The sequence below is a fragment of the Rhynchophorus ferrugineus genome, unplaced genomic scaffold (genome assembly GCF_030347505.1).
Source record: "Rhynchophorus ferrugineus isolate W39M unplaced genomic scaffold, kcgeb_rfMv2 rfM9, whole genome shotgun sequence".
Taxonomy (NCBI): domain Eukaryota; kingdom Metazoa; phylum Arthropoda; class Insecta; order Coleoptera; family Curculionidae; genus Rhynchophorus; species Rhynchophorus ferrugineus.
In genome coordinates this window covers 42,293,600-42,581,957 of record NW_027472588.1, presented here as the reverse complement: position 1 = coordinate 42,581,957, position 288,358 = coordinate 42,293,600, and the positions used below count along the sequence as shown (strand labels likewise).

Here is a 288,358-nt window from a genome sequence, read left to right as displayed (position 1 = left end):
TCAAACTTAGATTTTTAACACAAAAAATAACGTTTTGAAATAGTATATGTACATTATAATCGTTGTAATAACTAAATAAAAATAAACAAAAACCTTATTTAACCTTTCCGCTACATGTATTTTATATTCTACATAAATCTATTTGTCTGTTGAGAATATTATTTTAACTACTACTAAATCAATGATATTAAACTCGAAGAAAATTTTGATCATACGCCAGTGATTCTAACAATGAGCGAAAATATAATAAGAAAATAAAGAAACCCAACGTTAACAAATAAGGGAACAGACTGGGAAGGATTTGCTGAAAAATTTTACAAAAGAATTCAACTAAATGTACCCCTCAAGACAACAGAACAATTAAATTTTGAAGCAGAATAGTTCATAGCAGATATTCAACAAGTTGCTTGAAATAATACATCAGAAATTAAGACTACAATTAAAGGAACAAATTATCCGAAAGAAGTGAAAGAAATGGTAGATGAAGAAAGAAAATTACGAATAAAATGGCAACAAAACAAAACACCTGAAAATAAAAATAGTTTAAACAATATAACCCAAAGACTGAGAAGAGAAATATTGGAAATAAAAACCAAAACCATAAATGACTATCTCAGAAATTTAAGAGATGATAAAGAAACTGATTACTCACTCTGGAAAGCCACGAAATATCTTAAGCGCTCATGTCTACACAATCCACCTATAAGAGACCTATGTGGGAATTATGCACGCGACAATCACCAAAAAGACGAAGCATTTGTTAAATATCTAGAAAAAAATTCCAAACCAAACGAAACTAATATTGAGTATAATTTTCCGGACATAGAAGCTAAAACTAAAATTAAATAAAAATATATTTAAACTGATATGAATCCCAGGAAATCACCAGACTATGATTTAATAATAGGAGAATTACTGCATAAACTACATTTAGATTAAAATATGTCCCAGGCGTTTGGAAGATGGCGAAAATGTTAATGATCCCAAAACCTGGAAAGTCAATAAACGAAATCTGTTGCTATTAATATCTAAGTGTTTTGAAAAACTCCTGCTCAAAAGAATAAAATCGATCCTAGAAAGAAAAAACCAACAGAGGTTTATTAACAAACATTCAACAATTGACCAGGTCCACAAAATAACAGATGTTATTGAAAAAGCCTACGAAAGTAAAAAAGTATGCTCAGTCATATTCTTAGATGTAGCACAAGCCTTCGATAAGGATTGGCGTGAAAGCCTTGTTCATAAACTACAGAAAATGTTACCAAAACAACATACCGAACTAATAAAATTCTACATTACAGCCAGAATGTAAAATTAACGAAAGTAAATATGTGCATGTGCAGTTCACCTACAATCAGACCGTTCCATATAGCAACAACGCTAAATATCTCGGAATGAGACTTGATGCAAAACTTCGTTGGAAGAATCATATAAAGAAGAAAAGAAAAGAACTGTAATTGATATATTGGAAAATGTATTGGCTAATTGGAAGAAAATCACAATTATCAGTACATAATAAATTGCTATTATATAAGCAAATACTGAAACCTATATGGACAAACGGAGTTCAATTATGGGGATGTTCTGCAAAGAGTAATATAAACAAAATACAAATTTTTCAGAACAAAGTCCTGAGTAGTATTGTGGGCGCACCCAAATACTGCAGTACTTCCTACATCCAGACCTTCAGATACCCACGTCAGTCAAGAAATCAAGAAAATTGCAAGGGGGCATGAGGAAAGACTCCATTCTCATGAGAATGTTGAAACATTGCAGCTTTTGGATACCACCATGTACATAATTTTTTTTAAAACGTTTTTTTGTGGTTAAAATCTAAGTTTGACTATTTTTTAATTTTAGTCGGTTCAATTTTTTTGTTGAAAATATTTTTCTTTAACATGAGTTCAAACAGAACTGAGTCAATCATTCATAAACGTATAATGTCTGCTTTTTGGGACTTTTACAGCGCTGGACACAATTTACAAGAACCACCTATCGGAAAAATAATAGATTTCTCTTTACCAGAACTAATATTTGTCTGTAAACCAAAGACAATTTAAAAATTCACCCAATTCGAATATCTTACGTTTTAATTAAGTTTTCCAGGTACCCGCCACTGCGCAAATATTAATATTTTCATTCTTAATTCAATGCGAGATCTGTAATATAAGCCGGGAGATAATAACTGAGTTTCCTCTTTAGCTGGATGCGTCATTACGCGTTCTTCCGTCACATTAAGATATCTTCCATAATTGTCGTTCCAGAGTCAACGTGCCTTTGACTTCGCCTCGCCCAAATTATTTGCGTCATTACTGGAGGTCTCCGCAATTTTTTCTCCCTGATATATCACCTTCAATTTCCATCAGTCGGCCCGATAAATTTTATTGTGTCGCGTTTCATTTTAGAACCGGATTATCGTTAAAATCTTTAAAAAATAAACAGAAATAACGATATAGTTGGCACTGTTTTATAGTAAATGGTTCTTAATTAGAATTTTTAAGGTTACTTAACTAAACATTTTAATATAATCAAATTAATATTACATAACTGAGTGAAAACGACTATTGACTTTTTAGTAACTGACTACTTATTACCATCAACTGTTTCATTCAAATAGCAGTAAACTCACGTCATATAAATTGACGTCAAAATAAATAAAATAGTGGGACAAAAATTTTATAAACTATGATTTATTTTAACATTATAGTATATCTAATGCATATATTATTGTAAGTAATGTATTTTATTTTCATTATTTGTTAGCGCGTGGTCGAGACGATAGGACGGTCGTCCTTCTGTTGCGATAGTCCTACTGTTACTACTATTGCGAATATTCTGTTCACCAGTTTTACTCGAAAATATATAGCACCCCTTGTCAGTACTTTTAATATTTTGTCCGAAAGATCATTATGGAATGTACAATTGAAGGGTTTTAAATTTACTTTTTTTTAACATGTGACAAAAATTGTGTTATATTATCGACGTGGCAAAACCGCTGAATAAAATAAAAGGCATAACTCAAAGACTCACTGACAGAATAAAAAAACAATTGTTGGAGTCTGGGGCACGAGATATTGTCTTGCCTCTATAGAATCAGTCTTTTTTTTTAGAAGTTTTACTAAATAACCTGAGATGTACACAACGGTACAACGCAAAAACTTTGTTTGCTCTTATAGGAACATCTGGAACTGAAGCTATAGAGTCAAGTAATTAACGGTAAGAATGAGCAGAAAGGGAGATACTGGCTGAACAAACTTTACCATTACCTTCTGGAGTTTGTTCAAATATCGATGGCACTTGCGTTGAACACCCTGGTTGTGGGCCTGGAACAATAGAAATAGGCACTACAAACATAGTAACACGGTTTAGAAATTAATGGTAACAATTATGAACAGAAACATGACTGACTCCTTCATTGTTCATAAGACTTCAAAGGAATGTTTAAATGCATCGCAAAAATGTCTATGACACGGTAACGATCAAAATCTATTTCATGTTTAGCCCAACCAGTTTAGGATTTTTAATGTTTTCTATTCATTTCTTAAAGGTCGCCGGGTATTTTTTAACGGAAAACGATCATGCAATTCCTCACTATCTATGCATTCGGCCACAGAACACTTCCTAGAACGAGAATTCATTTTTAACTACCGACTTGTATATACTAATAAAAGAAAATAATAATTTAATGCATAAACGTTATAAAAAACTAACCACACTGTTCTCTATATATAAGGCACATTGAAAATGGCTTACAAAGTAAATAAACAAACCTTAGAACGAAATTAATAAATCAGATCCCGTCGCGGTTCTTAGCATTGCGAATAAAACAAGTAATATGTTAAAGGTAGCGTCATCTACATGTTGAACATCGCGAAACATTTACCCAAAATTCCATTAGTTCGTTTGCGAAATACCTTTTTTCAATCGACAGCTCACGAGGTTAATTAATATTATTTCCACTGTGCATAAATGTAAATGTAGCGTGATCAAAAATAGTTTTTTTAACAAATGATGATATCTTGATGCCAAGAAACGAAGAATATATTAAAAACTAGCCAAAGCCTTTCTCGAGGTTTAGCGAGACTAACCAACATCATACATGAAATAGAAAAACGAATCACTTTTTCGTCAACCCACTACTATACAGTGCAAAACATTATAAAAACTACTGTTACTACTGTTGCGAATATTCTGTTCACCAGTTTTACTCGAAAATATATAGCACCCCTTGTCAGTACTTTTAATATTTTGTCTGAAACATCATTATGGAATGTACAATTGAAGGGTTTTAAATTTACTTTTTTTTAACATGTGACAAAAATTGTGTTATATTATCGACGTGGCAAAATCGCTGAATAAAATAAAAGGCATAGCTCAAAGACCCACTGACAGAATAAAAAAACAATTGTTGGAGTCTGGGGCACGAGATATTGTCTTGCCTCTATAGAATCAGTCTTTTTTTAGAAGTTTTACTAAATAACCTGAGATGTACACAACGGTACAACGCAAAAACTTTGTTTGCTCTTATAGGAACATCTGGAACTGAAGTTATAGAGTCAAGTAATTAACGGTAAGAATGAGCAGAAAGGGGGATACTGGCTGAACAAACTTTACCATTACCTTCTGGAGTTGGTTCAAATGTGGAGAACACTTGCTTTGAACACCCTGGTTGTGGACCTGGAACGATAGAAATAGGCACTACAAATATAGTAAGACGGTTTAGAAATTAATGGTAACAATTATGAACAGAAACATGACTGACTCCTTCATTGTTCATAAGACTTCAAAGGAATGTTTAAATGCATCGCAAAAATGTCTATGACACGGTAACGATCAAAATCTATTTCATGTTTAGCCCAACCAGTTTAGGATTTTTAATGTTTTCTACTCATTTCTTAAAGGTCGCCGGGTATTTTTTTAACGGAAAACGATGATGCAATTCCTCACTATCTATGCATTCGGGCACAGAACACCTCCTAGAATGAGAATTCATTTCAACTACCGACTTTTATATACTAATAAAAGAAAATAATAATTTAATGCATAAACGTTATAAAAAGCTAACCACACTGTTCTCTATATAAGGCACATTGAAAATGGCTTACAAAACAAATAAACAAACCTTAGAACGAAATTAACAAATCAGATCCCGTCGCGGTTCTCAGCATAGCGAATAAAACAAAACAAGTAATATGTTAAAGGTAGCGTCATCTACATGTTGAACATCGCGAAACATTTACCCAAAATTCCATTAGTTCGTTTGCGAAATACCTTTTTTCAATCGACAGCTCACGAGGTTAATTAATATTATTTCCACTGTGCAGAAATGTAAATGTAGCGTGGTCAAAAATAGTTTTTTTTAACAACTGATGATATCTTGATGCCAAGAATACGAAGAATATATTAAAAACTAGCCAAAGCCTTTCCCGAGCTGTAGCAAGACTAACCAACATCATACATGAAATAGAAAAACGAATCACTTTTTCGTCAACCCACTATTATACAGTGCAAAACATTATAAAAACTACTGTTACTACTGTTGCGAATATTCTGTTCACTAGTTTTACTCGAAAATATATAGCACCCCTTGTCAGTACTTTTAATATTTTGTCCGAAAGATCATTATGGAATGTACAATTGAAGGGTTTTAAATTTACTTTTTTTTAACATGTGACAAAAATTGTGTTATATTATCGACGTGGCAAAACCGCTGAATAAAATAAAAGGCATAACTCAAAGACTCACTGACAGAATAAAAAAACAATTGTTGGAGTCTGGGGCACGAGATATTGTCTTGCCTCTATAGAATCAGTCTTTTTTTAGAAGTTTTACTAAATAACCTGAGATGTACACAACGGTACAACGCAAAAACTTTGTTTGCTCTTATAGGAACATCTGGAACTGAAGCTATAGAGTCAAGTAATTAACGGTAAGAATGAGCAGAAAGGGAGATACTGGCTGAACAAACTTTACCATTACCTTCTGGAGTTTGTTCAAATATCGATGGCACTTGCGTTGAACACCCTGGTTGTGGGCCTGGAACAATAGAAATAGGCACTACAAACATAGTAACACGGTTTAGAAATTAATGGTAACAATTATGAACAGAAACATGACTGACTCCTTCATTGTTCATAAGACTTCAAAGGAATGTTTAAATGCATCGCAAAAATGTCTATGACACGGTAACGATCAAAATCTATTTCATGTTTAGCCCAACCAGTTTAGGATTTTTAATGTTTTCTATTCATTTCTTAAAGGTCGCCGGGTATTTTTTAACGGAAAACGATCATGCAATTCCTCACTATCTATGCATTCGGCCACAGAACACTTCCTAGAACGAGAATTCATTTTTAACTACCGACTTGTATATACTAATAAAAGAAAATAATAATTTAATGCATAAACGTTATAAAAAACTAACCACACTGTTCTCTATATATAAGGCACATTGAAAATGGCTTACAAAGTAAATAAACAAACCTTAGAACGAAATTAATAAATCAGATCCCGTCGCGGTTCTTAGCATTGCGAATAAAACAAGTAATATGTTAAAGGTAGCGTCATCTACATGTTGAACATCGCGAAACATTTACCCAAAATTCCATTAGTTCGTTTGCGAAATACCTTTTTTCAATCGACAGCTCACGAGGCTAATTAATATTATTTCCATTGTGCAGAAATAGTTTTTTTAACAAATGATGATATCTTGATGCCAAGAATACGAAGATATATTAAAAACTAGCCAAAGCCTTTCTCGAGGTTTAGCGAGACTAACCCATAGAAAAAATAGAAATTTCACGGTATAGGCGACCTTGGGGAAATGTTTTGTTTAGTTCAATCAACTGTAGCGCTGCGATCGCAAATTGTGATTGGCAGTTTAAATTGCAGGTGCCGCCACTAACATGAAATGTGATTGGTCGATCAAATTGTGTGAAATCAGCATTTTCTATAGGCGTCCATTTTTATGTTTGTTGTTTGTAGGTTATGGTTTTTGTTTAGATCACGAAATTTTCGTTTTACGTTGTGCATATTTTCTGTTTTACATTAATTATTATGGGGTAATAATATAAAAATTGATGACAATACGTCAGTGTAGTAAAAGATATAGTGTACCGGGGTAAAATTCTACTACGGAAATTAGACATCGTTTCCCAAAGAATGATCTCGATACTTTCCAAAAATGGGTTGATCAAGTAAATAATAGTAAGTTACCTGGATAAACCACAATGCAAATATATCAACGTCATGGTGTTTGTTATGGACATATTAGTGAAAAATTTAGAATTATCCTTCCTTCATGAACAGGTATTTGGGTAAATGCATATCCATCATTGGTTTTATCAGGTACATATAAAATTATCTATCTACTACATGTCTGTTTATATATTGTTTGTTTACAGAAACTCAAAAACTTATGAAGATGTTAGTAGTAATAAAATTCAATTAATCTACCAAGTTGTGCGTATGTTGTCAATGTGATGTCTCTACATAAAGAAGTCTTACAAGAAGGTAATAATTAATATAACTGGATAATTAGTAGTAATAAATACTACTTTTAATTGTAAAATATCCCTAAAATATTTGCAATACTTTAACTTTTTAGAACAATCAGTGTTCAATCATTTTATAGTAGAGGAATTATATATTTAAATTTGATTGCCTTGTTAAGAAAATATTTGTTATGGTGCCATCAATTAAAAATTTAATTGCTACTTTTAGGGGATTTATTAACTTAAAGAAATCTATTTTGTCTAAATTTACAAATAACTACATTTGTTTAACAAATCTTAACCAAGATTGCTTAAAGATTTTTGTTGGATCTATTAGAGGTCATAGAGGTAGAAACAGCATCCTTCCCCTAGTATGTTCGAGAAATTTCTAAAAGGGCTCATCATTTCATTTTTTTCACATCATTCGCCCGGAGCAAATTGTGAAGAAGATGAACATGTTGGCGCTTTAGATAACTTACATTATTTTTTAACTGGAGATGTAGCATCACCAGAGGTTGTAGAATCACCAGTTGAGTCTATATTTTCAGTTCCAGAGAACTTTGCTCTGAGGAAAACAAGAGTGGAACGTTGCACGTTAGTCTATATTTCAGGCTATTTGATAAAACTTCTGAGAAAAAAGACAACGTGCAATATCTGTCTACATTCTACATTAAGTAGTTCCACAGATCAAAAACTCGATACTGATTTTATAGAAGCGATGCAGCCGCGTAGACCCAAATTAACAACTCCATCAAGACTGTTTTACTATACTGTTTGTAGATCTTTAAGCTATCTCTTTTATTTAATACCTAGATTTTGTCATAAAAATAGCATATCTGTTATTCTGAGAGATGTCTTAAAAAAACACATAAATTTTAAACGTTTCAACTGCCCAGTCCATAGCGATTTTGAAGACCACATTTTAAATCTTATTGTCAAATGTTCATTGTATTTTTGGGTTAAACAAGTTAATTCAATATTAACAGGGAAGGACTTAAAGTTTACCTTCAGTATAGCACAAATACAAGATAGAACTCTAATAGATCCTATAAAATTGATGGCACTAAACAAATACGAAAAAGGGAGCAGGCGTTATAGAAGAGTATTTTAATTATTTTGTCTGGAGTATGGGGCTTTTAATTTTTTTTATTTACATTTTTGTAGTTTATTTATTTTTGCTTTTTGCAATTATGTATATTTCTGTTGTTTTTTATTATTATTTATATTATTTACATTTATGTATATTTGTATAGGATTTTATTTTAATAAATTAGTTTTTTAAATTAAATTCGATTTTCATTCAAATATTATTGGCCAGCAAATGTGACGTCATAAAATAGTCACGTGAAATGGCTGACCAATCAAAGCAAATTATTTTCCTTACAGGATTCTATATAATATTTTTAAACTAACCAATCAAATTCACGTTGTCAGCGCCACCAATGATTGGACTAAACAAGATTTTGCCCCACCACTTAGCATTGTAGTTGCACACCCCTGGACTAACCAACATCATACATGAAATAGAAAAACGAATCACTTTTTCGTCAACCCACTACTATACAGTGCAAAACATTATAAAAACTACTGTTACTACTGTTGCGAATATTCTGTTCACCAGTTTTACTCGAAAATATATAGCACCCCTTGTCAGTACTTTTAATATTTTGTCTGAAACATCATTATGGAATGTACAATTGAAGGGTTTTAAATTTACTTTTTTTTAACATGTGACAAAAATTGTGTTATATTATCGACGTGGCAAAACCGCTGAATAAAATAAAAGGCATAACTCAAAGACTCACTGACAGAATAAAAAAACAATTGTTGGAGTCTGGGGCACGAGATATTGTGTTGCCTCTATAGAATCAGTCTTTTTTTTAGAAGTTTTCCTAAATAACCTGAGATGTACACAACGGTACAACGCAAAAACTTTGTTTGCTCCTATAGGAACATCTGGAACTGAAGTTATAGAGTCAAGTAATTAACGGTAAGAATGAGCAGAAAGGGAGATACTGGCTGAACAAACTTTACCATTACCTTCTGGAGTTGGTTCAAATGTCGAGGACACTTGCTTTGAACACCCTGGTTGTGGACCTGGAACGATAGAAATAGGCACTACAAACATAGTAACACGGTTTAGAAATTAATGGTAACAATTATGAACAGAAACATGACTGACTCCTTCATTGTTCATAAGACTTCAAAGGAATGTTTAAATGCATCGCAAAAATGTCTATGACACGGTAACGATCAAAATCTATTTCATGTTTAGCCCAACCAGTTTAGGATTTTTAATGTTTTCTACTCATTTCTTAAAGGTCGCCGGGTATTTTTTAACGGAAAACGATGATGCAATTCCTCACTATCTATGCATTCGGCCACAGAACACTTCCTAGAATGAGAATTCATTTCAACTACCGACTTTTATATACTAATAAAAGAAAATAATAATTTAATGTATAAACGTTATAAAAAGCTAACCACACTGTTCTCTATAAAAGGCATATTGAAAATGGCTTACAAAGTAAATAAACAAACCTTAGAACGAAATTAATAAATCAGATCCCGTCGCGGTTCTTAGCATTGCGAATAAAACAAGTAATATGTTAAAGGTAGCGTCATCTACATGTTGAACATCGCGAAACATTTACCCAAAATTCGATTAGTTCGTTTGCGAAATACCTTTTTTCAATCGACAGCTCACGAGGCTAATTAATATTATTTCCATTGTGCAGAAATAGTTTTTTTAACAAATGATGATATCTTGATGCCAAGAATACGAAGATATATTAAAAACTAGCCAAAGCCTTTCTCGAGGTTTAGCGAGACTAACCAACATCATACATGAAATAGAAAAACGAATCACTTTTTCGTCAACCCACTATTATACAGTGCAAAACATTATAAAAATATGGTGTTATTCCAAGTTCGAAGTTTAAAACTATCCAGTAACCGAAAACAGAGACCGTCAGAAACTTTTACGACGCGATCGACGAACCCATTCCCGAATTTTATCCATTTAGCCGGCAATCGTTTTACAGCTTAATTCCCACCGGTTCAATCATATTTAAACTAGAACAATCACCATATTGAGTCGTAAAACAGTTGCAATTAACAATAAAATCTTTATTGGCGGCCGACGTTATATAAAGACATCTTTAAAATCGCGAATTTCTTTCGGAGTGGAAGTGGAAAGACGGAATTTCGTAGGGTTATAATATTCGGAGAATTTTGTTTTTCAACTTTTAACGGTTATTGGATTTTTTCTTTGTTAAATTCGGAGACTGTAAATGATAAACCTTTATGTTGGAATATTCTTTTATTTTTGAGATTTTAGTGTTTCCTTTTTAACAACTTGGCTTTATCTGGACTAGACCTACCACTTAAAGTGAGACAACAGTAAAAGAATCCCTGCGTGCGCGTAATATATAAGAACCTCATAAAAAAAATAACATTAATATATTATATTATTGCAATAATATTAAACTTTGATTTCTACTTGGAAAATGGTAATTAAACAAAACATGCCATAAAAATGAGTTTTTTATTTTTCATTGAAGGGAATTATATTCATTGATAGTCTCTGTAGTGCAAAACTTGTCAAATAATATGGAAAAAGTATTTCACAACTAGTGAGTGAAAATACATTTAATAATAATCTCATATAAAATAATTATTAACAACATAAAAAATTAATTTTGCCACGGATTTTTGGAACATTATTTTCAATATATTATTGTTCAGAATATACATGAAAGTTCAAATACTGAAAATAACAATTGAAAAAATACAATATCATATTACTACTAATTTTATTTAATTTATAGAACAATACAAACAATTTAAAATATAACGAACACATCAACATGTCAAAGTAACCATCAATTAATAACACTAAACTCAACAATCGGTCTTTACAAAAAGACTACCATATTTTCGACCTAAAATATGAAGTAAAGCTCATTAAATACAGTAATTTTAAAACGGTTACTTACCTATTTTGTTCTTTAAACAGCATATATCATATTACTGTAGTTTCAAAGTGTTACTCCTTCATTTTATCCAAGATTTGTCTCAAATGTGCTTCTTAGCAACTTTATTTATTACTTTATAACTTGAAAAGATACTAGCATAATATCCAATTATAATAACTGTGGCTCTTATATCCAAATCATCTTGTACTGGTCAGCTTTTTTTTTAAACCACTTAGCTATTGTGTCTGAAATAATTGAAACACAGTTAACAAATATTTCACCTTCAAAATAGTAATAAAATTTCTAGAATATAATCAAAATCATAACAAAAATAAAGGTAATATTCTTAATTTATGGTTTTATTATATCTACCTCATAGTGAAATCTCCACGTACACATTTTTTCTCTTCGAACTGACCATATCTTCTGATTTTGGATTACTTCGTAATCGTTGCAGCGTTGTAAATGTTAATTCGATCACATGTAACGGAGACATATTCGAAAATATATAATATATACATGCAAAAATATCTAAACAATCTTCGAGTTTATCGAAATTTGACTAAACTTCTACAATAACACTATAAAACAAAAATTAAACTGGAAAACTTAAAATTTGTTAAATCCACTAGCAGTGCCATCTATCCGTAGACTAACAAAGCACTACATCAATCGATCGGCAGTCAGAAACGAAAACTGCGCCAATTACAGCATCATTAAAAAGAAAACGTATAGATGGCGCACAACACGGTTTCAGATGAGAGTAGAAAACATTATCTCTAACTACATTAATGTTAGGGGGACTTCAGAGATGGCGCAAAGAATGTAAAAACGAATTTCTTATAATCTTTTCTAGTGTATTATTGGTCAATATGAAACATTAGCTCATTTATTCTTATTAATAATTTTTTATAGGTAAAATGTATGTAGGGCAGATTACTCTCTATTAAGAAATCTAATCTATTTCGATAAAAAAACAGTATGATAGAAAAATTGTGGAATTATTTAGTATAAATTCCTTCTGTTAGGCCAAACTAACATTCAGGAAACATATTTTGGGTATTAAAAATTGTTGTGGCTAATATTTGATGATATAATAAGTCTTCCTTTATTTTATTATATTATTTTAAAAACTGAAATATTTTTAAGGCAATATCTGGAAGTTAGTTTCATTAGACCTCTTCAATACTTTTCAGACTAACAGTTTCGTTTGAAACAATTGTATTAAATTATGTTTTTATTGAAAAACTAAAAACTCACTGTTTTATACATTTCATATATTTAATTTCTGATAGAGCTAACATCAAGCTCATCTTGATTATGTTTTCCACTTTTTGAGATATTACAATTACCGTATTCATATTAATATTCAGTGCAGCTGCAACAGGCCAAAAATATTTTCAATAAAATTCGCAGCATATTAATATTTAACAGTAAAAATTCTTACCTGTCTAACGAATTTTACTGTGAAATTCATATGTGTAGACTTAGTAGATTTCAATAAATGGGTTTCAAATTTCAATATTTGTAGAATGACAGATAAGCAGAACTTTCTAAATACTTTTCTATGTTTTCTATGATCCGCAAAATCTACCAACAAGCAAAAACAGATATCATTCACCAGTGTATATACCTTTGAAATAAGTAACCCATAAATTACCTTAAAATCGCAAGGTGTCGTTTCATCTCCGTGCTTACTATACCTGTCGGTTAATAGTAAAAGAGTTCCTCATTCAACCTAATGAAACTACTACGTTTGCCACCAACAGCGTAATACGTCCTCAGGTAGATAATCTTTTGCCATGTCCCTAAACCATGCCTCGCATCATTATGTCTTCCTAACAGCTTTGTCACCTGGCTGATTATCGCCAAAGAAATTTGTCGATTTTTACCGACAGAGGCGTGAAAAATGGACAGGAAACAACTGTATTGAGAATACCTTGAGCCCTAAGACTGATTCGAAAAACGGAAATAATTGATGAACAGTTTTCACGCCGCCTGTGTCCATTGAACCATTTATCATTAAAAATAAGCTGGAAGTGAGAATAAAAAATACGTGAGAATCTTTTTCTGTAGGGTGGAATTATAATCTTGGTGCTTCGTTGCAGATTTACAGCAATTTTAATACTAACGACTCATATCCAAAAAGTCGTATTGATCTAAGAAATTGAAAAATAAATTTAGAGGAATAAACTGTTTATAATTAGGATAATATTGATGTTTTATTTATCAAGTAAAACTATACGAAATATAACAACCTATACAAACATATAATAACCACCAATGAGAGTGAATTTCTGATGCAAATGAAATTTTGTTTGATGTGTCCTTCGATAATCTGACATTTTTTATGTTCTTATAGAGATTTTCCTTTTTTTTCCAAATATTAATGGTTCAGTTTTATTTGTTGATATTGACAGTATGGTCTCTGACAGTATGCAATGACCTTTGTTCAGCAGATTTTGGAATGTGGTGTTTCTTTGGAGTATAATAGAAATATTTTTGCAATATTTAGAAACAATTGTTAGAAGCTAAAAATCAGTTATTACAAACTATATACTAAATTATTCATTTTAGAGCTTGTCTAATATCAAAACTTTAGTGTAATAATATTTAGAGGTGCATTAAGAATAGAAAACAGATGGTAATGAAATGTAGTAAAACATATTAATTATTTGTCAAAAAATCAATTATCCGTATATAATCAGTTACTGTTATATAGAGAAGTTCGAAAACGATATACCTATAGAATTCAATTGTCGGGATATTCTGCAAAAAAATTAACATAGATATTTTTTAGAACAAAGTCCTAAGAAGTATAGTAGATACCCCCAAACACAACAAGAATTATTATAAGAGATTAGAGACATGAGCTGAGGCTCCATTTGCATGTTAATATCGAAGTATTGCAACTTTTCAATAACAATCAAGTTTATTTAACAGAAGATAAAACAGTAATGTTATTACGCGAACAATATTACTATAGAGCTTATTTTAAGTAACAGTACATCAGCTTCTTCTAGATATATACCTAGATTTTAAGTTATTATAAAAAAGCCCTTTAGTTGCATAAATTTGACTGTAAGACTTTTGCAACCACAAAGAACGTAAGAATTATTCTGTTTATTAGGAGTACTGATTCTTAAACATGGGGGAAAATCAGAAGACGTTTCCTCTTATCGTCTTATAAGCCTGTTGCCTGTGATCTCTAAACTGTTCGAAAAATTATACATTAGATAAGGTGTGGCACACTGGACTGCATGTTAAATTGAAAAAGCTTTTGCCCCATACGCACTTTCAACTGCTGAAATAGTACCTGACAGAGAGACATTTTATTGTCAAACAGGGTGACGAATACACTGACCTACACCCAATATATTCGGGTGTTCCGCAGGGCAGTATTCTTGACCCATTGTTATATCTATTGTATACAGATGACCTACCGACTTCAAGAAACGCTACTGTTGCAACATATGCTGACGATTCAGATGTTTTATCATCACACGAGGATTCAATATCAGCCACAAGAAACCTCCAACCTCATTTTAACAAAGTCGAATTGTGGTTGAAAACGTGGCCTATCAAAATCTACCCAAGTGACATTCACCCTTTGTAGAAGAACATGTCTCTCAGGAAAATTGACTAAACATGAACTTCCCCAAGCAGACAACGCTAAATATCTGGGAATGCATTTCGATCGACATTTGACATGGAAAAAACATATAGTTACAAAGCACAAACAACTTGGGCTTAAACTAAACCAAATGTATTGCGTAAATCTAAATTATCATTGAATAACAAGGTTTCGCTATATAAATCAATACTTGGCCCATTTGGACCTGTGGTGTTGAACTGTGTGATATCCTCATAACATAGAACATAGGGGTTCCAGAATAAAGTTTTGCGAGTCATCGCCAATGCTCCATATTACATGTCCAACAAACTGATTCAGCTCAATATCCCCATAGAACCCATAACAAGTGTGATTCGGAGTGTTAGTGCGAATTACTCTGAAAAACTATTGGTGCATCCCAATGCACTCGCCAAACAGTTAAATGTGCGCGATGACAGTGAAGTGTGTAGACTCAAACGCAAACTGCCATACGAACTGATTAATAGATACATGGAGTGAGATTTAATAATCTCTTGAATAAGCTAGAACAGTTTTTCAAATAAGTTAGGATAGTATCTAGCATAAGATTTAGACTATAAGTTGTAGAGTAGATCACTTACTGAAGTTATATAACTAAAATCATATAGTACTATTTATTAGTAATATATATATATATATATATATATATATATATATATATATATATATATATATATATATATATATATATATATGGTTTATTGAATTGAAAAAATTAAGCATAACTGAAATACGTTAATTGATGACTACGTCTAAATGCTACAATATAATTAAAATTGTATTTGTTATAAATCATTAAGTCACCAAATAATCACACGAAAATACAATATAAACTTCGTCTGTTGTCTCACCTTGAAGAAACAAATAAACGAAAAAAGACAGAAATTCCATATATTATTTAGAAAAAAATAGAGGAAATGAATATCACTAATCATTAAAGCCATCCGAGACTAATTCATCGATATCCATCATTGATTCCTCCGAGTTCCTACAATATAAATAGCGATAGTCTATTTAAATTGATGGTAAAGTCTAATTCGTGTTAAAACCGCAAGTTGTTACAAAAATGCGGGCTCTGGGCATCTTATCGTGTATCTGTATAGTCTCCATGATAAACGCTACCTATAATGACAGTTTAACGGATTTGGTGTCTTTTGCGTGGAAATTATTGGATACCACGTCAGATTTTGTACCCTTACATCCAGATTCGCGTCGTACAGTCGTAAGTTTATTAAAATTATTACAAATATTTCTTTAAAATTATTCTGAAATCATAGCCATTCTATATAAATATAATTTTAAAGTTTTTGGTTTATTTTATCTAATTATTCTCTCTATCTTTTCATAAACAGTCATCTAATAGCAAATAACAAAAATGCATTCGAATTGCACCATTATTTAAAATATTCGGGCTTCTATACATAACTAACAGTAATAAATAGTCACTGGGGCCACATCTGGAGAATACGGTGGATGAGGAAACAATTCGAATACCAATTTATGGATTTTTGCCAATGTTTTTATTGGCTTGTGACACGGTGAATTGTCTTGGTGAAGCAGCGCTTTCTTTTTCTTCAAATGCGGCCGTTTTTCCAACAACGCCATGTAATAGTCGCTATTTATGGTTCTTCTGTTTTCAAAGTAGTTAATGAAAATTATTTCATGCGCATTCCAAAATACAGACGCCATAACCTTGCCAGTCGACTGTTGCGTTTGGATGACCGTCGATTGGACTTCGGAGTGAAATGATGGAGCCATGTTTCATCCATTGTCACATATCGACGCAAAAACTCGGGTTTAATGCGCTTGATAATTTTCAAACACTGCTCCGAATCATCGACTCGTCGTTGTTTTTGGTCAAAACTGAGCTCGCGCGGCACCCACTTTGTACAGAGCTTTCTCATACCCAAATATTCGTGAACGATATGATTTACACGTTCAGTTGATATCTTTTCACTGTCTACTATTTCATTCAATTTCAATTTAGAGTCATTCAAAATCATTTTGTGAATTTTTTAAAGGTTTTCGTCTGTAACAACCTCTTTTGCTCGTCCACTGCGTTCACCGTTTTCGGTGCTCATTTCACCACGTTTAAACTTAGTATACCAATCCTTGATGGTTTATTTTCCTGGTTCAGTGTCCGGAAACACGGCACCAAGCCAAGTTTTTGCTTCATCTGTATTTTTCCCTTCAAAAAATAATATTTTATCAACACGCGAAATTCTTTTTATCCATTTTTTTCACAATAACAAAAGTTGCTTCACTTAAAATGGTATAACTCACAAACTAATGATTCGACGGCTATCAAATTTATACACGCATCTTTTGAAGGTTAGGGGTATTTAAAAAAAAGTATTTAATTCTAGTATCGCCATCTATGGGTCAGGCCAGGCACTTGTCAATTGAACTCTTATTAATAAGACTAGAAGATATAAAAAATAATAATTTTTTAAACTGATTGTACAATAAATTCAGGTTATTACGACTACGTTTTAAACACACTACATACAAATGTGAAAGAATATCTAAAATTGGTATTTTGAAATGTAATTAGCTTCCTCCATGACCGTAGTCGTCTTTTCTTACACCCCAATAAATCTTTAGTTGAAAAAGAATATTAGTAATACACTTAACAATAACTTTTTTTAAGCATATATATTATATTTATGGATCAAATATAATATTGCAAAAGTTAAATAACATAAAATGGAATGCAAAACATCCTAACCATCATTTTAATCAAATTACTGAGTCAAAAACAATTTTCATTGTGTTCTTTTTTGTTATTACAAACAAATCAATTTAATGACTCAGTCTAAGCATCTTTTTTAAGAATGATAAACACTTTATGTTTTTCAGATTCTTATTTAAAACAATTATAGTATTAAAAGTTTTAAAATTATTACAAAAACTATTAGAAAATTACTGCTGTTTTGCAAATGTTATTAGAATTATCCTCATACTGTGTCCATTATAGTTAATACAGGATATAGTGTATATCTTGCAAGAGATGACAACACTAATACTTTATGAAATTTTAGCCCCAATTATTAGCAAGATATGGTTACCCATTCGAGTCCCATGATGTTACCACAGAAGATGGTTATATCCTAACTCTACATCGAATACCATTTGGTAGATATGAACGATTGCAAGAGAGATATCGGAGAAATAAGCCTGCAGTCCTCTTGAAACATTGTCTTACGTGTTCATCAAAAGAGTTTATGCTGTTGGGTCCAGACAGATCACTGGCATATCTCCTGGCAGATCAAGGTAAGTATCTAAAAATTCAAAGTTATTACCACTTGGCGCACATAATAAATTATAAAAAACTGTGTAGAAATTCATAAAAGTTAATTAAATATTAATGCGTGGCTACAGAGTAACAGCTAAAGTACATATATTATGTTAGAAATGCAGTTGGTATATAGTAGAACAAATTATTTTAATTTTACAACTTTGTTTACTCTATGATTCAATAGCATTTTATAGCCAACAATTAGTATATAATAATTATTTACATCGCAATTTTGAAAAGTATTTCAAAGTACATTGGTATATGTTCTATATATGTTAATATATAATAGTATTTAATATTAAATAGTTTTATTTGCTATAGCTACAAGTCAACATATTTTTCATTATGGAAATTTTTTTTAAACCAATTTTATTTAATAGCCGGCCTGGCTGGCGTGGTGGTAAAGGCCACAGGACAGTTCACGTATGTTGCGATAGTCGCAGGTTCGAATCCTGCTGAGGCATGGCCGTAAATTTATGTTTGTGATTGTTTAATATTTGTGATTGTCCTAGGCAAGAGTGTAAAATCCGACAAAGAAAATGATCCCAGTCACGCCAGTAACCAGGCTGGGTAAGATCGGATGTCGGATAAGTTGGTCACTCGCCAGTCGGTATGCTTAACGCCGTTTAACCGTGGTTAGGAGTCTAATAAAAAAAACAAATATAAATGTATAGTGCATTAGTTGAAGTAGTGCATAAAAAATAGTTCCTTCCAATAATTTATATGATTTAAAACAGTGGTTATAAAATGTCTATTTCAATAGATTCTATTTGGTGGAACATAGAAATATATATATATATATATATATATATATATATATATATATATATATATATATATAGTTCCAAAGTTATTTTGTATATATGTCATCTAAATTTGTGACGTCAAAATGTCGCAATGTTGCCTCTATCAACTTTGAGTTTTAGTTCAGTTTGGCTTTGACATACAACAAAATCCTAATCTAAATAGAATAATTAAACACAAATCCTGTTATCAAATATAATTTATTTTGACATTATTGTAAATCTAATGAATATATTATCGAAGGACTTGAAATTACAATTAAGTACACAGTTATAATAGTTTGTAGGTTAGGGAGTTCTAGGCGCGCGTTTGCCATCGTTTTCACTGACTTGTGACACGATGCATTGTCTTGTTGAAGCAGCACTTTTTTCCTTCAAATGCGGCCGTTTTCGGTGATTTCGTCCTTCAAACGGCCCAACAACGCTATGTAATAGTCGCTGTTGATGGTCCTTCCTTTTTCAAGGGGTCGATGAAAATTATTCCATGCGCATCCCAACATACAGACCCTATAACTTTGCCAGCTGACCTTTTCGTTTTCCCACGCTTTGGAGCGGGTTCATCGTGTGCAGTCCACTCCGATGACTGTCGATTGGACTTTGGAATGAAATGATGGAGCTATGTTTCATCCATTGTCACATATCGATGCAAAAACTCGGGTTTATTACGCTTGATAATCTTCAAACACTGCTTCGAATCATCAACTCGTCGTTGTTTTTGGTTAAAAGTGAGCTCGCGCAGCACCCACTTTACACAGAGCTCTCTCATACCCAAATATTCGTTCAGTTGATATCTTCAGAGCATCTGCTATTTCATTCAATTTCAATTTACCATCATTCAAAATCATTTTGTGGATTTTTTTTATGTTTTCATCGGTAAGAACCTCTTTTGGGCGTCCACTGTGTTCAACGTCTTCGATGCTCATTTCGCCACGTCCTAACTTAGCATACCAATCCTTGATGGTTGATTTTCCTGTGGCAGTGTCCGGAATTTCGGCGAAATTCCTTTTTATCCATTTTTTTCACAATAACAAAAGTTGCTTCACTCAAAATGCTATAATTCACAAATTAATTATCTGACAGCTATACTGATTTAATTCTAGTAACGCCATCTATGTGTCAGGCCGGGGATTTTTCAATTGACCTGTTAATGTCAAAAACAATTCCTAAATTCCCATAGCTATTTTAACATTATTTTATCTGTAATGTTCATATTTCTATATTAATTAACATGATTATTCTAGGGTATGATGTATGGTTAGCTAATTCGAGAGCGAACACATATTCCATGAGACACGAGACTCTGAAACCAACAGATCCCAAATTCTGGGACTTCAGTTTCCACGAGAAGGGATATTATGACTTACCCGCTTGTATCGACCACATTCTGAACATCACCGGAAAAACCAAGCTGACGTTCATAGGTTATTCTCAAGGAACCACCGAGGCGATGGTCCTGACCAGCACCAAGCCGGAATATAACGATAAAATTAACGTTATGATCTTTCTGAGTCCCGTGGGATATGTGAAAAACGTCCGAAGTCCCGTGGTCCATCTAGTCCGTCAACACCAGGAACTTTTTGTAATTAGATTGGTAGATGCTGAATTCATATATAAAAGGACTCTTTTCCAGGATTATCTGCGGCAGTTGCAGGTCTATGGCATGCCTTGGAATCGTTGGCTATCGAAACTTATGGAAATCACGTGTAATGACGTCAGTCCGCTTCAAAATATTTGTATCAGTATTTTGCAGTTGATTTTCGGTTTCGATATCCCGCAGATGGACCGTGTAAGTATACAGCAACAACAAAACTAACTTTTCTTTAACTACTACGACTGTTGTCTGTCTGAAACTGTTGCCAACGACAATCACTGGATACTAGATCTGTCAAATAGGGTAGAGGAGTCAAACTTTGCATGTCATATTAGTCCTAAAATAATACGTTCAAGCATAGAGTGCTTAAAGCTTTAAACAGCAAAGTTTTGTTAATGCACGGGCCCCGACCTATCCATTTAATTGGCAAACCCTTTACTTCAAAAGTGGTTCATATTTCGGAAGTTCTTAATTGAAGTCCAGCATTGTAAATAATAACAGATCAAATTTAAAGCTTTATAGGAAAATATCAAATTAATAGCACTCTTAAGAATATATTTTTAAAGGTCTGAATTTTTATTATATACATATAATTTAATATATACACTGATTATAGTGACCCTCCAGCTTTCGATACCATTTTTGTAATACGATTTGTCCTTTGCTTCAAAATAGGCCTCAGTTTCGGCGATCACCTCTTCATTGGGCGAAAATTTCTTTTCAACGAGCATTTTTTTGAGATCTGAGAACAGAAAATAGTCGCTGGAGGCCAGATCTGGAGAATACGGTGGATGAGAAAGCAATTCCAAGGCCAATTTATAGATTTTTGCCATCGTTTTCACTGACTTGTGACACGGTGCATTGTCTTGATGAAGCAGCACTTTCCTTTTTCTTTAAATGCGGCCGTTTTTCGCCGATTTCGTTCTTCAAACGGGTCAATAATGCTATGTAATAGTCGCTGTAGATGGTCCTTCCTTTTTCAAGGTAGTCAATGAAAATTATTCCATGCACATCCCAGAATAGAGATGCCATAATCTTGCCAGCCGACTGTTGCGTTTTCCCACGCTTTGGAGCGGGTTCATCGTGTGCAGGCCTTCGGAGTTATATGATGGAGCCATGTTTCCTCCATTGTCACATATCGACGCAAAAACTCGGGTTTATTGCGCTTGATCATCTTCAAACACTGCTCCGAATCGTCAACTCGTCGTTGTTTTGGTCAAAAGTGAGCCTGCCCGGCATCCACTTTGCACAGCGCTTTCTCATACCCAAATATTCGTGAATGATATGACGTACACGTTCAGTTGATATCTTTAGGGTGTCTACTATTTCATTCAATTTCAATTTACGGTCATTCAAAATCATTTTATAAATTTTTTTAATGTTTTCGTCGGTAACAAACCCTTTTGCTCGTTCACTGCGTCCACCGTCTTCAGTGCTCATTTCAGCACATCTAAACTTAGTATACTAATCCTTAATGGTTTATTTTCCTGGGTCAGTGTCCGGAAATTGGGCATCAAGCCAAGTTTTTGCTTCAACTGTATTTTTTCCCTTCAAAAAGTAATATTTTATCAACACGCGAAATTCCTTTTTATCCATTTCTTTCACAATTATAAAAGTTGCTTCACTGAAAGTGCTATAATTCGCAAACTAATGATCCGACAGCTGTCTAACTAGAAAACATTTGGATGTAATTCTAGTATCGCCATCTATATGTCAGGTCGGGGACTTTCCAATTGACCTGTTATTTAAATGATTTTTAAATCTCACTCTATGTGTCTATTAATCATTTCGTATGGTATTTTGTGTTTGAGCCTATGTACTACACTGTCATCATTGGGATGCACTAATGGTCTTTCAGAGTACTTCGCACTAGCACATTAAATCACTCTCCTTACAGTTTATTGAACACGTAATATGGGGCATCGATGACGACTTACAGTTAAATACCACCGCTCCAAATGGGCCTAAGAATCTACATTATATAGCAAAATCTTGGTATCCAATGATAATTTAGATTTACTGATAGGGCTATCAGCCAATATATTTGGTTTAGTTTAAGCTCAAGCTGTTAATTGTTAACGAGTTTATTAGTTAAATGAATTAATTTTTAATGAGCTAAAAGTCTTTGGGTGTTTTGTTAATTTAACTTCCCAAGACTTTTTTATTAGTGTTTAGAGTGATCTGTCTTCACGACATTTCCATATACAAAACTCATTTGTTTCTGTTGTACTCTTCATATATAAATTAATTATTGTTTTGACGTTTCAGTCATTGTTAACTGTACTCTTATCAACTACACCTGCTGGATTCTCGTTCAAGGAGTTAATTCACTTCGGTCAAGAAATATCATCAGGTATTCGAAATATAATTAACCAAAAGTAATTTTAATAAGAACGTAAATAAACTAACTTTATTTTAGGGCAGTTCCAACAATTTGACTATGGGGAGAAAAACATGGAGATATATGGAGCACCAGTTGCCCCAGCTTATGATGTTTCCAAGATAACTTGTCCCGTCGTAGCGTACTATGGAATGAACGATTTCTTAGCGTCGGTAGAAGTACGTTTCATTTTGTGACTTTGAGTGGCAACCATATTGTTAAACATTGAATTATTTTGTAGGACGTGGAGAAATTATTGGATGAGTTTCCCGGCAGACCAGAACGGAAAAGAATCCCTTATGAATTGTTCAACCATATTGACTTTGTCTTCGCCAAGGATGCCAAAGTGCTGGTATACGATTCAGTGATAGATGTTTGTAACAAATATAATACCTTCTTTAACTTCCTCCAATAAATCGAAATAAATGTATATGAACGGTGCTGAAAATATAAATTCTAAGCAATTATTCAATTACCCTGATACATTCCCGAAACATTTTTTAATAAAATCATTTGTTGGCATGTTATGATATGGCGAAGGAGCTAGGTTGTGATAGTAAAAAGGTCTTGTTAAACTATATGATGTATTGGGAAATAATATTATCCGTTTTTTAACGAATTTTGGTGACAGGACTAAATGTTATTCGAACCAGGCAACATTTCTTATATTGAGAATATTTAAAATGTTTTTATTTATGTACATTAATTTCTTTTACACATATAATATTTTAACATAATATTATACAGTCTATTCAAAGTTTTTTTAGTAATGCATCATGGATATTTGTGACGTCGAAAAACATTGCAATATTGCCGCATCGACTCTGAGTTTTAGTTCAGTTTGGCTTTAACATACAGGAAAACTGTAATCTAAATAAAATAATTTAACAAGCATGCTAAATATAGTTTATTTTAACATTATAGTACATCTAATACATTTATTATCGAAGGACTTAAAACTACAATTAAGAACACATGTATAATAGTTTATAGGTTCGATATGTTTTGTTTACATTGGCCTTTTGTCCACACCACTCATGAGGTAGAGTTTGTAGGCGTTTTTGTTATGTAGTGGTATCCCCCTGGAGTACTAATCCACCTAATTAACAATTGTATATCTGAGAAACGTATTTTACTTTCATTCGAGAGCATATTTAGTTTTTACGTTTAGTTCTTGTTTCCTTCGATGGTGTGTTTACTTGGCAAGTTATCTTGGTATCACTGTATTTTTATTTCTTCCACTACTATCTGTGTACACCATTCTTGATAAAATTAATCACTGAATTCTGTCTAATGTATTTACCATATTTACAGCACAGTTAGTATTCATTCTCCCCTTATATGTTCTATTAGGTTAGAAAGGTTAGCTTATGTTTAATTTTGAACAATTACAACCATACATTTCACGCCCTACAATACCATTTTCTACAGTTATATTCAATTATTATCACTCTCATCACTCTGTCTCGGGACTTTCCAGCATTGCACAGCATTATCATATATTCTCAAAGTTTCCTTCAGTCACTTTCACTTTCTGGCTCACTGTCCAATTCAATCACTAAAATCTTAATCTCTAATCTGTCTAAAACATGTCTACGATTCCACCATTTATCAATTTCTTCCTCTGTATGTCTTATTGGGTTCATCCAAAACCGAAGGTGTTATGGTTGACAATGCTTCCTTCCTAATATCCAAACAGTTTCTGATGGAATATCCTTCTCGACCAGAAATATATCTGCAATTAATTATTAATAAATATAATAACCAAAAAAACCAAATCGAATGCTATTGTAACTTTTCCTTTTTCATCAATTTTTGTTGTCTTTACACTTTTTTTGTTACTATCTTGCCAATGAGTGCTACAATAAACCATTTTGAAATATTCAAATTTTATTAAGATACACAAATTCTTAGTTAAAAGTTTATCTTCCTTGGTCTTAAAAAATTGAATTCTTTTTAAGGCAATGTCTGGAACCTCTCCGAGGGTTATCTTGATACCATTTAAACTCTATGCCCTGTAAAAGTGTATGAAAGGATGTCTTACACCCCTCAAAATCCTAATTCTTTTATGTATACTTTTCAGGCAGACAATTTTCTCTAAAATAATTTTATTAAATTATGTTTATATCGATAAAATAGTTTATGTACTTACTACTCTTATACATTTCGTATATTTGGTCTCGAATACAGCCAATATCAAGATGGTCAAGATTCGTCACCCATTTTGTATGTAGATGAGTTTTCTTAGGTGAATCTAACGTATTATTCTTCATTTTGTAAGTGATGTTATTCAGAATATCCACACTAAATATTAGCTAAAAAATATTTTCAATAAAATTGTAGGGACTTATATTATTTAATATCATCAATAATCTATCTACCTCTCTAACAGAAATTATAGGCGAAAGAGGGCCTCCTTTATCTCGTTCCTTGTCGAAATGATAAAATATATTTCAGGGAACGATTTAAAACTGATCAAAATAATCAAAGGTCTAAAATAAACTTTGTCGGTTTGTAATCTGTAGTTTGTTAGACGTATGCAAAATTCTTTAACGCTATAGTGTTAAGAGCTTTTAACTCTTACCTATATATTATTGTAATTTATAATTGAACTAACTGTAATTTTCAGATATAGTAAAATGTTAAATTAAATTATAACTGATAATATTTTTGTTCAATTATTTTATTTAGATTAGAATTACCTTGTATGTCAAAACCATAGTGAACTAAAACTCAGAGTTGATGCGGCAACATTGCAATGTTTCGACGTCACAAATATCTATGACGCATTACTAAAAAACTTTGAATAGACTTTGTTATATGTACTATAACTTCTATGTCTGGCAGTACTATTCGGTCTGATCATGATTATTACTCATTTTTTGTGCTCGTCTTTCAAAATATATTCGAATTTAAGTAGTCTATCCGTTATAAAAAATTAATTAATGAACTAATGAATTAAAGGGTTTATACATTTCACATATATTGTTTCAGCCGGCGTCTTAAACAATTTCTGACTAATGATCAAAATCAATATGAAACGTCAAGTAGGAAAAAATAGTAAACATTTCCAATACCTGTTTAAATCCTGTATTATCTTGCAGATAACAACTTATCGCTTAAGTTTAATGAGAGATTTCACAGAAAACCAAACACGAAAATATAATTATTGATTTACTGGCTTGTCCAATAAATTCATGGACTGTCAAACTAAGAAAACTATTAAGCTCTACATTTTTTTTACAAGTTTCTTAGAGTCCATAATAGTGGATGTACCACATTCGTGTGCGACTTTAAATATGATAATGCGTTGAATTAAAGATGATTTCAAGTGTTTTTGGGTATGAATTACCTCTAATACAATAAAATAATAAACCCAGGTCATTATTGTTACCTTTTGGGCCAGCTGAATGCACACTAAAGTACTATTTACGCACTTTTTCTAAAATAGGATAGAATAGGAATTTTTCTTTATTATGGAATGGTGTTATTTTTGAGAGTTTAAAATGAACGAATATGCAAAAATGAACATCCTGACACTGAAAGGCAATCTAAAATATGGAATGTTCCAATAAATACCCTGTATATAAGATTAAAAATGGTGTACTGAAAAGTTAACGCCTAGATACTCATAAATAGACACAACGTTGAAATTTCAAGGAATTTGCGATGTATCAAAATTTATAGAAACACTTTTAAATTCAAGAGAAAAAGTAATGTGACAACAATGGGGTTTTAATACAATATTATCTCTTTTATTGGTGCATTTTACTACATTTATTGATAAGGTTTACTGTTCGTTATAAATATAATATTATATAAATATATTTTTATAAGATATTTTGTTATTATGTATTTAACGAAAAATTAATAGAATGTTTTATTAATATGCATAATTGTGGGAAAATAGTATAATAACAGATTACTTATTCACACACAACTCTTTGTTCCATTATAACCCATAGAGTTTTTCATCTTATTATGTCAAGTAATTAATAACCTTTTTGAAATTAATTTTTCCATTACTTGTTTTACAATAGGTGGGGCTACTATTTTGATCTTGGTTATGTGCCGTATAGCTCAGTTTTGTTTTAACCATTGTGTTATGCAGACGTCCAAATTGTATTATGGATAAATATATGCCACAAGAACGAGCAGAAATAGTGACAATATTTATTCAAGATAATCATTCCATTATTGCCACTCAGCGTCGAATATATCCTAATCGTTCAGTGTCCCACAAAACCACAATTTATCCTTTATATGCGAATTTTCGACAGTACGGTACGACAGCAGACAGGTCTCGTTCTGGAAGATAACGGCCGTCTTGTAACGCTGAAAATGTGGCTCTGGTGCGTGATAGTGTTGTGGTGTCTTCAGAAACATCAATTCGAAGACGTGGTTCCCAGTTACACATTTCTACACGTAGTTTAAGACGAATTTTGAATCAATGAGCGATGAAGCCCATTTTGTTCTCATTGGCCACGTCAATAAATAGAACAGTCAATTTTGGGTAATACGGAATCCTCAAATAATTCATAAAACATCATTGCATCTACTAAAAACAACTTTATGGTGTGATATTCATGCTGGAAACATCACTGGTCCCTATTTTTTTGAAAATGACCAAGGTGTTGCTGTTACTGTTACTGCTGAACGGTACCAAGACATGGTTCGAAATTGTCTTGTGCTTGAAATGGAAGAGCAAGGACTAGAGGACATGTGGTTTCATCAAAATGGGGCCACAGCAAACAAAGCTCATTCAACAATTCAATTATTAAATGACTTTTTTCATGAAGACTAATTTCGCGAAGTTTAACATGATCTCCGGATTTAGCACCACCAGACTTTTTCTTATGGGATTTTTTAAAATCAAAAGTTTGTGTGAATAAGTCCTAAAGGATTCAACATCTTAAAGGCAATATTCTCGGGGTTAGCCTATATAATTTTTCCATCATAACGAAAAAAATATATATAAAAACCAAACTTACTTATCGTTTCTTTGAATAAAGTTATAGGTAACCAAAATGGTAATGGTAAAATTTTATCTTATTACCTGCTCTGCGATTGTTTTAGTCAACTTATGTTATGGCAGTGCAGAATAATAACCCCTCTACTATTATTACAGCCTCTTTTGTGTGTCTTTTTTTTGTATCCGGACAAGTGCTATTTTCTAATCTTGTGCGATTTTTTCTTGTTTCCATAATCTACTGTAAACTTGCACTAATAAGTCACTAGCCACATCAAAAGTCAATGATTATCTTAATGAAGAATCAATGTTATAAATATTTTAGGATTATTAAGGGTACATCATGACCTTCTTATGTTAGAAAGACCTTTTGTTGCTCCGTACCACGTTAGTAACTCCTTTGCGACTTAGCTGTCGGTTGTTGACAGAGAATGATTCCGTCTAGACGCTTCTCCAGCCAAGCGTATGTGACACGCAATTGTTTTGCAAGATTATTTATCATGATAATGTTGTATCCGTGATAAAATACAGACAAAATATGCGCAAAACATTTGATTGTGCGGTAGAAATGGCCTCTACTTGATATGTACCATGAACGTTTTTTTCTATAGAGAAACCATATTTTAATACGTTAAAATCGAACCAAAGTATTTCTATGAGGCTTTCACTATGAATTCTTCACTTTTCAGTGTTATTTCGTCGAAGTGTAGTTTGTTTCCTAAATTTCCTGAAAGAATGGCAAAAATAAAGACTCTCGATGGGGAATCAGTACATAGTATAAAACAAAGTCGCCATTTTTCTGTCCCTATATCCCTATGTGCGCTTAAATCTTTAAAACTACGCAACGGATTTTGATGCGGTTTTTTTCAATAGATAGAGTGATTCAAGAGGAAGGTTTATATGTATAATACATGCATAATATACTAAGGCAACATTGCTAATTTTAGAGGTTTCTAACGTGATGTCGTAAATTAACCTATTTTTTTAGGCTTATTTAGCAATTAGCAAAAACGCTGCCTAACCCTACGAGTTAGATCAAATTAATGTACTACAGTATTGTACACCATAAAAAGGTCTACAAAAAAGTCCCCGATGGTACATGTTTATCTTTTAGGGATAACCCACATTAACCATTTTTATTGTTTACTTTTTACGTGAGAAAATGGCTTATTTACGAAGCTATTTTAAGCAATACGGCATTAATCCTTATCGAATTAAGTACCTTAAATACAGTGTGCAATTAATATAGATCAATATGGTTCCTTACAGCATGTAAATTAAACAAATATTTTCGGAGATATTACAAATTTAAAATTTGCGTTTAAAAATGTGTAATGTAATAAAAATTGTATGAATTTAGATATTCCAAAGATAGCAGGAAATCTTCATAGTAAGTATAGGGGAAGAGGAATTGTTTTACTCCAAATTTAATGCGTGCAGGCCAAGGGCAGTAATGAATGAACCAAAAATACTGGATCGATTTTAATCATGTTTTCATTGAGTGACATAGGCATATATATTTTATGCCCGTGCAAAGTCGGAGCGGGCCGCTATGTTTTTATATACAACGTTCATATTTTTCTGTAGTGTATTTAATTTAGTATCAGCATTGCACCCGTGCGAAGCCGGGGCGGGTTGCTAGTTTTGAATAAAATACATTGTAGTGATTTTTCTGTAACTAGAAAAAATACTAGGTTGTTATAAATTTAACATTTTTTTTTTAATCGTCTGAATAGAAAAACTACTGTAAGCTAGGGAACTAGACAACAAAAATAACGTGCAAACTGTATAGTCGTCTAGATCTGGACGTAAGACGTCTGGAAAATAGAGAACCACGGCGCCAGTCAAAATAACGAGAATGTCAGCCATCATTTACGAGATATCCACTTTTCCGTTAGATTGTTTAATTTTTATTTGCTTTCGACGATTTTTATTGATATTTCTCTTGTCACAAACTAACATATATTTTACAGATAATTTATTACCATCATAAAATGTCCTTTATTAAAAAAATATGTCTTAGATGTTATATTTAATTATTGTCAAATGATATTTATATTGTCTCAAACTAATTTTATTTATAGAAGAACATTTTTTTTTACAATAAATAATATTAATATCAATCTGAAATTGAGCCTGCGTCCTAGTTCAGTGTTGTTCAATGGTCACAGCACTTCAGTGTTTATATGGGAGTGGAGTCCTCGTGTCTTGTTGCGAATCTATTAATTTAATTTACGACAGTTGTAATTCGAAAGTCTCTGTATAAGAAATTGTTCCTGAACTATCTGGGTGCATCCATAATACTTCTCAGGACATATCCATGACTGAATTTAGTATATCCATATATATGTTAATATTTGCTTTCTTTTTGATATACACTTTTCAACAAAGTTACGTCAAGGTTCATTCCAAGATACTTAACATTGTTACTCTATGGGATAATATATCTATTCATATTTATTAGTATACGAACTGTTTGGTTGTAGGTAAATTTAATGTGCACTGATATACATTTTCTGATTTCTGTTCTCCATATCTGGGTCCACTTATTCATATTATTTTCGTGTTGCAGTTTTCTAGTTGCTTGTTCACTATTGTCTCTAATAACAACTATCGCAGTGTCAGCAGCAAACAGGAAAAGAATAGAACTCAAAACACTGTCTTGCGGTATATCTTTTGTTATTGTCTTTACTGAATAAGCATTTTGTTTAACTCTAAACACCCTGGCTGAGATATAGAAGCTTAAGAGTTGAACGTATTGCTTCAGTAACATTGTATGGAGATTATATATGAATCCTTTATGCCTGACTTTATCAAAGGATTGCACTACGTCTATGAATATAACTAAGCAAAATGTTCCTCATCGTAAGTTTTTTCTGTGACGTTTGTGACTCTATGTACCCGGCCAATTGTTGAATTTTGACCCATAAAACCAAGCTGATATTAGATTTTATCTATGTATGATTATTTTTAAAATTTTTCTTCAAATATTTTTGATATTAATCTTTGGCTTGAATCAAATGAAAAGGAAAGAGAAATAAATATACAAAAATAAATAAAAACCTTATTTAACTCATCTACTACATGTATATCCTACTATATATAAACAATTTAGCTTAATACCTCCCTAAACCTATTTACAAAATTATTTTAACTTCCACCAACTGATCACATAAAATTATATTATTTTTGTATTGTTTGGGTTCAGCACCTACTTCAAAGTGATCACTTGGTAATAGTTAAAATAATATTGTAAGCAGATAAAGACTATTAGGCAGGTATTAAGCTAAATTAAGCTGCATGGCTGAACTATTTCCCATTTTCCGTTTCAGCAATAACATTATACACAAATATCTTATCATCTTAGATAGAAAAATATGTAAAGGTTTGGTACATGCCTTTGAAATTTCAGGGTTTCCCATGATTTCCCCTCTTTCCTCCAACAAATCCTGACTTGGTTCCAATGGGACCACCTCAGAAGTGTACTCTTTCGAATAAAAAAAAATTTGAAAATCGATTTATAATTGACGGACATACATTTATAGATGATTTATAGACTATACATTTTAAAAACATCTCTAAAAGATATTTCTAATTATCTTATTGCATTGTTATAAGCACTTTTGATTTATTAAAATCATCTATTACTGATATTATTCCATTTATAAAGAACATATCTAAAGTAATTTCAAGTATTTTTGTTTATTAACCAAAACTCAATCGCTCTTCTACATCTTGTTTTTCTCTCCTTATCTCCCAGACAACACAATGCCAGACGTGCAACAATTTGCATCAGCTATAAATGTCCGGATAGCTATAAAAAATCGTTGTTTACATCTCGCCCGATTACCAGAAGGATTCCAGGGTATCCCGAGCTAAAGTGTCATTATTATTACCGAAAAATAAATCCCGAAATATCAACAACTTTAAAGGGATATTAAAAGATTCTAAGAAAGTGGGCCACACATGGGCGTCCTGACGTTAGGGGTGTCGGCCGTCGAGAAGAATACCGACATATTGCAAGAAAAAACTAGCGTTGGGAACTATCGACTGAAAAGAGTCGAAACAGTCGATAGTCAAAAAAATAACAATATAGAAAAAGTCGGTCCGAAAATAGCGACTGAAACAGTCGATAGTAAAAAGTTGTAAAATCATAGTTAAAAGTAGTAAATTACTGAACAGTTGATAGCACATTTCAGTTCCAACACTAGAAAAAACATATCGGAAATGTTCTTGCAAAAACTAGGAATTATATCGATATTTTACCAAATATATATCGATATTAATGAGAAAAAATGTGGATAAGTTTGATTAACTAAATAAATATCTCTTTTTTTGAATATATCGATATATCGGTAGAAAAAATATCGATATTTTTTCGGCCAAATCTGACGTACAATTCGTACTTATTGTTTTATCTTATCGAATTTGAATTCCAGCTATTAAATTGTGCTGTTCAATCATTATTGTTTACTAATTTATTTTATTATACCGTGCCTTCGTTAATATGTTAATCCCTTTTTATTTATCCATGTAATGTTTTATTTCGAAACAGTTCGTAACTTTTTATATTTATCTAGCTATTTAGTTTAGCCTACATTCTAAGAGAATATTGTTTTCTAACTAAATAAAGAGCAAAATGATATACGCCACTGTTCGGGACGTTCGATATAGTCCCTACGAAAGGGTGTGACAGTAACAGGGTGCGTATGTGACGAGGTGTTGAAAGAAATTGAACAATATCACCGGTTTACGTCAGTTATGTTCGGGCTACTAAGAAACCGGTAAAAGAATTATCGAAAATGTCGAACAAAAGCACTTCACACGAAACAGATTAACAGAAAACCCACCAAAATCGTCGATATGTCCCTTTTGTGACATAATACTGCGTTGTTTTGAAAAATCCCGAAGATGAAAACACAAATTGCTATTGAAAACGTTTAGATTACCAAATATTTTTCATTGGTAAATGTTTAATCCGTATTACATCAAATATTTACATTTATTAGAGTGAAAAGTATATACTTTTAATGATGACCGTATACTTAATTCTACAGTTAAATAGTTTGTTTTTCATTTTTTATTATTGCTTTTTTCTTTAAATTATTAATGACGAAAAAGGTGAACAAAAATAGTTAAGAAATCGCAGAGAAAAAAATTTGTTTTTGTACCATATTTTTGCTACTAATGAAAAAGTTATATTGTAACTACCTACTTAATGATATTTAATATTTAAGCAGCTGAAATATATCGACCAAGATCAATGTATCGATGAAGAATCGTAATATTTTGGCCATTTTCAGACAAGACAAAATTTCTTTTATCATTTAATCAATATTTCAGATATGTTAAAGAAATACACTCTCTTATATAAAATTTTATAACAAATCTGCTACAGTTATTATATTTCAACTATTTCCGTTAGTTTAGAAGTTATGTATCTTATTCAGATTTTGTTAAGAAAGGCAATATTGAGACATTTTCATTATAGTTTCTTAACTCTTTATCTCATCGCAATATAAATGTGATATTCGTTATTAGCACTATTAAATAGTACTAATTACAGATTGGGGACTTATTTGGAGATCTAAAGCATTTTTGCAATTTTTCCATATATATACTCAGGAAAAATCGCGATTTTTGCCCATTTTCAGACTTTCTTTTTCCATTTCGTTAATATTCTAGATATATTAAAGAAAATACTCTCTCTTATATAAAATTTTATGACAAATTTGCTACAGTTATTATATTTTAGATAATTCCATTAGTTTAAAAGTTATGTCTCTAATTCAGATTTTGTTAAAAAAGGCATTATTGAGACATTTTCATTATACTTTCTTAACTCTTTATCTCATCGCAAAATAAATGCGATATTCGTTATTAGCACTATTATAAAGTACCAATTACAGATTGAGAGCTTATTTGGAGATCTAAAGGGTTTTTGCAATTTTTCCATATATATACTCAGGAAAAATCGCGATTTTTGCCCATTTTCACACTTTCTTTTTCCATTTCGTTAATATTCTAGATATATTAAAGAAAATACTCTCTCTTATATAAAATTTTATGACAAATTTGCTACAGTTATTATATTTTAGATATTTCCATTAGTTTAGAAGTTATGTCTCTAATTCAGATTTTGTTAAAAAAGGCAATATTGAGACATTTTCATTATACTTTCTTAACTCTTTATCTCATCGCAAAATAAATGCGATATTCGTTATTTGCACTACTAAATAGTACTAATTACAGATTGTGGACTTATTTGATCTAAAGCATTTTTGCAATTTTTCCATATATATACCCAGGAAAAATCGCGATTTTTGGCCATTTTCAGACTTTCTTTTTCCATTTCGTTAATATTCTAGATATATTAAAGAAAATACTCTCTCTTATGTAAAATTTTATGACAAATTTGCTACAGTTATTATATTTTAGATATGTCCATTAGTTTAAAAGTTATGTCTATAATTCAGATTTTGTTAAGAAAGGCAATATTGAGACATTTTCATTATAGTTTCTTAACTCTTTATCTCATCGCAATATAAATGTGATATTCGTTATTAGCACTATTAAATAGTACTAATTTCGGACTGGGAGCCTATTTGGAGATCTAAAGAATTTTTGCAATTTTTCCATATATATACCCAGGAAAAATCGCGATTTTTGCATATTTTCAAACTTTCTTTTTCCATTTCGTTAATATTCTAGATATATTAAAGAAAATACTCTCTCTTGTGTAAAATTTTATGACAAATTTGCTACAGTTATTATATTTTAGATATTTCCATTAGTTTAGAAATTATGTCTCTAATTCAGATTTTGTTAAGAAAGGCAATATTGAGACATTTTCATTATAGTTTCTTAACTCTTTATATCATCGCAATATAAATGTGATATTCGTTATTAGCACTATTAAATAGTACTAATTTCGGACTGGGAGCCTATTTGGAGATCTAAAGAATTTTTGCAATTTTTCCATATATATACTCAGGAAAAATCGCGATTTTTGCATATTTTCAAACTTTCTTTTTCCATTTAGTTAATATTCTAGATATATTAAAGAAAATACTCTCTCTTGTGTAAAATTTTATGACAAATTTGCTACAGTTATTATATTTTAGATATTTCCATTAGTTTAGAAATTATGTCTCTAATTCAGATTTTGTTAAGAAAGGCAATATTGAGACATTTTCATTATAGTTTCTTAACTCTTTATATCATCGCAATATAAATGTGATATTCATTATTAGCACTATTAAATAGTACTAATTTCGGACTGGGAGCCTATTTGGAGATCTAAAGAATTTTTGCAATTTTTCCATATATATACTCAGGAAAAATCGCGATTTTTGCATATTTTCAAACTTTCTTTTTCCATTTCGTTAATATTCTAGATATATTAAAGAAAATACTCTCTCTTATGTAAAATTTTATGACAAATTTGCTACAGTTATTATATTTTAGATATTTCCATTAGTTTAGAAATTATGTATCTAAATCATATTTTGTTAAAAAAGGCAATATTGAGATATTTTCATTATAGTTTCTTAACTCTTTATCTCATCGCAAAATAAATGCTATATTCGTTATCAGCACTATTAAATAGTACTAATTACAGATTGGGAACTTATTTGGAGATTTAAAGGATTTTTGCAATTTTTCCATATATATACTCAGGAAAAATCGCGATTTTTGGCCATTTTCACACTTTCTTTTTCCATTTCGTTAATATTCTAGATATATTAAAGAAAATACTCTCTCTTATGTAAAATTTTATGACAAATTTGCTACAGTTATTATATTTTAGATATGTCCATTAGTTTAAAAGTTATGTCTATAATTCAGATTTTGTTAAGAAAGGCAATATTGAGACATTTTCATTATAGTTTCTTAACTCTTTATCTCATCGCAAAATAAATGTGATATTCGGTATTAGCACTATTAAATAGTACTAATTTCGGATTGGGAGCTTATTTGGGGATCTAAAGCATTTTTGCAATTTTTCCATATATATACTCAGGAAAAATCGCGATTTTTGCCCATTTTCAAACTTTCTTTTCCCATTTAATTAATATTACAGATTTATTAATGACAATAGTCTCTCCTATATAAAATTTTACAACTAAGTTTCTACAGTTATGGTATTTCAGCTATTTCCATTAGTTTAGAAGTTATGTCTCTAATTCAGATTTGGTTCAAAAAAGCAATATTCATAAATTTTCATTATAGTCTCTGAACTTTTTATTTCATTACAAAATAAATGCGATATGCGCTCTTAGCAGTGTTGTTTGGTTATCAGAATACTCTGAAAATCGTAATACTCAACTATGTTTTTTCGCTTGTTTTTGCTTTATTATTTTTTATTAATAATAAGCTTGTTCTTCCCAGTCAAGCTCAAGTAATAAGTACTCAATATGAAAGTTGTTACAGTTGTAGTTTTCATAATAACATTGGTTATGTAGAGAATAACGTTTAACGTTAAATAAATAAAATATTTTAGTTATGCAAACGAATAGTGCTGTTAATAAATATTTAAATATTCTGTGAAATGTGCTATAGCAGTGTTACTAGAGATTTTCGACTTTAAGGATAACCATTAGAAAAAATGTTAATAAGTATTGTATTTTATAATACTACAAAATTTGTTTAATATGCCAAAATCATTATTCTGGTGTGACACAATAAAACATCAAGCTAGCTGCGTATAGTACACCCGACGCACTATCTTACCGTACCAAATTTAATAGTTAGTTAACGCTTGTCATCGTTACTTTAAAAAGTTGGCCTTAGCGTATTCGTAACTGTGATTCATTGACTAAGTAACCTCAAAATAGACGTCTAACTTTAGTGTCGTATTAGAAAACGAGAATCGTTTTTAAATAGAACTTGAATAATGTGAAAAGTGTACGCTACCTATAATCTATTTATGATATCGCGGTATACGCTTGAGCCTCCTTAGTTTCAACTATCGGAAAAGGATAGGTCACCAAGAGGATGTAATATTTATTTTAATCTACAGTGTAAGACATTAGGATCCTTTACTGAGCGATTTTTTAGGTCAATACGTGAACGTTTCTTGCAGAAACTGGAATCTAATATCAGTTAAAGATTTTGCATTCTGTGATACCATTTCTATATCAAATCTAAATATTTAAATAATTTTCCATCGAATTTGAATATACGTTAAAATAGATAGAGATACAATAATGTTAGTCCCTGTTTCATGACTTTATAAATCACTAACCCCTGTATTGTAGGAAGCTGTCTTTGATCCAAACAGTCAATATCGCCACAGAAGCCTGTTCATTCAACAGATTAGATAATAATTCGAAGAATTTTGGATTTCAGTTTTTTATTTAGTATTTTTCAATACCTCAGTTATCTGTAAATTAAAGATATATATTAAACATGCATGGATAACAGGTGAGGCAAAAGTGCAGCCTGTTACCAGTTTGATTGCGCGCCATCTTGGTCATATGACGTTTAGCTTAGTTTCGCTTTAACCATTGTATTGTGTAGATATCCAAATTTTATTATGGATAGATATACGTCGCAAGAACAAGCAGAAATAGTGACAATATTTATTGAAAATAATCATTCTATTATTGCCACTCAGCAGAAATTGCGTCACCAAACCACAATTTATCGTATATATGCGAATTTTTGACAGTATGGTACGACGACAGACAGAAAATGTGGCTCTGTTGAGCAATAGTGTTGAAGAGTTTCCAGAAACATTAATTCGGATGTAATGCAATCGTAAGGCTGTCTGATGAAATTGATGATTTTTTGTCTAAATTGACAATGAGCGATGAAGCCCATTTTCTTCTCAGTGGCCACGTCAATAAACAGAACAGTCGGTTTTGAGGAACACATAATCCTCAATTAATTCATGAAACATCATTGCACTCACTAAAAACCACTGTATGGTGTAGTATTCATGAAAACATCACTGGTCCTATTTTTTTGAAAATGACCAAGATGTTGCAGTTACTGTTGCTGCTGAACGGTACCAAGACATGATTCGAAATTTGCTTGTGCCTGAAATGGAAGGGCAAGAACTGAAGGACATGTGGTTTCAGCAAGATGGGGTCACAGCACACACAGCTCGTTAAACAATTCAATCATTGAATGACATTTTTTTCCACGAAGACTGATTTCGCGAAGTGGCGATTTAGAATGGCCAGCCAGATCTCCGGTCTAGTGCTGTTAAAACCAGACTTTTTCTTATTGGATTTTTTTAAATAAAAAGTTTATTTGAATAAGCCCCAAACGATTCAACATCTTAAAGATAATATTCGTCGCGAAACTGAAGAAATTCAGCCTAAGATGTTGGAGGATGTCATAAAAATGCCTTAAAAAAATCCGAAAGTTGCACAGCGAATTGCGGTCACAACGAAAAAAAAATGTAAAGACCAAACAAACTTTACGGTTTACATTTGCATTACGTTTTGTGATAGTTCTGAGTCAAGACAGAAGGTTAAGGAGCGGTAGGAACCTAGCTCTCAGAGTTGTGTGGTCTGGTTTCTACAAACATACTTGAACAGGCTCTAGTTTTCAAGAAAGAGCAATGAACTTTACGTATACTGAAAAATAAAACCATTTTTTCAACTATAAACCCATTTTCATTAGGTTTTCGTAAATTTTCGTTCAATTTTCGCGATCTTATTAAACAATCTCATATTTCTATTGTTATCTCAATAAGCACTAAGCTAAACTTGCTATTTTTAAGATTATATACTCGGTCTGAGACCTGAAATGAATCAACTTTGATATTAGCACTCCAGACTTACGGTTTACCTCTTTAAATATCTACACACGTGGGATTTATTGATGTGTTCTTGTCAATACCGCCATATTTCAAATAAACGATCTTATAACATATAACTGAGCTAAAGATAGAATAATAAATATCTCTCACTTGTTAAGCCCGAGGTTTATATTCGTTCCGAACTGCAACATCTTCATCTTTGAGTGAATTAATCGGTTTAATTCTAATGTTGGGTATGATTGATATATTTTGATAATCGATATAACATTTTTAAAAAGTAATTACCTGTTTTCCTAACAGATGTTGCTTGGCCTAAGTGTGCAATATTATGGTTTGACAAACATGTCATTTTATTCTACTGACATCAAACTTCAAAGCTATACATGTTAGATTTTGTGAAAGTTAAAGATTTACACCTCTTCGCAAATGTCAAGCTTCACGCCTGAAAACGTGTATTTTCACGTATTACTTTTCTTGTTTGCTGGTAGAGACTTACGGTGAGGATACTTTAGCCTTAAAAACATGGGAGGTGTGGTTTTGAAAAATCAACAGTGGTGATTTTGATGTGTAGCGACCTTGAGGCATGTCGAATTTTACATCGTGGAATAACGGTCTACAAAATACCCAGAAATATAATCCCAGATGTTGAACACGGGCGGGGTGCCAGCAGCGCGAACTAGAACATGATAACGAATAGCTAGCAACCCCGAGATGTTTATCTGGGATGTTATTGAAGGGTATTTCCATTATTTCAGTAACCGATCACCGTTTGGTTCAGACGTGCCACCATCGACTGTCCAAGCCTCATCTCCAGGTAACACCGCTGCCATCCGTTTTATCTATTTTGTATTTTCTACATTTTTTATATTGCCAATAAAAAACGGTCACATAATGTAAACACCACTGTTTTATTTCGTTTTACCTTCATTCACCGAGCCACATCACTTACCCCAAAGGTGTAAGGTAAGACAAAGAACATTCTGGTAGGCAGAAAAGTTTGAATATGCGAAACTGCAAGGGTTATTGGATGAAAACCTAAGTGAAACTTAAAAATAATTGGCAGAAGCGTTAAATGTAGAAAATACAATTGATGGGAAGATAGGTATGACAGGAATATAGGCCGTTTAAAAGCTTCAATCGGAAATAATTTCTGCATCGAATAGTGCATCAATGGGATACGATGAATGGTTTTGCTCAAAGAACAAACTTTTTTTTTGGTTTGACTTTTAAATAAACAAATGTTTTCAGTTTCTTCATGTTATGTAATTCTCTCAATGGTATCTTCCGAATGATGCCACCAAGTTACTCAGCTCAGCTCAAATTTCGATATCCGATTTGTTATGAATGTCTTCCTCTTGGTTTAGATATCGTGAGGTGCGTTCTCTTCCTACTTTGCCCAAGAGGATGAATTGAAATTTAGTGAATATTTAAGATCTAATACAATACAGCACGATGGCGTCTTTTCATGTATTCGTCAAAAAGAAGCCTTAAGACAGTTATGCTTCACAACAACGATTTTTATGCTTCCAATTCTGCATTTTATTCCATACACCTCAAAGAAACCTGTAAGGACTTGGAATTGGTTCTTATGAAATTAAAATATGGTGGCCATGATTGGAACATCTGCGGCGATTTTAAAATGTACATGTTGCTCGGAGAACAAGCTGAGTACCAAATTCACTTTTTCTTTGTGTCTATGGGATAGCAGAGAGATAGCAGGACAAATCACTGAAACAAAAGAGTTGGCCAACGTGGGACATTCAAATTGGTGAAAAGAATGTCGCCCAAAAATTATTGATTACTCCAGATAAAATTCTGTAGGATTGGTATTGTTACAAGATGGTAGATAATAGAAAAGAGAGCGAGACGTCGTCGTGATGGTCTTTCTAAGCCGGGAACCGAGTGGTACCAATCCACCAGCGTTGCCAACCTTTGAATTTGATGTAGGTCAATGCGTGGTGGCCTAAAGGGTTGTAGCGGTCGCTACGTCACTCTCCTCCTAGTGGAGCTGTTGTGGATGGTACCTCCATGTGATGCAGGTTCCGGACTGCACCAGCAATTACGCAATGAATCGCCTAGGCGATGGGAATCCCAACCTAAAAGAAGAGTTTTACGGGATCAGCTGCCATCGAAGTTGTAACAGGACGTCGTTCATCTTGGGGCGATCAAAAATGTTAACCAATATGATTTATTTTAACATTGTAGTACATCAAGTACATATATTATTGAAGGACTTAAAACTACAATTAAAATACAGGTATACTAGTTCGTATGTTAGATTTGTTTTGTTTACATTGGACTTTTTTCACACTACCTATGAGGTAGAGTTTCTAGGTGTGATTTTTTATGTAGTAGTATCCCCCTGGAGGCCTAATCCATCTAATTAACAATTGTATATCCTCGAAATGTATTTTGCTTTCATTACATTTAGTTTCTTATTTTCTTCGATGGTGTGTTTACTTGTTAAGTCATCTTGGTATCACCGTATATTTTATCTGCGTACATCATTCTTCATAAAATTAATCACTAAATTATTTTCAATGCATTTACTAGATCTACAAAAAAGTTAGTATTCATTCTCTCCTCATACGTTCTAACCTAATGCTCATGTTTAATTTTGAACAATTATAATCATATCTGTGCACACAAATCTTTCACGCCCTACAATACCATTTTCTACAAATATATTCAATCAATTATGTGCATACCTCTAGTTGTTTCCACTCTCATCACTCTGTCTCAGGAATTTCCAGCATTGCACAGCATTATCATATATCCTGAAAGTTTCCTTCACTTTTACTTCCCTACTCACTGCCCAATTCAATCACTAAACTATTAATTTCTCGTTTTGTCTAAAACATGTTCACATTTCCACCATTTATCAATTTCTTCGTCTGTATGACTTATTGAGTTCATCCAAAACCGAAGGTGTTATGGTTGACAATGCTTCCTTCCACATATCCAAACAGTTTTTGATGGAATATCCTTCGCGACCGGCAATATATCTGAAATTAATTATTAATAAATATAATGATCAACAAAACTAAATCGAATGCTATTGTAACTTTTACCTTTTTCTCTCAATTTTTGTTGTCTTTACACTTTTTTTGCTACTGTCTTGCCAAGAATGCCACATTGAACCATTTTGAAATATTCAAAATTCATCAAGATACATAAATTCAAATATTTTATCTTCCTTGGTCTTATTTTATGCCTTTTAAAGTTGAATTATTTTTAGGGCAATGCCTGGAAGTTCTATTAAACCTCTCCAAGGATTATCTTTACACCATTTAAACCCCATTCCCTGTAAGAGTGTATGAAAGGATGTCTTACAGCCCTCAAAAAGCTGCATGTCCTTAACTCTTTCGTCATCCACTTTGTAAGTAGACGGGTTTTCTTGGGTGAATCTAACGTATTATTCTTCATTTTGTAAACGATGTTATTCACAGGACCCACACTAATATTTAGCGCGGCAGCAACCCGCTAAAAACATTTTCAATAAAATTGTAGGGAGTTATACCAATGATTACCTCTCTAACGGATTTACGGAACTAACTAACTCTAAGAACAACTACAATAATAACTAACTCTAACGGAATTTACCGGCAAAAGGGGGCCTCCATTATATCGTTTCTTTTCGGAATAACCTATTAAAGCCGCAATCAATTTCTGCCCTTGAATATCTATTGTTTTCGATATTTTCGAGCAAAGTAATATAATATATTACGGCGCAACTTAAAATTTATCAAAATAATCAAAGGGCTAAAATTATGTTTGCCGGTTTATAACCTGTAGTAATTATAAGTACTATTTTGAATAATTTAGCGTACATCTGACAACCAGACGGCGACCAACTGTCAGACGTATGCAAAATTCTTGTAAGCGATGGTGAGAAGAGGTTTTAACCCTTTCCTATAAATTATTGTGGCTGTATAATTAACTGTAGTTTTTTGATACACTATAATGTTGAAATAAATTATCTTTGATAACATTTTTGTTCAACTATTTTACTTAGATTAGAATTTTTTTTATGTCAAAGCCAAACTGAACTAAAACTCAGAGTTGATGCGGCAACAATGCAATCTTTCGACGTCACAAATATCTACGAGGCATTGCTAAAAAAACTTTGAATAGACAATATTTCTGCTCGTTCTTGTGGGGTATATTTATGTATAATAAAATTTGGAAGTCTACACAACACAATAGTTAAAGCGAACCTGAACTAAACGTCACACAACCAAGATAGCGCCCAATCAAAATGGTACCTTTGCCCCACCTTCTATATAGAATGAAACTACATGAAAAATATTGCAAAATTTTTGAATTTTATACATTGAGTGATTAAAGATAAGACATATTTTAGTTAGTACCATAACATTTACGTAGTTGTGCAAAAATAATATTAAAATCTCGATAGAAACGTAACCACTCAACACAGAATATTAATGAGTGCGTTTTATAATTATAGCAAAACAGGTGGCGCCATTGTACTTAAAACCGGCAACCAAATAACAAAAATATTTATCAAACGTTCTGAACAATTCCATGGAAATAATTAAAGTGTACAAATATATCTATTTTATCGTCTATATAGATTTAATACGTTTATTGGATACCTTATTACCCTATCGTGGGAAAAATATAATTGGATTAACACATGACATCATTTTGAGCTCCACAGCGCGTTTTAGCTGATGAGGCTATGAGCTAATTAATTATACCGTCATATAGATCGGTACTACAAAGACAAAAAACGTATAATTATAGAAATTACCTGGAGATAGCGAGTTATGAATGTTTTGTTTCTCATCATTTTATTTGAGAAATGATAAGTCATTCATTTGTTGAGGATTTTTTAATATTATCATGGCGCCAGGGTAGCGCGCTATCTATTATTTCATTTCAGTTTTCTAAAAATGTGCTGATAAAAATACTACTAAAAGCGAAATGAATTTTTGAGACGATTTAATGTTTTAAACGTAAAACGGTTCGAATATCGACCATATAGACTGGACCTTCCCTCGTTCGACTAACATTTAGACTGTTCCCTATACCACTGTAAAGTTGGTTTCAGCTTTTCAATCAGAAATGAGAAGAAGATAAAGACGAAATTATGATTTTGGATCAGAAAAGTAACAAAAGGCAATCATATCAAAATGACACATGTGTAACTGATTCAAATGTTGTGTGTTGAGTAAACTCCCTTAAAAAGAACATGGAAAAAAGAGAAAATTGTTTTCGGCGATCAAAAACGTTGCCAAATGAATTAGTATTTTTTCCAAAACATTTAATTACATCCAATTCACAAAACTATGCTATTTTTATTGAAATTATTATATGTTTCAAATGACGCACTCATTATTGCATTTCTTAATCAATTTTCTCTAAAGCCAAAGCTTACAATACAATTACAACGACATTTTAAATTTTAATTTACGTTCCCCAAGGTAGTATTTTGGAACCATTCCTATATCCGATCTACTCTGCTGATATCCCAACAACAAAAGAAACAGTACTTGGAATATTTGCTGACGGCACAGTTATAATGGAAAAAGATGTATCTCTGTCTAAGGCTGAAGAAAAAGTACAAGTAGCGGTCAATAAGATCTACAAATGGAATAGAGACTGGAAAATATAGCTTAGCAGCTTCAAATCTGTTCATGTTTAAAGATTAAAGCGAACCAAACTACACGAACTAGTTTAGTGTGTAAGTAAATTAAGATTGTACTAAGCTTATCGAATGTAAGACGTAATTAATAAAAAAAATATTACTTACACAATAATACTTAATAATAATATACTTAAACACCTAATAATACTTTTTAACTATCCATTGTAATAAAATTGTATTCCTTAGCAAACACCTAGCATATTAGTACCGTGGATTGAACAACTGGGTACTTCTCTTTGCTCTTACTAGAACTGTTCGTTTTATAACAAATATATATATATATATATATATATATATATATAATTACAGCACAACAATAACCAGATGATTTATATTAGCGTTGGGAACTATCGACTGAAAACGACTATCGACTGTTTCAGCCCTGTACTTTTATTTACTATTTTTGGTTCTACTAGTTTCATTCCATCGATTTGCAACGTTCTGGCTCTGTCGTCCTAGTCACGACCTTGACAAAAATGTACCCAGTATATGCTTACGTAGATTTATATGTAATATATAGTTTTATGATTTTTTTTTTGGTAGTTTGCTTCTAAATAACAATATATTGTATATTAATATAGCAGCATTTTGAAACGATATTTTTCAAGATTGTTAATTAATAGGGTAAAAATATTAAAATTATAAATAATAAATAGTAATAAATAATAATAAATAAAATTATTATTTGCATCTTAATAGCATTCAGTATTTTTTTTGCCTTTTCTTTTTTAAAGTTAGTACGTGAAGGAATATATACACCTCGGTCTCACTTATTCTACGTTGGAAAATATAAGCTCATATCAAACTGCTCCAAGCAATTATCTCCGTCCTTTCCTCTCTCACAGTTTATCCCGAAAAGGGTTCCTAAATCTTTTTCTGACATCACGAATTAAAAAAATTCAGTTTTTTAACTATCGACTGTTTTGCGACTATCGACGGTTTCGACTGTTATCAGTCGATAGTTCCCAACGCTAATTTATATCTAAAATTTGGTGAACTTGCTAATTTGAACTATGGACCATTCTCCGAACCATTTAGTAGGGTTCGAAATAATACAGTGATTGCGGTTAGTTTGCGGTCAATAATACGTTCGAATATACATAAATAAATGATACAACTTTAATATACCCATCATAATTACTAATATTTTCAGTCACATTTTATTGTCGCGAGTTCTTCTAATTCCTAGACATTCCACTCATGTATCCTGCAGAGAAATATGACACTCCTGTATCTATTTTAAATATTGAAATGTAGTTTGTAGAAGTTCCTTCATAAAGTTATAATCAAGTTCTTCTCTATATCGATCAGAGCTTAGCGAAAATTTTGCATCTATAGGCCAAAATGTTTCCAGCATATTGTCTACAAATAAGTAGTTTCCAATGAAACGAAAAGGGCACCAATCAAGTAACCAGAAATAAATGTGTGAGACAGATGATGATGATGAATGACTGAAAAGTAGCTATTAACAAAATTCAAGAATATAACAAGAACCTTCTCTCTGTCTCTCCTTTTTGTTTTCAAGGTATTTAAGGTATTCATAATATAAACATTAATCGATTCATTTTAAATATTAAGAACTTCAACTAATTTGGTGTCTATTGGTATGGTACTGGAGACAGTATATCATTGTATTAGTGGTAATTGTAAAAGTTATTAAGATTGTTCTGTAAATTTTATTTGTATTAACTTCTAATCTATTACATATTTCATTAGTAAATTCATTTGTTAACAAGGAACAAAACTAATTGCAAGTAATAAATGTTGAAAATTGAAAGAATAATAGCAATTATAAAATAACCTAATAGAACTTTAATAGAGTAGTTTCGAAACAACAAAGATAGACAAAGTAGGAGATTAATGAAAGCCAGAGAAGACTAATTAATAATGAGACTGCTGTAGGTAATAATAGAATCTGACAACTACTATTTTAATGATCTAAGAGTGAAATAAATAAGCAAAGATCAAGGGAAAGGGAAATTATAGGTGAGATATATTGATAAAAAATAAAGATTATATATTTTCTTATTAGTTACATATTACATTCTATATGCTTAATAGAATCTGAATTTACAAATTAATTTATTACTACTATTCTGTTGTACCTGGATTAATATAGAATGTAAGGCGTGTACGGAATTAATACCTCAGTATGTATTTCCTAAATTACAATAAAAGTCTACCGATAATGCTAAAAATACACCTATACACTAAACTAGTTCATGTATTTAGGTTCGATTCAATCTTCTGATTTCCTATGTGTTGCCCAGTAACTCTGTTGCTTCCCCATTGCTGGTTTAGCAATCTTATTTCATATATTAGGTCGAAATCTTGGATCACTTCTTCTATCCATTTTATACAGGCATGGTGCAGCTCCTCGTTGGTTGCATAGCGATAAGCATTGGTAATTAATCGTAGAACTTTGGTTTGGGTACGTTGAATTATTAGTTGGTTTGATGTGATAACTACCCCATATTTACACCCCATAGGTCTATCCAAATAGGATTTATGATAAACCAATCTCTTTAATTTTTGGTTAAGTTGAGAGTATCTTCCGACCAACCAGTACAGTTGCTTGACTCTGAGTTTAATCTGCTTTGCTTTTTTTCTGACATGGTGTTAAAGACTATATGAATGCACAAGTAAAGTAATGAAAATTTATAGCAGTTAAAATGAAACTAACTACGTAATTTACGTAGATGAAAAATGTATGACAAATAGAAGAAATTATGAATAGTTGTCAGTAAATATGTAAACATTTTAAAGCATTGATAAATATTAAGATGTTTAATAACTACTGCAAGAAAATATGTAACAAGTCAATTGAAACGTCCCCGGCCTGACACATAGATGGCGCTACTAGAATTAAATCTGTAGGAATGTTCGTCGGGTCGGTCAATCGGTCGAAATGTGTGGCTGCCGCTGCGATTATTTATCAGAACACTCACTACTATTTTTGGAAGGAATTTGCACGGGAACTAAAAACACTGGTTGAATCAAAGTTGTTTATTCTAACTTACGATTGATACATGTGGTCGATGGGAGAATGGACAGGATATTAGGTTAAGGTGAAGGAAGTACGGTAGCGCTGTGGAAGTGGTACTGTTACAGGGGGACGGTGATAAGAAAAGAGAGCGAGACGTCGTCCTGATGGTCTTTTATACCCTGGAACTGCATGGTACCAATCCACCGGCGTTGCCAACCTTTGTAATTGTTGATGGTGAATTGGTGGTGGCCTAAAAGGGTCGTGGCGGTCGCCACAAATCCATATGTGTTTTAGTTAGATATAACCCTCAAAAGATGCGTGTAGAAATTTGACAGCTGTCGGATCATTAGTTTGTGAATTATAGTATTTTGAGTGAAGCAACATTCACGAACATTTGGGTAGTAGAAAGCCTTGTGCAAAGTGGGTGCCGCGTGAGCTCACTTTTGACCAAAAACAACGATGAGTTGATGATTCCGAATAGTGTTGAAAATGATCCAGCGTAATGTACCCGAGTTTTTACATTAATATATAACAATGGATGAAACATGGCTCCATGGTTTCAATCCGAAGTCCAATCGACAGTCATCCGAGTGGACTGCACACGATGAACCTGCTCCAAAACGTGGGAAAACGCAACAGTCCGCTGGCAATGGCGTCTGTATTTTGAGATGTTCATGGAATAATTTACATTTACTACCTTGAAAAAGGAAGGACCATCAACAGCGACTATTACATAGCGTTATTCGACCGTTTGAAGGACGAAATCGTCGAAAACTGTCCGCATTTGAAGAAAAAGAAAGTGCTGCTTCACCAAGACAATTCACCGTGTCACAAGTTAGTGAAAACGATGGTAAAATCCATGAATTGGTCTTCGAATTGCTTCCTCATCCACCGTATTCTCCAGATCTGGCCTCCAGCGAGTATTTCCTGTTCTCAGAACTCAAGAGAATGCTCGCTGGGAAGAAATGTCCGTCGAATGAACAGATGATTGTCGAAACTCAGGCCTATTTTGAAGCAAAGGACAAATCGTACAATATAAATGGTATTGAAAAGTTGGAAGGTCGCTATAATCAGTGTATCGCCCATGAAGGGAATTATGTTGAATAAAAAAACTAATTTTTACTATTAAAAAATGTGTTTTACTATGGTAATGACATTATATTCTTTGAACCCTTTACCATTTATTTTAATTATTTATTTTATAGGCCTAAGTTTTCAAAACGCAATAGTTCATAAAATTAATAAATGTAAGAACTCTTAACGTGTTAATCTAAGAATAATTTCAAAATTGTTATATTAATATTTTTTCTAAAAACAATCGTATACAATGCTTTGGTTCATAGGATTTCAGTAAATATATTAAAGAATACAGTGAAATATATAACTATAACTACTTAGAAATTAGTGTTTTTTTATATATTATTAATTGTTCATTAGTTAATAAGTTAATACATCCTTTAATGGTTATACATCACCCTCCTCTAAAATGCTTTCTACTTCTGAACCGTGAAAATAAACAGTTTTCGTTATTAAATTTGTCTGAACACACAAACATATGTTACTTTAATTAATATTATACACCAAATATATTTGTGATCTTATATTGATTGAAAATATTGTTAAGACTACTTTTGATAACGTATGATTTCTAAGTTATTCTCTTTACTCTGATGGAAACACGATTATTAATATTAGGCGATCACTAGCTCTCAATAACAGCGTGAGAAAAATCTCAATTGATTCTATGTCACTTGACACGTGAACCTGACATAGTTTTATAATTGTTTCCATAGAAACGATATTCAATTTTATCTGTCCGTCACGTCAAGGCCAACTATTTGTCAATTCTCCCTCGCATGCACACGCATGGTAAAAATTCGCGTCCAAACAAGTTCACTTATCGAGGCAAAGTCTACCGAGCGGTAAAAAATCATTCGCTTTTTTCGCGATAAGAGGTACTGTCGCGAGAGATAAATAATCTCGCCTATAATGCGGTACCTTGTCGTATAATAACAATGCTGATGTGCAAAATTTGGTCTTATTGGCGCCATCGGTTGTCAGTCCCATTTCGCTTGTGTCCTGACGTCAGCGTTTGTGAAAACAATCTACCTAATTGTTATCAGGTGCGGAACTTAATCATAAGGGATTTTTGAGAGTGCTTAGTAACGCTTGGGTGGGGTCGATATGAGGTTACAGTGCCTGATATAACGTCTTTATAGGAATTATTTCTTTCATATATTGATATGATATTGCTATTAGAATTATATTAAAATTTTCTGTATTAAGCTTCTCTATCACCATAGACCATAAAGCGTATTTGTTATTTATATTTGTTAACTAGCGACCCGCCCCGGCTTCGAACGGGTGCAATGCTGATACTAAATTAAATACACTATAGAAAAAATATGAACGTTGTATATAAAAACATAGCGGCCCGCTCCGACTTTGCACGGGCATAACATATATATGCCTATGTCACTCATTGAAAACATGATTAAAATCGATCCAGTATTTTTGGTTCATTCATTACTGCCCTTGGCCTGCACGCATTAAATTTGGAGTAAAACAATTCCTCTTCCCCTATACTTACTATGAAGATTTCCTGCTATCTTTGGAATATCTAAATTCATACAATTTTTATTACATTACACATTTTTAAACGTAAATTTTAAATTTGTAATATCTCCGAAAATATTTGTTTAATTTACATGCTGTAAGGAACCATATTGATCTATATTAATTGCACACTGTATTTAAGGTACTTAATTCGATAAGGATTAATGCCGTATTGCTTAAAATAGCTTCGTAAATAAGCCATTTTCTCACGTAAAAAGTAAACAATAAAAATGGTTAATGTGGGTTATCCCTAAAAGATAAACATATACCATCGCGGACTTTTTTGTAGACCTTTTTATGGTGTACAATACTGTAGTACATTAATTTGATCTAACTCGTAGGGTTAGGCAGCGTTTTTGCTAATTGCTAAATCAGCCTAAAAAAATAGGTTAATTTACGACATCACGTTAGAAACCTCTAAAATTAGCAATGTTGCCTTAGTATATTATGCATGTATTATACATATAAACCTTCCTCTTGAATCACTCTATCTATTGAAAAAACCGCATCAAAATCCGTTGCGTAGTTTTAAATATTTAAGCGCACATAGGGATATAGGGACAGAAAAGGCGACTTTGTTTTATACTATGTAGTGATGTAAATATCTGATTTACCTGTATACGTTTTTGACATACAAATACAAATTTAGTACTTGGCCGGCTTGGTAAAGGCGATGGGAAGGTCCTGAATACTGTTGCGATAGCCGCGGGTTCGAATCCTGCTGGGGCATGGTCGTAAATTTATGTTTGTGATTGTTTAAAATTTGTGAATGTTCTAGGCAAGAGTATAAAATCCGACAACGAAAATGATCCCAGTCACGCCAGTAACCAAGCTAGGTAAGACCGGATGTCTTCTGGGATGATTTCTAAAGTTGGTCACTCGCCAGTCGGTAGGCTTAATGCTGAGGACCGTGGTTCGGAGTCCACGTCAATCTTTAGACCCAGTCCAGATAAATCCATAGTTGGTAAAAGTAGACTTTAAAATATATTTAAAAAAAAACAAAAATTAGTACTTGTGATTTAATTCAATTATTTCGTCAATATGTAATTTGTAATTGTCATTTCACATGCCAAAGAGCCATTTTTTACTTATGACTTCAAAATACATTTGAATCAAAATATTTTTACATAAAAAAATTGAAACGACGAAAATATAACCAAACTTAAATTTTTAATACAAGAAAAATGTAACACAATAAAATATGTACATTATAGTCGTTGTAATAACTAAACAAAAATAAACAAAAACCCTATTTAACCTATCTACTACAAGTATTTTATATTCTACTAGATAGCAATTTAGCTTAATACCTATCTAAACCTATTTACCTATTTAGAATATTATTTTAATTATCACCAACTGAACAGTTTGATATCGGTACAAGCAAGAAATTAGATTTGTTTTGTTCGTAATTTAATTTTATGTATATGTCACAAAATTATATTACGTTTTTATTGTTAGGGCTAATAAACAAGTTTTTGTTTACAAACCTTTTAATTATTACTATTTTTGTAATAATTTGATAATATATTTTATATAAAAAATATGTTAGCAAACAAATAACAAAAAAAAAACTTTAAAAAGCATATCAGTCATGTATGCTGCAGAAAAATATGTGACATTTCTATATCTATTTTAATAATTGAAATATAATTTGTATAGGTACCTTCATAAAATTATAATAATTAACAATTTAATAGATCATAAAGTAAATTACTTGTATGAATTTAACAAGATAATAAACTATATAATAACTTTAATAGAGAAGTTGTTACAAATCAACAGATAGAATTATTTAATAATTTTTGTATAACTTTATGTACATGAACAATTACATTAAAAATCATATCAGTCATGTATCCTACAGAAAAATATATGACATTTCTATATTTATTTTAAATGTGGAAATAAAATTTGTACAGGTACCTTCCTAAATTTATAATTATTAACAATTTAATAGATAATAAATTAAATTACTTAACAAGTAAATAAACCATAAAAAATGTAATTTACAATTTGTTTCAAGTCAATAGGTGATATTTATTTTATATTTAACAATTCTTGTATGGTTCTATGCACAATAACAACATAATCTGATAAAGATACGTCAACGTACTTAACGATTCACAAGAAATAACACAGATTCACACGAACAACTTCACCGGCAGCCACCCTCGCGCAAAATGCCCCGGAAAAAAAAGCGACAATCGATGATATCGATCCGATCAAGACGGCGGCGCGCGACGCCTCCTCGGTGGTTTCCGGCAGAACACGAACGCGCGATCTACGTACGAACACGCACTTGTATCGCGTCTCGCTTATCCTCGAACATCCAGAGAGATCCTGTGGACGGACGCTAGCGCCGCCCACCACTTTGAGCGTCTGCCTCATGGACTCGATGGCCGCGTCTCAGTGCAGCTCTAACCTCCCGACCGTCGACATCGACAGCGCCCCTGGCCAGCCTGGTGCAATCTGGTAGTGAACGTGGTCCGTGGTTACGCGCGTCGCGTCATCGGTGACGATGTGAATGCCGCCGGCTCCCAACCGGAACGAAGATGAGCCACCAGGACGTGGCGACGATGATCTTGGTGATAGGCCAGTGCCCCAACTAGCGCCCGGTCGTGGAAGAGTCCTTCGCCGTTATCCACGCGCCGAGAGATGAGACCGCTCTCCGGAAAATGTCTGTATATTTTCGTCCTGCTTGCCTTGATCTGTACCGGTCTCTCCACGGATGAAGAGATGGATGTGCGCTCGGACGACAGTCGCTTTCCGTTGTCGCGAAGGTCGGGGACGAGGACGCGCGCTCTTCGACCGACCCCCATCACGAATCACGGCCGAATCGTGGCACAAGTGTTCGAGGGATTCCCCAGTGAACCCGTCCCCGCGCTCCGGAGACGCCCCTCTAGGTCCCTGCCGCCCGTCTGCATCCGGGAGCACTACTCCTCGAAGGCGTACCAGGCGGACCTGGTGGTCAAGGCCCAGGTGCAGGGTTTTCAGGAGCGCGACAAGAAGAAGAAACGCAGCTATAAAGTACAATTTAAGGTGGTGAAGATATATAAGAACCGTATGAGTCGGTTTAGTGAATCTCGTAAGAATATCTTGATCAGTTTCGTGAATACGACAGGTAACTGTGTGAAGGACGAGAGGCGTAGCCGATCGCGTGGTAAACTAGTCAGGGCGGATATCAAGATGTCCCAGGAGTACATCTTGTTCCTGAACACGTCCTCGAACGACACGCTGGTAGCGACCAGCGTGCCAGAACTGTTGATCAGAGAAAAGTCGAGAGGAATGTTGAGAATCATGGACAAAGTGTGCCGTACGAATTTCAGTAAGTCCCCGTTGTTATTTATGAGATCATAAACTTATATATATTTTAACTTATACCTATAAAAAACATATTAAACTGAAACCCTACGATTTTCAATACCTATGATAATTAAATACATAACCTGGATAATCCGGATCAACCATTACCGATTATTTGCATATTACACATTCTCATTTTACTACAATCAGAGAACAAAAACACTTTGATTATTAATAAAAACTCAGATCCAACCCTCATCCAACGACAAAAAATCCCTTATCAATTTTATTATTTGTTGTATTCTCTAGCATAATCTGTATAACGATTATTTAATTTCACCTAATATAATTCACCATTACTAAAAATATGATAGAAATATCCCTAGAAAATATGCTGTTAAAATTTTAACTCGAAAAAATTTTTATATTGATTGAAAAACTATTGTTACGCTTATTAAAAAGATATTATTATCAAGATATAGTTTAACCTGTATTTTTTGGCACATTACTTACTTTCATGTCATTATCATTAGAGAATAAAAACGTTGTGATTAAATTCGAAACTATTTGATGAAAAAACTATCCCTTATCAATTTTGTTACTTATTGTATTCTCACATATAATCTGGATGACAATTATTTAATTTCCACTATTATAATTCACTCATACTACAATTAGCAGACAAATATCACTAAATTTCAATGCTTATTTTAATTAAATACGTAATTTGGTTATCATTTATTTCATATGGACGAATACAATACAATTCAACCATTATCGTGATATGTTAGCTTAACATATGATTATTTGTACATACACATTTTCATTTCATTACCATTAGAGAATAAAAACATTGTGAGAATAAAAAAAAAACTGGAACTCTAATAAATACTAAATGATTAAATTCATAACTACTCGACAAAAAAGTACCTCTTATCAACTTGTTACTTATTATATTGTTACATATAATCTTGATGAAAATTATTTAATTTCAAATAATATAGTTTACTACTATTGCTACTAATTAAAGAATTATCTTATATTAAAAGATGTATATAATTAAGTATATAATAAACTATGTTACACTGAAAGCCTTGTCATTTTCTACATTCATTTTAATAAAATAGATAAGCTAGATAATAACAACTCAATATCAACTAATAAAATTTAACCATTACCAAAATAATCAGCTTAACCCATTATTATTTACACACTACACAGTTTCATTTCAATATCATTAAAGAACCAAAACACTGATAAATAATATAAACTAACACTCTAATAAATATTAAATTATTATGTTACATACGTATTTGATACATACGAATTCTCACATATAATTTGGATACCAATTATTTAATGTCAACTTCTATTATTATTATTATTATTATTTTCTAAACAGCTTGTCTTATATTTAATTATTTGTATGACATATACTTATTTTATACATTTTCAATTCAGTATCATTAATGTTTTTATATAAATTAAAAGCACTAATCTCATTTAAACAATGTACTTTGCCGTTAAACTTCATACTGATGATCCTGGGCTAATAAACATGTTAGTCCTTCATGTACTCGTACATATAAATATAGTAATACGATAAATTATAACGTTTTTGTTTCCTTTAAAAACCAGAAAGTGTGATACAATTAGTGTTTGATGATTCAGATGTATCCACCCGCACTATCAATTAGTTAAACCTATTAAATTCCCTCTACGTATATTACAGATTATTCAGGATCAATTATTATTAAGGACTAGCTAAACACAGACACCATTTGTTTTGCCCCAGACAGATATTATTAGGAAAATAAGTAAAAATACTATTGAGTGCTTTTTAGCACATGATATTTTTTTAAATACTCATCTTTCGGGAACATATGAAATAGTCGTTGTAGTAACCAAATAAAAATAAAAAAAACTTATTTAACCTATCTACTACACTTATTTTATATTCCACTATATACACACATTTTAGCTTAATACCTACCTAAACCTATTCTTCTATTTGCAATATCATTTCAACTACTACCAACTGATCAATTTGAACTCAGTGCCAAGCAACAAACTAGATTTGCTTTGTTCATAATTTAATTTTGTGTATATGTCACAAAATTATATTATTATTATTGTTATTTTTTAATATATTTTCAAGTCTCCTTTTACCATTTATGGGTTTATCTGGACTAGACCTAAAGTTTAACGTGGGCTCCGAACCACGGTGCTCATCATTAAGCCTACAGACTGGCGAGTGACCAACTTTAGAAATCATCCCAGAAGACATCAGGTCTTACCCAGCCTGGTTACAGGCATGACTGGGATCATTTTCCTTGTCGGATTTTACACTTTTGTCTAGAACATTCACAAATTTTAAACAATCATATACATAAATTTACGACCATGCCCCAGCAGGATTCAAACCTGCGGGGATCGCAATAGTAGGAGGACCGTGACATCGTCCTTTACCACTGCGCCACCAAGCCGGCCTATTATTATTTTTGTATTGTTTAGGCTCGGCACCGACTTCAGACTGATCAGTTGGTAGTAACATAGTTAATATAATATTGCAAATAGATAAATAGGTTTAGGTAGGTATTAAGCTAAATTGTGTCTATATAATGGAATATAAAATGCGTGTAGTAGATAGGATAAATAATTTTTTGGTTTATTTTTATTTAGTTATTACAACGATTATTATATACATATTATATTGTAAAACGTTTTTCTTTTGTAGCAAAAAAAATCTAAATATAATTATTATTTACTTTATTAATCTTATTTATTTCTTTAATTAGGTTCAATTTTTTGTTAAAAATATTTTATTTTTCTCTTTTTAATGTTAGATATTTACTCAATAAATTACACAGTTATTTTGCTAAGTTTTGCAATGGATGAAAGGAGGAAAAATAGGAATAATGAAACAATGATTGAATATAAAGAACGTTTCAGGCCTTGGGTTCTTTTCAGGTCTGCTGCCTAGTCTAGGAAATTTGACAAATGTTCCAATCAAACTAGAACAAAAAAGTCGCTGATCCGTTGGGAATCGAACCTGCGACCTTCACCTGTGAACTTAACATTCTAACCATTACACTATAGAAGCAATTCCCTACAATGTTTCTACCACTTAGAACCTCCTCCTCTTTTTTTGAAGTCGATGAAAAACTATACTTAAACACTCTTCAGTTAATGAACTAATGTCCAAGTTTCGTGGTAGCTGATCTTTTTCCATGTACATGAAGATCCATTTTTCGAAAAATTAAAATTAGTTATTAGTAATTACGTACTATTTCAAGATAATTAATATTAGCCGATAAATAGTTCAAATAACCTCAACGCTGATCTCCTAACGAGTCAAATCTTTTACGTAAGTTTTGTGTATAATTTAGAGTGTAATAAATTAAATGCGTTAGATTTAAATTTTTTTATTAAAATATTTTTAAAATAGATTCGACTAAACTAGTGTTTATTGTTATTACGGGGAATCTTTTTACTGCGTTGGTATAAAAACATTAACCAGACTGCGGTTTTCTATTCAATTTTGAAAATATGTTGGATTCTTTACAAATATTTACATGGCATGCAGAAAATCACTTCATTAAGCGATCTTCTGTATAAAATATTATCTTAATTAATTAGTCTTATTCTAAAGCTTATTCTAAAGTCTATATATGTCCAGTAATCAGATCAGGTGGTGTTAAACGTTTTAGTCTACGCACTTCACTATCACGTCGCACATTTAGTTGATTAGCGAGTACATTGGGATGCACTGATACTCTTTCGAAGTACTTCACACAAACACGTTGAATTACACTCGTTATAGGTTCTAGATGAATATCGTCTTGTATCACTTTATTTTAAATATAGTACGGAGCATCAACAATGGCACGCAACACCTTATTTTGGAACCGTTGAATGATGGATATATTAGATTTGCTAGCGGTACCCCATTGTTGGATTTCATATGACCAAATAGGCTTGAGTATAGACTCATACAGCAACACCATGTTATCTAATGATAACTTGGATTTGCGCCCGATGAGCCAATACATTTGAAATAATTTTAGTCCCAGTTGTTTCCGTTTAGAGAGTACGTACGTATTTTTCGGTCGAAGTTGTTTTCCTTTAGAGAGTATGTGCTTCTTCCAGGTTGGGCGTGGATCTAAGTGCATACCAAGATACTTAACTTGCTCTGCTTGGGGGAGTTGACGATGATTGATATTCACTGGTGGACATGTTCTTCTACCCAGGGTAAACGTTACATAGGTGGATTTTGTTTCATTGACTTTGAAACATTGTTTATTCAAAGTATTGCATTCTGCAAGTTCTGCTCTGCAAGCGGCGTGTGTCACATTGATGCGAAAAGTTGACAGTCGGGCGGGGCAATGTCTGGAAAGTATGGCGGGTGTAATATGTCCTATCCAAATGCTTTCAATGCTTCTTTGGACAGTTTTGCTTTATGAGACGACGCGCTTTCGTGCAAAAATCACTTTACCGTATTTTCGGGCCCATTCTGGATGTTTTTCGATCATTGCATGGTTCAAATTAATGATTTGTTGTCGGTAGTGATCACTATTAACAGTTTCACTAGGTCTCAACAGTTCGTAACAGTCGATCGGTCATGATTTTTAGCGCTTAGGAATTTTCATAATAAATCCACTTTTCATCATCAGTCACTACATGATGCAGAAATGAGTTGCGATTATACCTTTGGAGCAGTATTTCACAGACAATTTTTCGATTTTCCATTTGCCATTGTTACTGAATTGATGTGACACCCATCTTCTCATCTTTTGGATTTTCCCCATTGCTTGTGATCGATTGCTAATCGCTTCTTGGAACACATTTCACGTTTCTGCTAATTGTTTTTATGCTTTAGTTGAATCTTCACCAAATAACTATCCATATCAGCTTTATTTTTTAATATACATTTTAAATAAACTGTCAATTTTTTTCAAAAAGTGATTAAATCTACAAAGAATCAACTGGTGGTTGATGATATCGATTCACATTGTCTTTCCTCCCTGTTGTCTGTAAGAGATTTTGCCATAATTCTACAGACGATTAAAATGATGTAGTTTTTTGATTACAAAATTACAAAAGCTTAAACTAATCACCATCTTTACAGAGGGCTTTTACAAGTTATTTCTTTAAGTTCCACTTTTTGTGCAATAATGGCTGAATAATCTTTTTGAGATCTACTAAAGTTTGATGCCGATCCTTCTTGTCGTTCTTCTTATTTTTTGGATCATAGCTGTCCCACTCATTATAAAATATAGAAAATTTGTAAATCGTTTTATTGACTAACGAGCACGGAGAAAACATTTAATTCTACGCACAGAGCTAACAGGTCAATTGAGAAGTCCTGAGCCAACATTTTTTGCAACAATTTTTTCCAAAATTAGTTTTTTTATTCAACATAATTCCCTTCAATGGTGATACACTGATTATAGCGACCCTCCAACTTTTCGATACCATTTTTGTAGTACGATTTGTCTTTGCTTCAAAATAAACCTCAGTTTCGGCGATCATCTCTTCATTCTACGAAAATATCTTCCCAATGAGCATTCTTTTGAGATATGAGAACAGGAAATAGTCGCTGGGGACCAGATCTGGAGAATACGGTGGATGGATGGATTTTTGTCATCGTTTTCACTGACTTGTAATACGGTGCATTGTCTTGGTGTAGCAACACTTTATTTTTCTTCAAATGCGGCCGTTTTTCGTCGATTTCGTCCTTCAAAGGGTCCAATAACATTATGTAATAGTCGCTGTTGATGGTCCTTCCTTTTTCAAGATATTGAATGAAAATTACTCCATGCGCATCCCAAAATACAGACGCCATAACCTTGCCAGCCGACTCTTGCCTTTTCCCACACTTTGGAGCGCGTTTATCGTGTGCAGTCCAATCAGATGACTGTCGATTAGGCTTCGGAGTGAAATGATGGAGCCATGTTTCATCTATTGTCACATATCGACGCAAAATCTCGGCTCTATTAGGCTTAATCATCTTCAAACACTGCTCCGAATCATCAACTCGTCGTTGTTTTTAGTCCAAAGCGCCATCTATGTGTCAGTCCGGGGACTTTTCTATTGACCTGTTATGATGCTGTATCAACCATTGTAAGCAAACAAAATTTATTATCAGCAGTGTTCGTAGCTGTAGTTCTCTTCATTCAATTTTTTACCCTTTTTATTCGGGAATTATTATATGAGGTCCTAGGATTTTATTCTCTTTATTTTTCGAACGATGTGGTATCCATGCAGTAATTGAATGGTTCTTAGATTTCAACAACGATGAAGCTTAGTTTCCTTTTTCTAAAATGGAGTTTAAAATATCTTTTATACTTTAATACATCAAAATAAGATATTTCCTCGTAAATTGATCGAAATTCCTATATTTTAGTACTAGTTAAATGTATTTGAAAGTAAAATTTGAAACCTAATGTATTATCTATAAATATGTAATCATTATAATATCTGCTTCCTTCACGAATACATCAAGTATTTGTTACACTTAAACATATTCAAAGGAATATCGCGTCAATTGTCATAAGTACTAAATATAAACACTATTGGTATTGATAATCTATATATAATCGTAATTAAGACCTATAATGTGAACAATATGAGGTGAAATATGTGTTAAAAGATCATAAAATTAATAATTCAATAGTTTATAAAACGAAACAATATTATATAACTATGAATAATGTATGTCCTGCTTGTAAACTGTATAAGGTTAACTGAGTTTTTGCGTGTGAACTAATAGGCACCAAAATAAGGTTACATTTCGCTTCTTTTAACGCTCATCTTAAATATCCAACTATTTTTTCGTTTTTTTCTATATCTAACGAACATTTTCCTATTGTGTTCAGTGACATAGCAACAAATGACCTAATAAATTTATTTATCCTCGCTATAATATGTATTTACATTAAAAATTGATAAGGAATAACATTACACTTAGAACAATACGGCAACATAAAACATTAAATTAATGTAATATTTTATGTAATTAAATTTCCATAAACAAAAAGCAACTTTATCAACTATATTTTAATAGTATACTAAACATATAACGAATCGATTTGGTTAAATATACTCCTTTTGTATCTATTTAAGTAATGTGTAGCAACATATGACATGAAATTGCTTTTTTATCGCCAGTACCATGTATAAAAGGTGTCCCAAACGTTACGCATTAAGATTAAATATTTTTCTTTGAAACTTATTTGGATTTCTGTGGTCAAGCTTTGGCAATAAGAAACTAAAATAGTGTAGTAAAAATTTTGAACATCAACAAATAAACGTTCCGTTAGATAGAAAATAATTGGTAAATATTTAATTAAAATATTGCGTAAATTTGGAGGCATTCTAAATTTGTTTTAAAAATTGATAAGATATAATAAACAATAACATGGCAATTAATAGTCTATGGCCATTCACAAATTAATAACTACTGATATTATGTTAATATATTAATTTGGGACCAAATGAATAAATGACCAACGATTAAAAACAATTTTCAAACATTTTGATACGTATATTTTTATTCGATTCATATGAAAGGAACTTGTGGAAATATAAAAATAACTTTACATAAAATTAACTATAAAGTTCATGACGATGTGGAGAGTTAAAAATCTTCTGGATGCTCTTTAGCTAACAAAATGTAGATACAAAGTTTCCACTTTTCAAAGTTTTACATGATAATCCAACGTAACAGTAAGAGGTTATGAGCAAGAAGAATATATCACGTAAAAGTTCAGTAGACCGTACAAATAATATTATGTAATCATTATACGATAGTGCTAATGAAACCACCTAGAAAAGCTTTCCATAAATATAGCTCCATCTTCGAAAAAACGATCGACAATAGAAAAAGAACTCTTAATATATTTTAAAGAAGTCGTGACTAAATATTGTGGTGGCTAAAATTTTGGTAAACTAAAGATAACTCTTTCTTCCAAAGCGCTAACCATGTGAAGTAAGGTTTCTTTCTTTTATTCTTTCATTTAATAGTCTATCGCTATTTACAAATTAATAGTTACTGATATTATGTTAATATATTAATTTGTGACCTATAAATGGCCAACGATTAAAAACAATTTTCAAACATTTTGATACGTATATTTTTATTCCATTCGTATGAAAGGAACTTGTGGGAATATTAAAATAACTTTATATAAAATTAACTATAGAGTTCATGACTATGTGAAGAGTTAAAAATCGTCTGGATGCTCTTTGGCTAACAAAATGTAGATACAAAGTTTCCATTTTTTAAAGTTTTACATGATAATCGAACATAACAGTAAGAGGCCATGAGCAAGAAGAATATATCACATAAAAATTCAGTAGATCGTACGAAGAATATTCTATAATTATTACACGTTAATAGGAATGGAACCATCTGTAAAGGCTTTTCCTAAATATGGCTCCAACTTCGAATAAACGATCGACAGTAGAAAAAGAAGCTTTAATAAATATTAAAGAAGTCGTGACTAAATAATTTGGTTGCTAAAATTTTGGTAAACTAAAGATAACGCTTTCTTCCAAAGTGGTAACCATGCGAAGTAAGGTTTCCTTCTTTTCTTCTTTCGTTTTAAGTATTATATCGAATATAAAACCTCCACCAAAGACGAAAAATTGTATGAATGTTTTTTTAATAATTCTATAAAAAATTCGGAATAAATCTAAGAAAGGTTCTGTAAGTTACCAAAAAAAAAATCGCCGGGCACCAAATCCGATTGGTACGACAGGTGAGATATCAATTCGACTTTTTGTGTTCGTTTTTTTTTCCTTTATCTAAAAAGGCAACTGTTCGAGACGCCAACAGCTGGCATTTTCATGGCTAGTGGCGATGAAACGGTTTTTGATTATTTTAACGATATTCACTGATAATTTCCGGTAAAGAAATTGTTTTATACGGGCCGACGTTGATAGTCCCACGATTATTTGAAACCGCAAGGACCACATGATCAACAAAACCAATGAGTACAACATTTCGACTATTGTACTAATGTCGTAATACAATTGTTTTACTAAATGTTTGTTGTAAACGTAATTATTTTCTTTATTAGACCATTAAAAATATTGTTTTTTTTTAATAAATTATTTAATGATATATGTACGTTTTTGTTACGTTAATAAAATTTCTTTTATTTATTTTTCATTTTCGGCATATAGTCCTTACAAGTTTACCTGTTCATCTTAACAATATTTAATGTTTCTACAAAACATTCTTATGTTGAACTTGTTAAACTTTTAATGCGTTAAAAGAGTTGTTTATTTTTACCTCTACCAAAATGTATATTTTGGTATTTTACTCATTAATAAAGTTTTTGAGAATACAAAACTGACTTAGAGTGAATTTTGCAATACTAGCAATATATTGCGTTAAATATCACAACTTTTAAACAAAAGCGTACTAAAATATATCTTACCTAATTTCTTTTACAAACAATTTAAATCATTAAGTCTTTTTTAATACAGTCAAAATTGTACGTCAAGTGTGATTATATACGTTTAAGTAAGACGTTTTATTTGTCTAATCTTAAACACAAATATTTTAAGACATCCCTATTTATAGTTCCATATTCATATCAAACATTAGGATTTAAATTTGCTTAACAAATATGGTTTATATTGTTAGTACCTAAAAGTACGTTATGACTAAGAATAATTAAAAATCTAGGAAGTATATTAAGTTGTAAAATGATTATCATTGCATAGAAATAAAATTCTAATAGTCGTTTGCAATATTTAAATAAAACATACACTTTTACATGTTTGTTGTTACATGTTACTTGTTGATTGTTATGGTACACTGGGTTGATGAATAAGTTTTGTCCTTCGTATGGGTGGGTTTTGATTTTGTACAATTTTGGGAGATTTAATTTTTTTGGGTATTCTCTAGCAATATTTCTTCAATAAAGCCATGCTATAGCATGTTACTGCAAATAAAAATAAATAAAAACTTGTTGCGTTTTGAAGGGAATTTCTGAAGAATATTTTCATAATATCCGCATTTTCATATATCCGAAAAGGAAAGTGGTTAGGGTGCTTATGGTGATGAATGATAGATCTATTTTCTGGCTTATTCAGCATTTTAAAACCGTGTGTGATTCAAACCATGCTGCATCAAGTGGTAGTCAGAAGACGCTAGTACGTAGAGTACGATAGTACTTCCAATTATAGCTGCAACAGTATCTCCTTCACAAATTTGGCAACGTATTGAATAAATATGAATATTATGAATGATTTCCCCTTGAACGGGCACAAAAAACGAAGTTACTTTTTCCCCAATCCGTAAAATTATGACTAACTTTTACGAGAAATCATCCAAAAGTGAAACAAACATTTAAATCCGTGTTAAGACAGTTGATGTTACGCGCTAATTGTTGAAAGGGACTATGATAAATTATCTTGACTTATCAAGATTTAAAGCCAAATCTACTGTAGATCATTGCTATTTTTGGAAACATGTTCATATAAAACACGATGATATGTAAAGAGCTAAAACCTACTAATAACAAACATATATAATGAGACATACAATGGCTGTGAATAACCCAAAAACTTTATAGACTATTGTATAAACCGAAATAAGATATGGAGCGTTGACAGAATCTTGTTTGCTTCGGATTGTTTATAATGAATTATGTCTGCGGCTTAAAATAATAATGACACCTAATTATTACGTTTTAATAGTTTAATTTCATCACCAGGAAATTGTAAATATGATGTTTTTAGTAAATCCTTGAGCTATTTAATATAGTAGGTGTTTACAAACATCAACATTGATCAACATCATTGGAAAAATGTTCTTGAGTTTGCGTACTAGTTCAGTGTTATCTGAATGTTCCAGTACTTCGATATTAACATGGCAGTGGCGTCTTGTTATTCCCTTAAATTCCTCTATGACACTTGGAAGCTGAAGATCTCGGTGTAAGTAATTGTAAGTACTATATTGTTGGGTTGCTGATACATTTTCTAATGGTGGAATGACTGATATATGAGAAGCTGTCTAGAAACAGCTTATTACCACGTCAGAAGGAATATATAGTCTATTCGAAGTTATTTTGTACATACGTCATTTCAATTTGTGACGTCAAAACGTCACAATGTTGCCGCATCTACTCTTTTAGGTTTTAGTTCAGTTGGGCATTGATGTACAACAAAATTCGAATCTAAATAAAATAATTGAACAAAAGTGTTATCAAATATAACTTATTTTAATACTGTTGTACATCTAAAAACTATTATCTGTAAAATGTATTCATCTATGTATTCTTGTATTCATCCACAATAATTTATAGGTTAGGGTTATAACCTGTATTACTATTACCTTCCAGGATTTTGCATACATCTGACAACTGGAGAACTTTGACATTTTTCTCATTCGTTTACGTGTTCGAACTGATCAGACAGCATTGTGTCTCTTTTTAACTAGAATAAAATAAGAAGGAAAATATTGTCTGATTCTAAAACGAATTTACAAATTGCGGCATAAACATTTTGACGGCGTATGTACAAAAAAAAGCCTCAGGAAAAGAGGAAATGAAAGATTTATATGCCAATTTTACCTTTTAAAGTATCTATTAAAATATTTTAATTGTAATTTCATCTTTATTTTAATAGATTTAAATTGTTTAACAGTCTAAAGTTAAGGTAAAGTTTAAATTCATAACAGTAAGTATGTAGGAGTAATACAGTTCTTTAACCTCTAATAAACAATATATAAATAATATTTAATTAATAGTTTAACACTTATAGGTATTGCTTTTTGATTACGAAGGAAGCATTATATTTTAGATGGGACTTTGTTAACTTTTGAAACAATCTGATCTACTTCTGCTAAAACTATAAGAAGTTAAATTGAATTACATTGAGTTAGCGATTGAACAAAACAGACTCAAGTGTCAGACATTATCTTGTCATATTTACTGAAAGATTAATTTTTTGCTGTTTACATCAATGTCAATGACATTGATTAAATAATCAATTAATATTATATAGATGTGAACACGTTTTGGTTAACACACTTTATATGGATAAGACCACTTGATGATGTTACTACTTAGAATATAAATAAGTTTCATTCAGTTTGCTTATTAAATATTTTAATGCATTTATTTTTATCGGTATTGTAATTTTTAATCCAAATAATAAAATCACCAGCTGAATAAGTTTAGAACAAGTTTCAGAAAACTAAACTAAAAAAAATATTGATTTTTTGTTAAAAATAAATGTATCTTTCTCCTACTTTTATTAGAATTTTCGATGAACAGATTGTAATGTTGTAATTGGAGTTGTAACCGCAATATTTATTGTTATCTTCTTGAATTAATTTGTGAACAGAATCCTAAAATTTAAAAGAGGTAATGGGTTTTTTAATACTCTGAAACATGTTCCTGGATAAGCTTCAATATTTTCCAAAGCTATATGCTAACTAATTATGTTATCTAATATTATTACGTGTTTAGTTGTACTACGATAAGTTTTTAACCTTAAAAATATTTTCGATTATTTTCTACAACTTTTTCCCATTTTTCTGGCAGCATATGGGCTGTAGTGAATCGAAAGAACGATGTTAGTCTGGCAACGTGCCAATCATTGATCTATTTTCGGACTTCTTCAGCATTTCGAAATCGCGTGTCAGTTAAGCCAGGCTGCATCGATCTGAACAAGTGGTAATGAACAGAAGGCACTATGTCTAGCGAGTAAAGCTGTAACAGTGTATTCTTCACAACTTTTACAACGTGTGGCTCAGCTCAACAAAAGTAATGCATGTCGGAAATGCAGTTTCGAGCCTTGTGTTTAAATGGAAACATTCATATAGAGAAATTTTGAAAACTACCAGATTTACCAACGGATTTAATATTTCGGGTTAGGTTATTTAAAAGTTATTTATATCAGTATTTCGTATTTTCACTAAAATATCACTGATCAATTTACAAACATAACATATTAATAGATTATCTTATTAGTGTGGATTAAGTTTTCCTTTGCTTCCTCTGTGTACCATCTTAGAATTTAATCTACTTCAGCCTAAATATCAAAAGATTTTCGCCGGTACGTCATCATGTAATTCGGTTGTGTGGCGATTTAGCATGGCCAGCCAGACCTCCGGATTTAAGAGCACTAAATTTTTTCTTATTGGTTTTTCTAAATCAAAAGTTTATTTGAATAAGCCCCAAAATATTCAACATCTTAAAGGCAATATTTGTCACGAAATTGAAGAAACTCAATCTCAGATGTTGCAGGATTTCATGAAAAATGCCTTAAAAGGAGCCGAAAGTTTCATAGCGAATAGCGGTCACCATATAGCCGATATGATTTGTTAACATTAGCGAAAAAAAATGTAAAGTCCAATTAAACTTTTTATGAAAACCAAACTTACTTATCTTTTCTTTGAGCAAAGTTATAGGCAAGTACTTATTCTACTATAGATATTTGGGCTTAATTATCCTACTGTTTTTATTGAGAACTGAATTTTAGTAATAACGTCACTGAACTTGATCAAGTCGTTTTACTCTTTTCAATCTTTTGACTGAGTCATCATTATCTATGAGCTGGCGAACCTTAACATTGATGTCCTGACGGAGCCTCTGTTCATTTCTTTGGGCGTACTCCTTGATTGTCATTACGAATGTACCATTAAGCATCAACAATATCTTGCAGTATCTTGTTTTGCAGTTTTTGTACAATATTTCTATTGCTTTGGCTAGTATAATCCCAGAGTTGAACAACGTTAAGTCCACACTAGTAAAAACTTATTATATACTGATAGTGCTGAATATCAAAATGTGCCCGATAACCAGTATATTTTTTGTAATGTAGCTAGAGTTCTTTATATTTTTTCTTAATATGTGGCGTCCTCATATAACTGAGTTTAACATCAAGAGCAATGTCAAGATATTTGGCTGATTTTAGCAATAGCTGTTACTGTAACATTTCGGGCGACTCAGCGTTATTATCTCCAATAACTAGAAATGCAGGGTTAATCTAAAACTAAGTTTATCAAATCTTTTAAATCCCATACAAGATAAACGCCGGCAACTCAGAAAATATTAAAATGAAATTTGCTTTGATTAATTATAACAACTAATTAAAAACGCCCGACATAACAATGTGTTTTATCTGATACATGGAGAATAATTACGATAAGTATTACAATCGAACATTATCATATATAAAATATATTTTTTGTTTTCGAATAAAACAGCTCTTTCGTCATCGCATTTCATGTTATTGGGAGATTTTCTCAATATATTATTTATAAATTCTAACCAAATGTACCGGGAACTGATCGATAAACCACAAAATGTTTATTATTTGATCGAATTTATTGTATCGCTTTCGAAGCAGGCCCCCTTCGGAAATAACATACTTATACCAAAGAGCATAACAATTACCAAAACATTCTTGAATGTATTTTCCGGAATCAGGTGCATTTATCGTCGCTTAATACTCTTTTATATCTTCGATCGGCTGTGAACGGGTGAACAATAATCAGCGGGAGCCACATCAGGAGAATAGGGTGTTTGTTCGATGAAAATTCTTGATTTTTTGGGCAGAAATTCGTTCACAATGATAGGGATTGTGAAATGACACATTATGGTGATATAAAACCCAAGAATTTCCTTTCCACCAATCTAGTAATATGCCCTTAATCTTAAATACTTACGTTAAATCATCTTTTCCTTCATTTAATCAAAACAAATTTACAAAGTATACTGGCAATAAACTGTGAATGCAAACTAAATAATAGTTCGTCTAATTAGCTCCTACAACTTGACCAATCTGACTGAATCTTACTTCAGCAATAGATGCCATTTTCTTATCCTTTGTTACTAATCCCAAGTACAATTCTGTTGTGCGAACTATATCATGAAGAATGCTGCAAACCTCAACATCTGTATTAATGAACACAGATGGGTCAAAAGTTTGCAGCAACATATTGAACGCTATGTCTGCTTTTAGAGATCTTTCATTTAATTGCTTTTACTACAATGTTGAAAAACAATAGAAAACCGATATATCCTTACTGCATTTTGTAAACCATACTTATAGGTCCATTAGTAACTTGATCATAACTATCATCAGACCCATCAGGTTACAAGAAATTATACGAGGGTCACTATTTGTATTTCGGGAACAGGCAAAAAACAAGTAGTTAAGCTGCGAATTTACTGTTCTACGATCCTCTAGAGGCACTGCTGCAATATGACTAGTTTTCCGAAAGAAACAAGTCACCATTTTTTTTTATGTGCTTCGTGCGCGAACAACTTTTGTTGGATTTGGTTCATCTTCGAACACCCATACAGCCGACTGCTGCTTACTTTCGGGCACCGCGATTGAATTTCTTAAACATTTCCTTGTACTAATCGACACGACACTTTTTTGAGCGATTTTTTTTTTTTGAGATGCCACACAATTTGACTGTATGGGATCCACCGCGAACATAACTTTCGCACAGCTAAGTGTTCACGTAAAATCGCATATATGCTGGTGGAACTAACGCTTATGGATGCCACATTCTTACAATAGGTGACATAACGATCTTGCTTAATCACTTCGCACACAGCATCGATGTTTCCTGGCATAACCGCCAATTTTGGACGACCTTCACGAAACTCGTCGGACAGCGAACTACGACCACGACTGAATTCACCAAACCAGCGATATACGGTGGGTTTTAATGCAGCTTCATCGCCAAAAGTCAAATTATGTTGATTGATGCACTCTTTTTGTGACAATCCACGTCGGAAATCGTAAAAAATGTTCATGATTCAGTTCCATTTCTTGCCGAGACGAAACTTACGAAGACGAATATAAAATAAACAAATAGCGTCGGTATATAGAGTACGTATATCGTCAAAAATGTCAATCTTTACGATGGAACCGTCAGACGGACTCACATGACAACAGTGCTGCCAATTCCCGAAATATAAATAGTGACCCTTGTAATAATATTACAGATAAACTGCCACCTACTGTTTGTGCAGCCTAAGAAATTATTTTTTCATAAATTGTCTTGCTCATATACTCCTCTTATAACTAATCTTTTTTTGTCTAAATCAAGCAGAATCGTCAGTTAATAGTTTGATCAAATATGGATTACTTATTACATACTAAGTTAATTCAAACGAATTCATTTTCGCAGTATTCACAAGTTATATTCAAAAAAGTCACAATTTTTTTCAAGGTATCGAAAAGTATAAATATTCCAAGGAACTCCTTATAGATAAGCATAAACAATGTGGGACATAAATAATCCAACTGACAGCGAAAGAATTAATTGTAAAAGTTGCGATAAGATAAGGAAAAACGATCAAAACAATAAATTTTAAAAGTCTGATTTTTGCAATATCAATTAAATTATTGTTTCATATTGGAAACTTATGAAGAAGTTAAAATATATCAGAAATATAGCCCTTAACTGAAACAATTACATGACATCTGGATCATCTCTGGATCTTGAAAACTCATTTGTTTTAACAAAAGAAACTACACCACACACCAGGTAATTTATAATTGAATACAACATGTAGTAGTCAAACGGAACAATATCTGGAGGATACAGAGAATAACGTAGGACTTCCCACCTGACTATTTCGAAATATTTTAAACTTGTGTTGAGTTATATGAGCCAGCAGTATTTTGTCAAAGGTTTTGTCAAGCTTCTAACCTCAAATCTCAATGATTTTGAGACAAAATAACGAATTTAAAACAATTTCCATTAGAGGGTGATGATTTTCAACAACCCTTTCTTCATATTAGGATAATGAAATAAAATATAAAACATATTTAAAAAGTAACAATATCTGTTTTGGAAGTGAAATACTATTAGAGGGAACAACATTATAGTGCATTAATTATAATTCGTTATTTTGTCTCTACATTTCAAAACACTCTATATAACAGGACGGTAATTGTATTTCACGATATTTATCTAATCATTTTGCGGTCTGTTTTGACACTTAAAAACCGTAAACTCATATTGATTAATAATCAAAAACAGCGATATTATTACTTAATAACGATGCCTGTTTTCTTCCATCGCCATCGAACTTTTAACGATATAAACAGAAATAACTGTGGGCCTTTTACGTGCCTTACATTTATCGGAAATGATTGATTGATGCACATTATACATAAGACCACTTCATCTGGCGCCAGGCTTTGATTAACTTCTATATACGCGCGAATTTATGAGGAAATCATTTCATATTAACAATTAGATTGTTTAGTGCGATTACTAATTTAGTGGAATACTTAATATAGCAAACGATTGTCTGTAATAACAATAACGTGTCATATTACCGGGCCTACAAAAAAAATAACCGAATGTTTCCTTCATTTATTCAACTCAATCCTCTTCTATTAACTTTGGGTTTTAAGGATTTTTGTAAGCTTTAATATCCATGATGTTTGAGGGCTGTTTGATAAGTTAGTTACTTTTGATTACATTGCTGCCCTCATCATAGGGGAAACAACCTAATACCAACGCACCAGTTTGGGTTTATTAACAAGCATTCAACTAATAACCAGGTCCACAGAATAACAGATGTTATAAACTACAGAAAATGTTACCAAAACACACCTAACTATTAAAATGGTACATTACAACTAGAATGTTTAGAGTCAATCAAAAAGAAGCTTATTCTACAATAAAATAAGCTAAAGCAGGTGTACCACAAGGAAGTGTACTGGCGCCAATGCTTTATTTACTCTATACTTGTGATATACCACAAATGCAGAATACTACGATGGCTACATTTGCTGACGATACTACGATTATAGCTGTCGGAGACAATAGTGAAGAAGCATCTCAAAAATTATAACAGGCAAGTGACAATATAAATAATTTGACACAAGCTTGGAAAATAAGAATTAAAGAAAGTAAATCTGTGCATGTGCAGTTCACTTATAATCAGACCGTACAAGCACCAATAACTTTAAATAATACTATCGTTCCATATAGCAACAACGCTAAATATCTCGGAATGAATCTTGATGCAAAACTTGGCTGGAAGGAACATATAATGAAGAAAAGAAAAGAACTGGAATTGAAATACAGGAAAACGTACTGGCTAACTGGACGAAAATCACAATTATCAGTACATAATAAATTGCTATTATATAAGCAATTACTGAAACCTATATGGACATACGGAGTTCAATTATGGGGATGTTATGCAAAAAGTAACATAAATAAATAACAAATTTTTCAGAACAAAGTCCTGAGATACTGAGATCGACACCTTCAGATACCCACAGTCAGTCAGGAAATCAAGAGAAATGCAAAGGGGCATGAGGAAAGACTCCATTCTCAGCAGCTTTTGGATACCACCAGAACAGGACACAGCCTCAAAATAATCAAACCATCTGATCTTGTGTAGTGTTGTGCAGTGAGGTGCATATAATAAAAAATACAGCAGTAACATGTATAAACATTATTTTACCAGAGCCTTAGATAGGGCCCATGGGTCCTCCTAGTTATATACCTAGTTTCAAGTAATCATAAAGACAAATTGTAGATTAGTCGGAAACAACTACTCAAAATGTAATAAGTAAATATAATAAAAATACTGCCCTCAACTGTCATCTGTTATCACATGCTAGACTACTGTGAGATATAGAGCAAACTGCGATAATTAGTTTATGTTTTACAGCCACTATCTACAGAAAACCTCACAAGTTTTAACAGAAATGGAAAATGTGATTTTTTTGGGCTTTTTGAATGACAACGAATTATTTTCCTTTAAAATTTGGGTTTTGAAACGTTGAAAACTTATTGATTTCTTTTTCTTCCACACTGTCTTCATTTCCTACTTCCAGCTCATATATATAGGATGGAATAAAACCATTAAATAACACTTGGGTCAGTCATGAACGTAAAAGGCCACAGTGTGTATATACGGTATTTTAATATTATTTCTATATAACTGACATTATCACTTTTATCTTGGACGTCATAAATAAAAAATTCCCCGAATTTTCGCACATTTATTATATAATGACATTATCAGCGATCCTGTTAATAGGTATTTTAAAAGTAATACTACTAGGAATTAATCTATTATTTGATAAAAATAGATTTTTATTTTTTTAAATTCCGTATAGATTTTGATTAGATATACAACTTATCGAGAATATTAGAAAACTATCACGTAAAAAAATATGTAAATGAGACAGGATTTCTAACAAGCGTTCATCTGTCATCGCCATTACTAAATATTTCTAATTGCTTATCCAGATAATTTAAGGATGCAAATTGATTCAGTGCACTTTAATAGCAATTGAGTCGTAAATCATATTGCTATATTTACGTCTCGTATGTCACAACATTCTCTGTAGTCTATAAACAATTTTTTGATATTTTAGACTCTCGTTTTTATAATCTAGGGTGTAGGGTTTATACATTTACGGTTATTGGCTTGCAGTTAGATGTTTTTCTATTAAAATCGTTCGCCTCAAGTGCTCTCTTTTATTGTTTGTGCTTTTCTAGGCTAAATTTCGGGTTTTTTTTTATTGATGTTACGATGCTGTTTTAATAAATGTAGAAATATATAGTACGACAACGTGGGGCGAAAGCCCTGCTACCATTTTGCTTACCTATAACTTTGCTCAAAGAAAAGACAAGTAAGTTTTGTTTTAGTAAAAAGTTTACTGGGTCTTTACATTTGTTTTCGTTATGATAGAAAAATTATATCGGCTAAATGGTGACCGCGATTCGCTATGCAACTTTCGGCCATTTTAAAGACATTTTTCATTACATCCTGCAAAATCTGAAGCTGAATTTCCTCAATTTCGTGACGAATATTGTCTTTAAGATGTTGAATCGTTTGGGGCTTATTCACATAAACTTTTGATTTAAAAAAAAACCCATAAGAAAATGTCTGCTGCTGATAAATCCAGAGATCTGGCTGACCATACTTCCTGCAAAAACGTCATTCAATAATTGAATTGTTGAACGATTTGGGTGTGCTGTGGCCCCATCTTACTGAAACCACATGTCCTATAGTTCTTGCTCTTCCATTTCAGGCACAAGAGTGATGTTTAATGAGTTGAGGATTCTGTGTTCCCCAAAAACCGACTGTTCTGTTTATTGACGCGGCTACTCAGAAGAAAATGGGCATTATTGTTCATTATCAACTTAGACGAGAAATTTTCAATGTCAGCAGACAGCCTTAGGTTTGAATTACTGTATTCAACTCGTTGAATAGGATCTCTTGGTAACAATTTTTGTACTAATTGAGTTTTGTACAGGAACATTTTGAAATAAATTTTCAAAATTCGCCTTAAACTGAGTGCAGAAATGTGTGTACCACGTCTCCGAATTGATGTTTCTAGAGACTCTGCAACACTATCGCGCACCAGAGCCACATTTTCATCGTTGCGAGACATCCGTTGTCTTCCAGAACGAGACCTGTCTGCAGTCGTACCGTAGTGTCGAGAACTCGAATGTAAACGATAAATTGTGGTTTTGTGAGGCACTGGACGACTAAGATATTTTTGACGCAATTTCCGCTGAGTGATAAATATTATCACTATTTCTGCTCGTTCTTCTGGCGTATATTTATTCATAACGAAATTTGGACGTCTACACAACACAATGGTTAAAGCGAAACTGAGCTAAACGTCACATAATCAAAAGGGCATGCAGTCAAAATGGTAGCGGGACTTCGTCATATCATCTCTAAAATAGTTGACCATTCTATCCTTATGTTTTTCAAATAAAATTCTGTATATCCTGAACAACTACACCCATCTGAACATCAGAATCACTATTCAAGTCCATTAATAAATTGTCCATTATAACAAATCTTTGGCGCCCATCAAATTGATACAATTAAATATGCAAAGATAAGCAGAACAGCCTAATACTCATATTGTTCTGCTATCTAATCTGTAGTGAACTTTTTTCGGGCCTGTTTCTGAAGGAGTAATTACATGAAACACCAACATTTAATATATATTTACCAAATGATACTTTTAAATAATGCTCCTTAAACGAATCATATATTTCTTAGTTTTCTGAGAACACTAGCCAGATTAACACAATTTCCTCTGGAATGATTATCACTACATAGTATAAAACAAAGTCGCCTTTTCTGTCCCTATATCCATATGTGGGCTTAAATCTTTAAAACTACGCAACGAATTTTGATGCGGTTTTTTTCAGTAGATAGAGTGATTCAAGAGGAAGGTTTATATGTATAATACATGCATAATATACTAAGGCAACATTGCTAATTTTAGAGGTTTCTAACGTGATGTCGTAAATTAACCTATTTTTTTAGGCTTATTTAGCAATTAGCAAAAACGCTGCCTAACCCTACGAGTTAGATCAAATTAATGTACTACAGTATTGTACACCATAAAAAGGTCTACAAAAAAGTCCGCGATGGTATATGTTTATCTTTTAGGGATAACCCACATTAACCATTTTTATTGTTTACTTTTTACGTGAGAAAATGGCTTATTTACGAAGCTATTTTAAGCAATACGGCATTAATCCTTATCGAATTAAGTACCTTAAATACAGTGTGCAATTAATATAGATCAATATGGTTCCTTACAGCATGTAAATTAAACAAATATTTTCGGAGATATTACAAATTTAAAATTTGCGTTTAAAAATGTGTAATGTAATAAAAATTGTATGAATTTAGATATTCCAAAGATAGCAGGAAATCTTCATAGTAAGTATAGGGGAAGAGGAATTGTTTTACTCCAAATTTAATGCGTGCAGGCCAAGGGCAGTAATGAATGAACCAAAAATAGTGGATCGATTTTAATCATGTTTTCATTGAGTGACATAGGCATATATATTTTATGCCCGTGCAAAGTCGGAGCGGGCCGCTATGTTTTTATATACAACGTTCATATTTTTTCTGTAGTGTATTTAATTTAGTATCAGCATTGCACCCGTGCGAAGCCGGGGCGGGTCGCTAGTATTCATATAAAATTATCATTAACATGTCGGGACAGGTTCTCTAAAAACCCACGGCTTTATTGGGTTTATTGCTTTCGGAATACAATCCAAGACCAAACAAAAATAAACACCATCTCAATTTTTTGATCGGACGGTTCGTGTATACTTAAATTCCACTTCATACACCGTTAGTCGGCAACACGTCAAAGTACCGAAACGAATGGGATAGCCGTCTAATGATCCCGAATCCGACCGTTCGGATTCCTTCGATCCAGATGCGAATGGCCGGGACGGGTGGCGCCGGAACCCTGCGTTTTTCCTACGATCGATTGTATTTATGTTGCATATCCATCATCTCTCACCAATATACACACGAGCGCGGCCCGAGTCCCGAGGCCGATCGATCGTTTCCCCGTTTAATTTTAGATGTAATTCCCAATTTCCCATAAAATAAAGCAGACTCGTTTATTATCGCGCACTGGAAAAACGACCGCCTCGCTACAAAACGTAAACTTTTCACCGATTCCGCGTCGGAATTTTTTCAAGAAATCCACATGATCCAGACCGCGCGAAATTCTTCGTTTCAACGGCGCGTAATTCGGTCCCGATAACTCACCTCCGATATTGATTCGTGTATATCATGTAGTCATTTTAACTCTGGGACATGCAAACTTTTAGTAATTAGTTGGAGATGTTATATTCCGTCTAACGTTTTCATCAGAAACTTGTTATTATTGAACATGACTTCCTTCGGAACATTTCGTAATATCAATGAATTTGGTTTTGATCACCTGCTAAACCTGTTATATTCAACTAGTTATCACTTATAATTATTTAATAAGTTTTCTCTCATATTGTTCTTATAGTCCAGATAAAAGAGTTCAGACCTAAACTTAATGAACATTTGATATATGTGCCCTCTACACTTGACTGATGTACTGCACACAGTTTAAAAATATATAGCAAATTTTCTCTGTGGGTATTGTTGAATATCACTTCCTTCGGAACATTTCGTAATTTCAATGGATTTTGTTTTGATACCTGCCATACATATTATATTGCAACTACTTGTAGGTAACAACTATTTAGTCAGTTTTGCTTCATATTGTTCTTATGCCTATTAAAAATGATCGAAATGAATGGGTTCGACGCGACAATGAAAAAGCTGAACTGTTCGCAGAATACTTAGCTAACATTTTTCGGCCTAATGATATAGAATCTACCATGGATACATCTCCTATTTATCAACCCGATGTAGATCTAAATCTAATTTCTCCACTGGAAGTTGCCACTGAAATTGATAACCTCAATCCTAAAAAGGCACCTAGTATAGATGACATTTCACCTGGATTATTGAAAGAACTGCCACGAAAAGCAATCATCATGTTGACATATATATTTAATGCCTGTTTAAGGCTGAAGCATGTCCCAGAATACTTTAAAGTTGCACAAATAATTATGCTCAAAAACCTGACAAACCTGCAGAACAAGTCGAATCTTACAGGCCTATTTCGCTACTACCTGCAATATCAAAAAACAATACCAGATTTCCAGTTTGGTTTTCGAAATCACCATTCAACTATCGATCAAGTGCACAGAGTAACTGCGGCTATTGAAAGAGCGTTTGAAGAAAAGAAATACTGCCCTGCAATATTCCTGGATGTCTCACAAGCTTTTGATCGGGTTTGGCATTTGGTATTAATCTGTAAGATGAGCAAATTGTTACCGCGTAACTATTGTCAATTGCTGGAGTCATATTTATTTGGAAGAAAATTTAGAGTATCGCACGAAATGGCGTTCTCGACATTTAAAAATATCTCGGCTGGAGTTCCACAAGGTAGCGCCTTAGGACCTCTCCTGTATCTGCTCTACACTGCTGACATTCCAACAACAAAAGAAACACTTCTTGAAACCTTTGCTGATGACACAGTTATTATGGCAAAAGATATATCTCTGCCTAGGGCAATAGAAAAAGTGCAAGTGGCAGTCAACAAAATCTACAAATGGACAAAAGATTGGAAAATTCAACTTAATAGCTCCAAATCTGTCCACGTTAATTTTACATTAAGGCGAAATAACAAAAACTTAATTATATCACTCAATGGATGCCCGATTCCTCAAGCAGAATCAGCAAAATACCTTGGAATCCATCATGACGGTAGATTAAATTAAAAGCATCACGTTAGACAAAAAGCAAAACACATTAGAACCAAAATAAAACAACTATACTGGTTAGTCGGAAGATACTCTCAACTTGATCTAAAATCAAAGAGGTTGATCTATAATACAATTATAAAGCCAATTTCGACTTATGGGGTGCAAATATGGGGTTGCACTAAAAATTCAAATCAGTTAGTCATACAGCGCTGTCAAAACAAGATTCTTCGATTGATTACCAATGCCTATCGCTATGTAACCAATGAAGAACTGCACGATGACCTGGAAATCAAATGGATTTGCGAAGTTGTGCAGGATTTCGCCTTGAAACACGAAAGAAGATTACTAAATCATTCTAACGTGGAAGCAATAGAACTGCTGGACAGCGCACAGGATGTCAGGAGATTGAAACGAACAAAACCATACGAACTTGTGTGAACATTTAGTGTGTATTATTAGTGTAAACTATAGCTATAAGTTAATAATTAATGTATGTATTTTCTCGCACTCGTCTTGCTTGCTAATTAATCCAAGCACATAGGAAAAGTAGTAATAAATTAATTGTAATAATAATAATAATTAAGATTGTACTAAGCGTATCTAATAAAGATGTTATAAAAAAAAATATTGTTCTTATAGTCCTGATAAAAGATTTTAAACATAAACTTAATTAGCACTTGATAGATGTCACTCCCTCCACTTGACTGATGTACTCCACATATGTTAGTTTAAAAATATAGGGTATATTTTCTTTCTGCAAAATTCAAGGTCTTAGTGATTAGTTTTGGATCTTATGTTCTATCTGCATCTAGTTAATACCAACAATTATTTAGTAAGTTTTCCTTCATATTATTCTTATATCTAGATAAAAGATTTCAGACCTAAACTTAATGAGCATTTGATGATGTGCCCTCTACACTTGACTGGGGTACTCATAGCTTAAAAATATAAGGCCTATGTTCTCCCTGGGAAATACAAGGTTTTAGTGATTAATCTCGCATCGTATCCTCCATCAGACGGTTTCATTAAAGATTTTGTATTGCTAAATGTGACTTCCTGCGGAACTTTATGTAATAATTAAATTGTCACTATTTTACTTTCATTAGAGAGCATATTTTCCATTTTACATTGATTCTTGTTTCCTTTCTTGCTCTATTTCCCTATCAAATCATTTTGATATCACTGTATTTCGCCTTAGTTTCATATGTTACTACCGGTGTTGATTTTTATTGATAAAATTATATTTAATCACTTCATTCTCCTCAAGGCTTACGTATAATTCTGAAAACATATTCTACATTCTATAATGTCTCATATTAATTATATACACACGTTTAGTTATTTCCACTCTGACCACCTGTCTTGGTAATTATCAACTTTGGATCATAATCACATATCCTTTAACATTCTGTGAATCACTTCCGACCTATACGTCCATTCTAATCTTTGTAACTGTATTATTCAGTCATCTTATCTACTGTATATATTTTTTACTCTTTTAACCCTTTTTTATTAACGTCTTGCCAAAGTGTTGTCTAGATACACACATTGAAATAAAAAATCTTCGTTAATATTATATGTTTTTAAAAGTATTGTCTGGAAGTTTCATTAAACCTCTTTGTGTATTATCTTCATACCATTTAAATCCTATTGAACCTAGCGGTATATGAAGGGATGAATTACATTCCTCAACGAGCTGTATATCCGTAAGTTTTCTATGGATACTTTCCAGTTTCACCTCAGGTAATTGTAATATATTATGTTTATATCGAAAAAGCTGTTTGTGTGCTCTTTGAATTTCATAAATTTCATATCGAATACAACTAACATGAAGTGGATCTTAAATCCATTTAGTATTTCACGCAACAAAAATACTATTTTAATAAATAAATATTTAATTCAAATCTTACGCAAATTTTGATTCACCCAATATTAGGATAATAGGAGGACCATTGAATTTTATGAAAACATCACAAAAAGCAACAAAATCGGTTAAATAATATTAAAATTCGGTTATAACTATAACATCCTTTCTTATAATATGTTAAAACACTTAGCAAATCGTAAAACTAAAACAAATAAACACGGAAATCTGGCTTCATCACTTTATTATGCGTCATTGAAATTAGAATAGCTAATATTATGCAATATTAAAAAATTCCTAATCAGATGTTATTAAAAAATTACCGATAACCATTTAAAGGACTGTTCTATTTTTTCTCTACAGGTAAATTTAATTATTACAATTATTATTATAACCAAAAAAAACGAAGAATAATGAGTTTATGAAAAATTAATTTCGATTTTGTCCATGTTGTGTAATGAGAAACTAATAAAATAATAAGTAAAAAGAATATAATTTATTTTAACATAATAGTACTTCTAATGCATATATTATCGAAGGACTTAAACTACGGTTAATTATGTAGCCACAAAGAGTTTTTAGTGTAAATCTGTTTTACTATATTTACATCTTTAGGCGTTTTCGCTGTTATCATTCTTCCTTGGTAGTTTTCAGCATTGGGATAGAAGCCCAAATAAGGAAAGTTTCATTCAGTCGCTGCCACTGTCACTATCAGAATCACTGTTTAGGTCTATTACTAAATTTCTATTCTATTAAACACTTGTTCATGATTACATAATCTGTCACTTTCTTCTTCTGTGGTCTGATGAAGTTCATCCAGTCCGAAGGTGTTATTTTAGACTTTGCTTCTTGCTGCTTTCCATAAGTCCAAAGAGTTTAAGTATTTTTCTTGAGGCCTGTTTCTAAAAAAAGTAAATTACATAACACACAAACATTTGAAAATAAAAATTGAAAATTCTCTGGCCTGACACGTAGATGGTTCTAGTAGAATTAAATCTATATATTTTTTAGTTAGCCCTAACCCTCAAAAGATGCGTGTATAAACGGCGGGTATTTGACGGCTGTCGGATCATTAATTTGTAAATTATAACGTTTTGAGTGAAGCAACTTTTGTTATTGTGAAAATAATGGATTAAAAGGAATTTCGTGTCTTAGGCTATGTCACTGGCAAGTTATGGCGTTGGGATGCGCATGGAATAATTTTCACTGACCACCTTAAAAAAGGAAGGACCATCAACAGCGACTATTACATAGTGTTATTGGACCGTTTGAAGGACGAAATCGCCGAAAAATGGCCGCATTTGAAAGAAAAGAAAGTTCTGCTTCACCAAGATAATGCACCGTGTCACAAGTCAGTGAGTACGATGGCAAAAATCCATGAGTTGGGCTTCGAATTGCTTCCTCATCCATCGTATTCTCCAGATCTGGTCCGCAGCCACTATATCCTGTTTTCAGATCTCAAAAGAATGCTCGCTGGGAAGAAATGTCCGTCGAATGTAGAGGTGATCGCCGAAACTGAGGGCTATTCTGAAGCAAAGGACAAATCGTACTACAAAAAACGTTTCGAAAAGTTGGAAGGTCGCTATAATCAGTGTATCACACTTGAAGGGAATTATGTTGAATAAAAAATATAATTTTTCCAAAAAAATGTGTTTCACTATGGTAGGCCGGGGACTTTTAATTGACCAGTTATTCTTGGGTTCAATGAGAATTTTCCCCGATTTAACAGTCCTCTGAAATAATTGTACTATCAAAAAAACTACTAACTTCATACATTTTATATATTTTATTCCGAATAGATCCGCCATGAAGGTGATCTTGATTGGTCACCCTCCTCGCATGTGAACGGTTTCTCTTTGATGAATCTAATATTCTCCCAGAGATTTTTAATCGAAAAATTAGAACGAAGTGATTTTCACAAACCACTTTTGAAGTCAGTTAGTTTTACACCATCGAGAGTTTTAATAAACACTTTTATTGCAGTTTATCACTCATACTCACGAATTTGTATAGTCTCTAAGGGATTATTCTACACTTTCCTACACTAATTTCTATAATAAAAATCCACATTATTTGCCAAATCATCCGAATTTTAAACTGACGTGTTATATACACAATGTATTATCGAGCGCGTACTAAATACTCAATCAACGTTGATTTATAAAATAATAATATTTGATTAACTTAAAATAGAAGACAAATAATACAAATATTAGAAGTATGATTTAATTTTTAATATATCTTAAATATAATTTTAAGTTCGAAGAATAAATCCGTGAAATAGTTAATGTATTTTATGCGATTTCTACTTTTTTTTCAATCAGATAACAGGTCAAGTCCCCGGCCTACCGTAGTAAAACACATTTTTTGACAAACTTATTTTTTTATTCAACATAATTCCCTTCAAGGGTGATACACTGATTATAGCGACCCTCCAACTTTTCGATACCAATTTTTGTAGTACGATTTGTCGTTTGCGTCAAAATAGGCCTGAGTTTCAACGAGCTTTCTTTTGACATCTGAGAACAGGGAATAGTCGAAGCGTCTCCAGTCGCCAGATCTGGAGAATACGATGGATCAGAAAGCAATTCATGGATTTGTGCCATCGTTTTTACTGACTTGTGACACGGTGCATTGGCTTGGTGAAGCAGCACTTTCTTTTTTTCAAATGCGGCCGTTTTTCGGTGATTTCGTCCTTCCAACGGTCCAATAACTCTATGTAATAGTCGCTGTTGATGGTCCTTCCTTTCTTGAGATAGTCAATGAAAATTATTCCATGCGCATCCCAAAATATAGACGCCATAAACTTGCCAACCGACTGTTGCGTTTTCTCAAGGTTTCGAGCGGGTTCATCGTGTGCAATCCACTGGGATGACTGTCGAGTGGACTTGAAATGATGGATTGGAGTGAAATTATGCAACCATGTTTCATCCATTGTCGAATATCGACGCAAAAACTCGAGTTTATTACGTTTGATCATCTTCAACACTGCTCCGAATCATCAACTCATCGTTTTTAGTCAAAAGTGAGCTCGCGCGGAACCCACTTTGCATAGAGCTTTCTCATACCCATATATTCGTGAATGATATCATGTACACGTTCAGTTGATATCTTTAGAATATCGGCTATTTCATTCAATTTCAATTTACGGTCCTTCAATATAATTTTGTGGGCTTTTTTAATGTTTTCGTTGGTATCAACCTCTTTTGGGCATCCACTTCATTCACCGTTTTCTGTGCTCATTTCACCACGTCTAAATTTAGCGTACCAATCCTTGATGGTTGATTTTCCTGGGGCAGTGTCCGGATACTCGATGTCGAGCCAAGTTTTTGCTTCAACTGTATTTTTTCCCTTCAAAAATCAATATTTTATCAACACGCGAAATTCCTTTTTATCCATTTTTTTACAGTAACAAAATGCTATAATTCACAAACTAATGATCTGACAGTCAAATTTATACACGCATCTTTTGAGGGTTAGGGCTAACTGAAAAACATATCAATTTAATTCTAGTAGCGCAATCTATGTGTCAGGCAGGGGACTTTTCAATTGACCTGTAACGTAGAAATCAGAGATAATCGATGATTTTTGTGTACAGCAGATAAACGTAAATTAGACCATAAATGTAATGGCCATCATCATAATTGGCAAAAATAATTTGGTAACATCATAAAATTAACAACGCAATAACAACAATATTTTGTCTGTTAGTCAATAAGGTCTATTGCAACTAAATTATGATGAAAACTCCACACTCACACATCCGTAAAAATGGGTTAATATATTTAAAATATATGCCGCGTGGCAAGTCGGATTTGATCCAGGATAAAAAGATTAAGCAAATGAGGGGTTTTAATTGTTTATTAATCTATCGGCCAAGTTTGGCTTGCGCTACACAGCAGAAACAATGGATATACCGTTGCAACTTGCAGCTAGAAAAGGAAATTGATGTTAAGGTCGTCGCATATGTCAGTATATATCGCAGAAAACAATAATATGTGCTTATAAACATGTACAGTTTCGTAAAGTTAGTTAACATAAAATATGTTTAAGAAAACAGAGAATTATCAACCAAAAAGTTCATTAACTGTCAAAAGATTGTACATTCATGGAAACGGATAATCTGCCATCAATGATGATAAAGAAATACGATGTGTAAACACAAAATTTTCAATATAATAGTAATTTGTTTAATAAAAAAAGAAATATCATCAATTGATGTACAGTAGACTGACTGTAGAACTAATAGTAGTAATATACAATATTCCTATAGTAGAAAAACAAATAATAGAAAACAATCAATAAACCTTGGAAGAGGAATTTTTTATAAATTCCTAGTGACTTGTAGGAGCTATGGTTTACATAACTTTTCGTTATTTAACAGATATAGAGTATGTTCAATAGGAAACTACACATTTCTAATGTTATAAGTATAGTAAATGTGATTGTAAAAAAACTATTTAATTGTCAAATCTTCAGCGAATTTTACTGTATGTTACGCAACATAAAATGCAACTTCTTTATTTCTGTGTGAAAAATAAGGATAATAATATTTAAATATTATCCGAATAATAACAATTCTACTAAACCTACGAAATATTGCTTTAAATGCATTTTTTTGTCTCTTATGTCACCTTGGAGATAACATATAATACCATTTCAAATACAGTATAATTACGAAAATGTTTATTATAATATTTTCCGCACTAAATATTTGTATAATATATGTTGTAATTAAAAATATCTATGGCCATGTTATTAAAAACTGGGGAATTACCTTGCTGTTTATTCAGACAATGAGACAAAAAATATCTGGCGTCTTTTACTCATGTTATAAATACTCAGGTATGTAAAAATTTACAAAAGATTTTCGTTTGGCTCTATTGATAATTGACAGTTCAAGGTTTCTAAGGATGGTTCATCGTTGGGCCATATTTCAAAAATCGATGTGGAGGCGAGAAAAGAATAAATCAGAACCTGGAATGAAAAAACAAGATAGAAGTAGTTGAGGTGTTTTGATATTGGTTTTGGTAATTACCTTCCGGTAATTGCAACAGGTTTCCCTAGTTTAAATGATATAATTTGATACATATAGTCTATTCAAAGTTTTTTTGTACATACGTCGTCAAGATGTTTTATGTATTGCTTACCGCGATTTGTAAATTCATTTTAGAATCAGACAATATTTTCCATCTCATATTATATCGTTAAAAAATGACACAATGCTCAAAAAATATTTCTTTAGATAAATGAAACCTTTTGAAAAAATTGATGCAACTTTAACATGCATATTTTTAAAATACAATGGAATTAGGCACTATTAAAATGTTGATTGACTTTGCGATAGAACTATTCTGGTAATGTACTCATATTTACCTTTACATTTTTAACAATGATATGAACATATTTTGGGTGTTAAAGGAGTGAAAAAAAAAACAATACATGTTTATATAACACATGGGGCAAAACTCCCGCTACAATTTTGATTTTCAACGTCTTGATTTGAAAACAATTTCTCATTATTTTGCTTTCTGTAGACCTGGTTACACCTCTTGAAACAAATATGTATTATAACGAACTGATTTTGATTCAAATTTGATCATTAAAACGTAAAGAATTCTGAAAACCCGGTTCTTTGTTTCTGCCCTGAGAAAGTGACGTCCAAAATAAAACCACACGCACCATAGAAGCGAAATGAACCGATCAAATGCTTACGCGGCTCTTAGCGTGGCGATCAAGACAAGTAACAAGTTCAAAGTAGTGACATCTAGATATTGGACGTCGCGAAACATTTCTCCAAAATTGCCTGTAAAGTAAAATCTCTATTTTCTCTGTGAATATAATTACGCATTTTATCTAGACATCTTAATAGTCAGTTTTTTATAAAATGGAATAAGTTTAATCAAAAAATAATAAAATTGTAATCAAAAACGACGTTAACTATCATCTCTGATACAGAGACAGAAGAGAAATAAACACGATGGGCGTCAGAGCATGCGCAAATCGACGATCCCGATAAGGGTAAACCGACGAAATAACGTGGATGATTTTTAACGTGTGTGTGTGCGCTTATACAACGACGTTCTTCGAGCGACCAATTCTAGCCGCTGCGGTGGCAGACTGTTTGGTATTGCGACTGTAATGTGTTGCTATTTTCGGTTGTCTGGAAGAGTTGCCAAGAGAACGATAACGTCGCCGCCTTCTCCACAGTCTCTCGTCACATTCGTGTTCCCCCGTCGAAATTTGGAACTCGATATCGGATCGGTCACCTTTTATTTCTACCTCATTTGCCACCAATCGTGAAGATTCTATTTGCATTCACCTGAAACATTTTTATAATTAGAAATCAACATTTCTAAATGAATTATTTTTATTTTCAATTATTCTCTATTAGATTAGTATATAACTTATGAAATGTGAAGGGTTTAAAACAAGAAAAACATTATTTTACTTCAAAACCTATTTTATTTCACGAAACCAAAGTTATCAAAGTTGATATTAACCCAAGAAAATCGCCAGACTATGAATTAATAACAGGACAATTGCTGCAAAAACTACCAAGAAAGGTAATTATAAAACTCGCCATCAAAATACAACATTTCGATTAAAATAACAGGTCAATTGAACAGTCCCCGGGCCTATCATAGTAAAACACATTTTTTTGGCAAAATTAGTTTTTTTTGTTCAACATAGCTCCTTCAAGGGTGACACACTGATTATAGTGCCCACCAACTTTTCGATACCATTTTTTTACTGACTTGTGACACGGTGCATTGTCTTGGTGAAGCAGCACTATCTTTTTCTCCAATGCGGCCGTTCTTCGGCGATTTCGTCCTTCAAACGGTCCAATAACGCTATGTAATAGTCACTGTTGATGGTCCTTCCTTTTTCAAGGTAGTCAATGAAAATTATTCCATGCGCATCCCAGAATACAGACACCATAAACTTGTCAGCCGACTGTTGCACTCGATTGAATGTCGATTGGACTTCGGAGTGAAATGATGGGGCCATGTTTCATTCATTGTCACATATCGGCGCAAAAACTCGGGTTTGTTACGCTTGATCATCTTCAAACACTGCTCCGAATCATCAACTCGTCGTTGTTTATGGTCAAAAGTGAGATCCCGCGGCACACACTTTGCACAGAGCATTCTCGTATTTGTGAATGATATGATATACACGTTCAGTTGATATCTTGTCTTGTAAAAGAAACTGACGTCAGTCTGAAGAGGATCCCATTAGTATAACGCTGAGTCTCCTTTTCAAGCTCGTTCTTTAACAATTCAAGATCGGGAATGAGATAATTCAATCCCAACTAATACAATATATCCAGCTGATATGGAACAGGTCGAATATCCGAAGGAACATTTTCTTTTTTATAGTTTTTTTTAGAGTTAAAATATTTGTTATTTATCTTATCTTGAATTGGATTATGTATATGCACGCGTACGATATATGTTAGGTATTTTACCGAGCAATGAAGTACAATAACGAGCATAGCAACGTTAATCACAAAATACACATATTTTATTTGTTAAGTAATTTTAAGATTACAAAATTTTCGGTAAGACAATTTAAATATCAACGTTATTATATTCACAAAGAACGTAAAAATGTTTAAGATGTGTGTTATCTTACTTTAACTAGACAAATATACGATTACAATTTGTGTATTCCCCATTTTCGGAGGCTATCACAAAAAATCGATCGAATTTAAGTATGGTCAATACGGCTGGTGATGACAACCAAACCGAACATAAAGATTGGCATGGTTAGAACACACCTACCAGCTTGGTCTGTTCAGCACTAGATGTTTTTTTCTTGCGGGTGTTCTTCGGTTCTTCAGTTAATATAACCATCGTAATATATCTAATAATGTTTAGGGAACATGTTCAGCTTTCAAAGCTGACCAAGGTGAGTGTATACATTCGAAATCATAATAACACACTGCCTCTCTCGCCTTCTTTCTCCTTCGAGCTTATTGCATTTTCATTTTTATATTTAAACATTAAATAATTAGTAATAATTAAAGAGTTATCAGTTTTTAAATGCGTTTTCTCTACGTTCCGACTTCAATAAGATACATTGTTAATTATTAGATCAAAACGGGACCATTTGTCTGACCACTGTTAGAAATAAATCAAATTACAATAAATTAACAGATGGAAGAATCCGTTTAATGCTAATAGACTAAGTAATAAATATAACGGAGAGTGATATATTGCAAGTTCCAGTCTGAAGGAATATATTAAGTTGTTTATATCTCGGATAGTGACAAATTAACCAAAGGATAATTTAACAATCTGCTACTGGGATAGTTAATTTATCGGTTTAACGATAACGTAATTAAATAACTCATCGGAGTTTATGATATGTTAGGTACATTTGTAACTAGGGGTGTTGGGCACCAAAAAAATATCGATATTTCGATTTACCGATATTTAAAAGAATATCGATATATCGTTTTTGATATTCTTAAAAATATATCGATATGTCGGAGGAAAAAATATCAATATTTTTTTTGCAATAAGTATAAAAAATATTTTTAAGAAATAAAAATAAATAAAATAAATTTTTAAGAAAAAATAAAAATACTGAAATATTAGCCTAAAATTATATATTTTTTCTAAATCTCTTAAAGAATAGTGATATTTTTAATAAATCTTTGAAATTAAAAGTACCAATTTAAGAGATTTATTAAAAATTCTTTTTAAGTTACTCTGAAAAAGAAAACGGCTGAAAAAATATCGATATATCGGCCAAACATATATCGATATTTTTTTTCAAAGATTTTTTTAAATTTTTAACTCAGTTTGAATGGAAAGGTGACCGTAGGTCATCGAATGATGTGTGAAGCTTGTGTCAAACGAGCTCCATCGACTGCAACACTTTTTCTCTTGCTGGACTTCTGGAAAACCAAACAAAGTTGAGAACGACTATTAGCTGAAATAGTTATTTTATCGGCTTGACGATAACGTAATTAAATATAATGAAATTTAAAAAATATCGATATATCATAGGAAAAAAATATCGATAATTTTTTGCAATAAGTACAAAAAAATCTTGATATTTTACAAAAAAATATATCGATATTTTTAAGAAAAAATAAAAATACTGAAATATTAGCCTAAAGATATATTTTTTTCTAAATCTCTAAAAGAGTAATGATATTTTTTATAAATATTTAAAATTAAGTACCAATTTAAGAGGTTTATTGAAATTTATATTTAATTTACTCTGAAAAAATATCGAAAAATATCGGCTAAAAAATATCGATATATAGTCCAAAGATATCGATGTTTTTTTCAGAAAATATCGATATATTGACATATCGATAAAAAAATGTACCAATATTTTTAAGAGAAAATAAAAATAGTGAAATATTAGCCTAAAAATATATTTTTTTTCTAAATCTCTTAAAGAGATTATTGAAAATATCGATATATCGATATATTTTCTGCATCTCTATTTATAACCAGCTTAATTTTGAAGCCTCAGTGACAGGCTACAATTTTCAGTGTCATTTCGTCAAAATGTCATCAAAAATTTTATTCAGTGCGTTAAAAATGTTTTTTTAACTCAGTTTGGATAGAAATCAGGCTGAAGGTCATCGAATGCCGAGTGAAGCTTATGTCAAACAAGCTCCATCGAGTTCAACATATGAATACTGGTTTCGAGGTTTTGATAGTGGTGATTTTGACAAGCACAGAGTATTCTGGAAAGCCAAAAAAAAATTGAGAACGACTGTTAGAACGCATTACTCGATGATATACAGGCAAATACACAACAAAATTATTCTCCAACTACATGTTGCAAAACCAGTGAAAATATGCTTGGAAGTATTAACATAGGAAGTGCTGTCTCACCAGCTATATTCTCCAGACCTTGCTCCTTCTGATTACTACTAATTAATAGGCCTATAGTTAATTTTGCGCAAACCAGAAAAATAAATCTATCCGAGTATTTTATTCCAAAATTATTACTATACCCTATACACGATTTTTTAACGAATCAAATAATCTACGAACAAATTTAGGATTTTCAGTTCATTTGCCCTTTAAATTTCGATCGCGCATCCTGACGAAACGTTTGGCCCAGCCATTCGAGCAGAAACGGTTCCCTATTATTGTCTCCGTCTGATGAACATTAATAGCAGCGACAGTTTCCTTATAACCGAATAATTGATTCGTTTTGGCTACATCCGCTCTATTTTCGAGGTTAATATATCGATATACGAATTTCGAACGCAGACCACATGGTTTAATTCAATGAGAATATACGTTGTTTTTTTTTATAGTTATAACACAACTAGAATTAATTGACTGTTGTTTCTTTTTTGTCATTCACACTCGGCCTGCGGACAAACGAAGAGCAATTCGCACGGTTTGTCATTTCAAACTATCATTTATTGTCCAAGGATTATAACAAAAGACATATGCTTGTCTAACGACTATAGAAAAAGCACCAGTGGCAGTCAACAAGATCCACAAGTGGGCTAGAGATAGGAAATTATAGCTTAATTGCGGGAAATTGATCCAGAAATCTATTTTACCATTTGAGAGATATCCTATTCCTCAAGCAGAATCAGTGAAATATCTCGGCATCCATCTCGATGATAGATTAAAGTGGAAACATCGTGTTGGACAAAAAGTAGAGTGGACTCAAAAACAAAGAACTGTACTAAAAGCAAAGTTCATTGATTAATTACCAATCTACCACTCTATCGCTGCGTAATCAATTGCTTGACAAGGAAATGAGAGGTGGAAATGAAACTGAGTCTAATGAAAGTAAAATACATTACTTGGATATATAATTATTCAGTGCAAATATAACAAAATAACCATACATTATAAACTACGTTGGCTTTAATTAACTTGGAGTTTAAGTCCTTCGATAATATGTTCATTGGAAGTACAATAATATTAAAATAAATGATGCTTGATAACTTTATTTTTGTTTCATTATTTGATTTACGTTACTGACTCTATATATACGAGTTGTAAAGAAAAGAAATATATCGATCGAAAATATATATCTTCAATATAAAAAACTAAGCTTAAAAAAATTGAACACCCTAGAGTGAATTAAAAAAAGAGTAAACAAAAACCAAACCGATAACAATACATATCCAGATCGGTAAATTAAAATATAAGTGGGCCTTGAAAGGACGAATAAATCATAACGCGTTTAGTTTCAGCCGACTAGATAATACATCAAGCTCCCGAAGAGCGATTTCGTCGTCATCCGGGGCTTGTGAGTGGTCCGACGTCTGTTTAACACCACGCGGCACGTGTGATTTCTTCCCCGCGGGCTATTTTTACTTAATAGGGTGCTAAGTAGTTCGAGAGGGGGAGGTCGGTTTTGACTCGTGTGAGATAAGCGTATCTGGTTACTTAAGATGTTAAGTATATTCACTTTTTTTAAATTTTAAACACAAGAAAAACAAGGATCTAGTTCTGGACAATCCCATCACGCGACCAGTAGTTTGAATATCTGTTGAAGAGGCAAGTTAACATGTTTTAGTATATTTTACGTCCCCTATCATATAAAAAATGCAATATGAAGAACCTTTTATAAAGTTCTCTCATTTTAAATTAATTTTGTAAGTAAAAAAGAGAAAATAAAACAATACGTAATTGTTTATTAATATATAAACACTACAATAACAAATCAAATTTATAGTTTTTGTAAATTATTCGTATACTTGAAGAATATTACTTATATTCTAGAACTTACAATTTCATCTAAAATCTCACTTGCAACTGAAGTTCAAAATTAATTAAGTTTACAGTCTATTATTTTAAGCTTATGTCTAAGTTATCTAACCATTCATTAGCATATTTAATTTAAAAGGAAAAAGAGAAAATAGAATAACATGTAAGGTCACAAATATGATTAGTTTATCAAAATATAAAAACACAAACATCCATTTATATTTAAAATTGATCAGTAATATATCGAATCCCTTCGATATGCAAAAACAGCATGGATACCCTCATATATCATTCAACAAAAAGCAATAACTGCAATTCAAATCCATATGCATTAGTCTTTCATAGTCAATAATTAGTCTTTTTATAGTCAATTAGTCTTTTTAAATCGCCACTGCTTATATTTAGCTCAGGTTTTACACTATATAATATCCATTGGAATTTTAGCAGCTAGTTTGGCTGCAATCATATTTTTATCTGATTTTAATAACTCTCGCCTCTCACCGTTTGATACATTCTTATGAATTCCTGATTCTTTATGCTCAAATTTGTAAAGTAGTAATACTGTTGCTAAGGTCGGATACGCCAACCTTAAAAATCTTCAATCAAGCCAAACTTCAATGCCTCTCATTCAATTTTAATGTTGTGGAATAACTCTATATAATCAACAAGCTGCGATTTTGATAATGTATCTAGGAAACATCTAGTCCAACTTATCTGTACTTTTACTTTCACAGGGCCAACTATGCCTAAAATATAATGAATTTGGATCAAATTTATAAGATTAAAATGAAAATTAAATACATACGCACCTGATGAAATATCCGCATACGTATCTTCAAATTAAAAGCGTTATAATAATGTAATATATAATAGTATAATAGTATACATTTCTGCTTACCACTTATATTCATAATATGAACAGTACGGGAACAATATTCTTAACCTTACAAAAAAGAGAACCAAATCCAAAACAACAACATTGGATTCTACCTCTTAGTTAGGCTAGTAAATAGCAACGTCGCAAAAGCAGAAGGAAAATACTGATTACGCAGCGATTTCAAACTTATCAAGAGGCTGAACGCCAAAACCACATTTGACAAGCAGGCGAATTTTATAGGTTACATGTTCGGACGCATCAGAGTGCATTTCTAATCTTTTGCATCTCTTTTTAGCTAGCATAAAATAAAAAGGAAAAACTAGATCAAATTTTAAAACTAACTTACGATCTACAATAGGTAATACATTCGATAGACTATATAGAAGCTCTTACGCTATGTTTCAGGCGCGTTATAGGACGGCATCATTGAGTAAGCGTCACCAGAGTTAACATGACCTTAAAAAACCTATTCGGAAAACCCAAAATTACTTTAACCTAAACTTTTACATATTATTTAATTACAAACTAATTCATTTCGTTCCTTTAACAACGCGCCAAATTATAAACGGAAAAAGTGATAAATTATCATTTTACTTTTGGGTTATTTTTACGGGGCAAACTTTAGACGTTTTTTTTCGTAATCAATACGAGGCTTATTTAAAAATAACCGACCAGTTTATGATAGATATTTTAACAATTGCGAAATGACTTTGTTAGATGAAATGATTTATGCAAGACCGCAGATATTATTATTGTTTATGTTTGTTTGAAGCTATTGGTTTCGAGTACGAACGGTGAAATTTACGACTAGGTTGGTTTGACGAAATATATTCGGTTTTGATTGTTTTTTTTCTCCATTTGATCTGTCGCTGTCTTGTTGGTTTTCTTTTATGTGTTTAGGTAGCGGAAGATGATAAATATTTTCACTGGAATAAAATTTTTAGTGATTGTAATATATTATATAATAAATGTGTTTAACTGATAAATATTTTTTTTTAATAAAATCGCAATTAACATTTTGTATTTACAGTTTATTTTGGTCTAAAAGGTAAACTAATATGTTATATAGCCCTTTCAATGAAATAGTGAACTCACGTCATCTAAATCTATGGCATCAAAAGGTTATAATTTTGTCGCATTATTTTTGAGTTTTAGTTAATTTTGAGTTTGACATATTATTAAATTATAATCTAAATAAAATAATGAATCGAAATGTTATCAAATATGATTTACTGTAATAGTATAGTACATCTAATATATAGTCCATTCAAAGTTTATTTGTGTATTCGTCATCGAAATTTGTGACGTCAAAACGTCGCAATGTTGCCGCATCAACTCTGAGTTTTACTTCAGTCTGGCTTTGACAAAATTCTCATCTAAATGAAATAGTTGAACAAAAATTTTATAAAATATAATTTATTATAACATTATAGTACATCTAAAAGCTACAGTTAATTATAGAGCCACAATTTCAAGTTTCAGGAATTTTGCATACGTCTGACAACTGGACGACTTTGACAAGCTCATTCGTTTACGTGTTCGGACTACTTTTTAACCAGAATAAAATGAGAAGGAAAATATTGTCTGATTCTAAAACGATTTTAGAAATGGCGGCAGGCAATAACTAGCGGAGAATAGCACCATATAAGATCTGTCATTAGCGGGTATAATGACGTCAGACCGATTGCTACGTTGCCGATATGTTAAATTAGTATTTACATATAGGTAAAAACGTATACAGCACGTTTATTTATATATACATATAAGAGTTGGTATAGTTGGAGATTTATTTGCCGCCAGCTGCATATTGAATTTTTGCCGTTCATCTTTAATCCGTTAACCTAATTCACCAACATACTAAATTTTTTTTTTATTAGATTTTGCAAATACAAAAATATCGCAATATAAAATAAAATATAGTTTTACATAGTAGTAAGATTTGTATTAAAGGTTTGAGTCTCGTTTTCTCCATTTTTCCGCTTTCTAACATATAAACTTTTAGGGCGCTTCGATTTTACTTAGATTATTTACCATATTTCACGGTAATGAAATAGGTTTTGTGTAACCAACAGCAAAAAGAACATAAATTAATAAATTGAACTAAAATATATTAAAAAGAACGACAAATCACTACATAGTATAAAACAAAGTCGCCTTTTCTGTCCCTATATCCCTATGTGCGCTTAAATCTTTAAAACTACGCAACGGATTTTGATGCGGTTTTTTTCAATAGATAGAGTGATTCAAGAGGAAGGTTTATATGTATAATACATGCATAATATACTAAGGCAACATTGCTAATTTTAGACTTTTCTAACGTGATGTCGTAAATTAACCTATATTTTTAGGCTTGTTTGGCAATTAGCAAAAACGCTGTCTAACCCTACGAGTTAGATCAAATTAATGCACTACAGTATTGTGCACCATAAAAAGGTCTACAAAAAAGTCCGCGATGGTATATGTTTATCTTTTAGGGATAACCCACATTAACCATTTTTATTGTTTACTTTTTACGTGAGAAAATGGCTTATTTACGAAGCTATTTTAAGCAATACGGCATTAATCCTTATCGAATTAAGTACCTTAAATACAGTGTGCAATTAATATAGATCAATATGGTTCCTTACAGCATGTAAATTAAACAAATATTTTCGGAGATATTACAAATTTAAAATTTGCGTTTAAAAATGTGTAATGTAATAAAAATTGTATGAATTTAGATATTCCAAAGATAGCAGGAAATCTTCATAGTAAGTATAGGGGAAGAGGAATTGTTTTACTCCAAATTTAATGCGTGCAGGCCAAGGGCAGTAATGAATGAACCAAAAATACTGGATCGATTTTAATCATGTTTTCATTGAGTGACATAGGCATATATATTTTATGCCCGTGCAAAGTCGGAGCGGGCCGCTATGTTTTATATACAACGTTCATATTTTTTCTGTGGTGTATTTAATTTAGTATCAGCATTGCACCCGTGCGAAGCCGGGGCGGGTCGTTAGTTAAGTTATAATTTAATTACCAAAATTTTGCTTTTGCAATTATACATGCGCACTCTTTCCCATTAAGAACACAAAGCAAAATGTACAGTATATTCACAAAATGTTACCACAATTACCCCCATCTACGAAACTTCCTGCCCTACTGGTATTTAATATAATAGTTAGGAGAGGACAATTGGCAACGCCGCACGGCTCGGGCAGTGCATTAAAAATCTTGATGACGCATATACAAATAAACTTTGAATAGACTATATATAGCCTGTTATTTTTTACGTTTTAAATTGTTACATTTTTAAACGGTCTTTAGCCCCAGCAATATTCCATCCCAGTGTGTTATTATTGGCGAGCTAAACTCTTAGACAACGCGGTTACCCGCTGGCTTGATTGAGTTATTGTTTCCTTAACCAGATCCGATATTTTAAGAACATAATCGAAAAAAATTGTTGTATTTATTGAGAAGTTGTAGAAGTTCGAGAAAATGCATCCACGAACGTCCTCCTTTAATCTATTCCGAACTAATTAGTCGAATAATCGTTTTCGCCGTCAAAAATAACATCTAAAAATAATTGTGAAATAACGCGAAGTAAAATAATTTCCATATGGCCGAGTCGGGATGGGGAACCGAACTCCCGAGACGACTATCAGTCGCACGACAAGAAAGTAGGTAATTCAGCTGCTTCCAGTCAATCGCCACCTCCACACATCTATTCCAAATTCTGCCATAATTATAATGGTATCGTCCGCAACGTGGCTTAGTCGTACGTCTACGCATACGTACGAGACGTTGAAGAAATGTCGCGTCGCGTCTTCGAACATCCAGTTCTCTGTTAAAATTCAGTTTACCTGTTTTATCCAAAAGTATATGGTCCATATTATTTTTAACGTTCCATCTGAGAGATCGTTAAAAAATGTACAATTAAAAGGTTTTAAATTTACATTATTTTAAAGATGTTTGTCAAAATAAAATTTATAACAGGTCAATTGAAAAGGACCCGGCCTACCATAGTAAAACACGTTTTTTTGACAAAATTAGTTTTTTTTTATTCAACATAATTCCCTTCAAGGGTGATACACTGATTATAGCGACCCTCCAACTTTTCGATACCATTTTTGTAGCACGATTTGTCCTTTGTTTCAAAGTAGGCCTCAGTTTCGTCGATCGCCTTTTGATTCGACGAAAATTTCTTCCCAGCGTTCTTCTGAGCATTCTTTTGAGATCTGAGAACCAGAAATAGTCGGTGTGGGTCAGATCTGGAGAATGCGGTGGATGAGGAAGCAATTCGAAGCCCAATTCATGGATTTTTGAGTACCTACCGACTGTTACGTTTTCGCACGCTTTGGAGCGAGTCATCGTGTGCACTCGAAATGATGGAACCATGTTTCATCCACTGTTGCATATCGACGCAAAAACTCCGGTTTATTACGCTTGAGCATCTTGAAACACTGCTCCGAATCATCAACTCGTCTTTGTTTTTCATCAAAAGTGATCTCGCGCTGCACCCACTTTGCACAGAGCTTTCTCATATCCAAATATTCGTAAATGATATGATGTAGACGTTCAGTTCATATCTTTAGAGTGTCTGCTATTTCATTCAATTTCAATTTACGGCCATTCAAAATCATTTTGTGGATTTTTTAAATGTTTTCGTCGGTAACAACCTCTTTTGTATGTCTACTGTGTTCACCGTTTTCGGTGCTCATTTCATCACGTCTAAACTTAGCATACCAACCCTTGATGGTTAATTTTCCAGGGGCAATGTCTGGAAACACGGCATCAAGGCAAGTTTTTTGCTTCAACTGTATTTTTTCCTTTCAAAAGCAATATTTTATCAACACGCTAAACTCCTTTTTATCAATTTTTTCACAATAACAAAAGTTGCTTCACTCAAAATGCTATAATTCACAAACTAATGATCCGACAGCTGTCAAATTTATACACGCATTTTATGAGGGTTAGGGCTAACTAAAAAATATATCGATTTGATTCTAGTAGCGCCATCTATGTGTTTGACCGGGGACTTAAAGTAGAAGAACAAATAAACTATGAACAACCAAATTATTGCCCTTACAAAACAGATAGCTCACTAGGGTCCAATCCAAAAAGGCCATTGTAGTTCGCTGGATATGTACTCTTTCTTCGCAATGTTACATAACCATTTTACATAAACACTCTATATAAACCTTTATTTATCCTCTATTTACATGATCATATAATAAACTGTAATGAAAAAAAAACTAAAACAGAAACAAACACTTTTATGGTGGCACTATTTTACATAACTATTTATAAAAATCAATCCAATTTATTCTGCTTAGCTAAAATGAAAGTATGAAAAGTATAGGCAAGACTAACCATAAAATTGTACGCAACTTAAATAGCATTTAATTTATTTTTATTTATAGTTATACTGACACTAACCTAAAATATATTTTTAATTCTACACATTTACAAGCATAAACTGGAGCACATATATTCTTGTACAATGACGTGCTAGATATAAACGGTAGACGGGAGTAATAATATTTATTTTCTAACTGATAAATTATAGAAACAACCGATTCGAAGATGTAGAACATCGCTATTTGACATTATGAGTCGTGGATATATAATGGATATCTTTAAAAAAAATAGTAAGGGATTTGATTTTCTGTGTTTTATCGATTACTAGCGACCCGCCCCGGCTTCGCACGGGTGCAATGCTTATACTAAATTAAATACACTACAGAAAAATATGAACGTTGTATATAAAAACATAGCGGCCCGCTCCGACTTTGCACGGGCATAAAATATATATGCCTATGTCACTCAATGAAAACATGATTAAAATCGATCCAGTATTTTTGGTTCATTCATTACTGCCCTTGGCCTGCACGCATTCAATTTGGAGTAAAACAATTCCTCTTCCCCTATACTTACTATGAAGATTTCCTGCTATCTTTGGAATATCTAAATTCATACAATTTTTATTACATTACACATTTTTAAACGCAAATTTTAAATTTGTAATATCTCCGAAAATATTTGTTTAATTTACATGCTGTAAGGAACCATATTGATCTATATTAATTGCACACTGTATTTAAGGTACTTAATTCGATAAGGATTAATGACGTATTGCTTAAAATAGCTTCGTAAATAAGCCATTTTCTCACGTAAAAAGTAAACAATAAAAATGGTTAATGTGGGTTATCCCTAAAAGATAAACATATACCATCGCAGACTTTTTTATAGACCTTTTTATGGTGCACAATACTGTAGTGCATTAATTTGATCTATCTAACTCGTAGGGTAAGGCAGCGTTTTTGCTAATTGCTAAATAAGCCTAAAAAAATAGGTTAATTTACGACATCACGTTAGAAACCTCTAAAATTAGCAATGTTGCCTTAGTATATTATGCATGTATTATACATATAAACCTTCCTCTTGAATCACTCTATCTATTGAAAAAAACCGCATCAAAATCCGTTGCGTAGTTTTAAATATTTAAGCGCACATAGGGATATAGGGACAGAAAAGGCGACTTTGTTTTATACTATGTAGTGATTTTATTTATTATCTTATTCGGCTAATCAACGTTCTCGATGACATCTGCACTGTGTTCAAAATATTTTCATATATTCATTTATGATGTTTATATTAGTAGCTTCGGTTTATTATTGCTTAGTTTTATGACTGCCCGTTTTCATTTTATTACTTACCCACTGTATTTCGTTAATATTATAACCTAATCAACGTGTTATTTTATAGAAAACTCTTTTTTCAGCTATCCGAAATATTTCGAGACTAGAGTTGCAAATGAGTTTTGTAGCGATGGACATATATTAGGTCCATAAATTAATATTGACACAGGGTTTTACCGTGTTTTAAATCCAATCGGGTACATTTGTAACCAATTTCATGTTTTTTTTAAATTAATCTCCTAGAACATCAGCAATCTGCCCCTGGGCAATAAGTATTATTATATGATTTCAGTTATATAATATAACCATCCCGACATGTAGAAAATCACTTCAAGTAAGTGATATTCCGTTCAACTTATCTAAATCTCATTCTAGATACTATTCTAACTTATTTTAACGTCTATCCTAACTTAGTCTAAAAACTATTCTAGCTTGTTCTAGAGATTATTGAATATCACCCTGTGTGTCTATTAATTTGTTCGTTTGGTAGTTTGCGTTTGAGTATACGCACTTCACTGTCATCGCGCACATTTAACTGTTTGGCGAGTGCACTGGGATACACATTCTTTCAGAGTACTTCGCACTAACACTCCGCATCGCACTCGTTATGGGTTCTATGGGGATATCGCGCTGAATCAGTTTGTTGGACACGTAATATGGGGCATCGACGATAACTCACAATACTTTATTCTAGAACCTCTCAAATAGGCCTAAGTATTGACTTATACAGCAAAACCTTGTTATCTAATGATAATTTGGATTTACGCCCTATCAGCCGATACATTTGGTTTAGTTTAACACCAAGCTGTTTGCCTTCTGTGGCTATATGTTTTTCCATGTCAAACGTCGATCGAAATGCATTCCCAGATATTTAAAGTTGTCTGCTTGCGGAAGTTCATGATTATTCAATTTTACCGAGAGACATGTTCTTCTACAAAAGGTGAATGACACGTGGATAGATTTTCTCTCATTTGCTTTGATACGCCACGTTTCCAACCACAATTCGACTTTGTTAAAATGAAGTTGGAGGTTTCTTGTGGAAATCATCAACATGTTGTCGAGCATTGTCAAACTAAAAAATAATATTGTCGTGTATTTGCTCCTATTCCGGCGGTTTTTCGCTAAGTGATCAGCTAAAATACATCAATTGTAGTCGATAGCGATCCCCATTGATGGTTTTATGAAGTTTTAGTAGCTCATAATTTTCAACTCACTCAAAAAGTGAAGCTTCAACATGAAGTTCCTCTTATCGTCCTATAAGCCTGTTACCTGTGATTTCTAAACTATTTGAAAAACCATACATTAAGAGTATCAAAATAATCCCAAAGGAGAGAAATATTATTCTAGACCATCAATTTGGCTTCCGTAATAAACACGGAACAATAGAACAAATACATAGATTAGTCAACCAAAATTAACAAAAACTTAAACGATAAAAAATATTGCTCCGCTGGATTTCTCGATATTTGTCAGGCCTTCGACGAGGCGTGGTAACACACTGGACTGCATGTTAAATTGAAATAGCTTTTGCTCCATACGCACTTTCAACTACTGAAATCATACATCACAGACAGACATTTTATTGTCAAACAGGGGACGAATATACTGACCTACGCCCAATATATTCGGGTGTTCTGTAGGGCAGTGTTCTTGGCCCATTGTTATATCTATTGTATACAGCTGACCCATCGAGCTCAAGAAACACTACTGTTACAACATATGCTGACGATACAGCGGTTTTATCAGCACACGAGGAACCAATCCAATTAACCTAAATGGTGTGTATATAGTAGAATATAAATAACGTGTAGTAGATATGTTAAATGAGGCTTTTGTTTATTTTTATTTAGTTATTACAACGATTATTATGTACATATATTATTTTAAAACGTTTTTTTGTGTGTGTGTGAAAAATCTAAGTTTGATTATTTTAAATAACTATTTCCAGCGCATCTGAACCGTATGCGGCCCCGGTCCGTATTCTAATGGCGCAAAGTCAGAGGAGAATTTAAATTTAGATCCTCTATAAACACGAATGTTGCCAAGTGAAAATGAATTTTACCTGTGTACGAGAGTCGATACATGTCCCAAATTTCCTCGGTTTCATCAGATTATACGTACGGTGTCGTTTACTTCGAGGGATTTGCACACTAAACTATGGCCATGTTGAAAATAAACCACGGGCAGTGTAGCGGGAGTAGCGTAAATTGCCTCAATTACTTTAGGAATCGTTCTAAAGGAGACGGCGTTTAGAAATTCGATCTTAACGGCTTCATTTCAGTTTCGTTTATTGGAATTTTTAAATCCTACGTCGCCTATATATACCACAGTAACTTAGCTAAACCACAATTATTTTAATTTACATTTTTACCTTAGATACGCATAATATAATCCTGTTCTCTTGAACTTGATTCAATATACAAGCAAGCTGAATGTGAAATAAACACACCAGTATATAATAGGTTAATTGAAAAGTCCCCGGCCTGACACATTGATGGCGCTACTAGAATTAAATCCATATGTTTTTTAGTTAGCCCTAACTGTCGGATCATTAGCTTGTGAATTATAGCATTTTGAGTGAAGCAACTCTTGTTATTGAGAAAAAAATTGATAGAAAGGAATTTCGCGTGTTGAAAAAGTATTGCTTTTTGAAGGGAAGAAATACAGTTGAAGCAAAAACTTGGCTTGATGCCGAGTTTCCGGACACTGTCCCAGGAAAATCAACCATCAAGGATTGGTATGCTAAGTTTAGACGTGGTGAAATGAGCACCGAAGAAGGTGAACGCAGTGGACGCCCAACAGAGGTTGCTACAGACGAGAACGTTTAAAAGATTCACAAAATTATTTTGAATGACCGTAAATTGAAATTGAATGAAATAGCAGACACTCTAAATATCAACTGAACGTGTACATCATATCATTTACGTATATTCGGGTATGAGAAAGCTCTGTGCAAAGTGGGTGCCTCGCGAGCTCACTTTAGACCAAAAACAACGACGAGCTGATGATTCGGAGCAGTGTTTGAAGATGATCAAGGGTAATAAACCCGAGTTTTTGCGTCGATATGTGATAATGGATGGAACATTGGCTCCATCATTTCACTTCAAAGTCCAATCTACAGTCATCCGAGTAGACTGTACAGGATGAACCCGCTCCAAAACGGTGGAAAACGCAGCAATCGGCTGGCAAGGTTATGGCGTCTGTATTTTGGGATGCGCATGGAATAATTTTCATTGACTACCTTGACAAAGGAAGGACCATCAACTGCGACAATTATATGGACATGTTATTCGACCGTTTGAACGCCGCATTTGAAGAAAAAAAAAGTGCTGCTTCACCAAGACAATGCACCGTGTCACAAGTCAGTGAAAACGATGGAAAAAATCCGCGAATTGGGCTTCGAATTGCTTTGTAGGAATGTTCGTCGGGTCGGTCAATCGGTCGAAATGTGTGACTGCCGCTGCGATTATTTGTCAGAACACTCACTACTATTTTTGGAAGGAATTTGCACGGGAACTAAAAACACTGGTTGAATCAAAGTTGTTTATTTTAACTTGATAATATGATAATTTTAATTGATACATGTGGTCGATGGGATAATTGACAGGATATTAGGTTAAGGTGAAGGAAGTACGGTAGCGCTGTGGAAGTGGTACTGTTACAGGGGGACGGTAATAAGAAAGAGAGCGAGACGTCGTCGTGATGGTCTTTTATACCCTGGAACTTGCATGGTACCAATCCACTGGCGTTGCCAACCTTTGTAGTTGTTGATGGTGAATTGGTGGTGGCCTAAAGGGTCGTGGCGGTCGCCACATAACTCCCCTCCTAGTGGAACAGCCGTGGAACGTACCTATATGTGGTGCAAGTTCCGGAATGCACCCGCAATCACGCAAACAAACGCCCGGGGACTGCTGATAACATGGGGATCCCAACCTGAGCGAGGAGTTTTACGGGATCAGCTGCCATCGGAGCTGTAGCAGGACGTCGTTCGTCTTGAGGCGTTTAGCTTTGTTTGAAGGTACCTGTAAATGTGTTACGTGTCCCGTTTCGTGATGCGAGGGTGCTCATGTGTTGCTGGTATACATGATGGGCTTCTGTGGTTTTCGTCCATCAGGCTAGTCTCGTGGGATGTCATCGACCACGTGATGTTGATGGGTTCCGTTCCTCGTGCTATCCTTCCATGCACGTGTCAAGCACCTGTCGAGTGGCTTATGTTGAGTTGATTTACCTGTTAGGCACTTTGATCACGTCGGGGTCACCAATTGTAGGAATGTTCGTCGGGTCGGTCAATCGGTCGAAATGTGTGACTGCCGCTGCGATTATTTGTCAGAACACTCACTACTATTTTTGGAAGGAATTTGCACGGGAACTAAAAACACTGGTTGAATCAAAGTTGTTTATTTTAACTTGATAATATGATAATTTTAATTGATACATGTGGTCGATGGGATAATTGACAGGATATTAGGTTAAGGTGAAGGAAGTACGGTAGCGCTGTGGAAGTGGTACTGTTACAGGGGGACGGTAATAAGAAAGAGAGCGAGACGTCGTCGTGATGGTCTTTTATACCCTGGAACTTGCATGGTACCAATCCACTGGCGTTGCCAACCTTTGTAGTTGTTGATGGTGAATTGGTGGTGGCCTAAAGGGTCGTGGCGGTCGCCACATAACTCCCCTCCTAGTGGAACAGCCGTGGAACGTACCTATATGTGGTGCAAGTTCCGGAATGCACCCGCAATCACGCAAACAAACGCCCGGGGACTGCTGATAACATGGGGATCCCAACCTGAGCGAGGAGTTTTACGGGATCAGCTGCCATCGGAGCTGTAGCAGGACGTCGTTCGTCTTGAGGCGTTTAGCTTTGTTTGAAGGTACCTGTAAATGTGTTACGTGTCCCGTTTCGTGATGCGAGGGTGCTCATGTGTTGCTGGTATACATGATGGGCTTCTGTGGTTTTCGTCCATCAGGCTAGTCTCGTGGGATGTCATCGACCACGTGATGTTGATGGGTTCCGTTCCTCGTGCTATCCTTCCATGCACGTGTCAAGCACCTGTCGAGTGGCTTATGTTGAGTTGATTTACCTGTTAGGCACTTTGATCACGTCGGGGTCACCAATTGTAGGAATGTTCGTCGGGTCGGTCAATCGGTCGAAATGTGTGACTGCCGCTGCGATTATTTGTCAGAACACTCACTACTATTTTTGGAAGGAATTTGCACGGGAACTAAAAACACTGGTTGAATCAAAGTTGTTTATTTTAACTTGATAATATGATAATTTTAATTGATACATGTGGTCGATGGGATAATTGACAGGATATTAGGTTAAGGTGAAGGAAGTACGGTAGCGCTGTGGAAGTGGTACTGTTACAGGGGGACGGTAATAAGAAAGAGAGCGAGACGTCGTCGTGATGGTCTTTTATACCCTGGAACTTGCATGGTACCAATCCACTGGCGTTGCCAACCTTTGTAGTTGTTGATGGTGAATTGGTGGTGGCCTAAAGGGTCGTGGCGGTCGCCACAGCTTCCTCATCCACCGTATTCTCCAGATCTGTTCCCCAGCGACTATTTCCTGTTGTCAGATCTCAAAAGAATACTGAGGAATGAAGAGGTGGTCGCCGAAACTGAGGCCTATTTTGAAGCAAAGGACAAATCGTACTACAAAAATGGTATCGAAAAGTTGGATCCTTGAAGGAAATTATGCTGAATAAAAAAAACTAATTTTGCCAAAAAATATGTTTTACTATGGTAGACCGGGGACTTTTCAATTGACCTGTTATAGATAGATAATACTAAGTTCATATTAATAATTTTTGAATACTTTCCGATGAATTATTTTCAAAGATATTTCAACAATCCAAAACGGTATCTCTGAAAGCTCTCATCGAAATCGGTACACAGCATAAATTACCCACTTAATACTATAAAACCACGACAAGAAAAAACAAACAAACGCAATAACAACACGATATCCCCGATATGTATACTTATTTCTTCCCAGTGGCCGGCAGAAGTTCCTTTTCTTTCCCCGGGTAATAGATCAACAAACAATATCTGAAATACTTTTGCCGCGGTTTATAATTTATGATGATGCGCATCTATGCCTGATGTTCGGTACTTGTCTGTCTGTTTATTAATATTTTCGAGAAGAAATGAGTTATGCACGCCACAATGTATACAGAAGGAAATTACGCCATCTGTTTTCGAGATATCCGTGACATTTCAGACAGTAATTGGTTTGGTAAATATAATTTTGATAATAAGGAAGCTGTACCTTTCTGTTCTTCGGTTTAACTTATTTATTTTTTTAAATACTATGATACAAAAAAATTATAAAAATATATCAGTGCATATCGACTAAAGTAATCTACTATAAGTAATCTCGTATGGAAATATAGACAAATATCTCAGCCTAATCCTTGATATTAACCTCAGATGGAAGCCACATGTTAATAAAAAATGTGAAGGACTAATTAGTACTAGGGCCTGAAGGGAAAAACTGTCGATAACTTTATCAAGGACGATGCCCAACGACATTTTCAGACGCTCCATCAGCACATCAGTGTTGAGCTTCCCCAGTTCCCAAATGATGATGGTTTAGTCAGAAGATTAAAGAGGTAAAACCATTTGATATAATGTTAACTCCAAAGAGTCTATTGTATAATAGCTACTAATGTAATTTTAAACCGTAGAAAATTAGGAGAAAAACAAAAACTTAAGTGCTTAAATAAACACCGGTATTAGTATTAAAAATGAACTCGAAAAAGTCCAGGAAAATCTTAAATATCGCAAGGTAGGCCGGCATATGTAATCTCGCGACATCGTCGTCATAATCAAATCCATAACCGGCGATCAATCTACTTCTCATGCTGCCTTCGGTGTTTCAGGACATCGAATGTTCTTCACCAAATCCCGCCACAGCAGCTACACTCGGACAATATGTCCTTTTTTTAATGGTTTCTAGTCCAGATCGTTTTCTATGATCTTGATCTTTATCTTATTCGCAGATGCTTGTTGTCTCTTCCAGCCAAAAGTTCGTTTCCGACAGAGAAGTTTTTGAGGAATTCATTCACTGACATGTCCGAACCACTGTAATATGTGTCTTTGAATTCGCCATCTCGCTATATTGAATAAATCATGGATGTAGTTATCAACTTTCTCTCAATTTCAACTGATTCTATACCACAGAGTCAGGACAATCGGACCAAAGATATATACGAACAAGTCAAACTAACAAACAACACGATAACGTAGAAATGTTCCGTTTAACTGATTGAATGTAGCTCAGACGGTAAGCTGCATTCAATCATAACGGCACAATCGATGACAGTTCGCAGCAAATATCGTCACATAATCTTAATAGATATCAATACCTCAGACAGGACAACATCTATCAGGTCTGCTAGTATTTAAAAAATAATGACATAAACAGGACCTTCAAATAAAAAGAATTCCAGTAATACCTTATACTTCGTACTGAAATACTCTATAAATCCAAACAAAGATAATAAAATTAGATAGTTAAATAGTTATATCACTTATTAATTAACTATTGTCAATTTCTGGAGTCTATCTTTTCGGAAGAAAATTTAGAGTATCACACGAAATGGCGTTCTCGACATTTAAAACTATTTCGGCTGGAGTTCCATAAGGTAGCGTCTTAGGATCTCTTCTGTATCTGCTCTACACTGCTGACATTCCAACAACAAAAGAAAAACTACTTGGAATTTTTGCTGACGACACAATTATTATGGCAAAAGATATATCTCTGCCTAGGGCAATAGAAAAAGTTCAAGTGGCAGTCAATGAAATCTACAAAAGGACGAAAGATTGGAAAATTCAACTTAATAGCTCCAAATCTGTCTACGTTAATTTTGCGTTACGACTAAGTAATAGAAACTTACCGATTCCTCAAGCAGAATCAGCTAAATACCTTGGAATCCATCTTGACGGTAGATTAAATTTGAAACATTACGTTAGACAAAAAGCAAAACACATTAGAACCAAAATAAAACAACTATACTGGTTAGTTGGAAGATACTCTCAACTAAAATCAAAGAGGTTGATCTATAATACAACTATAAGGCCAATTTGGACCTATGGGGTGCAAATATGGGGTTGCACTAAAAATTCAAATCAACTAGTCATACAACGCTGTCAAAACAAGATTCTTCGATTGATTACCAATGCCTATCGCTACGTAACCAACGAAGAACTGCACGATGACTTGGAAATCAAATAGATTTGCTAAGTTATCCAAGATTTCGCCTTGAAACACGAAAGAAGATTACTAAGTCATACTAACGTGGAAGCAATACAACTGCTGGACAGCGCGCAGGATATCAAAAGAAGCGAACAAAACCATACGAACTTATATAAGTGTATACCTTTAGTGTAAACTATAGCTATAAGTTATTATAATTATATACATTATTGAGGAATACATATTGATGTATTTTCTCGCACTCGTCTTGCTTATGAATTAATCCAAGTACAAGTGAAAAGTAGTAATAAATTAATTCTAAATTAAGATTCTACTAAGCATATCTAATAAAGATGTTATAAAAGAATATCTAATACAAAATATAATAAAAAATATAACCTTGAATATGAACTACTTCGTAAACAATCTAGTATTTACTATGTTATATTATTTAACACCAACATAACCATAAAATATAATTTAAACATCAGCATTCAATAAATTTATAGGGATATCTGGAAAATTTGAAAATCCATAAAATATAATTCGCATATATTGTCATTGTGGTAAATCAATTTAACGTCTTAATACGTAAACATGCTTTAATTGCAAGCTTACTAAAATACGTAATTTGCCGAGAACATATCATGATAAATAGCCGTTTATTTTATTAGGTCTGATTGGCTCAGACGTAGCGTGGGAAATTATTTGTATAATGTGAAATATGTTGTTTTATTTAATCCGGAATCATTATATTGTTATATTGTACAAAATATGCTTAAAACAACTGAGAATCGATTCATATAGTCTATCCAATAAAGCAGTGAACGCATATCATCAAAATCTATGACATCAGAACGTTGAAATGTTGCCGCATTATATTATGGCTTTGACCTGTAACAAAATACTAATCTAAATAAAATAATGAGACAAAAGTAATTTTAATGTAGTTTAATGTTTTTAGTGTTTTGGGGTAAATGATGTGGCTCGGTGAATGGAGGTAAATCGAAATGAAACAGTGGTGTTTACATGATGTGACCATTATTTATTGGCAATATAAAAAAATGTGAAAATACAAATAATAAAACGGATGGCAGCGGAGTTACCTGAAGACGAGGCTTGGGCAGTCGATGGTGGCACGTATTAACCGAACGAGGGTTGAGCACTGAATGACCGAAATACCCTTCAATTATATCCCAGATAAACGTCTCGGGGTTGCCGCCAGCTATTCGTTGTCGGGTTCCAGTTGGCACCCCGCCCGTGTTCAACATCTGGGATTATATTTCTGGGTATTTTGTAGACCGTTATTCCACGATGTAAAATTCGACATGCTCAAGATCGCTACAATACTGCCCTGCCAGAATTTTACGTAAAATTATTTCATGCAACAAAAATACAAAAATGTATGAAAAAATATTAAATACAAAAAAAATATATATACCAAACAAAATGTGCTGTGTAAAATGGGCTTTGAAAAATATGATAGTTCGAAACGGTTGTGGTTGGTACGGTTGCGATCTGGTACGGCTGTTGATATCTTCCGGTCCTACAGATACCGTTGCATCATCGTCGCTTTGGCACTTGAATGTGGTCCATCGACGACGTTGAAAACAAGCTATTCTTCAGACAGGGCTCCCGTAATCGACGCTGTGGGAGGATCGACTGTTCGACGACGTGGTAGCTTATTTTCTTTGAGGACGAGACGTTAGCAATTCTGGTACTTCGGCGAAGATATAACGAGTCTACGGTGACTGCAATCGGTACCTAGCTTCTGGAGCTGCTCTGTGACTAATCCGTAGTCACATACGTTAGGTTAATTCAGAAAAAACAAATAACGACGGTATCCGACCGAAGCTGCCCAAAGCCTTTCAAATCAAAATATCTGCCAGTATGACGGAGACGGCGAGCGAAGAAAGACATTATGATTTAAACATAGCGCCGAAAGAAATGTTTAGCCGAGACGCTGATGATTAAGCAGTGATGTAAAAATATTCCAAAAGATTGTGAAATAAAAATTTTGACAAAAAAAATTTTTTTTACATTAATTGGAAATAATGAAATTAATCGGAATAAAATGAAAATGAATCTTGAAGGTAAAATTGAAAAGGAATCGAATTAAAAATATTTAAAATTTTGAAACAAAAAAAATATAACGGTCACGTAAAATACACCATTTTCTACGTACCCTCCATTCACGAGTCCAAACCCAATATTGCGAAAGATCACGTCGGGGTCGCCACTTTGGGGTAAATGATGTGGCTCGGTGAATGGAGGTAAATCGAAATGAAACAGTGGTGTGTACATAATGTGATCGTTATTTATTGGCAATATAAAAAAATGTGAAAATACAAATAATAAAACGGATGGCAGCGGAGTTACCTGAAGACGAGGCTTGGGCAGTCGATGGTGGCACGTCTTAACCAAACGAGGGTTGAGCACTGAATGACCGAAATACCCTTCAATAATATCCCAGATAAACGTCTCGGGGTTGCCGCCAGCTATTCGTTGTCGGGTTCCAGTTGGCACCCCGCCCGTGTTCAACATCTGGGATTATATTTATGGGTATTTTGTAGACCGTTATTCCACGATGTAAAATTCGATATGCTCAAGATCGCTACAGTGTTTATACCTCGATGGGCAGGCAATATTTCTCTCTTCTTCAACCGACTTCAAAGAAGGAGGAGGTTCTATGTTCGACTGTATATATTTTTTTAAATGAATGTTCGCCGATTTCTCCCTCATTTATGGACCGACTTTCAAAATTCTTTTTTTTTATTCGAAAGAGTGGTGGTCCTATTGGAACTAAGTTAGAATCTGATGGGGTTAGGGGGGGAAATTGAGGGAAACCTTCAAATTTCAAAGACACGTATAAGGTTTTCACATATTTTTTTATCTAAAATAATCATATATTTATGTATAATGTTCTTGCGAAACTGATGTGACGAAAATCGGTAGTAGTTCAGTGTAAAACCATTCAGTTTGCTTTTTAAACACTAACCATGTCATGTGAGTCATAGAAATATGGCAGGCAACTGTTCTTATGCTGTGTTATGACACACGGAGGTCGCAGGTTCGATTTCCAGGGGAGACAGCAACTTTTTTTTTCAAGTTTGGTTGGAGCATTTGTAGTAATTGTCGGACCCCGGAGGCCGAAGCGTTCCTTATTTTGAATTATTGTTTCTTTATTCCTATTTTTCTTCATACGGGCTGCACTTTTACTTGGGCTACCCATTGTAATGCAATTGAACCGACTTCAAAAAATAAATAAGGAACTCACTAGAAATTTAAATAATCAAACTTAGATTTTTAACACACAAAAGAAAAGTTGTAAAATAAACTATGTGCATAATAATCGTTAAACTATTACCAACTGATCAGTTTGATATCATAGGTATCATAGGTCATATCATAGGTAGTTAAAATAAGGAATAAGTAACGAATGGAAAAACAAAGTGCTTGCTTTATTTAGAAACATAGTTGCAGGACTTGCAAACTTGCAGAAACAGGCAGGTCGGCAGGAACAGCTGCTGATAGAGATCCAATTGTTATATTAAAACCTACTCAGCGTGGGAATTTATATATAAGGCAACCACCATATTGAAATGAAATAAATAACAATGCGTGTATTTATAGTACTACGTTTAATGAAAATATTTTTTATTATAAATATTTTTTTATTACTTCAAGCAAAAATATTATTTAATAATTGGGAATCTGTTTTCTACATCTAAATTGTTTTTATCGTTTAATATATTATAAGATAAGATAAATAAAAGTAATTAAAAAACAATATTGAATATTCACGAATTATATTTAGTTAATTTATAAAAACATTTTTTAGAATCAAAAAAAGGAGGTTACTTAAAATTTAATGTATTTTAGTGCTATTAAAATAAAACTATTACTATTATAAACAGGTCAATTCAAACGTCCCCGGCCTACCATAGTAAAACATCAAGGCAAGTTTTTGCTTCAACTGTATTTTTTCCCTTTAAAAAGCAATATTTTATCAACGGGCGAAATTCCTTTTTATCCATTTTTTCACAATAACAAAAGTTGCTTCTCTCAAAATGCTATAATTCACAAACTAATGACCCGACAGCTGTCAAATTTATACACGCATCTTTCGAGGGTTAGGGCTAACTAAAAAAACATATGGATTTAATTCTAGTAGAGCCATCTATGTGTCAGGCCGGGGACTTTTTAACTGACTTGTTACATATAAAATGTCACCCCAAGTATGAATGTTTATGCATTTTAAAATATGTTTATTGAGGTTTCTACACTACAAAATGCTTCGCTAAAAATTCCAAAATGTTGCAGACATTTTATTTGTTATATTTACGACAAAAAAAAACAGGAAAATTCTTGATTTGGAGTGACGTCAATATGGCTCGGCTAGTTTTTTTAATATATTAATATATTACTACTAGTTGTTGCCGATTAACTTACAATTTGCCTTAACAGTAACTTCAAACTAAGTACTTATCTAGAAAAACCAATAGTATGTTATAAAACAAAAGTTAGTACCATTTTTAGTATTTTTACGATTCCGTACTCTTTACAAGATCATATGTTTTGTTTCTCTCGAATCTGGAGACGAGTGGAGTCTTTCTCATGACCTGTTGCGAATCTCTTAATTTTCCTCTATGACCTTTGTAATCCGAATTATTGGGTATATCCCCAATACTTCGCAGCACCACTCGTAGAATATCCCCATCAGAAAACTTCAGTCTTCAGTATCAGCTTTTTATAATATGCATATTTATTATAGCATTTTTGAATTCTTCTATATTTCAATTAACACTTGGAAGCTCGTTTCTTCTGTCTGGTTAACAACATTTCATCGTCAAATCTCGTGAGCCTACGCCCTGGCTCCAGACACACATGTAAAAAAATTAATCATTTACTAACTGAAACAAGAGGAAAGTTATTATATTCTCATATATGCAGATAACACTGTTATTAAAATAAACAAAAAATGAAACGAAATACGTCAAACTTTATAAAGATAATAAATAATATGGTATATTGTATTAAATTTAATTTAATATATTTCTTTAAAATATTGTTGACATTTTTAGTAGAATATGTTCTTCTTGGCTGAAATGAAATAGAAGTTTTTAGTCAGATTTTTTTGTTCTCTAATATACAATACACTTTTTAACTAAAAGTATCTTTATTAAAAGTTTAGGGTAAATGATGTGGCTCGGTAAATAGAGGTAAAACGAAATGAAACAGTGGTGTTTACATTATGTGACCGTTATTTATTGGCTATATAAAAAAATGTGAAAAATACAATTACATAAAACGGATGGCAACGGTGTTACCTGGAGACGAGGCTTGGGCAGTCGATGGTGGCACGTTTAAACCAAACGATGTTTAAGCACTGAATGAATCGAAATACCCTTCAATAACATCCCAGATAAACGTCTCGGGGTTGCCGCTAGCTATTCGTTATCGGGTGCTAGTTGGCGCTGCTGGCACCCCGCTCGTGTTCAACATCTGGGATTATATTTCTGGGTATTTTGTAGACCGTTATTCCACGATATAAAATTGGACAAGCCTCAAGGTCGCTACAAAAGTAACTTTAACGTCGATTAAAATGCATTCCCAGACATGTAACATATATGATTATACTGGGGAAGTTCTTTTACAAAGGGTGAATGTCACATGGGTAGATTTTGTCTCATTTGCTTTGATACGCCATGTTCTCAATCACAATTCGACTTTGTTAAAATGAAGTTGGAGATTTCTTCTGGCTGATATTGGATCCTCGTGTGATGATAAAACCGCTGTATCGTCAGCATATGTTGCAACAATGGTGCTTCTTGAGATCGGTAGGTCAGCAGTGTACAATAGATATAACAATAGACAAGGGACACTGCCCTCCGGAACACCTGAACATATTGGATGTAGATCAGTGTATTCGTCACCCTGTTTCACAATACAATGTGAGGTATGATTTCAGTAGTTAAAAGTGCGTATGGGACAAGAGCTTTTTCAATTTAACCTGCATTTCAATTTAACCTGCAGTCCAGTGTGCCACACCTTGTCGAAATCTCGAGATATATCCAGAAATGCTAGCGGAGCAATATGTTTTATCATTTAAGTTTTTGTTAATTTGGTTAACTAAACTGTGAATTTGTTCTGTTGTTCCGTGCTTATTACGGAAGCCAAATTGATTATCTGGAATAATATTTCTCTCTTCTGTGATTATTTTGATCATATTAATGAATAGTTATTCAAAAAATTTGAAGATCATAGGGTTATGCTGTTTGCAAACCGTTCCAATGAAAGCCAACGAATGGGTTAGTTGGGATATTTCTAGTTCTGTTTGGACGGCTTAATGACGACCAACGAAGGTTTGTTGGCATTCGCTTTCAATCCATTGAGTGTCGGTAATATCAAAAGAAATGTATTGAATCAACGAATGCGGTGTGAACTGTAGGAACATAATAATACACACAATCTTATAATAATGCACTATAATCGAAGCTGTCGTTGAAAAATACGGATTCTCGTCGAACGAACAAATGTAACATGTACGTTTCATCGAAGGCCAACGAATGTTCGGTATCCAACGCCGAATTCGTTCACCTTTGTTGGCTCGATCTGTACATAGTATTATAGAACGATAGGGGGACGGCTTCTGATTTTTTCCCTGATTTAAGAATCATAATGATTTGAGCCACTTTCCAATTGCTAACATAGTAAATGTAACAAAGAATCTTTTATATTTAAACATACCGACAGATAATTTTTCTGTATTTTCACGAGACCGCGGCATTGGTAAGAATTTCGGTCGCCGATGACCGAAAAAACGAAAATACGAATAAATCGCCAGTTTTAGAGGCCAACGGGACATCCCCGATATGTCCTCAGCCGACGAAAAAGAGGCTAAAATGTAATATAGAAACAACCTTACAAGGTACGTCGCTCGGAACGGCTTTCCAGTGCACATTTGGCTCTTGAGTTCTATAAAAGAATAAAGATCAAGTATATCATATATGGGAAGAATCACTGTAAATGGAAAAGCGGGTAAACGGCGAACATAGCCCGTGGTCGCCGCTACCGACCGGCGAACAATGTTTGCAAAACGACATAACATATTGGAATGGCGATTTTTAAGATTCCCGCATTCCCCGGGCCTATTGAACGCCGATACTTTATTGATTTGTTACATAAATGGTACCATTTCGAGATTTATATCGGTACGCATCCACGCTTCTGCCCTAAACATCGGGTTTTTGTTTCGTTTTTCGTTATTTTCAGTTTATTTGCATTCTAAACATTCAGAAGTCACTATTTAGATATAACTACTATAATTTATTGGTAAGATCGTGATATATTATCACTACATAGTATAAAACAAAGTCGCCTTTTCTGTCCCTATATCCCTATGTGCGCTTAAATCTTTAAAACTACGCAACGGATTTTGATGCGGTTGTTTTCAATAGATAGAGTGATTCAAGAGGAAGATTTATATGTATAATACATGCATAATATACTAAGGCAACATTGCTAATTTTAGAGGTTTCTAACGTGATGTCGTAAATTAACCTATTTTTTTAGGCTTATTTAGCAATTAGCAAAAACGCTGCCTAACCCTACGAGTTAGATCAAATTAATGTACTACCATAAAAAGGTCTACAAAAAAGTCCGCGATGGTATATGTTTATCTTTTAGGGATAACCCACATCAACCATTTTTATTGTTTACTTTTTACGTGAGAAAATGGCTTATTTACGAAGCTATTTTAAGCAATACGGCATTAATCAATCCTTAACGAATTAAGTACCTTAAATACAGTGTGCAATTAATATAGATCAATATGGTCCCTTACAGCATGTAAATTAAACAAATATTTTCGGAGATATTACAAATTTAAAATTTGCGTTTAAAAATGTGTAATGTAATAAAAATTGTATAAATTTAGATATTCCAAAGATAGCAGGAAATCTTCATAGTAAGTATAGGGGAAGAGGAATTGTTTTACTCCAAATTTAATGCGTGCAGGCCAAGGGCAGTAATGAATGAACCAAAAATACTGGATCGATTTTAATCATGTTTTCATTGAGTGACATAGGCATATATATTTTATGCCCGTGCAAAGTCGGAGCGGGCCGCTATGTTTTTATATACAACGTTCATATTTTTTCTGTAGTGTATTTAATTTAGTATCAGCATTGCACCCGTGCGAAGCCGGGGCGGGTCGCTAGTATTTTTATATAATATTAGGTGCTACCAATCATTTTCCACTTCCAAGATCTATTTATCTATGCTTCAACTCTTGTAGCGTCATATAAATCAATATAAGTCAATAAATCTAGTCTTTTCAAATTACCATTGCTTTAATTAGCTCGGGTTTTGTCCAATATTTTATAGTATCCATTGGTATTTTAACAGTTAACAGGTCAATTGAAAAGTCCTGACAAGTGACCTGACACATAAATGGCCCTACTAGAATTAAATCCGTATTCTCAACACCTGGCCCCTAGCGACTATTTCCTGTTCTCAGATCTCAAGAGAATGCTCCCGGAAGAAATTTTCTTCGAATGAAGAGGTGATCGTCGAAACTGAGGCCTATTTTGAAGCAAAGGACACAATGCTATCTGATTAGTTCAAACACGTAAACAAAACGTCCAGTTGTCAGACGTATGCTAAATTCTTGAAAGCAATAATACTTTAAATAATATTTAAATGACATATGTACAAAATAACGTAGAATGAACTATACACAACAGTTACTTTGACAATTTTCAATATTAATAAAGAATAATATAACATATATACAAATAAAACAATAAAAAGAATAAACGATATAACCAATACATTTTTTAAGATAATTATACCTTATAAAATTATCATCGTCTCGCCAGTATCCGAAAACGGCAGAAACAAAATCGTAAAAATGTATTCGCTCGCCATAATTGGTGAGCGATCGAGTCAATTGGAGCGAAAGACACCATTTTTAATTCATTTAGCCTCGCCGGTCCGCTGGTGGAAGCGCTCTCTCAATTTTCCCACCTACTCCTTTATCATTAGACAATAAAACAATTCAGACGAAATAAGCGGCCCAGACCGTGGCACAGCTGATTTATATCCTTCGATAAAACAACAATACCGCAATTGTAGACGGATTAACGGAGCCGAATTAACGTCTATTCGACAGCAAAAAAAAATTAGCGCAATTGTCATTTCGATCGTTCTCATCGACCAATTAACTCGGTAACATTTTGCGTTGGATCAGTGAAATAAAATACAAGGAAATACTTGTTTTACACATTTGTTACTTCTCGTCTATCAATGCAGTTTTTTTCTGAAACACATTAATAAAACGTATATCCACTTTATTTAGTATTATATATTAAATAATATAAGAAATAATTTTATTTATATTCAACAGAAATAAAACTATTGCATGGCTGTTGATGCGATTGTTTATCCGAATACTTACTACTATTTTGTGGAAGGAATTCGCACGAGAACTGAAAATATTGGTTGAAGAAATACTTGTTTATTTCGATTTAAATTGATACATATGGGTGACGGCAGAATTGACAGGATATTAGGTTAGGTGAAGGAAGTACGGTAGCGCTGTGGAAGTGTACAGTTGCAAGGGGTTAGAGAAAATAAAAGAGAGCGAGACGTCGTTGTGGTGGTCTTTTATAGCCGGAAACCGCCTGGTACCAATCTATCAGCCTTGCCAACCTTTGAACTTGCTGTCGGTGAATGCTTGGTGGCCTAAAGGGTCGTAGCGGTTGCTGTATCACTTCCCTCCTAGTGGAGCTGCCGTGGAGCGCAACTGCAAGTGATGCAGGTTCCGGAGTGCACCCGCAATCACGCAATTGATCGCCCCCGGACTGCTTATGAGATGAGGATCCCAACCTGAGCGAAATCTTTTACGGGATCAGCTGCCATGGAAGTTGCAGCAGGACGTCGTTCATCTTGGGGCGTTCTTGGGATTTTCGTCCATCAGGCTAGTCTCATGGGATAACGTCGACCATGTGATGTTGACGGGTTCCATTCCTTTTGCTATCCTTCCATGCACGTGTCGAGTACTTGTCGAGCTACTTATGTTGAGCTGATTTATCTGTTAGGCACTTCGATTACGTCGGAGTCACCAATTGTAGGAATTTTCGTCTGGTCGGTCAGAATGTGTGGTTGTTGATGCGATTGTTTGTCCGAACACTCACTACTATTTTTGCGGAAGGAATTCGCACGAGAACTGAAACACTGCTTGAATAAATACTTGTTTAGTTCGATTTAACTTGATACATGTAGTGGAGGGAATAATGGACAGAATATTAGTTTATGTAGAAGAAGTACGGTAGCAATGTGTAAGTGATACTATTACAAGGGGGCAGAGAAAAGAAAAGACAGCGAGACGTCGTGTCGTGCTGGTCTTTTATGTGCAGAATATTTTCCTTCTCATTTTATTCTAGTTGAAAAGAGACACAATGCTGTCGGGCTAGTTCGAACACGTCTGCTAAATTCTTGAAGGCAATAGTGATAAGAGGTTATAACTCTAACCTATACACTATTGTGGCTGTATAATTAACTGTAGTTTTTAGATATAGTATAATGTTAAAATAAATTCTATTTGGTGACATTTTTCTTCAATTATTTTATTTAGATTAGAATTTTGTTGTATGTCAAAGCCAAACTGAACTATAATTCATAGTTGATGCGGCAACATTGTGACGTCACAAATTTCGATGACGCATATACAAATAAACTTTGAATAAAGTATATTATACACAACAAAGAAACCAGGAAAAAAAGAATTGCTTAACGATGATGATAAACGCAAAATAAGAGGTGTAAAAAAAATTAAAAATCGAAACAAACATAGAAGCTGAAAAAAGCATAAAATATAATTTGAACTTCAAAGATAAATAATCGTAATAACATACATCCGAAAGAAAATCAACCAAATAGAAACTAGCTCTCTTCAAAGAATTTAGAAAACTTCCATAGAAGCTTAAATATCTCCTTCGTGGTGTTTTTTACTCCCTCGTTCATTCATTTAAGTTAAAACATTATATAACCCAGAATAATCATCCAGAATATTTTTTACGCTGTAAAATTACTAATCTATTTGTTGTGTTGTTAAGAACATCCATTTTTCTGGCGTGCGTTTTTCAGACTTTTATTTCGATATCAAAAAATTTTAGTCACGCTGTTTGTGAGTCACAGTCATTTGCCAGAGCTTCGATTCGTCCGCTATATTTTTTATTGGGTGACACCGTGTCTAGACGAAAATCACCGAAAATATTCATCATATCAATGAGAAAAAAATATTTGGCAACCGGTCGAGACTTTTTTATATTTGCGAATATTAAAAATTATGTAGCGGATTGTTGGAGATCGGGGGAAGGTTATTTTTTTATAAATTAACTAATATTTGATATTCTTGAAGACATTTTCAGGCAGAGCATCATTTTTCTAGGAACTGTAGGTACTAAGATTGAAGAGAGTTTAACACAACATTAATGTATTACTAATTATTTGCTTCAATAACATGCAAGACTAGTACTGTATAAATATATCAATATGAACATACCTTCCAAAATAACAGTGAACTCGCATCAGTACGATGTCAAATATATTCCCTATTGCAGTTTCTAAATTAGTTTTAAAATCAGATTGAATAACTCCCAAGAGTCAGGTCTAGTTTGCAATGTTGCCAGTTGTTGAAAATTATGCATATATTTGAAGAATGTAATATAAATACAATAAATTATCTTGAATTCGTAAGTTAATCTAATATTTCAATTGAGTCCCACGTTAGATGTTTTTATAGTCCATCCAAAGTTATTTTGTACATAATTAAAGTAAATTCGTTTCAGAATCAGACATTATTTTCCTTCTCGTTTTATTCTAGCTAAAAAGAGACACAATGGTATGTGATTAGTTAGAACATGTAAACGAATGCGTCTGTCAAAGTCGTCTGGTTGTCAGACGTTATAACTCTAACCTATAAACTACTACTGTGGTGGTTGTCTAATTAACTGCACTTTTAAGATGTACTATAATGTTAAAATAAAATATAATTGATAACATTTTGGTTCAATTATTTTATTTAGATTAGAATTTCGTTGTATGTCAAAGTTAACCTGAAATAAAACTCACAGCAAACACAGGCAACATTGCGACGTTTTGATGTCACAAATTTAAATGACGTATATACAAAATAACTTTAAACAGACTATATACGAGTATACTACTGTTAACTCATATTATCCTGTAAATGAGATTACGTGTATTCTAATGGTGTTCTATTTATAATGAAACGGACATATATAAAAAAAAGACGGTGAAACCGGGGATTGTTTTAGAATTTCCTAAATATAGAGAGCGTTTCGGTCGCGTACTGATGCCGAAAAAAAAAAAGAGACGACACATTCTTACCGACCTAATGTGACGTTTAGTTGCGTTTCCTACTTAGAGATACTGCAAAACGCAATAATTAATGGCATGACTATCGAGGTTCGTATGTCAACGGGTTATTCTCCAGAATCTTCCATGGTTACGGCTCGGATATTCCGTGAAACTGTCACCCGAGACGACAAGTTATTAACACTGTCCTAAAGTACCAGAAAATTGGATTTTTCTTTCATTTTACAAGTCAATTCTTATCAATAATCGGTTAAGAAAGTCGAACATGATTAAGAACAATTTTTACCAGCCCTAGTTCTTGTGATATCACTACATAGTATAAAACAAAGTCGCCTTTTCTGTCCCTATATCCCTATGTGCGCTTAAATCTTTAAAACTACGCAACGGATTTTGATGCGGTTTTTTTCAATAGATAGAGTGATTCAAGAGGAAGGTTTACATGTATAATACATGCATAATATACTAAGGCAACATTGCTAATTTTAGAGGTTTCTAACGTGATGTCGTAAATTAACCTATTTTTTTAGGCTTATTTAGCAATTAGCAAAAACGCTGCCTAACCCTACGAGTTAGATCAAATTAATGTACTACAGTATTGTACACCATAAAAAGGTCTACAAAAAAGTCCCCGATGGTATATGTTTATCTTTTAGGGATAACCCACATTAACCATTTTTATTGTTTACTTTTTACGTGAGAAAATGGCTTATTTACGAAGCTATTTTAAGCAATACGGCATTAATCCTTATCGAATTAAGTACTTGAAATACAGTGTGCAATTAATATAGATCAATATGGTTCCTTACAGCATGTAAATTAAACAAATATTTTCGGAGATATTACAAATTTAAAATTTGCGTTTAAAAATGTGTAATGTAATAAAAATTGTATGAATTTAGATATTCCAAAGATAGCAGGAAATCTTCATAGTAAGTATAGGGGAAGAGGAATTGTTTTACTCCAAATTTAATGCGTGCAGGCCAAGGGCAGTAATGAATGAACCAAAAATACTGGATCGATTTTAATCATGTTTTCATTGAGTGACATAGGCATATATATTTTATGCCCGTGCAAAGTTGGAGCGGGCCGCTATGTTTTTATATACAACGTTCATATTTTTTCTGTAGTGTATTTAATTATTTAATTTAGTATCAGCATTGCACCCGTGCGAAGCCGGGGCGGGTCGCTAGTACAATAGTTTTTTGTTAGTTTGTTAGTTTTTCTTGTGATTATCTGAAAAAAATATAACACCTATATATATATATATATATATATATATATATATATATATATATATATATATATATACTTAAAATTTAATAAAATAATTACATAAAAACTATAAATAATACTATAATAAATGTATATTTGAAACCATACAGCTTGATCTTACATATTTTATCTACAATATTTTTGGCTATATAGGATAACTACAGACCAACAAAATTACTGAAACTGATTAGGGAAAATTTACCATTTTCGAAAAAGTAAACAAATGAGTAAGCTATAAAGAATTGACGTTAATTAGTTTGCTATAAAGGAACATTAATGTACTCGACGATTTGATGTTTGAACAGCGTTAAGTCAGCCTATAAATTTAATGAAATTTATTCGATGGCGGAGACGTAGTAAACAAATTAATAATCATAGATAATTACACCTCATATCTATAAATCGGCAATGAGTCATAGGACGTATTCGTACTAAACTATGCGAAATATTCGCGTAATGCAATAAATTGATATATGTTGCAAATACTTCGGTATACCAATAACAAAATTACGTGTGGTTACGATAGCTGACTATATCATATAAGGTTAGATTATGGTAGGTCACGTCCTGTTAATAACGTTTTAGTAAATGCATGAATATTATTTAGTTTAAAACGATTGAATTATAATTAGATATTAAAAAGTGATGAAAATTATAAGAAGATACAAAAGGAAAACAAAAAATAACCTTACTCAAAGAAATAATGTAATATAGGTTGCGAAAAATGTAGTTCTTCCAAACAGATGACAGTCGTATACTTCTACAGTCCTTCCAACAACCGCCAAAATCTAGGTTTTCATTTATTTGGAGTCTGACAACAAAATACTAATATAAATAAAATAATTAAACAAGAATAACGTTATAAAATATAATTTCTCTTAACATTATAAAATATGTAATGCATATTAGTGAAGGATTTAAACTACAATTAATTAAACAGTCACAAAATAAAACACAAATCGAATTTTATAGACCGATTTGGTTATATGTTACATTTACTCTTTTAACTGGAGTAATCCTGATTACTAAAATGAGAAAGAAAATGCTCCGAGTTCAAAAAGGATTTTACGTTTTTATAAACTGAATTTGGCAATACGTTCGACAATTTTCATGACGGGCATTTGTTGTTTTATTGAAAAGACTTTTTATTGATAATTATTCAAGTTTAAAAAAACGTTAAATATAATTATTTACGTTGAATACATTAAATATATACAATTTTAAAAGATATTTCCACATTGCATAATCATATTTTAACGCATTTCTTTTTGTTTTAGGTAAGTGTAATTTTATTCATTCCATTACATATGGTAAGTAATAGTAATACCTTAAATAATTAATTATCACTACATAATAAACTATTACATTACATTATAATTGATTTAAAACAAATAAACAGATTATCTACAATCCTTGTTTTTTTTTATTGAAAAAAAAACTAATTTATATTATTCCTATTGCTTGAAATTATATGTCACCCATTTTCTGCAGATTACTGTAGATGTAATGGAGAATCGCCCATGTAAAAATTTACTGCGTTCTTTACTATATAAAGCAGAGCCTACTACATTGTTAAAATTATTTTAACCCTTTAAAAATCACTCAGTTATGACCGAGGTATTATTTTAAAAATTAGATGTTTACTTAATACATTAAATTATAGAAAAATAATTTTAAAAAGCCCTCATTAATAGGTAGTAAGAACACTCATTATCATATAAAATCTAATTTTTAAATTACTTAAAATTCCCTAGACAAAAACCATAAGAATCTCAGTTTTAAACAATATTACCAAAATAATATCAGTAAATCTCAAGTCAGGACTAACCCGTACAAGAACAACGGAAGAAACCAGCATAGTAGGTGCAATTTTTTTAATGTATCTTATCGTCATGCAGTCTACTGTTTTCCATGGTCTCGTTTAACTGGACATGTAGTTTTTTTTTTCTAGCATATGTTTACAATAATCGATAACACAACTTCTATGACATACAATTACTTTCTTGAATTGCTACTTTCTTTTATTTTATTTACAATTAGTTTGTACTTGTTTTAACTAAATAAAAAAAGGTTTTGTAATATTTTGTAGTAGTTTCGTATCTATTCTTTTGTCCTTCTGGATTATTTTTGCTGGTTTTAGTACCTTCTAGCATTTTTCATGATATATAGGACTTCAATAAAACAGTGAACACACGTCATCTAAATTTATGACATCAAAACGTCGCAATGTTGCCACATCTTTGATTTTTAGCTCATTTTGACTTCTAATCTATATAATGTAATATTCTTGTAAATTTTAACTGTTAATCCATGATGTAGTCAGCAAATATCATAAATAAATAAATAAGGACATCTAATGCATCTATTATTTAATTTCTGTTTGAATGAACTGATCAAAGACGCAATATGTTTCTGACTTTGACTATCTTATAGGTTCAGTATTTTAGATAAGAGTAGTAATAATTAACGATTTAAAACTTATTAAAACAAAGCACCAAAACATTTGCCAGTTCATAACCTGTAGTTTGGAAATAAGACGACTTTTGAAGGCTGATTCGGTTACATGTTCGAACGTACCAAACAGCATTGTATCTCTTCTTAACTATTATAATATGAGAAGGAATACATTGTCTGGCTTTAAAACGAATTTATAAATTGCAATAGGCAATACATTCGACATCATAATGAGGTGAGTTCACTGGTATTTTGAATAGACTATATTATACATTACTATTGTTCTTATTATTGTGTTATATATTCTTATTATTGTCCTTTTTCTGAAGATAAGTTTACTAAAGATAGATGACTTTATTAGTTGTTATAATTCTATATGTTATCTCTATATCTATATACACTGATGGAAAACGAGTAAATATCAATAAATGTACTTTAAAAGTTCAATATAGTGTTATAACTAGTGGTACCACTGCTAAAATGCGTGAAGAAAAATAAGATTTACCGAAAAATCTCAATAATAAATATTTTTTTTGTTAAAAATGAGCCAATCCGAAAAAATTAATACCTTCGACTGCGAGATTTCGAAACGACTAACGAGAACCACAACGATGCTGCCAACAGTTACGGATGTGTATTTTGGATGGAGAATTACCGCTCGTATTTTTTCAGAAAACTGCCCGTCTGATCGAAATAATTGTCTCAAACATCTGGTGATGTGACAAGATTATTTAGTCTAAGCTATAAATATCGCTATCAATTAATTAAATGATGCTCAGCGTTCAAACAAAACAAGAAAAAAGTTTAAATATACATCGTGGATATGAAGAGTGTGACTTGCCGAGCGATTCATATTTAACAATTGAACGGTTTAATGTTTTTGATCTTGTATTCTTAGTATTTTGTTCTTTTGAAATATAGATTACTGTTTCTAAACCCTGAAATCCACCATTTTCCCACATTTTGATATTTTTATATCGAAAACGGAATATTTTAGTTTCATTTTCGGTTGTTCATTCAGTCCGTATCAATGAACGTACGAAAATCTTTAATATTAGGTACATACAGGGTGTATTGGTAATTTCTTTCCGGTTTTTTTTCACTAAAAAGCTCACGTTATTTACAATGGCTAGTTAAAATATTTTTGTTCATGGTTCATAGGCGAAGTGCCGCTATAAGGCGCCTATTTCATCGATGCGAAAAAATGGTAATCGGATGGATATAAATCTGGAGGGTATGGTGGGTATAATAAAGCTTCTCATCCAAGTGATTGACTGGTTTTGATACACGAGACATGCTATGATGTCTTTGAGTGTATTGTAAGGTTTTCTCAATTAGTATTGACTGTTTCTTTTTATTATCATATACTAGCGACCCGCCCCGGCTTCGCACGGGTGCAATGCTGATACTAAATTAAATACACTACAGAAAAAATATGAACGTTGTATATAAAAACATAGCGGCCCGCTCCGACTTTGCACGGGCATAAAATATATATGCCTATGTCACTCAATGAAAACATGATTAAAATCGATCCAGTATTTTTGGTTCATTCATTACTGCCCTTGGCCTGCACGCATTAAATTTGGAGTAAAACAATTCCTCTTCCCCTATACTTACTATGAAGATTTCCTGCTATCTTTGGAATATTTAAATTCATACAATTTTTACTACATTACACATTTTTAAACGCAAATTTTAAATTTGTAATATCTCCGAAAATATTTATTTAATTTACATGCTGTAAGGAACCATATTGATCTATATTAATTGCACACTGTATTTAAGGTACTTAATTCGATAAGGATTAATGCCGTATTGCTTTAAATAGCTTCGTAAATAAGCCATTTTCTCACGTAAAAAGTAAACAATAAAAATGGTTAATGTGGGTTATCCCTAAAAGATAAACATATACCATCGCGGACTTTTTTGTAGACCTTTTTATGGTGTACAATACTGTAGTACATTAATTTGATCTAACTCGTAGGGTTAGGCAGCGTTTTTGCTAATTGCTAAATCAGCCTAAAAAAATAGGTTAATTTACGACATCACGTTAGAAACCTCTAAAATTAGCAATGTTGCCTTAGTATATTATGCATGTATTATACATATGAACCTTCCTCTTGAATCACTCTATCTATTGAAAAAAAACCGCATCAAAATCCGTTGCGTAGTTTTAAAGATTTAAGCGCACATAGGGATATAGGGACAGAAAAGGCGACTTTGTTTTATACTATGTAGTGATTACTATAGTCTGTTCAAAGCTATTTTGTACGTACGTCATTTAAATTTGTTACATCAAAACGTCGCAATGTTGCCGCATCAACTGTGAGTTTTAGTTCAGTTTGGCTTTGACATACAACAAAATTCTAATCTAAATAAAATAATTGAACAAAATTGTTAAAAAAATATAGTTTTTTTAACATTATAGTACATCTAAAAATCGCGGTTAATTAAACAGCCACAATAGTTTATAGGTTAGAGTTATAACCTGTTATCATTATTACTTTCAATAATTTTGCGTACGTCTGACAACTGGACGACTTTGATAGGTTCATTAGTTTATCTGTTCGAACTAATCAGACAGCATTGTGTCTCTTTTTAACTAGAATAAAATGAGAAGGAAAATATTGTCTGAAAATATTGTGTGGCACGCAGTACACTAAACATCTTGATGATGTATGTCTAACAAAAACTTTGAATAGACTATCCATAAAAGCATATAAAATAGATAATAAAATATCATATACATAATATCTTCCGATGCATTTATAACAGTTTTAACAGATTGCCAATGTAAGTTAATAGTTTAGTTATTTAGGACAGTATCAAATTTTATTTGTTACTGAAATGAATGAATAAATGCTACTGAAATGAAATATATTGCTATGAGATTTTTTTCTGATATATTAATGCGTGTTAAAACTTATTTCTATTGAAAATTAATTGGTTAAACTGAACTGAATCTTGAATAAAGTCAGTTAAGTTATAATTAACTTTGAACTATTAATTTCATTATCAATTATATGCGAAAAACATCAATTATTATTTTTTATATATGAGACACTTACAATTTCCTTTGTATTTCTCTCTTTGTGGTAGATGCTTTCGTTTTGAAACAAAATTGTATGATTGTTTTCTGGTATTGTGATGATTCAGGTAGTGTGGGTACGTTAATGATGCCTAAGAGATACTTTGTCTCTATACATATAAGGAAAATGAAAAGATGTGACGAAATGATATTTAAATTCAGCTATATTTTACGTTAAATTGTTATGTATAATACTGATTTCACAACCGACGAAACAAATAATTAAATGACATTTAATTTTTTGGTAATACTAATGAAAATAGTCTCCCCTATGTAAAATTTTATAACAAATTTGCTACAGTTAATATATTTCAGCTAATTCCTTTAGTTTAGAAGTTATAGCCCTAATTCGGATTTGCTTCAAAAAGGCAGTATTGAGCCATTTTCATTATAGTTTCTTAACTCTTTATCTCATCGCAATATAAATGCGATTTTCGTTATTAGCGCTATTAAATAGTACTAATTTCGGACTGGGAGCCTATTTGGAGATCTAAAGCATTTTTGCAATTTTTCCATATATATACTCAGGAAAAATCGCGATTTTTGCCCATTTTCAAACTTTCTTTTCTCTTTTATTTAATATTACAGATATATTAATGAAAATAGTCTCCCCTATGTAAAATTTTATAACAAATTTGCTACAGTTAATATATTTCAGCAAATTCCTTTAGTTTAGAAGTTATAGCCCTAATTCGGATTTGCCTCAAAAAGGCAGAATTGAGCCATTTTCATTATAGTTTCTTAACTCTTTATCTCATCGCAATATAAATGCGATTTTCGTTACTAGCACTATTAAATAGTACTAATTTCGGACTGGGAGCCTATTTGGAGATCTAAAGCATTTTTGCAATTTTTCCATATATATACTCAGGAAAAATCGCGATTTTTTGCCCATTTTCAAACTTTCTTTTCTCTTTTATTTAATTTTACAGATATATTAATGAAAATAGTCTCTCCTATGTAAATTTTTATAACAAATTTGCTACAGTTAATATATTTCAGCTAATTCCTTTAGTTTAGAAGTTATAGCCCTAATTCGGATTTGCTTCAAAAAGGCAGTATTGAGCCATTTTCATTATAGTTTCTTAACTCTTTATCTCATCGCAATATAAATGCGATTTTCGTTATTAGCACTATTAAATAGTACTAATTTCGGACTGGGAGCCTATTTGGAGATCTAAAGCATTTTTGCAATTTTCCCATATATATACTCAGGAAAAATCGCGATTTTTGCCCATTTTCAAACTTTCTTTTCTCTTTTATTTAATTTTACAGATATATTAATGAAAATAGTCTCTCCTATGTAAATTTTTATAACAAATTTGCTACAGTTAATATATTTCAGCTAATTCCTTTAGTTTAGAAGTTATAGCCCTAATTCGGATTTGCTTCAAAAAGGCAGTATTGAGCCATTTTCATTATAGTTTCTTAACTCTTTATCTCATCGCAATATAAATGCGATTTTCGTTATTAGCACTATTAAATAGTACTAATTTCGGACTGGGAGCCTATTTGGAGATCTAAAGCATTTTTGCAATTTTTCCATATATATACTCAGGAAAAATCGCGATTTTTGCCCATTTTCAAACTTTCTTTTCTCTTTTATTTAATTTTACAGATATATTAATGAAAATAGTCTCTCCTATGTAAATTTTTATAACAAATTTGCTACAGTTAATATATTTCAGCTAATTCCTTTAGTTTAGAAGTTATAGCCCTAATTCGGATTTGCTTCAAAAAGGCAGTATTGAGCCATTTTCATTATAGTTTCTTAACTCTTTATCTCATCGCAATATAAATGCGATTTTCGTTATTAGCACTATTAAATAGTACTAATTTCGGACTGGGAGCCTATTTGGAGATCTAAAGCATTTTTGCAATTTTTCCATATATATACTCAGGAAAAATCGCGATTTTTGCCCATTTTCAAACTTTCTTTTCTCTTTTATTTAATATTACAGATATATTAATGAAAATAGTCTCTCCTATGTAAATTTTTATAACAAATTTGCTACATTTAATATATTTCAGCTAATTCCTTTAGTTTAGAAGTTATAGCCCTAATTCGGATTTGCTTCAAAAAGGCAGTATTGAGCCATTTTCATTATAGTTTCTTAACTCTTTATCTCATCGCAATATAAATGCGATTTTCGTTATTAGCACTATTAAATAGTACTAATTTCGGACTGGCAGCCTATTTGGAGATCTAAAGCATTTTTGCAATTTTTCCATATATATACTCAGGAAAAATCGCGATTTTTGCCCATTTTCAAACTTTCTTTTCTCTTTTATTTAATATTACAGATATATTAATGAAAATAGTCTCTCCTATGTAAATTTTTATAACAAATTTGCTACAGTTAATATATTTCAGCTAATTCCTTTAGTTTAGAAGTTATAGCCCTAATTCGGATTTGCTTCAAAAAGGCAGTATTGAGCCATTTTCATTATAGTTTCTTAACTCTTTATCTCATCGCAATATAAATGCGATTTTCGTTATTAGCACTATTAAATAGTACTAATTTCGGACTGGGAGCCTATTTGGAGATCTAAAGCATTTTTGCAATTTTTCCATATATATACTCAGGAAAAATCGCGATTTTTGCCCATTTTCAAACTTTCTTTTCTCTTTTATTTAATTTTACAGATATATTAATGAAAATAGTCTCTCCTATGTAAATTTTTATAACAAATTTGCTACAGTTAATATATTTCAGCTAATTCCTTTAGTTTAGAAGTTATAGCCCTAATTCGGATTTGCTTCAAAAAGGCAGTATTGAGCCATTTTCATTATAGTTTCTTAACTCTTTATCTCATCGCAATATAAATGCGATTTTCGTTATTAGCACTATTAAATAGTACTAATTTCGGACTGGGAGCCTATTTGGAGATCTAAAGCATTTTTGCAATTTTTCCATATATATACTCAGGAAAAATCGCAATTTTTGCCCATTTTCAAACTTTCTTTTCTCTTTTATTTAATTTTACATATATATTAATGAAAATAGTCTCTCCTATGTAAATTTTTATAACAAATTTGCTACAGTTAATATATTTCAGCTAATTCCTTTAGTTTAGAAGTTATAGCCCTAATTCGGATTTGCTTCAAAAAGGCAGTATTGAGCCATTTTCATTATAGTTTCTTAACTCTTTATCTCATCGCAATATAAATGCGATTTTCGTTATTAGCACTTTTAAATAGTACTAATTTCGGACTGGGAGCCTATTTGGAGATCTAAAGCATTTTTGCAATTTTTCCATATATATACTCAGGAAAAATCGCGATTTTTGTCCATTTTCAAACTTTCTTTTCTCTTTTATTTAATATTACAGATATATTAATGAAAATAGTCTCTCCTATGTAAATTTTATAACAAATTTGCTACAGTTAATATATTTCAGCTAATTCCTTTAGTTTAGAAGTTATAGCCCTAATTCGGATTTGCCTCAAAAAGGCAGAATTGAGCCATTTTCATTATAGTTTCTTAACTCTTTATCTCATCGCAATATAAATGCGATTTTCGTTACTAGCACTATTAAATAGTACTAATTTCGGACTGGGAGCCTATTTGGAGATCTAAAGCATTTTTGCAATTTTTCCATATATATACTCAGGAAAAATCGCGATTTTTGCCCATTTTCAAACTTTCTTTTCTCTTTTATTTAATTTTACAGATATATTAATGAAAATAGTCTCTCCTATGTAAATTTTTATAACAAATTTGCTACAGTTAATATATTTCAGCTAATTCCTTTAGTTTAGAAGTTATAGCCCTAATTCGGATTTGCTTCAAAAAGGCAGTATTGAGCCACTTTCATTATAGTTTCTTAACTCTTTATCTCATCGCAATATAAATGCGATTTTCGTTATTAGCACTATTAAATAGTACTAATTTCGGACTGGGAGCCTATTTGGAGATCTAAAGCATTTTTGCAATTTTTCCATATATATACTCAGGAAAAATCGCGATTTTTGCCCATTTTCAAACTTTCTTTTCTCTTTTATTTAATTTTACAGATATATTAATGAAAATAGTCTCTCCTATGTAAATTTTTATAACAAATTTGCTACAATTAATATATTTCAGCTAATTCGTTTAGTTTAGAAGTTATAGCACTAATTCGGATTTGCTTCAAAAAGGCAGTATTGAGCCATTTTCATTATAGTTTCTTAACTCTTTATCTCATCGCAATATAAATGCGATTTTCGTTATTAGCACTATTAAATAGTACTAATTTCGGACTGGGAGCCTATTTGGAGATCTAAAGCATTTTTACAATTTTTCCATATATATATATTCTCAGGAAAAATTTCTACATTTCTTTCTTCGATTTTCTTGTGCCAGTTTATAAAATATTTTAGGAAAATGTTTAGTTAAATAGAAATGTATGATATCTGTAAGATGAAAAATATAACGGGATAAAATTCTGAGCTTTTTTATGTATAAACAGTTTTTTATGTAACAACGCCTTCAAATTTTAACTTTCCCACTAGACACCCTGTACATACTTAATACCTATATAGTAAAGACTTGAATGAGAAACTAAGTAAGTAACTTTAGACGCTTATTATGGATATCATCGAAAAATATATTAATTAATTTTATTCCAAATCCTAAAAAAATAAATATTTAATGAGAATAAACTTGAATAATACCATAGTGTAATAAAAGCAAAATGAAATATTAAAAAAAAAATTTTCACAAAAAATAAATAAAATTATGCGCATTTAACACGATTATTTGAATGATAATAATCTAATTTAAATCAGTTCGTATTAATTTTTATTACTTAGCCTTTCAGTTAACTTTGCCCCCATGTCAGACGCCTAAAAAAGCCAATTAGACCTGAGACAATGTTGCTGGTTTTCCTTCATTAATATTACTCCATTCTTTATTATAGTCCTAATTAGGGTAATGAATGAAAGCAAAAGCGTTTAATTTTAACGTTTTATATGAAAATGATATGCAACGTCTACGAGATAATCCGTTTTCGAGGCAGCAGATACAGGCCGGCCAACCGTTAAACGCTGATTTTAATTTTAAATTTTATAGGTTAAGACTAGCGTTGGGAACTATCGACTGAAAATAGTCGAAGGGTCGATAGTCGCAAAACAGTCGAAACAGTCGATAATCAAGGAACTATCGACTGAAAATAGTAATTACTATATCAGTTAATTGCAGACTTCGGCTATTTAACTATTCGTGATAACAGACGACGATGTACGGTTTGTGAGGCGGTTTGATTCTTTGTGCTGTACAGATCAGTTAATTTTAAATCATTTTAAATTGGGCCGGTGGCAGTGCGGAAAAAATGGAATAATTATCCCAAATATATTTAACTGTGTTTTAAAATTCGGAGAAAAATTCATAACATAATAAAAGTAATTCTCATTTTTCATAAGTAAGACGGAGATGTGTATATTTGTTTTAATTATTTGAGAAAGAAAGGAAAGAGATATTTACTGTAATTCATTAACTCATAAATAACTAATAGAGTAATGGCGTAATGACCACTAAATATTTGTTATATATCTTCTCAATCAATCATTATTAACTATTTAAGCATTGTAACCATTTTAAATATAATAATAATTTTATTTATCGTTAATAAAAATATTTTATTATTACTTATTGTTTACTAAACTTGAATGAACGACTTTTAACATTCTAAAGGCTTGAACAGACATCGAAAGGAAATCAACAAAGTCAATCAAAAAAAGACCCAATAATTGCCAAGATAACATAAATGCAGTAAAAATTATATTTCCATTTATCAATCAAATCCGGAGATATTTGTTAATCAATGTATCCTACCAATTACTGAACAGTCGATAGTCGTTTTCAATCGATAGATCCCAACGCTAGTTAAGACATAGGAAGTTGTACGGCGGTTCGAAGTATGTCAGACGGTTGAAAAGGGAAGATTATGAACGAACAATGGAGGATGGTGTCTCGGCCAGTCGGCCGTGATTCCATCAGCGCCATTGTCGAAAAATTTCTTTTCCGCAATCGACTTTCTTGTACGTCCTGATGTATGAAAAAAGCTTTTTTTTTTCTATTCATTCAGGTATCGACCAATGTTACGGTACAGCGAAGACGTATTTAACAGGAAGAAGTTGGGTCAATGTACATTCAAATAAGACAACGGTTAAGGAGTCTTGGACTTAACTAGCAAAACATATTTCTTGATTTCATTTCATATTATTCGTCAATAGGAATGTTTTCTAAATTCATGAATTTAAAGTCTCGCCATCTTTACTAATATCTACCAATTGAAGCCAAACCATAGCACGTTTCAAAGGTCAACAACAATTCACAAAATTCAGGAAAACCACATCATTCTTGATGAACAATTCGGCTTTCGCGTTTACCACTCATCCGTCCATCAGGCTTCTCGTCTGGTCGCCCACATCCATCACGCTCTTGACCAACGTAAAAAGCTTGGAGCAGCCCTTTTGGCCTAACCAAAGCCTTAGACAAGGTCTAGCACAACGGTTTGATCGCAAAATGCGTGTGGTTAGGTCTCCCAGAAGACCTAACCGCTCTCATCAAGTCCTATCTATCGGGCAGATCTTTCCAGGTCTAGATCAAGAAAACAGACAGGTGATGAAAGTGGAAACTACTTATTGTTCAGAATATACATGAACCTTTGGTTAAAATGTATGAGGAGTAAAATGGTACTAACTGTTTAGCAGATATTTCAAATGCATTAAGGAAAATGCAGTTTTATCGAAAAAGAATGAAATATCACAATGACTTTACAAGGAAACATTGCATCGAGAGAAACAAGAACTAAGCGTAAAATATAAATATGCTCTCTAATGAAAGTAAAATACATTACTCAGATATATAATTGTTAATTAGATGTATTAGGCCTTCGGGGTATACCACTATATAAAAAAACGCCTAGAACTCTACCTATACTATTGTAAAAAAAAAGTTTAATGTATTACTCTTTGCAGAACATCCCCATAATTGAACTGCGTATGTCCATATAGGTTTCAATATTTGTTTATATAGTAGCAATTACTGATATATAGCAGTACTGATAATTGTGGTTTTCGTTCAATTAGCCAGTATATTTTCCTATATTTCAATTCCAATTCTTTTCTTTTCTTCTTTATATGTTCTTTCCAGCGAAGATTTGCATCGAGATTCATTCCCAGATATTTAGCGTTGTTGCTATATGGAATGATAGTGTTATTTAATGTTATTGGTGCTTGTACGGTCTGTTTATAGGTGAACTGCACATGTACAGATTTACTTTCATTAATTATTATTTTCCAAGCTTGTGTCTAATTATTTATATTGTCACTTGCCTGTTGTAATTTTCGTGAGGCTTCTTCACTATTATAAAGCTATAATCGCAGTATCATCAGCAAATGTAGCTATCGTGATATTTTCTTTTTGTGGTATATCACAAGTGTAAAGTAGATAAAGAATTGTTTGGTCCTAGTATACTCCCTTGTGGTACACCTGCTTTAGCTTCTTTTATTGCAGAGTAAGCTTCTTCTTGTTTGACTCTAAACATTCTGGTTGTAATGTATGATTTTAATAGTTATTTTGGTAGTATTATTTTGGTAGCATTTTCTGTAGTTTATGTACATGCCAAACCTTATCGAAGGCTTATGCTACATCTAAGAATATAGCTGAGCATACTTTTTGACTTTCGTAGGCTTTTTCAATAACATCTGTTATTCTATGGACCTGGTCAATTGTTGAATGCTTGTTAATAAACCCAAACTGGTGTGTTGGTATTAGGTTTTTTCTCTCTATGATCAGTTTTATACTTTTCAACAGGAGTTTTTCAAGAACCTTAGATATTACTGGCAGCAGTGATAGATCCATAGGATTTTATTTCGTTATTGACTTCCCAGGTTTTGGGATCATTATAATTTCCGCCATCTTCCAAATGTCTGGGACATGTTTTAATCTAAATTCTGTATTGATCAAGTTGGTGAGTCTTATAATTCCCTTTCTTGGTAGTTTTTGCAGTAATTCTCCTGTTATTAAATCGTAGCCTAGTGATTTCCTGGGGTTAATGTCAGTTTTAATAACTTTGGTTAACTCCTTCGGCGTGACTAATTCAATCATCGAATTTTCAGCTTCTATGTCCGGTAAATTATGTTCAATATTAGCATCGTTTAGTTTGAAAGTTTTTTCTAGATATTCAGCAAATGCTTCTGCTTTTTGGCGGTTGTCACGTGCCAATTCCCACATAGATCTCTTATAGGTGGACTGGTGTAGACATGAGCGCTTTGGATATTTTGTGGATTTCCAGAGTTAGTAATCAGTTTCTTTATCATCTGTTAAATTTCTGAGATAGTCATTTATGGTTTTGTTTTTTATTTCCAGTATTTCTCTTTTCAGTCTTTGGGTTATATTGTTTAAACTATTTATATTTTCAGGTGTTCTGTTTTGTTGCCATTTTTTTCGTAATTTACGTTTTTCAGCTACCATTTCCTTCACTTTTTTTGGATAATTAATTCCTTTAGTTGTACTCTTAATTTCTAGACTAATGTATATATAATAAAACAACTCGAACCTATAATAACTAATTGTTTTTTTAAGTTCTTCGATTAGCATTCGATGTACCATAATGTTTAAATAAAATTTAATACATAACATTTTTTTTGATTATTTTATCTAGATTAGAATTTTGTTATATATTAGAGCCAATATGTACTAAAACTCAGAGTTGTTGCAGTAACATTGCGACGATTTGACAGATCACGTGTATCACTACTGTTTTGAATAGACTATATGAGAATATTACAATCCTATGATATTATAATGGAGGAATCTAATTAAATAATGTTATAAGTAAAACAAAATCCATGTACCGAATAATATCGATATATTTATCGAGGTTCTCATATTTTACAGTCCAATATTGCCACCATCTGATCGCAATAATTGACTTAATTACCTAATTAAGTAATTTAATAAAAAATATTAATGAATCATGTGGGTGTTCTGTTCTAATACGCGTCGCGTCAGCTTCGCTAGGAACCGGTCGTTTACTATAAAACTAAGAAATAAACACACATGGTTATACATAGAAGATACGAAATCATATGCGCGCGTAAGTCATGTCGTCCACAAATAGTTGTTTGTTGTTACAAGTGACAGAATTGCTGTAGGTTGCTCCAGTAGATGCCTCGAGTTAATTTACCCATAAACCGAAGTAATTTACAACTGAATTTCCTTTACACCTTGTGTGATATTTATTTAGTTTCGTTCGCTACAACAAATCATCAGTAAACTAGAGACCATAACTTACGGCTTATATTTTCAATTATTGCGATTAAAGATGACTGTCTGAAGAAGATGATAGTTTTGGCGTATGTCTGTCATAAACTTATCTCCATTTTTACAGAGCTTTATTCGTAGCTCTTTAAGTTATAGCTGTTATTATCAAATTAATATGTTACTATGTTTTACTGTACTTGAAAAGAATCGTTTTAACATATTTGTAGCATAAACAATAACATGAAGATTTTTAAGAGAAATTGACACAAAATTGATACAGTTTGAAAATTACTTATCTCCATTTTATGACAACTTTTCTCCTAAAATCTTCTCAATTTTAGGCTTCTTCGTATAAATGCAAAAAATAACGTCTGGTGAATACGGCGGTTAGGGTTTATTATCTAAACATTTCCATGTAGGAAAAAATAAAAGAAACTCAGTTCAAAACAATTATAGAAGGAAAAAATTATATTCAGAAGTAGATAAGCTTGCTCTAGATGTCTACTAATCTGTATGGAATAATTACTGCTTAAAAAAGTTACTATTATAAAAATTGGGATCGTAACAAAATGGAGAAAAATGTCAATGTTTTCATTCGGTCGCAATTCAGCGAAAAAAATATGCTTAATACATTTTTTACTTCGATAGAAGAATATATAGAGAAGGCCCACATCAGGTTTAAAGTAAATTGATTTTTTCTGATTGCAACAATAAAATATTCCTAATAAGAGCGCGTGGCGACTGAAAATGGATAAAATAGGAAAATACATTGTTGGTTAAAAGATATAATTTAATATACCATAACTAAATTACGCAACTGATTTTGATGCGGTTGTTTTCAATAGATAGAGTGATTCAAGAGGAAGGTTTATATGTATAATACATGCATAATATACTAAGGCAACATTGCTAATTTTAGAGGTTTCTAACGTGATGTCGTAAATTAACCTATTTTTTTAGGCTTATTTAGCAATTAGCAAAAACGCTGCCTAACCCTACGAGTTAGATCAAATTAATGTACTACAGTATTGTACACCATAAAAAGGTCTACAAAAAAGTCCGCGATGGTATATGTTTATCTTTTAGGGATAACCCACATTAACCATTTTTATTGTTTACTTTTTACGTGAGAAAATGGCTTATTTACGAAGCTATTTTAAGCAATACGGCATTAATCCTTATCGAATTAAGTACCTTAAATACAGTGTGCAATTAATATAGATCAATATGGTTCCTTACAGCATGTAAATTAAACAAATATTTTCGGAGATATTACACATTTAAAATTTGCGTTTAAAAATGTGTAATGTAATAAAAATTGTATGAATTTAGATATTCCAAAGATAGCAGGAAATCTTCATAGTAAGTATAGGGGAAGAGGAATTGTTTTACTCCAAATTTAATGCGTGCAGGCCAAGGGCAGTAATGAATGAACCAAAAATACTGGATCGATTTTAATCATGGTTTCATTGAGTGACATAGGCATGTATATATATATATATATATATATATATATATATATATATATATATATATATATATATATATATATACAGAGAAATAAAATATCTATTCAAATAAATTGAGAAGTCAATAGAAATAAATGAACGACCATAAGCTAATACAAATATTTACTAAAACTTACAAAATAAATAAAAACCCTATTCAGATAAATCATAAGAGGTCACTGATGACTAATTTTTGGACAATAACCAGGATATCCAGGACATGTACTGCATACCATTTTTTACTGATAACCGCTCTGGAAGTAGGTTTGGACGGAGCCTTTAGTAACTTTTTTATGACAAACAAACGAGTCGTAAATTGGAATACGATCGCCTGAATATTTAATGTAATGTCAGGCCACGTTTCGTATCTATTTTTCCACTTTTAGGACGAGAGGGCCCTGACATATCGATATTTATTTCCACCATATGCAATACCTATAGTCTTCAGATAAAGCCGATATAACTGTATGGGCACATTGCTAATGCCGAACTAAATACAACGCTTAGAAAGACCACCGCAAATATTACGCACCAGCGCGTTATTGGCAGCGAACGTGTTAGGGCCATATTCTCAAGGATTGAAACATTGAAAACATCAAAGACTAGATCAGAATTGGGACTGTTCTAGCATTACCAAAACAAATTTGGTAAGAAAACATTAATAAAGTGGAATAGTTAACGAATAATACCGTATATTCTCAGAAAACAAAGTTATTTTTAATTACAAAAGGTCAATGATAAACAGGATCCCCTCCAACCGATCCATAGTCCATTACAATACTCTCATAAATTTGTCGGGTGATTATTTCAGTTGACCATGCCAAACGCCGTTTAACATATACCTCGATGAAACGCTGCCAAAAAACCATCACTAAAAGTATTACAAGTGCAAACGTACGACACGAGAGGAGGTATGAGTGTTCCCGGTCCTCAAATTGCCATTAAACAGTTCTAGGAATCGAACCCGAACAAAAAAGTTGGTTTATCATCGCAGCTCGCTTAGAATGTGACCGCTATCAATCTTACGGTCTTACATCAATCGGTGATGTTGATGTTAATCAGTTTTTTGGAGGCTGCGTTTACGAAAACTATTTTCTGTTTCTCATTCGATAAATCATTTTGAATTGTGGCCGTATTTCTGGATAATTTATCGTGCCGGGATCAGATCAGGAAAGCTCGGTATTTTTAGGATATAGTTGTCGATATTCTGGTCATATTTACTACTGATTGGTAGCGCTCTGTAATAAATGAGGTTTATTATTGTTCTATCAGCTTAATCTCGGAGCTTAAAACGTCCATAGTGTGCCAGGATATCGAGGACATGCACTGAATACATAAATAGTGCCTCTTTTTTTTGTAAGTAACAATTTTTACATTGTTTACATTATTTTCTCATTACCTTTCCTTTAAAGTTAGTACATGAAGAAATATGCACATCTCCGTCTCCCTTATACCACCGTTGGAAAATATAAACACAAATAAAATTCATTGATCCAAACAATTGTCTACGTCCTTTCCTTTCTCACAATTTATACAGGAAAGGGTTCGTACATCTTCGTCTGGCATCACGAATTGGAAAAAACAGTCGAATCGTGCATTTGCTAGTTTTTTGACTATCGACTGTTTTGCGAGTATCGACTCGATAGTTCCCAACGCTAGTAAAAATTGTTATTTTAACCATTTTTTTGGAAATTATTCCATATTTTCTCACCATATAAACCTTCCCTGAACTTCCAAAAACATTTCAGTACAAAAATTATCCAAATCGGCCCAGCAGTTCTCGAGTTTTAGCGAGACTAACGAACATAACCATAATAATTAAACCACGTCAATAATTTAAACTTTTTAAGATTTCTGGTTAATATTTTTGTTCTTAAAATTCGTAGTGGTAGTTTGGCTTAAAAATTCCGGGCAAAATATTAACGAAACGCGCATTTGGTGGTGACTGGACGTCGATATCGAAAGCGACGAACGAGCCGGCGTATCGGCGATTCCGATCACGGACCGCACGATGCCATATTAAAACTGTTGATGGAATTTTACGGAGCGTTGACAAGCCGGGTAGCGTATGCCGAAGAAGGACGTCGCCGTAGTGACGATGTAGCCTTTAAAGGGACGTATTCGGACGCTGTTGTGTACCGCAACAAACAAAAACCGCATTTGCACATTGCGTACTACATTTAGCGTAGTACGCGCTGACTTTTTTACGGGATTCCAATGATTTATGTCCAGGAGATGCGATCCGGAGTGGTTTCTCAGTATTCCCATGATGATTTCTCTCGATATAATTACATGCCGGGGTTACGATTAAGTTTCACTATTTTAATTGGACATTTTTTACGTTTGTTCTTCGGCCGTCGTAGTCGACAAGCTGTCCAAGACAACATTAGCATAGTTATTTGAGATTTCCATATGAAATATGAAGTTTTCACAAGTTGTATTAATGAGACATATATTAATTGAACATTTCTTGCGTTTGTTAGGGCCGTTCGTAGTCGAGAAGCTGCCCAAGACAACATTAACATTGTTATTTGAGATCTCCATATGAATTATGAGGTTTTCACAAGATGTATTAATGAAAAATCTAGCCTAGACTAATTAAGTATAGTCCATTCAAAGTTATTTAGCACATAAGTCATCTAACTTTGTGACGTCAGAACCTCGCAATGTTGCCGCATCAACTCTGAATTTTAGTTCAGTCGGGCTCTGACATACAACAAAATTCTAATCTAAATAAAATAATTCAACAAGAATGTTATCAAATATAATTTATTTTAACATTATAGTACATCTAAAAAACTACAGTTAATTATACAGCCCCAAAAGTTTATAGGTTAGAGTTATAACCTCTTATCACTATTGCTTTCAAGAATTTTGTATACGTCTGACAACTGGACGACTTTGACAGGCTCATTCGTTTACGTGTTCGAACTAATCAGACATCATTGTGTCTCTTTTTAACTAGAATAAAATGAGAAGGAAAATATTGTCTGTATGGTAGGCCGGGGATTTTTCAATTGACTTGTTATCAAGAACCGCAACAAATATCACGGCATTTTGAAAAATCTGAAGGTGACACACCGAACAGATAGATTCCTTTTTAGTGATGTTATCTATAGTTAAGACCGTGGACTTTTCAACTTGATCTTCGGCTGTCGTAGTCGACAAGCTGTCCAAGACAACATTAGTATAGTTATTTGAGATTTCCATATGAAATATGAAGTTTTCACAAGTTGTATTAATGAAACATGTATTAATTGAACATTTCTTGCGTTTGTTAGGGCCGTTCGTAGTCGAGAAGCTGCCCAAGACAACATTAACATTGTTATTTGAGATTTCCATATGAATTATGAGGTTTTTACAAGATGTATTAATGAAAAATCTAGCCTAGACTAATTAAGTATAGTCCATTCAAAGTTATTTCGTACATAAGTCATCTAAATTTGTGACGTCAGAACCTCGCAATGTTACCCCATCAACTATGAATTTTAGTTCAGTCGGGCTTTGACCTACAACAAAATTCTAATCTAAATAAAATAATTGAACAAAAATGTTATCAAATATAATTTATTTTAACATTATAGTACATCTAAAAACTACAGTTAATTATACAGCCACAATAGTTTATAGGTTAGAGTTATAACCTCTTATCACTCTTGCTTTCAAGAATTTTGTATACGTCTGACAACTGGGCGAATTTGACAGGCTCATTCGTTTACGTGTTCGAACTAATCAGACATCATTGTATCTCTTTTTAACTAGAATAAAATGAGAAGGAAAATATTGTCTGTATGGTAGGCCGGGGATTTTTCAATTGACTTGTTATCAAGAACCGCAACAAATATCACGGCATTTTGAAAAATCTGAAGGTGACACACCGAACAGATAGATTCCTTTTTAGTGATGTTATCTATAGTTAAGACCGTGGACTTTTCAACTTGATCTTCGGCTGTCGTAGTCGACAAGCTGTCCAAGACAACATTAGTATAGTTATTTGAGATTTCCATATGAAATATGAGATTTTCACAAGTTGTATTAGTGAAACATGTATTAATTGAATATTTCTTGCGTTTGTTAGGGCCGTTCGTAGTCGAGAAGCTGCCCAAGACAACATTAACATTGTTATTTGAGATCTCCATATGAATTATGAGGTTTTCACAAGATGTATTAATGAAAAATCTAGCCTATACTAATTAAGTATAGTCCATTCAAAGTTATTTAGCACATAAGTCATCTAACTTTGTGACGTCAGAAACTCGCAATGTTGCCGCATCAACTCTGAATTTTAATTCAGTCGGGCTTTGACATACAACAAAATTCTAATCTAAATAAAATAATTCAACAAGAATGTTATCAAATATAATTTATTTTAACATTATAGTACATCTAAAAAACTACAGTTAATTATACAGCCCCAAAAGTTTATAGGTTAGAGTTATAACCTCTTATCACTATTGCTTTCAAGAATTTTGTATACGTCTGACAACTGGACGACTTTGACAGGCTCATCCGTTTACGTGTTCGAACTAATCAGACAGCATTGTGTCTCTTTTTAACTAGCATAAAATGAGAAGGAAAATATTGTCTGTATGGTAGGCCGGGGATTTTTCAATTGACCTGTTATCAAGAACCGTCACCAAATATCACGACATTTTGAAAAATCTGAAGGTGACACACCGAACAGATAGATTCCTTTTTAGTAATGTTATCTATAGTTAAGAGCGTGGACTTTTCAACTGATGCGTTATTTTATTCGATTAATTCTGATATATAATAAATAAAATACAATTTTAAAGCTTATTTTAACAGTTTGACAATATCCCGCCGTATAGGCAACGCCCAAAGATAATTAACAACTAATTAGTGATTTCTACATTTCCATATCGGCCAGTGTCATACGTGTGAACATTCACTACACCGATATTTTCATTTAGCGGGGAAATTACCGTTAAATATATCATTGGTGCAAAAAAGATGCCATCTGGATAAAAATATAATTTTATTTGGAACGAGGCAGTTATATCCGGATCAAAAATAGTTTGTTTTTTGGTGTCGTCGCTCTATTTATTACGTTTGATGTGCAGTTATCAGGAATATCCAGTTGTTGGAACCAGAATAATTATTATAAACGTCCAACAATTTCGAAAAACTCGTTTTTATCCTTAAGGACATCGGAGAACATTCTGTTAATCGTCATTTTTTCCGTCAATCCAACAGAAGAATCTAATCGTAAAATTAAAATTAAGTTTTGGATTTAAATTCAATTGTTATTTGAATAACAAGTCAATTTTAAAGTTCCCGGCCTATTATAGTAAAACATTTTTTTTGGCAAAATTAATTTTTTTATTCAACATAATTTCCTTCAAGGGATGATACTCTGATTATAGCGATCCTTCAACTTTTCGATACCATTTTTGTAGTACGACTTGTCCTTCGTTTCAAAATAGGCCTCAGTTTCGGCGATCACCTCTTTATTCATTTTTTTGACATCTGAGAACAGGAAATAGTCGCTGGGGAGCAGATCTGGAAAATACGGTGGATGGATGGATTTTTGCCATCGTTTTCACTGACTTGTGACAAGGTGCATTGTCTTGGTGAAGCAGCACTTTCTTTTTCTTCAAATGCAGCCGTTTTTTCGGCGATTTCGTCCTTCAAACGGTTCAATAACGCTACGTAATAGTCGCTGTTGATGGTCCTTCCTTTTTCAAGGTAGACAAAGGAAATTATTTCATGCGCATCCCAAAATTAAGACGCCATAACCTTGCCAGCCAACTGTTGCGTTTTCCCACAGTGTATGCAGCCCACTCGGATGACTGTCGATTGGACTTCAGAGTGAAATGATGGAGCCGTGTTTTATCCATTGTCACATATCGACGCAAAAACTCAGATTTATTATGCTCGATCGTCTTAAAACACTACTCCGAAACATCAACTCGTCATTGTTTTTGGTTAAAAATGAGCTCGCGCGGCACTTATATGATGTACACGTTCAGTTAATATCTTTAAAGTGTCTGCTATTTCATTCAATTTCAATTTACGGTCATTCAAAATCATTTTGTTTATTTTTTTAATGTTTTCGTTGGTAACAACCTCTTTTGGGCGTCCACTCATTTCACCGTCTTCGGTGCTCATTTCACCACGTCTAAACTTAGCACACCAATCCTTGATGGTTGATTTTCCTGGGGCAGTGCCCGGAAACTCGGCATAAGCCAAGTTTTTGCGTCAACTTTATTTTTTCCCTTCAAAAAGCAATATTTTATCAACATGAAATATAAACGCCTCTTTTGAGAGTTAGTCTAACTAAAAAACTTATGGATTTAATTCTAGTAGCGTCATCTATGTGTCAGGCCGGGGACTTTTCAATTAACCTGTTACTGTTATATATTAAAAATAATTTTCTTGCCAACAATCATGACAGGGTAGATGAGTTTTCGCTTATTCCCAACTCCATCACAGAAGAAAAAGTCTCTTCCTGGAATGCTGAAGATTTTACGGACGAAAACCGATGGATAAAGTTGTTAAAACATTTCGATGCCTAACAATTTGATTTGTAATATAGCATATCATAAGTAAGGTTGCGAAACAATGTTACTGTTGAAAGATTTTTTCATTGGTAGATAAGAAAAGACAAGAAAACACTTTTGAGTATTTCAGTTCCAGTTTCATTCTTCCCCCTTCTTCAAATTGATTTAATAAAAAATTAAAAAGGTAATTCAAACTAGCTGTTTTTTACTAACTAGTGTTTAGCTTTTGATATACTCTACTCTTTTCTTCTCGTATACTGACTTGTTGCAGAAGAAAGAAGAAATAAATGAACTGACTGAATGCTTAAAGATGATTTGTAACGGTCTCTTATCTGAAGAAATGGCAGGCTATTATGGTTTTCTGATAGTTCTCATGTTGTACCGAATTATTATCTTATTACTAAACTATATTTATAGCTATCTTATATAGATGTCTTATATAGCTATATTATATAAATATTTAGACCCCTGCAGTATATGAGCAAAAGTATTTATTAATAATCGGTAATTTAATTTCCGATAATAGGAAGAATATTATTTTTTAAACCAACTGGTAAGAAAATAGTTGAATCATTTGTCACCGAAAAATCTTAAATTACAGTTCTGTCAAAAGTAAATAAACAACTTTGAAATGTCGCATAATCAAGTCAGACAATATTATTAGATATATCTAATCCAGTTATAATGTCAATCTAATTATAAAGGATAGATTTTTGTCGTTATTATTGATTACTTAATTATACTTTTAAACAATAAACGTATCTTATGACAATACATTTGCTGTCAGTCGTGTACCGTTCCCATATGGTCCAAAACAATGGATGACGATCGGCGTTACGTCAGCAGATGGCGGCACTTCGACTACGACAGGATATATTAAAAATCATCGTGGCCCGGTAGATTGACTATACTCTATACTGCGCCGGCACGCGCGTCCCCTGTGGCTTCCAACTTTCAAAGCCTTGCAAATTCTTAAAATATAGATTAGATTGTTGAATATCTATATTATGGATCCGACAAAGATGCTGCAGAAATGCGGTATGTATGGATACTAAAATCATTAAATTGGAGACACAGAAGGCAGATGATCCTTCTTGTTATCGGCTTTACTTGTGCAGCAAACTCATGGTGAAATCTTTCTTTCTCTTGCTACCAAGTATGTCATATTACAAATAATTGACATATCAATTTATTTTCACTACAAAATTTAAGTCATTTAATTAATTTATCCTATTTGTAACAACTGAAACTAAACCTACCTTTGACTATCTATATCTGTAATCCTGTTACAATGCAGAAATGTTAAACTAAAAGGCCTTCTTTTTAAGTAAAAAGTAACATCACAATATAACTTTTAAAATGCCATATCAAACGCGTTAATAGTTAAACAATAAATGCCCAACGTTTAATCAAAGCAATACGGTACATCACAACTTTTTTTGAAAAATGCTTGGCTTACAATATAATGCAGTGTTGCCAAACTTATCCATAAAGCAAATAGCCTAGCTGTAAATTTGGCAACATCAACTTTTAAGCATTTCGGCTAGCGGCGACTAGATTGCGCCGACGAACATACGAATAGTTCCGAAACTAGCCGAATCTCCGGGTCACGATGATTTTTAATGTATACTGACTACGACTATCTTTTAATTGGGTTTTGATATATCTTCCGTAACACATAAACATTTCTGGATTCATAACGTGTCTTGAGTATAACGATTGTGAATCATGTGTCAGCTTCAGACACCTTCAACGACAACTTTTCAATGAGTTCGTTAAGTTCTTAACGAAAGGTGGAACCCAAAATTTTTAATGCCAGTTTTTTGAGAAACGTAGGTCTGAAATAAGTTCTCTCGATTCACTTTGACTTAGTGTGATATTTTCCTCAACAGCAAAATGAACCAACATGGAATATGTTTTGAGCTCTTCTAGTATATATCTAGCTTTGATTTTCGTTTTTTAATTTTCTATAGTAATAGGACCTAGTAAAATATATTAATATAAGATGGATACATAGCAAGAAACATTTCTCTTCTTATTCTGTTTTCATCTTTTACAACCTATATATCTTGCAATCATGGCTTACATGGCAGACATTTTACAATATTTGCAACAAATATAATTTATGATAGAGCCGAAAACATGAAAATCCAGTTTATGATATGTAACTCTTTGACTTTATAAGATTTGTTGTGTTCTGTGGAAAAAAAGAAATTTGTTTAGTATGGTATGGCTTATCTTAAAAAGGTATTGGCTTTTCTCATGATGATTTTTCTCAAAAATAGATTCATATTTGGCAAAGAAAACTTAGAAACTAGAACTATTTGTTAAATAATTTAGGAAAAATTAGATATTATTTATTAACCAAATCATTTTGTATAGGAAATCCATTTGAATAAATAAATAGAGGAAACAAAACTGTTCTTTTAACTATTTTCTTCGCAATTTTTCGATGTTTTCTTATTATACAAACCTTTCCTGGATATCCATTGTAGCGACCTTGAGGCATGTCGAATTTTACATCGTGGAATAACGGTCTACAAAATACCCAGAAATATAATCCCAGATGTTGAACACGGGCGGGGTGCCAGCAGCGCCAACTAGAACGCGATAACGAATAGCTGGCAACCCCAAGACGTTTATCTGGGATGTTATTGAAGGGTATTTCCTATATATCGACTGCCCAAGCCTCGTCACCAGGTAATACCGCTGCTATATATAATGTAAACTCCACTATTTCATTTCGTTTTACCTCCATTCACCAAGCCATAACAATTTACCTTAAACCACCAATATTTCCAAACCAAAACGATCCAAATCGGTTTAGTAATTGTAGAGTTTTAGCGAGACTAACGAACACCAGCCCATTTTTATACATATAGACGAAGATTGTGACATTTCGCCGCCTCTGCCGCCCCCACTATACCACGCCGCTGATATTCTAGTTAACGATTTCGTTAATAATGAAATATTGATATCCCTTCACCACAAAATAATAAAATATATGCCGGCTGGCGCTTAAAAAAACAAGATGGACGGTTGGAATGGACTTGTTTACTTTCGGACGCTGCTTTGAACTTTTCCAGTGCCGATCGAAACGGAAAACTATTTTAGTTAGGTTTTCTTTAAGCGACATTTCCTGTAAGGCCGGCCCGGCTCTATTTATTCACCGTCCTACCTGGCGGAGAAAATATCGTTTGTAGTTCTTCGGTTTGAAGGAAATTTTATCGTCGAAAATAGACCGAGTCGGGATGGGACGGGGCAGAGTCTCGCGACGTCGAGAGCTTAGAGTGAAAAATATATTGGAATTCGTTGTTGATGGATAGCGCCGAACCTGGACTAGGAATTTTGCGAAGAATTTATGTACATGGAATGGAGAAAATAATAAACTCCGACATATATAATCTATCCAAAGTAGCAGTGAACTCACGTAATCTCAATATACGACGTCAAAACAGTGTAATGTTGTCGTATTTAACGTTGAAATTAGCATTGGGAACTATCGACTGAAAACATTCGAAACAATCGATAGTAAAAAAACTAGCAGTCAAATGCACGGTTCGACTGTTTTTTTTTTTTCAATTCGTGATGTCAGACGAAGATGTACGATAGGATGTTATATTTTCCAACGGTAGAAGAGGAGACGAATATGTATACATTCCTTCACGAACTTACTTTAAAAAAGAAAAGGAAAAAATTATTACTGATTACTATTATAATAATAATACATAACATGCAATTTATAATTTAATTTTAAACGAAGTAGAATTACTTTTATATTTGAATGTTTTCTGGATCTGTAAAATGGAATGAAATTTCTCTATGGAATGGAATAATACCCCACAAATGTTTTATTGTATTTTAATGGGTTAATTAATATTTTTAAATAATATACTATAATAAATATAGACAATACAATATAACTTAAACCATAACCATAATATAACAATAACCATAAATACAATATAAAAATTAAACGTATACCTAAACATAGAAAAAAAACTAATCTATGACATAATTAAAAATTATCTGAATGAAATGATAAAAATGCTAATTTATTATTGAACGGAAATATCTTTTAAGTAATCGAAATATTACCTATTATTGCCATAAAAACAGCCAAAATATTGTAGTATTTATCATTCTATTAACATTAACAATCTTGAAAAATATCGTACCAAAATTCTATAATATTAATATAAAATATATTGTTATTTACAAGCAAACTACCAAAAAAATCATAAAACTACATATATTACATATAAATCTAAATCTATGTAAAGCATAAATAAAGACAGATCCAGAACATTAAAAATCAGTCGAATGAAACAAGTGGAACCAGAAATAGTAACTAAAGGTGCGACTGAAACAGTCGATAGTAAAAAGTAGTCAATTACTAAACAGTCGATAGTCAATTTCAGTCGATAGTTCTCAACATTAGTTGAAGTGTTACGCATTTTTGTTTATTTTAGCTTCCGTATATAACAACATTCCAATATAAATAAAATAATAAAACAAAAATGTTATAAAATATAATTTGTTTTAACATTAGGGTACATCCAGTGATATATACATTAATATACAGTTAATTAAACAGCCAAAATGCTTTGTAGGTTAGAGTTATTTTATTCTGTTTACATTTAAATCCCATCTAAACCATCTAAGGTATCCTCTAGAGGCTTAATTCACCTAATCGCACCACACATCCAAGAAATGTGTTTTATTTTCATTAGAGAACATATTTACCTTTTTAAGTTTAATTCTTCTTTCTTCGTTGATGTGTTTTCTTATCGAATCAGTCTGATATCATTATCACTATCATAATCCCACATCCTGAAAGTTTCATTCACTCATTATCACATTCTAAACTACTATTCAAGTCAATGTCTTCTAGTGGAGTTCACCCACACCGAAAGTGTGTTACTTTCCACATATCCAAACAGTTCTTGCGTGTATCTCTTTCTCGGTCTGCATATCTACTGTAGTAATTATTTGCTACGTCCCATAGCACTACTATTTGATTGAATATTCAATGATACGGAATAAGATGTTACACTCTGTGAATGTTACTACTTCCATGAATGTTAGTTTTCTGGAGCTATCATTGTTCTGTTTTGCTGCAGCAACATTTCTCAAGTAAATGTTGGGTTTTATTGTCACTTGTGATCACACATTTCATTGATCGCTTGCTTTGATATTTGCAGAATAAAGCGTATAATATACACTGAAATATGACCTACAAGACCTGGTATGTATACTGAGCAATACGTACGTGTTACACTATTTACATGAAAGCAGTGTTGCCAACATGAAACAAGATGTATATTGCATGGTGTTTATGTTATTTTGTCTATCCCTGTAAATGTTGCGAATGTCCAGGAAAGTGTTTTTTATCGCTGTTCTTTAAATTTTCAAACTAATAGTATCATTATTGTTTTCAGAAACTAATATACTTCCAAGAAAAAATAATATCACTTTTTCGTAATAGATGGCGTCACCTGTTTACCCACTCAAAAGTCATTATGTTTTGAAAATGAGGATTCCAGAAAGTCATTTGTCGCCATATTTTGCTTTTGTATTTCCGTGAAAGGATAATGAAGCATAAACGATTCTATAATTCCGTGGTATTTATGGTGATCACTACTTTGACATCGCTAAAACGGTTTTGATCCTTTCATAATGCTGAATATCAGAACAGATGAAGCTTGATGCTTGTGTTCAAAATAAATGAACAAATACACACTTAATTAAGCAAATTTCCATTTCTCAATAGCTGTTGAAAGGAATCAAATCCCAAAGCTATTTTAGAAATTTACAATATTGAAAACGTTTATTCATAGCATAACTTGTGGAGGTCCTCCAGAATCAGCTGTTTTGCAAGAAAACGTTGATATTGAACGCAAATTAATAATGCAAGATCCTCATGTCACTTTGAACCATTTGCTTACCAGAAGTGTCTTGTAAAATGCAAGAAGAAAGAGCGACAATTAAGGATCCTCCTTCGTCATATCAATGCAAATTCTCACACACACACCAACTGAAACAAACACCTATTTGGCTAATGGAAAGATCTTATTTATCTTATTTTATTCATATACTTAGAGTTTAGTTACTAAAACTCTTAACGACTTTTATTAATCTAACGTCAATAAGAGTCGAAGAAATTATATTAACCATAAATTCGTATTAATAGAGCCCCACAAAATACGAACCCATAAAACACAATTACTGTACGTAAAAACTCGTAATATTTCTAGATAATAAATTGGTTGAAGTGGGGAATGCTGTGTAGAGTATCCACTCCATTGATTACCTCGTAAAAACGAAGATATTAAAGTTTAATAAATATTTATATACTTATATTTTAATTATCGTATCAGTGCTTAACTAACAAATATCAAAGGTAATAAAAATTGCAAACACAATATATCTATTAGTAATAGTGTGACGTCCATATTACGATTCCGTCGATCATATTTAATAGTGTTAGATGATGCTCTTCATTAGTAATTTATTTTTTTTAATAAAAAGCATATATATAAGCTCTTTGTATGGTGTCTTCCATTTTAGTAAGGTTTTTCTATTTCCTCTACTATTTCCATACTTTGTTATAGAAGTTTTTACTAATTCAGAAGCTTTTAACAGGAACAGAACATATTATCCAGTATATTCAGTATATTATTGACTAAAACTTACCCGCCTTGCATCATATATACAAGACTTATACAATAAACAAGTTCGTGTGATTTAGATGTTTCAATTTTATGATTTTCTGCGTTTTGTTCTATAATTGTATTCCACATTGTTGTGATTTAGTAACCTTTTTTCATGTATTAAGGGGAAATCTTCGATGACCTCGTAAAACCATTTGACTACGATTTCAGCGTGCGTTCTTTCTTGGATATTTCGTTGATTATAAGCATTGGAAATTAATAGAGTAACTTTGTTTTGTCACTAATATGCGAAAAATCTTGATTTTTAACTGAAACAAAGGAAAAAGGTGATTATAACAAATTTAAAGTATGAAAATAGCCAATTAGTCCATAGCAGTTAGAGCTTTTAACTGGGTGAGTGCTACACTAGAAATGGTCATGTTTTAAATGAATTCATGATTTAATAAGCACACAATTTCTGAAAACTTTGGCAAAATTTGATATTCTCAGATGTCAACAACTTATATTAACATACATTTTTTAAATTATTCTCTGGATCTCTATATGTATGTACATATAATGATATGTGGCGACCGCCACGACCCTTTAGGCCACCAGGAATTCATCAACAACAACTACAAAGGTTGGCAACGCCGGTGGATTGGTACCATGCAGTTCCAGGCTATAAAAGACCATCACGACGACGTCTCGTTCTCTTAGATATAATAATATAATATAACAATATAATAATACATCTATATATATATATATATATATATATATATATTGAATATGTAGTACACATTCGAAAAATATAGACACTGATTATTCTGATTATTATGTTTTATATACAGAAAAGGAATTGATGCTAAAGAACAGTACAAATCATCAAACTTATACAATAAACAAGTTCGTGTGATTTAGATAGTTTCAATTTTATGATTTTCTGCGTTTTGTTCTATAATTGTATTCCACATTGTTGTGATTTAGTAACCTTTTTTCATGTATTAAGGGGAAATCTTCGATGACCTCGTAAAACCATTTGACTACGATTTCAGCGTGCGTTCTTTCTTGGATATTTCGTTGGTTATAAGCATTGGAAATTAGTAGAGGAACTTTGTTTTGTCACTAATATGCGAAAAATCTTGATTTTTAACTTAAACAAAGGAAAAAGGTGATTATAACAAATTTAAAGTATGAAAATAGCCAATTAGTCCATAGCAGTTAGAGCTTTTAACTGGGTGAGTGCTACACTAGAAATGGTCATGTTTTAAATGAATCCATTATTTAATAAACACACAATTTTTGAAAACTTTGGCAAAATTTGATATTCTCAGATGTCAACAACTTATACTAACATACATTTTTTAAATTATTCTCTGGATCTCTGTATGTATGTACATATAATGATATAATAATATAATATAACAATATAATAATATATCTAGCAGTACTATAACAGCTGTGATATATATATATATATATATATATATATATATATATATATATATATATATATATATATATATTTTGATTATTATGTTTTATATACACAAAAAGGAATTGATGTTAAAGAACAGTACAAATCATCAAACTTACCGGTACCGATGTACTAAAATCAAAACCGATGTTCCAATTTAATTTTTAATTATACATATTAAGGAAGTCCCTTTTACAACGGTACCGTTATACACGCTTCCGTTTGAATGCGAAATAATTGGGCAAGTACGATTTTATTACCGAAATCAAAGCTAATTTGCATAAAACAATAAACCCGATCACTGTCATAAGCCAAGTAATTCATATGTGTGTATCGAAATGTATCATTCAAGAGGAAGAATGAGAAATGAAGCATGATATATTCTCAGGAAGTACATATAGACCATCAATAATTCGAGGAAAAGAATATATAATCTATTCAAAGTTATTTTGTATAAACGTCATCTAAATTTGTGACGTCAAAACAAGTTTTAGTTCAGTTGGATTTTGATATACAACAAAATAATTTAACCAAAATGTTCAATAGTTTATAGGTTAGGGTTATAACCTCTTATCACTATTACTTTCAAGAATTTTACATACGTCTGACAACTGGACGACTTTGACAGGCCCATTCGTTTAAGTATTCGAACTAATCAGACATCATTGTGTCTCTTTTTAACTAGAATAATATGAGAAGGAAAATATTGAAGAAATATTGAAAAATTTTGAACCGTTATATGATGGCTACATTAGACTTGCTAAAAGTGCCTAATAGTTGGGTTCCATATAACTAAATAGGTTAAGTATTTATTCGTACAGCAATACCTAGTTATCCAATAATATCTTGGATTTGTGTCCGATAAGCCAATACATTTGATATAATTTAGGCCCAAGTTATTTTCGTTTGGCAACTATGTCTTTCTTCCAGGTTAGACGTCGATCTAGATGCATACCAAGATATCCTAGCATCTTCAATCAACATATCTAACCACATTTCTATTTATCAGGGAGGTTTTGGAGGTTCTTTGATGAGGTTATTGTATCTTCATTAGATATCTAGGTGGCATATTTTATCAAAAACCTGTGAAATAACGTATTTACACACCAAAATGATGTTAGAATAAAAACATGAATGTATTATTAATAAATTTGAATCACCTATCCATTACCAACAAAGAAAAAAGGTATATATGCATTTCAAAATCGTAAGTACCATCATTTTATAATAATTATCAGCCATATTCTACATTTTAAAGTAATTATATGTTAAATTTCATCATATAACTCATGTTTTACAAGGCATAACAAATGTCTGAAATTCGTCTATTAATCGGACTTCGTGTACAACAAAACTAAAGCAAACCAAACGTTTAACATGTTTATATAGACGGCTGAGAAATATTTTCTTTCTAAAGATTTATTTAAGAAGCTTCTAACAATTATCCCAGTATTTTCATCAGCTTTAGTACATTGTAGTTAAAAGGTAAAAAACCACCTATTGGTATCTGTTTTTTATGGAACTATAACATATTACTTGAAATAATTTTTATATGCAACAGTTTTATTGAAAGATCCTCGGCCTAGCATAATAAAACTCATTTTTTTTGCCAAAGTTACTTTTTTTTATTCAACAGAATTTTCTTCAAAGGTGATACACTGATTATAGCGACCCTTCAACTTTTCGATACCATTTTTGTAGTACAATTTTTCCTTTCGAGCGAGCATTCTTTTGAGATCTGAGAACAGGAAATAGTCGCTGGGGGGCAGATCTGGAGAATACGGTGGATGAGGAAGCAATTCGGAGCCCAATTCATGGATTTTTGACACGATGCATTGTCTTGGTGAAGCAGCACTTTCTTTTTCTTCAAATGCGGCCGTTCTTCGGCGATTTAGTCCTTCAAACGGTCCAATAATGCTATGTATTAGTCGCTCTGTAATATCGTGTGCAGTCCAGCCAGATTACTGTCGATTGGACTTCGGAGTGAAATGATGGAACCATGTTTCATCCATTGTCACATATCAACGCAAAAACTCGGGTTTACTACGCTTGATCATCTTCAAACACTGCTCTGAATCATTAAATCGTCGTTGCTTTTTGGTCAAAAGCGGAAACACGGCATAAGCCAAGTTTTTGCTTCAACTGTATTTTTTTCCTTCAAAAGCAATATTTTATCAACACGCGAAATTCCTTCTTATCAATTTTTAAAAAGTTACTTCACTCAAAATGCTATAATTCACAAACTAATGATCCGACAGCTCTCAAATTTATACACACATCTTTTGAGGATTAGGGCTAACTAAAAACATATGGATTTAATTCTAGTGGCGCCATCTATGTGTCAGGCCAGGAACTGTTCAATTGATCTGTTACTTTAGCGTGCTGAAATGTGATACTGAAATTGCTAAAAAGGGTTTTTATATACACTATTATAGTAGTAGGTGTGGTTCTATGATTAGTAATAATTTTTGTGTAAACAATTGACACATTGTCTAATATATGATGGACAAATAAATTTTGAAGGTATTTTGCAACTTTGAAACGTTATTCAAATATATTGATACAATGTATATTATTTATCTACGATTCTTTTAGCGTTTCCATTATTGGCAAATCTTTAGATTGAACATTCGATGTCATATCATATTGCACTTTTGACACCAAATTTTTCCGTCCGTTGCTTGTGATAACTTGTTTCATTTACTTCAACACTGCCATGTATTTCAACAAAACAATTGACTTCATTGGCAGATTTCTTCAAATACGGTTAACTAAATTAATAACTTGATAAACTAATCTGAAAGCCACAACATGCTTTTGTATGTTTATTGATTGAGCAAACAATAATAATTACTAGCATAATTAAATAAAAACCAGAAAACAGAAAGTTACAGGACATATAAGAATCATAATTGCGATTGAATAATAAATTTAATTAAAAAATAAGACACAAGATCAAAAGAATAAGTATTAAAAATTCTATAAATATTACCATAAATGTACCTAGAACTGGACTATATCAAACGATATACGATCCTTTTCACTGTTATATTCATCTGTTGTAAAAGAGATAGCATCATTTTAAAAACAACAAATTCATTGTTTTAATAAAAGATCCTTCAAAATTAATTACCACACCTAATACATAATTTAGCTTAATTAATTGGCTTATTTAGTGTTAAGTTATTCTTAGGTCTGCCCAAAAAGCTCTTGAAAGTGTCGTAACTCAACACAAGAGTTTATGAATAATGAGTCCTAAAAATATATGATATATGAAAAATATTATGACAGTCTGGTATCCAACGGAGTATCTTATGTTTGGTGTCAAATGCGATACGAATTAATGCGTTTGGTTAAATTGCTCGGTATCTATAAATAAATATAAGATGCTTCTGAATATATTTATATTATATAAACTTATAAATATTTGAATACTACGGTAATACTGTGTAAATATAAAATATTGTTTATACATATATAAGGTTTGGGAATAAGGATATACTATTATAAAATACTGTTATAATATATTATAGGAAATACTATTATACTAATTATAAAATAATATATATGATAAATAATATCAAATAAAGCAATATATAATATAATACAGTAATATATATAGTAATATACAGCCTATTGAAAGTTATTTTGTTCATACATATAAATTTGTGATGTCATATCAAGAATTTTAGTTCAGTATGACATACAGTATGTACAATAAAATTCTACTCTAAATAAAATAATCAAACAAAATGAGAGTTATTAGAGAATTAGAGTTCTAAGCACGTTCTTCTTAACAATTGTATATCCAACTAATATATAAAGTAAAATATAGAGAGCATATTAACCTTTTACGCTTAGTTATTGTACCCTTCTGTACAGTGTTTCCTTGTAAAGACCTTTAGATATCACTGTATTTCTCCTTAGTTTGTTCTGCTAGTACATGTATACATATTTATTTATTATCTAGATTTTACCACTCCATTCTGTCTCTCCTGACACATTTTAACCAAATGCTCATGTATTACATTATGCCAAATTACACACATATCTGTACGCATAATTAATTATATACTCCACTGTATATATTACTACACTTATATATTCCACTATTTGTCAATTTCTTCTTCAATAGGTTTGATCGAATTCTTCCAAACGGAAGGTGTTATTAACCATTGCTGTTTCCAGCACGAAGTATAATACATCTGCAATGAATTATTAATAAATGTTATGACTAATAAACCCTAATCAATTGTTACCCCAGCGTTTACCTTTTTCCATCAATTTTTGTTGTCATAGAACTTAAAACTATTTTTATTATCATCCGGCCATGAGCGACCATTGGGTATATTGGCCCCATTCTGAAATATCCATGTCTCATCTAAATAGATCAATTGAAATAATAAGTCTTCTAATAAGTTCCATTAAATCTCTTCGATACCTTTCAGACAACTTCAAATTAATTATTTTTTTTACTTTATACTTTATATTAGTATATTAATATAAAATATAGAGTAATAATAATAATGTATATAGTATATTAAGGAAATGTATTTAATATCATTAAATTGAACAATTAACTTTTCAAAAATTAGGTCTTTAAAATAAATAATTAAAATTATTGATAAAAGGTTCAAGAATAGAGAGCCGAAGGATAGAAAATAACGTATTTTATTTTATTAATCGTTAAAAACCTTAAAATGTATCAACGTTTTAATATATTTATTAAATTACCGTGAATAATTCATAATAACTTCCAATGTTTGACTTACGTGTTCTATTCACGCATATTATATAGTTAGTTTCATCTTTTTGTATATTTTCACCAGTTCATTCAAGCTTCGTGTGGTATTTATCTTTTAGTTCATTTTTCCAAAATACCAAAAATACCTTGAAAAACATTTAAAAAATTATATTTGTTAAAGGAATAATTAGTTTACCTACATTTCTTTACACAGTACTTATCATGTTTTATTATTATATTTCTTCGTATCAGTAAAATGATTTATTTCGAGTTATTATTTTAAGTGATATTCTGGAATCTCACCACTTTTGATTTGTCTTCTATAACTTTCGTTGATCTACTACTCTCTACTACTAACAACTAACCAACAAACGAAGATTTCAAATTCTATGAAGCTTTTTTATAATTGTCAACTTCAAATGCAGAAATTCCCTTTGAAAAACGAGAAAAAACGGAAATAATTTATTTCCCCAACCTTGTATTATTTAAAATCATCGATCACCAGAAAACGTGAGCCTCACTAATTATTTTTAGTGTTTATTTTTCTAGATTCGTGTTTTTTTCATAAAACACCACGTCCGCTGACACTTTACTGTATGCTGTCCTTATCAAAAATAAACAATCCTATAAATATATCACTGTTTACAGATTTTATTACCGCTACTTGTGTTCTATATTGTTTAGAACATCAACCACTTCGCTTATGATACACTTTCGGCTCTTTTTAAGGGATTTACACTGGAGTAGTTCTCAAACGAGTATTAATGGAAAATAAACAGAGACTACTGTTTTATCTTAATCGTTTTGATGTTGAATAGTTTTTTTTTTACGTTTAACATGTAAAACGAAAGTTTAGAGTTTTGCAAAGTAGTGGAGACGATATAGTTATTAGCGTTTATTTGAGCTTTGATAGTAACAATGTTGCAACACTTACCATAAAACAGTTTTTGAGTCACTTACAAGAGACGAATCAAAAGAAGCTGACAATTTGGGTTCCAGATGAATCAACAGTGACAGATTTACTGGATTGAGCTTTTATTTATAACTCACTGGACAGGTGATGAAAGATAAATCTTACTGAGAGATCTCCGAAATGCAAAAATGTTTGTAGCTCTTTATGCATTTGCAGTAACTTTAAATGAATCACTTTTATGTTCAATTTCCATCTATTAATAGTCTAGCTGCGTCCTTTAGTTTGTGTCGGACTTATATTGACAAAAACTCTCTCGAGTTTCAACAAAAATGGAGAACAATTATTTTAGTGAAAGTGGAAGTGAAACAAAATACACATGGGTGTAGTCGCCATGACAGAAGTCGTATTGGGCTACGAACTGCTCCAGATTTAACTCCCTGTGACTATTCTATATTTCCAAACCCCAAAAAATGGCTAGGTGATGAAAATTTCGGTACGAATGAAGAATTCATCACTGAACCAAATGTCCATTTTTGAGACTTCGGTCAGACCTATTATTTGGTAACAATAAAACAATAAAATATTCTGAAATTATGAATGTTTCTATAAATTAATGCCTTTCTGGGATTATTTCGGTTTTATATAAAACACCTTGAATTTCGACGGCATGATAATGATTAAAAGTATAAAAAACTGACATATACTGGTGAGGCATCGGAACGAATGGTTCTTCGTTATAAACTTGCAGATTCCGGGAATACGGACCTGGATGTTGGACGCGTGTTGAATCTTAAGCGAAAAACAATGAAACGGAATCCGTTAATAGTCGCTTCTGAAATTTCGCAAGGGGACTGGTCGCAGTAGGTCGGTCTGCATCCAACGCGCCAAGAAAAACTTATCTGGCCGATATTCGAGCAGATGCATTTTCAATGGAGATGTCTAAAAGCTCTTATCGCGGAATGAAGTGGAAACATATGTATATTAAAGAAATGTTTTAATTTTATTTAAAGTATTGACTTTAAACTAATAGCTAACAGGTCAATTAAAAAGTCCCCGGCCTCACACATAGATGGCGCTACTATAATTAAATTCATAGGTTTTTTTTTAAGTTAGCCTTAACCCTCAAAAGATGCATGTATAAATTTGACAGCTGTCGGATTATTAGTTTGTGAATTATAGCATTTTGAATAAAGCAACTTTTGTTATTGTGAAAAAAATAGATATAAAGGAATTTCGCGTGTTGACAAAATATTGCTTTTTGAAGAGAAAAAATACAGTTGAAGAAAAAACTTGACTTAATGCCGAGTTTCCGGACGCTGCTCCAGGAAAATCAACCATCAAGGATTGGTATGCTAAGTTTAGACGTGGTGAAATGAGCACAGAAAACGGTGAACGTAGCGGACGCCCAAAAGAGGTTATTACCGACGAAAACATTTAAAAAATCCACAAAATCACTTTGAGTGACCGTAAAGTGAAACTGAATGAAATAGCAAACACTCTAAAGATATCAACTGAATGGATACATCATATCATTCATGAATATTTGGGTATGAGAAAGCTCTGTGCCAAGTGGGTGCCGTGAACTCACTTTTGACCAAAAACAACAACGAGTTGATGATTCGGAGCAGTGTTTGAAGATGATCAAGCGTAATAAACCCGAGTTTTTGCATCGATATGTGACAATGGATGAAACGTGGCTCCATCATTTCACGCCAAAGTCCAATCGACAGTCATCCGAGTGGACTGAACACGATGAACCCGCTCCAAAGCGTGGGAAAACGTAACAGTCGGCTAGCAAGGTTATGGCGTCTGTATTTTGGGATGCGCATGGAATAATTTTCATTGACTACCTTGAAAAAGGAAGGACCATCAACAGCGACTATTACATAGCGTTATTGGACTGGTTGGAGAACGAAATCGCCGAAAAACGGCCGCATTTGAAGGAAAAGAAAATACTGCTTCACCAAGATAATGCACTGTGTAAAAAATCTATGAATTATGCTTCGAATTGCTCCCTCATCCACCGTATTCTCCAGATCTGGCCCCCAGCGAATATTTCCTGTTCTCAGATCTCAAAGGAATTCTCGCTGGGAAGAAATGTTCGTCGAATGAATGAAGAGGTGATCCCCGAAATTGAAGCCTATTTTGAAGCAAAGGAAAAATCCCACCCTATATTAAGATTGGAGTTGGTATATAGGTGTATATACTATACTTGTGTTGTTGCTAAAGTAAAAGAAAGTAAATTCATTCACCATGTATATTAATAGTAGCTTTTTTCATCGGTAAGTTTCTGGATCTACCACCGAGATAATGTCAAAGATATGGGAATATGTTTACGCCAAATTCGAGGAGCCACGTGGAAATAATCGAATAAACATGATACAGCGTTCGATTTTCATTCATTTTTCCGTGAAATATAACTTTTGGGACAATAAATATTACGACCCGATCCGTAAAAACCGTTGAAAAACATTATTACTTCGCGATAATAAATCGCTTTGTCGGAGACGCGATAAATCTCGCATTTATGAAACGCAAACTGCCATCGTGCGATGCCTTTTCCGTAAATCTATTAATATTTTCGGTCGGCGAGAATTTCGCGGCATCCTAGTTTACAAAATGCGACACTTCAACTTTGCGTCTCAGCAGCGGCTTCGGTCTATGTTTGTGTTTTCGGCAATGTTCACCTAGTTTTCTTATGTAATTCCCGTTGAAATTGGCGTTTCACGGTCCAAATATCGAGTTTTACAATCATTCTCGTTAAATAATCAATCAAAATGCAACATGATTTTAATTTTTGACCGACTTCAAAAAAGGAGGAGGTTCTTCTATGTTCCACTGTATATAATTTTATATGTATGTTCGCCAATTTCTCCATCAATTGAGGGCCGGCCTTCAAAATTCTTTTTTTATTCGAAAGAGTGCACTTCCGCGGTGGTCTCATTAGAAACAAGTCAGGATCAGATGGGGGGGAAGGGGGAAATCGTGGAAAAACCTCAAATTTTAAAGAATGTTCAAAATTTCGACATGTTTTTTATCTAAAATTATGATGTATTTGTATATAATGTTATTGCTGAACTGATGTGACGAAAAATCGGAAGTAGTTCAGTGTAAAAACTATTCAGTTTGCTTTTTAAGCACTATGGTGGTCCGATGGGTAGAGCCTTCAGCTTACATGCAGAGGTCGCGGGTTCGATTTCCCGGCGAGGGCAACAACTTTGTGTTGTTGTTCTACTTTAGTTAGAACATTTATGAAATCACCTAGGTTAGGTAAGGTACCCCGGGGACTAAAGCGTTCCTTATTTTCAATCATTGTTTCTTTATTTCTATTTTCCGGACTACATATGGCCTACGCCTTTTCTTGGTATACCCATTGTAATACTTAGTAAAATAAATGCGTAATTTATTGAGTATTTATCTCATCCTAAAAAGAGAAAAATAAAAATTTTAACAAAAAACGAATTTCAGAAAATATAAATAAGGAACTCACTAAAAATTAAAAAATAATTTAACTTAGATTTTTAGCACAAAAAAAACTTTTGAAATAAAATATGTACATAATAAACGTTGTAATAACGAATTAAAGATAAACAAAACCTTATTTAACCTATCTACTACACTACACGTTTTATATTCTACTATTTACACACACTTTAGCTTAATACCTACCTAAATCTATGTATCTATTTACAATATTATTTTCACTACAAGTAACTGATCACTTTTCTGATGGGACCTGGTCGTAAATTTATGTTTGTGATTGTTTAATATTTTTGATTGTCCTAGGCGAGAGTGTAAAATCCGACAAGGAAAATAATCCCAGTCACGCCAGTAACCAGGCTGGGTAAGACCGGATGTCTTCTGGGATGATTTCTAAGTTACTCACTCGCCATTCGGTAGACTTCATGCTGAGGACCGTGATTCCTAGCCCACGTTAAACTGTAGGTACGATCCAGATAAACCCTCGTTGGTTTTTTTTTTTGGCCTGATTTACCAGCTGAAAAAGTTTCCTTGCTGATGTTAACTCAATTTATAAGAGAGGATTGCCCGTGAAGGCGCCTGATTTGGGTATGAGAACCTTTGGCGGCATGAAGAACTGCTTTTTGGGGGTATAGTCTTCGGGGTTACCTAATTGGGAATGCCTCTGACATGGATCTGATGTGGGAATTGTTGGAGAAAGCTGAGGTTGCATGGAATTTCTTTTATAAGAAGAAAACGAACCGTCTTATTTCTGGTGCGTCAGTTTCCCGATGAATTTGGGTATTTCTGACAAACCATGGCGCGTTTAGAGTGTGCCTGAGAAGTTTATTTTGCATTATCTGATGCTTTTCCACTAGGTTCGACTTGATAAACCGGTACCAAGTGTTAGATCCATATAACATGATGGGTCTGATAAGCAGCTTGTAAAGTAAAACTTTAATCGTCGAAGACAATTTACTTCTTCTGCAGATGAGACGGTTAAGCACTGTAGCGACACCGTAGCCTTTGCAGATTGCTTTATTTAACCCTCGTTGGTAATATTGGGTATATATATATATATATATATATATATATATATATATATATATATATATATATATATATATATATAAATATGTCGAAAATGACCTTCTAGAGTCTCACTTTTTTAAAAACGCAATAACAGTTGGCTGAGTAAATGAATAACGCTATCTCTATATCTAGAGACATGCGACCTTAACAGTATCTATTGGATTTAACACACAGTAATACATTTTTTATATAACACATATTTTCACTGCTGCAGAATTACACAAGTTCGTTTCAGGGTGTGTGAATGATATAACCAGTCAGATATTAGTGGCTGAAGAGCCTTAGGGTTTTCATGGAGGTGAAACCTAGATTCCAACAAATATTTTGATTTATTTTTTGACTATAGAGATTTCTACGTCCCTATGAGCTGGGTTTTCTTTCAATAGGTCTTGCAATTCATTATCCTCGATATTTTGTTGATTCTCAAGCCCGTTGTTTGCCAATGACATCAAAATTACCACTTTAAATCCTTGAAACCCAAACTAATAATTGCTATTCGATGAAACAGTATCACCATAAGTTTTAGAGCCGTTTAAGTGGTTTCGACTGCACTTTTCTTAAAATTAAGGAATAAGAGTAATAAATGGCGAAAATGCAACTCCGAGGGTTAAGAATTATCATCTGTATACGCAGAATAACTCAATAATATTAAGTGGAAAGCTGTTAGGTGGTTTATTAGTCCTTTACATCGATATATCGCATTTTCACTAATAGATATCGCTGATCAAAATTCATGCAAGCTCCTATTTTATTTCAGTTCCTTTACTATCCCTATTCTTTTCATTCTTATAAGCAGTGTTAAATTATTTTTACTACCATTTTGCAATATCTAGTTCGTTGTTTATTAATTTTGCTCTCCCTCTTTTTCTATTTTCTCTCTCACCAGTTTTTATATTATTTTTTTTCATTGTTGTTTTCCCTGTTAATCCTTCTTATTATCATTTTTTGTCTATATTGATAGTATTGTTGCTACGATACACTTTCTGAATTTGTAAGATATCTCTGGGGCGTTGAAAGATGAAAAATCCAAAAAATAGATCGATTGTTGGATTGTCTCAAAAGATGTGAAATTTTTGCAGATTGGAATCCTCGTACTCCTTGAAAATTATTAAAGTTACAAGATACAACCGCTAAAATAAGATATAATGTCTTTGTAAAAGCTCGATGTTATTATTATTATAACTATATATTATTATAACTATATGTATATATATATATATATATATATATATATATATATATATATAAATAAATAAATATGACGAACATGACCTTCTAGAGTCTCACTTTTTTAAAAGCGCAATAACAGTTGGCTGAGTAAATGAATAACGCTATCTCTATATCTAGAGACATGCGACTTTAACAGTATCTATTAGGATAAGTAAAGCTGATAACATGCTCAAAAAAATCCAAATTAACCTTAAACTCATCTAAATACAAACATATACAGAACGAAACACTTTTTACAACTCGTTTTATATGAGATAAAAATCTGAAAATCAATCGGCATTTTCCTATAACATATTTAAGTATATTTCGACACGGAACATCTCTTTTTTGTCATAAATATTTAGATATTTCCAGAAATTAATAGAGCAATTTTTCAAAACAACTTCAGAATCTCGCTTCTTAACACTTTAGCCCAAAAGTTTATGCATACATTTCTATTATAGATTTCCTAGAAAAATTAAATAGGACTCTAATATTAGATATTGATGATTCTTGTTATTATTAGATCATTTATTTGCTAATAAGAAATATCTCTTTTAATTGCCAACGTATAAATTTAAATCGAACACTGGCCAGTTCGTAAATATGCTAAAATAAACGCATACATGCGCGACTAGTGCAGCGAATGCATACAGATGCAGAGGTAAATTATATTATATTGTTAGTTATAATAATAATAATAACATCGCGCTTTTACAATGACATTATATCTTATTTTAGCGGTTGTATCTTGTATCTTTAATAATTTTCAAGGGGTAACAGGGTTCCAATCTGCAAAAATTTCACATCTTTTGAGACAATCCAACAATCGCTCTATTTTTTGGATTTTTCATCTTTCAACGCCCCAGAGATATCTTACAAATTCAGAAAGTGTATCGTAGCAAAAATACTATCAATATAGACAAAAAATGATAATAAGAAGGATTAACAGGGAAAAAAACAATGAAAGAAAATAATATAAAAACTAGTGAGAGAGAAAGTAGACAAAGAGGGACAACAAAATTAATAAACAACGCACTAGATATTGCAAAATGGTAGTAAAAATAATTTAACACTGCTTATAAGAATGAAAAGAATAGGGATAGTAAAGGAACTGAAATAAAATAGGAGCTTGCATGAATTTTGATCAGCGATATCTATTAGTGAAAATGCGATATATCGATGTAAAGGACTAATAAACCACCTAACGGCTTTCCACTTAATATTATTGAGTTATTCTGCGTATACAGATGATAATTCTTAACCCTCGGAGTTGCATTTTCGCCATTTATTACTCTTATTCCTTAATTTTAAGAAAAGTGCAGTCGAAACCACTTAAACGCCTCTAAAACTTATGGTGATGCTGTTTCATCGAATAGCAATTATTAGTTTGGGTTTCAAGGATTTAAAGTGGTGATTTTGATGTCATTGGCAAAGAACGGGCTTGAGAACCAACAAAAAATCGAAGATAATGAATTGCAAGACCTATTGGAAGAAAACCCAGCTCATAGGGACGTAGAAATCTCTATAGTCAAAAAATAAATCAAAATATTTGTTGGAATCTAGGTTTCACCTCCATGAAAACCCTAAGGCTCTTCAGCCACTAATATCTGACTGGTTATATCATTCACACACCCTGAAACGAACTTGTGTAATTCTGCAGCAGTGAAAAGAATGTAGATTCTAAAATAACGCTCCAACTCATCATCAGATAAATTATAATGTAATAGAGCTAATTTAGAACTACATGCGATATTTATTTAATACACTGCACGCTTAAAAGTCAAATATTAAGACAGAAGAGAGAGAAAGAGAATTAGAAATATGATTGTCGATGTAGAAAAATACACATTTATCAGGACTATAAATTAATTATAAACCTTTACAACAGATGGTATTACTGTGTGTTAAATCTTTTTGCTAAAGTGTGAACAAAACATGTTTTCAGTGCGTTGAAAATGTCTGGATTTATGCTTCACATTGCGAGTTGTTTTAGAGAAGATTATGGCAACCTTTCTCCAGTGATTTGAACATGTGAATACTGGTTATGACATTTAAAAGTGGTAATTTTGATACCGAAGACAAAGAGCATTCTAGACAACTGAAAAAAAAACGAAGATGAGAACTTTATGTAACATGTAAAATGCAAGAAGAATATGCAGAATTGTAGAGGGTAACACAACATACCATTCCCAATCGCTTGAAGAAGATGGGAATGAAGAGACATCTGCTCATGTGTGAAATACTTGGTCAACAGCAAAATCGGAAAGGTTTCTTGCATCATACTGTTACTGGCGATAAAAAAAATGAATTCATTACAATAATAATAGGTGAGGCAAAAGTCCCGCTACCATTTTGATTACGTGCCATATTAGTTGTGTGGCGTTTACTTCAGTTTCGCTTTAACCATTGTATTGTGTAGACATCCAAATTTTATTATGGATAACTATACGCCATAAGAACGAGCAAAAATAGTGACAATATTTATTGAAAATAATCGTTTAAAATTATTGCCACTCAGCGGAAATTGCATCAAAAATATCCCAATCGTCCACAACACCACAATTTATCGTTTTTTCGACAGTACGGTACGACAGCAGACAGGTCTCGTTCTGGAAGACAACGGACATCTCCTAATGCTGAAAATGTGGCTCTGGTGCATGATAGTGTTGCAGACTCTCCAGAAGCAACAATTCGGAGACGTGGTTCTCAGTCACATGTTTATGCACGCAATTTAAAACGAATTTTGAAAACTGATTCGAAAATATTGCCGCATTGAATGACGTTTTTCCACGAAGACTAACTTCGCGAAGTGGCGATTTAGCATGGCCAGCCACATCTCCGGATTTAACAGCACCAGACTTTTCTTACGAGGTTTTTTTTTAAATCAAAAGTCTATGTGAATAAGCCCCTAACGATTCAACATCTTAAAGACAACATTCGTCACGAAATTGAAGAAATTCAGCCTCAGATGTTGCAGGATGTCATGAAAAATGCCTTAAAAATGCCGAAAGTTGTATAGCGAATAGTGGTCACCATTTAGCCTATATAATATTTCGGTCATAACGAAAAAAAAAATATAAAGACCAAATACACTTTTTATGAAAACTAAACTTATATTTTCTTTGAGCAAAGCTATAGGCAATCGAAATGGTAGCGGGGCTTTTACCCCACATTGTACAAAGCGAAAAAATCATGCTGGGCACCTGGTCATACATCAACATTAACAGCAAAGTCGAATATCTTGGTGTAGTATACTATGAGCTGCTAGTATACTATGTAGTATACTAGATCTAATGAATATATCAATGAAGATCACAAATTACTACAATTGATGCTTTTTCAATCAAGCCGTGTGCGAAGAACGATCACAATACGAGCAAGGACACAACATTGTTATTCTTCAGCATGAAAACATTTTTAGAAACATTAAAATGAGAAGTACTATCTCACCCGCCGTATTCTCCAGACCTTGCTCTATCTGATTACTACTTGTTCCGACATATGAGTCCGTAAATCGCCTGAAAATTGGGAAAAACTAACGGCTATCGATTTGAGTAAGACACATTACACCGATTTTTCATAATAAAACTTAATGATAATAAACAAAATGATACATTTCTTATTCGCAAAATTCATTTAAGGGCATCTCGATGTAAAAAAATCGTCCGACGACGTCCGAAACGTTGACCCATTGAAGAAAGGTAGACTGTTACGGTCGTTCGATTTATATTTTTGTCGCAATCATCTTGCCAAACGGAAATGAAGCTTGAGGTGAGTAATACGAAACTGTCGTAGCTCTCAACCATTTCGAATTTTTTTTGGCCCGATTACAAGTTTCGACTAAAGAAATAATTGATTCTAAATTTGTAACAGGGCCTCGGGCCGGTGGAAAAAATCCGAATCGCGACCATAAAAAACCGCAGCTGTGCGAAATTCGGTAAAACGCTTTGTTTAAATGTTAATAAACCTGTCGGTTTTAGGTATTATTGCAATCGGCTGTAATGTATTAACGGATACCGTGCCGTAAATTTGATTTTCTTACGATGTCGTTTATCTAACTTCCATTTAAACTTTGGCGTGGGCGGTTCTCGCTACTTAACGATGACCTTATTTTATCCTGCATCCTTTTTTTGTTTGTTTTTTCGCAGGATTCACGTTCGGTGTATGTTAGGTTACTCACAATTTCATGACAATCCAGTGTGAGCCTGATTTCACTATTTCTGTTATTCTGTTATTTCTAAAACAGTTCACATTAATAAAAAAAAGACGACAGAACAAGTCAGATCTTACAAACCTATTTACTGCTGATAAACTAGTGTTTTGAAGAAAATAAATACTACCCTGCAATATTCATGACCGTCTTATAAACTTTTTATTGTGACATGTAATATGTCTAATCTACGAAATGAGCAAATTGCTAGTTGTGGAACTATAGTCAACTGTTGGAGTTTTTATTCAACATAATTCCCTTTAAGGGTGATACATTGATTATAGCGACCCTTCAACTTTTCCATACCATTTTGCAATTTGTCCTTTGCTTTAAAATAGGCCTCAGTGTCGTCGATCACCTTTTCATTCGCCGAGAATTTCTTCCCAACGAGCATTCTTTTGAGATCTGAGAATAGGAAATAGTCAGCGGGCCCAGATCTGGAGAATACGATGGATGAGGAAGCAATTGAGCTCGCGCGGCACCCACTTTGCACGGAGTTTTCTCATACCCAAATATTCGTGAATGATATGATATACACGTTCAGTTGATATCTTTAGAGTGTCTGCTATTTCATTCAGTTTCAATTTTTGTATGTTTTCGTCGGTAACACCCTCTTTTGCGCGCTACGTTCACCGCCTTCGGTGCTTATTTCAGCACGTCTGAACTTAGCATACCGATCCTTAATGGTTGATTTTCCTAGGGCAGTATCCGGAAACTCGGCATCAAGCCAAGTTTTTGCTTCAACTATATTTTTTCCCTTCACAAAGCAATATTTTATTAACACGCGAAATTCCTTTTTATCCATTTTTTTCATAACAAAAGTTGCTTCACTCAAAATGCTATAGTTCACAAACTAATGATCCGACAGTTGTCAAATTTATACACGCATGTTTTGAGAGTTAGGGCTGACTATATCTTGGTTCAATCAAAAGACAAGACAACGATGACAAAAATCCATGAACTGAGCTTACAATTGCTTCTTCATCCACCCTATTCTCCAGATCTGGCACCCAGCGACTATTTCCTATTCTCAGATGTCAACAAAATGCTCGCTGGGAAGAAATGTTCGTCGAATGAAGAGGTGATCGCCGAAACTGAGTATCGAAAGTTTAGAGGGTCGCTATAACCACTGTATCATCCTTGAAGGAAATTATGTTGAATAAAAAAAATAATTTCGCCAAAAAAATGTGTTTTACTATGGTAAGCCGTGAACTTTTCAATTGACCTGTTATATATAGTAGTTGTTCTACAACTTCATAATTTTATATATTTTTTATTAAAAATTTAGAGCTATAGTCTGTTCAAAGTTATTTTGTACATACGTCATCCAAATTTGTGACGTCAAAACGTCGCAATGTTGCCACATCAACTCAACAATAAGTTTTAGTTCAGTTTGACTTTGACATACAACAAAATTCTAACCTAAATAAAATAATTGAACAAAAATGCTATCAAATATAATTTATTTTAACATTATAGTACATCTAAGAACTACAGTTAATTATAAAGCCTCAATAGTTTATAGATTAGAGTTATAACGTCTTATCACTATTGCTTTCAAGAATTTTGCATACCTCTGACAACTTTGACAGGCTCATTCGCTTACATGTTCTAAATAATCAGGCAGCGTTGTGTCACTTTTTAACTAGAATAAAATGAGAATTATGATGACGTAGGTACAAAAAAAAATTTGAATATACTATAAATATATTTTTCTTTATCATATTGGTTTTTGCTTATAACAATTGACTCATAATCTGAAGGAGGTCGGGCAGTGTAAGCAACAAAACACTTCATATTTCAGTAAAAACAATTTAGATCTGCCAGTAACATATTTCATGATACTTTCTTCATCGGAGAAAATAATCTAATAATATGTTACGTTAATCACGGCTTGAATCACTGATGCTCGTCTTCCTGAAAACATTCGCATTCTTTGCCAACTGATTCATCCACGAATCTTACACCTTTACTATCGGGAAACGTAAACCCACCGGGAACATGTAGAACGAGAAAAAATTACGGTTATGCGAGCGTACGTACACACATACATGTTCAGGCGCGCGCACGCACACACAGACGGCAAATTCACAAAAAAATAGTTCAGATTAATAGTCTGAATCAACCTTCAAACGCACATGTTTTTGTGGTGCATTGTGTGATCTGTTTTATGATGCCGATGCCAAGATACGCGAGCTGCAATTATTTCATCTTGTATTATTCAATTTGCAATAAATCTAGGTTCAAAAGGTCATATGTTGTAACAATAACGAAATAAGAAACATTTAAAACGATACGAATCAATGACGAAAACACGATTTTAATGGTTTTAACTCAGTGTTACTACCATTTTTTCACATTTTAATATTTATTTAATATTTATACAGTTTCGTTTTAACCATTGTGCTGTATAGACGTCCAAATTTTATTATGGATAAATATACGCCACAAGAACGAGCAGACTTAGTGACAATATTTATTGAAAATAATCATCATTCCTGAAAATGTGGCTTTGGTGGGCGATAGTGTTGCAGAGTCTCACAGAGTCATTTACACATTTCTGTAGACAATATTCGTCACGAAATTGAAGAAATTCAGCCTCAGATGTTACAGATGTCATGAAAAATGTCTTTAAAAGAGCGAAAACGCAAAAATGATAGTGGGACTTTTGCCCCATGTTGTATATAATGGAAATATTTATGATTCATGGATTGTTACTCATTCAGTTCATATGAAAAATACTTGAAAATTTTACAGAAAATGAATTAAATCATGATTTGACGCTATGTGAATATTTAAAGATTGTCTTCAAGCTCCTTGATCAACAAAATTTTATCTGTGTTTTATACGGGACAGTGGATTCAACATTGCTCCAAAAAAAATCAAGATTTATAGTCGTCAAGACAAAAATTTTAAAGAAAACTTTAGTAAATATATTCTTCTTCTTTTAAATATTTGTTGTTTTAAGTATTCGTTTTGAATCCAGAATGAAATGATAGCACCATGTTTCATCCATTGTCACATATCGGCGCAAAAATTCCAGTTTATTACATTCTTGTTAGAATCATTTAATTGGTACTTATTTACTTTAAGGGGCATGTACATCACTACATAGTATAAAACATAGTCGCCTTTTCTGTCCCTATATCCCTATGTGCGCTTAAATCTTTAAAACTACGCAACGGATTTTGATGCGGTTTTTTTCAATAGATAGAGTGATTCAAGAGGAAGGTTTATATGTATAATACATGCATAATATACTAAGGCAACATTGCTAATTTTAGAGGTTTCTAACGTGATGTCGTAAATTAACCTATTTTTTTAGGCTTATTTAGCAATTAGCAAAAACGCTGCCTAACCCTACGAGTTAGATCAAATTAATGTACTACAGTATTGTACACTATAAAAAGGTCTACAAAAAAGTCCGCGATGGTATATGTTTATCTTTTAGGGATAACCCACATTAACCATTTTTATTGTTTACTTTTTACGGAGAAAATGGCTTATTTACGAAGCTATTTTAAGCAATACGGCATTAATCCTTATCGAATTAAGTACCTTAAATACAGTGTGCAATTAATATAGATCAATATGGTTCCTTACAGCATGTAAATTAAACAAATATTTTCGGAGATATTACAAATTTAAAATTTGCGTTTAAAAATGTGTAATGTAATAAAAATTGTATGAATTTAGATATTCCAAAGATAGCAGGAAATCTTCATAGTAAGTATAGGGGAAGAGGAATTGTTTTACTCCAAATTTAATGCGTGCAGGCCAAGGGCAGTAATGAATGAACCAAAAATACTGGATCGATTTTAATCATGTTTTCATTGAGTGACATAGGCATATATATTTTATGCCCGTGCAAAGTCGGAGCGGCCCGCTATGTTTTTATATACAACGTTCATATTTTTTCTGTAGTGTATTTAATTTAGTATCAGCATTGCACCCGTGCGAAGCCGGGGCGGGGCGCTAGTGCAATATAAAACCAAGACGTTCTTTTGATATCTTTACGATGTTAGCTAAATCGCGCAACTTCACTTTTCGATTATTCAAAACGATTTTGAGGATTTTTTGATGTTTTCTGGTGGGGTTTTCTGCATCATCGGTGTCTCTATGATCACGTTTAAAATCAGCAAACCAACGTTTTATCGTTGCTTGTGATGGAGCGGAGTCCTTATAACACTTTTCAAGCCGTTGCTTCGCTTGAACGGTATTTTTTCCCATCAAGAAGCAGTGTAAAATAAAAATAACGAAAGTAGTATTACTAGCCCAATAACTCACAAACTTATAAGTAGAATATCATGACATTTTTATTACTAGGACTGTCGTAGTTGTTTTCTACCGAGGTTTGTGGATGGGTAGGGATTTTATTAAGGTATTGTGGCATTCTAAGGCGCCTATGGAGAACTTTACAATGAGCATTATGAAACTCTTCACGAACGGGATGCCTGATTCGAGATAAGTGTTAGCGTTCCTCATAAACTATGGGGCATTAAGTAATGCGCGGAATTTTTTGGATTGGAACACTTGGAGTAGTTCAAGTTGCCTCTCAGAGACATACCTGTACCACACCTGTGCTCTATAAAGGCAGACTGGACGGACTAGCATTTTGTACAGAATCTCTTTCCGGGGGATTGGAAATCTACTTTTTCTGTAGAGGAGTGGAAATAGAGGTCTCTATACGCCATTGCTGTTGCAAATAGCGTGCTGTATTGCTGTAGCGTAGCTGACCATTGGAATCTGTTGTCGAACTGGAGACCGAGGTATGAAACTTTCTGGAGCCAGAGGCAGGGGACTTTATCAATTTGGAGACGATAGGCGCGGAATTCCTTCTTGCGATGCAACAGAATAGCCGAGTTTTGCTCGGATTTATCTGCAGCCGCCAGAATTTGTACCACGCAGTCGCCTGGTTTAGCTGGTCTTGATGTCTGTTGCTAATAGCATCGGGACTATAGCTGGTTGTGAAAAAGGCAGTGTCATCTGCATAAAATGCTGGGTGGGAAAGTTTGTGGCGTGGGAAATCAGCAATATATAGGTTGAAGAGGGCTGGGGCTAGTTGAGCACCTTGCGGGACTTCTGCGGAGATCTGTTTACGAGAGGAGACGGCGTCACCGATCGATCTAATGCCTGGTGGATTGCTATATCATATGCTATGTCACGAAATTTTAACAGCTTTCTTTTGAAGGTTAGTACTAACTGAAAAAGCGGCAAATGCGATAAAACTAGCGTCATCTATGTGTCAATCCATGTGTTAAATTTCCTCATGAGCTCATTCGAGTCTGCTCCCGAATATTCGGAAATACAATTCATTTTATAATAATTCTTGCCGATATTCGGTCATTATCGACAATGATAACGTCCGTCACTTTTTACCTGCAACAAAAATACCACCGGAAAAACAAGTACCGATTCCTCCGTCGCGTCCGCACAAGAACAACAACCATTTCGGCAATGCCGGCCCCATGATCATGATTTATGTATGAAGCTGGATGGGAAAATTAGACGCAAGGCCAGACGGTGTACCGTTAGTCGGATGGCATCCGAGGTATTCCTCCATTTACATAAATAAACTCAATTATTTATTTATTGTGGCAAAAAGAAGCGGGCGGCTCTCTTGACGGCGCCTACCGAAAAAATAAAGCGACAGGCCCATTAGAAGTCTTCGAAACGGTTTACCCTCCGTCCGCGGTCGCCTCCAACATATAAATCCGACGACCATAAATTTCGAATGCGGGCTACCGGTCCAGCGTTCAGTTCTTTTTCCTTTGAATTGTATATTTTGCCGTTGGTGTGTGTGGTTTCGGCCTTTTTACTCTTTGCTCTCGGGTCTTTTATGCATGTCGAAATATCTGTATATGAAGACAAGTCTGATCGGTAGAAAAAAACTATGACATATATGGACGCTTTCTAAAAGCAGACTCCACTTAATAGGGAAAGATTGTCCACAAAATCTATATCTATAGTCTATCCAATAAAACAGTGAATTCGCGTCATCTAAACATATGACGTCAAAGCATCGCGATGTTGCCCAAACAATACAAAAATAGTAGTATAATTTTGTGAAATGTAATAGCACTAGCGACCCGCCCCGGCTTCGCACGGGTGCAATGCTTATACTAAATTAAATACACTACAGAAAAAATATGAACGTTGTATATAAAAACATAGCGGCCCGCTCCGACTTTGCACGGGCATAAAATATATATGCCTATGTCACTCAATGAAAACATGATTAAAATCGATCCAGTATTTTTGGTTCATTCGTTACTGTCCTTGGCCTGCACGCATTAAATTTGGAGTAAAACAATTCCTCTTCCCCTATACTTACTATGAAGATTTCCTGCTATCTTTGGAATATCTAAATTCATACAATTTTTATTACATTACACATTTTTAAACGCAAATTTTAAATTTGTAATATCTCCAATAATTTACATGCTGTAAGGAACCATATTGATCTATATTAATTGCACACTGTATTTAAGGTACTTAATACTCGATAAGGATTAATGCCGTATTGCTTAAAATAGCTTCGTAAATAAACCATTTTCTCACGTAAAAAATAAACAATAAAAATGGTTAATGTGGGTTATCCCTAAAAGATAAACATATACCATCGCGGACTTTTTTGTAGACCTTTTTATGGTGTACAATACTGTAGTACATTAATTTGATCTAACTCGTAGGGTTAGGCAGCGTTTTTGCTAATTGCTAAATAAGCCTAAAAAATAGGTTAATTTACGACGTCACGTTAGAAACCTCTAAAATTAGCAATGTTGCCTTAGTATATTATGCACGTATTATACATATAAACCTTCCTCTTGAATCACTCTATCTATTGAAAAAAAACCGCATCAAAATCCGTTGCGTAGTTTTAAAGATTTAAGCGCACATAGGGATATAGGGACAGAAAAGGCAACTTTGTTTTATACTATGTAGTGATTAATAATAATCACAATCAAAAGAATACATAACTATAATCACTGCGCATTTACAACAGCAAAATTCTGTTGATATTTGAGATTGTTCTTCCCTCGATTGTTTTTCAATTCTAGGAAAATAAAACGAAAACCTGACGAATGTAGTTTAAGGACTGTTAAAAATAGTAGCACAAGGATCTTGCAGGTGTAACCAAGTGTGTTTTGTCACATATATATTAGAGAACATATTTGTTCAAAGTTCAAAACAAGAGAGTACGCGGTATTTGACTGTTGTAGAATTAAATTATTTCCTATTATGTTTTAAATTAATTTTAATTAATAAATAAAGTAACAAATATAAAAATAAGCTTCAGTAGATTTACGAAAGGTGGCGTAACCAATGTTAAATGGTATCAGATTATCTTCTGAATATATATATGTTAAAGTGTCATCATTGCCCTGCAAGAATCAACATCTATCACTTCATTGAAGTGTAAAATACATGTTACATACTCTCCCGACATTATAGAAAACTGGATTATATCTATGTTATATTAATTTAATTTTATCCAAAACATTATTCTATTAAATTTGAATGGCTTTTGAAGAATTGACTTTTCAATATATAATCACCGGTCCAATAATATACGAGTTAAAAAACAAAATACAATCAAAGAAACAATACTATTTTCTGTTATACTCGATTAAAATTCAAAACATTTTATTAAACATAACCCGAAATATTACAATATTGCACAATGTTTGATAATGTAATTGTAATCTAGGAATTAGGATTAAAACATTAACCATACACATCAAAAATATCAGTTTTGTCGTATTTTCATTACAATAAAATAGGCAAATTACAAACATAGATTTATTTACTTCGCGTAAATTCACTCTCCTTACCTTTTCGAATGTGTATATTTAGTGAATATCTCTGTCTCGGCCTAGTCTAAATTTAATAGAGGTGATTATACACATTTTAATGGCGTTACTCTAGTAGAAACAGATGTCTCTATAGCAATATTACGGACTATGAATCTTTTGAAGTCGTGTCGTCTTAAGCTCACCGTATAATACCAATCAAGCTATTAAATTCATCTTAAATATACACACACACGGTATATTTTCTGTATTCGGAGGATTTTATTTAATTTTAGCGACATTATAGTTGCAAAACGAAGAGATTTCAGCTTTTTTCGTAATAAATGACTTTAAATTCCCATATTTTAATCACATTTATATATTTAAGCCATACTATAACGAGTTTAAGTAACAAAGGTAAAGGTAATAACTACTGACCCTTGAAAATGCTGATTCCAAAAAGGAAGAGAGAAAATGCAGCTTGGTCTCATCAAAAATTTACATTTTTTAACCCAATATATTGTTTGTTTTAAGGTTTTTCAAAATATTTCGAGTGTATTGACCTAATACTTTTGGCTTAGGTTAAATCCAAGGCGTTCGTGATAATATATGTTTCCTAAATGTTAGACGTCGATTCAAATGCACACCGAGTTATTGGCATCCTCTATTTGGGGAGTTGGCAGTTGTTGATGGATATTCATTGGAGGACATATCGTCCTACGCAGTGTGAATGTCATGCGGATATATTTCATTTTACCGTGTAATTTTAAATAATACAGCACAATAAAAAAAACTATGTTATTAGCCTTATATTATAGACAAAATAATCATCGACTCTGAAAGGAATAATGTAACAGGTCAGTTGAAAGTCACCGGCCTGGCACATAGATGGCGTTACTAGAATTAAATCCATATGTCATTAGTTTGTCAATTATAGCATTTTGAGTGAAATAACTTTTGTTATTGTGCAAAAAATTGATATAAAGGAATTTCGCGTGTTCGTAAAATATTGCTTTTTGAAGGGAAAAAATACAGTTGAAGCAAAAACTTGGTTTAATGCCGAGTTTCCGGACACTGTCCCAGGAAAATCAACCATCAAGGAATGGTATACTAAGTTCAGACGTGGTGAAATGAACACCGAAGACCTTTACGCAGAGGACGCCCAAAAGAGGTTGTTACCTACGAACATTTTTAAAAAATCCACAAATTGATTTTGAATGACCGTAAATTGAAACTGAATGAAGCAGCATATATTCTAAAAATATCGACTGAACGTGTACATCATATCATTCATGAATATTTGGGTATGAGAAAGCTCTGTGCAAAGTGGGTGTCGCACGAGCTCACTTTTAACCAAAAACAATGACGAGTTAATGATTCGGAGCACTGTTTGAAGATGATCAAGCGTAATAAACCCAAGTTTTTGCGTCGATATGTGACAATGTATGAAACATGGCTCCATCATTCCCTCCGAAGACCAATCCGAGTGGACTGCACACGATAAACCCGCTCCAAAACGTGGGAAAACGCAACAGTCGGCTGGCGTCTGTATTTTTGGGATGCGCATGGAATAATTTTCATTGACTACCTTGAAAAAGAAAGGGTCATCAACAGCGACTGTTACATAGCGTTATTGGACTGTTTGAAGGACGAAATCGCCGAAAAAGAAAGTGCTGCTTCAGCAGGACAATGCACGGTGTCACAAGTCAGTGAAAACATTGGCAAAAATCCATGAATTGGGCTTCAAATTGTTTCCTCATCCACCGTATTCTCCATATCTGCCTCCCAGCGACTATTTCCTATTCTCAGATCTCAAAAGACTACTCGCTGGGAAGAAATTTTCTTCGATTGAAGAGGTGATCGACGAAACTGAGGCCTATTTTGAAGCAAAGGACAAATCGTACTACAAAAATAGTATCGAAAAGTTGGAGAGTCGCTATAATCAGTGTATCACCCTTGAAGGGAATTATGTTCAATAAAAAAACTAATTTTGCCAAATAATGTGTTTTACTATGATATGCAAACATTTGTTGAGTCAATATATCTCTTTTTTTAAATATCCGCCAAGATTATCGATATTTTTTATATCGTTATCGACATCCCTGTAGCTGCTTATGAATAGTTGTAAGTTGGAGATAGCAGTAGTGTATTTAAAGTTACTTAGCGAGAAATTCAGAGTAACTGACCTATCAAACCGCCCTCGTAGCTTCGATTTTTGCTTTTTTACGTACGTATCGCTGAATGATCCCTAATGCCTTTGTGCTAAAATTAAAATGGCATCGTCCAGTTGCGAATTTTCCAAAGATTTACGTAACGCGATCGTCAACCACCTAGACGAGAGACAACTAACGAAGCGGGTGAATAACATTTTCGCATTTGCGATATCTAGAGACGGAGAGAGACGGAAGAAAAAAACGAACTCGGTTCCAAAAACTACATTTACATTTTTCTCACAGACTCATCAACACCGGATGTGCTCGTCTAAAAGATTTTATTTTTAATGAAATTTCATTCATCAGGTCGCGCGGTACACTGAAACAGGTAAGGGAACATAAACAGTCTTTATTCGACCGTTTATTCCGTGACGGTAAAGGTCCCACCAGGCCGGCCGGGTCCCGTGTTAAGCATAACGCATGAATTAACATCACTCCTGTATGAATTTTGATTACTATTATGGCCTATTGTTTAATACGAATAATATAAAGTTAATTAATAATATTTGTTGATGTGTGAAATACAGAAGATGAAATGGGAAATATAAGATTGGGGGAAAACATATTTCGCCTCGTTTCTTACGAAAAATCCTTACGAATTTATGTTGGATTTTGGTTTAATAAGTCTTGCACTTCAATGTCTTCGAAGTTTTTTGGCCTTCAAGGTCTCAACAGCCTAGTCAAAGGAACGCCTCACATGCGCACTATATTTTGGTTTTGCCATGTTGCCAGTTCGTGCAAATTATATGTATATTTCAAGAATAAATTATGGCCTATTGTTGAATACGAATAATATAAAGTTAATTAATAATATTTGTTGATGTGTGAAATACAGAAGATGAAATGGGAAATATAAGATTGGGGGAAAACATATTTCGCCTCGTTTCTTACCAAAAATCCTTACGAATTTAAGTTGGATTTTGGTTTAATAAGTCTTACACTTCATTGTCTTCGAACTTTTTTGGCCTTCAAGGTCACAAGAGTCTAGTCAAAGGAACGCCTCACATGCGCACTATATTTTGGTTTTGCCATGTTGCCAGTTCGTGCAAATTATATGTATATTTCAAGAATAAATTATGGCCTATTGTTGAATACGAATAATATAAAGTTAATTAATAATATTTATTGATGTGTGAAATACAGAAGATGAAATGGGAAATATAAGATTGGGGGAAAACATATTTCCCCTCGTTTCTTACCAAAAATCCTTACGAATTTAAGTTGGATTTTGGTTTAATAAGTCTTACACTTCATTGTTTTCGAAGTTTTTTGGCCTTCAAGGTCACAAGAGTCTAGTCAAAGGAACGCCTCACATGCGCACTATATTTTGGTTTTGCCATGTTGCCAGTTCGTGCAAATTATATGTATATTTCAAGAATATATTATGGCCTATTGTTGAATACGAATAATATAAAATTAATTAATAATATTTGTTGATGTGTGAAATACAGAAGATGAAATGGGAAATATAAGATTGGGGGAAAACATATTTCCCCTCGTTTCTTACCAAAAATCCTTACGAATTTAAGTTGGATTTTGGTTTAATAAGTCTTACACTTCAATGTCTTCGAAGTGTTTTGGCCTTCAAGATCACAAGAGTCTAGTCAAAGGAACGCCTCACATGCGCACTATATTTTGGTTTTGCCATGTTGCCAGTTCGTGCAAATTATATGTATATTTCAAGAATAAATTATGGCCTATTGTTGAATACGAATAATATAAAGTTAATTAATAATATTTATTGATGTGTGAAATACAGAAGATGAAATGGGAAATATAAGATTGGGGGAAAACATATTTCCCATCGTTTCTTACCAAAAATCCTTACGAATTTAAGTTGGATTTTGGTTTAATAAGTCTTACACTTTATTGTCTTCGAAGTTTTTTGGCCTTCAAGGTCACAAGAGTCTAGTCAAAGGAACGCCTCACATGCGCACTATATTTTGGTTTTGCCATGTTGCCAGTTCGTGCAAATTATATGTATATTTCAAGAATAAATTATGGCCTATTTTTGAATACGAATAATATAAAGTTAATTAACAATATTTTTTGATCCGTGAAATATGAAAGATTACATGGGAAATATAAGAACACAAGAGTATACTTATAGGAACGCCTGGCATGCGCACTAAAATTTGGTTTTGCCACGTTGCCAGTTCTTAAAAATTATAAGTATATTTCAAGAATAAAATATTATAAGACATATATAGAATATATAAGACAGGTTTGGTTGGTCAAGGCGGCAGCGGGGTCCTCCTACTGTTGCGATAGTCGTGGATTCGAGTCCTGCTGGGGCATAGTCGTAAATGTAAGTTTATGATTGTTTAATATTTATTATTGTCCTAGGTAAGAGTGTAAAATCCGACAAGGAAAATGATCCCAATCACACCAGTAACCAGGCTGGGTAAGACCGGATGTCTTCTGTGATGATTTCTAAGTTGGTCACTCGCCAGTTTTTAGGCTTAATACTGAGGACCGTGTTTCGGAGCCCACGTTTTACTGTAGGTCCAGTGCATATAAACCACTAGTTGGTAAAAGGAGGTTTTAAAATATATAAAAAACGAAAAAAAAAGTTAATTAAAATAATACAAACGGTATATCCGATTCAATAACTTCTTAACTCTAGGTATGAATTGAAAAATTAGTTAACAAACAAGTAATATATCTGACAATAATACACAAAACCAAAACACATGTATATAAACAATAGGTTTTCATCCTATACCAGTGATACTAGAAATCTGACTAGTTTCAGTACAAAAATGGGGACATCTACCTCTTGATCGCAAGCAAACAAGCAAAAACAATGTCATTCTACGTAGATAAATGTCCAACCATAGAATTTAACAAAATAGTTAGGTTATTTAACATTGATATCAATAGATAACGATAACCAAAATATAAAATCATTAATTTTTAAGTTATTTATATTTGCATCTACGCAAGTTACGATATTGTAAAACTTAGAGCCCGTTCAACATTATTTTATAGTAATTACTATTCGCGCAAACGATCAGATATTTATAACGACAACAATTTTCCGAAAATAATGAAAATACACGGCTCCACAACAACAAGAGATCTGTCCATCTGTTTATGCAATACATACACAGACCTATTTTAGTGTGATCTATAAATAATAGAGATGACACATATATGAAAATCAACTTACGAGATCACTTCAGAGAGCGCCATCACATCATGTCTAGTTTATGTTATTCCGTCCTTGTTAAATCGCTTTATTTTAAAACGCGAAAACTATTAAAAACTATAATTAAATTTGTTTTTTTTTATAATTTTTATTAGGAAAATTTTTACCTTCTCCTTATTATCAATAAAAGATTGTTGTATAAATCCTTATACTCTATTTTAAATCATTAACTGATTAATAGTATTTATATTGATTCCGTTTTCTTCGCTAAAGAAAACACGTTATTTACAATGGATAATTAAAGTCTATTTATTCAAAGAATTGTCTTTTTGTTTATGTATATTTCATTAAAGCCAATGAATCAAAATCCACGCATATAACGTTTACCCTGCGTAGAAGAACATGTCCACCAGTAAATATCAATCATCGTCAACTCCCCCAAGCAGAGCATGTTAAATATCTTGGTATGCCTTTAGATCGACGCCTAACCTGGAAGAAGCACATACTCTCTAAACGGAAACAACTAGGACTTAAATTATATCAAATGTATTGGCTCATTGCAAACATAGATTTATTTACTTCGCGTAAATTCACTCTCCTTACCTTTTCGAATGTGTATATTTAGTGAATATCTCTGTCTCGGCCTAGTCTAAATTTAATAGAGGTGATTATACACATTTTAATGGCGTTACTCTAGTAGAAACAGATGTCTCTATAGCAATATTACGAACTATGAATCTTTTGAAGTCGTGTCGTCTTAAGCTCACCGTATAATACCAATCAAGCTATTAAATTCATCTTAAATATACGCACACACGATATATTTTCTGTATTCGGAGGATTTTATTTAATTTTAGCGACATTATAGTTGCAAAACGAAGAGATTTCAGCTTTTTTCGTAATAAATGACTTTAAATTCCCATATTTTAATCACATTTATATATTTAAGTCATACTATAACGAGTTTAAGTAACAAAGGTAAAGGTAATAACTACTGACCCTTGAAAATGCTGATTCCCAAAAGGAAGAGAGAAAATGCAGCTTGGTCCCATCAAAAATTTACATTTTTTAACCCAATATATTGTTTGTTTTAAGGTTTTTCAAAATATTTCGAGTGTATTGACCTAATACTTTTGGCTTAGGTTAAATCCAAGGCGTTCGTGATAATATATGTTTCCTAAATGTTAGACGTCGATTCAAATGCACACCGAGTTATTGGCATCCTCTATTTGGGGAGTTGGCAGTTGTTGATGGATATTCATTGGAGGACATATCGTCCTACGCAGTGTGAATGTTATGTGGATATATTTCATTTTACCGTGTAATTTTAAATAATACAGCACAATAAAAAACTATGTTATTAGCCTTATATTATAGAAAAAATAATCATCGACTCTGAAAGGAATAATGTCACAGGTCAATTGAAAGTCACCGGCCTGGCACATAGATAGCGTTACTAGAATTAAATCCATATGTCATTAGTTTATCAATTATAGCATTTTGAGTGAAATAACAAGGTATTGCTGTATGAGTTTATACTCAAGCCCATTTGGACATATGGAATTCAACTATGGGGTACCGCTAGCAAATCTAATATATCCATCATTCAACGGTTCCAAAATAAGGTGTTGCGTGCCATTGTTGATGCTCCGTACTATATTTCAAATAAAGTGATACAACGCGATATTCTTCTAGAACCTATAACGAGTGTAATTCAACGTGTTCGTGTGAAGTACTTCGAAAGAGTATCAGTGCATCCCAATGTACTCGTTAATCAGCTAAATATGCGACGTGATAGTGAAGTGCGTAGACTAAAACGTTTAACACCACCTGATCTGATTACTGGACATATGTAGACTTTAGAATAAGCATTAGAATAAGACTAATTAATTAAGATAATATTTTATACAGAAGATTGCTTAATGAAGTGATTTTCTACATGCCATGTATATATAATATAGACATAAGAAATACTTATTGCCAATAGGGCAGATTGTGGACTCACGAAGAGTAATAAAAAATATATATTTCGCCCATCTCTCAAACAATTGATCAATGTCATTCCAAAAGGACAGTCTCTCTTTTTAACTAAATCATTCATCGAGCATTTCTGGAAGAATTTCTCAGTCCCATCCTACCAGGTGGTACAAGAATGGAGCCGGGGTTGGAGAGTACGGCCGATGTGATAAAACTTGTGATTGCGATTTCAACTCATCTTTGTGTAGTTTAAAGAACTTTTTAAATACATTTTGAATGTAAATTTCTGGATAAAGAACTGAACCCAGTCGTATTCATAAACCTTTTTGAGGCCATTTTTATACTATTAAGAAAGTTTATTTTTATAGTTTAGCAAAAATCGTAGCAAATGGTAGTCAGACGAGGCAGGGTCCGGGATGTAAAGTGAATGCATAGTCCTTATCTTCGTCTCGGCGAAATTTTATTGTGCCTGAAATGGAAGAACAAGGACTAGAGGACTAGAGGACATGTGGTTTCAGCAAGATGGGGCCACAGCACACACAGCTCGTTCAACAATTCAATTATTGAATGACGTTTTTCCACGAAGACTAATTTCCGGATTTAACAGCACCAGACCTTTTCTTATGGGTTTTTTTATAATCAAACGTTTTTGTGATTAAACCCCAAACGATTCAACATCTTAAAGACACTATTCGTCACAAAATTAAAGAAATTGAGCCCCTGGCGTTGCAGGATGTCATGAAAAATGCATTGAAAAGAACCGAAGGTTGTATAGCGAATCGCGGTCACCATTTAGCCGATATAATTTTCAGTCATAACGAAAAAAAATGTAGACCCAATAAACTTTTTCTGGAAACCAAATTACTTATCTTTTCTTTGAGCAAAGTTATAGGCAACGGTACTTTTGCCCCATGCTGTATAACACTTCTCGGGACTTTGTTCTCGAAAACTTGTATCCTATTTATATTAGTTTTTGTGGAAGATCCCTATAATTGTATTTCGTATATCCATGTAGGTTTCACCTCTTAGGCCTGGTGACAACAGTTTAGGAGTTGTTCAATAACATTCATATAGACAGAAAATATATATAGAAATATATAGATTACTAGCGACCCTCCCCGGCTTCGCACGGGTGCAATGCTGATACTAAATTAAATACACTACAGAAAAAATATGAACGTTGTATATAAAAACATAGCGGCCCGCTCCGACTTTGCACGGGCATAAAATATATATGCCTATGTCACTCAATGAAAACATGATTAAAATCGATCCAGTATTTTTGGTTCATTCATTACTGCCCTTGGCCTGCACGCATTAAATTTGGAGTAAAACAATTCCTCTTCCCCTATACTTACTATGAAGATTTCCTGCTATCTTTGGAATATCTAAATTCACACAATTTTTATTACATTACACATTTTTAAACGCAAATTTTAAATTTGTAATATCTCCGAAAATATTTGTTTAATTTACATGCTGTAAGGAACCATATTGATCTATACTAATTGCATACTATATTTAAGGTACTTAATTCGATAAGGATTAATGCCGTATTGCTTAAAATAGCTTCGTAAATAAGCCATTTTCTCACGTAAAAAGTAAACAATAAAAATGGTTAATGTGGGTTATCCCTAAAAGATAAACATATACCATCGCGGACTTTTTTGTAGACCTTTTTATGGTGTACAATACTGTAGTACATTAATTTGATCTAACTCGTAGGGTTAGGCAGCGTTTTTGCTAATTGCTAAATAAGCCTAAAAAAATAGGTTAATTTACGACATCACGTTAGAAACCTCTAAAATTAGCAATGTTGCCTTAGTATATTATGCATGTATTATACATATAAACCTTCCTCTTGAATCACTCTATTTATTGAAAAAAACCGCATCAAAATCCGTTGCGCAGTTTTAAAGATTTAAGCGCACATAGGGATATAGGGACAGAAAAGGCGACTTTGTTTTTTACTATGTAGTGATGTACATGCCCCTTAAAGTAAATAAGTACCAATTAAATGATTCTAACAAGACGTTTCCATGTATATAAAAATACCCACTATTTGCTTACTTCGGGTCTCTTTTACGTCCTGTCAAAGTTCGGGAAAAGGAAAACTGTTGCGTCAACGATGACTAATGTTACGGAATGAGTGTTGGCATTGCATGTCGCATAAGGAAATGTTGGGGACCGATCACAAACTGTAATAATATGGCGCTGAAAATATTGAACTCTGCAGGTTATAAATAGTGCAGTCGACTGACTAGTGCTATTTCGAGAGCTAAAGTTCATTTTCTTTTGGGAGCCCTATTCTTTTCGGGTGCCTAAATATAGGGTGGTCTTTAATGCTCTTCGTTCTAATTACGAGACGGAGTGTTATTGACAAAGTTATTTTCGATATACGATATGATTTATTGACGTTACGAAGATAGTAATTATTACAGCGTAGATTATCGAAATATAAATGTTATTTATTAAGTAATACGTACGTAAAAAAGCAAAAATCGCAGCTACGAGGACGGTTTGATAGGTCAATTACTCTGATTTTCTCGCTCAGTGACTTTAAATGCACCACTGCTATCTCCAACTTCCAACTAACATATTCATAAGCTACTACAGGGATGCCGATATAAAAAATATCGATATTTTTGGCGGTTATTTAAAAAAGAGATATATCGACCCAAAAAATCTTTATAACAGGTCAATTGAACAGTAAATGGTCGATGGGGGCCAGATCTGGAAAATACAACGGATGAGGAAGCAATTCGAAGCCCATTTCATGGAATTTTGCCATCGTTTTCACTGACTTGTGACACGGTGCATTGTCTCGGTGAAGCAGCACTTTCTTTTTCTTCAAATGTGGCCGTTTTTTCGGCGATTTCGTCCTTCAAACGGTTCAATAACGCTATGTAATAGTCGCTGTTGATGGTCCTTCCTTTTTCAAGGTAGTCAATGAAAATTATTCCATGCGCATCCCATAATACAGACGCCATAACCTTGGCAGCCGACTGTTGCGTTTTCCCACGGCTTTCCACGATGAACCATCGTGTGCAGTCCACTCGGATGACTGTGGATTGGTCTACAGAGTGAAATGATGGAGCCATGTTTCATCCATTGTCACATATCGACGCAAGCACTGTTTATTACGCTTGATCATCTTCAAACACTGCTCCGAATCATCAACTTGTCGTTGTTTTTGGTCAAAAGTGAGCTCTCGCGGCACCCACTTTACACAGAGCTTTCTCATACCCAAACATTCGTGAATGATATGATGTACACCTTTAGTTGATATCTTTAGAGTGTCTGCTATTTCATTCAATTTCAATTTACAGTCATTCAAAATGATTTTGTTGATTTTTTTAATGTTTTCGTCGGTAACAACCTCTTTTGGGCGTCCATTACGTTCACCGTCTTCGGTGCTCATTTCACCACGTCTAAACTTAGCATACCAATCCTTAATGGTTGATTTTCCTGGAGCAGTTCAACTGAATTTTTTCCCTTCAAAAAGCAATATTTTATCAATACGCGAAATTCCTTTTTATCCATTTTTTCACAATAACAAAAGTTGTTTCACTCAAAATGCTATAATTCTCAAACTAATGATCCGACAGCTGTCAAATTTGTACATTCATCTTTTGAGAGTTGGGGCTAACTAAAACACATTTGGATTTAATTCTAGTAGCGCCATCTATGTGTCAGGCCAGGGACTTTTCAATTGACTGTTATGTTATTAATTAAAATACATTATTAACTAATTAACCGCAAATAATTGTTAGATTCGATCGTTTTGGCATTTCTATATATAATATAACAGTTTTCCATTCAGTATTGCAAGACATATTGGATTAAAACCCAGCTCAACCGTCAAAAAACATTCAGACAGCTTGACAGTTGATGAATTAACTGTTTCCAGGAATTTACACACAACAGGAAAGATCTGTAGGAAGAGAAAATGGTTACCACCCGAGTATTCTGTGTCGTATTGTGATCATTAACACTAAAGCGGAATAGTCATAGCCATAAAGTTTTACTGTGCATATGTTAAGATTAGGTGTAGTGTATTGCAAGCTTCAAACGAAACTGACGTATTGTTATAAAAAAGACCGTCAGTAGATCTTCAGTCCTCTTCCATGACAACCCTCGATCACACAATGCAACATTTGTGAAAGATATACTATTATAGCTTAAATGAAGAGTTCTGCCGCTTCCAGAGCAATCACAAGACGTGAAGAAAGAAAATTGATCGCAAACCAACATCGTTCTTTCCACGTAATACCAATTATTCTCAATAAATCGTCTGATTTCCTGCGTGCTGTCCAGTAACTGTATTGCGTCTTCGTTTCCCTGGGTAAATAAATTTTATTTCATGTTTTAAAACGAAATCTTGCTGGATTTCGAGGCCATCGTGTAGTTCTTCGTTGGTTGCGAAACGATAAGCACTGATAACTAATCGAAGAACTTTCTTCTGGCATCATTGCGTTACTAGTGCTTGATGATTTGATGTTTTACAGCAACCCCATAAGTGCAAGTAAGCTTTAAAATAGATTAATAAACCAATCTTTTTAATTTTAGGTCAAGTTGGGAGTATGTAGCCGGTACTGTTCTTTGATTTTGAGTCTGATCTGTTCTGCCTTTCATCTTACTTGATGTTCTTAATGAATGATATCTATATCGTTTAAATTAATGATATATAAAATGTCATGTACTTTTTCTATCTTAACTTCATTGTTAAATTGTGTTTTTCTCAAGGTCTAGAACAGCATAATGCACGAAAAAAACACCAGACTGTCGATATTTCTTGATATAATGCTCTATCAGCATCAAAAGCATCAAAGGATGCATTCCTTCTGATACTGATTGGAAAATATGCGCAAAACTTCAAAAAGTAGTTTCGGCGAAAAAGCTTTTAAAGTTTGAGGCAGAAATTCGAACAGTACATAATAAGTAATAAGAGTAATACAGTACTGTTGTACGATCATCTAGAAGCCCTGTTGCAATATGACTAGTTTTCCCGAACAAACAGGCCACCAATTTCTTTGAAGTACTTCGTGTGCGAATAACTTTTGTTGGATTTGATTCATCTTGCAACACCCATACAGTCGACTGGTCCATACTTTCGGGCTCATACGAATATATCCATGATTCGTCTCCTGTCACGATTTTATAAACGTCTTTTGAAGCTCCGCGGTTGGTTTTTTTAAGCATTTCTTTGCACCAATCGATACGAGCCTTATATACGCGAACATAACTTTCGCACAGCTAAGTGTTCGTGTAATGAGCACACCTTGAACATTCTTCTGCTTCAAAATTGAGAATCTCTAAAATGATTTTCACAAACCCAACTTTTTTAGAAACAGCTGAGTTTCAGGATAATTAATTGCAAATGAATTGTGTCATTACGGCGTCATATTTTTCAAAATCCGGTGTTAAAAAAGTTGTCACATCACAAAATTCACCGTAACTCCAAAGTTAACTCGAATTTTGAAGTCTCGTCTTGAGACCATATTCTCGAAAGTCCAGATTTCAAAATTATGTAAAAAAATCCCTAGACCAAACCTAGACCACTTTAATATAAAAACGAATGCTGCCAATTAAATATAACGAACAGATATTATTTGCCACCGGGATGGAAAATAACAATTTTTAAATAAAATACGGGCGCGTTTATTTTTTCCTAACGTCATAAATTAAACCTATCACATGGCATAATATTAACCATAAAAATCCCACCAAATTTATGTCTAAAAAAATATATAAAATATATTTTAAGAGGCCTTATTTTTATATATTTTTTTTCGTTCGGTATATATTCGATTTAACGTTAATATATACTGTATTTATTTAAAATTAAATAATATTCTTTATAATATGATAAATAGTTTGTACCTTCGCCAACTTATCGTCAAATAATCAAAAGCAAAGAAGATAAATTACCAGTTCTTTGTCAAATAACGCTTCGTATCTGATGTAATTAACTAATTATTGCTTTTTTGCGATTTATTATCGAAATTGAAGCCGGGCCTATTGTGAAACTCGAACATAATCGGTAGCACTTAAAGTTTAAAGAGTTATTTTTAAGCAGCCACGTTGTTTTTCTACCTGCTACACCACTGAGTTTTTGGCGTCGTGCCCAGCGTTGCGACGCCCGATTTTACAGTGTTGCCAATTGCTATTACTCATGATCTTTTCAAAAATCACTCTCGGTCCGCTGATTATTTTAAATGGGGGCTATTAGTCGTATAACACGAACCAGATCTTGTCTATCACAATGACACCATCATTTTTTAAGAGCTTTTGCTTCTGAAAATTGTTTCTAGATATTTTGGGATCACTTTTCTCCACTATTAACACACTATTGTTGTGATATAAACGCCATTTCGTATGCTCTCTCCGTCATTTTTCGAACTTCTAACATCGTCTTTACACTCCACCTTCATATTCTGATTTTTTTTTATTTTATATTTTTTAAGTTCATATTTGTATTAGTTTTTGTATAATTCTTCCAACCACACCACACAAATTAGTTTTTTCTATTCAACATCATTCCCTTTAAGGGCAATACACTGATTATAGCGACCCTTCAACTTTGCGATACCATTTCTTCCAGCGAGCACGCTTTTGAGATCTGAGAACAAGAAATAGGCGCTGTGGGCCTGATCTGAAGAATACGGTGGATGAGGAAACAAGTCGAAGCCCAATTCATGGATTTTTGACACAGTGCATCGTCTTGGTGAAGCAGTACTTTGTTTTTCTTCAAATGCGGCCGTTTTTCGGCGATTTCTTCCTTCAAACGGTCCAATAACGCTATGTAATAGTTGCTGTTGATGGTCATTCCTTTTTTAAAGTAGTCAGTGAAAATTGTTCCTTACGACTCTTGCGTTTTTACACAGTGTGTGCAGTCCACTCGGATGAATGCTCCTAATCATCAACTCGTCGTTATTTTTGGTCAAAAGTGAGCTCGCGCGGCACCCAGTTTGCACAGAGCTTTCTCATACCCAAATATTCGTGAATGATATGATGTACACGTTCAGTTGATACCTTTAGAGTGTCTGCTATTTCATTCAGTTTCAATTTACGGTCATTCAAAATTATTTTGTGGATTTTTTTTAATGTTTTTGTCGGTAACAACCTCTTTTGGACGTCCACTGCGTTCACCATCTTCGGTGCCTATTTCACCACGTCTAAACTTAGCATACCAATTCTTGATGGTTGATTTTTCAGGGGCAATGTCCGGAAACTCGGCATTAAGACAAGTTTTTGCTTCAACTTTATTTTTCCCTTCAAAAAACAATATTTTATCAACACGCGAAATTCCTTTTTATTCATTATTTTCACAATAACAAAAGTTGCTTCACTCAAAATGCTATAATTCACAAACTAATGATCCAACAGCTATCAAATTTATACACGCATGTTTTGACGGTTAGGGCTAACTAAAAAACATATGGATTGAATTATGGTAGCGCCATCTATAGGCCGGGACTTTTCAATTGACCTATTAGGTAATAATACTACTACTAATACAACTAATATAATTAATACTACTATATAACTAATATTTTATGATTCAACTAATTATTGTGATTTCTATTTAATTAAAATAATTTATTATTATGACCCGAACAAAATATTCAAAAAACTTTGAACAACTCGATCTTGCATGTGCTTATTTTAAGATAGACAGAGCAAATTATAAATAAACAGGACACTACATTACATGATTCCTATTATTAGTTTTTTTCTCAAATAAATAAAATAAGAGCATTAGTAAAGTAATTGCGAGCCAAGTACTATTTTTCTGTATAGATGTGGCAATGGTGTTGTCGTGAATCACTCTATGACCGGTCATTCTCGCCAGACGTAGCCCATTCGGCTCTTTTCAAGCGCCGGGACGCACGGAGGAACAGCGCGACGGCGGGAGAAGCCAGCGTAAAAAAAACAGACACGCGCACACTCCCGTAGTATGGAAAATGGACGGTGTAGGCTGGAAATGCACGGGTCTGGACATACCCACGTCAATTCTCCTCCAAATCGCATAAATATTTCGGATGTTTCCAACTGCTCTCTTGGCACTTACCAAAATCGATTTAATGAATGGCCACTGACGTAAAACCGATTAGATAATCCGTCTGGGATCGTGCGAAGTAGGTGTACGGTATTTAAAGGGTGTGTCCGCTAATTAACCGGTCAATTTTGAGTTAAAACTGCGTTCTTTCCTTGAAATATTGGGCAAAACAACCGAATAAACACCAAACAAACTTTTCATTTCATTTTATTTTTCCTAACTACATAAAAATAACATTCATATATGTCATTCCAAATCTATAATTAGAAATAAATATATTAATATTTAAATGGTTATTTTAAAAAAAGATGAAGAAATACAGTAATTTCTAAGAATATTACAAATATAGGTAACAGCCACATCTGTCAGACGTACACTTAACTACAGTAAAAAAATTATGGAAATTAAAGGAAACTGTAAGACAAATATTAATAATACAAATGTTATACTATTTCCTATTATTTCTGTGTATTTTATCTGACAGCATGAAAATAACCTTCTCATAGGACATTTCAGACAAACAGCTTCAAATAAATCTACTATTTCTAATTCTAATTAAAAAATTATGTTTATAAAAATATGAAGATAATATTATCCGACTCAATTAGCAGCAACATCTGTGTTATACAGATCCAACTATTCCAAAATGTAGTAAAAATTAAAGAAAACTGTAAACCAAAATGTTACTAAATTAGAAAAAGTAGATATTTCAATATTATTATAAAATTATTTTTAAAAACTAGAAAGATATAATTTTATCATTGTAAGAGTATTAGTAACACATTTTTACCAGCGGCGACATCTGTGACATATGAATCCAACTACGCTAAAGATTTAATAAAAATTATAGAAAACTGTAATCCGAATTGTCATTAAATTATACTTAAAAAGTAAAGTAAAAAAACATAATGCTTCAAAATTAATTATCATTGATTTCTTTTTTTTCAGAACCTAAATCTTTAACGATAATAAAATTGGAAGAAAAATCAAAAAAAAATAATAAGAAAAAACTGAAGATAGTCTGTAAAGTCCGAGGCCTGCCAATATTCAAGATATCTTGGAAGTTCAACAATGACACCATCAGTAGCGGCAACAAAGTTGGAATTCGATATTCAAAGTATGTATTCTACGACAAAAATACTTTATATTATTCTCTGATGCCCTGGTAATCAAAAACGTTCCGTATCTAATTTATTCCCTTACGTATAGATGACGCCATACTAAATGTCGATAAATCTTATGCAACCAATTATATGTAACCTTTGAAGTTTCCACAACCCATTTAAACGTACATTTTTGTTATGGGTTGAGTGAAACTTTCTTAACAATTAATGTTTTACCATAAACTAATTAGTCTGTTTGTTATTACTGCTACCAAGTGAGTTAGATGATATGAAAGACGATGATTGGTAAGTCGATGAAAATTAATTAGAAAGAGGGATAAAAACGTTGCTGAAATATCCAACATTAGATTTGTATTGTGAAGTCTAAGTTTTGTTTAGGAGATTTAATGATTCCAACAGAACTATTCCGGCTTTAAACTTATTTATTCCGCTATATGGAATTTCAGAAACTTTTCATTCTCTTTTGGTATGTACGACGGTTTTTAGTTTGACGCTTAACACTAACGCTGGTTTTGAGGGGTTTATTCATGACCAGTCATGCCAAACTTTTATAATATTGTTCACACGCTAACAGTGTTATTTGGATTTTAAGTATACATACTGCCAATCAACTATCATACGTCTTCGCCTCAGTAATTACATTTAAGGTTTGTAGTAATACTTCTCGATGAATTAGACGAATAAAAAATATGTCTGGTGTAGAATTATTTTTGTATATAGCATATTGTTCAATAAGCTTTCAGATTTAGTGAAAAACACGCGGTTTTGTGGTCAGAAATATACGGTTACCATACTATAACGCATTTAGCTGGTAAACAATATATGGAACATTCTGATATCTTATTAACAAAGCTTATTAAACAATATTTTATCGAAATTTATAAAATAATTAATTATTGTGCACAAATAAAGAAAATTTCAAGAGGAAAATAAAATAAATTAATGAAATATTACCAAAATCTTTGTTTGTTTCTCAAGAACTCATGACCTCTGAGTTTCTTTTAATTAAAAAAACAAGAAAAAGTTTATATTTGGTGTACAAATAAAATTCAAACCCCTATAGGTTACAGTTATTTTTACACCAAAAACAGCTGAGCTAGTATTCTTTCGCACAAAATAAAAGGGCAAAACCATTCATCACTAATGAGTCTGAAGGTGTATAGTTTATAATTACAAAAAAGGTTTGGCTTAACAGGACTTCGAGTATACTGGTGATCAGGGATCCGTCAGAGCAGAACTTCGGCCACTACGAATGTACAGCGAGTTCTGTGAATGGCGCGATCGTTTCCAAGGCTATAAATGTTTATCAGCAGTGCAGCAACCAGAAGAAGGATTTCTGCCTCAACGGAGGTCGCTGTTTCACCGACAAACATACAATCTTCTGCGAGTAAGTATATACGTAATTTTTTCTCCTTGGTATAAGAGTAGACCTTTATACACGTAAAAACTTTTGCATTATTTTTAATTTTAAAGATTTATTAAAAATATCACTGTTTCTAAAATATGGACATTTTTTGAGCCAGTATTTGTTTTTTGCAACAGCCAAGAAAAATATCGATATTTTTTTATTGTTCGATATGTCGATACATTTTTTAAATATCAACGTCAATATATCAATATTTTTTAAAATACCAATGGCCAACATCCCTACAACGGAATCAGTCTACAAAATTCAATTTGAATTAGTACTGGTGAGCAATGTTGCCAAATGTAAATCGACAAATGTTGTAAACCAAAATTCGGCAAAATTTTAATTTTGACGTCACAAATTTTGATGCATTTTGACGTTCTAGAACAGTCAGTGCACGTCGTAAAAGTTTATGACGTATGCACTTTGCAATGTTGCCACATCAAATTTGACTTTTTGATCTGGCCGTTTTTATAACCTTTAAATATTGTCATTAATGTTTTGAACAATTTTGCAGACATTTGACAATTTTAACCAATACCTATACAGATCAAATCTTGTAGAATTATTAAGTTGCATATTCAGACGCATAATATAACATTCTGTCTCACTTTAGCTAATATGGAATGAGAATGAAAAGTCTGCTACGAGCTTAAAACCGTATGTAAGCGTATTTATAAAAATGTGAATTTCACATTTTTACAAATAGCATTTGACAGTACATTCGATGTCATCTATGACATATTGGCTGTTTTATTGAAAGGACTAGGCCGTTCATTAAAACAGTGAACTCGCGCCATCTAAGTGTAGGACGTCAAAACGTTGCAATGTTGCCGCATCAACTTTGAGTTTCAGTTCATTTTGGCTTCGACATATAACAAAATTCTAACCTAAACGAATGAAATGAAAATAATGAAACAAAAATAATGTTATCAATTATAATTTATTTTAATATTATAATGTATTAAATACATATATTATCGAAGGACTTGCATATACTATAAGACTATAGTTAATTCTACAGCCGCAATAGTTTATATAGTCTATTCAAAGTTATTTTGTACATACGTCATCTAAATTTGTGACGTCAAAATGTCGCAATGTTGCCGCATCAACTCTAAATTTTAGTTCACTTCGGCTTTGACATATAACAAAATTCTAATCTAAATAAAATAATTGAACAAAAATGTTGTCAAATATAATTTATTTTAACATTATAGTACATCTAGGAACTACAGTTAATTATACAGCCACAATAGTTTATAGGTTAGGGTTATAAACTCGTACCACTATTCCTTTCAAGAATTTTGCATACGTCTGACAACCGGACGACTTTAACAGGCTCATTCGTTTAGGTCTTCGAACTAATCAGGTAGCATTGTGTCTCTTTTTAACTAGAATAAAATGAGAAGGAAAATATTGTCTGATTCAGAAACGAATTTACAAATTGCAACAAGCAATACATTAAATATCTTGATAATGCATGTACAAAAAAAAAACTTTGAATAGACTATGGGATAGGGGTGTTGGCCACCAAAAAAATCGATATTCGACATATCGATATTTAAAAAAATATCAATCGGATATATCGAAGAAAGAAAATATCGATAAATTTTTTCAAATTAAATGTAAGAATTCACCAACCCTTATTAATTAAATACCAATTTTAAAGGTTTATTGAAAATTTTATTTATTTTGAAAAAATATCGAAAAATATCGGTTAAAAAAATCGATATATTTCGCCAAAAATATCGATTTTTTTTTCAGAAAATATCGATATATCGATATTTTTCTACACCCCTACTATAGGCATGTAGGCAATTCTATTAGTTGTTATATGCAGCCATATATACAACGTGCCTTCACCATATAGGCGCCGCCACCCAATTATTTATATGTCCAACATTATCTAATTTAATTTTTTCTTGCCAATTTTTCAGATGTGCCGATGGATTTGGCGGGGAACGATGTGAGGCCAAAAATATAGTTAACCCATCTGCCAGTATGTATCATCAAACCCCATCATACACATGTAAATTAGGACTATCAACAAAATATTATTGCTAAATCTGTATCGAATATGTGTCAAAAATACCGTCACACCGATTGTATATAACGATTCCCGCCCCCCTGTCCGAGACTGGAACGGGAACACTTGTATATTTGTACATGATCCTATTTTATATAAGACTGTTAGAAAAAGATTTATCTTTTTATATTGACTATATCGCCGAGCGACCCTCCATGAAAATTTCACCCTTTCGCCCTCTAAATGCATTCCGACAAACAATTAAACTTATCGATTGGCTATCGTTTGATTAATGAAAAAGTTGAAAATCGAAAAAATTGAAACCTCCTTAGCCGCACATCAGTTATTTTATATACTGTGTATATACTATTTGTACTTTTATAGGGTTTTTTTTTGTACGAAGCAATAATTTATTGAGCAAAATCCACCTAATCGAATAGAACGACTTGTCCACTGTTCGCAATCTTGTAACGCAAATAACAAATTGCTCATTAAATGTTCTTCCTTCCTTCCTTCAAATATATACTTTAAGAAATTTTATGTATCCTTTAATATTTATACCTAAATAAACTAGAGATAGAGAATGGATTCGTTCGAATAACTTTCTATTTATCTATTTGGTGGACGATGATACATACCTAAAAGAAAATCAGGGACCGACCTTATACTAGAGTTATTTTTTTGTATAAAAAATTGTAAATATATTTATTTATTACATCTACACTCACAACAAACTCTGAAATCCAGAAGTATTTATAACCGAAGAGAATCGAGCAGTTTTGTCACTTAATAAAACGACAATTATAAAACCTACAACGATTGTATTATTTCGAAAGTCCTAAATTACAGCCACGACAGTTTTCTTAAACTATCGATATAAATTCCCCGAGAATTAGAGCCGTGGGAGAATTGATATTAACTAGGTATGTAATAAGAAGGTTTTCCTTTGATTTGCACAAATTAACCATTACTAATCTAGATACTATGTTTTTTTAGAGTTGTTGTGAGTCAGGTGTATTTATTTAACACTTAGAGCATGGAAATGTAGCGAAGTAGGCTGTAGATGACGTTGCTCGTTTTTTTCCCACTTATATTTAGACTAATTGACACTGACACCCGATGACACTGACGGTGAAGTTGACAGCAAAGATCACAACTAAACAAAAAATTAACTAACTTAGAATAACAACTAGGATTTACCTGATTTTAATATTGTAAACTAATTAAATTATTTCTGTTAAATCTTCTGTTAATATGGCGAATAACACGTCACTCAATAAGTCCCGATAATTAATAAAACTTTTGAAATGACCCAATTCATTGATTCACCCAATTTGGTTGACGTTTTCATCGGTTTGTTTTCAAAATAACAAAAGTTATTTAAAAAAGACACCGCAACTGTCATGAAATTTTGACACGTGTCATTTCGACTTTTGTTTTGAACCATTTTGGCAACCAGCCAAAATATTAAACATATATAACCCGTCTAATAAAACAGTCAATACACGTCATCAAAATGTATGACGTCAGGGCATCGCATTATGCCTCATCAAATTTAACTTTTGATTTACAGCGTTTGACAATTTATAATCTCTAGTTATTATCACTGTTTTGAAGAATTTTACAGACATTTGGCAACATCCATATCAACCCAAATCAAATTTTGTTGTCTCATTTTTTAAGCAAGATAAAATGAGAAGGACAAATCTGAGTTTAAAAGGAATTTTACATTTGTACAAAATGCAATTGGCAATATATTCGACGTCATCTATGACATGTATCGACTGTTTTATTGGACCTTTCAGTTTTCATCAGTTTTTAAAAGGTTAAGAATAAAACATGTCCAATTCGATTAATCAGCTATTAAAGCTTAGTATAAGAATAATTTTGTATTGTTGCCAATTTATTCAAATAATGGTAGCAAAAAGGAACTAAGATAAACAAACAAATATAACAATCTGGCAACATTGCGTCCCGCCTGCGTCTGAGTACTCTTCCGGCTTATTGAGTTTCGTGTGAAATAATAAATTAAATTTACTCTTAATTAAAAGTCACTTAATCTCAATATTTCATTAAATATAAGGTTGGGAAACAAGTAATTTTGGTTTTTTCTAATACATCGGTTTTAAGTTCGATTAAAATAAACGACATTACTTTTTGCCCATCCAATTATTTTTTTAACTGATCATAACATGCACATCTTAAATATATCGACTGTTTGTACTTTAAAATGTATTTTCTTTGTTTAGAAACTACTACTGACTACGTTGAATCGTAAATCGTCATCAGGTTTTGTGGAAGGAAGATCCATACGAAGAGGAGTCTCTTAGAAACAAATACGCAGATCGATTGAAGAGTTTCTGAGGTAAAACTATCAGCTCACGAGGTTTGCGTTAGATTGAAAATCCGCGATAAACCATTGGAAACTTATCAATCTATCCTACGTAATCATACCAAAGAAATTCAGAACAGATGTAAATACTCATTAGCTAATTATTTATTAACTTCATTAAAACATCGTTTCTGTAACGTGAATATGATAATTTACTGTTAAAATACTCGCAGATTGTGATAGCGACTCTCCGCCATTTCATCATATTTTTTAGTGAATCTCTGGCCCTTTCTGTCGCGTGTATATTTAGGATTTTTGGTACTTTTCAAATATATAATATATATTACATGATAGTTACACTATTAAACCTTTGTTAATGGTTGCAATACTCAATATGTAAGTGTATGTATGAGAATATTTAATGTAATTTATGTAACATCAGTAAACCAACATTTTAAAATTAGTTCATCACAGAATTTATATTATTCTACTCAACTCATATAAAAGGAACTCACGCATGTCTTTCTTATTCATTAAAATTGTATCTGCTTCATTATTTAATCCACACGACGTATGGACACAAGTAAAATCGATATACCATAGAGAATAATATATAATTCCAGAAAGTGTTATTATGATGTAATACAAAAATCGTCAGTATTATTAGCAAAAGTTTTACTGTTATGCTTGTTAAAATGGGTAGGTTTAAAAAACCACATAATTCCATTTAACATTTTTAAATTATAAATATTAACTGAATATTTTTTTAGTCTCTCTAAATTATATTTTGCACCTCTACCTACTTGTACCCTACTAAATGATTTTTATGATTTGTACAAGAAATCGTTATATAATTAGACAAGAACTATTTAAAATACAATATTTAAAAAAAGTGTTTTGATATTCTCCTTGCCCCCCTGTCCCCCCCCCCCCATATAAACGTAACAAATGAACGAACTTTTTTAAAAACTGAAAATTTTTCAATATAAATATACTATCAAATGTAAGTGTGTCAATTATGGGAAGACAATTGCTGTGACTTTGACAGGTAACATGTGGCAAGTACCCTTATTTAACAAAAAATGCAAATTTACAACTCTAATCGCCCGTATTAAAAGGTAATTAAAATTTTCACTATTTCTATATCCGAAAAAAAGGTATATTTTTATGGGTAATATTTTTTCTATAAGCCTAGTATACAAGTTTCATTTTGTTTTGTGCATACAGGACTACAGAACACATTATACACTTTAAAATTCAGAACTAGTGTGCATAAAAATATTATAGAATGATTTTTTTAGTCATAATCCAAATTATTCATATCAATAATACCATAAAAATTTTAGATTTTAGAAAATATATAACATACAATTTTTAATATTTAATTTTTTTTAATGTAATCTAATATATGGATTGTTTTAATCGGAAGCAAAATATCTTTTACAATTTCCCTATTCAAAGCACATTGTTATTTACATTAAACATGAGATAGAATAATAGTTTTAGTAAGTTTATGGTCAAAGGAAAAAAAACTAATATTGCCCAAGTAAATATTTTATTAAATGTTTTTATTCAAATTTACATTACAGGATTTAATTCATTACAAAGAAGCAATTACTTGGAGGAAACAAATATTTTTTATGAAATTGTTGTACTTACACATGTAAAAATTATATAAACCTTATACATATAAAATTATACTACAATAAAAGTTATTCTACCTTCAGTCTTCATTTCGATATGTAACCACCGTCTCCATTTTATGTATATTAGTTGAGAAAGACCTCATTTTAACTGACTGGGCATTTTTAATATTAGCTGGTTCCCCTTCAGCCCACTCTTTGGGTAACTCAATATCATCTTTTGTATACACTTGAATATCAAAACTACATAAACAATCCAGTAATGGTAAATAGGTAACAGAGGAGGTAATTTGCTTTAAGACATCTCTGATTTCATTCTTGATTTGTTTAAGTGGCTTATCGGAAGTTTGGGCTTCTCCTTGCTCAACATCTCCCTCATATTCGACCTTGAAATCCCATCTTTCCATTACCTCCAGAGTCTTTACATTTGTTATTATTAAAGCCACTTTATTTACTAATCTTTTTAATAACCATTCTATAATGGAAATTTGAGAATAAATCGGTATAAATGACTGTATTAGTTACCTTTTAGTTGTGCCAAAACAGTCGACAAATATTCTTTAATTTTATTATCCGTTGACATCAAAATATTTAGCCCATAATTCTCCGTTGCTTGAAAATTTTCTGGCGGATACAATCCTCTCTGGTACAATATAGAGTTTATACCGTAATCTACAAATGCGGGAATATATAAATATATGACATAAATGAACGTGATTTAAAACCAACTTAAATAATCACAAACTATCTCTGCGGAACCTTTAACAGTGATAGCTGATTTGCTTTTCACAGCAGCGGTCGCCATCTCCGGAAGTTTCTGCCAATCTTAAATAACATAAATCAAAAGGAAAATACAACTTTAAACAGCAAAATTTCGTTAAAATTTTGAGATTTCGAACAGTTAGTTAAAATCTGTCAAAAGTGGCGCCACTAGCAATTATCACCATCTCATTTTAGAGCACCAGTATTTTCTTTTTTTAGAAAAAGACAAACTAGAGTAATTTAAAGTTTTCTTCCCTATGATGGTAATGAATTGAATCGACAGATGGATAATATTATCTACATATATATGAGTATTCTTCATTACTATTAAAGAAGCAAAACAATGTCAAAATTTTTAGATATTTGAGGTTATTCAATATTTGAATAAGGTATGATTCTAAATTAATTATATACTAATAAAAAGAAACACCAATATAATTAAATAAGGTTTTATTTATAGAAATGGCCGATGAAGATGAATATGATGAGGCTCCGGAGGAGTCATTTACAATAAATTTCAAGCCGTCCTTTGTCATAGTAATAATAGATGCACACCCATCCATGTTTAAAACTACAAAAACTGCTGATAACTCAGAAACACATGCTTTTAAAGATGCGCTTACTGCCTGTTATTCGATTGCGGATTCATTAATATTTTCCAATCGTAGGACAAACTACAATCAGTTTGGAATTATATTAGCAGCTGAAAATGATAACATCAACTTGATTGAAGTAAATATTTTAGTTATCTGCATACTTGTAACTGATGATTGGTAGATTGAAGGTAACTTATTGGATTCTATAAAAGTATTGAAAGAAGAGTGTTCTTTAAGCAATGAAGAACTCAAAGCTAAATATGAGAGGACTTCCCAAACAGATTTGGGAAAGTTGTTTTCATTATGTAAGAGGAAATTCAAAAGTATTAATTCAGTGTATTACAAGAGGCATCTGATTTATATCACAAATGATGATTACCCTGTTAATGGAGATGACCACAATAAATATGTGGCTATAAATGAAGCTAAAACATTCGAAGTATGTAGATACATGTGTATTTTAACATTTGTTATTTTAGTGTTATTTAGGGAAATGATATATTCTTTGAGTTGATTACTATGAGGAGTGATTTTGATTATACCAAATTTTATAATGAGCTTTTTTATTCATGCTCAAACATTCCTCCAGCAGATATAATCTGCCCAGATAAGGATGGTTTGGAGGATAAATTAAAGTCAATTATTGTTTTTCGATATACCAAATTAAGGTAACATAATATAATATAATCAATGTTATTTTTGGGCTAATGAAGATATCCTCTGTAGAACCCGGTTTTATCCATTTTCTAATGAATACAGCAAGTATTTAAAAGTTTTAAAGGTGAATTTTATTAAAAAAGCTAAGCTGATAAACAATAAAAGAGTGTCAAAAGATGATTGGAAACCGGTAAAATGTGTTAAGAAGCCGAATATTGGTGGTGATTCAGGACAATATAAATTAACGATGGGAGTTGGAGAGGAGCCTTTTACTTTTAGTGCTTCAGATGTAAAGGAATTGAGGTCTAATGATTTGCCTTTGGGTGAGTACTATGTTATTTTATGTATTTGTTTTAAAAATTGTAAAATATTGTATATTATCTATCCCCACTTTTAATAGAGTTAAGTTATTTAGTTTCTGTTTAATTTCTCGGCATTTGACTTATAACTTGTGATATTTCCTACGCTAGTTCTTTGTTGTTGAAAATGCTGTTTATGAATGTGAATAGCTAGTACGATTAAAATATCCACTGAACCTAGCTAATGACTTGCTTATGCTTTTTCAGGTTTACATCTACAATATGTTTCTAATAGACAACTAAGCACTGGTGTTTTACTGAATCATACGAGCATTCTTATGGTGGACCCCAAAGAGGATTTGAAATATTTCGATGAGTTCTGGCAATACTGCGTTAACAACGACAAAGTCCTCGTGTGTATCAGAAAATATCAGCGGATATCCCCCATCAGGTTCGAATTATCTTCAGTTCAAGCAAGTACGAAACTTGTACTAAAAATATTTCTTAGGTTCGTCGAACTAGTTCCCAAGTTTGCCAATAATCAGAGACTATTTTTGATTCGAGATCTACCGTTTTGCGATGAATATGCTCCCTCGAAACCTACCGTCAAACACATTCTCCCGTCTTTCGATATTTCGGAAGAAAAACAGCAGACCATCGAAAGATTAATTGACAGGTTGTCGTTCGATTACGATCCGAAAACTTTCAGAAATTTAAATTACGCCAGGAAGAAGGCCTTTGTTAAGTCCGAACTATTGAAACAAACCGAAGAAGATGTAATCAACTTTTTAAACTAACTTATTGTTCGTCAACAACTCACCTTTGCTTTTAGGTAGAAGATATCTTTGCAAATTGCTCGGAGTCAATAGATAACGAAATCGGCGAGATTGCGGACACAATAAAATCGTTGTTTCATCTAAGCGAATTCAAGGAAAAAAAACGTAAAGCGACTAGTACATCTGGAAGATCTAAAAAAGTTTGCTGAAATAAACTAATAATTTTTTATAATTTACTATTCAATAAAAGTATTAATCTTGCTGAGTTTAAATAAATATATATAAAATTATTTCTTGATATTTTTTTTTTAATGTATTATCAACCAATACGTTGCTGTTTTTTTTTTGACGTTACATTTGTTATAGCTAACTCGCGATAGCCGACAATTCAGTCACACCAAACCTCACTTGATATTTCTTGATAGCCCGTTTAAAGCCTGCTTAGGATATTTTTGTTTTCACAAAATGGCACATTACATTTGGATGTCAATTACTTCACCCTATTGACGCGCTCTAAGAATCAGGTTGATTGATCCAAAAATAGGGGATCTTGATTTTAATAAACGTATAATTTTAGGTTTTGGGCCATTTATCAGTGAAATTAAGTAAGGCTGTATTTTTAATTAATTTAAATTCATGGATGTTAATAGATATTACTAGTATTAAAATTTTGGATATATTGAAATAGAAATATAGATATTTTTAAACAAGCAAACTGCAGATACTTTTCATAAGCACAAAATTGTTAACGAACGGAAAAATCAATATTCCACTTTTTTCATTTTTCAACATTTCGATGGGTTTCATTCGATTGTTCTCATCACTATTCAAAATAGAATAACAATTTAATAATATTTTTAGGTTAACTTTTTGATTGTATCGTAATAGTTGATATTAAAGAATTATAAATATATGAATAACTAACAAGAGAGCCCTAAGTATTCCTGAGCTATGTATTATTTTCTTACAAATTTTAGTTTATATTGTCTTTTACTATGGTAATAAATACAAACTTTTTTCTATGTTGTGCCCGTATATTTGTTAGTTTATATGTGTTAACAAACTGGAATATATCTTGAGATATTTCATAAAGATTAAAGTAACTAATGCAATTATACATGAAGAAAAAAACGAATCACTATAACCAGGTCGGGTATATTTTATTATAAATATCAATTTTAGTTTATGTATGGAGTATCTATAATTCAAACAAATGAATATTTTTAGACGGATATAAATAAATAATGAAAGCGAAACAAATTCGACTCATCTTCCTATTCGAGTACAAGTTAGGCAGAAAGGCTGCGGAGGCAGCTCGCAATATTAACGAAGCATTTGGTCAAGGAACTGCCAGTGAACGTACAGTACAGTGGTGGTTCAAAAAATTCCGTAACGGAGATGAGAGCCTGGAAACTGAAAAACGTAGTGGGCGGCCATCAGAAGTTGACAGCGAACGTTTAAAGGCTCTAGTTGAAGCGGATCCTTATATGACAACCCGCGAGCTTGCCAAAGAATTAGGTGTATGTAAGACAACCATTTCTCATCATCTCAGAAAAATCGGCAAATTATAGAAAGCTCAATTAATAAGTGACAGGGACTAAGAGATATTGTGGAAATATTCTAAAATGTATATACACTACATAATAGTGCTATGAAAAGTTATGTTGTAAACATAAAGAACTTAATAGGTAGATTAATATTTTGTAAGATGCTATTAATTGCGGTTCAAGTGCAAGATCAACTGGACAGTCATGTAATATAGAGAAATTTTGTAAATAAATGTTTTATAATTAATTGTGTGTTAATTATATTGAACCCAAACAAATATATTTCTGTAAATTTTGTTAAAATTATGCAGCAAAACTTATTTCAACGATTTTGACTGAAATGTAAAACTTCTAGAAGAATGCAAGCTTATCATATACTGTTATAATTTAATATGAACTGCATTAAGCTTTATATCAAAAGCTATTATTGTTTAAATTTCACATGAAGTAAGAGTTAATCATTAATTGTAAATTACATAAAATTCCACAGGAAAACTATGATGAGCTCTGGTGTGGGGTCCGAAATTTCAAGTTATTTTTTTTTCGATAAGGGAACATTCATAATAAAAACAGTATGATGTTAGATTAATTTATTTATATCTAGAAAAATTAACACTGGCACAGCCAAAACAAAAGTAATTTCTAACAGGGCTGAAATCAGACTTATATTTGGATATAAAAAAAAACTAGAACGAATACTTTACAGTAAGAAAAAATCAGTGTTGGAATGAAGAACATATTACAACACATGTCCTCTAATGATACATTATTATATACGATAATAACTTAATCGACTTCTTCCATTCGAGAGGCGTCCTCTGCATCTCCACTTTCGGCTGGCACGTCGGAAATTGGAGCTTCTTCGGTTAACATTGTTTCGTCTTCGTCGATGCCCAAGCCGAGCTTGATCATTCTGTAGATTCTGGAAGCGTGGACTTGGGGTTCTTCCAGAGTGAAACCTGAACTGAGCAAGGCGGTTTCAAAGAGCAGGATGACCAAGTCTTTGACAGCTTTGTCGTTTTTGTCCGCGTCGGATTTCTGGCGAAGATTTTCGATGATCGCATGGTCGGGGTTGATCTCGAGGTGTTTCTTGGCGGCCATGTAACCCATGGTCGAGGTGTCGCGTAGAGCTTGAGCCTTCATGATACGTTCCATGTTGGCGGTCCAACCGTATTGTGACGTGACGATGCAGCAGGGCGATTCGACCAATCTGTTCGACACCACGACCTTCTCGACCTTGTTGTCCAAGATGCTCTTCATGACTTTGCACAGACCTTCGAACTTGGCTTTGTCCTCTTCGCGTTTCTTCTTCTCGTCTTCGTCCTCTGGCAGTTCGAGACCTTCTTTGGTCACGGATACCAGCGGTTTGCCGTCGTATTCTTTCATCTGCTGAACGACGTACTCGTCGATGGGTTCGGTCATGTACACGACTTCGAATCCGCGCTTCTTGACGCGCTCCACGAAAGCGGAATTGGCCACCTGCTCCTTGCTCTCTCCGGTGATAAAGTAGATGTTCTTCTGGCTCTCCTTCATTCGGCTGACGTACTCTTTGAGGGAACAGGCCTCGTCACCACTGGCTGAGGTATGGTACCTCAACAAATCGGACAGTTTGGCACGGTTTTGGGGATCTTCGTGGATTCCCAGCTTCAAGTTCTTCGAGAACTGTTCGTAGAATTTCTTATAACCGTCCTTGTCCTCGGCCAATTCCTCGAAAAGCTCTAGACACTTCTTCACCAAATTCTTGCGGATAACCTTCAAGATCTTGTTCTGCTGCAACATCTCACGAGAAATGTTCAGGGGGAGGTCCTCGGAATCGACGACGCCTTTGATGAAGTTCAGGTACTCGGGGATCAGTTCTTCGCAGTTATCCATGATGAATACCCTCCTCACGTACAACTTGATGTTGTTCTTGCGTTTCTTGTTTTCGAAGAGATCGAAGGGTATCCTACGAGGAACGAACAAGAGGGCTCTGAATTCGAGCTGACCTTCGACGCTGAAGTGCTTGACGGCCAAATGATCCTCCCAGTCGTTGGTCAGGGACTTGTAGAATTCGCCGTATTCCTCCTGACTAATATCATCGGGATTCCTGGTCCAGATCGGTTTGGTCTTGTTGAGCTCCTCGTCTTCGGTATATTTTTCTTTAATGGTCTTTTTCTTTTTTTTCTCGTCTTTCTTATCCGCATCCTCATCCTCACCGACATCCTCGATCTTTGGCTTATCCTTATCTTCTTCTTCGTCTTTCTTCTCTTCCTCGGCTTCATCCTCGCTCAATTCCTTCTCCCTTTCTTTCTCAACGACGAGTTTAATGGGGTAGCCGATGAACTGGGAATGTTTCTTAACGATCTCCTTTATTTTATTTTCTTCCAAAAATTCAGTCTGATCTTCCTTGATGTGTAAGACGATCTTGGTTCCCCGGCCCAATGGTTCGCCGTGGTCAGGACGAATTGTGAAGCTACCACCAGCCGAAGACTCCCAAATGTATTGTTCATCATCATTGTGCTTTGAGACAACTGTGACTTTGTCAGCTACTAAGTAAGCCGAATAGAAACCCACACCAAACTGACCGATCATACTGATATCGGCACCAGCCTGCAGGGCCTCCATGAACGCCTTAGTACCAGACTTGGCGATAGTACCCAGATTATTAACCAAGTCAGCTTTGGTCATTCCGATACCACTATCCATCAGAGTAAGCGTGCCTTCGTTTTTGTTTGGTACAATCTTAATGTAAAGCTCCTTTCCAGAATCCAATCTTGATGGGTTGGTAAGAGATTCATAGCGGATTTTATCAAGGGCATCTGAAGAGTTGGAGATCAATTCTCTGAGGAAGATTTCTTTATTCGAATAGAAGGTGTTGATGATCAAGCTCATCAACTGAGCGATCTCCGCTTGGAAGGCAAAGGTTTCGACATCACTGGCTTCTTCAGGCATCTGAATTAAAAGAAAATATAGTGTTACTTTGATATATATAATGTTACTTAACATTCATTTAATTTAGTGATAACCCAATAGAAAATTCACATGCATACGGTTTTCTACAGAGTAACGATTTGGCTTTTTAAATGTAAATAAATCAAACTAATTACACTAATATAATAGTAAATTTAATAATTCATACCAAAATTAAAAAGCAATTCAAACAAATTATGAATAAAGCACATGGTTTTATTTGCGTATACAGAATAAATATATCTAATTAACATTAAACACAAGAATTAGACGAAAATATTAAAATAAACCACCCTAAAATAATACCGACGTTATAATAAAAACGTACCTTTATAGTTATTTTTAATAAACTCTGGCAAAATTCAAATGATTCACTAACACTTGGAGTATAACGGTTTTTCCGTCTTTTTATCCGCACGGGACAACTTCGAATTCAGATCTGACACCGCGTTTTCGTTGCCGGTCGTTTTTATAGCCGCCTATTTTCTAGACTTTTCCAGAAGTAATGGAACGTTTTAGAACTCAAAAGCGCTCGATAATCTGAGAGAGACGGCGAGACACTTCCGGAATTTTCAGCGCGAATTTTAAACCTAAATTTACAAATAATATTTTATTTTCAGCGTATATTCATTTTTATAAAGTTAAATAAGGTAATGTAAATGATCTAAAATACAAATGTTCATTATATATACAATTTTCTATCATTAAATAATATCTACAAATAATATAAGTCCTTTAATAACAAATTTTTTTTTATTTTATTGGTAAAACAAGTTTAAATAAGCAGAAGAACTATCTAGAAAATATGACTAATGTATATTGCTTATGTTACAAGGTATAATAATATATTAAAATAAAGATAATTTTACATTTTAGAAACTAAATATCATATACATTATCACTATTAATTAAAATTTTAACAAATTACGTTTTGATATAATTTAATATTACAAGGAATAAAATATTATTTATAAAATATATAGTTCTTCTATTGATAGTTTATTGTCATAAAAATAATTATTGGATATTCACTAAGGCAATTTATTGAAAGACCGGAAATTTCTAGAACATATATTCGCGGTTTTTTATTCATGTGCAGTAATGGGCGGGTATATATTGTATGATTTTGTTAAATAAAATATTTAGTGTTTTTGCTGTTTATTGTCATTTAATCGAAAACATCAGGAACAAAAAAAAATTAATTATAGAATAAACAACCACAAAATATTCCTTTTTTTGTTCTCGTTTTTATCTTATAAAAAGTTTAGCACACAATGTAAAACATCATTTTAATTTAAAAAATGTAGTGTTTTGTCAGTTTATTGTTTGAAATACATAATAGTTAATGTTTTTGCTGTCTTGTGACATCTAATCAAAAAACAAAACAAAAGAAAATAATTCCAAAGCATACTGATACATAAAAGCTTTTTCAAGACAGAGACGTTTCTTTCTACTTTTTTTTAGATATTTTATCTTTAGAGATGTGTGTCTCTATTTTGTGGTGTATTTATAAAATTGGTTATTCATATAAGTTAATGTACATATTTGATTTTAATTATTTTATTGCTCAAATGCTTGGAAACCAGGAAAATAAAAGCAAATTTGGAGATAAAAATTTATTTTGGGTGGTTGAGTGTTTTATTAACAACAATATGAGTCATTTATAAACAATGGATAAAGATCAATCACTCTTAGTAATTTTTTAACCTCTGGTATAGTTCATCGAGACTGCTAGCAATAAAATCAGGCGTCTGTTCTTCTGGCAAAGATCCTTTTAGTATATGGTCTTTTTTCATAGTACCGGATAAAACTAGCAAAGTTTTGAACTGGCAACTTCTACCAAATGCTATGTCACTGGTTACACTAAAATTGAAAAAAAAAACAAATTAGATAGTTATCACAAAAAATTATATTCTGAAAGAAATGTTCGTATACAAATTGTGAAATTCTTGGTAACATTTAAGCAGTTCCATCATTCTCCATTTGTCTTATACCGTTATTTCTGTAGTAGTCCTTATTCACCATCATTCGTACACTAGACATACAACTAGAGATGCATTCATACACTTTAAATTCTCACGTTATGAGGTTGGTACATTCTAATATTCACCCCAATAACATTTGAATTCAGAAGACAGACTGTTATTGACTGTTTAAGATTAAGACAAATGTTTTTATTTGAACAACGAATAGGTAAATGAAGAATAAAAAGTGTTTTTCAAGTAATATATAAATAATCACTCTGAACATCTAAATAGAACTGCAACAACTAACCAAAATATCTCAGAAGAAGGTCTCAGCCTAAAATCAAACTACCCTTGGAAATTCTGACATTTCTGTTTTTTCAGTCGATTGCGAGGCAAGATGAAAAATAGTATGCGATGTGCCTACAGAAACAAAAGACAAACCACAAGCTATAATAAACCGAAACGTCTGGAAATTATGATGAGAAAAGAAGTAATTGCATAAATGCACCAGTGGTAATAAAATGTATAATAATCGGATATTACCTATCTCCCACGAATAGAACCTTGCTGGGGTCTGTGATATTATATTTAGAAAAAAGAAGATCCTTCAAGGCGTCGCTCGGTTTAGCCATCGGTGTGCATTTTCTGTTGGTCCATCTTTCAATACCGTCCACATAGTATTTGGGGACTAAAAAACAAATATGTTCATTATTAATAAACGATTATTTAATAAATATACATCGATAATTAAAGTATAAAAAGAAAACTTCTTTGTAAACAGTAATCTGACAGCTAGAACAAACACGACAATAAGTAGTATAAAAAATTCAAAATAATAGGGATATCACCAGATAAGAGAATAGAAGTATAAATAGATCATAGGTTGATAAATAATCGGGGTCAGACGTCAATAACACATGTTATGAACTGCAACAATCCATAAGTATCTAGAAATTTTAAAACAAGATATGAAATACGATGAAACTCGAGAGGAGAAAAGTTGAAACCCGATCGAGCCAGATATCAAAAAAAGGAAAAGGGGTGGAGCCACGAATCGTCAATCTCTATATATTAACCGGCTTAACGAAAACTGCCTGGTTTTTTGAAAAAAAAAGCTGCACTTGGATGCGTGGAATTTGGCACGTTTAAAGCTTATAACAAGGAAGAATTTTTAGGCCTAATATTTTTATGTAATATGCGCTACAAATAAATATCTCCAATAAAACGAAAAACGCCCCAATCAAGCAACCTGGACTAGCCGTCAGATCGGTGACACATAATATATAAACAAACATTGCGGTTTTTTTAAAGTTTATAAAATAAAATAAAGTGCAGTGTTCGTTAAAATAAAGGGAATGTTTTTTTTACATTTGAAAGGATTTTAAAATGGAAAGTGAACATTGAAACATTGCGGTTTTTTTTAAAGTTTATAAAATAAAATAAAGTGTAGTGTTCGTTAAAATAAAGGGAATCTTTTTTTTACATTTGAAAGGATTTTTAATGGAAAGTGAGTGATTAAAACATTATAAGACGGAATTATTTAATTTAGTTAGTGTTTTCTGTTACTTTCGGTTAATCCCTTATTGTTGGAATTATTATTAAGAATTATGGCAAGTTTGGATAAAAACGATTAAGAATAGTTTGCTCACATAAAGTCATATTTTACTTTTTTGTGGAGAAAACAAATTAATGTACCCGCTTTATCCGAAGGTTTGACAAAAAAATCCGACAAAATTCGATAACAACAAGAATCGTCTGTTTTCTTTGCTTACAAGCTTTATTTTCGAAATCACAATATTGATTTAATTTGATATATAATTAATTAAATGCAATTTTAAAATTAGTTCTTTTACTTTATTATGCGAGAAGCATGATTAATTTAATACATTGCGATTGAAATTCGGCCACAAGGTGATCACTAGTAACTATAAAAGATGATAAGGTAAAGAAGGAATGAAACAAAATAATGAGAAATGTGAAGGAGGTTAGTGGAAGTAGAAATATAGAAAATGAGATTAAAAAGACTATTGCAAAAATCTATAACAAATTAATGAAAATGTATCAATTGATTCATTCGTTTATATTCTGGAAAAGGTGGATTCTAACAGAAAAGGTAAAAAGGTTCGGTTAGATGAAGTGAAACACGATTTGTTGGATACAAGAATATATCTCCAAGACTCCAGACAAGATTAAAGAAGAGCGAGTCAACAAGGAAAATAAACACCAGAAACAACGCACAATCATTGCCACTGTTATCCAGGTATTAGAAAGATAAAAACTTTTCACAAAACAAATAACATTTTCGTAATAAAATCTGTTTAATCTTCATCATCACGCTGTTATGCCGTTGTATTTGCATTTTGATAAGTGCATACAGCCTGCAATATTTGGAAGCGACCTTGATTGCTCGGTATTATAAGTTATAATATTCAAAATACTTACAAACAACAAAATGCTTAGCTGAAAGTGGTGCTGTATCATCCGTGGCTCCACTTAGAAGCATGACATCCGGAATATGATTCAGAATGGTTGCAGCTACTTGCGCCGCCTGACTGTTAAAGTTGATGGCAAAACATAAAACAACAGCACCGACGTTTTTGCAAATTGACAATGTATCGGTTATTACTTGCACGATATCTGTGAAATTCTCACCAATTGGTTCTTTTCTTATATCCTAAAATAAATTTATATACTTTGGAATACTTTAGGTTGTTCTTTCTCGGTTTTAAAGTCGCATATCTCTAGTAATTCTTATTCAATGAGATCCTACTATAACGCGTTTGAAATTAACAACACAGAATAATTGTCTTATTCAGTCAAATTTTAGTGATTCTTTTGCAAAAATTGAGAAGTAGGCCAAGAAGTTCTGATACAGCCACCAAACACCAACAACTTTGCCCTGGTTTCTGCATAATTATCTTAATTATGTACAGTTTAAAAAAACACTTTTGTACTTTCAGCTTAAAAAAACATGAAAAAAAAAAACGAAATTAGTCATTGAATATAATGGAAAGATTATTGATATTAACAGGAAGCTAAACGATGAGGGCAACTTTCATCTTAATTCAATCCGTTATCATAACTTGAACCCGCGCTTATTGAAAACCCTGATATTATGTAATAGTTATTTACACAGTCAAATATAGTTGAATTCTCTTGTACAAAAACAATAATTAATATAATAAAGGTTTATAATTACCTCAGATACTATAACGTTATATCCAGCATTAGTTAACATATCCCTTAATAATAAAGAACCAATCAAATAAACATCCTTAGAAAAATTAATACTCTTCAGGTAGGCCAATAAAGCATAATTTGGTGTACTGATCTCTTCTTCTTTAACGCCACAATGAGCTAATCTTGTACTCAGTTCTTTTTGAGTGCTAAAAGTATTATTCGTAACGATTCCAATATTCTTATTTAGCTCTCGAAGCTTTAGAACACATTCACCTGCCCCTGGTATGGGCACAGTGGTCAGGGCTAAAACTCCTAATAAAAACGCAAACATTTAGAGAAACAAATATGAAACTGATATATCTTACCATCAACATCGAAAAATATTAATTCTAAAGAATCTATAATATGTTTTAAGTCGGTATCCGACATATCACTCAACCAAGTTGGACTCATGTTGGTAACAATCAAAACTTTTAAATGGGTTTCCAGTGAATTAGAACCGCGAACGCTTATTTAAATTATCTAAAGTTGTTTAAATATTGCGATAAAGAAATGTTCAAACAAGACAAGTACAATAAACAATATTTTTTAATTAGTTAACATTTTTAAATTTGGCTTCCTTGTTATACAGTGGTCCAATAACAATTTATTAAAGCTTTTTTATGAATAACTTTTCAGTATATTCCTAATCTTAAGGTCAAAACAATGTCTAACATTTAATTGTTTGCATTAAAATTAATGAAGACGCATTAAAAATGATTTCGAACATACACATTAATAATGTCATAATAGGCTTTAATTTTTATTGCAAAATTATTTTTATTTCAGTTATATCATACATGCTTATTATATATATTATACATTTAGTATTAAAAAAACAAACTTTCAAAATATATGTATTCAGTTCGAGTTTGAAATACTTACATTAACTGGTACAACATTTTAACAGATACTGTATAAATATTAATATTTTTAACACGATCTAGAGCAACATATAGTTTTAAATTTTAAAGTATTATCACAGCTTCGTTCGTAAACAAATAGTTTTGATTTATTTTTTGAAATTTTGACAGTGACAATTGATAGTAATTAGTGATGGAATAATTGAACGGAAACGAATGAAACATTCGATCGTTAATGTATTAATTAATATATTTTTTCATTGGCAGATGAACATAAATACAGCCCTAAAACATATACAATATTTTACAATATTTATTTATTACAATATATTTTTTACGTTAATGATTTGATAGTGCATTTTATTCCACATTCAATTTTATTAATTTTGACAGTGACAATAATCGATGACCTTCAATTTTGTAAACATAACCAAAAGTCAGTTTATGAATATTTAACCTTATATGACTTAATCAAGTTAAAATTTATTTATTAAGCTCGGAAAAATAACCAAATGACGACCAAAGTTACAAAAAAAGATAACACGAAAAGTGCTGATGAAAAAGGTTTGGTTTAATACTTGTATATTTTCGTTGTATAAACATATTTTTGTATACATTGATTTTAGGAGACACAATCCGAGTGCTAAGTGTTCTCTCATACTGTATAGTATTAGTATTACTGGGAATACCTATTTGGTGGTACACAACAAGAGTTTATAGAGCCTCATTGCCTCTAGATGAAATTGAAAATTTACAGCTCAAAGAACAATTGCAGAAAGAATTTGGTATTCCTTTAAGTTTAGAATATGATCTCTTGATCAGTTTTGTTCACCCTGATCCAGGGACTTTAAATGTTGATGTGGATATTTTAAAGTTAGATTCTGCCTTAACGCAATTTTCAAAGAATGTTCTTCCTATAGCTGATTTTACAATAAAATCTCAGTGGTTATATTTAACAGAACTTGGAGCTATACCACAGAAAAGAGGAGATCATTTAGCGTTGATGGAAACCCAGTTACCTCATATTATCACACCATTAGAAACAAAGTTGTGGTCTCATTTATCACCAAGGCCAAGTATTAATTTAGTCATTTATTTTCCACATTGTGTATCTCCATTATATATTTACGATACAGCAAATAAGAAATCATCCACCAATGCATTTGTTAGCCCTAGATGGGGAGGTATTTACATTGCTAATGCTGATATACAATCATGTAAACAAGGGACATTTCGGCCTGATATAAATAACATTATTTTTACCTTTGAACAAATGTTGCTTGATCTTTTTAAAGTGCAAAATATTACTGAAGCATCTGTTCAGGAATTAAAACAAAGGAAAACACATGCGATGATAGAATCATCTAAAAAAACATTAAAATCCCTAGCTCAGTTACTTTCAGAAATAAATAGTATTGTAATAAGTGATGAAATTGCTGACAAAATTAATTTAGCGGTAGAGAGTATCCAGCAGGCCGAAACATTTAGCGACAAGGGAAATTATGATGAAGCTATGATTAAAGGAAAAATAGCTTTCAAAAATTCCGAGGAGGCTTTCGGACATCCTTCTCTTTTAGCGTTGTTGTACTTCCCCGATGATCAAAAGTAAGTTGTGTTTAAATCATAACATTCAAGAAATTAGGGTAATGTTTTCGTTACAGATATGCAATATACATTCCGTTGTTTTTACCAGTTATGATTCCAGTTGTCATGTCACTGACACAAATAAAGAAGAAGATATCCAAGAAGAAAGTTGATTAAATTAGATACTAGTATCAATAAAATATTTAAGAGATTATTGGTTTTAATTACCTACTAAATTTAGTACAAAAACTATCCTGTTGAGATTTGTTGATCCATTTTTGCAGTTTCGTCCTTCTTTATAGAATAATAATAATTATTATAATTATAATAGTAAAATTCAATTTTTATACATAAAATCAGCTTCTGTGCATTTGTGTTAATATACCTGACAAGCTATTATATACCCAGTATATTTTTCTCTCATTTGTTTTCAAAATGTCAAATTGTAGAGTGCCTATATTAACTATTTTAGAAAAAATAAAGATAAATGAATTTCATGTAAAATACGGTATTCAGCTTACGTTATATTAATTATTTTGGCAAAAATTTAATTGTGTCTTTTTGTAATACCATATTGAATTATAACCAACAGGCTAGGTTTAGCTAGTGTTAAATATAAATGACGGTAAAAAATATAAACGTAAACATTCACGTATTGTCACTAAATCATATTTATTTTAGGACAATATATAAAGGGGATGACTGGGCTTTATATATTGTTCAATCACTGTTATTATTATATAGTCACACTTTTTCGTAGCTTCAAAATAGTTTATAATTTATAAAAATATTACAAAATTAAGTTGTACCCAGAGATAAAACTTTAAACAGAATTATATTACAAAATAGTGGGTTTATTTGACAGATTGTTGACAACTGGTAGCAAACACTTGGCAAAAAATATGTCGGAGTTACATTATTAAAGTTAGTTATGATATATTTAATGTAAATAAAAAAGAAAGTAAAAATATTATCGGTATTAATACATCGTCCAAAGAAGTTATTAATAAAAGTATACCGATCCAAATACACATACGTAGAAAGCCCACTTTATTTTTGAAATTTAATTGTCTAAAATCGAGATATTACTGAATCATGGCTATTTTAGCAGAATATTTATAGTGGATGATCACGCATTATATATTTAAGTGAAGAGTGATCCTTTAAAAACGAGAGAACTCTTTTAAAATTATGTCTCATTCAATATTATATTGTAAGAATAGTCTGTATTATTTGACAATTGGTTAATAGCAGCAATAGCTGAATAACAAAAAGCATTTAGAGAAAGGGAAACTATATTGAAGTCTAATTACTAAAATTAGTTATGGCGTATTAAACCAAAATAAAAAGTAGATTAAATTAAATACGTTATCGGTATTAATACGTCTAAAGAGACTATTATTTTTAATTACCTACCAAATATTAGTACTAAGTCCAAAGTTAAGTTAAAAGGTTAAAAAAAACACAGTTGTAAAAAATCAAAGTTTATTTTTGAAACTTAAGTGTTGACGTTTATTGATCCACCTTTTTACAATTTTCATAGGTACCTTCATTAAATATACTCAATTAAAAATAAAAATAATTCTAACTCCTTGGGAAACAGTTTTTACGGGATGGCCTATTCTTTTCCTGTTTCCTATCAACTACTATCACAAATTAGTTGAAATTAAACACCTATGTTAATCTAAATGTTAAATATAAATAATGGTATGTACATGGAGAGCAGAATTGGATGTGTAAGCGGTTGCCTAAAATAACTTTCGCAGTTCGCAGCACGACCGTGCTGTCACTAAATTAAGGATTTTTAATGAAAATATTTATAGGTTATGACTAAGCATTATATTCCTCAATCGTTGCTTTTGCCATATATTCACACTTTTCACTTAATGATGCTTAAGAATCTATTATAGTAGAAGAGTGTTGAGATGAGTTAGTTGAAGCAGACAGTTCAACTTTATCTATATAGCGGTGATTAAGATTTCATATACTACTCCGATTATATCATTGACATACGCAACGATATATACACGTTTATACTTGACGTAACTATTATTTTTATGCGTTAATATAAAGTACTGTGTAAAAACTTATAGAATAGTTTCATAAGAGTTTTTATGTATAGTTGTTAAAACATATTACGAAATAATGTTGCACAAAATTAATACAATATTATTTCATAACACTAATCGGTATTATTTGACGTTTAATTGATCATTCACAGCCAGTGGAACAGAGCTGAACAACAAAAACCACAGCTAAAGTAACGCCTTTAAATCTATATTTAGGATACACGTTATAAAAGTGAGATGTCATTTTTCTTTCGTTCCGATAAATTACGTCATCCAATTCTGCTGTTATCATACGAACTAAAACTGAACTACGACGACGTATCGGCCCTTCAATCGATCTTGACGGCCGAATAGATTTTTTGCACGAACGAGTAGGCGGCGTAGAATCCGATCGTACCGGTCAGCAACCAAAAGGTGAAGACCATGAGGCCCGTGTAGCTCATATAGAGCAGGGTGGGGATGAATTCGGTTATTTCGAGCTTGGTCATGAAATAGTAGAAGGAGTAGCCCAGTATGTAGAAGGCCGAGCCTCCCGATACCATGAAACTTCTCCACCACCAGTGGTAGTCCTGAAATGTTAAAAGGTATACGAGGCGTGGTCAAAAAATAACGTTTTTTTGACAGTTGCTTATTTATTTCCATAGTACATATACTTGTTCTTTGAGGCAAACTCGATATATTTTTAGTGTCATATACGCAAACAATGAATCGCGAACATCCGTAATTACCATGTGTATAGGAAAGTAATTACCGGTTTTTCTCACAGATTTGATAAATACGTCATTCTATTCTGCTGACACGTTGGTGTTTTGGAAGACTGAAAAAGTTTGAAGATACGAAACTGCAATAATTACCGGATGAAGATCCACTCAAACTCAAAAAAATTGTCAGAAGCGTTAAATGTAGCCCAAGAAACGATTGGCGACCGTGTGACCGACAGGTGATGAAAAGTGGATTTATTTTGAAAACACTAAGCGCAAAAATCATAGTTATCACCTGGTGAAGTCGGTCGATCGACTCCAAATCGTTTTGGTCGCCAGACGATGGTCTGTGTTTGGTCAGACCAGAGTGGCGTGGTGTATTACAAACTGTTGAAACCTGGTGAAGAAGTTAATAGTGATCGAAAAGCCTCCGGAATAGATCAGATGATAAGGTAAAGTGATTTTGCAGCAAGAAAACGCGCCATCTCATAAAACCAAACCGGTCAAGGAAGCGCTGAAAACACTTGAAGGAGGCATATTATCGCACCCGCCATACTCTCCAGCCCTTGTGCCCCCTTGATACGCGCTTACAGAGCGGCACTTCGCCAATTTCGAACAAGTTAGAAAATCACTCAATGAATGGTTTTGTTCAAAGCACAAACAGTTTTTTTTTGGGATTTCATCCATAAATTACTTGAAAGATGGGCAAAATGTATAGAATCAAATGGCCAATTTTTGAAAAACAAACGGTAATCACTCTCCGGTACACCTGCTAATTCTTTTGTTTCTTTTCGCGTTATCATCAATTCTTGACGTGCTAGCACTGACGGCCATTTTGAAAACGCTTATACCATCCTAAACTCCCCCATCCAAAGCAATATTTAACACTTCTAAAATTCAATCTAAATCCTTTGATGCATTATTTATTAAAAAAAAAAAAAAAATTAAAACAGCCACGTACGCGATTTCATACTTTCGTAAATAATTGAGTTAAACATTATTTCAATCAATAATTAAGGCATCATGCAACAAATAATTTTGGTAATCTACTTACCTCACCACACAATTGGAAATAAACCATGACAATCGATATTTGGGAACAAGAAATAACCAGAATGATGAACACCAAGAATAGGAATCCGAATAGATAGTAGAACTGGTTTTGCCATATCGCGGTGAATATAAAAAATAATTCGATAAAGACGGCGCCAAATGGTAGAATGCCTGCTATTAAAGTACTAAAAACACACGAAATACGATTAGTACGTAAATCGTGAAAGAATTACAGTGGTACTTACCATAATATTGGGTTCATATACCAATGCTGTTCAGGTACTTGTCTCGGTATTTGATTAGTTCTAACCGGATGTTGATAGGGTTGTTTTCTATAACCGAAGTAATATCCCAAATATACCAAAGGCAAGGATATGAAAACCCACATAAGTAACAGTGAAATCATGGTGGAAAATGGTACAGCTCCACTGCTTGCTTTACCTAAGAAACAAAAAAAAACACTGTGTCTAATGGGCATATTCAAATTTCGAAGTGCTTTTAATATAAAACAGCAACTGTAAAAAGTGTTATAATTTTAATCCAATTTGTCTAATATAGACAAAATTTTGAACATTTATTCGCAGCTCCAGGAAACTTTTGTATAGTCTGCGATATTCTTGAAACATAACTACAATTTACAAGAACCGACAACATCGCTAAATACATTTCTTATAATCAGATAACTATATAATCCAATTTGTTTAATATGAATATTAAATAAATTACTTATAATTAGTAATTAATTGAAAATATATATTTAAAATTTGAGTCCAACAAATTACAGTAGGCTGTGGAGTAAATTCATGAAATATACAAACAACTCGCAAGATCCGGCAACGCCGCTAACTTTACTACAATTAGGGTTCGAATTTGATCTTAAAATTATTACTACACAGTTCGACTTTTTCAAGGATGAACCTCAATAATTTAATCTGATAATGTACCAAGAATACTTATTAGCGACTTACCCCAAATGAAGAAATTCAACACAAAACAAGTGAACGCTACTATGGCTGGGTACAATACAGCCGTTAAAAAAGCGGCTCTCTTCCATTCCCGTCCCTTAATCGTCTTGTATAACCTGGCCGAAAAATATCCGGCCACTGCACCATTAATCAAATAAAAAATTATGGCGGCGTTCGTCAAGGCTCCCCGTGATGCAGGCGACAGAATTCCCAGCATGGCAAAAACTGGAAGAAGTCAACGTGAAACATCTAGTAACGCTAGAATATCGCGATTTCGTACATAAAGTGGGTAACGTCATCAAAAAAATCTGCATGCCAGAACCGACTAGAGCGGCAAACAGTCTTGAGTATTTGGGTGGTCGAAACACGTCTCCGTGAACTAATTTCCAGCCGGTTTCTTCAACTGTGTCGTCGAAGAATTCGTCGGCATTATATTTGGCTATGTCTTTTCTTAGTGTTCTCACCATTATCATTGTTAAAATACCTTTTATCAATAAAATGAGTATTAAAATATACTCTTACCTTTCACACAAAATCTCGACGTTTTCTATAATATTTCTGCATACCTGATAGGAAGAAAATCACGACGATGGAATTGACAATGGAAAACCAATGAATTTGAGCATCGGTCATGGCCAAGTAGGTGTCCCATCTTGAAGCCCAACTAACACTCGACTCCTCCCACTCAATTTCATAAGTAAAAAACAACTTGGTACCCGTAACAGGATCAACTAATTGTGGGTTTGCGTTACTGGCAAAATTACATTGTTTTGTTTTTTCATCGAATTTTATGTCATTCATTGATACAGACTTAGCATTCAAACTAAATCCGACCACTCTATACACTCCTCTGAAAAATAATATTGTATAAAATATTAAAATTATTAAATTTACTTACGGTTGGGGCTGATGATATGATAATTTAAACTGCAGGTGATTGTTTATTATACTTTTATCTCCTACTATTGTCCCTAATCTGTAACCATGTTCATACTCTACGGGTTTAGAATCCTGGGTTCCTCTTGGCCTTGCTGAGGGAAGATTATCAACTAATCTAAATTCAAAAATATATTAACAATAATATAACTAACAAAAACTATTAACAATAAAATAATATAACTTACAAATGAACAAAATAATCATGTTGTATCCTATCAACAAACATCTGTGATTCCCCAACACTCCAGTGCATGGGGCCATCTGGTGTGTGACACAACAAAGTACATGGAGTGGACTCAGCCATTTTAACAATATATGGGGTATTGACAATTCTATCACCTCTCAGAACTTCCCCTAAGTTCTCAGATTTATAATGAATTGCACTGGCACCACCTTTAGGTAAACAAAAAGGTAACGAATAATATTCATACGGTAACTGGGTATGTATGCTGGTCATTTTCACTGCCTTGACTTCAATGAGGTCCCCTTTATGAAAGTCAGTAGGTGCCATTCCTGGCACGTAGAAACTTTGGCTAAGAGGTACCCATATCATCAACAAAAACGCATGTAGTATTAAACCCTATAAAAATAAATATTTTACGAAAGAAAACTAAATCACAAACTCTATTACTCACCTTAATAAACAATGTCATATTGTTATCCAAATACATGTAATTACTAATAGGGTATATGAATGATTTATTCTTTACGAGTTTTAGAAGCTAACGAAATTATTAGCATTGTTTTTAACTAAAATTTAAATGAAAATCGGGGAAAATAACTACTAGCTTTTTGTTGACGTGCAAATTGGTTAGGTCTAAATGTCAATGTCAAATATATCAGGATTAATGTTCGATTATTTGTCGTTTCCTTGGGACAAAAATGAGGAAATTAATGTTTAGTTTCAGCATTATTTATTTCATTTATCATAAACCCATTTATATATTCATTATTATTATCTTTAATAAAAATTACAGTGCTTTTTTATGGTCTGATAACATGTTGGCACTAACTGATTCATTCATATAGGTTCAATATAGTCATAGAAAAAATAGAAATTTCACGGTATAGGCGACCTTGGGGAAATGTTTTGTTTAGTTCAATCAACTGTAGCGCTGCGATCGCAAATTGTGATTGGCAGTTTAAATTGCAGGTGCCGCCACTAACATGAAATGTGATTGGTCGATCAAATTGTGTGAAATCAGCATTTTCTATAGGCGTCCATTTTTATGTTTGTTGTTTGTAGGTTATGGTTTTTGTTTAGATCACGAAATTTTCGTTTTGCGTTGTGCATATTTTCTGTTTTACATTAATTATTATGGGGTAATAATATAAAAATTGATGACAATACGTCAGTGTAGTAAAAGATGTAGTGTACCGGGGTAAAATTCTACTACGGAAATTAGACATCGTTTCCCAAAGAATGATCTCGATACTTTCCAAAAATGGGTTGATTAAGTAAATAATAGTAAGTTACCTGGATAAACCACAATGCAAATATATCAACGTCATGGTGTTTGTTATGGACATATTAGTGAAAAATTTAGAATTATCCTTCCTTCACGAACAGGTATTTGGGTAAATGCATATCCATCATTGGTTTTATCAGGTACATATAAAATTATCTATCTACTACATGTCTGTTTATATATTGTTTGTTTACAGAAACTCAAAAACTTATGAAGATGTTAGTAGTAATAAAATTCAATTAATCTACCAAGTTGTGCGTATGTTGTCAATGTGATGTCTCTACATAAAGAAGTCTTACAAGAAGGTAATAATTAATATAACTGGATAATTAGTAGTAATAAATACTACTTTTAATTGTAAAATATCCCTAAAATATTTGCAATACTTTAACTTTTTAGAACAATCAGTGTTCAATCATTTTATAGTAGAGGAATTATATATTTATATGGTGCCATCAATTAAAAATTTAATTGCTACTTTTAGGGGATTTATTAACTTAAAGAAATCTATTTTGTCTAAATTTACAAATAACTACATTTGTTTAACAAATCTTAACCAAGATTGCTTAAAGATTTTTGTTGGATCTATTAGAGGTCATAGAGGTAGAAACAGCATCCTTCCCCTAGTATGTTCGAGAAATTTCTAAAAGGGCTCATCATTTCATTTTTTTCACATCATTCGCCCGGAGCAAATTGTGAAGAAGATGAACATGTAGGCGCTTTAGATAACTTACATTATTTTTTAACTGGAGATGTAGCATCACCAGAGGTTGTAGAATCACCAGTTGAGTCTATATTTTCAGTTCCAGAGAACTTTGCTCTGAGGAAAACAAGAGTGGAACGTTGCATGTTAGTCTATATTTCAGGCTATTTGATAAAACTTCTGAGAAAAAAGACAACGTGCAATATCTGTCTACATTCTACATTAAGTAGTTCCACAGATCAAAAACTCGATACTGATTTTATAGAAGCGATGCAGCCGCGTAGACCCAAATTAACAACTCCATCAAGACTGTTTTACTATACTGTTTGTAGATCTTTAAGCTATCTCTTTTATTTAATACCTAGATTTTGTCATAAAAATAGCATATCTGTTATTCTGAGAGATGTCTTAAAAAAACACATAAATTTTAAACGTTTCAACTGCCCAGTCCATAGCGATTTTGAAGACCACATTTTAAATCTTATTGTCAAATGTTCATTGTATTTTTGGGTTAAACAAGTTAATTCAATATTAACAGGGAAGGACTTAAAGTTTACCTTCAGTATAGCACAAATACAAGATAGAACTCTAATAGATCCTATAAAATTGATGGCACTAAACAAATACGAAAAAGGGAGCAGGCGTTATAGAAGAGTATTTTAATTATTTTGTCTGGAGTATGGGGCTTTTAATTTTTTTTATTTACATTTTTGTAGTTTATTTATTTTTGCTTTTTGCAATTATGTATATTTCTGTTGTTTTTTATTATTATTTATATTATTTACATTTATGTATATTTGTATAGGATTTTATTTTAATAAATTAGTTTTTTAAATTAAATTCGATTTTCATTCAAATATTATTGGCCAGCAAATGTGGCGTCATAAAATAGTCACGTGAAATGGCTGACCAATCAAAGCAAATTATTTTCCTTACAGGATTCTATATAATATTTTTAAACTAACCAATCAAATTCACGTTGTCAGCGCCACCAATGATTGGACTAAACAAGATTTTGCCCCACCACTTAGCATTGTAGTTGCACACCCCTGAATATAGTGCTGGGGAAAATCCATACCTTACTATAATTGATTTAAAAATCGAATTTTTATCCGATTGGGGCATATGCAACATGTAAAACATTGTATATTTCATTATTGGATCTCATTTGAGATAATTTTTATGTAAAGACCGGGAATCAAGTCGCGGCAGAATTATCTCCAGTGACAGACAACCTAACCTGTATTGTGCCGTAGTTTATAAATATTATAGATCTCCACATTAAGTCTGTTTTTGTTGATTAAGGCAATAACTGAAAAACAAAACTTGCTAGAAAATCATGACAAACTCTAATAATTCCAGTAATTCAGTAGCTACAAAGGAAGATGAACCGGATACTAATAATATTATTAAAAGTAGAGAGTTTATGTACCGCCTAATCATTAGGTAACTAACTTCTAAGTTACTTATTTTGTTGTTTTATTTTGATTTGCGAAACATTTTAGTCAGTTATTTTATGATGGCCATCAAGCAATTGGTCAAAGTTTGGCTCAGGCTGTTCAAGCCGAACCTGCTTGTTCTCCCAGTGATAGATTGTTAAGAGTTACAATAGCCGGATTAGAACATGAACCTGATAGAAAGGAAAGGCCTCATGGCATGGGTATAGGCAATAATCAGATAGGACCTGGGTTAGGTAATTTTAAAATAATTATATATGATATTTTGAGGCATATATGTAGATTTTTTTAGACTTAGAATTTGAAACTGATTCAAGTAGTGTGGCCCCTGAGCCAGCTTTGTATGAAACAGCATATGTTACATCTCATAAAGGGAATTGTCGGGCTGGGTGTTTTTCTGCAGATGGTCAACTGATTGCTACAGGTAGTGTCGATGCTAGTATTAAAATTCTGGATGTTGACAGAATGTTGGCGAAATCAGCACCCGATGAAATGGATCCTTCCAGGGGAGAACAACAAGGTCACCCTGTTATTAGGTATGTCATTTAAACATGTATTTTGTTGTAAATATAGGAATTTCTGGTTAAATAGGACATTGTATGATCATATGGAGGAAGTGACATGTTTAGAATTTCATCCCAAGGAATTAATTTTATGTTCTGGCTCAAAAGATCACAATATAAAACTGTTTGATATATCCAAAGCTAGTGTGAAAAAGGCTTTCAAAACTATAACAGTGAGTATCTATAATACTGTGAAATGTTTATCAGTATCATTATATATCTTTAGGAAGCAGAACCTGTACGATATTTTTCCTTTCACCCTAGTGGGGACCATCTTATTGTAGCCACTAGTCACCCAGTAATCAGAATGTATGATGTTAATACATTACAGTGTTATGTGTGTCCTTTTCCCAATCAACAACATACACAAACAGTGACCTGTTTAAAATGGTCGTCGGATGCTAAACTGTTTGCTAGCTGTAGTAAAGATGGAGCAATTAAATTATGGGATGGTGTTTCAAATAGGTTGGTTATATTTTGAGGAGTGTATGCAAAGTTTAGAAAAACAATAATCATTTTAGGTGCATAAATACTTTTCCAAAGGCACACGACGGTTTTGAGGTATGTTCAGTTCAGTTTTCACGCAATGGCAAATACCTGTTGTCTGCTGGCAAAAATTCCATTTGCAAACTCTGGGAATTAACGACTAGTCGATGTCTGATTGCATACACTGGAGCTGGTACCACTGGAAAACAGGAATATGAAGCACAAGCCGTATTCAATCACACAGAAGACTATGTTCTCTTCCCGGATGAAGCAACCACATCTCTGTGTGCCTGGAATTCAAGAAATGCCTCGAGGAAACAACTGATGTCACTAGGTCATAACGGAGCAGTTAGACTTATAGCCCATTCCCCTACACAAGCCTCTTTCCTAACATGTTCGGATGATTTCAGAGCCAGATTTTGGTATAGAAGGACACCTACCTTGTAGAATTTTAACTTGATTTTTGTTGGTACAATTTCTAGATTAGTATTTTATACTTTGGAAACATTATTTACTGAATATATTTAATGTGGAAAATAAGAGTTTTGATTTTTCATTTAACAATGTTATCCCATTTATTTAGTTTTTCTGAATGGTAAAAATTACTTTGTGCAAATATGTAACAATTGTTTATGGTTTTCTTTAATATCTAAAACAAGAAAAAATTTTAAAGTAAGTAAAATTCTGTGAAATATATTTGGTTTATGGTGACTGGGATATTTTAACATGTATATTTTTGATTTTTTTCTTGGTTCATGATTTCGATTATCATTATTATACATACAAATAAAATAACATAGCCCGGAGAAAGAAAGTATATAGTAAAAGATATTTGCATACACGTACTGTCATAATTGACATCTAGACACCGCCATGATGCCAAATGTAAATTTTATATTAAAATAGTTGTCAATATTTTAGGTCTTTTATTTGTTTTATTTCATATGGCTCTATATTGTGAACTCTATATAGGTATAAAACGAGTAATAAAGAAGTAAATTTTAATAACAAAAACACATAGAATTTGAAATAACTGATTGGATTTCATTAACAGTGTCTGGAAAAACAAATTATTTCACCGCAAAACGCAATAATTGAAGCACTATTACCTAAAACTAGAATATAAAATGCTACTCGCAAATCTTCAGCTGTTAAAGGTTGTAGCCGGGCGTCTCGAACATGTAAACCTAAATATCTCTCGTATATCAGAGCGTCAGAGAAATCATTAAACCATTTATTTCCGAAGCCGCCTTCACGCAATCCATCGATCACTCGATTTATCTCCGGAATGAACGGCGACCCTTTCGGTACGATTAGCGAAAGGAAATATTGAAGCGGACAATCCGGGAGCATATGAAGCAGCGACACGCCGTCATCTTTGATATATTTCGTCTGGAGTAGGATTTTCGCGTCGTAGTACCGTTCCAAGGCGGCGTAGTTCTTCCCGCTGTAGGCGACCAAATCGAGACCAAGTCCTCGGTAGTTCGTCGATGTTTTCTTGTCGAGATTCTGATATAGTTCCCTGGGGCTACCTTTAAAAGCCCGGATCGAGCTTTTTATGATCATATTATTGGAGTCTAGCTCTTCTAGGGTGCGTATTTGGTTGTAGTAGGTTTTGGTGGTGAATGCTTCGTACATAGTAGCGGAAAACATACTCGTTAAGTTGATACTGCAAAATAAAATACAGGAAAGAAATATCCTACGCATCCACCTGCCACGGTAGTTTAATCTTGAGGAGTATTGGGATATGGTCATTCCGAATATCTCCAACCAACTGTTGATTAAACATCTATTTTCTGGAATATGTAACAAGTTGTTGATATAAACGGAAATCACGATATAGGTCAGAATCATGATCCAAACTAACATCTGGATATCTAAGAAGGGCTTCAGCCACTTGGGCATCAGAGATGATTTCGACACTATAACGCACAGTTCGTCTTGGGAAAAATAACTTGTGTATTCCAGACGTGTCAAGGCGGGACTCCACGATAGGAACCGAGGATTTCCCTGTAAATCTGCCTCTTTCCTTAGAATCAGTCCCGTTGATCCTGTTCCCGTCATATTCATAAATGCAACACCAAACCCGAGGCCGTAATCGACTTTGCTTACTTTAAAATTCAACGCTAGTGAAATTTCTGAGGTTAGAACACCATCCACGCCATATAACTGAGTAGTTTTGGGTATTTTACCGTATATTTGGTAATCAGTTAACAACCGTGGCAACGAAGTCAGTGCTGATGTTTTTCTAGGAAATATCGACACCTTCATCGGCCATCCCTTCAAGTCTTTCGCGTTATTTACCATCAAATATGGATGTATTTGGATCTCAGACTTCCTCAGCATCTCCACTCTCCCGTAATCCCCGTTATGCCAGTCGAACGGTCGATAAACATAAACAAATCCACCAATATTCGGGATATAAATTAAAACGTTTAATAATCTGATGAAAGTCCAAAGTCTTCTAAGGAAAATATCCGGAGATAATGGTTCTGACGAAGGAGGTAGGACTAAAACATATAATGACCTGTTTTCCTCCATGGAGTTCATGGGAGTACCGAAATATTCTTCGAACAGAGAGAGATGATCACCTATAAGAACAATTCCTTTTTTGATTTCGTAGTTAAACCTCACTTGTTCTTTCCTATCAAAACCATTTTTTTGTTTATAAAAACAAGAATGGTTTTTGACCACAGTGTTTTTGTTCAAGTCAACTTTGGTAACGATAATAGTTTTATTTATCCACTCATAGTTGAGCAACGAATTCAAAATATCAACGCACTGGTGGTTTTGGTTATCAATTAACCTAAATTCAAGCGTCATACAGTATCTAAAATGTTTATTCAATATTTCAAGATCGGTATCCATAATTTCAGATTCTTTCCAGTTTAGGTTTAAAATAGTTTTAGTTGGTACAATTAAATTAGCGAAGATATATATACAGAAAATATGCTGACGAACTTTTTCCCTCTTCATAGTTACAGTACACGTGTAGGATTTCAACTATATGTACGTCTCGACTTGTTTAGACACATTAAAAAGACAAATAAGGATTTTTACTGTATTATTTTCCCAATGTTTATTATTTAGAATAAAAATGGACTTGTCTTTGTTTAACTGGACTTGAATGAAACATTATATTTGGACGCGTGACAGCATTATTATTATTATTTCCTCATCGAATGGTTCTATATTTATAGTTGTCTCCTATATGTATTTAGTTATAGGAAAGGAAACTTGGAAATATATATTATTGCTTCTTTTATATATATTTTAAGCTGGTTTATTGTAATTTTAAACTGTTGCTAGCCAGCTTGGTAGTGATTAAAAACAACATAAAGTTTCTTTCGCTGCTGTGATAGTTACCTAGTGGTTATAGTTACTTCTGGGATGGTCTTTAATCGTTGATCACTGGCCTAATGCTTAATGCTGGAGATCCTGGTTGGGAACCCTCGTGACGCAATAGATCCAACGAGTCTACTCTGGGACGCCTAACATGCGCATTAAAATTTGACTTCGCCACGTTGCCAGTTCTTGTAAATTATATGTATATTTCAAGAATATAATATATACAAAGTTTATAAAATAAAATTACCAGATGAACCAAGATTTGACAAGTAAACACACCATCGAAGGAAACAAGAATTAAACGTAAAAAGGTAAATATGCTCTCGAATGAAAGTAAAATACGTTTCTTGGATATACAATTGTTAATTACGTGGATTAGGCCCCCAGGAAGATACCACTACATAAAAAAACGCGCCTACTGGGTGGTGTGGAAAAGAGTTCAATGTACACAAAACAAATCTAACCTACAAACTATTATACCTGTGGTCTTAACTGTAGTTTTAAGTCCTTCGATAATATATGTATTAGATGTACTATAATATTCAAATAAATTTTAATTGATAACATTTTTGTTGTCGATAAAATTTAATTTAAACTAGGTATTGTTACATATAAATCTACGTTTGTATCTATAAATAATTCTAATCGAAAGTTACGGGCTAGATATGTAATCAACTTTAAATAGAACAAACGTATTCGAAAATGAATGGTCTAAGTGACACAAGTAGTGCATTAGTCTAACAGAAAAACCGGAATGGTTTTCTATAAAAAAAATAGGTTTAATCAACGTAATTGACATTGGCAAAATTCAACATAACATTCTAGGTTGTTCGTGTTTTCCCCAATAAGAAAAAGACGATTTTATGACCTTCAAGGGTTAATTATGTTTGTAGGACACCATCTATTCGACAATAGAAAAACTAAGTATGATCAAAATGGTATAATTAACGAATGTCAATAACGAAACATGTTAAAAAGTTAACATCCTGTTGTTTCATCAGCATAGATGATGATTATGTGTACCCCCAATAGGACCTTTTAAATCAGGTGGACTATTTGCGGCAACAATTTGCAAAAGAGAGACGGTTTTTAGATGAAAGAAACAATTTTCTATCAAAATAACGCAAAAATTCCCTTTAAGATGCGGATTGTTTTAATATCCACCTTATTTTCTAGATTTAGTTTCCTCTGACTCCTGTGAATTTAGTGAAAATTTAACATTAGTTGTTTTTTGTGCCTGTTCTAGTCCATTAGATCAATTCCTTTTTATAAAAAATTCTTTTAGCAATAAATAGAGTGTAAATAAAATTAGGAGCTGAAATAACGACAATGTGTGAACACAAATTAAAAAAAAGTATGATGTTATTTTCTTTTTGTTGCTCGCCGCTATTTATAATAAATCATTTTTTAAGTATGTGACAAGCAAATCATCAACCAGTCTTACGAGTTAATAACGTACTCGATGATTAGTCATGTCACATATGTTTATATATGTTTTTGTTGAAGTTAACAAACTAATTAGTGACATAGAAAATGGATCATGGTGTAAAAATATATTCCAGTCTTACTTAATCAAGTCCCTCTTGGGTTTGGCATGCATATTGGTCCAATAACCTTTCCAACTCAAACTTTACTGTTTTGTCTTTGATGTATTTATTTGATCAACGATTTCTATTAATGAAAATGTAAAGTATCAAAGTAAATCGTCAAAGAACTTAATCTAATTGTTAAAATCGACGATTTTAATACTTTTCTATATAAATTAAAAAATTTTCATTAAGTATTATTGAATTATTCAGTCTATATATATTCTAATCATGGAACACTCAAAGTTAAGGTTTCGATATTTATTACTTTTGTTATTTGATTCAAATAAATCTACTGGAGAAACCCGTCAAATGGCTGTGTTTGAAAATCGCGGTTTCATTGACAGTCAGGCAAAATAAGAATAGTTTGGTTCGAAAATATTCATTCACATTGATATCGAAAAGGAATATGGTAGGATAAGTAAGATATAGTGCATAACTTATAACTATAGTAAGTGTATAGTGTATAAGGTATAAGTATAGTGTAAATAGTCTATCCAAAGTTTTTTTGTACATACGTCATCAAAATGTTTAATGTATTGCCTGCCGGACATTTCAAATACGTTTTAGAATCAGACAATATTTTCCTTCTCATCCTAATCTAGTGTTCGAACCGATTTTGTAGAATCTGAGTCCCTTTCTATTTATTTCGACAAAAGACTCGGCCAAAGCCACGACACAGAATGAATCAAGAAGGCGGGATCTTCATCCTGAGTGGATTTTACACGAGCATGCGCCGTAGCGTTTATAACAATTTACAGGAAACTACCTTAATATTTACTTATGTAACCATATATACATAAGGACGTCACATGTAGGCGCATCCACCCAATTATTTATATATCCAACACTAGTTATAAGTGACACAATGTTATCTGATGAGTAGTTTTTTAATCCAAACATAATTTAATAAAATTATTCCAAAGAAAGCTATTTGTCTGAAAAGCATCGAAGTGGTCTAATGGAACTTCCGGATGTTGCTTTTAATAATACCATCTTTCAGGAGAAAAAGAATAGTAACTGTTTTGCAGATATGGCAAATGCATCATGGAGAATGCAGGAATTAAATCTAGTTTTATCAAAAAAAAATGTATACAGATATTAACAGAACAATCTAAAGATAAATACAGTGATATCAAAATATTTTTACAAGGAAACACTGTACCGAAGGACACAAGAACTGAGCGTAAAAGCTAAATATCCTGTCTAATGAAAGTAAAATATACAACCCTCCAGGGGATACAACTACAAACTCAACTAGAACTCTAACTCATAGGTGGTATGGAAAAGAGTTGAATGTAAATATAATAAAACACAACACTAACCTACAAACTAATATAACTGTGTCCTTAATTGTAGTTTTAAGTCCTTCGATAATATATGCATTAGAATGTTAAAATAAATTATATTGGATAACATTTTTGTTCAATTATTTTATTTAGATTAGAATTTTGGTGTATGCCAAACTGAACTATGTAAAGCCAAACTAAACTAAAACTCAGAGTTGATACGGCAACATTGCGACGAGTGACGCGATATAGCTGTGTGTCAAATATACAATTTCAAGAACTGAAAATCGGAAAAAGTGTAAAAATGCGTCGATTCCAATAGCCTTATGAACAGAAAATATGTTGATTGTTATTTGTTATTATAATTGTAAATATAGGCGAATGATTAAACCGGAAGCACTGTTTTAAAATAATAATAATTTATTCTACTATCTTAGCTCATCCCACAGTGATTCAGAAATACTTTCGAATTCCGGGAATCGCATTTGCACATATATGCTAATGGTATTTTATAAAGGTCACATCGGAAAACAGGTAATAATAGTAAGTATAGCGGTAAGTAATAGATGAATTATGGTTCATACCAGAGCATTGAGGATTAATGAAAGACCTGGGACTAAGTTTCGTTTAATTACGATGATTTGTGGATCAAGATCAGGGAGTACAGTTCAATATTTCATAACAAAAAAAAGTACGTTAATCTATTGATGGTTACTGAATGAATGATGGATTAAGTTGTCTGTAAACGATGAAATATAGGTTAATCATTCGGTTTTTTTATCCAACGTAAGTCCTTGTTACTTTAAATTAGTTTTAAGTGATTACTACACCAATAAATTAATAATAATTGTAATCACGTGGAGATGAATTGTATTTCTGAAAACTCTGTATATTTATTTATTAACCGATTTCAAAAAAAAAGAAACTCACTAAAACGTAGAAAATAATCAAACTTAGATTTTTAACACAAAAAAAACGTTTTTAATATAAAATATGTACATAATAATAATCGTTGTCATAAATAAAATTTAAAAAATGTCTTATTTAACCTATTTAACCTTAATACCTACCTAAACCAATTTATCTATCGAGCCCAAACAGTATAAAAATACTAACTTAATTTTGTGTATATGTCACAAAATTAAGTTACGAAGAAAACAAATCTAATTTGTTGCTTCTAAACATTAGGCTAAATTGTGTGTATAGAGTAGAATATAAAATATGTGGAGTAGACAGGCTAAATAAGGTTTTTCGTTTATTTTTATTTAGCTAATACAGCGATTATAATGTACATATTTTATTTTAAAACGTTTTTTGTTGTGTTAAAAATCTAAGTTTGTTTATTTTTTATCTTTTAGTCAGTTCCTTATTTATTTTTTTGAAGTCGGTACAACTTTTTGTTAAAAATATTTTATATACCGTAATATATCAGTACTCTATTTCCTTCTTATTTTTTAGTTCAATGGCTTTTGGAGTTTTGACTGTGTTCAAGTTATTTTCCATAATGTTAACAACAATTATTGTTTGAAATACCCCAAAATAACATATTCTGTACCGATTATCACCATCAAACTAGATTATTATCAAATTAACATTAAAAAATGTATTTCCTACAAACATAAAAGATATATAATAGAAAAAAATTAGATCTTGTTTATTTTTTTGATTAGTTCATAAGTTTACTTAATGAATCGACAATAATAGGATCAATCAAGGATTTTGCATACGTCTGACAACCGGACGACTTTGACGGGCTCATTCGTTTGCGCGTTCGAACTAATCAGACAGCATTGTGTCTCTTTTTAATTAGAATAAAATGAGAAGGAAAATATTGTCTGATTCTGAAACGAATTTACAAATTGCGGCAGGCAATACATTAAACATCTTGAAAACGTATGTACAAAAAAACTTTGACTAGGCTATATATATATATATATATATATATATATATATATATATATATATATATATTAATAGTTGTGAATTACTTTTAATAAAATATAAATGGAAATACAAACAATGACAGATGGTTCCCAGAATTTTTATGCAGAGTATATCATTTTTTGTATTTATTTGTATATATTTCCAAGTATACAGTTTTAAATGAATACATTTTTTAAAATTAATTCAAATAATGTAATTCAACGAAATTATGAGCTGTTATCCACATTTACCAAGAATTTAGTTTTAATTATTTTCACAATAAATCTAGCTTTTAATATTTAATTATGTTCGGAATTTATTGTTTAATTCAATTTATTCTACGTCTGAATAGTGGATATACCTTCAGGTTTTTTTCTTGAAGAAATTATTGGAAATTAATAAATAAATTATATGATAATTAGACTGAATATGCGCGAAAAACAAATGGGAATTAATTGTTTAAATTAAATTAATCATAATTTTTTATTTATATATTGTAGATTTGTTAAGTGTATAACTAAATATCTTACGTTTAACAAAAGAATTTCCTTTAAATAATAAAGTGTCTTTAAAATCTGAAGACTTAACACAATATATAGTAATGCGTCGTGGATATATGTGACGTCGAAACATTACAATGTTGCCGCATCAATTCTGAGTTTTAGTTCAGTTTGGCTTTGACATACAAGAAAATTCTAATCTAAATAAAATAATTGAACAACAATGCTATCAAATATAATTTATTTGAGCATTATAGTACATCTATTACATATATTATCGAAGGACTTTAAACGACAATTAAGAACACAGGTATAATAGTTTGTAGGTCAGATTTGTTTTGTTTACATTGAACTTTTTTCCACACTATCCATGAGATAGAGTTTTTAGGCACGTTTTTTTATGTAGTGTTATCCCCCTGTAGGCCTAATCCACTTAATTAACAATTGTATTTTCATATTGTAATTAAATTTTCTCGGCATATATGCTAATTGCGGGTGTACGCATTTATAAACACCTGCATTTATAAACAGGTAAATCAAGTATGGAATAAAAACATCTCACAGACAAACAGAATATATAAATTTATAAATAAAATGAAATAATACGTATGTAACTATTCACAATTTCAAAAGAATTTTATCTAATAGCAGTAATATATCAAATAAATTTAAAATATAATTATTGTGTTGGTTGAAGAGGTTTATTGCCTTTTGTTGACATTCACCTAGAAGTCCATCAATGTTGGTGCTTACAAATGTGTGTATGTGAACTTAAGCAATGTTGCTAGATCATAAGATGTGATATTTGTATGGCTCAAAAATGTTTATATTTTTCAGTGAGCGCTATTTTGAGATTTAGAAGTGAGATAAAGATTATTAGAGTAAGATTTAGCTAACATTCAGTTGTAATGAAGGATGTTGAATCTTAAATGTATACAGCTCATTTGTTATCGGCCCGATTTAGTTGTAAATCTGATGTGTCCAATGGAAGATGCCACGGAATTTGAAAAAGGAAGCTGGAATTTATTATATTTTACCGGTTTTATAGCAGGAGCTGCTTCGAAAAACAATCATCATGTTAGCATACATATGCAATGCCTATTTGAGATTGAAGCATGCTCCGGAATGTTTTAAGGTTGTTTAAATAGTTATACTCAAAAACCTGACAAACCAACAAAACAAGTCAGATCATATAGGGTTATTTCCCTGGTACCTGCGATTTTAAAATTATTTGAGAAACGGAAACGTATTAAACCATCTATAAGAATATCAGATTTACAATTTGAATTTCGAAATTACCACTCAACAATTGACTGAGTAACAGCGAAAATACTGTTCTGCAATATTCTTGGATGGCTCACAAGTTTTTGACTGGGAGTAATCTATAAGCTGAGCAAATTGCTACCACGGAAATATTGTGAACTGCTGGTGTTATATCTTTTCGAAAGAAAATTTAGTTTCACATAACGGGGCATTTTAAACAGTTAGAGCTGGTTCAGTTGGCTGTTGTGCCAGAAAACATCGACACTCTGTGCGAAATGATTTAGCAAGATCGTCAGTCACTTATTTTGAGATTGAAGCATCCCTAAGCATTAGTTCCACCAGCATATATGCGATTTTACATGAACACTTAGTTGCGTTGGGTCCCACACAATTTGACAATCGCTCAAAAAAGGCTCGTGTTGATCGGTGCAAAGAATTTTTTTTTATAACATCTTTATTAGATACGCTTAGTACAATCTTAATCTACAATTAATTTATTACTACTTTTCCTATGTACTTGGATTAATTAACAACCAAGACGAGTGCGAGAAAATACATCAGTATGTATTCCTCAATTATAAAATTATAATTATTTATTAATTGTTAACTTATAGCTATAGTTTAAACTAATAATACACACTAAATGTTCACACAAGTTCGTATGGTTTTGTTCGTTTCAATCTCCTGACATCCTGCGCGCTGTCCAGCAGTTGTATTGCTTCCACGTTAGTATGATTTAGTAATCTTCTTTCGTGTTTCAAGGCGAAATCCTGCACAACTTCGCAAATCCATTTGGTTTTCAGGTCATCGTGCAGTTCTTCATTGGTTACATAGCGATAGGCATTGGTAATCAATCGAAGAACCTTGTTTTGACAGCGCTGTATGACCAACTGATTTGAATTTTTAGTGCAACCCCATATTTGCACCCCATAGGTCCAAATTGGCTTTATAATTGTATTATAGATCAACCTCTTTGATTTTAGATCAAGTTGAGAGTATCTTCCGACTAACCAGTATAGTTGTTTTATTTTGGTTCTAATGTTTTTGCTTTTTGGCTAACGTGATGCTTCCAATTTAATCTACCGTCAAGATGGATTCCAAGGTATTTTGCTGATTCTGCTTGAGGAATCGGGCATCCATTGAGTGATATAATTAAGTTTTTGTTATTTCGCCTTAATGGAAAATTAACGTGGACAGATTTGGAGCTATTAAGTTGAATTTTTTTCCAATCTTTCGTCCATTTGTAGATTTTGTTGACTGCCACTTGCACTTTTTCTATTGCCCTAGGCAGAGATATATCTTTTGCCATAATAACTGTGTCATCAGCAAAGGTTCCAAGAAGTGTTTCTTTTGTTGTTGGAATATCAGCAGTGTAGTGCAAATAAATGCTTAAGAAATTCAATCGCGGTGCGGTCATGAATATATTCGTATGAGCTCGAAAGTAAGCAGCAGTCGACTGTATGGGTGTTGCAAGATGAACCAAATCCAACAAAAGTTGTTCGCGCACGAAGCCCTTCAAAGAAAATGGTGGCCTGTTTCTTCGGGAAAACGGGTCATATTGCAACAGTATCTCTAGAGGATCGTAGAACAGTAAATTCTCATTGGTACACAACCAATTGTTCGCTAGAAGTCTTCGGTGCAATAATAAAAACAAATAAGGGACACCGGAGTGTTCTTCATCATGACAATGCGAGCTGTCACACATCGGCTGAAACAAGAGACTATTTGAGGACTCAAAACATCGAATTGATGGGTCATTGGCCGTACAGCCTTGATGTGGCACCCAATAACTTCTTTTTGTTTCCATCCGTGAGGAATAAAGTGCGTGGTGAACGATCTTCATCGCTCGAAGAATCCATTGAAGCGTTCAAAAATCACGTTTTTAATATACCTCATTTGGAATGGAATAAATGCTTTGAAAATTGGTTTAAGCGTATGCAAAAGTGTATCGACCATCGTGGCGAGTACTTTTAAAAACAATAAAAATATATTCATTCGCAGCTTAACTATTTGTTTTTTTTTCATATTCCAGAAATATAAATAGTGACCCTCGTAGTTATTTTTTATTATTAATTCTAATTACTCTTAATTCCATTAGCGCGATAAAAAAACTCGTTATCTGTCTCGCTGGCGCGGAACGGCGAGTAAGAGATCACTCCCGACTCGACCGAGGGCTTCGCCATACCATCCACACCCCGTCACGTATCCTCATTGAGACCCAAACGCCGGTCAGATCATTTCGCCGTTTTCAGTCTCGCAACTGATCGTCGAGCGTCCGAAAGCAGCCGCAGCCGTCCAGGTCGCGACTTGATTATGTTACGGCACGAGGAACCTTGAGATCGTACACGATGATCCTCGTCGTCGTCTCCCTTCTGTTCACCGTCGTCCACGCCACGTTGGACAACCGTCCGACCGTTAAATGTTGTGCGAAAAACGAACAAATCGCCACGGTGAACGGCACAGTGTTGTGCGTCGATAAAACCGACGCCCGTTTCGATATACTAACGAATTCCAGTGAGTTTTTGAGTAAACACTCGACGGGTGAGTGCGTGGACATTGATCGAGGACACTTTTATAACTACCGAGTGGAGAACGGCGTTATAACATCCAACCAAACCCTCAGCAGGAAACCATTCCCGAAATGCTGTCCCCTCGACCACGTATACAGCCCCACCACTCGTTCCTGCATCAACAAAACGTCCATTCCCACGAATTTAATCATCGAAGACTTGGTGGTGATCGGTCTCCCGAAATGCCAGATAATCCTGGACAAAACGCTGGACGCGAGCTTCACTATCGACCGAGATAGCAACCAAAAGGATTTCTGTATCGACGAAGACGACAAAGGTTCTGTGATGATGAGAGAATGTCAGGGGGATTTTGATATTTGCCAGAAGAAGAGGTGCTTCAAGAAGTGTTGTCCGGATGGACAAAGTTTCGTCGGAGGCGGTGTATGTAAAGATACGTTCGTGCGAGGATTGCAAATCAAAGATCAAGGTTATTCGCCGTACATTGAAGACCCTGAAGGTAATACCAGTTATTTGTTTGTTTATTTGTTTTCTTAATGGTTCAGAGATAAAACGTATTAACGTTTTTAACTGTCAGTTTCATTAATAATAAAATTAATACTTTCAGTCTATATTATTCGTAAACAATATATAATTTTGATCATAACAAGAGATTCGTCCCAGCAATAATTGTTTCTTTTTTTGGAAAATTATGACGCTATATTATCAAACATCATGCAATAGTTTGCAAGAAGTTGTCATTTTAAGTATTGCAATAATGTTGAAGACTACATAATTTGCCTCTAGTTGTTAGATTTGTTTTTTTTTAAATTATTTATTAAATAAAACCATTAATTTTGCTTAATTAAGTTATTCTATATTAGGACTTAGAAGTGTACTCTTTCGAATATAAAAATAGTTTGAAAATCGGTTCATAATTGATGAAGAAATCGGCCAACATCGTCAAAATTCATAATTTTGATGACAATTGTATCAATTCCATATACTAGGTTCCAGATCTCATGACAAGTAGAAACAGACAAAGTTACGTAAATTATGCAGTTATTAGGAGAAAGTAGATACATAAAATAATCATATCTAGATGAATCAGCGTATATAGATATCACAAGCAAATTAATTATAAAATCTGTTATTAGGATAAACTAGTGCTACATCTAGATAATTTGAAACCTTATTCAAAATTATTGAATCTTATGAACTTCTAGATACCATATGTACGAGTTGTTTAAAGAAACAATGTCGATAATAATAGAGTACATTTGCTTTAAATAAACGATTTTGAACTTTAGTTGAATATTAATAAACTAACAAAAAATTAATAATATTATAAATACAATTTAATTTAAAATAAAATAAACGAATTAAATCACAGCCTACATAGAAGATTATATAACAGTATATAAATGGTCATTTGAACGTTGGCTCTTACATACACTAGAAAAGTCATGGTTAGTCAGTCAGTAATTTTTTTAAAAACATCATTCTTTAAAAATTCATTTCTTCCACAACAATTATAATAAACAAACTCCCGGGTGTTGTAATTCCTGTTCGAACCTCAATTTATTTGTAGTAAATACAATGCAAATCAAATAGTTAAAATATCTAAAATTTATAGTGTTGTTAATTTTATTTACTATTTTATTAGTTCACAAGCATAAATCCCATTTATACTAATCTATTCGAATGTACGAAACCTTTCTATCGAAAATAGATAAAGAATATTTATGCAAATATTGAAAAGTTTAATTTTTACGGTACATATTTCACATTGTTGCTATTTGGTTAATATTTCCATTATTTATATATAATATATAAAGATTAGGTTAGGGAAAAAGTAACTTCCACTTTTTTCACGTTCCTCAAACCATATATTAGGAAAAATTGACAACTTCTTCAACAAGGGAATACAGAAATAAAATATAAAATAAACAATATAATCATATAAATAGCATATACACAAGGAGCAAATGCATTTATCAAATTTAGTAGGAAAATATTTTCGTTATTTTGGTAGTACCAAATTTTGTAACCACAAAGACTACTATAAATAAATTTTAACATATGAGGTCATTAATTCATAAAATAAGTACAAACTTAACTGATCAATTATTTTAGTTTGTTTATATAGATTAATATATTTAATGGGAACTAAATAATATTATTTCGAAAAACTTAATGTATATATTTTTTGTATATAATTAACATATAATTTGAACAATATTTTATAATCATCGATACTATTAGGTGTATAGGTAACATTTTATCATAGCATTTTTCTTCATTTCTGTGACAGTTTTGAGCTTTTGTGTGGAACTACTAGACATTTCTAAAATGAAATGTACCTGAAAGATGGGGAAATGTAGGTAACAATGGACACTACCTTTAGTAAAACATATTGTATGAAATTCCCTGAAAAAAGAAGTCATTTTTTATATATATATACACCATAGTTATTTAAAATTGAATAATTGAATAATTACAAAATCTATTAAAAGTTAAAAACAATAGACGTATATAACATAGATTAAAGTGGAATAATTAATTATTTTGCGATTACTTAATCAATATGAGAAACTATTGTTCAAACCCATTTGAAAATAAAATAAAAAAACACTTCCACAAAAAATATATTTCCAGTTATTGGGAAATTAAAATTCTTACGACTAACAATAGCAAAGTTTTGAAATTTAAATTAGATTTCTTTATAATCAGGTGTAAACCATTCGTTATTTATTTCTGAATAAATACGATATTTTTCTTACATAATTTACAAATACAAGTAAATCTAAATTGTCAGTATGTGTGATATAATGTCATCTATTGTAAACCATGACTTCCACTTTGTGTTACATAATTTGAATGAGGCCCAAACATTCGACTATTTTCTTGGGTAAAGTTGTGTGGCGTATATTAGTTTAAGGGGTTATACCGATACTTTAGCAAATAAAGCTAAATGACTAATTTGTATCAACCAAGCAAAATACAGGAGGAACAGATTTTTTGTTGGATATATATAAGGTGATTTTAGGACATTTTAAAGATTTAAAGATACAAAGTTAGTTTTAGGTTTGTTCGCAAGTGTCAAGTGTTCGTGAGTTCGAAGTGTAAATAGATCAAGTTGAGAGTATCTTCTGACTAACCAGTATAGTTGGTTTATTTTGGTTCTAATGTGTTTTTATTTTTGTTTAACGTGATGCTTCCAATTTAATCTACCGTCAAGATGGATTCCTAGGTATTTAGCTTATTCTGTTTGAGGAATCGGGTATCCATTGAGTGATATTTTTTTATTATTTCGCCGCAATGCAAAATTAACGTGGACAGATTTGGAGCTATTAAGTTGAATTTTTCAATCTTTCGTACATTTGTAGATTTTGTTGACTGCCACTTGTACTTTGTCTATTGCCCTAGGCAGAAATATATCATTTGCCATAATAATTGTGTCGTCAGCAAAGGTTCCAAGTAGTGTTTCTTTTGTTGTTGGAATGTCAGCAGTGTAGAGCAGATATAGGAGAGGTCCTAAGACGCTACCTTGTGGAACTCTAGCCGAAATAGTTTTAAATGTCGAGAACGCCATTTCGTGCGATACTCTAAATTTTCTTCCGAAAAGATATGACTCCAGCAATTGACAATACCTACGCAGTAACAATTTGCTCATCTTACAGATTAGTTCCAAATGCCAAACCCGATCAAAAGCTTGTGAGACATCCAGGAATATTGCAGGGCAGTATTTCCTTTCCTCAAATGTTTCTTCAATAGCCGCAGTTACTCTCTGCACTTGATCGATTGTTGAATGGTGATTTCGAAAACCAAACTGGGAATCTGGTTTCTGCAATAGCTTTCATATCGCAGGTAGTAGTGAAATAGGCCCGTAAGATTCGACTTGTTCTGAAGGTTAGTCAGGTTTTTAGAGCATCATTATTTGTGCCACCTTAAAGCATTCCGGGACATGCTTCATCCTTAAACAGGCATTAAATATATATGTCAACATGATGATTGGTTTTTGTGGCAGTTTTTTTAATAATCTAGGTGAAATGTCATCTATACCAGGGGCCTTTTTAGGATTGAGGTTATCAATTTCAGTGGCTACTTCCAATGGAAAAATTAGATTTGAAGAAAATATATTTTTAGAACACTTCTGTGCTATATTTATTTATGGAAATGTAATAATCTATAGAAAAGATGGAAAATAAAACCAAAACAAATAAAATCGTAATTACTAGCAATGATCTTTCAATTACACGTTATAGTTTTGTTTGTTTTATTTATCCTCAAATAGAGGATAAATTGCCATTGATTTGATAGCGTTCTAGGAGGTCTACTGAAGCAATATTGGTCCCTTTTAGTGACACAAACAAACATTTAAGAACAGTTTAATTATATTTGCTAAAGATTGCCTTTAACGTTTTTATTTTTATCTTGTTGTGTCAATAAGAATAAGTACATGTATTAGATAATATTATAACTATTATTTAAAAATTATAATATATATACTCTTGACACAAATAGCTTATTTATAATCCATCCTGTATATTTAGAAGGGAGTTTAAAAATCATTAGGTTTATATATATGTTTAAGTATGTTTTAATGATAACGCACTAATTATTTATTTGGTTTTCTTTTATTTTCTATTATATATAAGCATTGGCTTAGGGCTGTTTTAATTGTTTAATTAATGTTCGATGATAACATGCTTATTACTTAGTTTCTTTTTATTGCTTTTGATTAATTTTGCGCTATGCTAATTTTTTATTAAATACTGTTAAGAACTTTTATTAATTAACGAAAAATTGTTCAAATTTCATAGTATTATAAATTATGACAAAAATAATTGTTAAAAATTATTTAATTATAAAAATGTTTTCCATTCATTCTTACCTATCTTATCTTAGCCATTTTAAAAATCATTCTTGTTAAATATTGTATTAGGAATCTAAAAATAAACTTTGGTAATTCAATAAAAAATTTGGACAAATAATTATATGTCAATAATGTATAGGCTCGAAGAATCGTATAATAACATAACAAGTTATAGAAAGAAAAGGAATTTGTTTTAGCAGACCTTGATAATTTCAATAACCTTCCAAACCGGCTTCCTTGACTTGAGGAAATGGATATATTTAACAGTGCATTCATTAAGACATTAAGATTTCTGCAGTCAACAGATGTTTTTGTTGCTACTTTTAAAAAAGTCGATTTCAAAAGAATTTAGAACCTTTTACCATTGTTTTGTGACAAAATGTTTAATTATAGCCTTAGAAAAAATTGTTTAAAGATTCGTTTTTAGACATCGCGTCACTAAAACATCTATATTTCTCAAAAATACTTTTAAGGATATATTCTTACACGAATATATTAATAATATCTAAATCCGGTCGATAAGCATAATAAACGGTGAGAAATTACATCAAATATTTATATATCTCTATTAAACAATGACATTGTATAAACATCGTTAAAATCAACATCAAAAGAAATCCATTGAGGATACGCGAACGTTGCGTAGCACTATTTCTAAAAATTAACTATTTATTTCGAATAGTTTTTTTTATTGTTCCTTCCCACTTGTTTTAAAATTATTTTTTCCCACATATAACACCGACTTCCGTGTTTGAATATTAAATATTGTTTGGATAAACTAAGGAACATTAATAAATATTTCCTTGAAAATAAACTTTAGGAACTGCTCCTAGGGATAGGCTAACATTCAAGCTGAATAAAATTATGTCGTGAAAACGGTCTTTATAGTTCTCTAAATATTTAATATTATTATCTAGCTATTAAATATATATATTATATATATATATATATATATATATATATATATTTTTTTTTAAATACTCTATATTTAATTTGATATTTAATTAAAGAGCTCAAATAATACAAAAATAATATAATTTTAGGACATTTACACAAAATTAAATTACGAACAAAACAAATCGAATTTGATGCTTGGCACCGACATGAAAGTGATCAATTGGTATTAGTCAGAATAATATTGTAAATAGATAAATAGTAGAATATAAAATAGGTGTAGTAGATAGGTTAATTAAGTTTTTTGTTTATTTTTATTTAGTTGTTACAAGGACTATTAAGTACATATTTTATTCTAAAACGTTTTTTTTGTGTTGAAAATTTAGGTTTGATTATTTTTTACTATTTAGTGAGTTCCTTATTTATTTTCTGAAGTCGGTTCAATTTTTTTGTTGAAAATATTTTTTAGAAATATTTTTTATTTTTATTTTTAGAAAGTCGCTACAGTAATTGATCATTTGTGTTAAATATATTATACTGATTTTTTTTAACTGGCTTTTAACAAATTTTTAAATATTTGGGGTTTTAGTGGGATATCAGGCTCTATCACTTTATTAGATATATAGTACGGAGCATCGACAATAGCGTTGTATGATAGCTATAGTAGATTTGTTAGCAGTACACCATTGTTGTATTTCCTAGGACTAAATATGTTGATTCCTAGGTCATTTTGTTATCTAAGGATAAGTTCTTCTTCCAAGTTTCTCTCCATACCTTTGACAAATCTAAAGACTAATGATAAAATTATTTAGACTAGTACTCTTTCGGTTAAGTTTAGCGTTGGGAACTATAGGCCGAAACAGTCCATAGTCGCAAAACAGTCGAAACAGTCGACAGTCAAAAAACTAAACTAAAATATTAATTACTATTTTCAGTTAAATGCACGGTTCGACTGTTTAGTTATGATGTCAGACGAAGATGTCCGAATCCCTTCCTGTATAAATTGTGAGAGAGGAAAGGACGGAGATAGTTGCTTGGAGTAATAGAATAGAAGAAATAGAATTACTTTTATATCTGAATATTCTGTGGATCTGTAAAAATGATTGGAATTTTTCTGAATGAAAGGGAATAATACCCCACAAATGTCTTATCGTATTTCAATATGTTAATTGCTATTTTTAAAGAATATACAGTAATAAAATAGACAATACAATAGAATTTAAACAAAACCTAAAAACTAAAGATGTACAATAACCATAAATACTAAATAATAATTAAACATATATCTAATCATAGAAAAAAAAAACTAATTCATAGCATAATTAAAAATGATCGCACAATAACTACTAGAGCTTTTTTAAATAAAGTAAATGCTTTATTTATCATTGAATGGGAATATTTTTTAACAAAAATCGAGAGAGTAATAGAAATATTACCTATTGTTACCATAAAAACAGTCAAAAGAATTTTACTATTTATCATTCACAATTTTAATCTTTTTACCATATTACATTAACAATCTTGAAAAATATCGTACCAAAATGCTGCTGTATTAATATACAATATATTGTTATTTACAAGTAAACTACCAAAAAATTCATAAATATATATATTACATATAAATCTATGTAAGCATAAATTGGGTACATTTTTGTCAAGGTCGCGGCTAGGACGACAGAGCCAGAACGTTAAAAATCAGTCGGATGAAACTAGTAGAACCAAAAATAGTAATTAAAATTACACGGCTGAAACAGTCGATAGTAAATAGTAACCAAATCAGTCGGACAGAAAATAGCGACTGAAAGAGTTGATAGTAAAAAGTATTCAATTACTAAACAGTCGATAGTTCCCAACACTAGCTAAGTTATGGCTTACAGATTGTAAAATTTCTACAGTAATTGTTTTGTCAAAGAGACTGAAGAGGAAAAAAAAAAGGTAAAACTTTTCCTGTTCTTATCATTTCTGGTGGAGGTCTACGAAGCATTAAAAAACGACATGCCAATGTTTTGTTTTAGTTTTGATGTATTGCCAATCAAAAAGGCATTGAAAATTGCAAACCACTTGATAACCGAGACAAGTTAATCTTACTCCGGAATCAAACTTATGGGTATAATATAACTAATTGACCTCCAGAAGATCACGCTTAAATATTTGGGGATCAATGACCTGACATATATTGAGAGAGCATTAAAATATAGTCCTTAACGTAATATGTTCATACTTTTTATTATAACGTCTGGTATATATAATTCGGAGATAATACTTTTATTTCTTTTTTATGACTATTTCTGTCGACCTAAAATTGGTTTAATTTGTTCTATCAAATGAAGAAAACATTCAAATAACTGATACTTTCTCTTATTTGGAGTAAATTAGTACTAAAGAATAACTGTTTGGGTTATTCCATGGTTGATTGTTTTTTAAGCTATAATTTTAGTGTGATATTTTCATCAAATACTTTTTTTATTGTTACATAATTTTATTAGGATTCGATTCTTTTAATAGATATAAACAACTTTTTCTTAAATAATAGATAATAATCGTTTATAACTTTATTCGCTTTATTAACTATATAACGGACTTGGCCTTTCTTTTGAATGGATCGTGCTTTCACTTTCTTTTCCGTAATCAATTTTGTAATAGAAATTTAATGTTGTTAGCGACAAACTGATAGCGAACCCGCTCAAGTTGCATGCCAAGGAAATTAAAAAAAATAATTGGATAGTGATAATCTACTACTGATTAGTATCTAAAATATTAATCATGAAATAGTATAATCATTTAGTTTTCGTTTTGCATAGTTGCTTCCTAAATTTATGATGTCAAAAAGTAAGTTCGGTTGTTTTTAACCATTCTATCCGTCATTATAGAACTTATTCTTTCAACGATTGATGAGTCATTAAAGATATGTACGGTCTAGCATTGTCCTGGTAGAAAGCAACGCTTGTAATGTTGATCATTCCTGGTTACTCTTTTAATTGCCAACTTTAGTTCTTTTTGTTACTGATGCTAAGGAGTTATATTAATGGTTTGGTTAGGTTTGTGCGGCTCATGATGAACAAATGTTTTCTAATTCTATCAAACACTTTATTTGAATGTAGGTTTCACAGTTATAATAAATATAGTCCTTCGAAAATAACAGTGAATAGCGTAATCAAAATGTATGACGTTACAACGTCGCAATGTTGCCGCATCAACTTTGGTTTTTAGTTTATTTTGGCTTTGACATAAAAAAATCTAAAGTAAATAAAATAATGTAACAAAGATAATGTTATCAAATATAATTAATTTTTAACATTATGGCACATCTAATGCTTATATAAGGACATAAACTACATTACTTATACAATCATAGTAATTTGTAGGTTAGAGTTGTTTTATTATATTTACTCCTTACTCTTTTCCAAGCCCCCTATGAAGAAAAGTTCTAGGAGCGTTTTTTTATGTAGTGGTATCATCTGGGAGCCCAATCTACCTAATTTTATGCCAAAGTAATGTATTTTATTCTCATTGGAGGACATATTTAGCTTTTTACGTTTAGTTCTTGTTTTCTTCGTGCTGGGTTTCCATCTCATGTTTCATTGTCAAATTATATTGATGTAAGTATTTCTTCTGTTATTAACTGTTCGTTAACTATCCTTAATTAACATTTTCTTTCAAAATTCTATCGATTTCCTCTATATATTTTATTTTAATCATTGAATTCCTCCTAATGTGTTTGCCGTATCATCAGTAAAATAATTAGTATCTATTCTGTTCTCATATATTTTGAACAAAAACATACATATCTATACACATAAATCTTACAGTCACTAATCATTTTCACTATCAAAAACTTGGTTCACGATTGCACCATTTGTTCACTGTTGCTTTCACTGTGACGTGGTGCTAAGCTCCTAGAAGAACTGGAGCTGAGTTGTTGTTTGTGGAAGCATTGATATATGAAGTACTTGATTTCTGAAGTCTCAGTTTTCCTGTTAATTTGATTATTTCCGACAAACCATGGGGCGTTTAATATTCTCCTGAGGAGCTTATTTTGGAAAACTTGAAAACGTTTCATCTGGTTGAGTGTAACAAATTTGAAGTAGACATTAGATCCGTAGAGGAGTACGGACCGAAATAATATCCTATAAAATAAGCATTTGATGGAAATGAGAAGTCTCTTAGGAGGACAGATCATAGAAAGTAGCAGGTTTTCTATCCCCGAAAGTTTCTGGATTTGGGAGTGCCAACCGAACACTCGATCGAAGTGAAGACCTAGGTACGTGACCATATTCAGCCATGGAATAGTTGCGGTGACGATCTTAAGTTGCAAGACGCGCAGTGCGTAACGCTTCTTATGGAAAATGGTGGACTGGGTTTTCAGGGGCTTGATTTGCAACTTCGAGAATTTGAAAAACTTTACCTCATGATCGAGCTGCTTTTGTAAACGTTCTTCAATTGTAACTTCGAACCTGGAGGCCGTGAAAAAAGCAGTGTCATCAGCGTAAAATGTCAATGTGATATTTTCTCGGCATATCTGAAATATCTAAAATAAAGATCTGTCCGATAGGTAGGACTTGATGAGAGTGGTTAGAGTTTCTGGAAGGCATCACCACACGCACTTTGTAATCAAATCGTCGTGCCAGACCTTGTCGAAAGCTTTGGTTAGGTCCAGGTCCAAGATGACTGCTCCAAGCTTTTTACGTTGGTCAAGAGCGTGATCGATGTATGCGGCCAATTATATATTATATCAATTTATCTGAATAAATATTCAAAATAAAAAAAAAACAAATAAATATTTAATTTAGACTCTTGTGAGCTCGGAATAGTACAGAAGAACAATCTTAAAATCTACTTACCATTAGGTAATATATGTTCTACTTAATACAAGTCGTGTTATAATACATTTAGAATACTTCTGTTTTCTGCGGAATCACCGCGGGGATTTCCAATTTAATTAAAGAAAAAAAAAAAGCCGGCGTTACCATTCGCATACTAATGTCGCAGCTGGGATTTTCTACAGTAAATCGTGTTAAAACGTTTTTAATTTTCACGTTGCATTTCAGTCATGATACCTTAACTTTCAAGGAAATGCGATAGGACTGATAGTAAATATTATGGTGTTAATTAGTGTGTATTTTCGGATGTTAAGCCGTCTTAATTAGTTTTAAAGCCTTCTTAATTATTGTTATTTAGGAACAAATGGAAAGTGTGTGAGAATGTTTATTTGATGAGTAAATGACATCCTTCCAATCGGGAATCCGTCCAATTCCTCATCACATGAGGTTACAAAAAATATAAAATATGGGTTTTCCTTAACTAAATTTTACTGAGTTATAATATTAGATATAATAGGTTAAATCAGTAAATATCTATGTTGTTTCATTTCATTGTTTTAATAACAAGTCAATTGAAATGTCCCCGGCCTGGCACATAGATGGCGCTACTATAATTAATGTCATATGTTTTCTTATTGGAAGCATCACGTTAGAAAAAAAGCAAAACACATTAGAATCAAAATAAAACAACTATACTGGTTAGTCGGAAGATACTCTCAACTTGATCTAAAATCAAAGAGGTTGATCTATAATACAATTATAAAGCCAATTTGGACCTATGGGGTGCAAATATGGGGTTGCACTAAAAATTCAAATCAGTTAGTCATACGGCGCTGTCAAAACAAGGTTCTTCGATTGATTACCAATGCCTATCGCTATGTAACCAACGAAGAACTGCACGATGACCTGGAAACCAAATGGATTTGCGAAGTTGTGCAGGATTTCGCATTGAAACACGAAAGAAGATTACTAAATCATACTAACGTGGAAGCAATACAACTGCTAGACAGCGCGCAGGATGTCAGGAGATTGAAACGAACAAAACCATACGAACTTGCGTGAACATTTACTGTGTATTATTATTGTAAACTATAGCTATAAGTTAATAATTAATAAATAATTATAATTTTATAATTGAGGAATACATACTGATGTACTTTCTCGCACTCGTCTTGCTTGTTAATTAATCCAAGCACATAGGAAAAGTAGTAATAAATTAATTGTAATAATAATAATAATTAAGATTGTACTAAGCGTATCTAATAAAGATGTTATAAAAAAAATATGTTTTTTTAGTTATAGTCATAGTTAGCCCTAACTCTCCGAAGATGCGTGTATAAATTTGACAGCTGTCGGATCATTAGTTTGTGAATTATAGCATCTTGAGCGAAGCAACTTTTGTTATTGTGAAAAAAATAGATGAAAAGGAATTTCGCATGTTGATAAAATATTGCTTTTTGAAGGGAAAATATACAGTTCAAGCAAAGACTTAGTTACAATGTTATATAAAGAATAAAAAGAAAATAAAAGAATGCTCGTTGGGAAGAAATTTTCGTCGAATGAAGAGGTTATCGACAAAACTGAGGCCTATTTTGAAGTAAAGGGCAAATCATAATATAAAAATGGTATCGAAAATTTGAAGGGTCGCTATAATCAGTGTATCACCCTTGAAGGGAATTATGTTGAATAAAACTCAACACCATTTACACCATTTACACCCTATGCCCTGTAAGAGTGTATGAAAGCATGTCTTACATACGTCAAAAAGCTGCATGTCGCTAATTCTTTTATGTATACTTTCAAGACCCACAATTTTCTTTAAATAAATTTTATTATATTATGTTTATATCGATAAAAGTTTGTGTACTTACTGTTCTTGGATAAATTTATTCTCCTTTCGGACATGCGTTAAGTACTTGAAATTTACAAAATAATCTTTCAAAATCTAACTCTTAAACACAGATAAATTTTCTTTTTTATGCCATTTTTTAATAAAGTCTAACTGACATTTCCGTCAGTTTTTCTTCTAGTTTTTTCCGTTTTTCTCTGTAATGAATATAATGTTTATCACCATTTTGAAATATATTTAAATGTCTCGTAAACAAATGTCTGTTCATAAGATTTATTGTAAATGAAGTAAAGTGAAATATTAGTTTCATAAGTCATGTCTGTTTTATTTTACAATGTATAAAGGAATTTTTAAATGAATTTGTATAATTATACTCATACTCATTATTTTCTTTGTTTATTCGCAATAAAACATGTTTAAAGTCTACTTTTCATCATATTTTTAACCGACTTGGAAAAATGGAGGAGGTTCTATGTTTGACTTATCGACTATATTTTTCTTATGTAACAGGTTAATTGAAAAGTTCCCGGCCTACCATAGTAAAACACATTTTTTTGGCAAAAATAGTTTTTCTCGTCTTTTAGTATCAGTCTTGATTAAAAATTAGACTATAGAATAACAGATTGGATTAATGATGATGATGATGATGATGAAAAATATGTAGAGGCTAATTAAAATTCAAATTTGTCTTAGGACACTACATAATCATAGTACTCGTCAACTGATTTAATTTTATTTTGTTGTTTTAAAATAAAATTAAACTATAACATAACTTCTTTTAATATTTTCGGTTATATCTCAATATATTTTAGGCATGCCAAGAAGTGTAGGTCTTGGACTTTCACATTTTTAATGTAATAAATTGTGAACGAGAAATGTCCTATATTGTTTTTTATGTAACTGCTTAATGTATGTTAATGTACGGACAATGGTATTTTTAGCAGATTTGGTTTTCCCATTCAATTAAGAAATCCAAGACGACGAAACAATAGTGATGTAAATGTCACTCTAGGGATTTTCAGCACTAAATTTATGGATTATAGTGTGTTCTTGTTATTGAATCATTATTAAGACTTAATTTTCAATTATTTTTATTTCATTTTTAATGTGGTAATGAATTTAAAATTAAATATTGTCAGAAGAAATAGTTTAACTAAATAGTTTAGATTATTTTGGAATTTGCTTTGAATGATATAGAGACAAATATAATCAAAGTTTTTTTAGTAATGCGTCATGGATATTTGTGACGTTGAGACATTGCAGTGGTTTTATGGGCAGTGGATATTGTATAGTAAACAAGCTGCATGCTGTTTATATTATTTTGTCCATCTCCTATATATATTCAAACCTAGAAATGACTACATAATCACCGAGATAAACACTCAACAAAATTTATGCTCCATAAATCAGCTTGTGGATAATTTCAAAATCCTTTACGGCTTGAATAATCAAAACGATATAAATTTTGATTGCTTCTAACTGCGAGGGAACAATCAATCGTCACAAAGCAATTTTTTTTCTTTCAATTAAACTGAATCTTTTTGGGTTGGATCTATTAATAGTACACTTTATTTTTCCTTCTGAGATTTCCGGTTATTTATAAATTGTATCAAATGAACTGAAGTATATAGGACGATGCTATTTTTATCTACAATAGGACATAAATATTTGGAAACTATTAGCCAAGTTTTCACGAACTTCTGAGGCAATAAATCGGTAGTGATATGGTTTAATTTTTAACCAGAAAAAAGTCATGAGATATGTAATTTTTTTATTTCGGTTGGACGTGTTCTTTATCAATGTCTGTTTCTAAAAAATATTTCAAGTATGTATATTGAGTGTTGTGACTGTGACGTCTGAAACCGATAAATTTAGTTGTTTCAGATGTTGCATATGCACAAGATGTTGAACACTATAAAAGAACATCATTAAAATAAATATTAACCGTTAGATTTGCGTTTCTTTTATTGGTATTATATGTTTTTTTATCTAAAAGTAGCAGTGATTTATTATTAGGTAATATATGAAAGCCTACAAGTAAATTTGGATTCAAGTAATAACGCAATTGAGCTTTATAGACCCTTTTTGCACTGGATCAGACTATATCCTGTCCTTCTTTCATGATCCTTTTTAGCTATTAATTTGATTATTCGTATCATGTCCTCATCTTTCCTTTATTCTTTATGAAATTCTCTTAAAATGTTTACTATTAATATTCTCTTTTGTTCTATTTACGGTAATTTTTTGTTTGTTGTCTGAAACACTCTGTAATTACTTCTCGTTTTCTTTGTTTCTACTCTCATGTTTTTTCTCTTTGTTTACGCCTTCAGATCTATGTTTGCTCTTATCTTCTCTTTGTTATCTCATCCATTCTTCATTACTCTCCTCATTTTTGTCTCTCTCCATCTATGGTCAATATTGTATCAATAATTATTGTGCTTTTTGTGTAATAATAGATTATTTATCCAGATAATTTCTTAAAAATATATTTCTTTCTTAACTTTTTTTATTTAGTAATTCTATTATTATTATTTTTTATATTCAAGTCTGACCAATGTCAATTTTTTAATTAATCTCCTAGAACATCAACAACATGGCTCGTGGGCAATAAGTATTATTATATGATTTCAGTTATATAACATAACCATCCTGGCATGTGGAAGATCACTTATATCCTAACTTATACTAAAAACTATTGTAGGTTATTCTAGAGATTATTTAATCTCACTCTATGTGTCTCTTAATTAGTTCATATGGTAGTTTGCGTTTGAGTTTATGCATTACACTGTCATCGCACACATTTAACTATTTGGCGAGTGCATTGGGATGCACTAATAGTCTTTCTGAGTACTTCACATTAACATTCCGAATCACACTTGTTATGAGTTCTATGGGGATATCGCGCTGAATCAGTTTGTTGGACACTTTATTCTGGAACCTTTGGAGGATATCTATGTTAGATTTGCTAGTAGTACCCCACAGTTCAATACCATAGGTCCAAATGGGCCTAAGTTTTGACATATAAAGCAAAACCTTGTTATCTAATGATAATTTAGATTTACGCCACATCAGCTATTACATTTGGCTTAGTTTAAGCCCAAGCTGCTTGCGTTTCGTCACTATATGATTTTTGACAAAGGGTGAATGTCACATGGGTAGATTTTGTCTCATTTGCTTTGATACGCCACGTTTTCAACCACAATTCTTGAGGTCGGTAGGTCAGTTGTAAACAATAAATATAACAATGGGCCAAGAACACTGCCCTGCGGAACACCCGAATATATTGGGTGACCAATGTCAATAAGGGTTAATATATGTGATGTTAATATATGTGAGGACAGTCGAAGGATAAACCAAGACCAAAATTAACTGTGATTTTGAAATAAATTACACCAGTTATACGAGAATAACAGTACTGACCTAACTTCACTCTCTCTGTCTCTTTCTGTCTCAAGGGTATTGTTATTTGGTCTCAGACAATATAGGCTGGCAACGAACGCTGATATTTGATATCAATAATATAGTCTCAATGTCATTATACTTTTTGTGACATATATTTTTTATATTATTATAGTTTTTACGAATGTTTCATAATCTATTGTATTTTTTAATTTATGAACTTTTAAGTTTTCTTAGAACATTCTTAATATCTTCTACGAGGTTTCCATTTAACATTGTTGATGATGTCATTCATTTGGTGAAGTCGTAAAATGTTTAATAGATATTAAGAAGAATTTATACCCGTATAATTTATATATAGACGTGTTTTAACTAGGTGTTTTTACAAAATTAATTAATTTTTTAGATGAACACAAATGTTTAAATATACGAAGTGCTTTAATTCATGAGAAAAATTCTGTTTCTGTATAGTTTGCTTTTCTGCATAGTAAATAGTGGTAGCAAAATATTTAAATAAATGACTGGATTAATAGAATAAACATTAAGCACTTAGAATATAACAATTATACTATTAGTTTTTGAAAATATCTTAACTACTATAGGGAATAGCCAAAATAATATGAACATCATATAATATACACTCATATTACTTTACTCCCTGTAGAAGAACATGGTCATCAGTATATATAGTCTATTCAGAATAGCAGTGGCACAGGAGACACAGGACCTGTCAAAATATGCGCATTCCAAAATACAGACGCCATAACCTTGTCAGCCGACTGTTAACTTTTCCCACGCTTTGGAGCGGGTTCACCGTATGTAGTCCACTCGGATGACTGTCGATTGGACTTCGGAGTGAAATGATGGAGCCATGTTTCATCCATTGTCACATATCGAAGCAAGAACTCGGGTTCATTACGCTTGATTACCCTCAAACACTGCTCCGAATCATCAACTCGTCGTTGTTTTTGGTCAAAAGTGAGCTCGCGCGACACACACTTTGCGCAGAGCTTTCTCATACCCAAATATTCGTGAATGATATGACGTACACGTTGAGTTGATATCTTTAGAGTGTCTGCTATTTCATTCAATTTCACTTTTCGGTCACTCAAAGTGATTTTGTGCATTTTTTAAATATTTTCGTCGGTAATAACCTATTTTGGACGTCCACTGAATTCACCGCCTTCGGTGTTCACTTTACCACGTCTAAACTTAACGTACCAATCCTTGATGGTTGATTTTCCTTGGGCAGTGTCCGCAAACTCGGCGTCCAGCCAAGTTTTTGCTGTATTTCTCCCTTCAAAAAGCAATATTTTATCAACACTCGAAATTAATGGTTAAAAAGCCATTTTTTTCACAATAACAAAAGTTGCTTCACTCAAAATGCTATAATTCAGAAACTAATGTTCCGACAGCTGTCAAATTTATACACGCATCTTTTGATGCTTACTAAACTGCGCTAAGTAAAAAACATACGGATTTAATTCTAGTATCGCCATCTATGTGTTAGGGCCGGGTACAATTGACCTGTTATCAAAATAACAAGTACTTATTGACCGTTGGGCATATTGTAGAACTAATAACAATGATAAAAATACTTTATTAACACTGTAGTTATGTACATTTGATATATTTATATTTTCAGACGATTACGAGATAGTCCATGGTACCGGATGCACAAACGTCAACATATATAGCACCAACACCCTTCAATACACCATTACTAAAAATGGCTCATTCCGATATTACTCCAATTACACGGACGAGTTCGTCATGGAGCCTGTCACCGATTTCACGGGTTATTGCTTGGAGCACGCCACCAAGGGATCGATGTCCGGTTATTTCCTTTTCCGCTGCTTCAAGCAGCCGGAGATCGAAGAGAAGTTCGCGTGGACCATCGGAGCCAAGATATTATCCGGAATCTTGTTGATAGTGACCGTTTTAATATACTTCTACCTGGGAGAAGTCCGAAATACGTTTGGAAAAATTCTGATCAATTACTGTATCGCCATGTTTTTACTTATGGTCACGCTGGCCTCTTCGATTCTTGCGGCTGCTGAATTGGAATGCAAAATAAGAGGTATGTGTTTAGATTCTTTACTATTGTTTCTGAATTTGTATTGTTTTCATATATACAAATACTATATTTACATATACAACTAGTGTTACTACTGATTGACAGGGGGTGGCCAAAGTATTAGTAAGCAATAGCTGCTTCGAGGGTCACTATTTATATTTCGGGAATTGACAACACTGTTGTCATGTGAGTCCATCTGATTTGTAAAGTTTGACATATTTGACGATATACGTACTTAGAACATTTTGTCGCACGGACGCTATTTGTTTATTTTATATTTAGTGTTTTTCGTCTCGGTAAAAAATGGAACTCAATCGCGAACATTTTCGTGCGATGATTTTTTACGATTTTCGACGTGGATTATCACATCAAGAGTGCATCAATCAACTTAATTTGACTTTTAGCGATGAAGCTCCATCAAAAACCACCGTGTATCGCTGATTTAGTGCATTCAATCGTGGTCGTAGTTCGCTATCTGACGAGTTTCGTGAAAGTCGTCCAAAATCAGCTGTTGTGCCAGAAAACATCGGTGCTGTGTGCGAAATGATCAAGAAAGATCGTCATGTCACCTATTGTGAGATTGAGACATCCCTGAGTTCGCGTTGGATCCCACACAATTTGGCAATCGCTCAAAAAAGACTCGTGTCGATTGGTACAAAGAAATTCAATCGCTGTGCTTCGAAAGACGTTTATAAAATCGTGACAGGTGACGAATCATGAATAATCGTATGAGCCCAAAAATTGTTCGCGTATAAAGCACTTCAAAGAAAATGGTGGCCTATTTCTTCTGGAAAGCTGGTCATATTGCAACAGTGCCTCTAGAGGATCGTAGAATAGTAAATTTTGATTGGTGCACAACCATTTGTTTGCCAGCAGTTTTCGGTGAAATAAGCAAAACAAACACACATCGTTCGAGTCTCGAGTTCTCACACATCGGCTCAAACAAGAGACTATTTGAGCACTCAAAACATCGAATTGATGGGTCATCCGCCGTACAGTCCTGGCTCCCAAAGATTTTTTTGTTCCCGTTCGTGAAGAATGAACTGCGTGGTCAACGATTTTCATCGCCCGAAGAAGCTATTAAAGCGTTCAAAAATCACGTTTTGAAGACATCTCATTCGGAATGGAATAAATCCTTAGTTTAAGCGTATGCAAATGTGTATCGATCATCGTGGCGAGTACTTTGAGAAGCAACAGAAATATATTCGCAGCTTAATTATTTGTTTTTTTCTCCTATTCCCGAAATATAAATAGTGACCCTTGTATATATCTCTTTGGGGATATGTGAAGTTCAATAACCACGTTTATATCTCTCAATATTTTCTCGGAGACGTGTCCGAAGTCTCACCCATTCTGAAAAGTTGAAAATTTGAGGTAATCGCGCCGAACTATTAACCTTATACTGTGTTCCGGCTTCACAAAAAAAAAATAATAAGGATACCAGTACCTATTTAAAAGAAAATAAACCTTTAAAAACAACATCAATCATCATTTATTCAAAGAATGAACAAACTGACTATAATAAACTACAAATTACATTCATACGAGTAGTGCCTCTAATAATTTGGCCATCTGCAGTATTTATCCAATACTGATCTTATTTGGCAAATGATGCAAGTACAACAGAACAGTATAAATTAACTTATACAAAACACATCTAATATAAGATCTAATTAATCAAAAAAATCATACGTGGTACAATATACTGTTAGTTTCTCATCAACTTACTCTTTATTTTTAACATATATAATGTAGGAGGTTTGCTTTTTATATTTCTGGATTACTTAGCATTGTTTGTTCGTTTATTTCATTCGTTTTTAAGATTATTTTTTGCCTTTTTGTTGTCTTTCTATTACATTTTTTATTATAAGTTTTGTGTTCTTCTTACGTAATATTTGTATCTAAATTTGTTGGTGCATTTATTGCTGCAAGGCCCGTAGGATCTACAGTTTAACGTGAGCCACGGTCCTCGGCATTAGACCAACTTAGAAATCATCCCAGAAGATATCTGGTCTTACCCAGCCTAGTTACTGACGTGATTGGGATCCTATTCCTTGTCGGATTTTACACTCTTGCCTAGGACAATCACAAACATATATTTACGACCATGTCCGAGCAGGATTCGAACCCGCGACTATAGACAACAGTAGGTGGACCGTCCTGTCACCTTGCCTGTTACAATCCGGTCCTGTAGGTTTCCCGTAAAACAACAGAAATTATTTCAAATTCTCTAATACGCTGTTCTTTAAAATTACAGCTAATTAACCAGAACCAGAAAGGAGATACATTTTGTTTTAAATAAATCAAATAGGATTAACTCTTGTAACAATCATGGTGCTTTTGTCTTTTCTAGAAACACAAGAAAGTCTTCGTTCGTTTTGTTACACCTTTGTTTTGATATACAGGAATTGTATAACTAACGTATATATATATATATCGAGGATCATTATTTCCTTCTTTGAAATCGGCATATATATAAATACTAGCGACCCGCCCCGGCTTCGCACAGGTGCAATGCTGATACTAAATTAAATACACTACAGAAAAAATATGAACGTTGTATATAAAAACATAGCGGCCCGCTCCGACTTTGCACGGGCATAAAATATATATGCCTATGTCACTCAATGAAAACATGATTAAAATCGATCCAGTATTTTTGGTTCATTCATTACTGCCCTTGGCCTGCACGCACTAAATTTGGAGTAAAACAATTCCTCTTCCCCTATACTTACTATAAAGATTTCCTGCTATCTTTGGAATATCTAAATTCATACAATTTTTATTACATTACACATTTTTAAACGCAAATTTTAAATTTGTAATATCTCCCAAAATATTTGTTTAATTTACATGCTGTAAGGAACCATATTGATCTATATTAATTGCACACTGTATTTAAGGTACTTAATTCGATAAGGATTAATGCCGTATTGCTTAAAATAGCTTCGTAAATAAGCCATTTTCTCACGTAAAAAGTAAACAATAAAAATGGTTAATGTGGGTTATCCCTAAAAGATAAACATATACCATCGCGGACTTTTTTGTAGACCTTTTTATGGTGTACAATACTGTAGTACATTAATTTGATCTAACTCGTAGGGTTAGGCAGCGTTTTTGCTAATTGCTAAATAAGCCTAAAAAATAGGTTAATTTACGACATCACGTTAGAAACCTCTCAAATTAGCAATGTTGCCTTAGTATATTATGCATGTATTATACATATAAACCTTCCTCTTGAATCACTCTATCTATTGAAAAAAACCGCATCAAAATCCGTTGCGTAGTTTTAAAGATTTAAGCGCACATAGGGATATAGGGACAGAAAAGGCGACTTTGTTTTATACTATGTAGTGATATGCGTTTTGGTTTAGTTGAGAACAATATGCGATATGAACCATTCCAAAGCTAATAAATATTTTATTTTCTAGGTTATTTATTAATATTCTTCGCGTGTGCCACACATGTTTGGGTAAATGTGATGTCTTACGACATTTGGAGTACTTTTGGGTAAGTTAACGTCTTCTTCTTTGTACATAAGTCATATAAGAGTCATTTTAATATTAAGACGAATATAATCGAAAATAAATAAAAGCGGAAATACAAGATGGACTATCATAAAGTTCTCTTTTATATTGTAAAACGGTTCTCCATCATTAGTAAATGGTTTTTGCTTTAATAGATGAACAGTGTTCAGTGGCTTAGGTGAAGGTTATTTGTTTGTTGAAATATTCTGCATTAACATGAGTAGTTCTTAGTATGCTCAATCATTTCATTGTATTTGTGGTATTTCTTCTAAATACTATATATAATATATTTTGTTGCACTTTTGCACGTTAGTTCTTATTATTATTTACATTTCTTATGAATTTCATTTAATTTTAATCGATTAAAGTATATTGTAATGTTGCTGGTGAAATATTACCAAATTATTTAATAATTTTCATCATATTTTGATTTTTATTTCCGAAAATGGAAATGGGAAGGATAGGTTTATTGAAAATAGTGTAGGTTTATGGCATAAGTAAACTACAGAGTCAGAATTCGTTTAGTTTCGTTCGTTTTCACTGCAGACATTTCGCTGTTAAAAATGAATCTTGCTCTCGTCAGTTGCTGCAAAAGTGCATTAAGCATATTAAAAAATTATAGAGAGAAAAAACCTAATACCAACACACCAATTTGGGTTTATCAACAAGCATTCAATAATTGATCAGGTCCAAAGAATAACAGATATTATTGAAAAAGCCTACGAAAGTAAAAAGTATGCTCAGCTATATACTTAGATGTAGCACAAGCCTTCGATAAGGTTCGGCATGAAGGCCTTGTTCATAAACTACAGAAAATGTTACCAAAACAACACACCGAACTATTAAAATCATACATTACAACCAGAATGTTTGGAGTCAAACAAGAAGAAGCTTACTCTACAATAAAAAAAGCTAAAGCAGGTGTCCCACAAGGAAGTGTACTAGGACCAATGCTTTATCTATTCTGCACTTGTGATATACTACAAATGGAGAATATTACGATGGCTACATTTGCTGATGGTACTGCGATTATAGCTGTCGGAGACAATGGTGAAGAAGCCTCACGAAAATTACAACAGGCAAGTGACAATGTAAATAATAGGACACAAGCTTGGAAAATAAGAATTAATGAAGGCAAATTTGTACATGTGCAGTTCACCTATAAACAGACCGTACAAGCACCAATAACATTAAATAATACTATCATTCCATATCGCAAGAACTCTAAATATCTCGGAATGAATCTTGATGCAAAACTTCGCTGGAACATATAAATAAGAAAAAAAAGAACTGGAATTGAAATTTAGGAAAATGTACAGACTAAATGGAAGAAAATCACAATTATCAGTACATTATAAATTGCTATTATATGAGTAAATACTGAAACCTATATGGACATTTGAATTATTTCAATTGACGTTTGAACAGACGAAAGACAGTTGAATTATGGGGATGTTCTGCAAAGAGTAATGTAAATTAAATACAAATTTTTCAGAACAAAGTCCTGAGAAGTATTGTGGGTGCACCTAAATACAATAGGACTGAGTACCTACATTGGGACCTTCAGATACCCACAGTCAGTCGAACAATCAAGAGAATTGGAAAGGGGCATGAGGAAAGACTTCATTCTCATGAGAATATTGAAATATTGCAACTTTTGGATACCATCATAACAGGATACAGACCCAAAAGAATCAAACCATCTGATCTTGTGTAGTGTTGTGTAGTGAGGTGCATATAATAAAAAATAGAGCAGTGACATGTATAAACATTATTTCACCAGAGACTGAGATAGGGCCGATGGGTTCTCCTAGATATATACCTAGATTTAAGTTATCATAAAGACAAATTGTAGGTTAGACGGAAACGACTAGTAACAATGTAATAATAAAATAATAAAAAAAACATATTAAAGAAACTTTTTAATAATATCCAATTTGGAGCTGACTATATTGGAGCAATTTTCATTAAGAATAGTCAACAGTCATTCCTCATTAATATACACCATCAAATCATAGCCAAAGTTGAGGGAGATTGCTTATTTCTCAGTCAAAACTTTACTGTTTTTGCCACATTCTTCGAGCATTCTCGTTATTGTTTAAGTCTTTTACAAGTCTGAATAATTTTCAGATAATAGTTTACCTATTTCGTGACGAATCGATGAAAAGAACCTATAAAACCTCTATTAAAGTGTAGGAATGTTCGTCGGGTCGGTCAATCGGTCGAAATGTGTGACTGCCGCTGCGATTATTTGTCAGAACACTCACTACTATTTTTGGAAGGAATTTGCACGGGAACTAAAAACACTGGTTGAATCAAAGTTGTTTATTCTAACTTACGATTGATACATGTGGTCGATGGGAGAATGGACAGGATATTAGGTTAAGGTGAAGGAAGTACGGTAGCGCTGTGGAAGTGGTACTGTTACAAGGGGACGGTGATAAGAAAAAAAGCGAGACATCGTCGTGATGGCCTTTTATACTCCAGAACTGCATGGTACCAATCCACCGGCGTTGCCAACCTTTGTAGTTGTTGATGGTGAATTGGTGGTGGCCTAAAGGGTTGTGGCGGTCGCCACATAACTCCCCTCCTAGTGGAACAGCCGTGGAACGTACCTATATGTGATGCAAGTTCCGGAATGCACCCGCAATCACGCAAACAAACGCCCGGGGACTGCTGATGAGATGGGGATCCCAACCTGAGCGAGGAGTTTTACGGGATCAGCTGCCATCGGAACTGTAGCAGGACGTCGTTCGTCTTGAGGCGTTTAGCTTTGTTTGAGGGTACCTGTAAATGTGTTACGTGTCCCGTTTCGTGATGCGAGGGTGCTCATGTGTTGCTGGTATACATGATGGGCTTCTGTGGTTTTCGTCCATCGGGCTAGTCTCGTGGGATGTCGTCGACCACGTGATGTTGATGAGTTCCGTTCCTCGTGCTATCCTTCCATGCACGTGTCGAGCGGCTTATGTTGAGTTGATTTACCTGTTAGGCACTTTGATCACGTCGGGGTCACCAATTGTAGGAATGTTCGTCGGGTCGGTCAATCGGTCGAAATGTGTGACTGCCGCTGCGATTATTTGTCAGAACACTCACTACTATTTTTGGAAGGAATTTGCACGGGAACTAAAAACACTGGTTGAATCAAAGTTGTTTATTCTAACTTACGATTGATACATGTGGTCGATGGGAGAATGGACAGGATATTAGGTTAAGGTGAAGGAAGTACGGTAGCGCTGTGGAAGTGGTACTGTTACAAGGGGACGGTGATAAGAAAAAAAGCGAGACATCGTCGTGATGGCCTTTTATACTCCAGAACTGCATGGTACCAATCCACCGGCGTTGCCAACCTTTGTAGTTGTTGATGGTGAATTGGTGGTGGCCTAAAGGGTTGTGGCGGTCGCCACAAAAGATTATTTATTCTTCAAAGTGTTTTATTTAATGATATAATTTTTATTTCTACTTCATATTAAATAAGATATAAATCAGTGTTAAAGTATCCATAAAATTATATTATTATCAATTTAAATTTTTGATGTTCGGATCTATATAGTTTCTATTTTGGTTTGGTTGGTTTTTAGAACAAAATATAGGTCGACGACAACTAATGTTAATTCTTACGATTATTTATTTGAGTAACTTAACCTCAGGTTAATAATTTCTAAAAATATACGGATTTCAGTAAATATTGTTGTAATTTTGAAGTGTAAACTGATGTTTGACTATAGGAAAATTATTATAAAATGTTATTATAATAATAAACAGTGTTATGTTTTATTCAGAACTTTCTACAAATATACGAATAGAATTATAAATAACTAGCATTACTGAAGGCGTTGTTATAACCAGGACCTTGGAAAGAAAAATAAATATTCCTTTAGCAAAATGGCAAAATGACTCTTCATCTTTCTGAGTATTTTTTAATTTTTTTTTTAAGAATTTTTTTGAGGTTTTACAGGATTAGAGCTTTTTTTCTATTTCATAACCAAGATTATCTGAAATTCTTTTTGACAAAGAAGGTGTTCTAACTTCTTTAGAAAAAGCAAGGGATCTGAAGAATTTGAATTTCGTATATGGTGTTTATTAATTACTAGCGACCCGCCCCGGCTTCGCACGGGTGTAATGCTGATACTAAATTAAATACACTACAGAAAAAATATGAACGTTGTAAATAAAAACATAGCGGCCCGCTCCGACTTTGCACGGGCATAAAATATATATGCCTATGTCACTCAATGAAAACATGATTAAAATCGATCCAGTATTTTTGGTTCATTCATTACTGCCCTTGGCCTGCACGTATTAAATTTGGAGTAAAACAATTCCTCTTCCCCTATACTTACTATGAAGATTTCCTGCTATCTTTGGAATATCTAAATTCATACAATTTTTATTACATTACACATTTTTAAACGCAAATTTTAAATTTGTAATATCTCTGAAAATATTTGTTTAATTTACATGCTGTAAGGAACCTCAATATGGTTCTATATTAATTGCACACTGTATTTAAGGTACTTAATTCGATAAGGATTAATGCCGTATTGCTTAAAATAGCTTCGTAAATAAGCCATTTTCTCACGTAAAAAGTAAACAATAAAAATGGTTAATGTGGGTTATCCCTAAAAGATAAACTTATACCATCGCGGACTTTTTTGTAGACCTTTTTATGGTGTACAATACTGTAGTACATTAATTTGATCTAACTCGTAGGGTTAGGCAGGGTTTTTGCTATTTGCTAAATAAGCCTAAAAGAATAGGTTAATTTACGACATCACGTTAGAAACCTCTAAAATTAGCAATGTTGCCTTAGTATATTATGCATGTATTATACATATAAACCTTCCTCTTGAATCACTCTATCTATTGAAAAAAAACCGCATCAAAATCCGTCGCGTAGTTTTAAAGATTTAAGCGCACATAGGGATATAGGGACAGAAAAGGCGACTTTGTTTTATACTATGTAGTGATTCTCTTTTGGATTTTCCTCAAACATTCACAGTTGGAAGACATCAAGCTGTCTTTTTCGGTATTTTCTTTATTAATTCTCAAGCCATATGGTTCTCCAATACGAACTATAAAAGTCCCCGGCCTGACACATGGATGGCGCTACTAGATTTAAATCCATATGTTTTTAGTTAGTCCTAACCCTCAAAAGATGCATGTATAAATTTGACAGCTGTCGGATCATTAGTTTGTGAATTACAGAATTTTGAGTGAAGCAACTTTTGTTATTGTGAAAAAAATGGATAAATAGGAATTTCGCGTGTTGATAAAATATTGTTTTTTGAAGGAAAAAAATACAGTTGAAGCAACAACTTGGCTTGATGCGGAGTTTCCGGACACTGCCTCAGGAAAATCAACCATCAAGTTTGTTACCGACGAAAACATTAAAAAAATCCACAAAATGATTTTGAATGACCGTAAATTGAAATTGAATGAAATAGCAGACACTCTAAAGATATCAACTGAACGTGTACATAATATTATTCGCGAATATTTGGGTGTGAGAAAACTCCGTGCAAAGTGGGTGCCGCGCGAGCTCATTTTTGGCCAAAAATAACGATGAGTTGATGATTCGGAGCAGTGTTTGAAGATGATCAAGCGTAATAAACCCGAGATATTTCGTCGATATGTGACAATGGATGAAACATGGCTCCATCATTTCACTCTGAAGTCCAATCGACAATCATCCGAGTTCACATGATGAACCCGCTCCAAAGCGTGGGAAACAGCAACAGTCGGCTGGCAAGGTTATGGCATTTGTATTTTGGGATGCGTATGGTATAATTTTCATTGACTACATTGAAAAAGGAAGGACCATCAACAGCGACTATTATTTATCTTTATTGGACCGTTTGAAGGACGAAATTGGCGAAAACGGTCGCATTTGAAGAAAAAGAAAGTGCTGCTTCACCAAGACAATACACCGTGTCAAAAATCCATGAATTGGGTTTCGAATTGTTTCTTCATCCACCGTATTCTCCAGATCTGACCCCCAGCGGCTATTTTCTGTTCTCAGATCTCATAAGAATGCTCGTTGGGAAGAATTTTTCATCGAATGAAGAGGTGATCGCCGAAACTGAGGCCTATTTTGAAGCAAAGGACAAATCGTACTACAAAAATGGTATCGAAAAGTTGGAGGGTCGCTATAATCAGTGTATTACCCTTGAAGGGAATTATGTTGAATAAAAAAAACTAATTTTGCCAAAAATAATTGTTTTACTATGGTAGGCCGAGGACTTTTCAATTCACCTGTTATTTCTTTTTAAATCAGAATTTAATATTTGATTAATAATATAATATTTTATAAGATCAGGGCCTGCTTATGGAAATTTGCTGCATTTTTGTGGTTTTTTTATCGGTTTATCATCCATTGAGACAGTTTTTGGTGTAAAAATACTGTGCAAACATTTCTTTTAATAAATCATTACGTAACTTAAGTTACTTATTATAACATGAATATAATTAACTACTATTCTTGTACTTCTAATAAAATAACTACAATAAATAAAAAAAAACTTGATCATTAGTTATCATTAAATATATTTTATAATTTATATGCAGTGTTTGTTGGTGAGCACACCAATAAGATATTTGTGACTTCCGGTAGAAGATAATGGCCCTCGCTATTTTGATTTAATTGTTCATAATATGGGCATAATTAATTTTTATTAGCTGAAGCTTCCGTACACATAATATCATCATGTCATGTTACGACTTTTCTTTTTTAATTCCGAATGGTTAAAAATTTAGTGATGTCGTATTTATCGTAATGAATCTTTAAAACTAAAACTCTAACAAAATTATTTATTTTAAATTTTTATTACATTTAAAAACATCGAAAATATCAAAAAAATTTAATGAATATAAAGATAGATAACAAAACAAGCTCAATGTAGTAATTAGCCGTATTGGTTAAAGTTGTAGCTTTTCGGCTATAACGTACTAGGATCGAATCTCGCGAGGGGTGAGTTTTTTCAAAAAAGTTTAATAGTAAATTAGAAGCATTTGTGTTTTTCGGTGATTAAAATAAATATTTCAAATCGAGGGTCGTTTTTGAGGTGAGCTATCATGAGTTTGAAGTTTTGATGAAGTGCTTTATTGACTAATACCAGCGTTTGGCTGCAGTGCTTGCAATGCAAAACTGTCTTAATTGTGAACATTAATTGGATCAGCTTTTTGCCACATATCTTCAGCGATGAAATCATATCTCTTTAAAAAAACGACATAGCATCTGTTTTGGCTTCTTTTATCGGAGAGTAATTTAATAGATTTTAATAGTTTGGTGTGTTGTTTCGGTAAAATACCCTAAAATAACATAAGAAACACGTAACCTATTTTATGTTATTAAGAGTGACTATAAAAGTACTAAAAGATGCTGTATCATATATCATTTTATACAGTTTAAATATAAAACTGTTATATCATCATAAATAGTTGTCGTAATGTAAAAACTGTTATAGTTAATTATTTAAATGCTTTAATAGAAATTAAATATATGGGCGTTAGTCTAGTTGCAGAATAAAAAATATCCATTATATCTGATTAAAGTAATGGTACACCTCAATATACTAACGCTTATATTAATTAATATGAAGACCATTATGTGTATTACAGTCTATTTTTATAATATAGTCTGTTTTTTGATGTCGCGCCTGTTGCTATTGGGGGATTGAGTTGAAAAATAATTACACTCTTAATTTAACTTTTATATAAAACATGTTTTTTTTGGTGTTGATTGAAATTGAATATAATTAAGGTTTATTTGTCATTAGAGTATGGTATGTAATAAAATATTATTGAACTGATTTATTTAATCATAGTAGGCGTAAATAAATTTGGAGGTATTCCTTTCAGATAGTGGGGGATATATAAAGGTTTTCGTTAATTTTCAAGTAAATTGTTTAGGTAGACCTTGAAGTATCATGTTGATAAGATCGAAGAAGAACATTCTAAATAATTTAGTGAATTAAATATTACGTTACGAACATTTTAAAACAATATAACACTATTTCCTGTTATCGAAATTAACCTATATGTGTTTTTCGTCTTTGGCCATGAACATTTCCTACCAATTTTGTGATATTTAAATATAGAAGCCGTTTTTTTTTGCTTATTAATCTTGTATGGTGTTGGCGGGATGTGAAGACGAGATACAACTTATGTTAATGCTTTCTTAGATCCGTGTGGTAACATTACGAATCCATGAATATTTTAGAATATTTTAACAATGCAACTGAGCTGGCTTGCTCCGTATAACTTCAAAAATCCTACTTCGACTACCTCCCACATCTATTAATATATATTTACAGTTACTGTGGGTAAAATATAAGGATGGGAAAAGTAATTTCGATTTTTCTTAATAGATGGGTTTAAAGTCGCGTATCTTTCGAGAAAATTGACTATAAATTAGTTTTTTTTGTAATTTGAAAGTTTATTGTGGGAAATCGGTAGAATTTTATTCAAATTATTATCCATCGATAGTCGCTATTTTTTACTATTTTTTCAGGTAATTTAAGGATTCCATCTCGGCAGAACGTTGTATTTTTTGAAGCTATACACGAATGGATACATTTTTTGGTATTTTAATGTCTCCACGTATATCTTCAACGGTAACATGTGGTTGAACGTTGTCATACTGAAGAATAACATTGTTGTGCTTCGTATTCCGGCTATTTTTTGTATAGTGCTCAAACACATCAGATGTGTTCGACAGCGAGTGTTTCATCGAATAAAGCCTTCAAACCCATGGTTCCAACATTGAACATTGAACAATTGAAGTAAAGAAGTAACATTTCATGCGATTGCGATTTATTCGGAACAAATTCAGACATTTTCAGAGGCACTGAAAAATATTTTTGTTTAAATTTCGACGAAAAGTGAAGTCTGTCAGTGACACTTCCATCTGAAGTTGGTTACAAATGCACCTAATGTATTCTGTTATCCTTTATCCTCTAAAATGTATTTATATTCGACCCTATATTGTCAACAACTAAAGCTATCGAAGCACGTGGCTAAAGAGTATCCTGAATTCATCAATAGGAAAAATGTTATCATACATCAAGATAATACTTGACCATATACATCTTTAGTAACTCGACAAAAATGTAGAGAGATTGCTTGGGATGTTCTGATACATACATCGTATAGTCAGTCCCATTTCATTACCAGTTGTTCTGATCTCTACAAAACTGCCATAATGGTGTCAAGCTGGTTTTAAAAGAAATATGTGAAAATCACTTGGTTCAGTTTTTCCTCATTAATTATAACTGTAATATATAAAACTGTATATATATATATATATATATATATATATATATATATATATATATATATATATATATATATATATTAATGATCAGTATCGAAATGTAATTAATAAAATTGTTTTTCTACAATCCATTATTATTAAGTTATTTTTGAAAATTTGTACGCTTTTTTATGCATTATATAAATGATATTAATGACATATAACTACCGTTTATAGAATTGATTAAAAGAAATTGAAATATCAATGACTGTAACTGTGGCAAGGTTGAATTCCGAATATTATATTAAAAAATGTCTCGCCCACACATATTTTTCAAATAATCTGGAATGTATTTATAGAATTTGGAATGCGTGTTTTTATTTTCCTATCGACAGAAATGATACTCTTATCACGGAAACATATATAACACCTACATGACGTTTCTTTAATTGCGCCTTTATATTGAATTATTAATAAATCGTCATGTCATATGTAAATGAATTTATAGTATATTCAAAGTTTTTTTGTATATGCGTCATCAAGGTGTTTAATGTATTGCCTGCCGAAATTTGTAAATTAGTTTCGAAATCAAACAATATTTTCCTTCTCTTTTTATTCTAGTTAAAAAGTGTGTCTCTTTGCTATCTGATTAGTTCGAACAAGTAAACGAATGAGTCTGTCAAAGTCGTCCGGTTGTCAGACGTATGCAAAATTCTTGAAAGCAATTGTAATAAGATGTTATAACTATAGCCTATAAACTATTGTGGCTGTATAATTAACTGTAGTTTTTAGATGTACTATAATGTTAAATTAAATTATATTTGATAACATTTTTGTTCAATTATTTTAATTAGATTAGAATTTTGTCAAATTAAGTCAAAGCCAAACTGAACTAAAACTCAGAGTTTATAAAGTTTGTACAAAATAACTTTGAATACACGATATTTGTACTATCTAAAGAGACTTATAATATTCGTTATTTCCAGGAGTCCCAAGAAACCGATCTGTGTCGCCTACAAGAAGAAAAATCTCCGGAGGTTCGTCTATTACTGTTTATATGGATGGGGCGTCGCCTTCTGTCATATGATTTTGCTCATCATCCTGGAGAATACCAATTTCCTTCCGGATCTGATTCAGCCACGGATTGGTAATCTGTACTGTTTTATTGAAAATGGTACGTAATTTATTATATATATATATATATATATATATATATATATATATATATATATATATATAAAATTAGCAAAATTAAAACAATATTTTATTTTGATTATGATTAATTAAAGTTAAATTCGTAACATTCATTCAAAATTAAGCCGCAGTTTTACTGTATCGTGTTCATTTTCTCTCTATGATTTTGTACATCAATGCAGATAAGTTTTACGGTAATGGAATAAAAACTTTGGTTCTAAGAAGCCCCATAACCATGCTTGGTTGGCGCAGTGGTAAAGGCGACAGGACGGTCCACCTACTCTTGCGGTGTTTGTTTGTTGTGTTTGTGTATTTCTATTATTTGTGGTTGTCCAAAAGGCAGGAGTGTAAAATCCGACAAGGCAAATGAATCCAGCCACGCCGGTAACCAGGCTGGGTAAGACCGGATATCTTCTGGGATGAACTCTAAGTACGAAACAAATATTTTCAACGCTAGTGTTAGATTTAGTTGCACATATTTTTGTCTTTTGTGTTTTTTCCGATATCTAAAATACTCACTCTACTACTGTCAATCCAAAATTACTTTGTACATACGTCATCTATATCTGTGAAGTCAAAACGTCGCAATGTCGCCGTATCAACTCTGAATTTTAAATCTATTTGGCTTTAAAATAATAATTTTTCCATCAACTTTTGTTGTCAAAACACTATTTTTATTATCATCTTGCCATGAGTGACCATCGGCTATATAAGCTCCTAACGATCGACGGCTAATTTGGAAAAAACACAACTCGCCAAACGGAAACAACTTGGACTTAAACTCTACTAAATGTATTGGCTTATCGGACAAATCCAAGTTATCATTAGATAACAAAAAAATATTATTGTATAAATCTATACTCAAGCTTATTTGGTCATACGGAATACAACTATGGGGAACCGCTAGCAAGACTAATATATCTAACATACATCGTTCCAAAATAATGTGTTGCGTGCCATTGTAGATGCTCCGTACTATGTTCGAGCATCAAATGAAATGATACAACGCGATATTCTTCTAGAACCTATAACGAGTGTAATTCAACGTGTTCGTGTGAAGTACTTCGAAAGAGTGTCAGTGCATCCCAATGTACTCGCTAATCAGCTAAATATGCGACGTGATAGTGAAGTGCGTAGACTAAAACGTTTAACACCACCTGATATGATTACTTGACACATGTACATTTTAGAATAAGCTATAGAATAAGACTAATTAATTAAGATAATATTTTATACAGAAGATCGCTTAATGAATATTTTCTGCATGCCATGTAAATATAATATAGACATAAGAAATTTATTATTATTTATTAGGTATATTGGTCCCATTCTGAAATATCCATGTCTCATCTGAATACGTAAATTGAACTATTAAGCGTTCCTTCATTTTATTATATGCTCTTAAAATTTTTATTCCTTTAAAAGCAATATTCAGAAGTTCCATTTGACCTCTTCGATACTTTTCAAACTAAGAGTTTATATATTTTTTGTTTTAGTGAATTACGGAAGAATTGTCTTCTTGCTCATTCCATATTTGGCTTTCCAAACAGCCAATATCGTACTATTCGTCAAAACAGCAGTTTATTGTATACGAGTACAAAACGAAATAAATAAAATGAATGATGGACTTAGGAGATCTGAAAGCGGAAGATTTGTTTTGGCAAAAGATAGGTAAGTTGTAAGATATTTCGATTATATTTCGTAATACAAATGTCTTAAATTAATGTATTTGTTCAACAATAAAAATACATTAACAGTAAAACAAATTTTTTTAACAAAATTAGCTTTTTTTATTCAACATAATCCCCTTCAAGGGTGATACACTGATTATAGCGACCCTCCAACTTCTCGATAGCATCTTTCTAGTACGATTTGTCCTTTGCTTCAAAATAGGCCTCAGTTTCACCGATCACCTTTTTATTCGACGAAAATTTCTTCCCAGCGAGCATTCTTTTGAGATCTGAGAACAAGAAATAGTCGCTGGGGATCAGATCTGGAGAATACGGTGGATGAGGAAGCAATGCGAAGCCCAATTCATGGATTTTTGCCATCGTTTTCACTGACTTGTGACACGCGACCGAAGGTAGTCAATAAAATTTATTCCATGCGCTTCCCAAAATACCGACGCCATAACCTTGCCAGCCGACCGTTTTCCCACTCTTATGACTGTCAATTGGACTTCGGAGTGAAATGATGGAACCACGTTTCATTCATTGTCACATATCGACGAAAAATCTCGGTTTTATTACGCTTGATCATCTTCAAACACTGCTCCGAATCATCAACTGGTCGTTGATTTTGGTCAAAAGTGAGATCGCGCGGTACCCACTTTGCACATAGCTTGCTCATACCCAAATATTCGTGAATGATATGACGTACACGTTCAGTTGATATCTTTAAAGTATCTGCTATTTCATTCAATTTCAATTTACGGCCATTCAAAGTCATTTTGTGGATTTTTTTAAAATGTTTTCGTCGGTAACGGTATTTTTTCACAATAACAAAAGTTGCTTCACTCAAAATGCTATAATTCACAAACTAATGATCCAACAGCTGTCAAAATTATACGCGCATCTTTTGAACTAAACAAAAGATTGAGAAACTAAAAAACATATGGATTTAATTCTAATAGCCCCATCTATGTGTCAGACTGGGAACTTTTCAACTGACCTGTTATATGTCCTATAGTTAGTCAACGCTTTAGAGTAAAAATTAAATCATGTGTACATTTTGCGAGACCCTTTCAAATATTGAAGTAATCTATTTTTTTCCAAAGTATATGGCAGAATTAGGTGGTGCTTTACAAAAAAAACCCATGGTTATAAAAATATATTTTTATTAAAAAATTAAAATGATATCACATAGATATTTATTTAAAACCTGTTTTGCTTGTTTCAGATTAGCACTGATCTTAAAACTTGCCGTTATAATGGGTTTAATATGGTTTACCGAACTATTGACCACATTTTTCAACAATATGGAATCGTACAGTGGATTTTCGAAAACGCTGGAAATTATTCTGGATACCATTACATGTTCGCAAGGTAAGATATGGAATATGTTAACTCCAAAATTAATATATCGTTAATATAATATGTTGTTACTTCTTTTGAATACTGATATTAGATGTACGAGGGGGAATGAATAATACTGCGTTTTTGTTATAAAAATTGATTTATTATCTTATTTACAAAATTCTTCAGGCACCTTCAAACTATTCTCCACTATAGATTTTCCTTCACTTCAAACTTAAATTTTTAACACAAAGTCTTAAAATAAAATATGTACATTATAATCCTTGTATTAACTAAATAAAAATAAAAACCTTATTTAACCCATCTACTATAGTTATTCTATATTCTACTGTATACAGACAATTTACCTTAATTTCTATCTAACCCTATTTATTTATTTAAAATAATATATTATTCTACTACTAATCCACCAACGGTATCATGCTGTTTTTCTAATAAAAATGAATACATTTAGGTTTAGTTAGGTGTAAATTCCTAACTTCTTATTTAAAGGCAGAAATGCATTATGTCTTTGTATTAAACAATTCAATTTATTTAATCAGGAAATATTTTTTTAGTTGTTTACATTTTTTGATAATATGGATATTAATATTTCCACCAAGGGTAATATGCAATTTTTCTATTAAAAATTTATAACTATAGTGTTACTTTGGTGCATATCCCTTTCTCCTTATTTTTAAACACAAATCAATTATGTTTGTTTATTTTTATAAAAAAAATAATCTTTTTAATATAGAAAAATATCTACCGTGGTTTACATTTTTTTAGATGTTTACATTATTTGCTAATAAGGATATTAATATATCCGCCAAGGGTAATATGCAATTTTTCTATAAAAAATGTATAATTATAGTGTTACTTTGGTGCATATCCCTTTCTCCTTATTTTAAAGGAAAAATCAATTACCTTTGTTTATTTTTATAAAAAAAACTATTTATTTAATTATAAATATTTCTCTGGTTGTTTACATTTTTTTAGATGTTTACATTATTTGCTAATAGGGATATTAATATATCCGCCAAGGGTAATATGCAATTTTTCTTACAAAAATGTATATTTATAGTGTTATTTGGTGCATATTCCTTTCTCTTTATTTTAAAGGCAAAATCAATTACCTTTGTTTATTTTATAAGAAAAAACAATGTATTTAATTATAAATATTTTTCTGGTTGTTTACGTTATTTTAGATGTTTACATTTTTTGCTAATATGGATATTAATATATCCGCCAACGGTAATATGCAATTTTTCTATCAAAAACCTATAAATATAGTGTTACTTTGGTGCGTATCCCTTTCTCCTTATTTTAAAGGAAAAATCAATTATGTTTGTTTATTTTTATAGAAAAACCAATTTATTTAATTATAAATATTTCTGTGGTTGTTTACATTATTTTAGATGTTTACATTAATTCCTAATAGGTATATTAATATATCCGCCAAGGGTAATATGCAATTTTTCTATCAAAAACCTATAATTATAGTGTTACTTTGGTGCATACCCCTTTCTCCTTATTTTAAAGGAAAAATTAATTAGATTTGTTTATTTTTATAAAAAAAACCAATTTATTTAATTATAAATATATCTTTGTTTGTTTACAATTTTTTAGATGTTTACATTATTTCCTAATAGGGATATTAATATATCCGCCAAGGGTAATATGCAATTTTTCTTACAAAAATGTATAATTATAGTGTTACTTTGGTGCATATTCCTTTCTCCTTATTTTAAAGGAAAAATTAATTACCTTTGTTTATTTTTATAAAAAAAAACAATATATTTAATTAAAAATATTTCTTTGGTTGTTTACATTATTTTAGATGTTTATATTATTTCCTAATAGAGATATTAACATATCCGCCAAGGGTAATATGCAATTTTTCTATCAAAAATGTATAATTATAGTGTTACTTTGGTGCATATTCCTTTCTCCTTATTTTAAAGGAAAAATTAATTACCTTTGTTTATTTTTATAAAAAAAAAACAATTTATTTAATTAAAAATGTTTCTTTGGTTGTTTACATTATTTTAGATGTTTATATTATTTCCTAATAGAGATATTAACATATCCGCCAAGGGTAATATGCAATTTTTCTATCAAAAATGTATAATTATAGTGTTACTTTGGTGCATATCCCTTTCTCCTTATTTTAAAGGGAAAATTAATTACATTTGTTTATTTTTATAAAAAAAACCAATTTATTTAATTAAAAATATTTCTTTGGTTGTTTACATTATTTTAGATGTTTATATTATTTCCTAATAGAGATATTAACATATCCGCCAAGGGTAATATGCAATTTTTCTATCAAAAATGTATAATTATAGTGTTACTTTGGTGCATATCCCTTTCTCCTTATTTTAAAGGGAAAATTAATTACATTTGTTTATTTTTATAAAAAAAACCAATTTATTTAATTATAAATATATCTTTGGTTGTTTACATTATTTTGGATGTTTTCATGTTTTGCTAATATGGATATTAATATATCCGCCAACGGTAATATGCAATTTTTCTATCAAAAACCTATAAATATAGTGTTACTTTGGTGCATATCCCTTTCTCCTTATTTTAAAGGAAAAATCAATTGTTTGTTTATTTTTTTAGAAAAATAAATTTATTTAATTATAAATATTTCTCTGGTTGTTTACATTATTTTAGATGTCTACATTATTTCCTAATAGGGATATTAATATATCGGCCAAGGATATAATAATATCCGCTATAAATACAGTGTTACTTTGGTGCATATCCCTTTCTCCTTATTTTAAAAGAAAAGTCAATTATGTTTGTTTATTTTTATAGAAAAACCAATTTATTTAATTATAAATATTTCTCTGGTTGTTTACATTTTTTTAGATGTTTCCATTATTTGCTAATAGGGATATTAATATATCCGCCAAGGGTAATATGCAATTCTTCTTACAAAAATGTATAATTATAGTGTTACTTTGGTGCATATTCCTTTCTCCTTATTTTAAAGGAAAAATCAATTAGATTTGTTTATTTTTATAAAAAAAACCAATTTACTTAATTATAAATATATCTTTGGTTGTTTACATTTTTTTAGATGTTTTCATTATATGATAATAGGGATATTAATATATCCGCCAAAGGTAATATGCAATTTTTCTTACAAAAATGTATATTTATAGTGTTACTTTGGTGCATATTCCTTTCTCCTTATTTTAAAGGAAAAATCAATTACCTTTGTTTATTTTTATAAGAAAAAACAATTTATTTAATTATAAATATTTCTCTGGTTGTTTACATTATTTTAGATTTTTACATTATTTCCTAATAGGGATATTAATTTATCCGCCAAAGGTAATATGCAATTTTTCTTACAAAAATGTATATTTATAGTGTTACTTTGGTGCATATTCCTTTCTCCTTATTTTAAAGGAAAAATCAATTATGTTTGTTTATTTTTATAAAAAAACCAATCTATTTAATTATTAATATTTCTCTGGTTGTTTACATTATTTTAGATGTTTACATTATTTCCTAATAGGGATATTAATATATCCGCCAAGGGTAATATGCAATTTTTCTATCAAAAATGTGTAATTATACTGTTACATTGGTGTAAATTCCTATATCATTATATAAAGGGAAAAATGAATTATATTGTTTATTTTCTATTAAAAAATTTAATTTATACAATTACGAAATTTTTTTTTAGATGTTTACATTTTTTTATAACATGCATATTAACATTTCCTCCGGTAATATGCAATTTTTCAAGGGAAAACTAGAATTTGGTTTTCTATTGTGCTCTTGGACTTCCATTAACATTCTTGAATACTTTACACGCCTAAGTGATTGTTTGTTTTGATTGTTTCAGGAAACCCCGCCCGCCCACTAATCTATCTTTATTTTTGCAATATTTTTTAACAGTCAAAAACGAGTAGCCTAACAAATATAATTTTATTTTGCAGGAATCCTTATATTCATCATATTTATTTGCAAGAGGAAGATTTTCAATTTGCTGAAGCAGAAATTGGGATGCGGTTCATTGCGAGATTCGTCATCACCTACACCATCCAGTGAAGTCAATGGAAATATCGCCTTGACCAGAGGACAGACCCCGGTCGAGAATGCCTTGTAATTAGACCAGTTTAATCTTCAACAGTTTGCTTTTACTAAAGTATATTTACGATATATGACAATTAAATTATGTATTTGTACTATCTATGTAAACTTATTTAAGTGCTGAAATGTGATATTTGTTGTATAAATGTATTTAATCTAATGTCCTATATACAACGTGGGGAAAGATTCCCGCTACCAGTGACGCTGTTTCCACTGGGTGGCAATAATGGAACGAATATTTCAATAAATATTGTCACTATTTAGACATCTACATAACACAATAGTTAAAGTGAAACTGAGCTCAAAATGGTAGCGGGACTTTTACCCCACCCTATATTTATATTTTAAAAGTTATTAGGAATATATGTGTGTTATTATATAAGCCACTTTGTGTTCTGTTAGTGGATGTTTTTGAGTACAAACGTATTTGTATAATAAAATGAATAATATGATATTTTCTTTTTATTTGATTGCGTTGATGTTTGTAAATTTGGTTTTACAGTGACAAAAACCTTTGTTTAAGTATATCATTTCGCATACTAATATCATGACCAGTGAAAACAAAATATGTTATGTCACTCACTTGATGTTTTAATTGAGTAAACTTATACACATTGACTGAAAATTAAACTAAATTCATATTAAAATCTTGTTACATTTTTCGATGATTATTCTGATGACGATTTTTTGTAATATTCATAGTTTTTACTGTCATTTCTATTCAAAGATTCGTAGGTTGATGAGAATTTCAGAATTTTTATGTTAAATTTTATACAAATTATTTATCCAACAAAAAATGTATTTTTGAAAAATGAAAGATTCTTTTTTTACTTCTTCTAACTTAAAAAATATAAATTCAAAACAATTTAATGTGAATTTTCGTTCCATTCAAAATAAATATATAGTTTTGAAAATAAGCGATTTTTTCGTACAATAATGAGAATTATGGGGCTTATAAATCATTTTACGTTAAATTCAATGATGGAATAATTGGGCTACATTATTTTTTGAGATATTGGAAGAAAGGTATTATTTTCAGTTCTAAAGAGTAACATTTGTTACACTAAACTTGACTAGAAGTCCCCGGCCTAGCATAGTAAAACACATTATTTTGGCAAAATTAGTTTCTTTTATTCAACATAAATAATTCCCTTCAAGGGTGATACAATGATTAAGCGACCCTCTAACATTTCGATACCATTTTTGTAGTACGATTTGTCCTTTGCCTCAAAATAGGCCTCAGTTTCGGCGATCACCTCTTCATTCGACGAAATTTTCTTCTCAACGAGCATTCTTTTGAGATCTGTGAACAGGAAATAGTCGCTGGGGGCCAGATCTGGAGAATACGGTGGATGAGGAAGCAATTCGAAGTTCAATTCATGGATTTTTGCCATCGTTTTCACTGACTTGTTTTTGGTCAAAAGTGAGCTTTTGTTTTTCACAATAACAAATGTTGCTTCACTCAAAACGCTATAATTTACAAACTAATGATCCGACAGCTGTCAAATTTATACACGCATCTTTTGAGGGTTAGGGCTAACTAATAAAAAACATATGGATTTAATTCTAGTAGCGCCATCTATGTGGCAGGCCGGGATTTTTCAATTAACTTCAGCAGATATATTTTCCAATAGATCACTGCTAGTTTTACTAGAAGATCTGGCCTATAGAAGCAGTAATTTTCAATCTTGAAAACCTTCAAATACCTCATTTCCATTGAAACGAAAAACTCGCCTTTATTATCTACCACAAAAGCTAGAGCTAATAAAAAGTTTTCTTTGTCATATTCGTGTTTTGGCATTTGGGATTAATCTACAAAATGAATGATATTTTTCGAAAGAAAAAATAGTCTCGAATTCGGCTGGTGTTCCACAAGGTATAGTCTTGGGACCACTCCTATATCTGCTCTATACTGCTGATATGGCAACAACAAAAGAAACAGTATTTGGGACACTTGCTGATGACACAGTTATAATGGCAAAATATATTTCTCTATCTAAGGATATAGAAAAAGTACAAGTAGCGCTCTACAAGGTCTACAAAGGGATTGGACACTGGAAAATACAGCTTAGTAGCCCCAAATCTGTTCATGTTAATTTTGCGTTGCGTCGAAATGACTTAAATTTAATTATATCACTCGACGGATGTCCTCAAGCAGAATCAGCTGAATACCTCGGCATACATCTCGATGGTAGACTCAGTTGGAAACATCATGTTAAACAAAAAGTAGTGCAGATTATACTCAAAGTCAATCAACTGTACTGGTTAGTCGGAAGATATTCTCAACCTGATCTAAAATCAAAAGGATTGGCTCATCAGTCAATCATCAAGCGCACCTATGGGGTTCAAATACTGAGTAGGACTAAAACATCAAACCAACAAATAATCCAACGCGTCCAAAACAAAGTTTTACGAATAATTACCAACTGTTATCGTTACGTAAATAACGGAGAATTGCACGATGACCTAGGAATGAAATGGATACACGAAGTGATCCGAGATCTCGACCTAAAACATGAAATAAGATTGTTAAATCACAGCAACGTATAAACAACACAGCTACTGGACAACGCACAGGAATTCAGAAGGTTGAAATGAACCAAACAACACGATCTTGTTTAGTGTAAAAGTGTATTTTTAACTTTAGCTTAAGTGGATTAGTTCTATTTCACTTTAGGAAATACATACTGACACTCTACGCACTGAAGGAAACATACTTTTTTTGTTAAGTATTGCTATTAGGGAAAATAAATATACTATACTAGCGACCCGCCCCGGCTTCGCACGGGTGCAATGCTGATACTAAATTAAATACACTACAGAAAAAATATGAACGTTGTATATAAAAACATAGCGGCCCGCTCCGACTTTGCACGGGCATAAAATATATATGCCTATGTCACTCAATGAAATCATGATTAAAATCGATCCAGTATTTTTGGTTCATTCATTACTGCCCTTGGCCTGCACGCATTAAATTTGGAGTAAAACAATTCTTCTTCCCCTATAATTACTATGAAGATTCCCTGCTATCTTTGGAATATCTAAATTCATACAATTTTTATTATATTACACATTTTTAAACGCAAATTTTAAATTAGTAATATCTCCAAAAATATTTGTTTAATTTACATGCTGTAAGGAACCATATTGATCTATATTAATTGCACACTGTATTTAAGGTACTTAATTCGATAAGGATTAATGCCGTATTGCTTAAAATAGCTTCGTAAATAAGCCATTTTCTCACGTAAAAAATAAACAATAAAAATGGTTAATGTGGGTTATCCCTAAAAGATAAACATATACCATCGCGGACTTTTTGTAGACCTTTTTATGATGTACAATACTGTAGTACATTAATTTGATCTAACTCGTAGGGTTAGGCAGCGTTTTTGCTAATTGCTAAATAAGCCTAAAAAAATAGGTTAATTTACGACATCACGTTAGAAACCTCTAAAATTAGCAATGTTGCCTTAGTATATTATGCATGTATTATACATATAAACCTTCCTCTTGAATCACTCTATCTATTGAAAAAAACCGCATCAAAATCCGTTGCGTAGTTTTAAAGATTTAAGCGCACATAGGGATATAGGGACAGAAAAGGCGACTTTGTTTTATACTATGTAGTGATATACATTTTCGAGTTCGAAATATTATACAAATATTGTTTTTTATGCAAATAAATAATGTCTGTAACAGACGATGCATCCTAGACGGGCACCGGATCGAATTTCAAATGAATGTGACGACTTGTTTCGTACCCGCAACATTATTTTATCGATTTCATCGAATATAATGAATGGACTGATCAAATGGTGAATACAGAGTTGAACGAAGCGAACGTTCGGGGTCTGCGAGAACCTGCGCGAAGATTCGGCATGGATTCGGTGAAAATCTCTCCGTTCGCGGTGATTGAAATCCATTCGTGGGGCGTTCGGTTCTTCTCGGAAAGGTACGGACTCCAAAAATCATTTGACGGTTTCGTTGTCGTTTGGTTCGGAACCCTGTATTATTTTGTTTATAATAATATTTTTCATGCTGAATAAAATGTCTTGTGAATTATTTTTCGACGGTACGTCACTCAAAATGCTATAATTCACAAACTAATGATCCGACAGCTGTCAAATTTATACACGCATCGTTTGAGGGCTAGGGCTAATTAAAAAACATATAGATTTAATTCTAGTAGCGCCATCTATGCTCCAGTTTGGGGACTTTTCAATTTACCTGTTATCAAGTGTCTTGTGTGGTCGTCAAGAATTTTGTGTGGTTTGGTATCGACATTTTTTAGAAAATATCGGAATATATATATTGATATTTTTTAAAATATCGATATACCGCTTCGCGGACGACATCCCTAATCTGAACCGCTTTACATTTCTTTTTTAATTTTTTTTTAGATAAGTTAGTTTCGGGGAACTGAATGAATTCAAAGAAAAAACATGTTCATCATCTTCTGAGAATCCTGTTGGGAGTACGCTAGTTATAATATGAATAAAAATAAAAAGGCACACTTTTAGTTTTCGTTGAAAGTAATTTATTTCAGCGGAAATAAGTGGGCAGTTGTTGAGTCGACAGTACGATGTAGACGATGTAGTCGACCCAATATTATATTGTACTAGCGACCCGCCCCGGCTTCGCACGGGTGCAATGCTGATACTAAATTAAATACACTACAGAAAAAATATGAACGTTGTATATAAAAACATAGCGGCCCGCTCCGACTTTGCACGGGCATAATATATATATGCCTATGTCACTCAATGAAAACATGATTAAAATCGATCCAGTATTTTTGGTTCATTCGTTACTGCCCTTGGCCTGCACGCATTAAATTTGGAGTAAAACAATTCCTCTTCCCCTATACTTACTATGAAGATTTCCTGCTATCTTTGGAATATCTAAATTCATACAATTTTTATTACATTACACATTTTTAAACGCAAATTTTAAATTTGTAATATCTCCGAAAATATTTGTTTAATTTACATGCTGTAAGGAACCATATTGATCTATATTATTTGCACACTGTATTTAAGGTACTTAATTCGATAAGGATTAATGCCGTATTGCTTAAAATAGCTTCGTAAATAAGCCATTTTCTCACGTAAAAAGTAAACAATAAAAATGGTTAATGTGGGTTATCCCTAAAAGATAAACTTATACCATCGCGGACTTTTTTGTAGACCTTTTTATGGTGTACAATATGGTAGTACATTAATTTGATCTAACTCGTAGGGTTAGGCAGCGTTTTTGCTAATTGCTAAATAAGCTTAAAAAAATAGGTTAATTTACGACATCACGTTAGAAACCTCTAAAATTAGCAATGTTGCCTTAGTATATTATGCATGTATTACACATATAAACCTTCCTCTTGAATCACTCTATCTATTGAAAAAAACCGCATCAAAATCCGTTGCGTAGTTTTAAAGATTTAAGCGCACATAGGGATATAGGGACAGAAAAGGCGACTTTGTTTTATACTATGTAGTGATATGTGATTCACTAAGACACTAATAAAGTAAACTTCTCTGCGTTGACTGAACATTTCCTGTCGTGACTAATAGATGGCACAAGCTGCAGAATTATTTAAAAATATTGTATCACGACAGGAAAAAGCTATATTTTAGATTGTTTCTTTACTCGAAAGCACAATTTGTGTTAATTTTAGGTCGATAAATACGATTTGACACGTAATTCGAAAATACAGCATATATAAATGATATAGTTATAAACCCAGGCATTAAGTTTATAGTCAATAAACATTTCATTTGATTGAAATCTGATATGTGCTATTTCTGAAGGGAAATACTTCAAGAATAGAACTGACTCTTATGAATAAGATTTTTTTAGTAGAGGCGTATAATAAATATACATTTTCGAGTTCGAAATATTATACAAATATTGTTTTTTATGCAAATAAATAATGTCTGTAACAGACAATGCATCCTAGACGAGCACTGGATCGAATTTCAAATGAATGTGACGAATTTTTTCGTACCCGCAACATTGTTTTATCGATTTCATCGAATATAATGAGTACAGAGTTGAACGAAGCGAACGTTCGGGGTCTGCGAGAACCTGCGCGAAGATTCGGCATGGATTCGGTGAAAATCTCTCCGTTCGCGGTGATTGAAATCCATTCGTGGGGCGTTCGGTTCTTCTCGGAAAGGTACGGACTCCAAAAATCATTTGACGGTTTCGTTGTCGTTTGGTTCGGAACCCTGTATTATTTTGTTTATAATCATATTTTTCATGCTGAATAAAATGTCTTGTGAATTATTTTTCGACGGTACGTCACTCAAAATGCTATAATTCACAAACTAATGATCCGACAGCTGTCAAATTTATACGCGCATCTTTTGAGGGCTAGGGCTAATTAAAAAACATATGGATTTAATTCTAGTAGCGCCATCTATGTTTCAGTTTGGGGACTTCTCAATTGACGTGTCATCAAGTGTCTTGTGTGATCATCAAGAATTTTGTGTGGTTTTGTATCGACATTTTTTAGAAAATATCGGAATATATATATATATATATATATATATATATATATATATATATATATATATATATTGATATTTTTTAAAATATCGATATACCGCTTCGCGGACGACATCGTTAATCTGAACCGCTATACATTTCTTTTTTAATTTTTTTCTCGATAAGTTGGTTTCGGTGAACTAAATGAATTCAAAGAAAAAACATGTTCATCATCTTCTGAGAATCCTCATTGGAGTACGCTAGTTATAATATGAATAAAAATAAAAAGGCACACTTTTAGTTTTCGTTGAAAGTAATTTATTTCAGCGGAAATAAGTGGGCAGTTGTTGAATCGACAGTACGATGTAGACGATGTAGTCGACCCAATATTATATTGTACTGGCGACCCGCCCCGGCTTCGCACGGGTGCAATGCTGATACTAAATTAAATACACTACAGAAAAAATATGAACGTTGTATATAAAAACATAGCGGCCCGCTCCGACTTTGCACGGGCATAAAATATATATGCCTATGTCACTCAATGAAATCATGATTAAAATCGATCCAGTATTTTTGGTTCATTCATTACTGCCCTTGGCCCGCACGCATTAAATTTGGAGTAAAACAATTCCTCTTCCCTTATAATTACTATGAAGATTTCCTGCTATCTTTGGAATATCTAAATTCATACAATTTTTATTACATTACACATTTTTAAACGCAAATTTTAAATTTGTAATATCTCCGAAAATATTTGTTTAATTTACATGCTGTAAGGAAACATATTGATCTATATTAATTGCACACTGTATTTAAGGTACTTAATTCGATAAGGATTAATGCCGTATTGCTTAAAATAGCTTCGTAAATAAGCCATTTTCTCACGTCAAAAGTAAACAATAAAAATGGTTAATGTGGGTTATCCCTAAAAGATAAACATATACCATCCCGGAGTTTTTTGTAGACCTTTTTATGGTGTACAGTACTGTAGTACATTAATTTGATCTAACTCGTAGGGTTAGGCAGCGTTTTTGCTAATTGCTAAATAAGCCTAAAAAAATAGGTTAATATACGACATCACGTTAGAAACCTCTAAAATTAGCAATGTTGCCTTAGTATATTATGCATGTATTATACATATAAACCTTCCTCTTGAATCACTCTATCTATTGAAAAAAACCGCATCAAAATCCGTTGCGTAGTTTTAAAGATTTAAGCGCACATAGAGATATAGGGACAGAAAAGGCGACTTTGTTTTATACTATGTAGTGATTAGAAAACGTTCATTCGCCACATTTTAATCCATATATTAATATACCAATATCTTAGAATATTCGGTGCGGAATATGTCACGCTATGTAATATGTATCGATGTGTTGAGATAATAGAGTCTGTGGAATATCATGCCTGTTTCAGTAGAAAAGTTTCTATAGGTAATCCACATCCTCAGACTTCTGGAAAATCCATGACCTGGCACGAACAATTATAATTCTGTATAATTCACGCGATATTTATTGTAATTCATAGAAGAACTTCACTTTCCGATACGTACATTTAATTGTTTGGATTGGTCGGGTTTTATAAATAACCAGTTTGCGGTAATAAATTCTTCTTGAACGAAGCTCGGAATGTTTGTAAAATCCAGTGATTTATGATCAAAACAGTATATACGTTTGCAAATTTTATGAGATATTACTTTATTTATTTGGTATTTGGTGTTTCCCAAATATTAATTATAAAAAAGTTCCAATTACAATGTGGATTTATTAGCAGTTTGTTTTTTAATAATTATCTTAAAGAACATTTCTGTTTTATTCAATCCTTGTACCAACCGTTAATTTATTTGTAACAATCTTAAATTAGTTTTCATTCACTGTTGTTTAAACCCAAATCTGTCCATGTTAAGTTTGCGTTGCGGCAAACTGACATAAACCTAATTATATCACCTGACTGATGCTTGATTCTTCAAGAAGCATCAGCTAAATATCTCGAAATAAGTCTCGATGGTAACAAATTAATTGAAAAGTCCCCGGCCCACCATAGTAAAACACATTTTGTTGGCAAATTTTTTTTTTTTATTCAACATAATTCCCTTCAAGGGTGATACAATGATTATAGCGACCCACTAACTTTTCGATAGCATTTTTGTAGTACGAGTTGTCTTTTGCTTCAAAATAGTCCTCAGTTTCGGCGATCATCTCTTCACTCGATGAAAATTTCTTCTCAGCGAGCATTCTTTTGAGATCTGAGAATAGGAAATAGTTGCTGTGGGCCAGATCTCCAGAATAAGGTGACTGAGGAAGCAATTCGAAGCCCAATTCATGGATTTTTGAAATCGTTTTCACCAACATGTGACACGGTGCATTGCCTTGGTGAAATAGCACTTTCTTTCTCTTCAAATGTGGCCGTTTGTCGGCGATTTCATCCTTCAAACGGTCCAATGATGCCATGTAATAATCGCTATGGATGGTCCTTCCTATTTCAATGTAATCAATGAAAATTATGCCATACGCACCCTAAAATACAGACGCCATAACCATGCCAGCCGACTGTTGCGTTTTCTCACGCTTTGGAGCGGGTTCATTGTTTGCAGTCCACTCGGATGACCGTCGATTAGACTTCGGAGTGAAATGAAGGAGTCATGTTTCATCCATTGTCACATATATAAGCAAATAATCGGATTTATTACGTTTGATCATTTTCAAACACTGCTCCGAATCATCAACTCGTAGTTGTTTTTGGTCAAAAGTGAGCTCGCACTCAGCACAGAGCTTTCTCATACCCGAATATTCGTGAATGATATGATATACACGTTCAGTTGATATCTTTAGAGTGTCTGCTATTTCATTCAATTTCAAATTACGGTCATTCAAAATCAGTTTGTGTATTTTTGTAATGTTTTTGTTGGTAAAAACCTGTTTTGGGCGTCCACTGCGTTCTTCGGTGCTCATTTCACCACGGCTAAACTTAGCATACCAATCCTTGAGGGTTGATTTTTCTGGAGTAGTGACCGGAAACTCGGCATCAAGCCAAGTTTTTGCTTCAACTGTATTTTTTCCCTTCAAGAAGTAATATTTTATCGACTCGCGAAATTCCTTTTTATCCATTTTTTTCACAATAGTAAAAGTTGCTTTACTCAAAATACTATAATTCACAAACTAATGATCCGACAGATGTCAAATTTATACACGCATCTTTTGTGGGTTAGGGTTAACTTAAAGCATATGGATTTAATTCTAGTAGCGCCATCTATGTGTCAGGCCTGTATTGTGTAACAAGAATCCTCTGTGCTCTTTGTTTACAAGATATTTAGATTTTCTCAAGTAGCTATTTGGATGATTTGATGTCTGGTGAATGCAGAACAGCTAAGAAAATTTGTTCTTGCTTAAGAATTGATGAAAGTAACTACATTATTTGAATAGATAGAACATAGGACAAATAAAAGAAATTATAAATTGTTAACAGTAATTTTGTTTATTAGTTAATTTAGTTAATTAGATTAATGTAATAAGATGTGTAACTAATAAATATGACATTTCATACTTGACTTGTAGGCCTAAGGATTGGTATGTCAATAAACTATTGTTTAGTTAATACACCTTTTTAATTTCAATACTTCTTTTTAAATTATAAAAAATACAATATTTAATTGTGTTCATTATTGTTTTAATATACAAACATGTATAACTTCATTTATTATTCCATATAAACTAAAAGTAAATAAAGATCATTTATATATATATATATATATATTTATTATTTAATTATTACTTTGTTACTAGTCGTTTCCGTCTAACCTACAATGTTAACTAACTAACCTTTATAATAACTTAAAACTAGGTATATAACTAGGACGACCCATATCTCAGTCTCTGGTGAAATAATGTTTATATATGCAACTGCTGTATTTTTTATCATATGCACCTTACTACACAACACTAGACAAGATCAGATGGTTTGATTCTTGTGAGTCTGTGTCCTGCTCTGGTGGCATCCAAAAGCTGTAATATTTCAATAACCTCATGAGAATGGAAGTCTTTCGTCATGCCCCCTTGCAATTCTCTTGGTTTCTTGACTGACTGTGGGTATCTGAAGGTCTCGATGTAGGTAATCAACCCTATAGTATTTGGGTGCGCCCACAATACCTCTCTGGATATTGTTCTGAGAAATTTGTATTTTATTAATGTTACTTTTTGCAGAACATCCCCATAATTGAACTCCGTATGTCCATATAGGTTTCAGTATTTGCTTATATAATAGCAATTTATTATGGACTGATAATTGTGATTTTCGTCCAATTAGCCAGTTATATTATCACTATATTTCAATTCCAGTTTTTTTCTTCTTTATATGTTCCTTCCAGCGAAGTTTTGCGTCAAGATTCATTCCGAGATATTTAGCGTTGTTGCTATATGGAATGATAGTATTATTTAATGTTATTGGACTTGTACGGTCTATTTATTGGTGAACTGCACATGTATAGTTTTACTTTCATTAATTCTTATTTTCCAAGCTTGTGTCCAATTATTTATATTGTCACTTCCCTGTTGTAATTTTTGTGAGGCTTCTTCACTATTGTCTCCGACAGCAATAATCGCAGTATCATCAGTTATTATAATTTATTTTAATACTAGCGACCCGCCCCGGCTTCGCACGGGTGCAATGCTGATACTAAATTAAATACACTACAGAAAAAATATGAACGTTGTATATAAAAACATAGCGGCCCGCTCCGACTTTGCACGGGCATACAATATATATGCCTATGTCACTCAATGAAAACATGATTAAAATCGATCCAGTATTTTTGGTTCATTCGTTACTGCCCTTGGCCCGCACGCATTAAATTTGGAGTAAAACAATTCCTCTTCCCCTATACTTACTATGAAGATTTCCTGCTATCTTTGGAATATCTAAATTCATACAATTTTTATTACATTACACATTTTTAAACGCAAATTTTAAATTTGTAATATCTCCGAAAATATTTGTTTAATTTACATGCTGTAAGGAAACATATTGATCTATATTAATTGCACACTGTATTTAAGGTACTTAATTCGATAAGGATTAATGCCGTATTGCTTAAAATAGCTTCGTAAATAAGCCATTTTCTCACGTAAAAAGTAAACAATAAAAATGGTTAATGTGGGTTATCCCTAAAAGATAAACATATACCATCGCGGACTTTTTTGTAGACCTTTTTATGGTGTACAATACTGTAGTACATTAATTTGATCTAACTCGTAGGGTTAGGCAGCGTTTTTGCTAATTGCTAAATAAGCCTAAAAAAATAGGTTAATTTACGACATCACGTTAGAAACCTCTAAAATTAGCAATGTTGCCTTAGTATATTATGCACGTATTATACATATAAACCTTCTTCTTGAATCACTCTATCTATTGAAAAAAACCGCATCAAAATCCGTTGCGTAGTTTTAAAGATTTAAGCGCACATAGGGATATAGGGACAGAAAAGGCGACATTGTTTTATACTATGTAGTGATTATAGTACATCTAAAAACTACAGTTAAAATTATAGAGCCACAATAGTTTATAGGTTAGTGTTATAACCTCTTCTCACTATTGCTTTCAAGAATTTTGCATACGTCTGACAACCGGACGACTTTGACAGGCTCATTCATTTACGTGTTCGAATCAGCCAGTATTGTATATCCTTTTGACTAGAATAAAATGAGAGGGAAAATATTGTCTGGTTCTAAAACGAATTTACAAGTTGCGGCAGGCAATGCATTAAACATCTTGATGACGCATGTACAAAAAAAACTTTGAATATGTATATATACTTATATTTGATTCTCTGGACGTTTTCTATGGTATAGT

At 32.5% G+C, this 288,358-nt stretch overlaps 12 protein-coding genes and 2 long non-coding RNA genes across 19 annotated transcripts; 7 read left to right on the top strand and 7 right to left on the bottom strand.

Annotated features, from left to right (window-relative positions):
• The first annotated feature begins 16,144 nt into the window (after positions 1-16,144).
• On the top strand, positions 16,145-23,699 carry LOC143202210 (lipase 3). The gene is made up of 7 exons (XM_076413537.1): positions 16,145-16,344; positions 18,164-18,395; positions 20,465-20,802; positions 20,854-21,009; positions 23,083-23,167; positions 23,234-23,373; positions 23,436-23,699. Exons 1-7 carry the CDS (start codon positions 16,189-16,191, stop codon positions 23,607-23,609), a joined length of 1,281 nt encoding a protein of 426 aa, XP_076269652.1. The 5' UTR covers positions 16,145-16,188; the 3' UTR covers positions 23,610-23,699.
• A 27,347-nt stretch (positions 23,700-51,046) lies between these two features.
• On the bottom strand, positions 51,047-52,601 carry LOC143203047 (uncharacterized). The gene is made up of 2 exons (XR_013007273.1): positions 52,327-52,601; positions 51,047-51,185 (listed from the first exon to the last, which is right to left on the bottom strand). It is a non-coding gene; the product is annotated as an uncharacterized LOC143203047 (long non-coding RNA).
• A 267-nt stretch (positions 52,602-52,868) lies between these two features.
• Positions 52,869-197,415, top strand: LOC143203046 (protein vein). Of its 3 annotated transcripts, XM_076415147.1 has the most exons (6): positions 52,869-53,538; positions 191,376-191,544; positions 191,807-191,836; positions 192,747-192,938; positions 194,900-194,961; positions 197,238-197,415. In XM_076415147.1, the coding sequence occupies exons 1-6, from the start codon at positions 52,869-52,871 to the stop codon at positions 197,264-197,266; spliced, it is 1,152 nt and encodes a 383-aa protein (XP_076271262.1). In that variant the 3' UTR covers positions 197,267-197,415. The 3 variants fall into 3 exon arrangements, with proteins under 3 accessions (XP_076271262.1, XP_076271259.1, XP_076271260.1); XM_076415144.1 differs by lacking the exon at positions 197,238-197,415 and having other exon boundaries at positions 194,900-195,804; XM_076415145.1 differs by lacking the exons at positions 191,807-191,836; positions 197,238-197,415 and having other exon boundaries at positions 194,900-195,804.
• Positions 91,807-92,236, bottom strand: LOC143203048 (uncharacterized). Its single transcript, XR_013007274.1, has 3 exons — positions 92,099-92,236; positions 92,010-92,033; positions 91,807-91,946 (listed from the first exon to the last, which is right to left on the bottom strand). It is a non-coding gene; the product is annotated as an uncharacterized LOC143203048 (long non-coding RNA).
• Positions 197,416-198,858: 1,443 nt separating the features above from the next.
• mad2 (mitotic arrest deficient 2) lies at positions 198,859-199,910 on the bottom strand. Its single transcript, XM_076415141.1, has 3 exons — positions 199,693-199,910; positions 199,489-199,635; positions 198,859-199,438 (listed from the first exon to the last, which is right to left on the bottom strand). The coding sequence occupies exons 1-3, from the start codon at positions 199,766-199,768 to the stop codon at positions 199,044-199,046; spliced, it is 618 nt and encodes a 205-aa protein (XP_076271256.1). The 5' UTR covers positions 199,769-199,910; the 3' UTR covers positions 198,859-199,043.
• Positions 199,911-199,984: 74 nt separating this feature from the next.
• Positions 199,985-202,343, top strand: LOC143203042 (ATP-dependent DNA helicase 2 subunit 1). Of its 2 annotated transcripts, none has more exons than XM_076415139.1 (8): positions 199,985-200,114; positions 200,186-200,457; positions 200,503-200,760; positions 200,811-200,989; positions 201,048-201,301; positions 201,545-201,728; positions 201,786-202,053; positions 202,110-202,343. In XM_076415139.1, exons 2-8 carry the CDS (start codon positions 200,188-200,190, stop codon positions 202,260-202,262), a joined length of 1,566 nt encoding a protein of 521 aa, XP_076271254.1. In that variant the 5' UTR covers positions 199,985-200,114; positions 200,186-200,187; the 3' UTR covers positions 202,263-202,343. The 2 variants fall into 2 exon arrangements, with proteins under 2 accessions (XP_076271254.1, XP_076271255.1); XM_076415140.1 differs by having other exon boundaries at positions 200,078-200,114; positions 200,173-200,457.
• Positions 202,344-202,453: 110 nt separating this feature from the next.
• On the top strand, positions 202,454-203,772 carry LOC143203045 (histone-lysine N-methyltransferase SETMAR). Of its 2 annotated transcripts, XM_076415143.1 has the most exons (3): positions 202,454-202,577; positions 202,631-202,658; positions 203,281-203,772. In XM_076415143.1, exon 3 carries the CDS (start codon positions 203,298-203,300, stop codon positions 203,622-203,624), a length of 327 nt encoding a protein of 108 aa, XP_076271258.1. In that variant the 5' UTR covers positions 202,454-202,577; positions 202,631-202,658; positions 203,281-203,297; the 3' UTR covers positions 203,625-203,772. The 2 variants fall into 2 exon arrangements, with proteins under 2 accessions (XP_076271258.1, XP_076271257.1); XM_076415142.1 differs by lacking the exons at positions 202,454-202,577; positions 202,631-202,658 and adding an exon at positions 203,062-203,201.
• Positions 203,773-204,175: 403 nt separating this feature from the next.
• On the bottom strand, positions 204,176-207,056 carry Hsp83 (Heat shock protein 83). The gene is made up of 2 exons (XM_076415138.1): positions 206,878-207,056; positions 204,176-206,531 (listed from the first exon to the last, which is right to left on the bottom strand). The coding sequence occupies exon 2, from the start codon at positions 206,529-206,531 to the stop codon at positions 204,387-204,389; it is 2,145 nt and encodes a 714-aa protein (XP_076271253.1). The 5' UTR covers positions 206,878-207,056; the 3' UTR covers positions 204,176-204,386.
• A 1,094-nt stretch (positions 207,057-208,150) lies between these two features.
• LOC143203040 (uncharacterized) lies at positions 208,151-212,738 on the bottom strand. 2 transcript variants are annotated; one of them, XM_076415136.1, is made up of 6 exons: positions 212,621-212,738; positions 212,062-212,218; positions 211,716-212,008; positions 210,959-211,190; positions 209,060-209,204; positions 208,151-208,412 (listed from the first exon to the last, which is right to left on the bottom strand). In XM_076415136.1, exons 2-6 carry the CDS (start codon positions 212,147-212,149, stop codon positions 208,241-208,243), a joined length of 930 nt encoding a protein of 309 aa, XP_076271251.1. In that variant the 5' UTR covers positions 212,150-212,218; positions 212,621-212,738; the 3' UTR covers positions 208,151-208,240. The 2 variants fall into 2 exon arrangements, with proteins under 2 accessions (XP_076271251.1, XP_076271250.1); XM_076415135.1 differs by lacking the exon at positions 212,621-212,738 and having other exon boundaries at positions 212,062-212,221.
• Positions 212,739-213,006: 268 nt separating this feature from the next.
• PIG-S (Phosphatidylinositol glycan anchor biosynthesis class S) lies at positions 213,007-214,393 on the top strand. Its single transcript, XM_076415134.1, has 3 exons — positions 213,007-213,162; positions 213,225-214,203; positions 214,260-214,393. Exons 1-3 carry the CDS (start codon positions 213,111-213,113, stop codon positions 214,357-214,359), a joined length of 1,131 nt encoding a protein of 376 aa, XP_076271249.1. The 5' UTR covers positions 213,007-213,110; the 3' UTR covers positions 214,360-214,393.
• Positions 214,394-215,650: 1,257 nt separating this feature from the next.
• TM9SF4 (Transmembrane 9 superfamily protein member 4) lies at positions 215,651-220,935 on the bottom strand. The gene is made up of 9 exons (XM_076415132.1): positions 220,545-220,935; positions 220,095-220,489; positions 219,869-220,024; positions 219,537-219,820; positions 219,251-219,454; positions 218,974-219,195; positions 218,251-218,446; positions 218,007-218,190; positions 215,651-216,820 (listed from the first exon to the last, which is right to left on the bottom strand). The coding sequence occupies exons 1-9, from the start codon at positions 220,578-220,580 to the stop codon at positions 216,581-216,583; spliced, it is 1,917 nt and encodes a 638-aa protein (XP_076271247.1). The 5' UTR covers positions 220,581-220,935; the 3' UTR covers positions 215,651-216,580.
• A 2,342-nt stretch (positions 220,936-223,277) lies between these two features.
• On the top strand, positions 223,278-225,129 carry CstF50 (cleavage stimulation factor subunit 1 Cst50). Its single transcript, XM_076415133.1, has 6 exons — positions 223,278-223,527; positions 223,587-223,774; positions 223,831-224,074; positions 224,130-224,274; positions 224,328-224,566; positions 224,623-225,129. Exons 1-6 carry the CDS (start codon positions 223,421-223,423, stop codon positions 225,032-225,034), a joined length of 1,335 nt encoding a protein of 444 aa, XP_076271248.1. The 5' UTR covers positions 223,278-223,420; the 3' UTR covers positions 225,035-225,129.
• A 505-nt stretch (positions 225,130-225,634) lies between these two features.
• Positions 225,635-227,455, bottom strand: LOC143203186 (uncharacterized). The gene has a single exon (XM_076415320.1). The coding sequence runs from the start codon at positions 227,453-227,455 to the stop codon at positions 225,635-225,637; it is 1,821 nt and encodes a 606-aa protein (XP_076271435.1).
• Positions 227,456-236,650: 9,195 nt separating this feature from the next.
• Positions 236,651-276,476, top strand: LOC143203035 (putative G-protein coupled receptor Mth-like 6). Its single transcript, XM_076415131.1, has 7 exons — positions 236,651-237,523; positions 254,490-254,924; positions 258,353-258,431; positions 268,685-268,872; positions 270,389-270,563; positions 271,791-271,936; positions 275,869-276,476. Exons 1-7 carry the CDS (start codon positions 236,845-236,847, stop codon positions 276,036-276,038), a joined length of 1,872 nt encoding a protein of 623 aa, XP_076271246.1. The 5' UTR covers positions 236,651-236,844; the 3' UTR covers positions 276,039-276,476.
• Positions 276,477-288,358: the final 11,882 nt, after the last annotated feature.

What these genes read in the sequence shown, in the direction of transcription:
- LOC143202210 (XM_076413537.1), top strand. Translation starts at nt 16,189, where the DNA reads ATGCGGGCTCTGGGCATCTTATCGTGTATCTGTATAGTCTCCATGATA. An exon ending in CAGATTCGCGTCGTACAGTC is followed by an intron (nt 16,345 to 18,163) that starts GTAAGTTTATTA and finishes ATGAAATTTTAG; the next exon opens with CCCCAATTATTAGCAAGATA. An exon ending in ATATCTCCTGGCAGATCAAG is followed by an intron (nt 18,396 to 20,464) that starts GTAAGTATCTAA and finishes TGATTATTCTAG; the next exon opens with GGTATGATGTATGGTTAGCT.
- LOC143203046 (XM_076415144.1), top strand. Translation starts at nt 52,869, where the DNA reads ATGAGACCGCTCTCCGGAAAATGTCTGTATATTTTCGTCCTGCTTGCC. An exon ending in AGTGTGCCGTACGAATTTCA is followed by an intron (nt 53,539 to 191,375) that starts GTAAGTCCCCGT and finishes CTTTTTTTTCAG; the next exon opens with AACCTAAATCTTTAACGATA. An exon ending in AAACATACAATCTTCTGCGA is followed by an intron (nt 192,939 to 194,899) that starts GTAAGTATATAC and finishes CCAATTTTTCAG; the next exon opens with ATGTGCCGATGGATTTGGCG.
- mad2 (XM_076415141.1), bottom strand. Translation starts at nt 199,768, where the DNA reads ATGGCGACCGCTGCTGTGAAAAGCAAATCAGCTATCACTGTTAAAGGT. An exon ending in GATAGTTTGTGATTATTTAA is followed by an intron (nt 199,636 to 199,692) that starts GTTGGTTTTAAA and finishes CCGCATTTGTAG; the next exon opens with ATTACGGTATAAACTCTATA. An exon ending in TGTTTTGGCACAACTAAAAG is followed by an intron (nt 199,439 to 199,488) that starts GTAACTAATACA and finishes TTTCCATTATAG; the next exon opens with AATGGTTATTAAAAAGATTA.
- LOC143203042 (XM_076415139.1), top strand. Translation starts at nt 200,188, where the DNA reads ATGGCCGATGAAGATGAATATGATGAGGCTCCGGAGGAGTCATTTACA. An exon ending in ATGAAGCTAAAACATTCGAA is followed by an intron (nt 200,761 to 200,810) that starts GTATGTAGATAC and finishes AGTGTTATTTAG; the next exon opens with GGAAATGATATATTCTTTGA. An exon ending in CAGCGGATATCCCCCATCAG is followed by an intron (nt 201,729 to 201,785) that starts GTTCGAATTATC and finishes AATATTTCTTAG; the next exon opens with GTTCGTCGAACTAGTTCCCA.
- LOC143203045 (XM_076415143.1), top strand. Translation starts at nt 203,298, where the DNA reads ATGAAAGCGAAACAAATTCGACTCATCTTCCTATTCGAGTACAAGTTA.
- Hsp83 (XM_076415138.1), bottom strand. Translation starts at nt 206,531, where the DNA reads ATGCCTGAAGAAGCCAGTGATGTCGAAACCTTTGCCTTCCAAGCGGAG.
- LOC143203040 (XM_076415136.1), bottom strand. Translation starts at nt 212,149, where the DNA reads ATGAGTCCAACTTGGTTGAGTGATATGTCGGATACCGACTTAAAACAT. An exon ending in ATAACGTTATAGTATCTGAG is followed by an intron (nt 211,191 to 211,715) that starts GTAATTATAAAC and finishes AATTTATTTTAG; the next exon opens with GATATAAGAAAAGAACCAAT. An exon ending in AGCTAAGCATTTTGTTGTTT is followed by an intron (nt 209,205 to 210,958) that starts GTAAGTATTTTG and finishes TTTGTTTTTTAG; the next exon opens with TCCCCAAATACTATGTGGAC.
- PIG-S (XM_076415134.1), top strand. Translation starts at nt 213,111, where the DNA reads ATGACGACCAAAGTTACAAAAAAAGATAACACGAAAAGTGCTGATGAA. An exon ending in GAAAAGTGCTGATGAAAAAG is followed by an intron (nt 213,163 to 213,224) that starts GTTTGGTTTAAT and finishes CATTGATTTTAG; the next exon opens with GAGACACAATCCGAGTGCTA. An exon ending in TACTTCCCCGATGATCAAAA is followed by an intron (nt 214,204 to 214,259) that starts GTAAGTTGTGTT and finishes TTTTCGTTACAG; the next exon opens with ATATGCAATATACATTCCGT.
- TM9SF4 (XM_076415132.1), bottom strand. Translation starts at nt 220,580, where the DNA reads ATGTATTTGGATAACAATATGACATTGTTTATTAAG. An exon ending in CGTGATTTTCTTCCTATCAG is followed by an intron (nt 219,455 to 219,536) that starts GTATGCAGAAAT and finishes TATTGATAAAAG; the next exon opens with GTATTTTAACAATGATAATG. An exon ending in TATATGAACCCAATATTATG is followed by an intron (nt 218,191 to 218,250) that starts GTAAGTACCACT and finishes GTGTGTTTTTAG; the next exon opens with TACTTTAATAGCAGGCATTC.
- CstF50 (XM_076415133.1), top strand. Translation starts at nt 223,421, where the DNA reads ATGACAAACTCTAATAATTCCAGTAATTCAGTAGCTACAAAGGAAGAT. An exon ending in CAAGGTCACCCTGTTATTAG is followed by an intron (nt 224,075 to 224,129) that starts GTATGTCATTTA and finishes CTGGTTAAATAG; the next exon opens with GACATTGTATGATCATATGG. An exon ending in TGGGATGGTGTTTCAAATAG is followed by an intron (nt 224,567 to 224,622) that starts GTTGGTTATATT and finishes TAATCATTTTAG; the next exon opens with GTGCATAAATACTTTTCCAA.
- LOC143203186 (XM_076415320.1), bottom strand. Translation starts at nt 227,455, where the DNA reads ATGGATACCGATCTTGAAATATTGAATAAACATTTTAGATACTGTATG.
- LOC143203035 (XM_076415131.1), top strand. Translation starts at nt 236,845, where the DNA reads ATGATCCTCGTCGTCGTCTCCCTTCTGTTCACCGTCGTCCACGCCACG. An exon ending in GTACATTGAAGACCCTGAAG is followed by an intron (nt 237,524 to 254,489) that starts GTAATACCAGTT and finishes TTATATTTTCAG; the next exon opens with ACGATTACGAGATAGTCCAT. An exon ending in ATTGGAATGCAAAATAAGAG is followed by an intron (nt 254,925 to 258,352) that starts GTATGTGTTTAG and finishes TTTATTTTCTAG; the next exon opens with GTTATTTATTAATATTCTTC.